Below are 288,358 nucleotides of genomic sequence, written 5' to 3'. Positions count from 1 at the left end.
AAATGAATATACACAGTACACACACTAAATGACTGAGCTATGTTTAATGAACCAAGAATCACCAACAGTATTTTCACTTATTGTTCTGGACAAATAGGATTTGTACTTGGCATAATCATTGTGATGGTTGTTTCTATTCCATGAGTTGATAAGAGTCAGATATAAGAACTGTCAATGGTGCAGATATGTTAGCCTGTGTTTGGAGTGATGCCAAGTAATGAGATATTGAACATGCAATTTCTCTAAAGCTTTCACTTTGCTATGCAGCAGCTCATAAATAGCTTATAACAATTTGTTTTGGATCTTGAGTTGGGGATAAGTCTCTGTATATTTTAACTACTTGGAGAATAAATCAATAGTGTACAATAGGTTCTGAAGGCCAGTTTGATAACACTAAGGTAAATAGAGACTTCAAGAACTAGGAAAAAAGAGAATGAAGGAACAATCCTCAAAAGAGGCCTAAAGGTTGAAAGTTTAAAAGTCTTGTGGTTAAAAAAATGAGACAGATCCAGAAGAAAAAAATATAAACCTCTTGAAAGCTTGATTTGGGCTATCAGCAGTTTTTTGGCAGGAGCATGGGATGTTGGCCATTACCTTCTTCCAGATGCCTTTCAACTTCCCAATTCTTCCAAAGCCCTGAGATTCCATGGTTCTCTCAATCCAGCTAGGCCCAACTCTACTTTGGCATCCAGATGCTGCCACTTACTGGAGAAAGGGGTACTTAAATGAATAACAGAAATGTAGGAGAAGTATAAAGCTTAAGTGAAGGAGAGATAAGGATTTGGTAAACAGAATAACAGTAAATACGGAGTTTGAAGAACAATATTTCTGTTACAAGAATGAGCTTAACATCCCTTATAATCACAATGAGGTGGTCACTGACCTTGAGCCAGACATCCTAGAATGTGGAGTGAAGCGGGCCTTAGAAAAGCTGAGCAACAACAAAGGTAGTGGAGGTGACAGTATTCCAGCTGCACTCTAATGGCAGAAAGTGAAGAAGAACTAAAGAGCCTCTTGTTGCGGGTGAAGAAGGAGAGTGCAAAACTTGGGTTGAAACTTAACATTAAGAAAACCAAGAACATGGCATACGGCCCTCTCAATTCCTGGCAAATAGATGGGGAAGAAATGGAGGTAGTGACAGATTCAAAACTCAAATACTTTTGCCACCTAATGAGTAGGAAGGACTCACTGGAGAAGAGCCTAATGCTGGGAAAGATTGAGGGCAATAGAAGAAGGGGACGACAGAGAATGAGGTGGCTGGATGGAGTCACTGAAGCAGTTAGGCGTGAGCTTAAATGGACTCCAGAAGATGGTAGAGGACAGGAAGGCCTGGAGGAACGTTGTCCATGGGGTCGCGATGGGTTGGACACGACTTCACAGCTAACAACAACATTTCTGTTACAAGATATTGTAACTTTTAGCATAACATGGTCATTCAAGTGTCAGGTACGCAGACCTGTCTGAACCTGTGCTTTCGTCTTATAGAAATGTGGAGTTTTAGAGGCTAAACCCCATTGCACAGAGAAAATCTTTGTTTTTTATTTGCAAAAGACTCACGGGCCTGTTTTCTCTTTAGGGTGAAGTAATGGTTCTATGAAACAGAAAATTAATGGTCAAGGCTATGTATGTTATTCTGTTCAAGGACCTAAATTGAATGCCTTGTTACACTTTCCATCAATCCAGTGTTTATCAGCTATTGAAACTGATGTTGAGATTATATATTACACAGTATACATGGCCTGACTTACATAACCGGCTAAAATATCCATTTTCCCCCTTTTATTCTTACTTTTAAATTGTTGATAAAGTATGTGCTAACTACTAATGATTTTGATTTGTTAAAATGTAAATGCCATATACATTTTAAGATTATTTCTTTTCCCCTCAGGAATGCCCCAACACCAGCACATTGTTGCCCCGCTGTTGGAATGTTATATAACACCAATACATTGGAATCATTCAAATCCTGTGACAAAAAGCTTCTCCTTGACCAAGCAGCAACTGAGGTAAAGTAAAATGGGAATGAGTTCTCCAAACCTGAAGCGTGAATGAAAAACAGTGCATGGGCCAAACATTGTGAATAACCTGTAGTTGCTTTATGAACAATACAATTCTATTGAAATGATTAAAATGTAGCCCTCAAATTCACGGGCATTGTATTTCAGACTTTGATCTCATTTATTTCAGGAAAGGAGTGCTTATATTTCAGCACAAAATTGTCTAATAATACATTATTTGGAAGGTCCTATCGTATTGCACATCATACAACAAACAGGTGTTCCAGGGTTTATTGAACTTTTTTTTCAGTCTGTAGAATTTATAAACTAAAAAAAAGCCCAATTCCTGGAACTCCCCCCCCCCCAAGTCAGGAGGTAAAGCTCTAATGAAAAAATTAAGTTCTGTTTGGATGAACACCACCCCCCCCCTTTAATTCCTTGTGGAACTTTAGAATTCCATATAACACGAACTAAACAATTACAATTTTGTAAATGAATAAATAATCAAAAAATAAGGTGAGGAGGATAAGATGACAAATCTCAAAATTATGAACCTCCAATGTGGCTTTCCTTGCTTGCCATATTTCTTAAGTTTTTTTTTTTAATAAAGTCATGGATGAAGACTATAGGCTTTTAGATCCAGCTGAAGCGCAGAACTCAACAGTCTTCAACCTTAGTTTTCTTCGTTATGTCATAGAAGACAGAATGCTATAGAAGTTCATTTTGAATAGGCTCCTAGACTGAGCTCTGAATTTTGAAATGCTCAGGTCCAAAATTTCATTAACTTGATTAGATGCTGCTCAGTTTTGAGCTTCTCAGCTGCAGCATTGACTAGATGTTGTGCATGAATATTACTGTAAATGAGACCAGTCATTTATTTGCTATTTACAGGAAGCTTTCCAAGTGTTCAGGGTAAAATTTAATCTGGGGGCCTTCTGTATACAAAATATGTTTGTTGTTGGAACTTGTCCTCCTTTATAGAAATTATTGTGTAAATCAGATGCTTACTCTGATTTGATAATAGTAAAATCAGTGGAATCTTTGTGTTTATTCATTATTTGCCACTTTATAATTATACTTGCGCACTTGTTTACAATGAAGAATAAGCCAAATTAAATTTTGTTAATATAAATCCATGAAATATGTAGCATATTTTAATTGTGTAGCAGCCGTGAAAATAGTACTACTGTCGTGGGTGATTCTCTTTTTTTTTCCTCCCTCCATAGATATGGGATTCAATAACATCGGGGAATGCCATTAAAAATCCTGTTTTATTGAACAAATTTCTTCTCTTAACATTTGCAGTAAGTTAAATTGTACAAAAAAGATACAAAATGCTCCATATTTATACTAATATTTTTATTCCAGAATCCCATTTAATTGGGTCATGCATCTGCCAAACACAAAGTCCAATCAACTGGAAAATAGGTTAACAGGTAGTCCGTACTTAACAATCCTAATTGGGACACGCAACACTGCTACTAAATAAAGTGGTTACTAAGCGGGAAATCTCATAACTAGGACTGTGCTTTCCACCTGGAAATAAGCGGGACTAGTCAGTTTCACATCTTTGGCTTTTATTTGCCTCTTAGCCACTTGTCTGCCCTTTGGAATGCTTGAATGCCTGTTTTCTATCTTGTACACATCAGAAGCAATGTGATCATAGCACAGCTATGCTGACAGATTACTTTCTTGAAATCCCTTTCTGTCCAATTTCTGCAAAGGTGGGGGACAGAAAAAAATCAAGTGATTTTTGTAGTCAATCTCCCTTTGTGTCACTCAATACAATCACATTGTTTTCAATGTGTAGAAGAGAAAACTCTCTTGAAATATCTCTTTCTTCAAACTGTTTGCTCTGCAAGGGAGATGGGAGAAATAAAAAACCCACAGGCCTGGTACAGGACACTGTGTACCAAATGTAATAGTGATCACGTGACTAAGGGATGCTGTGAAAATCATAAATGAGCTGTAAAAGTGCATTGTAACTTTGAACAGCTGCTTAACGATTGGTTGGTAGGTGAACTATTTTTCCACAATGTTGTCTTTGATAGTATTTTGTAAATGGGGAGCAAGGGAGAGAAGTATGCTTGCTTAACAAAATATGTGCAGATGATGGGCGGTGTATACATGTAGAATAAAAGTTGTCTTACTAACAAGACATGCCATTCTGAAGATTAAAAGCATGTGACAGCCCAGTTCTGCGGATAGAGAAAAATGTTCACATGGCTATCTGATAAGCCACGTGAACATTTTAAGGAGATGGTGGAGAAGATATGCAAAGCTGAGAATTCCATAAAAAGCCTGGAATTTCAGCCAATCCCTTGAGATTCTACTGAAGTGTTTGCACATATTCAGGATGATGGTTAAGAAGCTGGGCGTCATTTCTGACGCTGAAAGAAGTCTTATTTTCCTTTTATTCAAAGTGTAAGAATTAGATCAAATTACTCTTTCCAGGTTAATACCAATTCTGAAGTATTTATATAATTTCTCCCTTAGGATCTAAAGAGATACCATTTCTATTACTGGTTTTGTTATCCTGCATTGTATGTCCCAGAAGGTATCCCTTTGGTTAAACAACCAGTGCCTCTGAATACAAAGTTCTCTCCAGCTCAGGTAATTAAAAACCATTACGCAGATACAATAGTCTAGTACACACAGTACTTTTCATAACATAGAACATAAAATAATTTATGTCATTACTAAGCACAAGCGTGGTAAATAATGTTGTATAGATTTTTATATCGACCTTTGAAATGGGGAGTCAGTTTTGGAAACTCTTTATTACCTCAGTGTCTGACAAGGCTGAGAAAATGGATCCTCCAAAAAGGCTTTTTTAGGAGACATATATCTCTATTATGAGATTGTATCCTAACATAATTTGCTATTTAGACACGTTTCTTCCACTTCAGTCAACTGTTATTTCTGGTGGTTGTTTATTTTTTTTCCTGGAAGAAATGTTTAACAGAAATTGTGGTCTTTGTCCCCATTGTGGGTTGTAGGCATAATCTTTTTTTTTATCACAGTGTCTTGTGAGATTTTATTGCTATTTGTTTTTCACGTTCTCTGTTTTTGCTCTGTTGCTCATACGTAAAGATGTAAAATGGCTTTCTGTCCCTAAATTCAGTACAGTTGAAAGTTGCAAAATTCTTAAGAGCTCAGAATGCCACTGTTACCCTAATCAAAGTCCCCTTGAATTAGGAGCAACTGACCCATAAAGAAAACAGTCATTCAGTTTATCATAATCTTAGATCTGTACAAGAAGTATGTTCATCTGTAAGTCAACAGTTTGACCAGGAGTTGTAAGAGCGAAAAGGAATCTATGTCTAAGCTATAAATGTGATAGTATCTAAAATTACATAAAATTAGAAAGCAGTAGCTGGACACAGGCTAAGTTTGAGTGATCAGGTAAACTCTTGAGCTGTAAAGAAGATTTTTTTTCCTCTTGGCAACCCATTATGTGGTGTCTCAAGAGCTGCTGACATTTCAGAGGATAAGCCTGTACCCATGGGACAGTTCTTTTTTATTGAATCCTAACTACAAAATTACCAAATATAATTTCCAGTGTGAAAATAGGATTTTCTCTCACAAGGCTTGTAAATCTGAAGAATGACCCATTTGGCCATTTGCGAGGATTTTATAACTCATATCTAATACATCAGTTCTGCAGAATTTATTTTCTTGGAAAAGGTTAACATTACTTAATGTTACAAGCAGTGACTGATTTCAGGTGGCAGTTCAAAATCTGGAGTAATATAAATTAGATAATATAATTGGTGATTAATAGTTGGGACTACAGATTGGTCTCTTGACCTTCTTAAGCGCCACAGGAGGCCAGTTGCTGACATGACCTTACTACACAAGGCAGGGCTGATTTTCTTTCATCCATTTTGTGTGTTGTAGGGGGCTCTAGAAGAAAGAGTTATTTTCTCATTCTCAAATTCCCCACTTCCACTTTAAAAAAACGCCTTCTGCTTGTCCTTTCTCAAGGATTTGGGAGTCTTTAAAGAGTAAAGATAGTAGTGGAGGGCACCTCATCTGAGTCTTAAATAAAATAAATGTTAAAAACCTTCCAAAATTCACTGATGTCATCCTGGGCTGCAAATGCAACTTTTGTATGATAAAAATTGAACAGGACTTGGGAAGAACGTAGATGGTTGGCATAAGGGAGATGAGAGAGCAAAAAATCTTTTAGCCTGTTTTGGAAGAAAAAAAAAATCCTGTTGTATACATATTTTATTTTGATTATATTGCTTTGCTCTGCTTCTGGGCTTAGTGAATGCTGTGAGTTTTGTTTATTTTTGGGCTCACTCTAGGCTTCAGGCTATATGTTTCACATCATGGGCCACAGAATTGGAGCTCTCCTTGACTCCAAAGGTATGGGTTCTCTCCCTTCAAAATAGGAGAGATGAGGAAAGTGGGCTGCTTTTTGCCCTGTAACTAAATGCTGGGAAACTGCATTGGGCAGAGGGAGGTGGATCTGCTTTATAGCCTGCTTCCGAGGGCTTTTCTAAAATTGGAGCACCGTCAGTTCCAGGTGAGCAGCTCACAAGCTTCTTGTTTGAATCTGCTTCTAGACCAGACATGTCAAACACAAGGCCCAGGGGCCAGATGGTTTCATGCGGCCCACAAAGCCATCCTGGAAACAGTGAGGGAACGGCCCCCACTGCCTTGGCCCTGGCTCAGAGACCCTCCTTCTGCCAGAGACCCTCAGATCTGTCCCACTCCTGCCCAGGCCCCCATAGGCACCCTTGATGCGAATGAGGTAGAGCTGGCCATGTCCACCCAGTAGGCCATATGCACTTTAGCCATGCCCACCCAGTAGGCCACGCCCACCCAGGACCTCTGGGGGCAACTGCAATGCTGATGCGGCCCTCAATGAAATTGAGTTTGACACCCCTGTTCTAGATAAATGGGATAGTTAAACTCTATTCACTGTTTTCAGTACTTGTTAGCTGAATAAGATAGGCCCAAGTGAGAAAAACAGACACCATGCAGAACTGTTAGTAGTAACCAATTTTGCAAATGTGAATATGCTTCCCTGCTTCACTTATTTATCTTCATGAGAATTAAGAGGAGGGGAACTGCCTGAAGTGTTTTCCTAACCTACTTTCTTGGCCTGCTCTTAAGCACTGTTTACCCAATTGTCACTTTGGTAGTAGGTCTTCCCTCTGTCCTTCAAGCCACACTCTTTAGTCACCATAGTCCTGGAAACCAACTCTACGTGCATCTTCTAAGATGCAAAATGCTGCTACCAGTTTGCTAATTAAGTTTGGCAGATTGGAAAACGCTCTCGTAGGGTCTGAACTTTGGCAACATCTGAAGTTGTGAGCTGCTGCAGTGCTGCTTCATTTGCCTTAACTTAATCTGTAGCCTTAAGGCCTGTTTCCCCAGCCCAGCTCTGATATTGATGTTAAGAAGCCCGCCAAGGGGAGTTGGTAGTCTTGAAGTAGGCTGCTGCTTCTTGCCATCTTAATAATTTTCATCTTAATAATTTTTAAAAACGCTTTGCATTGGCTTTTGTTTGTTTATTGTAATGAGCTCTAATGAGCTCTATTTTCTTTTGCAATTTTCTTTTTGCAATTTTTTTTGCTGATTAGTTACCCCTTTTCAGTTAACTTCTAGGTTAAATTGATTTTTAGCCTTTTGGAGTTCTTTTAAAGAAGAAAGCAGTTTTTGATGCCATTTATTTACTGTAAGGGATGCGGTGGCTCAGTGGGTTAGGACGCTGAGCTTGTCGATCAGATGGTCGGCAGTTTGGCGGGTTGAATCCCGAGTGCCACGTAGCAGAGTGAGCGCCTGTTACTCGTCCCAGCTTCTGCCCACCTAGCAGTTCGAAAGCACGTAAAAACGCAAGTAGAAAAATAGGGACCACTACGGTGGGAAGGTAACAGCGTTCCGTGCGCCTTTGGCATCTAGTCATGCCAGCCACATGACCACGGAGATGTCCTTGGACAAGCGCTGGCTCTTCGGCTTTGAAACGGAGATGAGCACCAGCCCCTAGAGTCAGAAACGACTAGCACTCATGTGCGGGGAAACCTTTACCTTTACCTTATTTACTGTAAGTGGACATACCGTATACAGCAGTATTTTAGTATGAAGGAAACTGAATTGATTGTCTTTGTCTTTTTTTAGAGTGAGGCCCTCCAGATTTCATATGATCAACTTTGTCAGAAAGAAGGTCTTACAGCCCTGCCTTATTTTTTAATTAAATACCATGAAGATTCAGTCCACGTATCCTTACTTACAAACTGGGATGACTTTTTTTCTGATCAACAGGAGAAGGTAAAAATATACTAATGAGCAGAATACAGAGCACTGAAATTCTCATTTTCATAATTTCTAGAGCATTCAATTCTTAATAATGGGATAGAGGAAAAGGAGTAAAATTAGCTGGATATCTGAAAAAGGAACTTGTAAGAAGTTATGCTTTTGAAAATAAAGCCTTCTCTGAAATTTATTCTCTGAATTCTGAATTTATTGTTTTGGGGATTTAGGCTTAGCTCTGACTTAAGGGTAAAACTAATCCAATCACCAATATACTACGTGAATGTGGTTGGAAGGGTTTTAGGAAATGCAGAAAAGCATGAATGGATGATATGGCCACGTCATTTAGTATTTTCCCAGACCAGTTTCACAAATAGAAATTAATTACAAATAAAAAACGTGGAATTTGTGTCACTGTCTGGATTTTTAATTAGAGTTAATTTGCTTGATTAGAAATGTATAATGTGGCTACTGTGTAATATGTGAAGCATTGTTCTATTTACTTAATTTGGGTCTTCTAGTCCAGTTTATCTATCCACACATAAAATTGGCAACTTTTGAACTCTTTATCAGTGTTAACATAAAATAGTCTTTAATATGGGGTGTTTTTTTTCTTTGCAGGTGACATTTGGTGTTTATGACCCCTGTAATTTCACCCAATATCCAGGATGGCCACTGAGAAATATGTTGATCCTTGCAGCGCACAGATGGTATTTATTATTAGATGATGCCTTGAACATGGTTTTTCCATGATTGCAATCCTAAACACATACTATGAAGTTAGTTTCACTGAATTTGGTAGAACTTATTTTTCACTATAAGATTAGGCAGGAACTATCACAGTATAAATATTATAGCATACTCAAATCCTAAAGGACTCTGGGTGGGAAACAGCGAAGTCCAGAAATATGCATTAAAATCATATGAATAATAATAATTGTTGTTACTGACTAGAACTAGATTTTTTGGGGAAAGAAATGCAAGTGTGAATGCAGAATATAAATCTGTGACATGATGCACTTCGTGGTCTTGTATGCTGGAAGAAGTTTGTCAACCAACTGAATGTAGTTTGGTACTTTGTAGTTGCCAAGAAAATTCTCAGTGACATCCTTAAATATTTTTCAGACCACTTTATCTGGCCCAATAGTATATCTTTGAACCGCTTGTTACTGATGACATAGCTGATGTGTGGACCAACAAAAATGCCTTCCTTAATCATGGCATCAGTGATTCTTGGAAACATATGTCTTGAATGATGAAAACCTTCACCTTCCTTGATCACTGCTTTCACAAAATTGTTTGTTAGTCTGATGTTTATGTGAAACGGAGGCAAAAAATATATTTGTTGGGTCAATAAGTGGCTCAAGTGCTCTGCTTTTCTACCCTGTAACCAAATTCTTCAGAGTGGCCATTTCTTTTTAATATAACATGACTCTCCTGCATGGCTATCCCATACATATATTTAACAACAGCACTTGGTATATCCGAGCTCCATTTCAAGCAGCAGAGCAACTACTTTTAGATCTCCACAGATGTTTCAATTGTACTTGGTATACCAGATGTGCTTTAACAACAGTTCCATGTTTTCATATGTTTCTTTTGTGAATGCAGCATAGCCAACAAGTCCTGAAGGGTATATATTATCATTATGTAAGAACAAAAGATTTCTATAAAACGATATGCAGTAGGTTAAATTCAGATTCTTTTCATGATTAGCAGCCAAAAATCTATAAGATACACCCAAAAGTGTGCAGGAAGCAAAATTCTTGTTGTCTAGTGCAGAGGTCCCCAACCTTTTGGACCCCAGGGACCAGTGCCATGGAGAAAGATTTTTCCGCAGACCAGAGAGAGTGTGGTTTTGAATACTGCTTGCATCCCGAGGATGGTGCTTTGCTTGCTGGCATGCTGCGGACTGGTACCAGTCCACGGACTGGGGGTTGGGGACCCCTGGTCTAGTGTTTGCTTTTTCTTTTTTTTTCAGATAACCTTTGAGCTAGCAAATGAGTTTCAAATTTTAAGCTGTGTAACTATTGAAATATAATCCTTTTGGAAAGTTCTGATATATCACATTAAGAGGATTGCTTAATCTTAATTTTCCTGGGCCACTGGAGCCACTACTTTTACAGAATTTTCATTCCTGACAGGGGAGGCATTCTTCAGTCTGTGGAAGTGCTCTGCTTCCGAGACAGGACCATGCAGGGCGCCAGAGACGTTTCCCACAGCATAATTTTTGAAGTAATGCTTCCACAGTTGACAAGCAGTCCAGGTAACCCTTCTGAAAGATAAGTGTTTGTGGTGGATTTTGTTGCTTTTTGTGGAGTGTGGTGGGGGAGTGGTTATTTGATCATTCCCAAAGAGAGAAAAAAACCAAAGTGCTTCCATTTCTGTAAACAGGGGCCTGCTTCGTCAATTAAGTCTTAGTAAAATATCTTTAGAAAAGATCCATTTGTTCTTATGCCAATTTTGAGTTTTCTCTGTTCCTGCCAGTTGCTTCTGCTTCTATTATTTACGTCACAAGTCTCGATCAGTAATGCAACAATTGACAATGTGCTTAATTACTCAAACATTTCTAGCTTCAAATTCATAATTCTCTTTGATTTAATGGCTACATTTTTCGTTAGGCTGCTTTGTCCCAGAAAAAGGCAATGTACTGTTTATTCACTTCCGTCTGAACTCATTAGTTAGCTCTGAGTCTGCTTCAAGAACATAATTATGTTATCAATATATAATCTTTTTTTATTACCAAGGTAAGATGTTAATTATTACCTTTAAAATTCAAAATATCCTAGGTCTAAATTAGTCTGTCCTTTGAGGTGAATTTACCCATCCTCTGTGATTATCATATAAAATCTTTGAGAATAACTTCGAAGATGTGGCTGATAGTGACATACAGGATTACCTCTTCCAAAATGGCTTTTTTCTTGTTCTGTTGTTGGTCAGCCTCTTCATCTGAGTAGGCTTTCCATTTTTCTACATTAAATTTTCTGCGTACATTTTTCTTCCTTTGGTGTCGTCCTAATGCGTCAATATTGGATATGTTATAAGGTTATAAACCTTTCATAGGGTGTGTGTATAGTGTGTGTTTGTGCCTTCAAGTCAGACATGGCTTCTTGCGACTGCCTGGTCAAATCTCAGCAGTTTTCTTGTCAATATTTTCAGAAATGGCTTGCCCTTCCTTCTTTCTAGGGCTGAGGGAGAGAGTGACTAGCCCAAGGTCATGCAGCTGTGCCTGAGGCAGGACTAGAATTCACGGTTGCTAGGCTATTGCTTTTATCTTAAATGCTAGTGAAGTGGAACTCACTGAGAATAAAATGATTGGATGATGTCATATTTTTAATTCTTTGACTTTGATCCCCCACTAAGGAGCAAAAGCCAATTATGTCTTAATGATAAAGCTCTGAATGTTTCCTTCACCTAATAAACATTTGTTTTTTAAAAAAGAAGTGTACTTATATAGGCAGTCCTTGACTTACAACAGTTCAAAGTGACCGTTCAAAGTTACAGTGGCACTGAAAAATGTGACTTATAACCATTTTTCACACTTAGAACCATTGCAGCATCCCCAGGTCACATGATCAAAATTCGGACACCTTGCAGCTGGTTCATATTTATGACGGCCGCTGTGTCCCGGGGTCATGTGATCAGCTTTTGCGACCTTCTGACAAGCAAAGTCAATGGGGAAGCCAGATTCACATGACAGCTAGGTTACTAACTTAACAAATGCAACGATTTACTTAACTATGGCAAGAAAAATAGTACATTGGGGCAAAATTCACTTAACAAATGTTTCACTTAGCAACATAAATTTTAGGTTCAATTGTCGTAACTCGAGGACTATCTGTTGGGAGATAGCTGCATGATGAAAGACACACAACTGAGGATTTCAGATTTAGGGAAAAAGGTGTATAATGAAGTCTTCAGTTATAAACTCTTTCTGCTCTGAATACCAAAAGCTTAATTCTTTTATTAACTGGGAAGTTTTCATTAAAATATCTAAATTGTAGTTGTTTTCAGTAATGCTTCAAGTTATTTTAGGCTTGGACAGGGCAATATGTGGCATTTGTTTAATGCTTCCTAGTGACACCTTTCAATTTCAGTGACACAGCTGGCGCAGATTGACAGTTTTTATGCCATTTTGCATAGAATTCCTTAAACAAACTTTTTTTTTAAAAAGCAAACACTTTGTTTACAGCATACAGGTATGACCACAACTGGGACCAAAATTTCCGTTTCTAAGCAAGGCAGTTGTTAAATGAGTCATGCCTGATTTTACAGTCTTTTTGCCATAGTTGTTGAGCAACTTCCTTCAGTTAAGTGAATTGCACTGTTTTTAAGTGTACCCAACTTCTCCCGTTTCCTTTGCTTGTCAGAGGCTGGATGGGAGGTTGCAAATGTTGATGACGTGACCCTGAGGATGCTACAGTGGTTGTAAATACATGCTTGTTGCCTAGCACCTTAATTTTGATCTCATAACTGTGGGGACACTGTGACTGTCGTAAGTGCAAGGACTGGTTGTAAATCATTTTTTTCAATGCCGTGGAAAACATGAATGGCCGCTAAATGGGTACTTGTAGGTCGAAAACTTACCTGTATCATAACCTAGCCCATGAACACAACTGCCTTGCCCAAGTTATCCAACTGAACAAACTTCTTTGGATAGGATTGATTGATGGAACATTGATGACAATTTAAGTAATAACTTGAATAAGTCATGTTTGTATTATCAACAGCTTGTAGTTGTGTAGGATCAGGTTGTTTTTTCCCACCTCTTAGACAATGGCTGCTTTTAAACACAATTCCTCTTTTTTTTAAAGCAGATTGCCCCAAAGCTGTTGGATGGGAAAAAAATCCAAAGGGATGTATGGGCCCAAGAATGGTGAATTTAAGTGAATGTATGGACCCCAAAAGGTATCTATCATTATAACTCTTAATAAAATTAGTTTGTAGAAGTATGGATACATCACATTGTTAAATAAAAATTTGTTCCATAATTTCCTTTTGTCTCGGAGCATTTTCCCCAGTCATATGTTTAGACATTAAGTCTTACTGAGAAATAAAGCTAGGTGAAATGTGAATAAAAATGCAAATATCATGTAAGATACCTGTAGTCTTATTGAAAAACACTAGTTTTTTTTAAAAAAAATACGCTCATTTCTCTTGTTTTTGTTATGGCAGTGCTGTAGAAAAAGTCTTTACATTGGGGCAAAAATAATCTAATGTGATAATGCATATACTTTCATGTATATAGCTGCTTAGAAAATCTAGCTGCCTATGAATTTGGCTGCTAATTTCATTGTAGAGCATTGGTGTAATGTTAATATTTTGCTATGAGCCTTTAAAAATGTAGTGGAATTAGTACCTGTGGATTCCATAATTGATACTTTTCCTTTGAGTAAATCTTTGGATTAGTACATTGCTCTTATACTTTATTTTTTCACTTTTAAGAAGTACTTGTCTGGGGACCCTGAATACCAGTATGAATATTATATAGCCAGGAGTATTAAAGAAAGTAAATTATACATTCATGTTTTTAATTTGGAGATAAAAGTAAAACTATTTCATTTAATGTAACCTTTTTTTAAAAAAATCGTGTTCAGGCTTGCAGAGTCATCTGTGGATCTTAACCTTAAATTGATGTGCTGGCGGTTAGTACCTACTCTTGATCTGGAGAAAGTTGTATCTGCAAAGTGTCTTCTTCTTGGAGCTGGTACACTTGGCTGCAATGTAGCCAGAACTTTGATGGCAAGTACTGAAGATACTGTGTTGTTTTTAATATTTCTCATAAATATATTTATTATGTTTTATCAATAAGAATAAAATACCAAACAAAAAAACAGAAAAACATACATCCAACAGTAACAATGATAACAAAAAAAGAAAAAAAAGTGTACATAAAAGGAAAAAAAATATTCTAAACATCCAACATTAAACATATAAAAAAATCCACTCTGGCTGGATGCTCAAAAGAAAAAAAAACTGATAAATTCTCCTCCCCCTACGTAATGGGTCTGTAAATATTTATAAACTTTCTCATCCTTATTTAACAAGAAAACTATATAAAAATATTTCAGATGAGGAGGTCTCTATCTGATATTCGAATCAACCCAACATCTAATATATATAAAGAATAAAAGAAAAAGAAAATAGTCAACAGGTTAGCTTAAATATTATACTAATCTCCTAATCTCTATGTTAACCATCTGTTGCATTTAACACGTAGAAAGTCCACAAATGGCTTCCAGTCTCTTACAAAGCTGCTTAGTCCATTATCTTGAACCATTGCTAATTCAGTCAATTTTAAAATTCATTCTTCAACAGTTTGCATCTCCTTCCCTTAGGAGCGCTTAGCAAGCACAGTCCTCACAGTGGTCACCATGTAAAGAAACAACATCACAAGAACAATTTGGGATGCTGTTCCTAATATTTCTCAGTTTGGAAGGAACTCGACTATTTTTAATATTTCTTTAATTTGGAGGAAAATTTGTATCTGTTTGCTGCTGTTTTGTAGTGTACTAAGTTGTATGACTTAGTGTGAGTCTTAAATAAAGCATCAGAATAAGAGAGGTCTCCAACCTTTCCAGGTTCGCGATGTGGAGGGAAGGAGAGCAGGTTCCAAATTGGTGCGCACATGGGCACACAAACGGCACTAGCGGCCCCGCTCACACATGTGCAAATGGGCCATGCATACTCGCCCAGCACTAGCAGCCCCATCTGCGCATATGCAAATGGTCCACGCACACTCGCCCAGAGCAAACAGCTACAGGCGCTAGCATGAGTGGCAGGAGTGCACGCACAGATGTGCACGCACCGGCCAGCCATTTCTGAGGCCACAGTCTGGTGGTGGACCGTAGCCCCAAGGTTGGGGACCCCTGCTATACAACACACTTGTGTTGTATACATGTATATTTGTTATTGTCATTCTACTACTTTATTTTGCACCACAGTACTATAGTTCTTACAGTTACAATATCATGAGACATAGTTAGCAATTAATTATTTTTAGTATTTAATCTGCAGTTTCCTGTACTAACTTCTATGGTGCGCCATTCTCACTTGTGTTTTCAGAATCTTAAATCTTACAATCTTAATGATGTTGGTGTTACGATTTAGCATGATATTATATAGCATGATACAGATAGTCCTTAACTTAGGACCACAATTGAGCCCAAAATTTCCTCTGTTAAGTGAGTTATACTCCATTTTATAAACTTTCTTGCCACACTTAAGTGAATCACTGCAGTTGTTAGGTTATTAATATGGTTATTAAGTGATTCTGGCTTCCCCATTGGCTTTGCTTGTCAGAAGTTTGCAAAAGGTGATTTATATGAGCTCGGGGCACTGCAACTGTCATAAATGCATGCCAGTTGCCAAACATCTGAATTTTTATCACTTCACCGTGGGGATGCTACATGGTTGTTAAGTGTGAAAAATGGTCATAAGTCATGTTTTTCAGTGCCGTTGTAATTTCAGATAGTTACTAAACGAATGGTTGAAAGTCGAGGATTACTTGTAATCTTATTGATACTGGCAGCAGGATTTTAAAATTTAAGTAACCTAAATTTTTCACATACTATATTAGATTGGGCTTTTATAATGGATGGCTGTAATTTTATCACTGAATGTTACAATGTTGTGTTGGTTGATAACCAGCATAAAAAGACATACTAAATTCTGTGTCATTTTGTTTGCAGTAGATTTTTAGCATATTTATTTTGACAATATGAGGCTAAATTCCCTTCAGAGTTGCCAACAATTGAAAGAAGTGCCCTTGAAACCCATCTGGTCTCCTTTTATATGTTCTTTGGTTCATACAGTCATTGTCAAAGCAATATAATTATGGTTTTATCTTGTCTGCTGTCAAGGCATTAGAAGCGATATTACACAAGAAGCTCTTAGTCATGAGGGTACAAACAATGCTGATACCAATAGCCCAAATAGATGAAGAAAGGTATTATGATTAGTTTGGTCAGTTGTGTTTCAAATGCTCCTTAGTAACATATAACGATTCAAGGAGTTGAATCTTTTTTTAAGTGAGGAAGGCAGCATGACAACATATTCTCCTTCACAGCTAATGTCCTTAATGTTCTCACTTCTGGGAATAGTCAGTATTTATGAGTAAGTTACAAGTTTTTCAGTATTTAAATAATTAATAGTGTTGGGTATCTTTTCCTTCAGGGATGGGGAGTCAGGAAGATTACATTTGTGGACAATGCAAAGATCTCTTATTCAAACCCCGTGCGTCAACCACTCTACGAATTTGAGGATTGCCTTGAGGGTGGAAAGTCCAAAGCAGTTGCAGCAGCAGAGAGGCTTCAAAAAATATTCCCTGGAGTGGTGAGTAAAGGAATATGATTTAATGATCAAACCTCATTTGTGCTTGAACCAAAGCCAAAGATTATTCTTACGTTTGTTCTTCAAAAAAGAACTAAACCACCAGACATAATTGCTGTGCTTTAATGACTGACAGATTTTTACAGTAAAGAGAATAATTCAAAGTTGCATCTTGTAAACCCAAAACAAAAATGAGGTGTAGAAACAGATTTATTTTAGAACTGGTCATAAATCAGCTGTTAACCTTTTTGCTCAAGGGTGAGACAAATTAAACACGAAAGAATAATGATGATAATAACAAAAAGAAGAACAATAGTTTTCTTTATTTAATGTCTGAGACCAATACATATAAGTATATAATTTTATTGGACTGTATTAATTCTTACTTATTATTTTTCCATAAAAATAATATAGTAGGAAACGGCGATAGCAGCTGTACAGAACTAAGGTGCAATCTTGCAAGGATTGCTTGTAAAAAAATCAGTTGAACATCAACATTTTTGCTAGCAAACATGGTGTGTCTGAAATATATTAAAAGACTTGGGAAATTGGTTATTCTGTAATGGGGGAGGAAGATGAAGATGGCAAAAAGATGACTTTATACTATTCTTTCCATTTTATTTGTATTAACTTCAATGATGTTATTTTTATGATGTAATCAGTTTATTTAAGTAATACAATGTAAATTATTACCTTCTTTTTCCACTTATGATAGCTATATGTAGATTAATAATGATTTGGTTTGAATGCTTCATGAGCTAGATACTGCTCAATTCAGCAGCTCATGGCATAGATCTTGTAAATGTGTAGAGTAAAATGTGACTAATTTTGTGGACTAATTTTGAAGAAAGCTGATGCATGCTGTACATGAAGAGTATCTAATCTTGGCAACTTTAAGAGCTGTGGACTTCAAGTGCCAGAATTCCCCAGCCAGCCATGCTGGAGTTGAAATCCACAGGTCTTATAGTTGCCAAAGTTGGACACCCCAGCTATACAGAGAGTATGAATACTAGGGATTTCCTGCAAGGAGAAGTCCTTATCTCTTCCGTGCAGGAGGAAGCTTTAGAAAAGAGTTAAGTTGAGAGGCAGGAGTTGCAATAGGAAGATGAAAACAGCAGCAAAGGAAACATAGAAATAGAAACATGAAACATTGAATGCTTTGGTGACATATATTGAGAATACCATGCAGAGTTTGGGTTTAAGAATTCCTTTTCAATGAGCATCTTCCACATATGCCTGTTGGGTGTAAACATCTTGGCTTAATGAAAGCATGACATCATTTCTTGCTACTGTTAGATTGTTGTATTCACTGAATTTGGAAACTTTTTTCTTCTGCCATCTGTTGGCCAGTAAGCTCCAGGGTTTGCTTTCTTAGCTGCCTATTTTATGTGTTCTTCAACAATTCTGGGCTGTGTTTCAGTTTGTGTCATCTTTCTCTTTAGCACACTATGTTAACATCAAAACATTAAAATATTTTAGTTTCTGAAATAATATGCCGTGTTACATTTGCATATGCAGTTCATAGCAAGAAAATAATTAGAAATGCTGTTTACACATGCCTTTTTAAAATATTATTTTTCAGGAACATCAAATTTTCACCATATTTTTTGCCACTAGTCTACTTTGGCTAACCCCCCCCCCAAAAAAAAGAATTATATCTATCAATAAGCAGGCAAAATATGTATTTTCTAGAGCTATAATTTTCTTTCTAGGTCTCTTAAGTTGAATCCAGAATAAAGCAATATTAACTATTATTTCAAGCTTTTGGGGGTGGCAGGGAACAGTATCCTCTTCTGCATCACTATGTGAAATCATCCTTCCTTGTTTTCTTTTTGAACGAGAGAAATAAAGACTTGATCAGCAATTATTAAGTAGAGGTATCTTTTCTTTGATTCAGTATTTTTATCAGTGTGACTTGCAGGAAGTGAGAGATTCTCCGTATATGTTTATGGGGAAGGCAGATGAATCTGAATTCATTTTAGGTGCTGTAATAGGTATATGCTGGATGATGGAACTGCCTTGCAGACCACTCAGAATGGCTGTAGAGGGGAAGGGAGGGAGGGAGGGAGGGAGGGAGAGAGAGAGAGAGAGAGAGAGAGAGAGAGAGAGAGAGAGAGAGAGAGAGAGAGACTTGTGGTACTAGCATGCTTATTTTCTGCACAATCCAACGTTAACACACTTTTCCTGATGCTATAATTCCTATTATACAACGGAAAAAGGTGATGCCCTTATAATGGAGATTATATCCTAGGACAGCAGTATCTGGGCAGATTAATAAGGGGCTGGAAGAACTAAAGCCTTTAAAGTAAATGGGAATGTTTACATTGTGGGAGGTTTATTTGTTTTGGCAAGGAACAGTCAATTGTGCATTATCTCTTCATAAGGCAGGTGTGCAGCTCAAGGAACAGTTACAATTCAGCTTTTCCATCTCAAGTGTTGTTTGTGTTCCTTTTTCCAAAAAGTGACTTCTGTTTCCGTCTATATACAGCCTGCTTAACCAATGCCTTAGTCTGCTAACTGGCCTGTTTTCTGTAATTAGAACAGCTGCTTAAGATTGAAGTGAGCATGACTCAAACTCAACAATGATTCTAAATGTGGTTGAGATACTATTTATTTTCTCAATTATATACAGTGATTATTCTGTCTTAGTATTAAAAAAAAAAAGTGGGATGCAAAGAGTTTGGAGGGTGCTGCATAATTTTGCCTTGGCCTTCAAAAGCCGTTTGCTTGCCCTGTGATGAGTCTATGTATCCTCCTTTGTTGGGTTCCTTGCAGAAGGCTGAAGGTTTTAACATGAGCATCCCAATGCCAGGTCACCCTGTGAATTTTTCTGAGACAACCTTGCAGCAAGCTCAAGAGGATGTGGCTCAGCTGGAAAAGCTGATTGAGGGCCATGATGTCATCTTTTTGCTAATGGACACCAGGGAAAGTCGATGGCTTCCTGCTGTGCTCTCAGCCAGCAAGAGAAAGGTATTGCACGTCCATTTCCCACAGGCAGTGCTAAAAGGGGGAGGGGTGGGTTTGCAATGACTTTTTGAAAACATTTTCACTAAGTTGACAGAACAGTGTTTCTCAATCTTGGCAACTTGAAGATGTAGGGATTCAGCTCACAAATTCTTCAGTCAGCATATTGACCAGGGAATTCTGGGATGGAAATATTTTAACTACATTATTATCAGTGCTTTTTTTTTTTTGTAAAAGAAAAAGGTGCCGGAACTCACACATGTCATACAACCCGCCTTGCCTACCCTACAAGGTTCCATCCAAAAAAGGTGCCGGAACTCCGTTCTGAGCGTTCTATGAGAAAAAAAGCCCTGATTATTATATATACCAAAACAGTACTAATTTTCTTTGCCTAGCGATAGTTGTCCTTTCCCCCATATTATGCCTTCTCTTCAAAACTACACTAATAGATCAGAGAATCCTCCGAAGTAGATTTGGTGAACACATGATAAGGAGGCTATCTGAGAGATAAGCTTTATTTATGCAATCCTGCCTGCTCATCTTTATTTTTAACATTTTGCTTTCTGTATATGCTTAATTTGAGCATCCCTTTCTTTGCTTTTCAATATTTGCCTAGCTGGTCATCAATGCTGCTTTGGGATTTGACACATTTGTTGTGATGAGACATGGGCTAAAGAAACCAAAGAATCATGAAATTGGAGAGTCTCCATGTAATAATTCTTCAGGCTCAGTCGATCTTTTGGGATCATCACTTTTTTCAAATATTCCTGGCTATAAACTTGGTTGCTACTTCTGCAATGATGTAGTTGCACCAGGAGATGTAAGTAGATCTTAAACAAATTGATAGGATTGTTTTATTTGTTGAATTGTTTTTTTCTCTATATCAGTATAATAGTGAGAAAAATCTGGTTGTTTTCCACTACAGGAAGACTTCTACTGATATGGTTCAGAGGTGACTTTAAAAAAGTCACCCCTGCCATCACTTCCTTAATGCCACCATAATGACATAAGACAAGTCTTCTAGATTATCTGCATATCCCTAAAGAAAGAAAGGGTACGAAAGCCTTTTTAGCAATTCCAACTCTTCTGTAGAATACTGTTGATTCCTTAAATCTCTGAAAAGTGGAGGACCCCTTTTTCCAGTGCTATCTTGTCAGAAGAAGGAAGAGGAGTAGATTCTGATTTTTGGTATCAGCACCCTTTTTTTCCTGAAAGGCAAAGAGATGCCAGCATTTAAGAGTAGGGAATGGAATTATTATGGGTCCTTGGTGCTCTCTAAGCTTGCTTGTTTTCTTGCAGACATTTCATTATCCAATCTAGGTAACATCACCGGTCTGATGGTGTTACCCATTTTGGGTAATGAAACATCTGCAAGAAAACAAGCTCAGAAAGCAAGAAGGACGCCTCATGTCAACCCTGAGCTACAAATATTCTCCTTTATTGATGGAATTATTAGCAGGTAATTGGAAAGAGAACTTAAATCGCTATTCTGTATTTTAAGAAAAGGCGTAGAGAAAAAGAAATGACGTGTCCTGTTCCTTTGCAGTCCACCAGGGATCGGACATTGGATCAACAATGTACGGTCAGTCGACCAGGATTAGCCATGATAGCAGGAGCACTTGCTGTTGAATTAATGGTATCCATTTTGCAACATCCAGAAGGGTAAGCCATCATGGGGGTAAGGGAAGTAATACTTTAGAATTTTATTTTATTGCACCAGTTTTTTTTTCTTGGAAACGTTGCCCTTCTGAAGATCAGTCAGATAATGTTGATTTGGATTCATTCCAAGTGTTACTCAGTCAAAACACAACGAATGCCAAGCTCTTCTGCTCAGAAAGTTACATCTCCTTCTCTCCTCCTCCTTTTCGTTAGAGGCTATGCAGTTGCAAGCAGTAGTGATGACAGAATGAATGAACCTCCCACCTCTCTTGGGCTTGTGCCTCACCAGGTTAGTAAATTGGAATGTGATACAACTGTGAAGTTATCCCTGAAATCAAGTGGCATATATACCCCTGCAATGGGCAGCCCTCTGGTAGCAAAAGAATAAAGGAAGAGTTGAAAAACTATAGACATTGTGATTCATAGCTTCCGATTAAGAGTTCAGAATGACATAAATTGAGAGGGGAAATGAATTTAAGAACACCTAGAGGTGTATTCCAAACGATAGGCATTAAACGGAAGTCAGCTTCGTACTAAGGTCACATATAATGCATAGGCACTTGAAAATACTTGTTTCCTCTAATTTTGTCTCAGAAAACCAGTTTCTAATTTCATTCTAAACCAAGGCTTAATAAGGAGCCCTTTTCCTATTGCTTTGGAATATATTTTCAAAAAGAAGTCAGTTTCAAAGCTTCATTAAGGCTGCCTTCTGATCCTGGCTTGCTTACAATATTTAACTGTGACTGATAGGAAACTTAGAAGATCCTGATTAGTTTTTTCACTGGCACAAAAATGTAGAATCAGAGGCATAGCGAGCATTTGAAGTTCCAACAGCCTCCCCCCCATTGCTGCTTGGTAACACAGCCACATTTACAGCTGTTTGCCATCTCCCACGGTCATATGGCCACATTTTTATGATGGTTTTGCTGAAAACAGAATGTAACAGAATAACACAGTTGGAAGGGACCTTGGACGTCATCTAGTCCAGCCCCCTGCTCAGGCAGGAAGCCCTATACCATTTCAGACAAATGGTTGTCCAATCTCTTCTCAAAAACTTCTAATGTTGGAGCATCTACAACTTCTGGAGGCAACTTTTGTTTTCAGCAAAACCGCTTCCACAGTGAAACATTGGTTTGCTTAACAATTACTGCAGAAAATGGACATAAAAATACATTTATTTATTTTATTTTATTTATTTATTTTAATTCCATTTATATCCCGCCCTTTTCCGAAGACTCAGGGCGGCTTACAAGCTTAGCAGTAGCCTTCATTCTATGTATATGCCTGCTTATTAGGGCTTTCACACACACCCCAAGCGGCATTATTACAAAGTCAGCTTAATTGCCGCCAACAATCTGGGTCCTCATTTTACCTACCTCGGAAGGATGGAAGGCTGAGTCAACCTTGAGCCTGGTGGGATGCGAACCTGCACTAATTGCAGGCAGCTGGTGTTACTTGAGGCATGGGGTGACCAACCCTACTTTACAACCTTCACAACTTATGGCCATGATGGGCAGGGTACATTATAGTTATAAATCAAGGACTACATGTATTTAGTAGTTCATTCTTCCTCCTGCATCATTAAGCCCGTTGCTTATTCACATTCCTCCTCCTCTTGATGTTTGGAAGTATGATTGGTTTACTTCACAACTTTGTGCGCATTTTAATTGTTTTTACTTAACTATTTTACTCAACAATGTAAGTTGTTGTTTACTTACATTGTTAACATTTTTAAAATGATGTTTTTGCTTTGTTGCACAAGGAAATAGAGTGAAATTGGTCAAGCAGTAAAAATAATGTCATTTTTTTGTTGCAAAGATCACTTGCAAAATAAAAGTTTAATTACATTACAAAATCATCCTGTATAGTCACTCATCCCCCCTACACATTTGTATCAACAACTGGTTTCCTGTTAGCTAAGAAGATGTAATGCTATCCAAGTTCTCTTTGTGGATAACATATCCGTTTAGGATTAGTGCCAGGAAGGGGGGGGGATAGTTTTTGATTCAGAACTGTTTGTTTTTCTTGCTTGTATGAATTAAGAGAAATAAAGATGGTGCACCATAATCTAATTAAGTCCATCTTTCTCTCTCTCTTTTCTTCATTCATAACTATATTTTATTTTTATTGTTTAAAGGTCTCCTGCTATGCATCAGAATCTTACTATTTGAATGCTCAGCAAATTTCCAATTTAAATACAAATGCATAGCACCGTAATTTTTAAAAAATAGGTCCCGGTGCCTTAGCATTTCCTAATGTTTTGATTTTTTGGCAAGTTTTTTTTTACATTCTTTGATTGGCACAGCATGACCTTCTCTGTTACACAGTGGTTGCCATGCTCCCCCACTAAAGAAAGCAGGAAAAGGACAGCATACCTTACTTAAGCAACCTGAAAGTCTAAATAAATTGAGGATATGTTTATTAGAAAATTACAAACCTTGATGTGTAACAGAAAGTAAGCCTTTTATAACTTAATTGGGGTTATTTTTGAGCAAGCATAATATCACTGGTAATTATGAGAGGGCTTTATCCATCCCTAAGTGTCAGTTTTAGCTTACATGGTATCTTGGGCTAAAATGTGCTTAACTGAGTTGGGTAACTCAGTTTGCTCTATGTGCCTGACTACTAGCTTTAGTTATACTTGGCATCCAGCATGTATTTACAGTAGTGGCCAAAATTGTGGAAACCTTTTGGGAAAAGTGTACATTTTTGGTTTGATGGCTAATAACACCACTGTTTTTAGAGTAGTACCATAAAAGTATATATCAATGGAAAGATAATTTAATCAAGAATGTCATGCAACAAAGTTAGTTCAATTATCTGTATTCTATGAAAAGTTATAGCCAAATAACCAGAAAAAGGAAGCACAACTTGCTTAGGTTGATATCAGGTAGCGTTCCTTCATCCGATTGTAGCCAGTGAGCATGAGTGTTTAGAGATGCAATCAGGTGTTATCTTGTTTTGGCAATGAGCCAAACAGATCACAGGATTGATGTCATGTATTGAAGCTGAGAGGAGGACATTTGTCAGTGTGTTATGTGACGCTCTCAAGTTGTTTGGATTTTTTGTGTTCTTTCATTTAGTGAGCTTGTAAGACGTAATAAAATTAAAGTAATGGTACAAAGAGTTGACTGGTTTCCCAGAAAGCGATGTAAAATAGTATTGTTAAGTGAACAAGGCTACAGTTATAAAGAGACTGGAAGAAAAATTGGTGGAAACTTAACCAAAGGTGGCATTTCTAAGTTTTTGAAGAGGTATAAGGAGACTCAATCACTACAAAAACCACACTGGTAAAGGCAGGAAAAGGTACACAACAGCAGGTGATAATAGAAGAATTAAGAGACTACCTACGTAACAGAAGAAAATCATCTGGGTATATACAAGATGAAATGGCTCAATGCATTGTGAAGTTGAGTGCAAGGACTGTTCGGCACAGACTGCAGGAATTTGGCCTAAAATCTAAAATTCCACAAAAAAAGCCACTTTTATCTCTCAAACAAAGGTTGAGAAGACTAAACTGGGCTAAAACCCATGTTACCTGGACAGAGGAACAATGGGACAGTATTGTTTGGAGTGATGAAACCAAGATCTCCCTGTTTGGTAGTGATGGCATAAAATACATAAGGAGAAGAATCAGGAGAAGATTTGCATCCTGATTGAATTACATGTATGGTGAAACACCCAGTCAATGTTATGATCTGGGGTTGTATGACATTGAAAGGTGTGGGCAGAATTTGTGTGATAAATGGGAATACAAATGGCCAAAAATACATTAATGAAATACTTGAGCCCAAATTGAAGCCTTCCACACATGATCTTTTCCAAGACAGTGAAGCATTTATATTTCAACAGGATTCAGCTCCATGTCATGTTACTGCTGTGTACAAAAAGTGGTTTCAAGACAATCATATTCCACTGCTGGAATGGCCTGGGAATAGCCCAGACCTTAACCCAATTGAAAATCTATGGAGCCGACTAAAGAAACTTATTAGTTAGACGCAACCCAGCAATAAAACCCAGTTAATAGAAGCATTCATTCAGTCTTGGTTTCACATTATAACAGCTGCAGAACTAAAGGACTTGGTTCACTCCATGGGAAGACATTGTAAGGCCGAAATTCATGCTAAAGGTTACCCAACTAAGTATTAACTGACGTGATAATTTTTCTATATCTCCTTTTTCCTATGGTGATAATTTTTGTATATCTCCTTTTTCCTATGGTGATAAGTTTTGTATATCTCATTTTTTCTACGTGTTTCACTTTTCTTTATAACTTCTAATAGCAAATTGTTCATAAAAGTTATTGCATTACATTCTTGATTAAATTATCTTTTCATTGGTATATAATTTTATGGTACTACTGCAAAAAAGTGATGTTATTAGCCATCAAACCTCAAATGTACACTTTTCCCCAAAAGTTTCCACAATTTTGGCCACTACTGTATACTGCATACACTGTCCCGGTATCACAGGATCACCATTTGAGACCTTCTCAGCCACTCTCCGACAAGGAAAATCAAGGGAAAAAGCCCAAATCACTGCAATATGATTTGCTTAATGATCTTGTCAAAAAAGGTCATAAAATTTGATACCACTCACTTAACAACTACATTGCTTAATGACAGAAGTTCCAATCCCAATTGTGGTCATAAATTGAGGACTAATTAGATGGCTACTCACCTCACATGGTTGCAACTGTGGGCAATGTATATTCCTAAAACCAAAAGAAGACCCAAATTGTAATGAAAACGGACAGTACCAACAAGAACAGAGCCAAAATCGGCATAGCGGTAGTTCATAGAAGTACTGTAGAAATGCTGTGCAGAATGAGCCTTCATAGATTATAGGGGAAATAAGAATAAAGTTTAGAGATATAAACAAAAGGGGCATAAAAGTTGAGATGGTAATCGCAACCGTATGATCAAAAACCCCGACTGTTTTTTTGCAAACACTGGACGTGCAAAAGGAAGCAGAGCTTGGATCATGCACTTACAGCCACCTTTTCTGACACCACCTCCCTGCCACACACACCCACCTTGTGGCTACCAAGGAGCAAAGATTTGCTGGATTGATACTGCTATTTTACCCATTCAGACTAAAAGAGCTAGAATGAAAAGTTTGAATCTTTTATTGGGCAAGAAAATTATATTACCATATTAAATTTGAGGGCTTTGCAGCTGATAGTTCTATACCAGGGGTGTCAAACTGCCGCACCCACCCCATTGCTGGCAATGGCAAAACTCTCCCGATACGTTGCGTGATGTCACGTGACATCGCGAGTTTAACGTGTGTTCTATACTATTCAGAACTGACTAGTTTCAAACAGCAGGAAACTAAGCTTTTTTCTCTGAGTATTAACCACATGGATATATAGCAGGGGTCTGCAAACGTGGCAGCTTTAAGACTTGTGGACTTCAATTCCCAGAATTCCTCAGCCAGCCATCAACACCCAGAATTCCTCAGCCATGCTGGCTGGCTGAGGAATTCTGGGTGTTGAAGTCCACAAGTCTTAAAGCTGCCAAGTTTGGAGAGCCTTGATATATAGTAACAGCTTTTTCCCACACAATTCCTCCAGTCCCTTTCTGCAAGAGGTTTATACTCCAGGGGGTGCTGTGTGTCTGTCGACAGAGAAATCACGCTACATGTAATCATCCGAATTGTATAACTGTGCCCTCAGTTTCTGTAGAAAAGGCCTTTCATCATCAGAAATATACAAAGTTGTCTGCACTTTCTTAATAACATGGGATCCAAGGAATTTAGCCAGGGCAATTTTGCTGATTTCAAAATGCTGTTATATACATCCCTTGTCTTTACAGATCCGAGGTTTTTTATCAAGATTTGATAATGTTCTTCCTGTCAGTCTGGCTTTTGACAAATGTACAGCTTGTTCACCCAAGGTAAGTTTGGTATCTGTGTACATGGTGTGTGTGTGTGTGTGTGTGTGTGTGTGTGTGTGTGTGTGTGCACAGAATATCAATTTCTATAACAATTATTTTTACTCTTTCCTTTATGCTTGTTTTTGCATATAATTTTGCATGCAATCTTTAGAGGTTTAGACGGTGATTTTGAGATGTGAATACTCATCTATCCCATTCAGCAAATGTAATCTTAGATATTTTTAGGTTCAAATATTAAGATTACAATGCAGTTTATGGGCAAACAAGTGCAAAATGATTACTTCAGTACAAACTGTTGAGAAAGATACCATCTTTCATCACTTCTAAGTTTTATGTGGAATAAAATAATTCTTGCTACTGTCACAAGTTCCCTGAAGATGGGCTCCAGCACGAGTCCAAAAGCTCAGAAAAAACCTCTGGTCCCGGTGACCGACCCAGATTGGATCCTGATCCAATGTGTTCATAAAAATAATTGACATGCTCACACCATCTCCTAGAAGAAATTTGTTCAAAGTATCCATTGTGACAAAACTTCATTCCAAACTCAGATGCCTTGTGTGTACTGATTATGCATCCTCTGACTTAAAGTCCCACTTCATAAAATATGTTCCTTTTTCCCTTGCCTTCCATTGCCTGGTATTGCTTGTAGTTAAAGACAGTTGTTATTTTGTTGATAGATTACTTAGGACTTATGACCATTTGTCACACTTAATGACCATTGCAGCATCCCCATGGCCACTTGATCAAAATTGAGATGCTCAGCAACTGGATTGTATTTATGAGAGTTTCACTATTCGTGTGATCACATCTTACAACCTTCTAGCCAGCAAAATCAAAGGGAAAGCCAGATTCACTTAACAACTGTGTTACTAATTTAACAACTACAGTGATTTGCTTAAGAACTGTGGCAAGAAAGGTCATAAAATGAGGCAAAACTCACTTAATAAATGTTTCACTTAGCAGAAGAAATTTTGGGCTCAATTGTAGTCATACGTTGAGGACTCCCTGTACCATTCTCAGTTTCTGTTCTGATTGAAGTGACAATGTTGGCAGGTGTATGAACTGTTGCCCATTTTTCACTACAGATTTATCCAACCATCAGTTTAAAATGAAATTCAGTTCAGTATTGATCCAACTCATTTTTCTGTCTAAAGTGAAATCCAAATCATCTTCTCACCAAGTTAGAGTGAGCACGGAGTCTCCGTTTGGTTGCCTATTTTTACCTTGACATATTTTCCAACTTTTATTTCACAGAGGAAGAGAGTATCATATATCATTTAGAGTTAGTCTGAAGTGGCTGGACTAGAGAGCAGAGATAAGACTCTAAAAAACTCCTGTACTAACATGGTAAATCAGACAATTTCATTCTTAACAAAAGGTACATATTTTAGGGCAGAAGAGTCTTCTATGTTTCATTTCCACACCAAAGGGTTATCATAATTTGTCACATTTGAAATTTAACTGTGCTTTGGTTAGTTTTGGTAAACAATAACAACAAAACAAAAGTCAGCAATCACACTCCCTACTTAATTTTGATCTTTTGTTCATATTTGGTAAGGATGCGAGCTGTGAATCAAATAGTTTAATATAATCTTACCACATCTATGAACACATATTACTCTGAAAATTAATTACCCTTAAGATAAATTACAGGTTGTAACTTAGAGGGGCTTAAGGGTGGCTCCCCTTCATGGATTACTGCCTTGTCGTGGCGAAGGGGCTTGCGTAATTCAATGAAGCTATGAGCTATGCCGTGCAGGGCCACCCAAGACGGACAGGTCATAGCTGAGAGTTCTGACAAAACGTGATCCACTGGAGAAGGAAATGGCAACCCACTCCAGTATCTTTGCCATGAAAACCCCATGGACAGTACCAAAAGGCAAAACGATATGACGCTGGAAGATGAGCCCTTCAGGTCGGAAGGCGTCCAATATGCTACTGGGGAAGAGCAGAGGGCTAGTACTAGTAGCGCCAGAAAGAATGAAGCGACTGGGCCAAAGCCGAAAGGACGCTCAGCTGTGGATATGTCTGGTGGTGAAAGGAAAGTCCGATGCTGTAAAGAGTTTTTCTCCATAGGAACCTGGAATGTAAGATCCATGAATCAAGGAAAGCTGGACGTGGTCAAACAAGAGATGACAAGACTGAACATCGACATCTTAGGTATCAGCGAACTAAAATGGACAGGAATGGGTGAATTTAATTCAGATGACCATCAGGTATACTACTGCGGGCAAGAATCCCTCAGAAGAAATGGAGTAGCCTTCATAGTCAATAAAAGAGTAGGAAAATCAATACTGGGATACAATCCTCAAAATGACAGAATGATCTCAGTTCGAATCCAAGGCAAACCATTCAATATCACAGTCGTCCAGGTCTATGCCCCAACCACCAGTGCTGAAGAGGATGAAATTGACCGGTTCTATGAAGCCCTACAGCACCTTATAGAAGTAACACCAAAAAATGATGTCCTTATCATCATGGGGGATTGGAATGCTAAAGTAGGAAGCCAAAAGATAACTGGAATAACAGGCAAGTTTGGCCTTGGAGTACAAAATGAAGCAGGGCACAGGCTGATAGAATTTTGTCAAGAGAATACGATGGTCATAGCAAACACTCTTTTCCAACAACCCAAGAGACGGCTCTACACATGGACATCACCAGACGGTCAACACAGAAATCAGATTGACTATATGCTCTGCAGCCAAAGATGGAGAAGCTCTATACAGTCGGTAAAAACAAGACCAGGAGCTGACTGTGGCTCAGACCATGAGCTTCTCCTTGCAAAGTTTAGGCTTAAACTGAAGAAAGTAGGGAAAAGCACTAGGCCACTCAGGTATGAATTAAATCATATCCCTGTTGAATATACAGTAGAGGTGACAAATAGATTTAAGGAATTAGATCTGATAGACAGAGTGCCTGAAGAACTATGGACAGAGGTTCGCGACATTGTACAACAGGTAGCAACCAAAACCATCCCAAAGAAAAAGAAATGCAAGAAAGCAAAATGGCTGTCTGAGGAAGCTTTGCAAATAGCTGAGGAAAGGAGGGAAGCGAAAGGCAAGGGAGAAAAACATAGATATGCCCAATTGAATGCAGAATTCCAGAGAATAGCTAGAAGAGATAAGAATGCCTTCTTAAATGAACAGTGCAAAGAAATAGAAGAAAACAATAGAATAGGGAGGACCAGAGATCTTTTCAAGAAAATTGGAGAGATGAAGGGAACGTTTCATGCAAAAATGGGCATGATAAAGGACCAAAATGGCAGGGACCTAACAGAGGCAGAAGAGATTAAGAAGAGGTGGCAAAATTACACAGAAGAACTATACAAGAATGAGCTTAATGTCCCAGATAATCACAATGAGGTGGTCACTGACCTCGAGCCAGACATCCTAGAATGTGAGGTGAAGTGGGCCTTAGAAAAGCTGAGCAACAACAAAGCTAGTGGAGGTGACAGTATTCCAGCTGAGCTATTCAAAATCTTAAAAGACAGTGCAGTAAAAGTGCTACACTCAATTTGCCAGCAAATTTGGAAAACTCAACAGTGGCCACAGGATTGGAAAAGATCAGTTTACATTCCAATTCCAAAGAAAGGCAGTGCCAAAGAATGTTCAAACTATCGCACCATTGCACTCATTTCTCATGCTAGTAAAGTCATGCTTAAAATCCTACAAGCTAGACTTCAGCAGTATGTGGATCGAGAACTACCAGAAGTACAGGCAGGATTTCGAAGAGGCAGAGGAACTAGAGATCAAATTGCCAACATACGCTGGATCATGGAGAAAGCTAGGGAGTTCCAGAAAAACATCTACTTCTGCTTCATTGACTATGCTAAAGCCTTTGATTGTGTGGATCATAACAAACTGTGGCAAGTTCTTAAAGAGATGGGAGTACCAGACCATCTTATTTGTCTCTTGAGAAACCTATATGCGGGTCAAGAAGCAACAGTGAGAACTGGACATGGAACCACTGATTGGTTCAAAATTGGGAAAGGAGTCCGGCAAGGCTGTATACTGTCGCCCTGCCTATTTAACTTATATGCAGAGCACATCATGAGAAAGGCAGGGCTAGATGAATCAAAAGTTGGAATTAAGATTGCCGGAAGAAATATCAACAACCTAAGATACGCAGATGATACCACTCTAATGGCAGAAAGTGAAGAAGAACTAAAGAGCCTCTTGTTGCGGGTGAAGAAGGAGAGTGCAAAACTTGGGTTGAAACTTAACATTAAGAAAACCAAGATCATGGCATCTGGCCCTCTCAATTCTTGGCAAATAGATGGGGAAGAAATGGAGGTAGTGACAGATTTTATTTTCCTGGGCTCCAAGATCACTGCAGATGGGGACTGTAGCCAAGAAATTAAAAGACGCTTGCTCCTGGGGAGGAAAGCCATGGCAAATCTAGACAGCACACTAAAAAGCAGAGACATCACCCTGTCAACAAAAGTGCGTATAGTCAAGGCTATGGTCTTCCCAGTTGCAATGTATGGCAGTGAAAGTTGGACCATAAGAAAGGCTGAGCGCCAAAGAATTGAGGCCTTTGAACTATGGTGCTGGAGAAGACTCCTGCGAGTCCCTTGGACTGCAAGGCGATCAAACCGGTCAGTCCTAGAGGAGATCAATCCTAACTGCTCTTTAGAAGGCCAGATCCTGAAGCTAAAACCCAAATACTTTGGCCACCTAATGAGAAGGAAGGACTCACTGGAGAAGAGCCTAATGCTGGGAAAGATCGAGGGCAATAGAAGAAGGGGACGACAGAGAATGAGGTGGCTGGATGGAGTCACTGAAGCAGTAGGTGTGAGCTTAAATGGACTCCAGAAGATGGTAGAAGACAGGAAGGCCTGGAGGAATGTTGTCCATAGGGTCGCGATGGGTCGGACACGACTTCGCAGCTAACAACAACAACAACAACAAGGGTGGCTAGGAGAAAGTCAGTTTCTGTTCTGCAATCAGAACAAAATTTACATAAATATACTACAGATTTATTTCCTTTATAAGTTTTACACAGTTTAATAGATATTGAGGAAATTACATGAAATACATCCAATGAAGCTATCCAAGTTAATTCGTTAGAGTTTGAATTTCTTCCATAGAAAAGCTCCACACATCTGGTGAAATGTGTTGTAGATCAATGAGCAGCAGGATTAGAAGTGAGAGGTAGGTGGGGGGGAAAAATCCTAGATTTATTTTAAGTTGCATTGAAATGTAATTATAATTTACTACTTTTCATATATTTACTTCCCATTGTGACACATTATGAATGTAGTTTGGGATCAACTCGAGGTAGCATATACATTGCTGAATCCAAAATTTAGGCACAGGACACTCTTTCAAAGGGGTAAATGCCTGAATATCTATGGATATTTGAAATAATTCTTAATAGTCATGCAGGATGATAGTTTACTAATTATATGAGGAAGCAGAATAGGACCAATTTTCCTATCTTGCAGAGTTAGAAATACAGTTTCCTTTTTGTATTGATGATAAGGGATGGGTAGAGAAATTAAGGGAGAAGACAGCAGCGGTCTTCTGTTATGATCCACATCATCTCCAGGAGGCAACATATCTTTGGATATCGCTTTCTGAATAACAATAGTTGCAAAGAACTTTGGACAGCGTAGCCTGTTTTTAGGCTTCCCACAATCGTTCATTGGCCAGTGGGGAAAACAGCCTACTAAAGTAGAGAGGTCTTTGATCTGAGATAGCAGGACTCTTGATATTTGTTATATTATTATTTTCCCAGATGATTTCCCCTCTAAGGAGTGTCATGCTCCTTGTGCTCCTAATTTTCAAGCATGCTGATCACTAATGTAGCGTGTATGCTGTAAGTACTCTGTGTACACATTGCTAAACAAAGTGTTAGCTATTCATTTCTATGTTACTGTCCATGGCGTAAACATGATATATGCAGTCTTTTTTCTGTTTCAAGTATGGTGCAAACATTGAGAAGGAGGGGCAGAGAGAAGCAATTTTTCTTTTCCTTATTACTGTGGTCTTTTAAAAAGAGTTCTATTTTACATAAATAAGTTCTTTTTTTATAAAATATGACCTGAGCTTTGACAGCTGCATTACTCCATAGTGATCATTTTTTCATGTGGTAAGAATATTAAATTACTTTTGTGCTGAAACGGTTGGCTCAGGGGTACATGGATTTTATTACAGTAGAAACATAACATTTATTTACATGCCCTGTTCCAGTTTGTACTATAAAAACTGTACTGTTTCAGGTATTGAGATTTCTGATACAAATAATGATAAATTCAGTGATCTGTTTATCTGGATTTTCTGTGGGTTCCCTCCACCCCACCTCATTCCTATAATGCATTTGTCACAGTTTCACAATAATTATTTCCTATATCTATGCCTGAAAGGTTTTTAGTCTTTGAAACTAGATGTCAGGCTTCAAACATCTCTGAGCAGATGGGTTTGTAACCTTTGGAGGCCACTGAGGAATTATGAAATGGCTCCTGTAAGAAACCAAGTTCTTACTCTTGGCTTGACAGTAGCCTTCCATAGTTGCCACGCTTATTAGGTGTTATATGACATTATGAGTGGAATGTCAGGCCGCTGTCTTCAAGATTAGTGATCCTGTTCACTATAGCAAACTGGATTCAATTTGTTAGAACTGGATCCCATAGCTGCTCAACCTCATTAACATACAGGAAAGACTTTGACAAGTTGACTAGTGAAAAGACAGAGTGCAGTTTCATCTAGTATCATGCAGTTAATTATAGGGAATGGTTTGTCAGTCTCAATTTACCCCTACCGGAACTTAGAAAGTAGGCAGGTGGCCTCTCTTGGCACTTGGCAAGCTGCCTAACCACCTGGAAAGCCAAGATTTTACAAAATTACAGTTTCTAGCATTCATATTTATTTGTAAAAATGCCTTTATGGTTCATGCAGTTCTGATAGACATATTTTGCACACACAAAAATCTGGATGGCTTCAAACATGTTAGTTGTTTGTAAAGTTCTAAACACTTGGCTGTTTCTCTGGGCATTTGGGCCAAGAGACTGATGATATGATTTTATGATAGGACTTTATTTATTTAAAATATTTATATAGGGTTAGGGTTACCCATCTTATATCAAACTCTGGACAGTTCCCAATCAACAATTAAAAACAAGAGATTGGCTATAATAACAAAATATTGCAAAACTGTCTATGCTGTACCTCCTTTTCATCTCTAAATACTCAAGAGAATTAGGAAGGTTTCTGCTTGAGCCACTGTCAAATGCTTTATTTTTTCGCAGAAAAAAAATCAGCCCCATTTGCCTAGGTAACAATTTTTGTATACTTTAATCAAGGCATCTTTCTTACTGTCTGTAAGGGGCATAGTTCATAAGAAATACGGTAGGTTCAACTTCCTAGCTAGATAGTAGAAACCATCCTAGGATAAAGGAGAATGTAATAAGCACCATCACTTATCCATGACTAATTTGTGTTCAGTGTTTGTTTGTTGACTGGACACACCAGTCTGAGCAGCCTCTTTTTGAAGGCTGTCACAGTCACATCTTAAAACGCCTAATGCAGTCACTCTCATGGCCCAATCCACTTTCTCCACACCCCATAAATCACCCTGGAAGCATTAAATCTTTAAATGCTAGAAGGAATACTGGGTCCTCTGAGACTGTCCCTTCATAGATACACATTCAGAGAAGTTTTAGCCTTTTTATTGGCCCTAGTCATCATTTTGTCTCTTTGGATTTACATTGATACATCTCATTCTGGTTTCCTATTAGTGATTTGGATTTCCAACTAAAAGTCTCCCATAGAAAGTATTTCTGACATTCTGCAAAGATTACTTACTTGAATTCTCTTTTCAGATGCTCTCTCAGTCCCAATCTCAAATTTCATTACATGTAGAAAAAAGTGGTTCTATAGTTATGAAGTAGATTTCTTGCACTTCTAAATTAACCCTTTCTTTCCTCACAAAATTTTTCTAGTAGGAACGTCTCCCTTTGTTTGCCTTTTTTTTTGGGGGGGGGACAGCAACAGCTTTTCCCTTTTCTCCATTACCTGTATGCCAACAATCGAAATGATTTCATTGTTCTCTATAAAGCTGAGATGTTTGTTGTTGGCGTTCAAACATATTTGGAACTGCTGTTTTAATTCAGGCTTATAATTATATTTATCTTCATTTGTGTCACATAACCATAATAGCCGAAAAAATATTCCATGCTCAAAACTCAGCTTCTTATAAAAATTCTCCAGGCTCTAAAGTAAATATTACTTTATATAAAGTAACAAAGAGGGATAAAATTCTAAACATAAAAGATAATCCTGTATGTGTGCTTCTTTAAGTAGTTTCTAAAAGTAAATGGAGTTGAAAAACACATGGTATATCCAAGGTAGGCCAGTGTTTCAGGTACCTAAATATTAATCTGAATACTAATCATTCTGATTTTAAATTTTCTCTCCTATTTCTCCAGGAGGGAGGGAGGAGAGGAAGGAAGGAAGGAAGGACAAGTATATTTTGTTTTTAAAAATGACAGTGAAAAACTATTAGTTAAGCATCTTTAAGCAAGAAATTAAACCTTTAACAGGATGCTTGCCAACAAAACCCCTTTGCTCTTATTTTGGGAGGATTCCTTTTTTATACTGAAGTGCTGAGTTTCAAGGGTCTAGCTCGCTTACGCTTCTAAACATGATACTCTTGTTTCTTGATGCTGGCTTTTATGTGTGTATGTGTGTGTAGATATGTATGTGTGTTTAAAGATTGTCTTTTCAGATTTAACACAGCATTTTCTTCAACTGATTCTAGTGATAATATATTCATCAATCATTTGCTTTCGCTGTATTGTGGATTTATCTTTGTTTTCCTACCATAAATTCGTAGCAATGTACCTGTGTGGCAGAAATTGGCAATATTTATTGAATTGGTTCAGCATTAAATAACTCACTTTTAGAAATAGGAGCTATTTTAATATTTTTTTAAACCCGCCAAAATGTTCTCATTGGTCTGAATGCCAGTTTTCCCCTACATTTACACTTGCTCCCTCAAGCTGTAATCTCTCACACCAGATATTACAGTATTCCAAAAATCTCTTCCAGAAGAGATTTAGGGAGCTACAAAGAGAAAGAGAAGTCAAAGAAACCTCCATCTATAAATACACAACAAGACTTTATATACTGGCTGTTGTTAGCTGCAATTAATAATTGGAAGAATTCTAGATTTCTTTTAGCTTGTCAGCAGTTGTTCAACCTGCTGGCAGTCTTCAGAAGCCATCCTATATGAGACCTGGTCTCTCTTCATCCCTCCCTCAGCACTTTTCCATATAATGAAAATATGTTTTTTTTTCTTTTGAGATTCACAATAGAATAGGTGTTACTTAAGTAGGAATCTCTTCTGTGACAGCCCTGAAGACTGATTTTTCACTACCACTAGTGAAAAAGGTTTGCATCCTTAGCATTTAATTCTGTCAGAAATCAGGGCAGATGCAATAAATCTTCCTGCCCTCTCTGCTGTACAGATTTAATGTTTTCTCTATGAAAATTTTGATTGTGTATATTTTTTTAGAGATTCTTCCTACACATTCCCCCCCACACACACACATACACTGCGCAGGAAGATTTCATTAGCGCACAATAGCACAAATTTTGCTGCCACTTACAAAGGATTTGGTATCTGGGTTTTGTGACATGTCAGCATAATTTGCAGCTGCTCAGAATGGCTTCACATAGTAGATTTACTGCTGTATTAGCTGGGCCATGGAGCTGCTGTGTCTAACAGTGCTGGCTTGTGTTTTCCCTGATTTTCTATCACCCTTGCTTCTTGAAAGCAATATGTATAGATAGATGTCAATGTAGATATAGATATGTCATAAGAAGAATGGGGATACCACTGTTTTTTGAGTAGGAGAGATGAAGGGAATGTCATTAATTCATCTATATTAAGGGCAGATTGAACTTTTGTGAATACTTAAGCTTTGACCAGCTGGGAGGCAATGATTCTGAAATTTTGAAAATAGTAGGCCAGCAAAAATGTAGATGTGCTTATGACACAGAGAAAGGTAAAGACAACATGGAATTATATATTCGTGCAATTGTGTGTTGTAGTCTTGGGAAATGGAGGTCTGGTAGTTTTGAAAGCCTCTTAAATTGAGAATCCTGTGTTGAGTAAATGAGTAACACATTTTTGCCTTTGAGAACTTAAATTACTAATGCTCTTTCTTTCAAAAAAAATTCTTTTATGTTCTGAGGTTTTTAAAAGCTTTCAGATGTGTGAATTAGATAGTTATTTATGTTATTGGCAAGTATACAGAGATATAGATTACCAGGGTTAAAAACCTGGGGTGGAGAGTTTGATTCTTTTGGCTTTCTCCTGTACCTTCATTTCCACATAACTATGAAACAATTTGTCACTGAGGGCTTTCTTAGAAGAACTTTGAAGCATAGAGAGGAGAGAATAAATCCCATCTTTCCCTTTCTTCTTTTTAAAGCCACAGTTCCTTTGATAAACCTTGTTTGGAATATTTAAAGCATCACATTGTTATGAACATGTAATCTAATTCTCTTTAATTAAAGTTGGAGAAAAAGTTTTAATTTTCAGGCTTTGGAAAGCTAGTGTTCAGATCATTAATCTTTAACAAGAAACCCATTGTTTACAACTTACATATGTCTGCAAGACAATAATAGGATATTTTTTTCTGATGTGATTCAGTAATTTAGAGGAGAATTATAACTGGAAGAAAGAGAGGAAATCCCACTTTGGGGGTATAGAAGAGAAAGGGAAAAAATAAATTAATTGAATATGAAGACTTTTTGAGCAGAAATTGATTTTTACTGGGGAAGTTGAGAATAGCTGTGAAGTTGACGAGACTTTTCTGTGTAAAATGATGATGTGAACATAAGGGGTTATTCTGTTGTGATTGTACATCTGTGTTGCCTCTGTCATTTATCCTTTTGTAACAGTCAGTCTTTATATAATTATAGTTTTATAATAGCCAGTTACAGTACTAATCAGTTACATTGCAGAGCTGATGTAATGTTCTAATTTTCTCTTCTGTCTGGTTTGACACAGTAAGCTATGTGACAGCTTTACAGTAAACTGTGCAATGAGAGGATAAACACTGTCTTAAATCATTGAAGCTGAAGTTGTCATTAATTGACTTTTCTTGTAAGTTTCTTTCTGAATATGGATTTTTTGTTTCTTAACTGAAGGGGCTCAAGGACTTCCCAGTAAGATCCTTTCTTCAGTTCAGTCATTCACAAAAAGGCAGTGGCATTTAGAGAATACAGGTGTTTTGTACACAGGTAGTTCTCAACTTACATCAGTTGTTTAGTGACCATTCAAAGTTACAACTGCACTGAAAAAAGTGACTTATGACCATTTTTTCACACAAATGACCATTCTAGCATCTCCATGGTCACATGATTTACATTCGGATGTTTGACAACTGACTCACATTTATGACTGTTGCAGTGTCCCAGAATCATGTGATTCTAACAAGCAAAGCCAATGGGGAAATCAGATTCATTTTACAATGGTGTTACTATTTTAACAACTGCAGTGATTCACTTAACAAATTTGGCAAGAAAAGTAAAATAGGGCAAAATTCACTTAACAATTTTTTTTACTTAACATCATAAATTTTGGGCTCCGTTGATCTGCTGTTTTTGTTTTATTTATGTGTATTTCTATTTCACCTGTAAATAACTCAAGGTGCCAAACATAGCTAATACTCTTTATCTCCTCTTATTTTTCACACAATAACAACCCTATGAGGTGAGTTGGGCTGAGAGTGACTGACCCAAAAAAAACAGCTAGCTTTCATGGCTAAGACGAGATTAGAACTCACAGTTTCCCTGTTACTAGCCTAATACCTTGACCACTAAACCAAACTGTCTCTGTTTCTGAACACTTATTTCCTAACTTTTTCTGGTTTGCGTTGAATGAATCTGTTTAAATGTTTCCTTACATCCATGGTCTTCTTACTCTTTGAAATAATTAGTATTGAATGCAAACATTTTGTGGTATTATATACATAAATATGTAATTTGACTTGTTAAAGGTATATCAAATTTCAAGGCTATAATTATCTCAGTTATGGAACAATCATTTCAAAATTCCTGGAGCCATCTTATTTCAACTTGATAAAGTTGAAGTAGTCTGTTGGAGGAGGAATATTCTCTATTTTAAAATTTGTGTCTTTGATATTGGAATGGCTGCCGATTGTATAGATTATATTTCATGTTTATATGGTTTTACGATTTTATTTTCTATTTTTAAAAAAATAGTGAACAGTAAATTCCATTAGTATTTAAGCTATAATATTGAAAGTTAGGGTCTAGAAATCTAGACTCTGTCTTAACATTTGTTCCAAAAGAAGAAATACTGAGTATTTTTGTACCAACAAAATTTAGTTTTTTTCCCTGAAAAACATGTTCTTTAAAAATAAATAGGTCTTGCATATTTTCCTAACCCATTTGGTATGACTAGATATTGCTGTCACTTTCCTTATAAGAACTTTTTAGATTTCTTTATCTCAGTATATTAAGCATTAAAGCTGTTGCAATAGGATGCAACTGGCCAATACAAGCTCGCTTGCTGTGCCCAGAAAGAGTCATCTGACTCCTCATAACCAATAAGGGAAAAGAAGGGTGTTCTGTCAGGGTTGGATGGAAAATATTGGTATGGCGTTTGTGGGAGAGTTGGAGTCTGGGGATGGAGGAGTGACCTCAGGCAAGGTTAGAAATTGAGTGGTTTGGTTTTAATTAGAATTGTGTGCAGCTTTTATTTTATTTTATCATTTTATCCTGTGTGTTGTATGAAGAACCCTGTCTTCTTTAGGTATCTTTGATAAAGTTGATTTTTGTTCAACACCTGGAAGTAGCCAATTGCTTTTTCACGTGGGCCTCAGCTTAGCTGAGCTTCTGTCTACCAAACAAACTTTTTTGGTTTGTTTTTTTCCCTTTGGAGTTTAGCCAAACCCAGGGTGGGGTGAAGATTTTCTCTTCAATCCTCTCCTGCTGTGGAAAGGAGAAACTGGTTTATAGTGAAAGGCTGGTGGTAGCAGGGAGACCTATTTTTCCAGTCACTGTTCACTCACAGGTGCAGTTACCTCATAACTGAAGTACTTAGAGGAGGGTCTAATTCAACCCTAAGGGCGCACATTTCCTTTATATCAGCTACAAAGGGCTTTCTACTGAACACATGCAAATAAAACACCAGAAACGATAAATTTGCAATTTGTTAACTTCAGACACATAATGGATAAATTCCAATTTTTGTGTGTGTGTGTGTGTGTGTGTGTGTTAGTTATTAAGTATTTGTTAAGTATTTTAGAATACCTTGCTGGCCCAAATACGGGCCAAACCTTATTGCCTGTATCAGCCTAACATAAGGCCATCCACAAGCTGTAGTCACAACTGTGACAGCTCATTATTTGTGTAAATTTTTTGGATTGGATTTTTTGGATCCCTTTAATTCTTTGTTAGCAATCCAATTTTTTTACATACATACATATATATGTGTGTGTGTGTGTGTGTGTGTGTGTGTGTGTGTGTGTGTGTGTATGTATATGTTATCCTGATGGCGACGACGACGACGGCGGCGGCGGCGTTGTTCCCAGGCCGTTTTCGGGCTACTTTAACATCGATTGTTGTGGTCTGGCCTGCTTTTATCGGACCGTTTGTCCTGCTGCCGCCTGGGCCTGGGCCTTTTTGGCCCGTTTTTCATCGGCGGTGGCGGTGGCTCTCCCCGGATTGTCTGCGGCTTTGGTGGCGTTCCGGTGGCTACGGTGATGGCGGTGGCGGTGGCGGTGTCCACAGCGGCCCAGCGGCAGCGGTTTCGAGGACTCAGCGATGGCGTTATGGCCGGTTCGCCGGTCCCCCGGTTGGTTCTGCATGTTCCAGATGGGTTGGCACCCCCATTGTTCCTGATAGCCCTGAAGGTTCCTGGGCTAGCTGGTGGATCCCGGTGGAGCCCAGTGAAGCCTTGTGGACCTGGGTCATTTCGAAGGACTCTGGAAGACCGGCGCCCCCCAACACACTTGTTGTGATCTGGCTGGTGTCTCGGGATTTTGAGGGGGCTCCGGGGAATTTAATGGACCTGGGGAGTCAATCTTTGTTGACCACAGCCTGGAAGGCCCTAATAATTATGGAACTGAGGGCCCATGGAGTGGTGGTCAGTTACAACCTCTGGAAATAACGGGACAATGGGGGACTTGGCCGTTAGCAGAATTGACTATGATGGCTTGTTACTTCTGCTCTTACAATCGACTGCGTACTGCCCTTTATACCCCAAAGGATAGAGAACTCTGGGTATTAGCCATTGTGAGAGGATGGCCGAATTTACATCTCCTGCCCCTAGAGGTGAGAGCTCTATGGGGCAGGCCATGCCCAGTGGGGTTGCTCCAGACTTCCATCCCCCCCCCCCCGAGAATTAGCTCTGTAACCGTAGTGAGAGGACGGTGGTGGGCCTGCCCGGGGGGCTTATCCAGCTGAGTGGCAGCGGCTGGACGGAGGCCTGGGACTCCCTCTCCGAATAGATCCTCCTCATGGACTATCATCTATGGACTGCCTACGATTCGGACTGCTATTTATGCCTTCCTTTAAATATTCGTCCACGGACTTATGCGCCCTCAGGGGTGCTCCCCCCTCCTGGGTGCGACCCGCCTTGCCAGCCGATTATAACCTCGAGGAAGGGCCCATTTATTGGGACCCTGAGAGTTGGCTGGGCACGGGTAGGGGCCTTCGTCGTAGACCTAATAAGAGGCCCCTGATCATTTTTCTTTCAAAATTTTTTAGGGGGTTAGGGAAGCGGGAGGGTTCTTTTGGTTGTTTGGATAAGGGGGGCTATCCAACTACCGCTGTTTTGGCTAGGGCCGATGGAGATCGCTGGGGGGAGGAGCGGGGGTCGGTCACCTCCGGGGCTCCAGGGCTGGTCGTGGGGCTACCTATTCCCACGACATCAGGGAATGGCAGCAGATGGAGGAGCAGAGGGCCGTATCGATTTCAGGGAAGGCCTCTCCGCTACTTACAAGCGGTGAGGCACTCCGACCCTCTGGCTCTACCCCAAGGTCCCGGGAGTGAGGGTGTGCAGCCCCCTGAGCTCCGGCTGGTGTATTTGAACGCCAGGTCCGTCGCTAATAAGGCTCCTCTCGTTCGTGATCTGGTCGAGGGTGAGCAGGCGGACCTGGCTTGCATCACGGAGACTTGGTTGGGCCCAGAGGGCGGGATTCCTCTGGTTGATCTTTGCCCACCAGGTTTCCGGGTGCTGCACCGGCCTCGGGCTCAGGGTAGGGGTGGGGGTGTGGCTGTTGTTATGAGGGAGACCTTGTGTCCGCGGGAGGCCGCTGTTCCTCAGATAGTCGGGTGTGAGTCTCTCTTTTTGAGATGCGGCCCTGGTGCGCAGTTGGGCTTGCTGCTGGTGTACCTTTCGCCTAGTCATGCAGCAGCAGCCCTGCCTGAGCTGCTCGATGTCCTCTCTGCGCTGGTGGTTGAGTTCCCGAAACTTATAGTTTTGGGGGATTTCAACCTACCATCGCTGGGAGGATCATCTGAGTTGGCCCGGGAGTTCATGGCTTCCATGACGGCCATGGACCTGACGCAGGTAATTTCGGGACCGACTCATGAGGGAGGCCACACCCTTGACCTAGTTTTTTTATCTGGACAGTGGTTAGATGATCTTGGTGGGGGCTCTCCAATTATTATGCCCCTGTCATGGACCGATCATCATCTCCTGCGGCTGGTCTTCCGTTTTGCCACCCCCCGCCGTGGGTGTTTGGAACCAATTAAATGGTACCGCCCCAGACGCTTAATGGATCCCCAGAGGTTCCAGACAGCTCTGGGGTCCCCACCTGCCTCCCTTGCTCACAGCTCGGCAGATGCCTTAGTGGAAGCCTGGGAAAGGACGGCCACTGAGGCTCTTGATCGAGTTGTACCCCTGCGGCCCCTGACCCGGTGCAGATCCCGTCGAGCTCCATGGTTCTCTGCGGAGCTTCGGGAGATGAAGCGTCGGAGACGGGGCCTAGAGAGCGGTTGGAGGTCCAGCCGATCCGAATCCGACCGATTGCGACTAAGAGCCTACATTAGGTCTTATCTCGCTGCGATAAGGGAGGCGAGGTCTAACCACTTCGCCACCCTTATCGCGTCCGCAGATAATCGCCCGGCCGCCCTGTTTAGGGTGACTCGCTCCCTCCTAAATCAGGAGGTGAGGGAGGATCCCTTGCAGGGCCGTGCCGAGGAGTTTAACCAACATCTGTCGGACAAAATCGCTCGGATTCGGACCGGTTTGGACTCTGACTGGGCAGAGTCTGACGATCAGGACACGGGTGGTCTTGTCGATATCATCTGGGAGGAGTTTGATTCTGTGACTCCGGAGGAAGTGGACAGGATCATGGGGAGGCTGAGCACCACCACATGTTTATTGGACCCGTGCCCTTCCTGGCTGGTCTATGCAGCCCGGGAGAGGACACGCAGCTGGTTCCAGGCAGTTATATCGGCCTCTTTGAGTGAGGGTATCTTCCCCGCCGTCTTGAAGGAGGCGGTGGTGAGGCCTCTCCTCAAGAAGCCTGCCCTGGACCCTGCTGTATTGAATAACTTTCGTCCTGTCTCCAACCTTCGCTTTCTTGCGAAGGTTGTTGAGAGTGTGGTGGCGCATCAGCTCCCTCTGGTCCTGGATGAAGCGGATTATCTAGACCCGTACCAATCGGGTTTCAGGCCCGGGCACAGCACGGAGACGGCATTGGTCGCGCTGGTGAATGATCTCTGGAGGGCTCGGGACAGGGGGCATTCCTCTGTCCTAGTCCTATTAGACCTCTCGGCGGCTTTCGATACCATCGACCATGGTATCTTGCTGCGGCGTCTCAGGGGATTGGGAGTGGGAGGCACGGTTTTACGGTGGTTCTCCTCCTATCTCTTGGGACGTTCGCAGTCGGTGTTGGCAGGGGGACAGAGGTCGACCGCGAGGTCTCTCATTTGTGGAGTTCCTCAGGGGTCGGTCCTCTCGCCTCTCCTGTTCAACATCTATATGAAGCCGCTGGGTGAGATCATTCGTGGCTTTGGAGTTGGGTATCATCAGTACGCTGATGATACCCAACTTTTCTTTTCGACCCCAAACCACCCCAGTGATGCCCTCGACGTGATGTCCCGTTGCCTGGAGGCGGTTCGGGTCTGGATGGGGAGGAACAGACTCCAGCTCAACCCCGACAAGACTGAGTGGCTTTGCATATCTTCATCCCGGGTTTATTCGGATATTCCATCTCTAACTATGGGGGGTGAATTATTACCCCCCGTAGATAGGGCTCGCAACTTGGGGGTCCTCCTAGATTCACGGCTCACCTTGGAAGATCATATAGGAGCCGTGACTAGGGGGGCCTTTGCACAGGTTCGCCTGGTGCGTCAGTTGCGGCCCTATCTTAGCCGGGATGATCTGTGCACGGTCACTCATGCGCTCGTGTCCTCTCGTCTGGACTACTGCAACGCTCTCTACATGGGGCTGCCCTTGAGGACCACTCGGAAGCTCCAACTGGTACAGAATGCAGCCGCGAGAGTGGTGTTGGGAGTCTCCCGATACTCCCACGTTACACCTCTGCTCCGTGAGCTGCATTGGTTGCCAGTTGTCTTCCGGGTGAGATTCAAGGTACTGGTAACGGTATTCAAAGCACTCCATGGCATGGGGCCGGAGTACCTTAGGGAACATCTGCTGCCGGCATCAAGCTCCCTGCGCCCTGTGCGTTCCCACAGAGAGGGCCTCCTCAGGGTGCCACCGATCAGAGAATGTCGATTGGTGGCCCCCAGGGGGAGATCCTTCTCTGTGGGCGCTCCGGAGCTGTGGAATCAGCTACCGGTAGAGCTCCGGATGGCGCCCGATCTTCGCTCCTTTCGCCGCGATCTCAAGACATTTTTGTTTGTACAAGCCGGCCTAGCCTGAGGGGGAGTGTTGGGGTTGTTTTATTTTTTGTTTTTTAATTGTTCTGGGGGTTTTTAGCGTTGTATTATATTGTTTTTAATTAGGGCAATTGTTTAATCTGTTTTTAATGTTTGTATTGGTTATTTTATTCTGCCCTGTGAACCGCCCTGAGTCCTCAGGGAGAAGGGCGGTATATAAATGTTATTAAATTAAATTAAATTAAATGTATATGTATATGTATATATGTTTTCTGAGGTTTTTGCGGGTGTTTGTATGTGGATCTTTGGTCATTCGGGTTTTTTCCCACGTAGAATTGAAGGTGTAAGAGCAACATTTCGACGGAATCCCATCCGTCATCCTCAGGCTGGTGGCTTCAGCTTCCTCTTTTTTAAACTGCCAGAGGGGGTGTGTTCTGTGGGTGGAGGTGTGCTCTGATTGGGTGGGGGATTAGGTGTGTTCTGATTGGGTGGGAGTGTGTTTTGAATGGTGGGTGTGTTCTGATTGGGTGGGGGGGTGTTTTGAGTGGATGGGCTGATCTCAGCTGCCAGCCTTAGACCTGAGCTGGTGAGTTGTGCTGCTTTTGTTCGGCTTCGTGTTTGTGGTGGTGCCATGTTTTTATAGTGGGTGTCAGTTTGCTTATTGTGTGGTTTGGAGGGGTTTAAAGTGGCTTATGTTGCAGCTGTAGTTAGGTTTCTGTTTTGTGGTTGTGCGTCGTTATCATTGTGGGTTCGGATTTGCTTTTTGAATGGTTGTGTGGTGGTGATGTCATGTGATGTTATCATGAGTTTGGGTCTGGTATCATTCTTGGGGTGTGTGTGTGTGTGTGTGTGTGTTTATGTATATGGAACAATTATGATTAAAAGTAAGGATTCATAACTTGTCAATTATTCAATCTGCCTGTGCTGGTTTTGCAACCCTGAGCTCATATATTCTGCTGTTAAAGCAGATATTATATCTATATCTATCTGCATTGTAGTCCCCTAGAGAGTTCCCTATGTTTTTCATAGCATAAGCAACAGAAGCCTTGATCATTTATATCAGACATGTCAAACACATGGCCCAGGGGCCAGATCCGGCCCGTGAAGTGGTTTCATGCGGCCCGCGAAGCCATCCTGGAAACAGTGAGGGAACGGCCCCCGCTGCCTTGGCCCTGGCCCAGAGACCTTCCTCCTCAGATCTGTCCCACTCCTGCCCAGGCCCCCATAGGCACCCTTGATGCCAACGATGTTGAGCTGGCCATGCCCACCCAGTAGGCCATATGCACTTTAGCCACGCCCACCCAGTAGGCCACACCCACCCGCCCCCCTGAGGGCAACCACAATGCTGATGCGGCCCTCAATGAAATTGAGTTTGACACCCCTGATTTATATAGACCTGAGTGGGATAAGTATTTATAGAGAAGAATATTTTTTTTAAAAAAAAACAGTGTCTCCTCCCTTGAAATTCACAAAAGAAGAAAGAGTTATAAATTTTAGGGAACTCAGCTAGGTAGCAGCTCTTAGATTAGCTAGAAAAGCTAAGCAGCTTCAAACCTAGCTAATTGTTAGACAGGTGGTAACCAGGCTGCAGGCTAGTCAGCGTAGTTAAAAACATTCTAGAAGAACCCCTTTCTGTATTAGTGCCCTGAAAACTACATGCCCATGTTGTCACTAAGGGTGAAACCACTTGAAAAAGACATTACATGGAATACTATTAAATAAAGCATAAACACATTTGTATACAATTATAGTTAATTTACGTATAAAAAGAATAGCCTTGATTTTCATTAAAAATAACCTTAAAACAGGATATAGCAATACAGACCAATGAAACAATATGAAATAGCTTCAGTTAAAGGAATCAGCCAAGAACAACAACTGTAATATATTAAATGCTGCAGACTGATGTCAACCATAAGAGTTATTCTCTTTTTCAGTTGTGTTGAACGGTGAGATACCTGCACTCTTATTGTAATTGTTAATAATTTTGGTATGTTTATTTTAATATCAGCTTACTCTTAAGCTTATGGTAAAAAGTTTGCCTAAAATCATAAAACAGTGTCTCTTGATGCAATGTATGCAGAATGGCTGTAAATAATTTTTAGATTGCTGTGAAATTGTTTCTGGCATTGTCCGTGGAAATTTCCCAAGTAACTGAGAAACTTTCTAAACTTTAATTTTACTAGTGTAGACTCTGAAGGCACTAATCCTCTTATGAAATTACTGCCAAATTTGAAAAGTATTTGTTAATATGCAGCTTATTTTCCAGATCTTGCAAAATCAATTTCATTCCAGTATCTGAAAAAGCATAGTGCAGAGCTTTTTTTTTTAAAGACAAACAAAGCATTCTGAAGCTGAAACAATCCCCTCACAAGAAAAAATGTAAATCATTTGAGGTTGTTAGATTGGTTTGTACCTGATATAGAGAATGAATACAGGTATCTTGTCAAAACACGAGCCTCATTTATAATCAGAAAAGTTTAAAAACACATAAAAGTATTAGATAGTTAACTGTAGAATTTGATCCGCAAAATGTGATGGTGACACTAACAGGTGGCATGCCACATTCAGGAATAGTTAGGTTATTGAATTGATCTCCCGTACATGTCACCCAGATTGTCTCTGGACAGCCTTGTGGAGTATGTGGGGGTGGGAAGGAAAATAGAATCCTCCAGTGGGTTAGTTCTGTTGACTGCAAGACATTGAGGGATATGTTGCTTGTTCCCTTTTTCATTGATTAACTTTGTAGTAGATGTCTACTTACTGTAATTCAAAAACTTGTTGCTCCCTCAGGGTTTCTCCATCAGTTTGGCACATTACATATAATTTTTGCTTACTGTTTGAGGTTGTGATGGTGCTGAATTAATAGTTCCTCACATTTCCAGCCATCACGGTGATCCTTTAGTAATGTGATTAGATCCACCCTAGACTTTCAATACCCTTCATGGATTACTGCCTTGTCATGGCAAAGGGGCTTGCGTAATTCAATGAAGCTATGAGCTATGCCGTGCAGGGCCACCCAAGACAGAAAGGTCATAGCAGAGAGTTCTGACAAAACGTGATCCACTGGAGAAGGAAATGGCAAACCACTCCAGTATCTTTGCCATGAAAACCCTATGGTCAGTACCAAAAGGCAAAACGATATGACGCTGGAAGATGAGCCCCTCAGGTCAGAAGGCGTCCAATATGCTACTGGGGAAGAGCAGAGGGCTAGTACTAGTAGCACCAGAAAGAATGAAGCGACTGGGCCAACGCCGAAAGGACGCTCAGCTGTGGATGTGTCTGGTGGTGAAAGGAAAGTCCGATGCTGTAAAGACTTTCTCCATAGGAACCTGGAATGTAAGATCCATGAATCAAGGAAAGCTGGACGTGGTCAAAAAAGAGATGACAAGACTGAACATCGACATCTTAGGTATCAGCGAACTAAAATGGACAGGAATGGGTGAATTTAATTCAGATGACCATCAGGTATACTACTGCGGACAAGAATCCCTCAGAAGAAATGGAGTAGCCTTCATAGTCAATAAAAAGTAGGAAAAGCAATACTGGGATACAATCCTCAAAATGACAGAATGATCTCGGTTCGAATCCAAGGCAAACCATTCAATATCACAGTAGTTCAAGTCTATGCCACAACCACCAGTGCTGAAGAGGATGAAATTGACCGGTTCTACGAAGCCCTACAGCACCTTATAGAACTAACACCAAAAAATGATGTCCTTATCATCATGGGGGATTGGAATGCTAAAGTAGGAAGCCAAAAGATAACTGGAATAACAGGCAAGTTTGGCCTTGGAGTACAAAATGAAGCAGGGCACAGGCTGATAGAATTTTGTCAAGAGAATACGATGGTCATAGCAAACACTCTTTTCCAACAACCCAAGAGACGGCTCTACACATGGACATCACCAGACGGTCAACACAGAAATCAGATTGACTATATGCTCTGCAGCCAAAGATGGAGAAGCTCTATACAGTCAGTAAAAACAAGACCAGGAGCTGACTGTGGCTCAGACCATGAGCTTCTCCTTGCAAAGTTTAGGCTTAAACTGAAGAAAGTAGGGAAAAGCACTAGGCCACTCAGGTATGAATTAAATCATATCCCTGTTGAATATACAGTAGAGGTGACAAATAGATTTAAGGAATTAGATCTGATAGACAGAGTGCCTGATGAACTATGGACAGAGGTTCGTGACATTGTACAACAGGTAGCAACCAAAACCATCCCAAAGAAAAAGAAATGCAAGAAAGCAAAATGGCTGTCTGAGGAAGCTTTGCAAATAGCTGAGGAAAGGAGGGAAGCAAAAGGCAAGGGAGAAGAACATAGATATGCCCAATTGAATGCAGAATTCCAGAGAATAGCTAGAAGAGATAAGAATGCCTTCTTAAATGAACAGTGCAAAGAAATAGAAGAAAACAATAGAATAGGGAGGACCAGAGATCTTTTCAAGAAAATTGGAGAGATGAAGGGAACGTTTCATGCAAAGATGGGGATGATAAAGGACCAAAATGGCAGGGACCTAACAGAGGCAGAAGAGATTAAGAAGAGATGGCAAAATTACACAGAAGAACTATACAAGAATGAGCTTAACATCCCTGACAATCACAATGAGGTGGTCACTGACCTCGAGCCAGACATCCTAGAATGTGAAGTGAAGTGGGCCTTAGAAAAGCTGAGCAACAACAAAGCTAGTGGAGGTGACAGTATTCCAGCTGAGCTATTCAAAATCTTAAAAGACAATGCAGTAAAAGTGCTATGCTCAATTTGCCAGCAAATTTGGAAAACTCAACAGTGGCCACAGGATTGGAAAAGATCAGTTTACATTCCAATTCCAAAGAAAGGCAGTGCCAAAGAATGTTCAAACTACCGCACCATTACACTCATTTCTCATGCTAGTAAAGTCATGCTTAAAATCCTACAAGCTAGACTTCAGCAGTATGTGGATCGAGAACTACCAGAAGTACAGGCAGGATTTCGAAGAGGCAGAGGAACTAGAGATCAAATTGCCAACATACGCTGGATCATGGAGAAAGCTAGGGAGTTCCAGAAAAACATCTACTTCTGCTTCATTGACTATGCTAAAGCCTTTGATTGTGTGGATCATACCAAACTGTGGCAAGTTCTTAAAGAGATGGGAGTACCAGACCATCTTATTTGTCTCTTGAGAAACCTATATGCGGGTCAAGAAGCAACAGTGAGAACTGGACACGGAACCACTGATTGGTTCAAAATTGGGAAAGGAGTCCGGCAAGGCTGTATACTGTCGCCCTGCCTATTTAACTTATATGCAGAGCACATCGTGAGAAAGACAGGGTTAGAGGAATCAAAAGTTGGAATTAAGATTCCCGGGAGAAATATCAACAACCTAAGATATGCAGATGATACCACTCTAATGGCAGAAAGTGAAGAAGAACTAAAGAGCCTCTTGTTGCGGGTGAAGGAGAGTGCAAAACGTGGGTTGAAACTTAACATTAAGAAAACCAAGATCATGGCATCTGGCCCTCTCAATTCCTGGCAAATAGATGGGGAAGAAATGGAGGTAGTGACAGATTTTATTTTCCTGGGCTCCAAGATCACTGCAGATGGGGACTGTAGCCAAGAAATTAAAAGACGCTTGCTCCTGGGGAGGAAAGCCATGGCAAATCTAGACAGCACACTAAAAAGCAGAGAGATCACTCTTTCAACAAAAGTGTGTATAGTCAAGGCTATGGTCTTCCCAGTTGCAATGTATGGCAGTGAAAGTTGGACGATAAAAAAGGCTGAGCGCCAAAGAATTGAGGCCTTTGAACTATGGTGCTGGAGAAGACTCCTGCGAGTCCCTTGGACTGCAAGGTGATCAAACCGGTCAGTCCTAGAGGAGATCAACCCTGACTGCCCTTTAGAAGGCCAGATCCTGAAGCTAAAACCCAAATACTTTGGCCACCTAATGAGAAGGAAGGACTCACTGGAGAAGAGCCTAATGCTGGGAAAGATTGAGGGCAAGAGAAGAAGGGGACGACAGAGAATGAGGTGGCTGGATGGAGTCACTGAACCAGTAGGCGTGAGCTTAAATGGACTCCAGAAGATGGTAGAGGACAAGAAGGCCTGGAGGAACGTTGTCCATAGGGTCGCAATGAGTCGGACACGACTTCGCAGCTAACAACAACAGACTTTCAATGCACATGCTGCACAGTCTATCCCTAGACCTTATTATCGTCCTGCAGTGTTCTCTATCCCCTGGGCTTCTTATGCTGTTTATCCTCTGGCCTCCCCCCACTCACATGTGGCCTACACTGGGTCTCCCCAGGCATGGCCCAATTCAAGCATGGCTTGTGCTGGACCTCCAGGACCTCTTCCACCCCCAGCCCCACGTAGCACCTCCATGCTTGGACTTCCATCACTTTCCATTTAACAAACCAAATGTCTTGAGCTTACAACAGCAACCAAGACTCTCAGGATTGTCAGTAAGTGATGTGGTTACATAGCATCACACTTTTTATTGCTAGCAAGCTGGTCCCAATTGCCATCATAACCTCAGGATTACCTGTGTATTCTCTTACTTTATTGCCTGTGGGTTTTTGAACTGATTCTTATCATTTAGGGTTGTTTTTCACATTTCTTTATTGAATTTCTGTAACTTGATTTTTTCCATAGACATCTAAGCCAGTAATATACTGCTGCCATTACATTACACCATTTTGAAAAACTGCTACATTTTTAAACCTGGAAGAAAGTAACAGAGATGTTCTGGGCTTGAATGTTAATTTAGTCAATAAACTAAGAGGTTGCCCCAGTCTGCCAGCATTGTCACCCCTTTCTGTGGCGTCTTACTCTCATCCCTTTAGACCAGGGGTGTCAAACTCAATTTCATTAAGGGCCGCATTAGCATTGTGGTTGCCCTCAGGGGGCCGGGTGGGTATGGCCTGGATGGGTGTATCCTACTGGGTGGGTGTGGCTAGAGTGCGTATGGCCTACTGGGTGGGCATGGCCAGCTCTACATCGTTCGCATCAAGGGTGCCTATGGGGGCCTGGGCAGGAGTGGGACAGATCTGAGGGTCTCTGGCAGAAGGAGGGTCTCTGGGCCAGGGCCAAGGCAATGGGGGCCGTTCCCTCACTTTTTCCAGGGTGGCTTCGTGGGCCGCATGAAACCACTTCGTGGGCCGGATCCGGCCCCCGGGCCTTGTGTTTGACATGTCTGCTTTAGACCATTTATGAACAACCACTTTATGGCCAGGGAGTATTATTTTAAAAATTACTTTTGACTCATAGAGCATGACCAATGATGATATCACCATTGGGATAAGGCTAAAATTTTAGGCCTGTTTGGGGGTGGGTGGGTGAGGGGAACATTGGAAGGTTCAGAAGAAATTCAGTATCAAGTGTTTTAGGTATAGCAGAGGCTTTAATTGTTGCTCTACTTATCTGAAAAGATTTTTTTCCAAATAATTTTGACTTTTAATGTTGGAGGAATATATTAATAGAGGGATGTAGTTTTCTGTCTCATTTTCCTTTGGGCATGAGGTGGGTGGTTGCTATTATTCTGAGTAAGTATCATGTTAGAAGTAAATAAGAATTATGACTCTGATAATTGTGTTTTGATGCCAGACTTCAACAGCCTGGATGTGGATACCTTGGGGAATGAGAATGACATATAATAATAATAATAATAATAATAATAATAATAATAATAATAATAATAATAATAATAATAATAATAATAATAATAATAATAATAATAATAATTTTATTTGTATACCGCCCTTCTCCCAAAGGACTCAGGGCGGTGAACAGGGCAATACATGTTAAAAGACAAGAATAAAAAAATTAAAAGAGATTAAACAAGATGCCCAAAAACTATAACAATAAGTTAAAATACATAAAAAGCAATAAAACCCAAACCCATCACCCATCAGGCCTGGCCTAGAACCAGGTGTTTGGGTCTGATATATATGCCAAAAAAGCCATCCTAGTTACTTTATTACTACTGCAGCGAACAAGTAATAATCAGAAGAAACGTTTGACTGCCTCATTCTGGAGAATCCTCTTAGAGAGGACTTGCAGCTTCTGCAATTTTCTAGAATGACTGGGCATCTGTCTTGTTTTGAGAATTCCTCAGAAATCTTCAGCATGTGCTGATGTGTTTGGTAATCCATATGTATGCCCCAAGGTCTCATATGGAGGTGTTCTTCAAATGAAATATTGGATGGTTTAGCTCCTTTGTATTGTGATTTAGAAAATTGTAGCTTTTGAATCTGCCGCAATTTACCAGCCTTCCCAACTATACTAAGACATATAGTAGAATTCATAAATAGACTAGCCCCTACTGTAAGATAACACTTTTTCAGATTAATAAAAAATTTATTTGGTTGGTTTTTATGTGCCGCCAATCTCATCTGGAGTCGAGTCTGAATGGCTTACAAACATTAAAAGCAGAAACATTAAATGATAAAACAGTAATAGCAATAATCATAGTTATACCAAAAATTTATCATGAAAAGATTAAAAGATTGGGGGATCAGGGAGCGAGAGGACTATAACTATTTGCCATATCCAGATACCACAGGCCCACTGGCACAACCAGGTCTTCAGGCTCTTATGAAGGTCAGGAGGGCCAGTGCAGATTTCACCTCAGGGCATATGATGTTCCAAAGGACAGAAACCATGGCAGAAAGGCTCTTCTCCTGGACCCTACCTGCCAGAATTGTTGGCTGCTGGGGTCCATAGCATGCACTCTGTCATATGGGTGGGGAGGTAAGGAATGTTACCTGTCCTTTCCTGTCCTCTAAGGAGATGCATCTGGCGGGACCCATAAGAAGGGCCTTCTCTGTGGTGGCTCCCTCTCTGAAACATTTCCTCAGAGATTAGACTGGTCCCTACTCTAACACTCTTTCGGAAGGCACTGAAGATCTAGTTCTGCCAGCAGGCCTGGGTAACCCAGAGCAGGATAGAGACCAGCAAATGGCTAGTTTAATGTGTGTTGTCACTGGGGTGGGGGTTATTATTTTTCATCTTGTTATTTTATTTTTATAGGGTATTTTTCTATTTATGTAAACTGCTTTGAGTCACCATATGCAATTAGGCAGCAATACAAATTTTCTAAATAAATAAATGGGTGGAGCGCGCCGATCCCATTAGGGTGAGATGGTTCCTCAGATAGCCTGGGCCCATGCCATACAAGGCTATAAAGCTAATAACCAACATCTTGAACAGCACCCGGAAGCAAACTCTTAGCTAATACAGCTTGTAGAACAGCTGTGTAACATCGGCCAGTCTGGGGGTCTCAAGAACTATTCCAGCCACAGCATTCTGCACCAGTTGTACCTTTCAAATTCTCTTTAAGGATAGCCCCATGTAGAACACATTGTTTTTGTACTGGCATGAAATGATTGGTGATTGTGTGCAGGGACTCCTGATTCAGGAAGGGACATAATTGGCACACAATGTGAACTTGTACAAAGGCTCTCCTGGCCACCTTGTCTTCAAGCAGGAATAGAGAGTCCAGGAGAACTCCCGGGACATGCAAACAGTCTGTCTAGGATATTGCAGCCCCATCCAGAAATGTTAAGAATTCTGTATCTTGGAGCTCCATGCACTCAAAGCCATTCGATCTTACCAGATTTCAGTTGAAGCTTGTGGTCCCTCATCCAGGCACCCACAGCCTCCAGCACTTTGAAAGGGCAGCAACAGCATCACTTGGATCACTGGAGTGGAGATGTAAAATTGAGTATCACTGGTACACTGATGATATCTCTCAACCGTTGGTGGTAGATAATCTCACATAGATATTTAAAAGCAGTGGAGTGAGTACTGAGCCTATGGGCTGGATTTCTCAGTTCCTAGTAAAACTGATTGAGACCAGGTTTGGAGAAGAGCCAAACCAGTGCAAAAATGTGCCTCCCATCCCCTGTAGCTGGCCCAAAAGGTTACCATGATTGATGGTATTGAAGGCCACAGAGAGGTGAAGAAGAGCAAGGATGGTTGCATTAGCCTTATCTTGCTCTTGCCAGAGATCATCAACAATGCAACCAATACTGTTTCTGACTGAAAGAATCCAGGTAATCAATTTTCTCCAGGATCCTCTAAAGTTGCCAGGCAACCATTTTTTCTACTACCTTCCCTAGGAAGGGAGGAGGAGGCAAACAAGGGCCTTCTTAAAAGGCCCCAGGAACATCTCCTGCAGTGAGGAATTAATCACTGCTTTAACCATCAAGATGGCCACCATCTTGAAGGCTTTCATCAACCAGGAGGGATAGGAATTGACAAGTAGTTGCATTGATAGCATTGAGGGCCCAGTCCACTTTTATGAAGTCCAACCTGATTGAACTGTTCCCAGGCATTCCAGATGGACCTGCATCATGTTCTAACTGGGAACGAATATAAGTGACTTTGTCAGGTGTTGAGCGAATTCCTCTGAACATGATCATCCAAGGCCTCCTGGCCTAGGAAGAATTGCGTGATTCAGAGCAGGATGCCTGGGCAACATTATGTGAGTGTAATAAGGATGGAGAAATAGTAATGTTTTGCCACTTTTACTGCCACAATATAAGCCTTGATAACAGCTCTAAATTGTGTCAGGTTGGAGTCATCCTTCATTTTCCTACAGTGGTGCTGAAGGTGTCTTTTAACTCTTTTCAGAACCCAAAGCTCCTCCCTGAATCACTGGGAAAGTTAGGAGCAATGGGTCACAGAGGCTGCACGGGCATGATCCTAATCATAATCATAATAGTAAAGTTGGAAGGGACCTTGGAGGTCATCTAGTCCAACTCCCTGCTCAGGCAGAAAACCCTATACCATTTCAGACAAGTGGCTGTCCAGTCTCTTAAAAAAAAAACTTCCAGTGTTGGAGCATTCACAGCTTCTGGAGGCAGGTTGTTCCACTGCTAAATTGTTCTAACTGTCAGGAGGTTTCTCCTTAGTTCTAGGTTGCTTCTCTCCTTGACTAGTTTCCATCTTGTCCATCTTGTCCTGCTTTCAGGTGCTTTGGAGAATAGCTTGACTCCCTCTTCTTTGTGGTAGCCCCTGAGATATTGGAACACTGCTATCATGTCACCCCCACCCTTCTCTTCATTAAACTACACATACCCAATTCCAGCAACCGTTCCCTATATGTTTTAGCCTCCAGTCCCCCAATCATCTTTGTTGCTCTTCTCTGTACTCTTTCCAGAGTCTCAACATCTTTTTTACATCATGGTGACCAAAACTGGATGCAGTATTCCAAGTGTGGCATTACCAAGACATTGTGAAGTGGTATTAATACTTCACGTGATCTTGATTCTATCCCTCTGTTAATGCAGCCTAGCACTGTGTTGGCTTTTTTGGCAGCTGCAGCACACTGCTTGCTCATATTTAAGGGATTGTCCACTAGGACTCCGAGATCCCTCTCACAGTTACTACTTTTGAGCAAGGTACCCCCTATACCATACCTGTACATTTGGTTTTTCTTGTCTAAATGTAGAACCTTGCTTTTTTCACCAGTGAATTTCATTTTGTTGGATAGTGCCCAGTGTCTGTCCAGATCCTCCTGTATCTTAAGCCTATCTTCTGGAGTATTGGCTATTCCTGCCAGCTTGGTGTCGTCTGCAAATTTGATGAGTTCCTCATCTATCCCCTCGTCCAAATCGTTGATGAAGATGTTGAAGAGCACTGGGCCCAGAACAGAGCCCTGGGGCACCCTACTACCCATTTCCTGTCCAAAGCCTCATGTGTTCTCTGGTTTCAGGTTATCACCAGGAATTTGGCAGGACTGTGTAGCAAGGTAACCAGTTCCCTCTGAAACTACTCAGGTCCATCAGTTGCCCAGGGCAGACCACTCGAATGGGTCTTGCCTCCCTGTGGGGGAGGGCAGCATAAGAGAATATGAAGAATAGAAGGGTGTGATCTGACCATGACAAGGGGGAAATCAACAAATCTTGCATCAAGCCATGTTCCCATTGCTCTAACAAGAAAAACATATCCAGTGTGTCCTGGGTCAAATGTGAGATGATCTGGGATATGCCTGTGGCTGCCAGGGTAGTCATGAATTCCTCAGTTGCTTCCAAGGCCAAGTTCAGGAGTGGGAGATTGAAGTCCTCCAGGACCATAAGCCTGGGGGAACTGTACTGCTAGGCCTGAGATGGCATCCAGCAGCTCAGGCAGGGAGGTTTGCTGCGTGGTAGGAAGGATGGTAGAAATTAAAAGATGCTTGCTCCTCGGGAGGAAAGCCATGGCAAATCTAGACAGCACACTAAAAAGCAGAGACATCACCCTTTGGCTGAGCGCCAAAGAATTGAGGCCTTTGAACTATGGTGCTGGAGAAGACTCCTGTGAGTCCCTTGGACTGCAAGGTGATCAAACCAGTCAGTCCTAGAGGAGATCAACCCTGACAGCTCTTTAGAAGGCCAGATCCTAAAGCTAAAACTCAAATACTTTGGCCACCTAATGAGAAGGAAGGACTCACTGGAGAAGAGCCTAATGCTGGGAAAGATGGAGGGCAAGAGAAGAAAAAGGGACGACAGAGAATGAGTTGGCTGGATGGAGTCACTGAAGCAGTAGGCGTGAGCTTAAATGGACTCCAGCAGATGGTAGAGGACAGGAAGGCCTGGAGGAACGTTGTCCATAGGATCGCGATGGGTCGGACACGACTTCACAGCAAGCAACAACAGGGAGGATGGTACATCATCAACCCTCCCAACTGATCCTGCAAGCCCAACTTCAGAGACAGTGTCTCACAGCTGGAAACTTGGGAAGCAAGACCAGAAGAGTTTTGGAATCGTTTGCCGGTTGAGCTCTGGATGGCGCCCGACCTTCGCTCCTTCCAACGTGATCTGAAGACTTATTTGTTCGAACAAGCCGGCCTGGCCTGATGGGGGATGGGTTTGGATTTTATTGTTGTTTTAAATGTATTTTAATCTATTGTTGTAACTTGGGCATCTCGTTTAATTCTTTTTTAATTTTTGTATTTTTGTACTTTTATATGTTTGCCCTTTTCACCGCCCTGAGTCCTTCGGGAGAAGGGCGGTATACAAATAAAATTATTATTATTATTATTATTATTATTATTATTATTATTATTATTATTATTATTGTTGTTGTTGTTGTTGTTGTTGTTGTTGTTGTTGTTGTTGTTGTTGCTCCATCTCACGTACTCTGGGATCTCAGCTGGTTCCAAATGCTAAACATGGGTAGACACATCTCCAAGAAGGCACTCTCCCTCTGAGCCAGCCAGGTTTCAGTGATGCAGGCCCCATCAACCTGCTCTTCTTAAATAAGGTCTTAGATGCGGGGAGCCTTATTAACCGATCTGACATTCAGCATCTGCAGCTGAGCCACAGGACATTTGAGGGTATGCTGTACAAGAGCTAGGTGTAAACTCGGGTCCAGAATACACTAACAGTTCTACAAATCGGCGTCTTCTCTTGTGACAGAAATAAGCTATCATTTCATATAGAGCTATTACACAAATCATTTGATAAGATGAACCATGGGGTCTTGCTTTGCAGAAATATAATTGTAAACTTTTACCTGTTAGTAGGCATGCTTTAGCAAGTTACAATGATCCATGAAGCCATATTGCAACTGGTTTGCTTTGTCAGGTGTGAAGAATCATGACCATGCATTAAGTTCCAGTTAAGCTGATTTATTTACCATGCTAATACATAAGAATCTGGTGAAACTTTCAGTACTAAATTGGTGTTAGACAAGAGTTAATGGAATTCAAGAGGGGCTGGACCTGGACTGCTTGTGGGAATGTAATGACTCCAGACTCATTCCTCTCTTGACTCCGCCCCCAGACTCTGCCTCTCTCTCTCCTACACGTGTAGAGTAATATGTACTTGCAATACATGATTTATAGTTTCATGTTGTGTGTGAATCAGACTTCAACATATCACAATTAAATCAAACCATAGTAAAGTGATTTGTGAGCCCATTCAATAACTGCTTGTCATTATCTTCACATAAAACCAAGCTGAAATAGATCACATTTTTAATTAAATGCGAATGTTTGTTATGCAATTGGTTCCTATTTGTTATGGTTGAATAATTCTTCTGCCTTGATTGGCTGTAATTCTGGTTCTCATACTTTGGCTTATCCATTCTATGCTGAATGGAGAGGAAAATACAAGGGAATGATGTCTTGGCCGTGATTATGATGAAAACAATAAACAATGCACTGGGTCCCAAGTCTGGAAAGGTTGAGTAAAAGTGAAATTCCTGCCTAAGGGCTGTATTTTCTTAATCTATCCACCATGGATGGCATGAATCTTTTTTTTCCATAGGAATAATGAACTGAATGTCTGTGCCAAGAAATGGAGCCAGCATATGGCTCTCTTGGGAACACAGCAAGCCAGAATGACACAAATGAATGATATTTGAAACATACAAAGTGTTTTGCATTCCAAAAGTGGAAATGAGATGGAGAGAAGTGTCAATTACTTGGCAAATTAGTTTACAGTAGGCAGCTGTTTTTGGTTGACATCAATCACAGCACTGAAATAATCTGCCTTACCTCTCAGGATTGACGATTCAGAGCATTCTTGTGGGCATTAGAAATCAGCAAAATGCTTTCATTGCCGCTGCAGATTCTCTTATACATATCAAAAATTCTGGCTTTCTTAGAAATAGAAATTAATAACAGGAAGTTTTCATAGTTGCATCATCTGAGAGCATTTTCTTCTATTCATTGGTTGTTTTTATTTAAAATAGTAATTATAGAAAAATCAAATAGTTCTAAATCCACATGCTAGAGAAGTACAGCCAAAAATGATGCCATTGCTTGCTTTTGGTCTGTAAGTACCTGAGTCTTTCAGCACAAAACCTTCCTCTTTCTCTCCCTTTTTCCTGTTTGTACCAGGCCAGCTGTTGATTTCATTAGCTTTATTTTTTATTGCTATTATTACTGATTGTGTGCACATTTTCAACTATGATAAATACTGACATTTGATTAGGGGAATATAGTTAGTGTGATTCTTTAATGAAATGCCAAGTGATTATAACTATTGTGAAAATAGTTGGAAATCTTTGGTATGTTCAGTTGGAGAGGTTTGTACATTGCTGTAATGTGATTGATGAACTGAAACGCTGTCATTTGTAGGGCATCTTTTTGATGAGATTTTCATACACTTGCTGGGAAAAAAAGGCAATCTAAGTTGTTTTCAGCCATGCTGCTCAAGAGGAAAAGCCATGGTTTTCACCTAAACTGGATTTGCAACCGTATTATGTGAATACATCTTATAGCTTGTTTGACTAATTATACTAAAAACAAGTTGTGGTTGGGCACAGCATGTAAGTGCAGACAATGTGCTATGAACAAAATAGCCCCTCTGTGTCTAGTAATTGCTGTAATTCTTAGGTAATGCAGCTTGTTTCTAGCTAATACAACTAATCTGCATTTTGTGTAATTGTAATCATAGTTCAATTACAAGCCTGAGTAAAGACTATCGATAATTTTATGGGTTGCTCTTGAAAGTTATACTGTAGAAATCTTTAGTGTTTTATTATTTATTTATTTATTTATTTTATTGAATTTATATCCCGCCCTTTCCCGAAGGACTCAGGGCGGTTTACAGGGTACTTAAAACATTGATACAAAAATTAAAAACAATTAAAAGAATTAAATTTAATCCCTGAAAAAATATAAAAAACCCCAATTAAAAACTCTCAGCCTGGGCTGGAAAGCTCGAAGAGCCAGGTCTTCAGGTCCCGGCAAAATGAACGAAGGTCGGGGGCGGTCCTAAGCTCCACAGGCAGCTGGTTCCAGAGGGCAGGCGCACCCACAGAGAAGGCCCTCCCCTGGGTGTTACCCGCTGGCAATCTTTAACCACTGGCGCCCTGAGAAGGCCCTCCCTGTGGGAACACACTGTACCAAGGGAACTTGATGCCAGCAGCAGGTGTTCCCTCAGATATCCCGGACCCAAGCCATTAAGGGCTTTTGTACAATTATAATAGTCAGCATATGTGTAACATCAGAGTCTTTATTATTCACACAACACATGCTTACTTCACCTTGTTTGGAACCTCACTCTTCAAACATATCATGTGAATAAGCACAACTTTTACCAAACTCCTTCAGTTAATTTTTAGTAGCTATTAATGCCTGGTTTTGTTTTGTTTTTTACATATTTCCTTTAATCTTCTCTCAGCTTCCTTCAAAACTCTTTACAGTTCATTAAGACATCTTCCCTTCTCCTCATGTGATGGAGGACCGAGTTATGGCCCTAAGGTTCTATTTCACTTCTGGCGCAGACTTTCTTCTCAGATAGGCAAAAACAGATTGCTTTTTAAAAAGATCTTGGTGAAAGACACAGTCATTGTCATGCCCCACTAAAAGGTTCACTGCGTTCATTCTACTCATTGTACTTATTTTCAAGTCATTCTCTGGGAGTAAGGTTTTAGAGTGGCAATTTTTGAGTTATATATCTGTTGTATTCTTCCAAGCTTCCTACCATGTCCTATGTACCAAATTGTTTGGCTGCTCTCCTGTCTCTGAATTTTCCACCTCATAAAGGGTTCTCACATTTCAGCTGCTCCATGGTTGGCACTGAGAAAATTGCTCTAATAACCCTATACTGTCTGATTCCAACTAGGTCAAAAAGAAAAATAGTTCAAAATTGTGTGACGTTTATTTTATTTTACTGCCCAACATTGTTTCCATACTTCAATAAAAATATTTTTTCTCCATACATAAGAGTGTTTAGTTTATTTGAATACAGTGTTCAAATTTCAAAAAAGAGACTATACTTTTTCAGATCAAATAATGTTGCTCAAATACTTCTATAGATATTTAGATGAATATATAATTGGAATCATATTCATTTGGAATTTTATGGAAAATCCATACCTGAAGATTATATTTTTCATGCTTCCCTAGTGTCTGATGTTGTCATCTGCTGTTCCTTCAGAAGGGTTCCATTCTTTTTAGTCTACTAATGAGTAGGATGGCACATTCATATGGTCTTAAATTTCAGTAGTCCACTCAAATGTTAGTTCTATTACTGACAACTTTAATTACACTGCTTTCAATCCACCACTGAATCTTATCTGTGAAGCATCATGGCACATGAACTCAAGCCTCTCACATTTTGAAAGGTATCCAATATCTCCCACAGCAGTCTTAATGCCAGTCTGTCCAGATTATATCAGACAGTTATGTGGGAGTGCTACATAAAGGATGGCACAAAATCCACCCCTCTTTTTTACTTTACTTTGCAGAACTCTATTGGCTGTGTCTTCCCTTCATCTTCGTTCTGACAATTCTTATAGCTGTAAAAGGATGTGCTGAATATTCTAGGCAAATGGTATACCTATTGGAGAGATCTGTAGGCTTACATTTTCATTGCTGTCCCCTCAAATATCAAGGAAATTATTCAGTGCAAACGTTCAAAATTTTATAAGCATCTGTCAAAAGTCATGTATGGGCTGCCTTTTCTTTCCTTTGCCTAGCAAAGGAACTGATGGATCCAAAAGGAAGGAAGTGTTCCTTGACCTAAGCATGTAACAGTAAAGTGTTTTTTTTTTAAAAGAGAGAGACGAGAAAAAAAGCTCCAGAGAACAACTATCAACTAAATGCATTTTTCTCTTAAACCAAACGGGCCTGTGATCATCTACGACAGGAATAATATACTTTGGAGCAAATGCAGGAGTATTTTTTCAGGAGTATTACTCAGCAAGGCAAAATTAAGGTAGCAGAAGGCATGTTGAAGTAGTTTTGTAAAATAAAGGAGGGCAGTTGATAGACAATTCCTACCAGTGAAATTATTTTTTAGGTTCAGTATGCAGGAGTCATTAACCAGTGGAACAGCTTGCCTTCAGAAGTTGTGGGTGCTCCAACACTGGAGGTTTTTAAGAAAAAAAGTGGACAGCCACCTATCTGAAATGGTATAGAGTCTCCTGCTTGAGCAGGAGTCCCTTCCAGCTCTATTCTGATTGATTGAATCAAATCATATTTGAAGCCTCATTTGTATGAAATGAAATGATTTTAAGTATGGCTAGATTCCAAGCACCAGGAAGCATCATGGATGGGACAATGATATTGCAGGATCTCCTGAGAATAATTGTTTAAACTATTAAGTGATTATTACTTCACCATAGAGGGAGAGGCGACCCTGAATTCAAGCCTGACATTATTCCACTGTTCCTTTTCAAATTCTTCATTGTGTTTATATATATACTGTATCTTCAGAGTTTAAGCCAGATTTCCTGCTGTTGGCTAAGATGCTAAAGATCTGAATGTTTATTGAAAAGGGCATTTCTCCTTATGCCGGATGGCTTCAGATTTTATCATACACAACTGTAGAGATTTTCATTAACTGTGAAAGTTACATTTCGGATATCCCCGAAATGCTTTTTACACTTTCACATGGGTTTTTACACTTTCACATGGCTTCTTGTATGTAAACCCCTATATTTGGTCTACACAGACTTTATACTTCCTTTGGTTTCAGTAAATCATTTTTCAGTGTAATGTACATCTTAAGATGTAGTTTTCTATGATTCCTATACATCTTACCACTGCAATCTGGCCAAAGTATTATGTGTTTTCTATTGTTATTTTCAACAGAATAAATCATATGATGCTCTTGACTGATTGGTAACTGGAAAAGCCAAGGCATTGATTGAAGTTTGTAAATGTAGTTCAGCATGCCACAGAAATTGCTAGAAATTTCTGTGCATCTACCTGGGTTGTTACCTACATTTTGCCATGATCTCTAGTATTATTTTTTCTATGTAACATGTACCAAAATAATATCAAGAAAGGAACAGACAGGCTACACTTTTAAAATCAAGTTTTGGTGGCAAAGGGTGTTGTGGCATCATTATGGCATTGAGTAAGTCTAGGATTTTCAGATTTGCTACTGAAGACTTATTTTATTGGAGGGCTTAAGTCTGAAATGTTTCCAAGCATCCCTTTTATTTATTTTTGTCATTTGTATATATCCTTTAGCCTATAAGGATCTCAGTTTGACAGGAATTGTGGACTGCAGGTTGCCAGCCCGTTCTTGTTAAACATTCTTCAAAGAGTTCTCAGTTTAATGCAGTCATGTGCTAGGAGCCATTTGTTTTAATCCTGGATCTTTAAAAATGAAAGTTAATTTTCCCCAAGGTCCTTGCTTTAATTCCCCCCTAAAAGATTTTGTTTCTTGGACTGCCTTTTCAACTGTATGTGCACAATCTTTTTATAATCACTTTCAAGGCTTTCCTAAAGACAAATGCTTTAATGAAGGCCTAATTTACACCTCCCCTCATAATTCTGTTTCTGCCAACATCAAACTTAAACCGTGTGTGTTTGTGTGTGTGTGTGTGTGTGTCTGTGTCTGTGTGTGTGTCTGTGTCTGTGTCTGTGTGTGTCTTGTCTGACTGTTTGCAGATAAGAACAGTCTGTGCTCTATCTTTGAAAGAGCGCTTACCATACTGCTTGGCTCTGCTCTCTGAGGAGAAATGGATGGCTTTGTGATAAAACTACTTTAATTGTATTTTGTTTGTCCTGGAAGCAGTAGTAAGCAGTAGTTTGTTATCTAACAGGCTCTGTACCCATGATGAGAAGCCCTAGGTCAGGGGTAGGCAACCTTGGCTCTTTTATGACTCATGGACCTCAACTCCCAGAATTCCTGAGTCAGCTGACTCAGGAATTCTGGGAGTTGAAGTCCATGAGTCATAAAAGAGCCAAGGTTGCCTACCCCTGCCCTAGGTGGAAGTGGGGTGTTCTGGGGGGGGGGGGGAAACAGATTTAATGAGAGTATTAAGAGAGACCAGCCTTATATTAGGCTTATTATATGCTACTAAGAAGCATCCTTCCATTGTGAAAATTAAGATAAAAACAGAATAAGTACCAAAATCAGTATTAGCCACATCCTGATTCATCTTCTACCTTTTACATGTTTATTTCTGTAACTCCACAAGAAAATGAACATACCCTGTTAGCAGTTGCTTGTAAGAAATTGTTACAGATCAACCTTGCTGTAACATTTTCTTAATTCAATATTTACATTTCCTTTAGAATATTTCAGTAGCAATTCATACAGACAAATGTATTCTTGAACTATTAACCTATTTTTCTTTACTTGGTTTTGCTGCCTCTTTATTCTTACTATGCATACATATGATTAGGAGCCCAATATAGAATTTCTAATGTATTACAAAATTGGCAAGTGGCACTGGGTTTGTCTCTAGAATTTAACAAATGATATGAAGATTTTGGAGTATCTTCTTTGTATCCTCTGCTAAAAAAAACCCTCTCATTCCTTAATGTGAATATGCTGGGAAGTTTCTCTCCCTCTTTTTTATGAATGATTTCTGTTAAAGGGAAATTCCTTGTAATTCACTGATTTTAGCAATGCCAGGCCTAAAGAAATGGGCAAGCAAACATTGTTATTGTACAACATATTGGCCACTAACCACTAAAATATGACTGAATGTTAATGTATTGACATTTCACCATATACAAAGAATGTGAATGTGTTTTGTTTAAGCTGAAGTGAAAAATCTTACATCATAGTGAGTCACTGAAAATGTTTCATTCAGATTAGCTAAAATAATGCAAGTTTTATAAAGCTATCATCCCAGAAAAGAAATTGTATTGCTCGAAAGGTTGCTGGATTTCACAAGTGGATTTGATTAAGTCTGAATTAGCTGTTCATTTGCTGTTTCCTCAAAAAGAAGGGATTCATAACGCCATTTATTTAAATGGTATAAAAACGTGATTCTGTTAGCAGAAACACAAATATTTGTGTTGTAAATAGGAAGCTACAATTCCTTACTTTGTAAATTTATATTAAGAACCATATTCAAAAACTCTGATCCCCGTATAACTACAAAGAATTAATATTGTCCCTTCTGCTTTCTTCTGACAGGTCCTTGATCAGTATGAAAGAGAAGGCTTCAATTTCCTAGCAAAGGTTTTTAATTCTTCCCATTCGTTCTTAGAAGATCTTACAGGCTTGACTTTGTTGCATCAGGAGACCCAAGCTGCTGAGGTAAGGTACTTCAAGTATAAACAAAAGAAAATAAGAGTAGGATTTATTGCTGTACAACTTCATTAATTAGTAACAACTTAGGGTGGGGCTTTTTTGGAAGATTATTGCTGATTAATATTTTCACATAATTTGCACGAATCAGATTCATGCAGCACTTAGAACTCATTTTTCCTTAAATCTCCATCAGATTATTAAACCATATATTCAGTTCACTATAATGTTAAAGTTAAATAGAAAACAGTTTCTATTTAATTCTACATGGGTATAAGCAGTTATCTACTTATAAGGTCATTAGAAGTTGAAAATAACTAGATGGCACATATTCAATGAGTCAATCAATTATGGGAGTGAATATAAGGTATGACTAAAGGAAAAATTTGCTGATGATTTGCTAATGGTGCCATTATTATGGTAAAATGTTGCATTTACTTGTTAACTACTATAAAATTAATTATTATAGGGTAAAGCGACATTATATTTTCAGTTTTGCAAAAGCTAGTTCATTTTAGCAACTAAAATGTATTACCTATCCTATTTAAATTTATTAGTCACCAAACTCCAATAGATTTTGTGTGTTACAACTCTGTAACTCCATAAATTAAACTATACTGTATCTTCATAACTTACTTACTGTGCTTTCATCAGTGGCTAACAATGTACATAGCATGAAGTTGTTGTCAAGCTTCCAGAGAATAATAGATATATGATGGAGGCATATGCTGTTTTTGCAGGGAAAACACAAAACACAAAATTTTTATTTTTTCATCTCAAAAGCATCATGTTACCTTTCTTTGTGTGCATTGCCCCCCACCCCACATTTCCATGTATTCCAAGTGCATAATATAAGTAAATAACTTCATCTAGTGTGGCACACTCAGTGTTTCCTTTACATCAGGGGTGTCAAACTTCCAGCCCACAGGCTGGATGGGTCACACGGAAGCCGTGCCCACCCCAGCTCCAACAATGGGAAAAAAGTCATGATATGTTGTGACATATCACGTGACGCAATGAGTATGATTCTCTTGCTTTATATAATCAAGGTGTATCTTAAGTGTATCTTTGTAACAGCTTTCTGTGTAAGCAAAAAAAATCACGTTATTTAGGCATGTTGCCCTTACTAATTAAATTAATAATTGATAGATAAAATATATTGTTTTTATGAGGTTATTAAATATTATTACATGAAAATAACTATCTAGCCTATATTCTTCTTGGATGACCCTAATTTTGACCCTAAACTGTCATGTAGGAATATACAGATTCAACTCTTGATACATTTATTTTCAACCTATGCAAAACATAAAAATGTGTCCTCAAGGATCCCGAGAAACATTCCAAGTTAGTTTGGAAGATGCTGTGTTTTCCTGGCTTCTTTCCATTATGTGGCACATGAGTAAAGCCAATGTTGATTAATTTAAGCCATGATATCAGTGCCTCTGATGCCAAGGAAAATGGAGATACACTGTTTCTTTCATGCCCTTCTCATGAACTTACTAAAAGCACATGGCTGATAGATATGGAAACTGGTAGATGTCCACCAATTCCTGGACCAAGATACTAGGTGAGCTGCTTGGAGTGTTTGGAATATTGAATGATTATGGATTGGCCCTAGTTAACACTGTGTTGTCTTCTTTCTTCTTCTTTATGTTATTGGTCCTGTTTTGGTATTAGCCATTGAGTCTCAATTTGTGAACTGGGCAGCCATATAAATCAAGTAAATTAATAAGGAAGTATATCTCCAGACCATCATTTTTTAGTTCTTGTGTGAATGCTGTTCTTCAGCTAGTAAACTATGTGATGTTTCCCAGAGTAATTTTTTGTTTGAGCATTTGCAGGATTCAAAAGTACTAACAGCTGCCTAAACTTATCAAGTCCTACTTTCAGCTCTGAATAGCTTTTAGGTCTCTTATAGTTTATTATTAGAGCCTGAATGTGGCCATGGTATATAGACCAAAATAAACTATACTTTCTTTTTTTCTGATCTGTTTTGGTGAAGTTATTTTCACTGAGGTTTCACATTTCTCTTACAGGAAATAGGTTTGGAGTAAAGACCAGAGACCCATTATTAGAGTGCATTTTTTCTCCTCAAAACATGGGTAGCTGCTGCTTTTTTTCCACAGTCTTATGACTCATGAACTGCCTGTTTATAACTGTTTAGTTATAAAGTCTGTCCTGTAAGAAGCATTGCTTTGTCTGAAAGAGTATCTGTCTTTTTATTCATCTAGATGTGAAGGAGATTCTGAAATCAGTTCCATTTATAACTAGTCGTACAACATTATGGTTAGTTTGAATGGTTACAATCAAACTTAACCATTAGGCATTAGTTAGTACTGAATAGCTGTATCCTGTTTCCTTCCTTCCTTCCTTCCTTCCTTCCTTCCTTCCTTCCTTCCTTCCTTCCTTCCTTCCTTCCTTCCTCCTTTCATTCTTTCAAAGTTTTCAAATGCCGCTTGGGGGGCCCGAAAGCCCTAATAAGCAGGTATATACATAGAATGAAGGCTATTGCTAAGCACATTGTGCTTTAGATTGTAAGCCGCCCTGAGTCTTCGGAGAAGGGCGGGATATAAATGGGATTAAAATTAAATTAAATTAAAATTAAAGTTATATATATTAGGATTTACACTAAGCTTTAGTAAATATTGTAACATGCTGTGATGGACTGGGATCACCTAACTAAATAAAAATCACCAAATATGAATTACACAAGCTAAACATTGAAGTACAGTATTGTAAAAGGGAGTAATTATGTATGAGGTGCCTATTAGTGTTATTGTTTGTCTTCAATATCACTCTCTCTTGGGATAGCTACATCAATAGCCCAAACATGGTACTTTTCAGGGACAGTAATGCCTGCTGTATTATGTTCCAAGTATTGATTAGTCTAAATTTTAAAATCACATACAATTTTTTTAACCCCATTTATATCCCACCCTTCTCCGAAGACTCAGGGCGGCTTACAGTTTAAAGCACAAATCAATGTCCTTAGCAATAGCCTTCTTTCTATGTATTTTTCCGACTTATTAGGGCTTTCGCCCCTCCACCCCCAAGCGGCATTATTACAAAGTCAGCTTAATTGCCCCCAACAATCTGGGTCCTCATTCTACCTACCTCGGAAGGACAGAAGGCTGAGTCGACCTTGAGCCTGGTGGGATGCGAACCTGCACTAATTGCAGGCAGCTGGTGTTACTTAGGGAGGCATTAGCCCACTGCTCCACCAAGGCTCCTTTTTGTTCTATCATTTTCAGTGTGATTTCATGTTTCCAATAATTCATACTATTTTTAAATAATACTTTTTCATAAATATCAAAGTAATATCTTCCCAACATCCTCATGCATTATTATTATCCTTCAGAAATGTCCTATTTGTTTCCCCCCCTGTATTTTGCTACTTAACCTAAAAGAGGCTTACTGTAATTGGACTAGTGTTAACATTTTAATTTCACTCTCCTATATTGCCAGTCTCCCTCCAATCATTTTTAGCTTCTACTGCTTCTCAATGGACCACTTTTTAACTGGGATTATATATTTAGAACTGCAGTTATTTTTCATATGATAACAAAGGTAAATGTTATTAAAAGTAACATATTTCCTAGGAAAGCTGAACTAGCAGAGAAGATAAAAAAAGAGTGATCTCTTTGAATTATACTGATGGGGAAAACATAAAACATAAAAGACAAATAATTGAGTACTAGGTGAAGTAAAATCAGGCTGCTCTTTGAAAGCACTAATAGTGAAGCTAAAACTTACATATTTTGGACATATAACATGATGGCAATTGTCATGATGAACAAGCTTGATTCATGGGAAAAAATAAGACAATTGAAAAAAAAGATTGATAGAAGTCAAGGTGGCTAGATGATGATACAAGCACAGCCTAACTCAAAGAAGCAATTATTGTGCTGATGGACAGTCATGGTGAAATTATATTCATTCAGTCGCTGAAGAATCAGAAGTGCCTAAATTTTAGTTCAGTAAGAATTAGTAAGAACAGAGATTTTGCAAAACCTATAAACAAGATTTGTGACGAAACTATTATGGAATTATATGGTCAAAAGTCCCCAATTTTCTACTTTGAGGCAGATTCTTCTGTAGGGTTCCATGAATATTGCATCAGAAAACATTTGACCTAGTATGTAAGGGCAGAAAATGGCTTGCTGGGTGAATATAAATAATCACAGTGTTTAATATTACCATGAAACATATGTTTCACAGAAGATTTCAAAGGCATATATGTTACTACAAACCTATCTTTTTTCATAGGCTGTAAGCTATTAGAGAAGACTGGCTATATAGGCAAGTTAATAGTTCTGAGGGAGCCAACAATTCACCAGGCATTTAAAACCAGAGATGGAAACTAGGTTATATTTCACTCACAAAATTCAGGCTCAAGTCAGAGTATCAAAGTCCATATTCCTCTCTGCTCTTGGGACTCAGGGCCAATGCCAAGCTTTGGGAGAACTGAAACCCACCAGCTAAATTTGGTAGGGAAAGACTAGATAGAAGGATCCATTTTGCTCAATGAGGTAAATTTACGACTGCTCCCTTTCTCTGTTCCTTGATCTCTGTTTGCTCCTTCTGTTTACAGATAAACAGTTCTCAGCTTTGGTCTGTAGATCTCAATTTCATGTAACTTGGTTTGTAACTGATACTCATAAACAGACCATTTACCTGGTCGATAAAACTTTATAATTGCTTGTATTCTTTTGGCACTAAAATCATTTTAATGTGACCATGTTTTAAGTTCATATAAGCAGCTTTTTGAAATAAATCTCATTTGAATCAATTTCAAAAGCATTTGCTTAAAATATATTTCCTTGTGAAGAATGTGTGATTTTCCATGTTGGTTGTTGTTCTTTACAGCAGCGTCCATTGCAGTAAATTATAAATAGCTTGTTTGAAACACTTTCTGTTAATAACTCAAAAGAGTAAGAATTGCAACAAGTAAGAATTAAACATATTTGCTATAATTAAGCACATAAATTATAGAATGGTTTATCAACACACAAATGAATAATTCTATGGTATCTAAGCCCCTGTAGGTCTTTGGAACTGGAAGAGAAAGTCATAGTTTCATTTGCACAAATTATTTCCAGATGTCAATTTCATAAACGCATAATATCATTTCTATGAATTATTCAAAGCAAGTCTGCATCTTATAAACTGAGTTTTTAAAATATTAGTTCTATATGAATGTCATTCATTCTTTAAAGTTGTTTTCTATTCATACAAGATTAATTATGACACTTAAGAGTATTTTAATTATTCACATCACACCATGAAGTTCCAAAATAGTCATGTATGTATGTACGTATGTATGTACATATGTATGTATATATTCCCATTTTGTATGTACTTAACCTGACAGTGATTTTTGGGGGCTTCATGATATCATGATACTATGATCTGGTTGTCCTCTGCATTGTGTTTTCCTCCTGTTGTCAAGAGAAGTGGAAAGTACGATATTTCGTAAACCACTTTCCCTGCTCCTTCCTCTTGCTGTTTTTCGTAGAAAAGGCTAACAAAGTTGTTATTCATCTTCACAATCATGACTTTATTGTGTGGGTATCCCTACTATAAACAGAAACAGTTCACCTTGTTGCAGCAGAGAGAGTTTGTGAATGACTCTTAAATAAATACTCGTATACTAAAATACTATATATGTACCAATAATATGTCCAATAATATGCTCTTCGTGGCATACAGTTGTAAGCTCTGTTACTAGTTATTTAATACTTTTTTGTTACAATATTTACATTTCTCACTGATATAATTGTGTTTAATGTGAGACAAAAATTTCTACTGAATCAGTATTTGAAATAATGAAAGTAGCCAATTATTGCGCAAAGTCCATTAACAATGAACAAATTCCCCAAGAGGCGGAATGGAGCAAGCTTCAGATTACACAAGAAGAATGTAGCTGCTTAATTTAAAAATGTATCACAGAGCACCATCAGATATAAAAGTTCCCAGCAAGTGATAGCCACTGCAGTGGGAGAACTAAGGAAGCTGGGAGTGGTTTGTGAAAATGATAATCTCTTTGAGTAATGAGTAGCTTGGACCTACAAATAAACTGATAAGAATAACCTTAAAAATAGCACAAATATCTTCAATTTAGCTTGATCATGGAAAAATAAGTCCTGTTCTATGAACTAGTTTCAGTAATTTGGTATTTCAGATGACAATACCTTTATTCTTATTCTTCAAATTATTGGCTTGGTAGAAATTAGTCTGTTCTGGCTGTGCGGAACCTTTAGGGACAGCCTATTTAGTTTGTGGTCAGTACAACTAAGTTGAGCAATTCTTTTGGACAACTATTGCACTGAAATAAAACAAGACTGTAGAAACTATGATTATAAAGTTAAAAGATGGAGAACAAGCCAACCACCAGACCATGGCAAATGTTTGGAAGCCAAGTGGAACAAAGCCAGCTAACAATGCAGAGCATAAGCTGTTTGAAAAGTGAAATGAGTTCTATTCGATAGGACATTTATAAGTAGAACTTGTTTCAAAAGAGAGAGGTGATGAGGAAAAAGTAAATAAGTATAGAAGCAAAGCTTTCCTGCATGGAATTATACCACCTTTTCTTGTTATAATAGTAAATATAACTTGCTTAATTTTTTCAGTATCTGTATAAATCTTGCAACTTTTTTTCAGCCTCATTGTGACTTTTTGGCAATAAAAAAAATAAGAATGGCCAAAAGTCTACCTTTAGATAACATGTTGAATTAGGAATATTCAGTATACAAATCAAATATTATGGAATCTTAGACTTGCAAAAAGTGACTTACACCACAAAATCCAACAGGAATCCAAACCAAATCATTTCTGGGAGCTGGTTGTCCAACCTCCCTTTAGAATACATCCTACATAAAATAGCCTACATATCTGATTCTATTTTGTTCTATAACATACAGGTTATTTGCATACAACTTCTTTCCTATGTTATTAGAACTTTTTTCTAATGAGTTAAATATGGAGTTTTACTATTTAACATCACTTGTTAAGAATAATAGGGCAGATAGGAGACATTTACAAGCTCAAATCATAGGTATTTGTCAACATAGTAGTCAGAAAGGATGCCTGTGTTGTGTATTTAGTTCACAACCATCTTCCTATGATCAAAGATCAGGATATTCTACTGTGTTATTCCTGAGTAAGGAAATCACCAGAGGAACTCTTCCAGGAGAAAAAAAAACATTATTCCAATTCCAACACCTGCACTTGTAAATTCATGCTTGCATTTAGAAAACCATTTTCATGTGGCAATTTAAGTCATACTGAAGTAAATAATGGCAAACTGGAAAGCAAGAATGTTTTTGGATCAAAAATACTCCTACCAGCAAATAATCTCTTAGGTTCACTTTAGGTTTTTGTTGATTTAAATCAAAGGAGTCTTAGAGAAGAAGTGAAGTGTCAGATGATTGAAGAAGAACAAATATGCCCATCCTTTGCAAGTAAAAGGGGGAAAAATTGGATCCCAGTAATTATCAACCAGGGAGTCTAACATAATAAAGCAGGTAATATGCAACCTTTTGCAGCCAGTGCCATGATTGCTAAGGCATATTTCTTTGTGGTTTTGTCAGTAATAATTCAGATGCATGCTGCCTTCTTTGACAAGTAAAATCACTAGAAGACACGGGGAATGCTATGTTTATAATCTACATCAGTTTCATCAAAGCTTTTGATAGATTCCATTTGACATTCTTTTTATCACATTACATCATCATCATCATCATCATCATCATTATTATCACATGATTTGAATGGCACTAAAATAAATTGGATCCACAATTGACTGGTTAAGAGGGTCAACGTCAAGTTGGAGAGCAGTAACCAGCGGGGTCCTGCTGGAATCTAACTTGGTATTATTCAACATTTTTATTAATAGTTTGGATAATGGAACTGATATGTTGCTTATCAAACTTGCAAACATGTACAAAACTGGAATGTCTGGCCATCAACTAGGGTGACAGAATGAAATCACAGTCTACTACTCTGGGTAAGTTGGAAGTCTGGAGTGAGAGGAAAAATATCTGCAATAGAAAACAATGTTGTTTATTACACTTAGGGAGGAAAAAATGCAGGCCACATGTACAAGATGGGACATTCATGGTTTGGAAGCAGTACATTTTTGAAGGACATAGTGACAACAATATGAATACAAGACAATAGTGTGAGACAGTTGCTAGGAGGCCTAATGTAGTTAGAAAAAGCATTGTATTAACAATATGTGAAGTCTCTGTTCTTTACACTACCACATTTAGGAAGTTCACAAAGAAGCATGAATTCAGTGCTCACTCCCATTGCTTTTCAATGCTTTGTACTTAAGGGTCATGCTGCCAATATGCCTAGAGACAAACTTGTCTCAAGGAGGCATGGATAGTCCTATATTGCACTAATACTCTTTTAAAGTCATCTTAGTGTGGTAGCAAATTGCATCGTTTAACTAAAAACATACCTTTGACAGAATTTTGCAATTTCATGAGTCTCCTATACAGTTTTCCCTTTCCAGGAGCAGTTGTTTCCAGAAGTTCCCCCCTCTTCCTGTCCTGCAATCAGATTTTTTTTTAAAAAAAAAAAAGACAGGTTACATTACATGGAAGGGAAAAAATAATCTCTCTTCAGCTGCTGGTTGATGATAAAAACTTTTCTGGCCTGGAGAAGAAATGTAAGAGTCAGATGGAAAACCCTAGAAAACTATTTTTAGTTTTTAGGGTGGAGCTTCCAATACATACATTAAAATATATCTCTCTATCCTGATTCAAGGAAGTGTAATAAATTGATTTTTTTTTAGATAAACTATATGTTCACCAACGTTGTAAAATTATCAGGACACTTATCCCTCTCTATGCTCTATGCTATCACTGGCCAAGATGTTCTATTTTTGAAAATGCTAACCCTTATCTTTCCCTCCCACTCACTGTTTCACATACTATATTCGTACTGTTAATTTAAAAAGCAGTTTGAGGATTATCATGATGTTGCTGACTACATGCAAAAGTATTTCTGCATTTCTTCATATATTAAATGCCTTACAGATTTTATGTTTTCAAAATAAGCCAATAAGGTCTTAATATTAATTAATGCTTTCAACCTTAAATTATGTACTCAATCATTACAATATTTGCTTACATAAAATAAGATGCTCAAGGCTTAAATAGAAGTTTAAATAGAGTAATGTATTACATGGAAACTTATGTTTATTTCTACTGAAAATATAGCCACAGCTTGCAAATACGGTGATTTAAAAAAAACATTTTGCAAGTAATGTGCACACATATAACTAAGTTCCAAATGCATGCCAGAGTGAGAGTAATGCTGGCAAAGCTGTGTGAGAGAAATTTATCTGAAACAACAACAACCGCCAGCTGCATCTCCTTCCCTCCCTCCCTCCCTCCCTCCCTCCTTCTCTCTCTCTGCAACCATTTCACTTAGTGACCATTTTACATCTTACATCTAAGGAACTGATTGCGGTTGCTTAAATAGAAGAGGTGTCAGATTTTTGTTCATGAATTGCAATTTAGTTAATTTCTGGTTGGTTAAATAAGAACAGTATGATTTTAATATGCTTTATATATTTTTTTATCTTATAGAAATGACTTTCTGGTGTGTAATTCTCAAAGTCTTGTTAATTATAGTTTTAGGCTTTTATTTTGCATTTTGAGATGAATAACAGGTTTACTAACAGTATATTTAAGATTAGAACATAATGTAAATTTCAAGTCTTTCAACCAAATATTTTCCTATTGATCCATTTATATATTGCAACCAAACCTTTTTGTCCGTATCATCATGCATTCTTTCACTTGTCCTTCTTCTGTCTCATATTTCTATTCTTATTCTTCCATGAGATTACATAGGTATGACCAGCTAGTTTGTATAGTAAGGAGAGAAAGCAAGTATCCTTCTGTCAAACTTTGTCATTTGATGATTCTGAGGAAGAAAACCTTAAAAGGGTACAATTCTTGTATACTTTACAAATATGCTTTTAAAAAAAGTCTATTGAACTAAACATCAGATTATAAAAAAGAAGTCCCTGCAAATTAATTGCTACCATATTATTAGTTTTTACCTGCTCTTCATAGGTTATATAAAAAAAGTACAAAGTCCTCTTTCCCAATTTAATTCCAACATATGAACTGGACTTGAAGTCAGTTTGGGCATGAATATTCCACCATCCCCAGTCATTATGATTGCTAGAAGGGTGCAATTCAGTGTGGCTTGCAAGGAACCAGCTTGGGTAAGATTGGTATAAAGTTTCAACATTGAAGGTTTTAAAACCAATAATAACAACTTCTGTTAAACTGACTAGATTGCAGGGCTGGGGCTGAAATAATAATCCTGGATGAAAGCATCTGCCTGACTTTGCCCTGACTGGAGGGGGTGAAGATGCCTACATTCATCTACATTTACTCTTGGCTCTTGATAGGATACCAAAAAATTAACAACTGAACTATTTGCCTCTAAGTACCCCTCTACTGTGTCAACAGCTGGAAACAATGATAATTTTATTTCTGCTTTTATGTCTTTTTTAACGGGACTGATTTGTCAGAGCACGCTAAAAAAGAACCCTATTCAATATTATGTGAAACAAGATACTTTCCCTTTGTTTCAGCTTGCCTTGCTTTTGGCTTCTGTCCAGAGAGAATATAATTAAAGTATTATAATAATAGGATAGACTAGAAGAACAAAGAGTATTTTCTTTAATAGTGATGTTACACTTTCAGGCACAAAACTGTATGTTTAAAACATCTATTGCTTCTACACTGTTGCCTCTGACAACTCATGCAAGGGTTTGTGTTCAAATCTTACATAATAGACATCTTTGGCATGATCTGTGCGAATACTCTTCACTCTAGATTTCACCCTCCCTAATCCCAGTTTTTCTTCATCTTCTACAATGGTAGCATATTTGCTTTTCTGAAGAGTTTTCCTTTTCTTTTCCTGAAGACTTGCTCAAATGTATTTATTATTTATTTGTCAAATTTGTATAAATACAAAATTATTCTCTTCATACTAGTTTGGCTCTGCTTTTCCCTTTCCTTAAGAAACAAAAGTGTCCACCAAATTCTTCACATACTATTTATATATCTTGCATCATGCTAGAGGGGAGAAGGAGTTCATCCAAATGACGTGGATACACTGCTAACCCTGTGAAAATTGCTGCCATTTACAAGGAGGTATATCTCGATTAAAAATAAACTATTGAGCCGATTTCCCCAGGTTGTGAGTTGAGGTACCTTGCTATCACTTCACAACAGCAGTAATATTTCAGTGGTAGAGTGGAGCAGTACTCATAAATACTACAGTGAATCTTAGGGCAAAGGTGGTCAAGTGATACAAAAAACAGTACCCAGGAAGGAGATGTATTTTATTAAAAATCAGATCCTAAGATAGAATTTGTTTATGATTGAATATTTTTTTTAAAAAAACTTACAATTATTTGGGGTTATGGCTGTTCAGATGCATTGTGGTACATTACCTCTAACCATTATGATGATGCAAATTGGAGTCCATCAGCAGATGTAAGACAATAGGTTTGTCATGCTTAGAGTATAGGACATAATAAATTAAGGGTTGATTTTAAATGTTTCAGCTGCCTGATGAAAGTAAATAAAAATCAGTTTCATAGTAGTGTTTCCAGGTAGAGATTCCCCTACTTCAAACTGGTATGCTTGTATTCAGTATTGATGCTGCAAAGTGTAAAAAATTAGGACACTCTATAATTACATCAAGGTCTTATCCCATGATTGTTGTGCTCTGGAGGGGGAAAAGCAAACTCAGGCTCCATCCTAGCAAAACTCAGATTTCTGTGGATGTTGAGGATTTCTGGGATTACTTTTCATCATTATTAATTATTATTATTTAGATTTAATATAGGTGTTAACTCCAATTCTGTATGAGTTCACATTAACCCTAGCCTTTCCATGAAGCAATGCCATCAGATGGGATTTCTCTGAAACATTATCTCCTTAAACATTCAATCTTCCCCCATTCAAGCAGCCCTGCTCTCTTTTAAACAAGTTCTAAAGACTTGGCTCTTTCCCCAGGCTTTGAGTCAGAATGAGTGGGTGGCTCCTCTGAGGATGGATTGTGTTGGGAGATTGTGAGGCCATTTACATAGGATTAATCGTCAAACTGTTTTCATACTTCATTTTTATTTTCGTATGGATTTGGGTGGCTTCATAAATATGAAGTATGAATAAATCAGTAAATATTGGCTGTTGTAATTACTTTGGACAGTATCATGCCCTCTCTAGAAGAGGTGACTTATGATTTGGGGGTCCTCCTGCATTCTTGGATCCTGCTCAAACATCAGCCCTGGATATCAAAACCTTTGCCCAACTTTGGATAATGCACTTGGACCAGAATTACCTTCATTCGTTGACTTGATCACTGCATGATGAGACTATTGCAACACACTATAGAATGGGACTGCCTCTAGAAATAACTTGGAAGTGGCAACTGGAATAAAAAACAGTGTCGGGCAGGATATTGCTAGGTCATTCTGTGTAGTCTTGAACAACAACCAGTTGTAATGCCAGTTTCAACATTTGTTGCCAGTAAGCTTCCACGTACAGTCCAAAACCCTGGTTTCTAAAGTTTTGTAGCAGAATACTGAGATATATCAGGCAAAGCCTCATCAAAACTGAATCTCTACATCTATTCAGTCATCTAGAGAGGATCTGCTGGGAATAACCGCTCTGAAAAAAGTATAGGGGCAATGTGGGTTGGAATAGGCAGCAGTCTGTGTTGTAGCCCCCATTCTTTGGAACACTCTCCCCCAGGAGGTAAGTACAACTCCTATTCTTGTAGTTTTCTCAAAACAACTAACAGTTGTTTGAGTTTGAGAAGTGAGTGTGTGAATGGTAGCACCTATTATAGGAATTTCAGAAATTTTCAGTTGTTTAGCACAATGAAAAAGCCGTCAGATGTGATCGTTTGAATTATTGTTGTCAGATGAGGCAATTTCTAGCTTGCAAATTACTGTATATATCAGGGGTCGGCAAGCTCGGCTCTTTTATGACTCGTGGACTTCAACTCCCAGAATTCCTGAGCCAGCATAGCTGGCTCAGGAATTCTGGGAGTTGAAGTCCACGAGTCATAAAAGAGCCGAGCTTGCCGACCCCTGGTATATATCAACAGAAGGAGTATGTATTATGATTCTCCTAACTTTGTATTTAAGTTGACAATCTTAAATCTTGAGAGATTTAATGATTAGTGTATAGTTAAGTAAATTGGGGTTGGGGTTTTAATACGTCTTAATTATTGTTTTAACTTTGGGCATTTATTTAATCGCTTTTAACTTTTGTATCCTGTTTTTGTATTTATTGCCCTGAGTCCTTCGGGAGAAGGGCGGTATAAAAATATAATAAATATTAAATATTAAATGAACCTTTTTGGATGCAGTACCTAACGTTGCCACAGAGTATTACGACTTCCTCTTTTCTTTTGTTAAGTTTCTTCATTTTTGGAAAAGCTACATTGTTCTGATTCCAATTTTCTAAATGGCACACAGTTTTGATTTTCTTGCCAACAGTTTGTTTCACATGTGGTTAATGCCAGTATTCTATGCTCACATATGTGAAATGCATTTGGCCTTTGTTACATAAGAGATGGGGATGGGGATGTTTGAATTTATTTTTTTTAAATTCATACATTGAATTTTTAAAATTCAACTGTCATTTAAAGGAAATCATTTATTAACAATTTTTCTTCAGCAAAAAAATTAAGATTTAAAATCAAGGCATCAACTTTAAATGTCCATGAATTTGTGGTTATGAAGTATTATTATATTACTAAGTTATTAGATTATTCCTGGAGAAGTATCATGTGAATGCATCACAGTCTGTAAAACTGCAGGTCCTAGAGAGCCAAAGAGAAGAAGAAGTTCAACTGTCACAAAATTACTTCCCAAAATTAGAAGTACATCAGTTCCCTCTATGTCATATTTTAAAAGTGATGCACATATTTATAAATTATAAATATGATATGGCTCTTTTATCAAGTCAATATAAAGAGAAAAAGTGAATCACAATGATGTTTTAAGTGAAATATAAATGATTGATAAATATTCATTTTAAACGTTCTATTAAAATGATTCCTTACTAGTTGGGGAAAAAAGCAATTTCCATTGTCTACTTAAAGATCTTTTTCAGAGTTCCTAAGGACTGCACTGACCTGGTTACTTCACCGTACCACAACATTTAGTTTTGCTCTATCAGTTACTCACAATAGTGACTGATTTATTATGTATCATCAAGTCAGTGTTGACTCTTAGCAATGTATAGATACATTTTCTCCATAATCTGTCCTTAACCTGAACCTTCAGATCTTCCAGAGGTGTACTATAACTGAGTCCATCCAGTTTGCTGCTGGTTGTCCTCTTCTCTTTTCTCCCAACTTACCCAGCATCAGAGTTGTCTCCACAGAGCTAGATTTTTGCTTAATATGTCCAGAGTAAGTGAGAACTCTGAGTTGATTTGTTCAATGATCTGTTCATTTGTTTTCTTGGCTGTCCATGGTATTCTTGGGAGTTTTCCGCAAAATGAAATTTCAGCAGATACATACATTTTTCCAGATTTAAAAATGTTTTTCATGGCAAATATGAAATTAAAGGCAGTTCTGAAACAAAAGCGATGATTTATGACATCTTTTGGAGACATATTTGTTATTGTTTCAGTTTTGCATTAACTATTCCTCCACAATCTGCTTTTGTGTGTATATTTAATTCTGACTATCATTCAAACTGATAACTTGTTGCCTTTAGTCTTCTGATGAACCAGTGACAAACTCTGAACTCTGATTATATCAGAAGATTCAAGGACATCACTTTATTCTTGACTACAGATCTCTGCCTAATTTTGGCCCTAGGAAAGTGAAGCTGCAGACATACTGGTATTCAGTATCCCAGTTTAAGCCTTCTCTGTGTTTAACTGAACACCTGAAGAAAGCTACAAGCAAAACATCTCCCTTGGTTTTGTACATGTTTGGAAGGATCAGTACACAGATATTGCCTTAGTATATAGAAGCAACAATGTATGTTCCTCAAATCCATCAGGTATGCAGAATAGAAATAATGAGAGTTACAAAGTTTGGGGGAGATTATCAAATTAGGGAATATGCCTCACTCATTCATGTTTTTATTTTTATTCTGGACAGTTTTAAAAATATCTGTATTGTGAAATAATGTTTACCTACCTTGTTTTCCATTCAAGCTTTCTATCTTTCTTTGCTAATGAGTTATATGTAGTGTCAGGTCATATGAAATAAAAATAAACACTTAACAACTGTTCAAAGTTATGGTGGACTTTAAAAAAGGTACCTATGACCCATCCTCAAAAGATTATGCAGTCATGTGATCACATTTTGGGCCCTTGGCAACTGCAGCTACCACTGGTTGTAGTATCCTGCAATCACCAGCAGAAAAGAGCAAAAAAAAAATCCCATTGGCTATTCTGGATTCACCTAACTACATGGTTTGCTTAAAGACCATAATTACTCACTTTACAACTATTGTATAATGGTCATAAGAGTCGTGTGGTGGTCCACTTAACAATCACAATGACCTATGACCACAATTTCTGGCTCATGTCATGGCTCCATCAGATCCCGGTTCAAAGGAGGAGTTGGAACCAGGACCACCAATAGAGATGGCATTGCCCACTTGGAACAAGCGGAGAGTCCAGGCGCTGAGGACCAGGCAATCTCACGGCCATCTGGCAGTGCAGAGACGGCCAATTGGATGGACAGCCGCCTGCTGGAGTGGATCAGTGGAGATGACAGACTCCAGACCACCTGACAAGGAACAGCTCCCCCCCACACACTTGATCCACAGGTGCGGAGTGTGGAGCAGAGGTAGTCACAGAGGAGATTGGTAAGGTTGCTCACGAGTAAACAGAGCCGTCCCTCCTCACAAGGAACATCTAGATTTAATTGCATTTTGGGGGAAAGATGTGTTTGTTGGGAACACCTATTTGCTTTGATGCGCACCTTCCTGGCTTTCATGAATGCTCTCTTGTGAATCTTGGATCGTGTTTCTCGGCTCTGAACTTCAGACTTCATTTGTGGATTTTGGTCTTGGCTCCTGGGCTTTGGGACTCTTGAACCGTGCTTTGATTTTTGGAACCCTGGACTTGTGTTATGGACTTTGTACTTGTGGATATTGTGACTTCCTTCTTGGCCTCATGGGTCAGCTAGGACTTAGTTTGTGGAACTGGATAATTCAGACTGAGGGAAAACAGGGCTGGGGTGAGCTTTACTGACATCAGAGATTTAGGACTGCTCATCTCTCCATACTTGGCATTTTCAGACATTGATCAATATACTGCCTTGTGCACTGAAGTGCTGGTTCTAGCCCGTCTCCTAAAATGTAGAATTTGGAAGCAGATTTTGGAAACCACTCCATCTAAAATATTAGTGGCTTTAGGCTACCAGGCATTAAAATTAACCCAAGAATACATTCATTCCAAAAAGCATTCTGTTTTGCCTTCAGAGAGAATGTCTCCAAAGTCAACTGATGCATTTCCAAGGCTGAAATTAAACAGATCTGTTCTGTAAGTGGCTATGACGGTAAGGGATGGAATTTGGCATGAACTTAAAAGAGCAGATAGCATAAGTGTGATAAGTGGCATACAACTTCACTTACTAACGTTTTCAAAGAAATTCTGTTTCAAATTCTTTTAGGAATGAAGACTATATTTTGTCAAGGAAGCACATTCATTTTAGAAAGATAGTGATGGCACATTTATCTGTCTGAGAAAATTATTCAGAATTTATTTTGTGCTCCTAATATAATAAAAGCATCTGGATTTTTTCACTAGTAATGAAAGGTTGAACACATTTTAAATATATATAATTGATAAACAGATGGACCACAATTGAGAGTGGCTTGATTACTCTACTCAGACACTTATCTTTGATACAAACATTTGGTCACTTATTAAGATTTAATGTTAATTGATTTTCTTACATATATTTTTTCTTTTGAAAATGGCTTTGTATGAAATGGCTAAGGAAAAAGGAAAAGATGAAAGATGCAAAGAAAAAAAATCAGAAGAAATAATAGACCAAAGTATGGAACTGAATGGGCAGCATGTATGAGAAAGATGAGAATAATGAAAGATGGCTTTTCCCTGGAAGATAGGAAATCATTATTTATATGCGCTAAAATTTATAGCCACAACTACATCCAAACAGAACAATTGTATTTTAAGTCAACCTGCCTTCAAAATAATGAATGCTGACCACAAATTTGCAAGGATACGAAGTCGTGTACATCTCCCATTGGATGAGTATTAATGGCTAGGAATACTAAAGACTTTCACTGCATCTCTTAAAAGGTATGAATCAAAACTGACTTGCCCTTCCCCAAAATAATACAAGTATATTCTTTATAATAGTTTGTATACTCTTTCTCAACTGTCTAAACGGGAATGTCAAAGTACCCTCTCTGGCAATGGATATTAACAATTTAAGCACTGCTTTGCAAAAGTCATCTTAATCAGGACCAATTTAATCTATGTAAGGCAAGATTTATTACTTAATACAGCTACACGTCAGTACTTTCACAGTCAGCCTGACTAAGCATGGCTGGGTCCTGAGATGCCATAAGTGGAATTCTGCTCTTAAAATATTCCTAGTAGTAGGGAGGAGAGTTTTTGTTGTTGATGATGCTTTCTGAGCTCTGCTCCATTTGGATAATACATACTCAGAGAAGCATGAGAGGCAAGGTAACATTGGGACTTTCAGAGGAAGGAAGATAAAACATAAAATTGTTGTCTCCCTCTTTTGCCAGGGGAGCCCTCTGATGAATCAAAGCCTGTCTCATAAGGAGAGAGTCTCAATTTTGGAAGGGGATTTTATATGCAAACCTATTAAACCTATTAAAATAAAGCCATAAAGCTGAAATACATTTAAATTTTTAATTAAGGTATGGTATTATATTTGTATTATGTTCAGAAAAGTGTCAGTAACTCCTTGTTAATAACTTATTAAAGAGTTCAAAGTACATATTTAAAACCAATTTAAATTGCCTATTTTAAATGACTTGAGATAGAAAATGAACATTCATTGCGATCCAGTTAAACACAGCTACATCTGCTGCTACTTCTGTTCAAACATCAAACAGTTATTCAGCATTTGGGTCCCTCCAAGTGCGTCAAGCAACACCGATTCAGGAAACAACACCCTCTATTGTTCCCAGGCCATTATTTGCATTAGCTAATCTGATTTAAAAGTTGCAGCCTGTCAAAACCATTCTCCTCTGCTGGAGAAGTATACCGTAATTTCAGATTCATAGATTCATATCAATAGTTATTGTTTATACTCTGAAATATGCCTCCTTCAGCCTGTTATGACCTGGACACTCAAGTCTGTGTTTCTTCTCTGATTGACAGGTTGCTTAAGTTAAATTGCTTAATATAATATTAATATATATGTCAAATTAGCTTTGATTAATATTTAAAGGATTACATTTTTGTAGGTTTCTTTCCTCCCCCCTCCCTATCTTTCCTGCTATTAACTTTTAAAAACTGAAAATTTTGTTTTTAGAGAAAGGAAGTATATTTTTTGAATATTAGAATTTGTGTATTTATATCAGACTCCACGATATCATAAACTTCTAACATTTTTATGTGATTTTTATATTATAAAACTATATTATATATTTTATATGTGGCCCAAGACAATTCCTCTTCATTTCATGCAACCCAGGAAAGCCAAAAGATTAAAGACCCATGATCTACACCAGGGGTGTCAAACTGGCGGCCATGGGCCTGATGCTTCATGTGCAGGCCACGCCCACTCCGGCTCCACAAAGGCAAAAAATGTCACAATATGTCACATCACTCTATAGAGTTTGTCACCCGTGATCTATACTGTCACAAGATGGGCAGCATATAAGTTTTATTTTAAAAAAATAATATATGAATACTTTTATACTCTAATATATTAATATCTGCCTAGTCAAATTCAGAAAAGTATGGTTCAGATGTTATAAAATCACATTTATATACAGTTAAGACAGTGGATATCTGATAGAGCATCCAATATGTTGACTAGTTAAGATTTAACAAGATTGTGTTTTGAAAGTTCACATCTTCAGGGGACATACTTTTTGGCAATGGAAGAGAGGACACAGTGCAAACAGTCCAGTGTGGAGTTCATCTTTCCATATCTGAGCTGCTTGCTTTAACATTTTAAAAGTTTATTATATTGGTATTGTTTAATTCCTCTTTAAGTGATTTAATTCAATACTGCCTAACTAATTCTGTTAAGTCCTGTTAAATAATTCCTGTTTTGGAATTATGTTTAATTAAAAGTCTGTCTAGAAAATGTAAAGCTAAATATGAGTAAATTATATAACACTGAAATCTAATTTAGCCAAAGCAGTGAGCTTGGAAGTTCTGACTGAAATTTCAGTTGAGCAATATTGTAAAGACAAACTCACCATCTGATCTTATCCAAGTCATTGTTTTTTCCTTCACCAATCTCTTTCCCATTCTGTTTTGGAAATAATATAATACTAATATAAGTGTTACGTCTTTTAGATAAACATTTAGATTATATTTCCTGACTGTCATTAATTACTTGTAATAAATTGTATTAATTTGAGCAGAAAGAATGGTAATCAAAATGGATTCGATTTTAAACATAATCTTCAGAGCCTGTATTTTATATTTTAACTTTTTAAATAGTTTTTTTAAATAAAAATCTTGTACTTTTTATATATTGTTTTTGAAAAGCCTAATGCATAATGAAATAGTAAAATTCCATAGTATATGTTGAATAAAAGAATTGTAATTTGAAGTTCTGTATATTCTTAAAGAAGTTATTTTTTAAAAAAAGCTATTTCATTCCAACTGTCGAAGAACAGATACAGGTATTTTGTCACTTTTTCAACAGAACTAATAAAGATTGTGTTTAGAATTCTATGATATAATCTGGAACAATAAAATTCAAAAACTTGGCAAATAAAATAATGTATAATTCATGCATTGAGATCTGAGAAATAGAGCTTATAAGAAAGATATAGATTTAATTCTCCATGAACATGTTCTAACAGGACTCATGAGAATATAAAAAGTGCAGGCTGACCCACACCCACTGAAACATCTGCCAAGTCAGTGAAGTATAATTCGTGAATTATTTTTAGCTCTATGTTTTTCTGTTAGACCTAAATTGATTAATGTTAAATAGGAAATATATGCTATAATATTTTAATGCAATTATTACAATAATTATTACTCTTGACTACTAAAACTATTTATTTAAGTTACTGGTACTACTCAAACTGCATAATGGCAATTACAGTAAATATTGCTAAGCACATTGATTTGTGCTTTAGATTGTAAGCCGCCCTGAGTCTTCAGAGAAGGGCGGGATATAAATGGGATTTTAAAAAAAATATCGATAGCTTATTTTTTTTCCCTTTTGTGCTGTTCCAGCTAAAACAATTAAACTGTTATTCTAAAATACAAACTTTTTCATCATGCTTTCCAGTCTTTTCATACTAAGGGACAAAAAGAGCCCTGAAAAACTTCTTCAACAAAACTGATATTTAAGTAGGCATTTCTAACTGTTAAGCATGGGTTATCTGAAGTTGTTCGCTTCAAAGGAGGAAGGATTTAGTTGAGAGGTAAAGTGAGTGTGTTATGCTTTCTTGTGGTGTTCTTTCCCCTTTCCCCAAACATAAATTGGACTTTGGCTAAGAGTGGATACTATGGATTAATTTTTGCCCTAAACAAAGCTGTTGTGATCAAGTGGGTGTTATCTAACAGCATTTTTAGTTGTCTTTGTCCATTACTTAAGACATTTGTGTAACAGAACAGCAAAATATAGATTAAAATAAGTTAGAAGTGTTAAATAATATGTTGTCCAAGACCACAAGAACTAAACAGGACCATGCACAGGCATTTAGGTATCCCAAGAAAATGTTTTTTGTACTTTCTCTTAGCAAATGATTGAAATATTATACCATTAACTCCTTCCAGGTTTAAATGTAACTACCATGTGAAATTGCATTCAGATTCTTCTAGTCTCATGGAACGTGTATCGTGGTTCTTTGAATAGAAGCAAACCTTTCCTGATACTATGTAGCCACAGGCATGTGTGAAGTTCGTAAAGAACGATTGGGTCTTTGATTGCACAACTGAAGCCACCATCTTGACTTTTTACTCCTCCACATTCCCTTCAGTGTAGCACTGTGACTGGATGAATGATGAGGAAAAGATAGATGGGTATTGGTCCTGCATGCTTTTCACTTGCTAACCAAATAAAGTGAGAAAACATTGTGCTGAATTTGCCTTATAATTATTGCCAAAGCAATAATGATTAAATCAGGCTAAAATATAAAAAGGTAAGGGAAAAATAGTCTGAGATGAGATAAGCCTCTGCTTTGATTGGCTAAAATAGTTTCTGTTCACACTTGTCCAGTACTTACAGCAGTTTTCTTTATCGCCAAAAGCATTTCCTCATGTTGATACTGGCAGCACAACAACTCTTACTTTAAAATATATGAAAGAACTACTTTTATCATTTCTAATATGTAGCCTGAAGCCAAAACAGACACAGCAATATTAAAACACTCCATTCAGAAGGAAATTCCTACCACTCAGCCTTTGGGAATATGACTTCAATAACGAATATTGAAACAATTCATTCTCATTATGACAATTGTTGATCTTCCAGCAATTGTTTAAGCTGAAGTCTTAGGCTATTCACCTAATAGTCATCTGGCCAGCCATGCTTCCAGCACAAGTTCATTTGTTAATACCCATATCCTAAAGTTTTGATCTTGCTCTAATTTTTTTAAAAATAGCCTTTATAGCCTACATGCTGTTATAGTGTCTTAGCAAAATTTGATAGAATATTTTATTTATTTATTTATTTATTTATTTTATTTTAATTCCATTTATATCCCGCCCTTCTCCGAAGACTCAGGGCGGCTTACAAGCTTAGCAGTAGCCTTCATTCTATGTATATGCCTGCTTGTTAGGGCTTTCACACACACCCCAAGCGGCATTATTACAAAGTCAGCTTATTGCCCCAAACAATCTGGGTCCTCATTTTACCTACCTCGGAAGGATGGAAGGCTGAGTCAACCTTGAGCCTGGTGGGATGCGAACCTGCACTAATTGCAGGCAGCTGGTGTTACTTAAGGAGGCATTAGCCCACTGCGCCACCAAGGACTAAAGAACTGCTAATCTTGCTTGCATCAACTTGTTTGCATCAACTTTTCTACTTAAATGAGAAGATGTATTTAACAGATTCTGATGGTGGAACAACCTGATTTGCATTGCAAAATTTTCTTTGTTTTTGTTTTGTTTTTTGTTATTTGGCTTAAAACCATTTAAGGTTTTTCTAAATATGGATGCATATCCACTGTTCCAATAGGATTATGTATGTACCCAATGTGATCCAATGGTGTAATCCAATGGTGAAATTACAAGAGGATTCACCTGAATCAAATATTGTAATCTTTTTCAGTTATGATAGAAACCCTTCTATAATAATGTAAGAATTGCTCATTCAAAGCAGTCTTTTACTAAAATAATAAATATATAATCCATATTAATATAGGCTGTTCAGTCTCAGTGCTTAATGAAGCATGCCCTAAAATATCTTTTTGCTAGTTGGGATGCCAAGAATCAAATTAAATACCTATTTAAATCTTTGGCTGTAAATGAAACGTTGCCACCATTGAGTATCTGGAGACAGGCTTTAAATATTCTAGACCTTTCCAAGTATAAATTCTTCCTACGTGGGAAGAATAATGGGGAGAAAATTCTGTTGTGCTTTTTTTTCTTTGTGATGTTGTCATTGTTTTTAAAGACAAGGAGACATATTTTTTTCCATAGAAGTAATAGCTACATAATAAGTAAAATCTGGAACAAATTATTATTTACCTGCTGAGATAACTGCAGGCAGTTTGAAAATGTCCCATTATGTATTTTCTTTGCAATTGCAATTAACAACTCTTATACCTCTGAGATTTAGCATAAGATACAACATTCCACTATATGATTTAGGGGGATCACATTGTATGGAGATGTTTTTTCAATATCCAATTTGAAGTTTTCACTGAGAAGTATTTTTTAAAAAGCTTTCTCACTAAATGCAGCAGTGTACCACATTAACAGAAATGGCCTTTGAACATCATTGTTTCCTCCAAAATGGTAGAAAAGAAGATAATGCTTATTATTTAGCCATGAAACATTTAAAAATAAGCACTACTAAACCAACTCCAGAGCAAAGTATTTTCATACAGAGTTTAATCTATGAAGTATTTCAAGAGAGATGTAAACCTCAGTGTAGATAATACAGACTGATAGATTACTTTATAGTATCTGTAATGTGCTATTGAATATTAAGCTAGGAGAGTGGTACGTTGCAACTGACTCTTTTCCTCCTATTGCAGACTGGATAATCATGCTTATAGAACAGTTTATAGCAGCTGCCAACAGTGTAAACCACTAGTATCAGTTTATGTTAGAGATGAGACCGAGAGTGCTCAAATTCTCCCTCTGTCATGCAGATAAATTGATTTAAAGCTCTTAAGATTTTGCAGGTCAAATTTAAGTATTCAGTTGAAAACCTCATAAATTTCTTTAGAAATAAATCTTTAGACTTTGTAATTATTTTGAACTTTCAATTTCATATATGTAGTAAAAAGGTTAAGGTTTTCCTTGTCCAGTCATATCTGACTCTTAATGGGTAGTACTCATCTCCATTTCTTAGCCGAGGGAAGCAGCGTTGTCCAAAGACCCTTTCCGTGGTCATGTGGCCAGCATGACTATATATAGCAAGATGCACGGAATGCTGTTATCTTACCATCAAAATGGTACCCATTTACCTACTCGCATTTGCATGCTTTCGAACTACTAGGTGGGCAGGAGCTGGGGCAAGTAACGGGAGCTCATGCCATCACAAGGCGCTTGGGTCTTGAACCTGGGCTGTCAGCTTTCCAGCTGACAAAGTTCAGCGACTTTAACAGTTGAGCCATTGCTCCCCCTCATATATGCAGTAAGACATGTTAAATTTAACAGTTTTGTCTTTAATTTTTTTCAGCCATAATTAGAAAACACTTATATCTTAGGAATAGTACTGTAACATTTTATTGTGTAATATTAAATCACAACTATGTCCATATGTCATAGTTATTTGCAAGAAAACTACCTCATAGAAACATATTGAATTATTACAGAGAAACAGACTTTGTACTCACTGGGGAACAGCAGTTGCCAAATTGCACTCAATGTTGCAATTAATGTTCTCCATATCAAATCTTCATTAAGCAAGCTATGTTTTGCTTAGAAACTGATTTTTATTCCATCATGGAAACTACTTTTTCCTCAGTGGATTTGTATAGCCAGAAACTTCACTAACTTCAGGAGAAAAACTTGAAATAAAATTCCTGCAGTTTTTCAAGAAATCTGTTTTTGCATCTCAGGAAGATAACTTTTACTTTTTTTCCTATTTTACTTTTGTCTATTGAAACAAAGGTTCCTAGATAATGAAAGACATAATGGATTTTAACCAATGCCACAATATTTTAGGGTTATACTTTTTTCTTGTTGCAGTTAAATTTTACATATATGGTGCTACAATTTTTGATACAACTACAATTAAATTTCTTAGTTATGCATTTATATTTTTCTTTGATAATATTTCACCCATTAGGCCAAATATTTCCAGTATCTGTTTACTTTCATTCTTGTTTTATACAATGAGTATATTTGTCATTAAAACAATGGAATGTAGACTTATCAATTTGGGAACATTGGCTTACCTAGAATTATTGAGATATCATTATTTCTTCCAGTGTCTTCATGTCATTGCTGATCTTGTAGATGCATGATTTAATGTTTGTGTAGTATTATTTTAAGCAGACTGTGTTTTTCTATTGTTGTGACTTACATGACGTTTAGAGCACATTTTATGGCCAATTCATGCAAAACTCCACGTAATCCCAAAGGGTTCACATACTTTTTCTTGCAACTGTAGCTCCTGTTTTCTTGTGTCTGTTGATTTGTATTCAGATAAGTATACTAATCATCTTAAATCTTAGAGACTAATTGTTAGGCAACATTACCATGTTCAATAGTCATAAGACATTATTCTGAACATTCAGTTCTTTTTAAAAAAATAAGAGTTGTGGACATTCATAAAAAGAAGAGCCAAACACTTACACTGTATTTATAGTGGACATATTAATGTTTTTTACAGAAAGTATTTATTTTACAGCTTTGTAACATGATCCCATTTGGGAAACACACTAGAAATATTTTATGCCCTCTCTATTCAAATTACAAATGATAGTTTCTCATATTATCACTCACTCTTGGATTAGTATATTATTTCTTTGGTGTCTGTTGATCCCATAAAATGAGTATCATTGCATTTATATAATAGCTTTAAAAGATCAAAGCAGGTTCCATATGGGGAGGCAGGGTTGAGAACCAAAGCAAGCTGTTTTACTTGTAAGAAACTGGAAACTGTTAAGTTCACATCACCTCTATAATTATGTGGCATGTGTGATCATCTCACGTGTTGCTAAAGAAATCTTTTGGGCTGTTTGATCCTTTAGATACCAATTCCTATAATTCTTTTGATGAGTTCTTTTGAAATATCCTGGTTGCATCCACCTTGAAAATATGATTTAAACATCTCATCTGCTTTGTTTACCCTGACACAACAAACTTTATTATGATGTGTTCATCTTCATAGTTTACTTCAAAGTCATAGTCTTTGATAGGAATAGGACATTCCTCAAAGAACAAGTAGGTAACTTGGGCTCAAAGTATTTATCTGTTGTTAGATTTAGAAACCAATTGTAGACATGTTTATGATGAATTTGGTTACAATTATAAATTGATGTGTATGGAATTGATAGCTTTAATCGCATAGAACACGCATGTCAAACTCACAATGTATTGCAACTTTTTCCCCATTGCCGGTAATGGGGTGGGCGTGGTTTCGGCGTGGCGCATCCGGCCCATGGGCCAGCAGTTTGACATGCCTGCTATAGAATAATGAAAATTAAGAACTCAATCTAAGAGTCCTTCTCTGAGTAGTTTATAGACCAATACATGGATTATTTCTCATGTACTGTTTGTCTTTGAGAAATATTGCAAATTTTCAAAGTCTCCCAAGAGTAATATTTGATGGGAATATTCCCTTCAACTAGTGTACCAGCATAATATAATGTCCCACAAGTTTATTCACATCGCGTGGGTGTCTATTGGATACTTATGAAATCCTTTGTGAGTTTATGTAGCTTCCTTAAAAACAAATCAAAGCAAGTACTACGAATGCCCTCCTTCCTCTAGCAGGACATAACTTCTTACTAATCCTTCCTACAGAAAAACAACCAAGTGCTAAATCCATTCTGTTTAAATGCAATATCTAGACTGGTGAGTTTATGTGTTTTCTAAATAAAATATTGGTCAATAGGTGAATACCTTCAGTTCTTCTTATGTTTAGTTCAACCATAATATTAAGCAGGTTTCCCCCCTCTTCTAGTTGTAATTGTTGGTAGACTAATCTCTATATTTACCCATGCTTGTGTTTACTGAAGAACCAAGTTCTAAATTTTAACTGGAAGCTTGAGTGTGGAGGATTCTGGCTGAAGTGGAAGCACTTGTATAGAGGACTTATGAAATCATCTGCAGAGCAGCTTCTCATTGCAAGAGGCATGTTCAGGGAGCTGTTGATTTTCCATCCTGGGTAGAAACACTGCTTCCTGATAAGTAAGCAGAGACTGAACAGAAGGCTGACAGTTTCTAGAGAGCAAGCGAATTTAGCAAGCGAATAGGAGTTTGGACTGCAGATATGGGAAAGTCACTAACAAATTTTCTTGAATGGGTTGTTTGTATTTGGGTAACCAGAGAGCCTGAGAAAGAAAGAATAAGAAATAAAAGACTTCTACGAAAATGAATGGACAGCACCCGATGTTTGTGATTTTCAGTGCTTATGGCATGTTTGTGTTTCGGCCTAAAAAGATCTTGCATGCGTTTTCAAAAAGTCATAGTTGTGGTAGCTCTTGTGATACTTTTCAGCTTATGACTGATGACAAGGACTTAACCGAGAAACAAAACATTATAGTAGGGATGGTCATGGAAAAATAGTTCATAAATTAAACACAGGATGAAGTCAAATGGACACAAATGGAGGCCTGGAGTAAGGTACTGTATACCACTAGAAATCAGAAACAACTTTCAGATTCTCAGCCTTTAGTGTGGAAAAAAGGTATAATGGAACTGGAAGTGGCAGATCCCTGAAAGGTAGGGAGTTGCAGCTGTTTGCTGTAAAAAAGGGGGGAAAATAGCTGGCAATTATTATTACCAGGACTGTGTACTCAAGTGTCAGCTCATCAGGTCTGCTAACAGCTGTCTCTTCATATGGGTTCAGGTTCATCCTGTAAATAATTGCTACAAGTTCTTATAAAGAAAAATTTCACTTCCATTAAACGTGGATGCTTTCCACATCTGTAAGGCTCCAGTTTATAAGCAAATGTGGCCTATACCTGCAAATAGGTTTTTACAGATAAGAACAATTAATAGAAAATATATCTTTAAGAGATTATTACAGATTATGGGAAGGAGACACTAAAAGTATTAGAAATAGATGTTAAGAAAAAGATTTTGTGACAGGATTACTTCCATGGAAATAAGAGATAAAAGAAAGAGTCATACCAGAGATTTTGGTTTGGTTTATAAAATCAGTTCACGTTCAAAAAACCTACTTTCTATTTATTGTGGTTGACATGCATGAAAAATATTGTGAACGGGAATGAGAAAAAGAGAAGTCATTGGATGCCATTTGTATAATAGTAATTTATAAAATATAGGCACCAACATGCAGAGAAAGAGGGAAAGAAAGTCTTCAAGATGATGATAAAAGCAGGTGGGAAGATAACTTGCCATTAATCAATTCCTGTTGAAAGCCAAGGTGAGGAAAAGACAAGTGTGAACCTCTGATCTGGGTCTTGCTGTGCATTCAGTGTCTAGAGAATAAAGACAAGTTTCCTCTTCCCAGTTTCTCGGTTCTTTGCTTTGATGGAAAAATGCATTGTTCCTTCCCTATCAGAATTTATTGTTAAAAGATGGATTACGGCTTCAGTGGTTTCTGAATTCAAATGTTTAACTAACTTCCACTACCTCTTTGGTGTGCCTTTATTTATTTATTTTTTAAAAAACGTATACTTAGTATTAAGGAAATACGATTATGGCATGCTCATGTCATAGCCACTTCCAGTTAAGCAATTAAAGTTAGACCTTGATCCTGAGTTTTGGAAATGCCAGTAAGAAAATAAGAGGAAGGAATTTGTTTTTTTAGAGCTTCTGCTTTTCGCACTCATAACTACTTGCCTTTTCAAAGTTGTACTTGGTTACATCCAAATTTCTACAATATAAGACACTACAGCAGTTATTTCTCCGTGCTTTGTTCAACACAGGAGGAATAGATTTTAGGCTAATTGTCAAATGTTCACTGTTTCTTTTCAGTATTGAGAACTTTGGCCATTTGTTCATAAATTGCAATCAGTTTATAAATTTTTAATTCCACTTTTATTATTTTTATAAATAACTCAAGGTGGCAAATATACCTAATACTCCTCCCTCTTCCGAGTTTCCCTGAAACAACAATCCTGTGAGGTGGGTTGGGTTGAGAGAAAAGGACTGGCCCAAAGACACCCAAGCAGCTTTCATCCCTAAGGAAGGACTAGAAGTCCGTTTCCTGGTTTCTAGCCTGCTATCGTAACTACTAGATCAAATGTAGCATATTATATCAGCCATTACCTACATTATATCAGAGAATTAGTAGGGGTAAAGTTATCCCTGCTTCCTACAGGATAGCTGCTACCAAATACTTATGGTGAAAATGCTTCATATTGCCTTCCTTTTGATCGTTTTTAGGTCCATGTTTGCTTGTGTGCTTCCTGTTAATAATTCTTTTCAGGTACTTTTGAAACCAAAGGGAGGTAAAAAGTAGCATTGTTCCACACTGAAAATGTCCATTCACTTACAATTCTTTTATAGCGCTGGATAAATAGAAACAGGTGGGAGGGGGAATTTTTTAATCCTCTTTCCTTTGTGTAAAAAAAAATACTAAACCTCTCACAAACTTGGGAAGGAGGGAAATCTTTGAGAAAGAGGATGTGTGTTTTTGAAGTGGAAAGATAACCCCCCTCTCCAGTTCATTATCTTAAAAACAGACACAGATCTGAGATATAAATACAGTAGATGCAAATCTAATTCCCTGGAGCTTGACTTGAAGTCCTACAGGATGGAAGGCTGGAGCCTCCTCTCACAGCACTCTCTGTCCCATCTCTTGCTTTGGAAGAGAGAGTATAGTAATTCCTTCTTCCATCACCTCTCTTTCAAGGGGCATCTCACACAACATCAGCTATATGGTGTAAAGCATGGTGTCTAGAGCAGAGGTCCCCAACCTTTTGGGCACCAGGGACTGGTGCCATGGAGAAAGGTTTTTTCCAATGGACCAGAGGGGTTGTGGTTTTGAATACTGCCTGCATCCCGAAGATGGAGCTTTTCTTGTTTGCGTGGCCCACGTGTTGGCATCCTGCGGACTGGTGCTGGTCCATGGACTGGGGGTTGAGGACCCCTGGTCTAGAGGATTCAATCTTTTTCTCTGTGAGAGCTAGGCCAATTTCAAAAAAACAAACAAACAAACCAGAAGCACAGTTTATTTTTTCAAAAAAGGTAAAAAGTACTTTCTTTTGACTTTAAATATCCAAATGCCAAATCGTCAGTGTTGAAGTAAGTAAAATACAGAACTGCCTAGTCTATCATACAGCTGGGAAATTAAGATTTTAAAGAATTTAAAGAAAACCCAAAGCTCCGGATATCAGTGTATGATTGATATATTTATGAGATTCAAGGTGCTGGTGATGACCTATAAAGCCCTAAATGGCATGGGTCCGGGTTATTTACGGGAGCACCTCTTGCCGGCGTTAACTTCCCATCGCCCTGTGCGCTCCCACAAAGAGGGCCTCCTCAGGTGCCGTCGGTCAGGGAATGTCGACTGGCGGCTCCCAGGGGGAGAGCATTCTCTGTGGGCGTGCCTGCCCTCTGGAATCAGCTTCCGGTTGAGCTCCGGATGGCTCCCGACCTTCGCTCGTTTCGCCGCGACCTGAAGACTTGGCTATTTGAACTTGCCGGCCTGGACTGAGGGATTGGGATTTTAGATCTTAAATTTTAAAAATTTTAAATTTTAGAATGTATTTATTACTTAGGGCTATTGATTTAATCTCATTTTAATTTTTATACCTTGTGTGTTGTTAGCGTTTTAATTGCCCTGTACACCGCCCCGAGTCCCTTCGGAGAGGGGCGGTATATAAATCCAAATAAATAAATAAATAAAATTTTCCCATGGCTACATTTGAATTGATATTATAAATGTAATATAACTGCATATAAAAGGCTGTGGAATAATTTCATCATTTCCAAATAGAATAGATTTAACAAATTTTAGATTATCATGATTTGGCTCCAGAGTGTGATACTTTATGAATTGAAAGGCTCTGGGTTTTTTTTTTTTGGGGGGGGGGGGAGATCCAGAATTGAGAGGAACTCATTGTTGCAGAAAGGAAACAGAATTCTAGTTTTTGCCAGTGCTTATTCTGAACTATATAACTGTGTGCCTTGTCCTAGACAGATCCCTAGCCCTCTGAAGCATCTTTCCAAACATTTAGAGGAAAGAAAAAAAAACTGTAAAATTTAACTCTTTCTCAATTCAGACCTGAAAAATCATCCTGTATGAAATTTCAATTTTCTATTACTTTAAATTTTGTACTGATGATTTATATGATTGCTGATTTTGCTACATAGAAATCCAATCCAATGCTCTAAAAAGAAAATGATTATTTAAGTCCAGTCTTTGAAACATAAATATTTGGGCATAAATGCATGTGATGAAATACAAACGTATCAGTACCTGGAAGGTATTAGGCAAATGATTCCTTTTGATTTATTTCTTTTTTTTAAAAAAAAAAACTTTTAATTTGGGATGAATATTGTTTTTTTTTTGTTTTTTTATTACTCTAAAGCCCAACATGATACATTAGTGTAAGGTAGGTTTACAAAAATGGATCTATTTTGGCAAAAAAAAAGTTTTAGCAGTAATTCCTGCAAACCCAGAACACATGTTATTGATGCTGTTAACAATTATGCCATATGTGACATCAAACGAAGTTAAATTAATGAATGGAAATTTTCTTTTTTCTTTTTTCTTACAGATTTGGGACATAAGTGATGATGAAACACTATGAAAATCCAACGAGTGAAGTAAAAGACGACAAACAAGCCGACTTGTTTTAGGGTTCTGTGGATGTATTTTTTATTGGTCATCTGATGATTACTTCCTTAAATTTATTGCAAACATAAACGTGTTTAGTCTACATCTTTGATCAAGGTGGGACACTGTGACAGTCTCAAAGCAAGCATGCTGTAGTTGCTCTTTTTATTGCGTTCTTGATGCAGGTTTAGTTAGTTGTAAGACAACTCAAATTAAAATTATTTCTTGTTTCTAAATACAGCTTATTTAAATGTTCTCTTTAGTAGATACCTGGGTATCTCCCCCCCCTCCCCGCCCCCAATTGGAGTGTTTCTTTTAAGCAAATTTGAAAAACACTTTACGGTGTTTTAGGGACTTGTCCATTATTGTGTAAGACTGAAGCCTGAACCATAAAAAAGTAACCTACACAGAGGGAATAAATAAAGCAAAGAAGGCCAGTTGTTTTGACATACAAAAAGACACTGGGTCTTTTGGTCTTGATTACTATTGGTACAAGGGATAGGTAGAAGCTCTATCTTCTCCCCTCAATTAGCCATCTTCATCCGCCCCTCTTCCACAAATCAAGGACCCCGAATGAAATAAGCTGCAACATAGACAAGCAAGGTGAGATTGAAGAAAACCAAGTACATTCCATTAACTTCATTGCACGAACAGCAATTTAGATCGAAGCTGTCGAACTATTTCATAGACCCACCTTTTCCCTTTTTGCAAATGATTAGTAGTTTAGATCCCTATAAAATAAGGAAATGAAATATTAAAAGTCTCTACTGAATAACAAATCAACCATAGTTCTGAATAATTAATGCAACAAATAAGATATTTGCTTTAACACAGTGACAAATTTGTTACCTACTTAGCTAGACACAGAATGTTAGCTAGTAGAAACTGTGGAGATTGTTAGCTTCATTGCATTTAGAAGAAAGCCTTCCTTTTCACCCATTTCTTTATAACCATTAATGCAATGCAATGCAAACTGTCTTTTTTTCCAATTTAGGAAATACTACACTGGTCTCTATCCAGAGCAGTAGCTCCATATACTAATAGCATCTGTTGTCTAAGCTTTCCTCCAAAAGGAACTCCCAGTGATATAAAATATCCAGACAAGGAGACTAAATATTTCATATTCTTCAACAATGTATCACTTTCCCTTCTATAAATTACAATCAAAAATCTGCAGAGAGGTTCAGAATAGGCAATCCATGATATATTAGTGAGTTTTAGTAGTGCTAGTTGGTCATTTAAATCTATGTTACTTGGTTTATAATCTCCACTGTTTAAGTGTATAATTAACTTTCCTGAGGCAGCATTTAGTAACGAGCCTAGCTCCTGTACAATATTTCCAGTATTGTTGTTTACTGGCTAAATTTCTTGATCATTTAAATCTAGATTTGAAAGAGGCATGATTTTAAAGAAAGCTCAGTTTGTATAGTTAACCGTTCTAGAAACATAAACATTGCTATTTTTCAATTGTAAGTATGAAATGCTTGTAATATAAATTAAATAATTATCTAGTGATTTTCAGGCTCATTTTACTAAAAAAAAATCATACTGGGGAAAATCAAGACTTCACAGCTTACTATGAGTCACCCCACACAGACGTCATTTGAAGATAGTGAGCAGGAAGCTCTGGTTCTGAAGTTTTACAGGCTTGATTTGTTGAGAATCAAAAACAGCTTGATGTCTCCCAGGAATACTATCCAATGAAATGTCTGTCTTGATTCTTGGATTAACAACTTTCAATTTGTCAACTGTGTTTTTTCCCCACAGAGAAAAACCTATATATGACACTTTAAGCACAAGGTAATATGATGTTTCCTTGCTTAGCAAATCGAGTAACTTAAGAATTGTATAAGACTGAACTTGCTTCCTGTCCAGATGCTTCCCAGATGTCTGTGTTGTGCAGAAGTGCCCAGTGTGACTTAGAAGTTCTTCTGTTCTTTAATTTTATATCCCCCCCCCTTTCTCCGGTGACAAAACAGAATGGCTTACTTGCTTCCAAATTTTTCCTTTTGTAAAATGTTGTAAGCACTTTAATTGAAGGGGACATAATGAAAGCTTTTAGTCAAATGACTGCAATGTACATTAAAAGAACTTCCAAACACTTTTACTCACAGTTCTGTATCCATGGAGAGGAGGCATCTGGTACTGCCCACACAGTTGCTTCCAGAACGGAAGAACTTAAATTTGAGCTTTGGATAATGGATATGGGCTTTTAAATGACCGGGTTTTTTTTAATTTTATTTTAATTTTGGGCTGGCATGGCTTCCCCAAATAAAGCACAAAAATCCTGAAAATTGAACACTGTGTTTGTTACATTGCTTAGAGCAATATATAACTTGATGTAAGCAAAAGAAAGTGATACTGGCTTTGTTTAAAAGCGTAAGGAAAACATAAATTTGGTAACTCTTTAGTAAGCCTTCATTCTGCCAATGACAGCCACTCAAGTATTAATATGGAGTGTAATAGACCAGACAGAGCAGTCTTTGGTCTATCTGTGGGGAACGTATCCCTTAGTTGAGCTTGAATTCTTGTAATTACAAGAACATGTCTGTGTAGTTCTCTTGGCAGCAGGACAGGAGGGCTTTGCTACTGCAATTTTTCTGGATTTATTATTTGACTTCTCAGTCTAGGCTACAAGATCTCATAGATATTTCTTTAACTATTAGCTAGATCAGGTCCTGTTTGGTTTTTTACAGATCAGCCAAGATTAGCTACTTGATGCCATCTGTTTGGATCAGCTGGCTCAATGCTAAACAGTGACCCGTTTGATTCTGCTAGCCCAGAGCTAAATATGGACAGTTTTGCTTTAAGTATAATATAATATCGTCTTTTCAGAACAAGATTTTTATTTGCTGAATAAGCTCAATAACAAATTTCACTTTTACATTGAAATAGCTTACTTATCTAGAGCAATGGAGTTATATATATAATTATATCTGATGTAGCTTTATGTGTTTCTTTTTCTTCTTTATTTTGGGTAGAAAATATTAACCCTTTCATGGTCTGAAAAAGGGGTATGGATTTGTTGATATTCATCTAAAAATCCATAGTCTGTGAATTAGGATTAATATGACTCGAGTACCTGAAGAGATGTAAACAATCATTTCTTCATATGATTGACATTTATTCTGAGGACTTCCAGTGAGAAAAAGATCATTTATGTAATGGTTTTTGCCTCTGTTAAGTTTACACAAGGCAGGCAAGCTTAAAACTGTACTTTACCCAACACATGCAAACGCTGTCTTACAATGGTTCACTAACCAGACTCTGATCCATTTCAGATTTTATCACTTGTGGTAGTTTGGGGTACCTATTGTAGCTGATCCAGCAGGGTGAGGGTGCTCCAGATCTTGGTGGGAATCTCATTGCAGAGGACAAGTACTAATGCAGAGAAGGGGCGTTTCCAAGTGTTGATAGATGGCTTAGTTTAATCAAAAGAGCTTGAGTGGCACCAGTCCTTCTGGATCCAATCAGCTAGCCAGATACTATGGAAGATGGACCCTCAATAACGAAGCCTGCCCTATGACATCATCTTGAAAGTGGTAATTTCAGCAATACAGGCTGAATCCACATCCACATACTAAATCCACATACAAAATAGTACATATATAAATTTCATTCTAGATAGTGGTTCTGCTTCAGATTAACTTTTGTTTTCATACCGCAATTATTGCTCATGATTTTTTTCAGCTGAAAAACTAGATGAGGCTTGTATGTATGTGTGTATGTACATGTGTTCATGTGATATATAAAAGTATACTTTTTGTCACTGCTGTATAGGCCCTCCAAGATTTGTTGTATGGAGGCTTCTCATTGCTACTTTCCTTATCCAACCAGTAGAGATGACGAGATGGAATAGCTCTGGATTTGAGGTTCTTTGGTCCATTGAGGATTGCCATCTTTGGTCTTGGATGAGGTGGCACTGCCTCAGAAAGAACCAGTGCATAATCTGGGGATTCTCGGGACTCAACAACTTATGCTCAAGGAACAGGTGTAGTCATGGCCAGGAGGACCTTTGCACAACTGCATCTTGTGTGCCAGTGCCTTTCCTGGACCAACAATCCCTGCTCATAGTCACTCCTGCCCTAGTCACCTCCTGTCTTGACTATTGCAATGTACACTATATGGAGCTGCCCTGGAAAAGTATCCAGAAACGTCAATTTATTCAAAATATAGCGGCCCACATGGTTTTGTGCAGGCCTAGGTATGCACATGTGTTACTTTTCCTGCAGGACCTGCATTTACTTCTGCAGGAGTTGCATTGATTGCCAGTCTGCTTCCGGGTAAATTCAAGGTGCTGGTTGTCAGTTTTAAAGTCCTACATAGCTTGGGACTATCTTTTCCCAGTTACATCTACCCAACCTATGAGAGGCAACAAATGCTGCAGTCCCCTCTCCTAAGGAGGTACATTAGTGGGATCAAGAAGAAGGACCTTCTCTGTAAGTTCAAGCCTTAAAGTAGCCCTAAGATTTAATTTTAAGGATTCAGATTAATTAAGGATGGCCAGATAGAATCTTCTAGCCTTTCACAGGATATATTGGTAGGTAAAGCAAATTTTAGCTCCCAGTTTAGCTTCATACATGTACCAAATTTCAAAACCTAATTCAGGAGAGTTTTAACTCTAGTCTGTTTTAATGCCTTCATCTCAGGTAAGCATAAGATAATTACTTTATAAACATCATAGTGTCTCTGTGATATGGTAGAATAGAAGCCACTGCCCTGTTCTTTATTGTCAGCTTTATAGGAACACTTTTCACCAGCTGATTACTGTTCTTTTAATTACATTCTCAAGACAGTCTAATAATTTATATTTACATTAACTGTTAGATGATCAAGAGAACTGTCTCTTTAAAAATAGCAAGCTTTCCTTTCATTACGTGTAAATCCCACTTTTATTATTTATTCTTATTATTTAATATCTTATTCTATATTTGCTGGTCTGTAACCATGATAAAGATTTGGTAATGATGTTGAACCAATATGTGTCCTGGATCAGCCAATTCAGGTGGTTAAAGCCAACTCATTTTCTTTGGAAAGTAACTTCCTTGCTCTGGTAAGTTGTGATTTGGTGCTCAAGTTGTGATTTGGTGCTCTAGACCCGTACCAATCGGGTTTCAGGCCCGGGTACAGCACGGAGACGGCATTGGTCGCTCTGGTGAATGATCTCTGGAGGGCTCGGGACAAGGGATATTCCTCTGTCCTAGTCCTATTAGACCTCTCAGCGGCTTTCGATACCATCGACCATGGTATCTTGCTGCGGCGTCTCAGGGGATTGGGAGTGGGAGGTACGGTTTTGCAGTGGTTCTCCTATCTCCTGGGACGTTCGCAGTCGGTGTTGATGGGGGCAGAGGTCGACCTCGAGGTCTCTCGTTTGTGGAGTTCCTCAGGGGTCGGTCCTCTCGCCTCTCCTGTTCAACATCTATATGAAACCGCTGGGTGAGATCATTCATGGCTTTGGAGTTGGGTATCATCAGTACACTGATGATACCCAGCTTTTCATTTCGACCCCAAACCACCCCAGTGATGCCCTCGACGTGATGTCCCGTTGCCTGGAGGCGGTTCGGGTCTGGATGGGGAGGAACAGACTTCAACTCAACCCTGACAAGACTGAGTGGCTTTGCATACCGGCATCCCGGGTTATTCAGGATATTCCATCTCTCTCTATGGGGGGTGAACTATTACCCCCCGTAGATAGGGCTCGCAACTTGGGAGTCCTCCTAGATTCACGGCTCACTCTGAAAGATCACATAGTGGCTGTGACTAGGGGGGCCTTTGCCCAGGTTCGCCTGGTGCGCCAGTTGCGGCCCTATCTAGACCGGGATGACTTATGTACGGTCACTCACGCGCTCGTGACCTCTCGTCTAGACTACTGCAACGCTCTCTACATGGGGCTGCCCTTGAGGCCCACTCGGAGGCTCCAACTGGTACAGAATGCAGCCACGAGAGTTGTGCTGGGAGTCTCCCGATACTCCCATGTTACACCTCTGCTCCATGAGCTGCATTGGTTGCCAGTTGTCTTCCGGGTGAGATTCAAGGTACTGGTAATGGTGTTTAAGGCCCTACATGGCATGAGTCCGGAGTACCTTAGGGAACACCTGCTGCCGGCATCAACTTCCCTCTGCCCTGTGCGTTCCCACAGAGAGGGCCTCCTCAGGGTGCCACCGATCAGAGAATGTCGATTGGTGGCCCCCAGGGGGAGGTCCTTCTCTGTGGGCACTCCGGAGCTATGGAATCGGTTACCGGTTGAGCTCCGGATGGCGCCCGATCTTCGCTCCTTCCGTCGCGATCTAAAGACATTCTTATTTGAACAAGCCGGCCTGGCCTGATGGGGGATGGGGGGGGTATTGTTATTTTAATATTTGTATTTACTGTTTTTAGTTGGGCATATATTTTTAATCCCTTTTAACTTTTGTATCTCTGTATTTTTTATGCTTGCCCTGTTCACCGCCCTGAGTCCTCCGGGAGAAGGGCGGTATATAAATAAAATTTTTTAAAAAAGTTATAACAACTGTATTTCACAAGTTTCTATCAGAAGCATCCTAAGGTTACAGAATAGATTGTCCTCAACTTCACTGGTCAGATGAACATCTGCTAACATCAACTCTCTTATCTGAATTAAACTTCAATTTTATGGTCCTCATCAAATCCATTATCATGACCATATTCATTGAGGAACTCAAGGTGGCATAAGTAGCACATCTTCCTCCTATTTTTATCCAAACGAACAATAACTCTGTAATGTTGTTGGGCTAACAGTAGCCCAAAGTCATTCAATGAATTGTGGCTGACGTTATACTTGAACCTGAGCTTCTTTATTTCTAGTCCAACATTACACCCACAGTGACACTTTAGTGTAAGTATTGCAAGTAAGCTTATTAAAAACATTACCCTAGATGTATATTTTGTACCCTGGCTAGAGTCCTTTAGGGTTGAGGTGTCAGTAAGTGAAATCCAAGCTGAATGGCAGCCCTTTGCAACTAGAAGGATATAATATAAGGAGGCATAAGTAAGGCACCCCTAATGTCTTACTTGAGATTGTACAGCCTCTGCATCAACTTAGTTCAATTTTAGTTCTGTTTTTTGGGGGGAGCCCTATTGAATTGCAGCTTAATGGGAGTGAGTTTTTATGCATAAGAACAATACAAAAAAGGACTGCTGTTTAAAAGGTTTTACCGAAAGCTTCCTTCTCCTATTTGGATCCCCTGCTTAATATTACTGTGAATATATCGCCTTTGCACATGTGAGAGTTCTCGGGCATTCTGTACATCAACATCCAATATTCAGTCTTGTTTTCCAGCTTTCCACAACCATTTCCCTTTCTGGATTTCTGCATAAGTACATCCACTTTGGTCCTTTAGTTGGCATATCTTTCCCTTTTGCATCTGGTTAAGCAGCACGCTCCAAGCAACTCCATCTTCTTGTGCCATTTTATGAGTCTTGTCTTCACCACTGCTTTATGATTTTCTATCAGCCACCCAATTGACTCAGCCATAAAACCCTTTCTTTGTTTTCTAGAGATAGGAGAGCAAAGTACCTTGAATAAGGCTGTGCAGTTTCCAGATTCTGCACTGTAGCTAGTGTGCCCTTGGGCCAAAAAAATATAAACTAGACTGCTGTGAATAATATTTGCCTTTTTATAAAATGCTGATATTGCTATATGCCACCTGGAGTTGCTTTCATGTGAGATAGGCTACACTAACATGATAAATACTTTTAAGAACCGTTATCCTGAAAGGAAAATACAACTAAAGGAAAGGCAACATGTGGCTTCTCAGTGGATTTAACTTCCACGAGCCTTCTCTGTATCAGCCCAACTGCTTAGGGATAATGGGAATTAATTTGTGGATGCTACAAATTGGTCAGTCTGATCCAGTTTTAGCTGAGGCAGGGGTTCACCCACACATGATTAAATGTATGTTAGCCCATATTGTTTACATTCATTTGGCTCTTTCTGTAAACTACTACATCACACAGTTAATGCTAGACTCTTGTACATTCAAAGGACCCCACCTTTGACTAAATAAAATTTCCAGTTACTGGAACTTTTCATAAATGGCATTTACATTGCTGTACAATGAATTGTCCATGAAGAAATGGGGAACCAAGCTTTGTGTGGCCGCCTCTGTCCCACTGCTTACTGAATTTGTCCTTGTATAAGACACTATTTTTTTCTGTAAACACCCTATTCAAAAATCAGGTGCGTCTTCTACACAAAAAAATAATGGTAACCTCTGCAACCCAGGGCATACCTGTGTGGGTTCTTTACATGCCACTGCCATGCCACTAATGAGGGCAGAGGGGGTAAGATCATCAGATGGCGTCTGGAAGCATCGGATGGGACCAGCAGCATGGATGGCAGTGACAGCCCTTTCTCTCCCTCGTACCTGTATAGTGGCCGGGGACCCTGTGGAACGCAGCTGTGAGACCGTCCTGCTCGATAATAGCGGCCAGCCGAACTTCTAGATTTGCCAGCTCAGCTGTTCGGTGCTCTGCCGAACAGCTGATCAGCGTGGAGAAACGGAGTTTAAAACCTGCCTTCGCTTCCCTTACCTTGCTGTCATGCCGGTGCTCCCACAGCTTGTTTACCAGGGTCGGAAGGCTGCTGCTGTGAACTGACTATGCATGCTTATCATGCCGGATGCTGGTTAGGTGGGGGGGGCGGCCGGGAGGCGTCTATTTAGAGTGCTGGGAAGTAGTTGCTCCCAGTGCGGACTTTGTTTGCTGTAAGCTTGGAAGTCACATGCCAGAGTGTCTTATACTGTACAAGGGTGCGTCTTATACACGGAAAAATAGGGTAATTCTAATGGAACAGGCAATTATAGTCATGGGCTTGAGCTTTGAGGTGTGAATCATGTGGAAAATTGTTACAATACTGTTCTATATTTAGAGGAATGCGTAGTTCTTTTTTGTCATACATCAGCACAAGAAGTAATTCTTGGTAACAATTACTCAGTGTTGCGTGTACATTAGATATGTACAGCCTAATATGCTGACTTATACCAAGCTTATTGCCACCTTGTTCTTGTCCCTTGAATGGCAACATTCAGTATGAAATCCTGTAATGGCTCACTTTGGATCACAAAAGGAAAAGGTTCATTAGTAATAGAATAGGAAAGAATCTTGCATTTTTCTAAAATAAAGGTCTGAGGAATCAGAATAGGGAATGCAAATGAAAGCGTTCCAAAAACATAACCCATGTCCTCCTTTATGAAAGACGTTTTGTAACAAAATCAATGTGACCTCTGAAATGACAGGCCAACAATGAACAGTGCGGCCAGTCATCCATCAGAAGAGCTGAAATGGCCTCATGTTAAACGGATTGAAGTGTGCTGGAATTGAGTCACAGTTTTGTCATAAATTTCAAAAGTCTATTGTAGGAATAGTGGTGGTGATAATGTTTTGGGCTTTTTTTTTTAACTTCTGGACTGTCATGAATAACCAGAATGTCAATTTAGAATTCCTCCCACATATCTTGTTACAGAGAGATTTGTCAGCTGGTATAAATATCAGCCAAAGTATTGCCACAATTAATAAATATATTATTGTGCTATAGGAAGTTGTAGGCTCTTAAATGTGTTGTTGACTTAATGGATCAGCTCCAATAGAAATGGCTGCTCATCATCTTTCAGCCATGTTGCCAGGTCCAGGGAATTGGATTCCCTGATTAAATTATTTTCTATCCTTTCTGTATCTTGCGGTCATTTGTCACTCACATATGTGAAGAATGGAGTAGTAGGAGAAAATGTTCTCTAAATGCAGAAAACTAGAAAGTGAGAAGACCTAATATTGTTTTCTGACATGGCAATTTTCTGTTGTGTGTTTACCACTCTTTCCAATCTGGTTCCACTGGCAACATAAGGGATGGAGCCTGAATTCATTCTCTTATCTGCTGGATCTGAAAGGGCACTGAGTAGAAATGCTCAAATTGGCCGGCACCCCTTGATCTGCAAAACTGACAGTCTTCGGCCTTGGCCTGACCCCTTCTTCCTTTATCGGTTTATAAATAGGTAATGAAGCCGAACTGCACAATCACAATTTACTCCTCTCATATATACAAGTTTTACAGATATGTGTAAGAGGTCATCTCTATAAAAATTAGAATGTGGAACAAAAAGTAATTGGGAAAGGGAGGAGGAAAATATATCCATCTTATCTGGATATTATATAGAGAATTCTGGATAATTCTACATTCAGTTGCAATGTTCCCCATCTTAGTATCTGCTGTAATGTTACAAACTATTAGCAGTTACACGGTTACTAGCATGTGCACTGTCTCGGCTTGTGTACAGAGCTTTGTCCTCTGTGCCAATCAAGGCAGAGCTAATTCTCAATTTCTTTATAGATCAGTCTAGAAAACACCCATGATCCAAGCCAGTCCGCTTTTAAAAAAAAACCCAGCAGCTATGGTCCCGTTTTGGATGGCCAAGAATGAACATAACTTTGGCTGCTATATTACTATTTCATTTTCACTTGTTATGAGAATACTTCGTGTGTATGCATATTATATCTTGGGGTTTTAAGTTGCACATTCTACGACAACATACATTAACTTTGAAGGAAGCAGCACAATTTTAAAAAAATAGTATAAGCATAAATAGGTTTGTGTACTTGTGTTACATAGAGGAATGTTTCCAAACCTCAGCTCCTTCTCTAAGTCTGTTTTGTTATTTATTTCTGTTTGTTTATTCCATCTGTATTAAGAATCACACTGCCTCTTGTGTGAGAGTGGAAAGAATGCAGGAGCAAAGTGTTTAAAAGCAATGTATTGTTGAATGGCCTCCCTATCACCTGCTTTGATTCTTGATAACTGACTGGAGTCAAATTGCTTTTTGTATGTCGCAGATTATTAGTGGAGTAGAGCAATTTCTTTGAGATGGCATTGAATCACAGAAAAGTCCCATAACCTTCTGCTTGTTTCCTGGCTTTGATAATGTGCTTGATTCAGCTTTCCCAAATAATGCAAATTTAATGCAGAGCAGAGCAATGTAAACCAAAATTACTAACTCTCCTTTGTAATCCTGATGCCACTCTTTTAGTAATCTAGTCTATTTAAGTAGCCTCTGCTACAAACATTTCTGTTCAACTGAACAGGACTTTTTTTACAGAGTAACATCATTTATTCTTTCGATTTCTTTTTTAAAAAGTTTTTATTGATTTTTTTTTCATACAATTCAGTAGTACTTGTTCCAGAAACGTGTTGTCTGAGTTTATCATTCATTAATACAAATGTAATTCCTAATCCTTTATTCTTTTCTCCAGCCATTAATAAGACCCAAATTTGATTGTATTCTGTTTCTTCTTTTTCTTTCAACCTCAAAGTAATCTGTTCATTTCCACACATTCTAGTATTGTGCAAATATGATTCTTGCCGCTGTTATCGCATGTAGAATCAAGTATATTCTTTGTTTATCAATGCATTATACCTAATAAAAAAGATCAGGTTTAAAATCTACTTCTTTTCCCAACATCTTTTCTAGCCAAGTATATATTTTTGTCCAATGTCTCTTTGTTTTAACACATGTCCACCATAAATGATAATAAGTACCTGACTTGTGTTTACATTTCCAACATCTGCCATATTTTTAAACATTTTTGCTAATCTTGGTGGTGGCAAGTACCATCTATGAAACATTTTATATAGATTTTCTTTGTAAGGAGTTGACATTGTCAATTTATAGTTTCTTTCTCACAAGTTTTGCCATTTTTCTAAATCTATATCATATCCAAAATTCTTTGCCCGTCTTATCGTTTCTTTTAACTTTCAAATTCAATAAAGTTATACATTTTCTTAATTAATTTTTCATCAGGCGTTAATAATGTCTGATCAAACAAAGTCTCTTTATAAAATCCATACAATTTAACATCTTTATCGTATCCAACTTGCATTTGTAAGTATGCCTACCATGATAGATCAATACCCTGATTTTCTTTCAATTTCTATAGCAGCCCATCTGAACCGATGACTCAATAGTGGGTTTCATAATTTAGGATTTTACATAAAAGGTGGTGCGGATGCTTATCTGTTGTTTGCAGTTCTTTGCTTTCATTCAAAAGTTGGTTTGGTTTTGTTCAACGTAAAAATGTTGAATATGCACAAGACTAACTTGTGTTTAACCACTATAAACCAAAATATGGCTGTGTTCACCCAGCATGCTCTGCCATTGTGTGATACGTGATTATGGATTAATATTGGCAAAAGCAGCCAATTATGGATTATTCAGTAATTATAGTTAAATGCGAATAGAATAGAATAGAATAGAATAGAATAGAATAGAATAGAATAGAATAGAATAGAACAGAACAGAACTGGAAGGGACCTTGGAGGTCTTCTAGTCCAGCCCCCCGCTCAAGCAGGGGAACCTACGGTATACCATCTCAGACAAATGACTGTCCAGTCTCTTCTTAAAAATCTCCAGTGATGGAGCACCCACAATTTCTGAAGGCAAGTTGTTCCACTGGTTAATTGTCCTCACGTTAGGAAGTTTCTCCTTAATTCCAGGTTGCTTCTTTCTTTGATCAGTTTCCAACATTGTTTGTCTTGGCCTCTGGTGGCTTGGAGTAATTTGACACCTCCCCCTCTTCTTTGTGGCAACCTCTCAAATACTGGAATACTGCTATCATGTCACCCCTATTTCTTCTTTTCTTTAGACTAGCCAAACCCAAGTCCTGCAGCCATTCTTCGTATGTTTTAGTCTCCAGGTCTTGGATCATCTTAGTTGCTCTTTGTACCTTTTCCAAGGTCTCAACATCTTTTTTTTTTTAGTATGGTGACCAAAGTTGGCTGCAGTATTCCAGGTGTGGTCTCACTAGGGTTTTATACAGCGGTACTAATATTTTGTGTGATCTTGATTCTATGCCTGTTTATGCAATCTAGGATTGTATTAAGATTTTTGGCTGCTGCTGCACCTTGCTGGCTCATAGTCAAGTGATTGTCCACTAGGACTCCAAGGTCCCTCTCACAGTTAATGTTTTTGAACCAGATCTCACCTAATCTGTACTTATATATTTGATTTTTCTTGTCTAAATGTAAAACTTCGCTTTTCTCCACACTGAAATTCATTTTGTTGGATAGGGCCCATTGTTCCAGTTTGTCAAGATCTTTTTGAATCCTCAGCTTGTCTTCTGGGGTGTTGACTATTCCTGCCAGTTTAGTGTCATCTGCAAATTTGATGAGTTCTCCTATTTCCTCTAAGTCATTAATGAAGATATTGAAGAGTACTGGGCCTAAGACGGAGCCTTGTGGTACCTGACTGCTTACTTCTTTCCATGTGGATGTGGTACCATTGAGGACTACTCGCTGAGTACAGTTTGTCAGCCAGCTACAAATCCATCTGGTGGTGATGTTGTCTATTCCACCTTTTTCTAGTTTACCAAGCAGTAGATTGTGGTCTTTGTTGAATGCCTTACTGAAATCAAGTATACTATGTCCACAGCGTTTCACTGGTCTACTAATTTGGTTACTGATAATTTAGTATAAAATGTGTAGCCAAAGGCCTATCATATTTTGCAAATTCCATATTTGGGACTGGATAATACCATAACCCTGTTCAGAGTGAGTTGTTTAAAGTTTTTCATTCACTAAAGGGTTTTTTTTGTCAGTATGTTATGAAAACACATCCTCTTCAGATGAAAACGGACCAAGTATCTAAAATTTGTTGTCTCATTCTTTGGCTCTCAATCTAACCTCAAGGAAGAGAAGCATGTAGGAACATAAAATATGTGGACTGAATCCTTACAACTGTATGAGGGAGGCATTAAAGAACATAATGTTTGGGGGAGGAGAAAGAACTTAAGTTGGTACTAGCTAATTAACTTGTATATTAACAATTTGTAAGATTTGTTAATTTGTAAGATTTCCAGGGAGCAAATGCACTGTATTGTATGATATGAAACATTCAAATAGCTTGAAATAATTGTGGGCTGATTTGTAGTACAAGAAATAATTGTCATTACTGATCAATATATCTGTCACAAATGAAGGTCAATATCCCTGTCCCAGAATAATGTTGCAGGATCCAATGTGGGTCAGTCATTGGGACCTCAGAGGTTTTGTCTTCCAATCTTTTGGACTCGTGCTGGAGCCCATCTTCAGAAAATAATCTGTATCTCTTGTATTATGTACTTTTTTTTACAAGTAATGCAAAAGCAGCTGTTATGTTGCATACTGTGCTTTACTCACACTGAAAAATGTGTAATCTAGCCTTTTATTTTCTGCTGAGATTAAATGTCAACTAAAATGCAAGTCCACTCATCGAAATATTTCATTTGCAAAGCAAATTAAGACTTGCCTTCTCCAAGTTTCCTTCCAGTGCTTCCATATACTGTAACTCCCATAATGGTTAGGGCTTATGTGTTAAGATTCCAGACTGGGAAATACAGGTTTTCACTATTTAAGCCTGCAATAAGAAGAAACACTGAATCCTTGTCTGTTATCTTCTGAAATTAGTTCAAGTATAGATCCTTGAACTAATAGTATAGTTTAATAATATATTTAATTCTAACCATCACTAGAGTAACAGATGTTTGCTGTGCACATTATTTGAAAGGAACCACTTAAAATAGCTTACCAAGTGACTTGGCATTGCTAACTCAGGCAAACCTTATTACACTTTAAGAAAACCATATGCTCACAAGTTGTAAGATTTAAGAGCACTTTATTGTTCATTAAGGCTACTTTTAAGTACAAAAAAAAGATGGCCTGCCAAACCTTTTTTAAAAATTGCCAGGTGAAACAAGGCCACAAAAGAATGATATGTTAAAGATTTACAAATATGGAGAACATTGTTCAATCTGGACTGTAGATCCTGTGGCTCTGTGAAAAAAAACTTCGTAAGAATGAGGTTAATATCCTTTCTCCTTCTCCTCCCCCTCCCGACCATTTTGGCTTTTAAACAATAATTCTATTTTCCATGGACTATTTTTTCTTCCAAATCGTTTTGTGTATATAGTACACATCGCACTAAGATAATCCTCAATGCATTTACTTCAAAGAATGTTGCACCACAATCAACACAAGTGTCATGTCAATGTATTGTGAGTTAGAACTGCAGTGATTATTTCATGTTTCATTTACTTATCACAGATAAGTAAATTTAACTTTGTAGTTTTGTGCTTCAAAGAAATGTCAAGAGTTCTGTATCCACAAAGTCCATCTGCAGTCATTAGTACTTGTTAGACCGCTCAGTAGCCTGTAGCAACAACACACTAGTGGCTATTAATTGCTAATGCAGTGTTCTTATAGAATAACTGTGTTCCTGCACTTTTACTGTATTACAGACATCTACAACAAAAAAAAGATCAACTTTTTTCTCCAGACAAAAACAAAAGAGAATGATTACAATAAAGGAAAAGGAAAAAATTAAATAGCTACATATCATTAACAAATTAATTGTTCCTCAAAAAAATACCTACAAATTTCTCTGTACATTCTTTACGCACAGCGTAATGATGGTCTTAAAGTTACCTATATAAAAAAGTTTTTTTTTCTGCACTTTTCTTACAGGGGGTGGGGTACTGAATGCCAAAGGCGACTGAGCATTTAACTACCCATTCACATGACCGTAAAAATGTGAAAGGGGTGATGAACAAGGAGCTTCTCTTGTCTTTTTCTTGCTTTTAAAAGTAGGCAGCTACACTCTCTATGGAACAAGACAAAACAGATCCTTTGCTGATCTTTTCCAACTGTGGTTTTCATTTTTACAAAAATATAAATTCTGGCCCCAATGCTATAACCGAGTCCAAAGGACATCACGTGCACTTCAGACTTTTGCCTTATCCTATATGCTTTCAACAGCATCTATCTTTTCAGGTAACCCACTGTTAAATGGACTAGTTGTAACTGCTGGAATGTGCAGGGATTGTGGGTGAGTTGTAGCATTAAAAAAAACAACAACTGCTGAGCCCATTACTACTAAAAGAAGTCTGTTCTTTATGCCTGCCTCTATTACCTAGTTAGTGACTATTAATACAGCAAATGAAATAAATGCAAGTAACACCTTTATAAAAAAAGAGGAATGTATGGTGCCTTGGCCTAGGTTTATAAGCAGCCTCAAAAATTAGATTTCTGCAACTAGAGCATACATGGATAAATATGTTTCAGTAAGTAAATTTGCATTTGAGCAGTTGATTCTCTACATGAAAATTGTCACAAATGCCATAGTAGCATCCTGAATCTCATAGCACTCCATGATATATAAACTGCTTCAGTTGAGGCCTGACCAGAGGCGACTGTCCAAGGTTGCTGGCTGCTACCAAAATGAATATCAAATACAAGTATCAGAGTACAACTGTACCAGCAGTAAGTTTATCTAGGACTGTTAATGGGAAAAAAAAACCTAGTTTTCAACGAAGGCTAATATATTTCTTACTGTCTATACATTAATAGATACCAGCTATTCTTCCATAAAACATGCATCTTTAAGCACTATTGAACCCTCTTACCTCAGTTCTATTCTAACAAACTGCAGTGGAAAAAAATGCCCATGATCTGTTGATTATGCAGTCCAGTTGCAAGCATGAAGCACCTGAAATCTACACCGAGAAGACCTATAACCTGTATGAGACTTCCCCTTCCTAAACAAATGTTGCTTCTTGTTTTCAAGAGGCAGAGACACCAGATGCTTTTTGCCAAGCAGTTTGCCCTCCGAATAGAAGCATCCTGCCTAAAGTTGCTATGCAACCCTAACCTCCTCCAATAGTGCAAATCATACACAACAGTTCTTTTCAAGTATATACATACGAAATTACTTCACAAAGGGAGAAAAAAGTAATGGAGACAAAATCCAGACACAATTCTACCCTCAAGAAGATAATCAAAGCAAACAAGCATTTGGGTCAATCAACTGTACAGAATGGCTTTTTTCTTCTTATCTTTTTCCCCATTTACTTGCCTCTACATTTTGTTTTCAGAAAAGGGGGGGGGGGCAGCAGAGTTGCATCAGAGGTTTCTTTGGTAACTGAGGCAGGAAAAAAAGAGTGCTACATTATTAAAAACAATTAAAAATCAAATAGTTCCTGCTATCAATTTTAAGGGCATGTGTATATGTTTATATTTTTTTTAAAAAAAAAGCCCAAACACACACAAAACATGTATTGAATTGTTATCTCCTTTTATATCATCCCTCCCAACACTTTTCGTTTTGAGTACTGTTCAAGCTCAGCCAAAACAATACCAACTCATGCTTGGATGAAGAAACTGTGGTCCCGTGTTCATGAGACAACTGAAGGCGAATGATTATGATTGACCAGATGGGAGGAAGGAGGAGAGGACTGGCCCCTCCTGGAAGCAGACTCTGGACTATTGGACACACCATCCTTGGCAGCTTTGATCTGAAGCCAGGTATCTCCGAGAGCTTTGGCAAAGTGGTCATCGACTGATCCTGTGATGGATACAGAGTTTGTCACTGGCTCTGGCTCCTTGTAATTCTTGCCAAGGCTTCTGCGGAAGTGTTCTTCTACCACCGGATCACACGCAGCAGTAGCTATAGGGGAAATGCAGAAGACGACTAAGAAACGGACAAACCACTGCTTTTTCGTATGAATCATCTAGCTCCCTTTGCAGCTGTCCTGCTTTTAAAGTACAACTGCAGTAATCATTATTTACTTCTTAATGTATGTACAGTGTGCATTAATGTTACATATCATTAGTAAAGGTAAAGGTTCCCCCGCATATGCGTGCTAGTCGTTTCCAACTCTAGGGGCCGGTGCTCATCTCTGTTTCAAAGCTGAAGAGCCAGCGCTTGTCCGAGGACATCTCCGTGGTCATGTGGCCGGCATGAATAAACACCAAAGGCGCACAGAACGCTGTTACCTTCCCACCGTAGTGGTCCCTATTTTTCTACTTGCATTTTTTATGTGCTTTTGAACTGCTAGGTTGGCAGAAGCTGGGATGAGTAACAAGCGCTCACTCTGTTACGTGGCACTCGGGATTCGACCCGCCAAACTGCCGACCTTCTGATCGACAAGCTCAGCGTCCTAACCCACTGAGCCACCGCATCCCTATATCATTATATAATGCCATAAATTGCTGTTTTATTGGAAATGCTTTATTAGAATGCATTGTCCAGAATATTTTTCTATTATTTGTGTGCTCAGGCCCTGTAAATTAGCTGGGAGAAAAAGAAAAAGAACGTATACAACTGTCATTTTAGATTACTATCTGAAAAGCCAAAAACAGATGTCTCCAACCTGAACTTCAACTTGTATAGACTTCAAGTCCCACAACCCTGGTCAGCAGGGCCATTGCTGAGAATCTTGAAGGCACGCAAATTGGAGAAGGCTGTGAGAACACGCAAGTGAGCTGCATTTCCCTAGATGGATTCTGTACGCTCCCAAAACTGTTCCCATAAAAAACAGGAAAACTGAAAATCATAAAATCATGTGGCTTTTAAGAGGGTTCCAAAAAGAATTTAAGAGACGTTCAAATTTTTAAAAGTTTTTTTAAAAGCGCACATTTCCCCCCCCCTTTGTATTTCTTGTTCATTTTATTCTAGCCAAAGTAATAAAGGCATTTAAATGTTGTCTCTTCAGTCTATTTTTCGGTAGCCAATTTCAAACAGACACAAAGTCAAGGGAGGGGCTTGATTCAAATCTGAATTAGCTATATTTAGATCCTATTAAAATCAGTGCGAAAAGTTGGTCACGAAATTAAGTTTACCATTGCTAAAAAGGGCTAATTGTTCTAGCTCCTGAGTCACAAGCAGCTGCTGGGAAACAACCATGAGGGAGGGCTATTCCTCTACTATCCATTCTGCTGAGCTCCTCCTATGCATTTGGCTGCTCCCTGGCTGTTACTAAAGGCTAGACTAGATGGGCCCTTAGCATAACCCCCAGTGGCTTTTCCTTCTGAAACTCTGGATTTCAGACTCCAACAACTTCATTTCTGCTCCCCCAAATCCATTATTATATTACTTTAACCTTTCATCTCTTTATTCTCCTGCCTGTTTATATCGAGTGCTATTGAAAATAAAGATACGTTGTCTTTAAAAATGCACAATATCAAATCGGTAGAAATCCAGTTACCATATTTTTCGGACCATAAGACGCACCCAGTTTTTAGAGCAGGAAAACAAGAAAAAAAAAATTCTGAACCAAATAGTACCGGTATACTAAAACAGGGCTTTTCAACCTTTTCATCCATTGTACCACTTTTAGGACAAGGCAATGTCCGAGTACCACGTCACCCAGCAAGGTGTCAAAAACTTGACCCCCCCCCAAAAAAAGGGAAAAAAGATAGTAGTCCTCGATTTACAACAATTCACTTAGTGACTGTTCAAAGTTACGATGGCACTGAAAAAAGTGACTTATGACCATTTTTCACACTTATGACCGTTGCAGCATCCCCAGGGTCATGTGATTTACATTCGGATGCTTGGCAATCAATTCATATTTATGATGGTCACATTGTTCCAGGGTCATGTGATCGCCCTTTGCAACCTTTTGACAAGCAGTTAGTGGAGAAACCAGATTCACTTAACAATCATGTTACTAATTTAATTTCTCTCTCTCTCCTTCTCTTTCTCTCCCTCTCTCCCCCTCCCTCTTTCTTTCTCTCCCTATTTTCTCTTTCCCTCTATTTCTCCCTTTCTCTCTCACTCTATTTCCCTTCCTCTTTCTTTCTCCTTGTCTCTCTCCCTTTCTCTCTCTCTCCCTTTCTTTCTGTCTCCCTCTATTTCTCTCCCTCTTTCTCCTTCTCTCTCTCTCTCTCTCTCTCCCTCCCTCTCCCATTGTCCCTTCCTTCTTTCCTTCCTTCCTTTCTTCCTTCCCTCCCTCTTTGTCCTTCCCTCTCCATGTTAGAGCAGTACCTGCGGAGACGGCCCTGCGGCCTGGCTTTCTCTTGCAGAAAGCAAGCTGAAATGGAGCGAAGGAGATTGCCAGGAACGCGAATCGGCCGATCTTGTGCTTCTGCAATCTCCCTCGCTCGATTTCAGCTTCCCTTCCTACAAGAGAAAGCAGGCTGAAACGGAGTGGAGATTGCAGCAGTGCGAGATTCGCGTTCCTGGCAATCTCCCTTGCTCCGTTTCAGCCTGCTTTCTCTTGTAGCAAGGGAAGCTGAAACACAGCAAGGGAGATTGCAGGAGCGCAAGATTGGCGTTTCTCAGCACGTGCCGATTCGTGCTCCTGGCAATCTCCCTTGCTTTCCACTTGCGGAGGTTGGACTGGCCATACGGATCACCTTCAGACCATAAGACGCAGTGTGTCTTATGGTCCGAAAAATACGGTATATGGATTTATACTTTATCGATTTTATTTATATGTTATGGATTTTAGAATATGTACAAAGATTATAAATAATCTTCCATTGGACAACCTAGATTTTCTTCTATCAATAAATCTTAAAAATTTTGAACAGTTCAACATTTCTTCTAATAAAAATAGGAAGATCTTAGCAGGAATTCCCCTTTAATATACACATGTAGTCCTCGAGTTACCACCATTCATTTAGTGACTGTTCAAAGTTATAATGGCATTGAAAAAAGTGACTTGTGACTGTTTTCCCACACTTAATGACAGTTGCAGCATCCCCAAGGTCACGTGATCGAAATTCGGATGCTTGGCGATAGGTTCATATTTATGGCAGTTGCAGTGTTCTGGGGTCACATGATCACCTGACAAGCAAAGTCAATGGGGAAGCCAAATTCACTTAACAACCACGTTAGTAACTTAACAACTGCAGTGATTCACTTAACCATTGTAGCAAGAATGATCGTAAAATGGGGCAAAACTTGCTTAATAACTGTCTCACTTAGCAAAAGAAATTTTGGACTCAATTGTGGTTGTAAGTAGAGGACTACCTGTAATTACATATTTAATTTGATTGCAGTGTACTACTTTCACCCTGCTTAAAAATGTTTCTATTTCTGTAATTCATTACATATATTAATAGTTATTTGATAACCATATATAATGGATCTTTGGAAGGAAAATTATGGATATGAGGGTTACTTACTGCTAGACGGTCTTCGGTAACTGGTTGGCACAGCAGCACCACATCCACTGTGCACAATTGGACAATGAGAAAGGTTACAGTTTCGATTGCTTGCAGAGGCACACGTGATTACAGATGGACGGTTCTGAGGATAAAATAGCATAGAAATCATAGGCAGCTCCTCAAAGAGTTGTTTAACCTGGCAGTTACAATTTCAGAGCAGTTTCTAGGAAGTTCTATTCTCCAAAACTCATACAAGCAATATTTTTAAATAATTGAAAAATAACAAGATTCCCAGATCAGGCAAGGTATTACAAAAATTGGGAGATGACAATAATGATTTTAGGAATCATTGGAGGCCAAACTGTGATCCAGAATAAAGCTTCTATTCAAAGTGGGTGGTCTCAGGCATTTCAGCAGTTTTCTGGTTATTGAATGAGGAAATAGTCAGGAATTGTTGGTTCCCTCCCGCCAACCTACCCACAGCTTTATTGGGGGCAATATGTTGACTCTGTAAACCACTTAGAGAGGGCTGTAAAGCACTATGGGTTGGTATATAAGCCTAAATGCTATTGCTATTCTTTCAACTTGGTTCAGCCTCAAGGGAAGAGGCAAAATCTGTGTCTGGGACAAAGGGGATCCTGCCGAAAGCCAACAACCTACCTCTGACCAAAAAAGCACCATCTTGCCTTCCCATTTGCTAGCATTAGAAAAAGCAGCTTTTTAACTAAACACAGACTGCAACTGAGGCTTAATACACTCACATTCTGTGTCTTGGGGTGATGAGAATTTAACACCAGCAATATTTTAATTGGCTGCTAGAGCCAAAAACATTCGTCAGCCTATGCTAATGTAAAATCGAAATCCAGAACTGTCAACTTTTATGATCTTGGTCTAATTGTACAGCTTTGTCTACTATATTTCTACTAGATCTGCACAATGCCAAGGGAATAATTAAGAAAGGGTGCTTCAAAGAGTGCTATCCTGATTGATTTAAAAAGTTGCAAACAGGAGCTTTGCTCATAACCACATACCCTTTGGGTGCTGGACCCAAATCTCTACATAACTCTAATAACTCTAATTCTGCTACACCCAGCAACAGAAGTTGTTTTAAGATTAAGTTATCATAATCTGAACTAAGGCCCTTGTAAAGTTTAGCTATAAAGGTTCCCCCGCACACACGTGCTAATCGTTTCCAACTCTAGGGGCCGGTGCTCATCTCCGTTTCAAAGCCGAAGAGCCAGCACTTGTCTGAGGATGTCTCCGTGGTCATGTGGCCGGCATGACTAGATGCCAAAGGCGCACAGAACGCTGTTACCTTCCCACCGTAGTGGTCCCTATTTTTCTACTTGCATTTTTTACGTGCTTTCGAACTGCTAGGTTGGCAGAAGCTGGGACGAGTAACAGGCGCTCACTCTGCTATGCGGCACTCGGGATTCGACCCACCAAACTGCCGACCTTCTGATCGACAAGCTCAGCGTCCCAACCCACTGAGCCACTGCGTCCCTTTTTAAGTTTAGCTATAGGAAGAATAGAAGAGAGCAGATACACAGTAAACAGAATACTGCATTTGAACCAAATTCAGACTAATGGAAACTCAGACACAACTAGTAAAGAAGAACTTTCAGTCAATACTGGGTTGCCTGAGACTGACTGAAATAAATGCAGGCATCAATTCCCATCTTAATGGGGAATAGTGAAGGTCATTTCAAATAATCTAGGTACAGGACTAAGGGATTTGGGAAGAAGCTCCTGGCTCTTCCAGTCATTAAAATGCTAGCAGAAAAAGTACTTGCATCAATCTAGCAATCTGTTTGGTTAATATTCAGATATAACTGCTTTATTGGATTATAATGTTTACTTTAGCTTTAAAAAAATGATAACGATTTCTTAACATACACTCCAGGCATCACATGAAACATATGTTGTTAAACATTTAAAACATAGTAATATACCAAATTACACACCACAAAACAAGAAATCAGTCAATATTTAATTAAATAGTTAATAACCAAAAGGCCTTCAGTGTAACATCCAGTATTACCTCTAGGAAGGAAATTATATTTAAGTACTACTAAATGATTTTTAAAATATGGCCACAATTATCCTCCAGTAAAAACAGTTCTTGTGATACTATTGAAAGACAGATCTGATTGCCACTCCAAGAAACAATAGTAGGAATTATCACGCAGCCCCAAATTCATAAGTGGAAGCCTCTCCCTTTCCTCGCCTGTCATCAAAAAACCAACAATGCCGAGGAAATACAGTATGCAGAACAATAGCAGGTGGACTGAAACACTGGATTATACTACATAACACCCCAAATGTAACATAACAGACAAAGAAGTGTTCAGGTCATATCCCAGTGAATAAAGGTTGCAGGGAAAGTACAAATGCTGCCTAATAACAATTATAGGACCAAAGTAACACTAATTTAGCTGAGTGGAAACTTCTTGAATTTTTGGGAAAAAATATAATTTTGAATTTAATGTTAATTTCTAAGTGGGCAAAGGTAGCTGTATGGTATTTTTCCTTAAGTCACAAAGGAGCATGTTGAGACATGAATTAGAAAGTCCCTTACAACATCTTACAACTACCTAACTTAGTAGCAGTTTTTAAAAAAATCCAACTGGAAAAACAGCAAAAAAATAAAAAGGGCAGATCTAATTTAGGCGATAAATCTACAGAAATGTTCTTAAAGGGAGCAAAAGTGATAGTAATGCAGGAAAAGACTTTACAAGCACATATACTGATTTATTTCATAATCTGCAAGTAACTGTGAAACAGGAACTCATGCAATCCTCCAAATTATCTAGAAAAGGGAGCTTATCAGTAGTTACAAAGTAAGATAGAGACAATAGCTCACACAAGATTGGCTAGGAATTTATGTGCCTATTTATAAAAAAACCAGATTTGTGATAAATATTTTTCATGTGCCAACTTTTTTTGTCCTTTAAAATTTTTCTCTCATCTTTTGTCTGATGGTTAAAAAAAATGGACATGATTCTAAGGCTTGTGATATGAATCTGTTTTAAAATCCTTCAATGTTACATTTAGTAGCCTTACCAGCAACTTGGGGGAATTGCTTGTCAGCTCAAATTTTCATTCAAATATGAAGATGGAAATTTTGAAGTTGACTGTAATTTGAGGAAGGCAGGAAGAAAGAGAAGGGGGACTTTGGTATTGGATGACATTCCTACCTTTCCATGAATCAAGAAATCAATGGTCTGCCATCAATCATCTTGTAATGAACTCAAGGTAGTATTTTTTTTAAAAAATAAATAAGAAAAAGCATCCTTTCCCATCTGTCTGCTCCAGACAGAATTTCTCATTAAGGACTTTTCTTCACTCAAAGATACTTTTTTCTTCAAAAGGCAACTGTACTATTTTTTTCCTTGAGAAAGAAGAAAACATTTTCCTTCTCATCCAAGAAGCTTCAACAGTTCTGATGGCGGTGGGGGAATGGAAAGATAGATTCTGATAGGATGGGGGTGGTGATGGAAGGATTGTATTTCTTTGCAGTCATCTGGCTGTTAGCACTCTCTTGAGAGCTGTTGAGGACACTTGGGGAGGGGATTATCTGTGCCCTCAGGGTCACCTGGATTAGGGTACAATTGGTTGTGGAATCTTCTTGGAATTGCTGCAAGTGTTGCATTGTAAACCGGTGACAGGTGGTGTCTTATTCCTCCTACTCTGTTGAGGAGAGCGTGTTCAATTCTAACATAGGTAGGATCCTTTTGCCCCTCTTTCAAACCAAAGGCCCTCTATCCAACTATGACCTGGATGACTCAGAATCTCCAGACTTCTCTTCATTAACGACTGATAGATCAGGAAACCTATTTCTGAACTGTATCACTTCAGCCCTCATCAAATATGATTATTGTGAAACCCTTCAATTATATACATTAAAAAAAACAAGCATGTCAAAAAAACCCCACAACTTACTACAATTCTTCCTTCTCAACTTCATATCTTCTGCAAATCATTCACATTTTTGAAGTGAGTTAATAACAATATTAATCAATATTTAATAATTGTTAAACACTGATTTCTTTTTGAAGACTAGAACACAGTTTTAAAATAGGTAGAGGAGAGCTTCTTTGCTTTCTTGTGAGTTTAGACAGCTAAGAAAAGGTCCTTTCCCAATGTGTAGAAATTTATTTACCCGTATATACTTGAGTATAAGCCGACTCGAGTATAAGCCGAGACCCCCAATTTCACCCCCCAAAACTGGGAAAAGTTGTTGACTCGAGTATAAGCCGATCCGCCGTTCTGCATGCCTCGGAGGCTGGATCCGCGCTCTGCAAGCCTCTGCCGCCAGGCAGGTCTCCGTTTTGTTCTGGGACTAGTTCCCTAGCCTTTTGGAGCTTTTGGTGTTCGCCCATCAGCTGTCTACGGGGAGGCAACAAAGCTGCCTCTCTAGGCTTTGAGAAAAGGCCCCTTGCACAAAAGGCAGCTTCAGGACGAGCTTCCAAAAACCCTTTCCTTCCTTAACGCCCTCCCCACCTTCCCCCAGAAAGCCATATTTCTTTTTTTTTATTGAAAATTTTTATTGAAGTTACAATATTATCCCCTCCCCAACCCACCCCAGAACCCCTCCCCCTCCCCCATATTTCTTCAATAACAAAAACATAAAAAGCTGGTTGGGATGTACTTGCTGATTTCCCCCCCCCTTTTTTTTAGATGCTAAAACTAAACTCTCCCTCTGCCTTCCAACCAATATCCCTTTTTAAAATCTTACCTTGGCTCCAGATGGAAGAGTAGAGGAACTAAGCTAGTAAGGAGAGAATTTTTTTCTGCAACTTTTTACTCCTGAAGTAGTAGTAGTAGGAATAGTAGTAGTAGGAATATCCCTAAAAGTTGTGCCAGAAAATGGAGGACGCTGGGTCTTTGCAAGTTTTAGCTGTCTGTCAGACTGCCTGAAAAGGGCGGCCTTCAGGCAGCCAGGCGGACAGCTAAAGCTTGCAAAGACCTAAAAGTTGTGCCAGAAAATGGAGGACGCTGGGTCTTTGCAAGTTTTAGCTGTCTGTCAGACTGCCTGAAAAGGGCGGCCTTCAGGCAGCCAGGCGGACAGCTAAAGCTTGCAAAGACCTAAAAGTTGTGCCAGAAAATGGAGGACGCTGGGTCTTTGCAAGTTTTAGCTGTCTGTCAGACTGCCTGAAAAGGGCGGCCTTCAGGCAGCCAGGCGGACAGCTAAAGCTTGCAAAGACCTAAAAGTTGTGCCAGAAAATGGAGGACGCTGGGTCTTTGCAAGTTTTAGCTGTCTGTCAGACTGCCTGAAAAGGGCGGCCTTCAGGCAGCCAGGCGGACAGCTAAAGCTTGCAAAGACCTAAAAGTTGTGCCAGAAAATGGAGGACGCTGGGTCTTTGCAAGTTTTAGCTGTCTGTCAGACTGCCTGAAAAGGGCGGCCTTCAGGCAGCCAGGCGGACAGCTAAAGCTTGCAAAGACCCAGCGTCCTCCATTTTCTGGCATAACCTTCGGAGATTACTTTAAAAAAAAAAAAACTTCAGAGGAAAAACAGCTGCAGAAACATTTTGTCTCCTTGCTGGCTTGGTTCATCTACTCTTCAGCCAGGAGGGAGTCCAAGGCCTAGAGAAGGAGAGCTTTGCAGCATCCCTATGGACAGCTGATGGGCAGACAGCTGATTAGCGGAGAAGGCTCTGAAAGTAGCACCAAAGCCTCGGCCGCGCACAAGTCCTCGGTAAGTTTTTTTGTTGACTGGAGTATAAGCCGAAGTGGAATTTTTCAGCCCAAAAAGTGGGCTGAAAAATTCGGCTTATACTCAAGTATATACGGTATTTATTTATTTTATTATATTTCTATTAAATATCTGGTATTCCTCAATAGTGCTTGTTTTAATAGGTCTCTCAAATTTTGCCTATATTAAAAATAATTATTTATATAAGTTTCAAACAACCAGATTTGCAAAGTTCCATTATGTCTCCACGGTTTGCAAAATTATTAATTGGGAACTTATGAAAATTATGTAGACAAGGACTCAGCAAAAACCAGCTAACTACACACAAAAATACACAGAGAGAAATACAGACATTGTAGAAAAGCTAAATGAAAAATAGCTGCCCAGAAATATGTATCTTAGCAAACAAAAATGCCAAGTACCTGCTGCCGTTCCACTGACGTCATTGTAGGAGTCATGCTTACAGACCGAATAACATCCATGCTGTTTTTGGTCAGTGCTAGAGGTTGCTCCATAGTTAAGCTTGGGATTGAGGCATATATATGATTAGCGTGAAGGCCCATTGTTGGTGCAACAGCCCGTTCTATGGGACTACGACTCCTTTCTCTATGTTCTTTTCGGTAATCCCCATTTGCAGTCTTCATTCTAAGAGAAAAAACAAACCAATACTGTAGTGTTGTGCATTTAATTCAAGGAATGTACTCCAAAGACAGGTTTATAGCTAATCTTCTATTTAACATTGGTGACTTAGGGACCACCTGGAGTTAAAGCACCCCACAAAGCTATTTATGACCTAGTTTCGAAGTTATGGCCTCTGCAGTGTTCCCATTGTCAGTCACTCTTACAACTGACCTCAGGGATGCTACAAGGCTCCCCCTCCCCCCCCAACCTATCTTCCCTCCACCATCCCACCCACTGGGTCCTGCAAGTTTTGGGACGTGCTTTCCCCCATGTCCTGCTTCCGTTGCAAATGGCATGCAAATGACTAGTTTCAGATGGCCTGCAACCATTTTTTAAAAAACAATTTTTCCTATCTTCATAATCCAACGTTTTATAACAGTACATATTTTATGCCTCTCTACTATGAAGAGACATCATTTCTTTATACCCACTGATAATGATCAACATAAATTTTAAATTTCATCTTTGATCTGAGCTATATTTTGTTAAGAATTTAGGTCATCTAGTCCAACCCATACTACTATACTACTAATAATAGTATACTATGGTATACCACTAATACTACTATAAAATGGACTTGTGGCTGGCTAAATGACTGTACCCAAAAAGTACTCATTAATGGTGCTATTTCAGCTTGAAGAAAACATCAAATGGAGTGCCATAGGGCCTGGGCTGTTTCAACGTTTTATCAATAATTGCAATGAAGGAATTGAGATGTTTTTCAACAAATAATTGCAAATAATTCAAAACTGGGAAATGAGAAAAGATACCTAAGCAGGCTTGAGAGGTGAAATGAAAAGCTGAAGACAATATGAGTTATTCACAACAGTAAGTCATCTCTGGGCAAGATGGGTGGTGGCACATATATTAAACAAACAAACAAACAAATAAATAAATAAATGGGAATGGCCTTGAGAGATAGGAGGAAGAGCTGTTTCCAAGGAAATAGTCAGATAAAAGGGGCCTGAGCTTGGGCCAAGAATGAAATGTGAGTAAACAACTGAAGACAAGCACCTTGTTAGTTCACACAAAGATAAATGGAGAGCACTTTCATATTTGCAAGATTCTGTTACTAAAGCTTTAGTATAAAAGTAGTACTGATTTTTCATGGCATTGATTTCCTAATCTTGAACGGTTGACAAAAAGCCTGCATAAAGGAAGGGCTATATCAGATAATCCCTAAGGTCCCTTTCAACTCCAATAATCTAAACATTTCCCAACTTGTAGACTAAAGGTGGGGAGATCCATGTTGAAGTCTACCCTCAATCTTAAAACTCACTGAAATCTTGGACCAGTTTCTCTCTCTCTCAACCTAACTAATTCCTAATGGGGTTGTGAGGATAAAATGAAGGGAGAACCTTGTGTAAGTCCTTATGAGCTCCAGAAGAAAAGTGAGCTATAAACTAAATAAATTAAAATTTCAAACTGTTATTGTTAGAACATGTGAAAAAGCTTGAATTATTCTTGAAACAGGATCTACCGTATCTAATTGCCAATATAAAAGCAGTTAAGGAATAGGGATGTTGCCAACTGAATAAAATTCAAGTACTTCAATGAAGAAACCTGCTATACTTATTTCTTAAGATATATTTATTTAGCAATTCTGCTTATTCTCAGTGAAATATAACTTTTTCACAGAGGCATTAATTACATGTTGCATTGAAATAAAAATAAAAGCTTTGTTTACTAATTGTTAATGCACTTAGCATATGATCTTGGAAATACAGGCAATGCCTTAGAAAAAATATGAGTCATGTGAAAACAAATTTTCTAATTTGCTGACTTCAACAAAATAATAGAGGACAATGTTTTAATGTGTTGTGTATGTATGTATGTGGTACCATCAATTATAATTCTGCCTTCTGCTTTGTGAAACATATAAAAAATATTGTGGTCTTCTCTCCCTATTTCAAAATTGAAGTTTTTAGAGACCTCTAAATGCAAGAAACAAATTTAAGGGATTTAGGATGAGTTAACAAGGGATAACTGGTGATCTGCACTCCACTTACAGAAGTTATGCCTATAACATTTATACATTTGCTGTCTCTTCAGGTGTACAATTGAAGTTAAAACTTACAGATGTGTGTTACTACAAGACTTGATACATTTTATTAAACAGCCCAGTTTTACTTGGGTTGATTCAAGGACCATTTAATTTGATTCTGGCAATGAACCAAATCTGAGTTTCAGATAGCCAAAGTCCTGTGCCTTCCTCTATCATTGAAAACCAAAAATGGCTGTAACATTTTTTTCTGAGTGACAGTGTTGTTGGACATTTTAGGAGCATAAGGAGATGAAAGTTGCATTGGCTTTTGTGACAGATACAACTAAACATAGACTTACAACACAGGAGCAGCCTTATGTAGAATAAATTTTAAAAAATGTGAAAATGGAACCATAAAATTTTGCCTCCATTCCTCACCTATGTGACTTTTGGGGGTGATGTGGAGAAAGGGGGTACTTCATTTGAAAGTTACACACCTCATAAAGCTACCCCATGAAAACTGCAAAATATCAGAGTGAATATTACAAAGATAGGTGAATGAACACAAATTCAACATATTCTTCTACTATGCACACAGCCACATCCACAAAAGGGAGTAGCAGAGGCAGAAGCAAACATCCATTGCCATAACCTCTCAGATGCAGCCCAATTCTTTTAATAATTCTGCTCTTGGGACAAAACTGATGTAACAATGGGAGCATGGAGACTATGCAGCTGTATTATTAGTTTTCTTCCCAAACATTAGGATTTGACAGTCCTGCTAAAACTCTTACTCTCACTGAAGCTACTGCTGTCAGTCATAAAACTAAACTCTTTCCTACTCTTCATCTGTCTTTCCCTATCCCCCTCCCCCCAATATCCCTCATAGAAATCTTTTCTCTATATGGAGAGCTTAAGGATAAATATATGTATTTTTGTAGTTTCATTGTATGTCTCCAAAAATTAACAAAGATTTGACAGTATTTACATTTGCTATAAATAAACTCCAGTCCTTATTTTGATTCTGACATGTCTCCAAATCTGATGAACACAAGTAGGAAGAACAGTCAGCCTACAGTAAAGAATATTAATCTATCAAGGAGACTTTTTGAAGCAGAGACAACTAGAAATTAAAAGTCTCTCCTATCTTTTAATGAAAATGTTATTTTTAGTTGAATATATCCTATTGGAAAATTTAAGCATATATACCTACAAGTGTAATGTGTGCTATTTCTTATACAAAAACATTTCATTGCCACACATAGGTAATTGTGGGAATAGCAATAGCAGAATGCTCAAGTAGAAATTAGAAATAGCTTTAACCCAACAGATTCTACTTTAATTTTAAGAGATATTTTTCCTTTCTTTGGATCTCTGCCTTAAAGTGACTTGACAGCTTGACTCTCACTGAGATGCTCTTAATTAACAACAGTTATATTATTCCAAAGGAGTCTTACCCATTATCTCTTTTCTTTGCATGCTTCTGAAAGGACTGACATAAATGCAATATATTGTTGAATTAAAGTACAAACAAACTGCCTCCTTTATCACCTTAAAACAGTAAAGCTAAAAAACGTTTTAAAAACTAAATGCACATGTGTGGGTATCAACATAATGTCTATCTATGAGACTATTTTATGCCTATTTTTGGATACATGTGTTTGCCTTTTTATCTCAGCTCAAAACAAAATATATTACTTTACTTGTTCTGCGAATTTAATATACATTTCCTGATTTTGGTCTTTCTAAACCAGTTATGAGTCGTAACACGACTGAATGGATAACATCATCATCACCACCACCACCATCCTCATCAAACCAGTTATATGTCATTAACTTGATCTCTTGAATTAGATCATAAAGCAGTAGATAGCAAATCTTTGTGTACGAATGAACACAGCTTCTCTTCACTCCGACACAGCTTAAATATTTTATTTCTCCTACGTTCAAGACATAAAATTATTTTTTCATTATTTTCTGCAGTGAATCATATCCAGGCTCCACATCTTTCCCAAGCATCATCATGTGTTGAAACGGACATATCAAAACCACACTCATCCAGACTGTAAGATCTGTACCTCAGGAGATTTTCTTCTTTTTAATGGAAAGCAATATTTTGAGCCCATGCACTGAACAGTTTGAATGGTAGTTATAACACAGTTTCCTTAAACAATTCTTACAGAGCTCTTAATTGCTGTGTCTCTGTTTACTGGAACACAAGCAATGGTAATTCACACCCATCCTGGAGAAATAACTTAAGTGTGCCAACTGTTCAAGGAAACATGGAAAAAAAGAACAAGAAAGAGGGCCCCCAAAGGGGACAGTTTCCTTATGCTCTTTTCTAGTGCGTATGCTCTTTATAAACAGCCAAAGGCACTGCTAAAAAAAGCCAAAAACAAAACTCTAACATCCTGCAATGTCTTTTTATAGAACTTATATTCAGGTTGGTTTGATTTTAAAATATACATCTCATAAAAAGTTAACTGAGGTAACGGCAATAAATGTACTTGAAAACCACAGATGCATGGAAGTTTGTTTCCTTATCCTCCAGTTCCTACATCACCATTACCTAATCCAGTCCAAAGAAGAAAAAAATTCCTGCTCACCAATTTATAATTCTTGTTCAACAGCTAATATTGTGAAATATCTGAAAGTAAAGTAATTTTTTATTCTCTTCCTCAAATGCCAAAAAAGATTCCAAATGTGTGTGCGTGTGTGCGTGTGCATTGTCTTTCATTTCATTTAAAAATTCACTTGATTTTCAGATTTCCCAAACCAACACCAACAGGATTTTAAATAAAATGCTTTGGTGGACAAGAGTTTTCTACAAGGTGAGTTATTTTTACATTTCCTCTAACGGAGAGCTTATTCCTTAATAAGCACTCAAAATTTTCAAAGCTCAAACAATGGTCAATTACATGGTATTTCCAGAAGTCAAGAGTTGAAGTTTCCAACTTTCTGAATAAAATTTAATTGCTTTTCTATTTATCTTTTTATAATCTGTAAGTCGCCCAGAGTTGTCTTATTGGAGAGATCCATAAACAAACAAACAAATAAATAAAAACCTGGGCTTGAAAAAATGGATGACTATTTGTATTATCCCAAAATGATCAGTCTAATATAAGCCTGAACAGACTGAACACTCAGTGACACGACCTCCATTCTCAACGGTCAGTTGCAAATCGTTTAAAATCTATTAATTAAAATCTATCAGTAGCATCTGAAGCAGCAATTTAAAGTAACTCCAACATCCCGACACTGTGTGAATAATCCATCCCCCTCACAAAAAAAAATTATCAGAGCAAAGCTGAAACTGAAAAGCTTTGAATAGTGTGTTATTTTGCATAATATACCCAACTTACAGACCCGTGTTTTCCTCAAATAGTGAGAAAGGAACCAAAAACAGGTACACTGAAAAATGTTCCAAATAACTGAGATTCTTCATTATTTTAGTCATCCTACATCATCTGAGTCAAAGAATGGCTTAAGTTACAACTAGTTGCATACCGAGATCAGAGTGGTGCAACCAATGCTGTTGGCACATTTACAAGGGTGAAGTTTGTCGCGCCAGCATCATCACCCTGACAAAAGAAGTGAGAATCTGTGGATAATGCTTATTTGCTTTTTATTTTGTGTGATTTTATATCCTGTTACTGCATATATATATGCCAAATTACCGAGGTTACTCTTTTGAGATAAAAATGCATCTATCAAGCAATATAGTTAGAATGGCTTACTGGAAATCAATAGCCATTTTTACAGCACTGCACAAAAATTACTTTTTCCTTATCTCACTCCTCAATTTTCATTAATGTGCCATGAATAGCCAATGCAGATATGCATGCTTCAGCAAGGTGAATCATTTTGTACAGCAATCAGCAAGGTTTAAATAAGTTAAAAATTACAACAAGCAACTACTGAAAACTCTTTATTTTTAAGATATCATTAAACTATGCCTAGCTGCTTTCTGCTGAAAGTGGGTAGTGTTATATATACTCAATGTTTTTATAAGCTACACATTTTAAAGGAAACAGACACATTTAAAAATACTCCTAGAGAAGGCTATTGAAGAATAATCATAATTATTTCATTCTTGTCCATGGATCAGAATAAAGTGATACAACTAAAAATATTTTTGGCAGCTAAGGAGCTTTCCCTTTTATATAGATATAACTATAAGTAAAAAAGAGAGATTGGTCTAGTTTTGGAGAAAAATCGTACCATACTTAAAATGTCAAATTTCAGGCAATATTACATGATAAAAAGAGAGACATAATACAGCACAACTTGGTAAGCCTAATTTAATAGCAGACTGAAGAAAAAGCACTTTTCAGGGCATTCATAAACAATATCTGTTCTAAGGCTGTCAACATCCTACAAGATGTGAGATGCTATCAACATATCTCTCTGCCACCAATGAATACATCTGAACCACACATCAGTTTAGGGTTTAAAATGGTGAGGTTCTCATAAGCACTATATGATTCATTTTTTTTATTAAGGCAGTAGGATAGCTATCCAGTAATAAATCTAGAAAATAACATTTCAAAAATCTTTCCAATCAGTTAGATTCATTCCCTGCAGCTCAGTTATCTTGAAAAAAATGTTTTAAACTGTTCCAAAAGATTTTGTCCCGTGCTACACGTTAAGGAGGCCATTTAAGGTGATACAACATCACTAAAATGCTAACAAATTCTTCCCAAATCCCTCCCTCCATTTTCCCCATAGTGTTTTCAGCACAAATTGAGAATTGTTCCAGGCCATACTGTGACTACATTTTTACTGAAGCAGGCTCATTGTATCAGATCAAGAACCGTGCTCTATTACCGCCTTCCCTGAATCAAATACTAATCTGCCATCCTTCACTCAGAACCAAATACATCTTGGAATTATATCTTTATCCAAATGATACAAACTTAGGCAATATTATCAAAGATACATCTGACTAATTTATGGCCTCCTGGAGGCCTACATCCTTCAGAGCTTGGATGTAAGATCTGCCATGAGCATCCAACCCATCAATTTTCTACTTTCTGAGGGAACCCGATTGGAAAAAGAAGATGGCTTATATTTATGATATTCAACAGATCACTTTTATTACATATTAGGCTATTAGCACCTATTTGTGAGGCTGTGTAGTTTTCCCACATTAAGTAGAAAAATGCGCAGTCATCCACACATTTGAATCACGCAAACTTTAGCACTGAATTAAGAGACATCTGTTGCAATAAAGGTCCCCTTATCAATTTGCCCATTCAACCACCAGCAATAGCATAGAATGCATCCAAAGGGAGTGACAAAACTAATTGTTAAATGTACACTACAATTGCTAATTGTAGTTGCTGCAGAAGACAAATCCTTTCTACTACAGCATTTAAAAAAAGATATTTTTGGAATCTGTACTGATCATAACAAACAGAAGTACTAACAAAGTGAGATAAACAAAAAGGAGAATACTGCAATATTATGAAAGATATACACAAGGATAGAAGGGCAAGGATCACAGATGTGAGAAAGAAAGGTTTTAAACATAAGCCAAAGGGTCTTGAGGGAACAAAAGGCAGCCTCTGGCATACAAAATAAACATCATGTGTGTTTGGGAGGGGAAGATCTGGATTCAACTGCACTTAACCATGTCAGACACCCGCTGAGGCCCCTTTCCTCCAAGCTGTATGCAGCAGCCCATGGTCTGAACTGATCTTGCTGTGCCATATGAATGCACCAGTGGAACAAGCCAGAAAGGGAAACCCATCATTTATGTTAAGGTCAATTCTAACTGTTCTTTCTGTGTTGTGTTTGGGTACAAGAATCTCAATGCAAAACAAACAGCTAGTTTGTAATCCTACTTGCAGAGTACAGGTCTTAGGGATATCCATCCAATTGTAGGCACTGTGGGCCCTATATTACATCTTGTAGTTACAGAACTTTGAGAATGAACCAGCATCTAGGGCAGTTTTTCTCAACCATAGCAACTCTATGATTTATGGTCTTTAGCTTCCAGCCTGGTCGAGTTGAACTTGTAGTCCACACATCTTAAAGTTGCTGAGATTGAGAAACTGGTCTAGGGATGTCAGCAGAAGGAAGCAGGGTCCCTAATATGATCTAAATCAGGGGTCTTCAAACTTGGCCCTTTTATGACTTGTGGACTTCAACTCCCAGAATTCCTCAGCCAGCATGCCTGGATGAGGAATTCTGGGAGTTGAAGTCCACAAGTCATAAAAGGGCCAAGTTTGAAGACCCCTGACCTAAATAGAAAGAAATAAGGAGAAAGGCAAGGAAAAAGAAGCTATCCTCTATCACTGTGTAACAGTTAAGGAACTCTAGAAAATCTGCATGTATTTTTCAACTTTGTTTGTTAAATTTAGAAGGCCAGCCAACTCCAAAGAAACTCTGGGTGGCATACAACACTAGAAACAGAAAAAAGCAATAAAAAGATTAATATCCTGAATAAGAAACATTCAAACAAAAATCTTATAAAAGCCACATCGTCTACCTTAACCCATGAGCTAGGGAAAAACTGAAGAGGCTTTTTAAAAAAGGGTCAAGATGGGTCCCATGCGTCTTGGGGGGGGGAATCCTATTTCTGAAGGCAAACACTGTGACAGAACACGTGTGCTTCTGTCCAAACAGAAGACAATATTTGATGGGTGGGACTCAGAATATGCTCACTTGTTTTTTTACATGTGCAATTCTCAAAGATTTGTGAAAAGAACTCATAAGTTCCATAAAAACCTTAAAAGAGATAGCATCTCTCTTTAAGATATGCTTCTTCCTGGGTTGTAATCAGTCATATATAAATATAAAGCTTTCTCCATCTATAGAAGAAAAATCAGCTGTTGCTGAACTAATAAAAATGGTAAATGAAATTCAATTCTGTTTTTGGAACACAGCAATGGAACTACACAGCGGCAATACTTGACTCTGTATAGCATTACCAGCTATGTAATCTTTGCAAATATAAAATAATTACATTTTTTCCTAAACAAATGAGTACATTCACTTTATTTGAGGTCTGCCAACAAGGAAAAAGCACTAAAGAGAAGCAGTTTTTTCTAACATGGTGTTGCTAATTTATTCCACTCTGAGGCAGCAATAAAAAGTTCTTCAAAATCCCACAAAGGGAAGTGGTCAAATACAGAAAATAATAAATTTCATTCATAAGAAATATTTTAAAAAACCATTTCTCACATCACTTAGTTCCTTATTTTCGGTTGGGGTATTCTGGGAATTGAAGTCCACAGTTCTTAAAGTTGCCAAGCTTGAAAAGCACTGACTTCGTGCAGAAGAGAAGCGCTACTCTCTGTATCTCAAATCTGGTATGATGACCTCTTGAAGACACTGCATTGGCTTCTCAATCATTTCAGTGGATTTCTACAAGTTCTTCTGAAGTCTGCTTTTGATTATTTTCAACTTAGCCCATATAACTAAAGTGTCAAAATAAACTTCATTTCCTGGTACTGATCTCATGTTGCAGACTTGTATTTTCTTATTCTCTTTACATTCAAAAACTTGGAAGGGCCTTATCCAGGGCTTTAAATTCCCTTATGGAAAATTAATAAAGCCCACAGCTGCCTTACCCACACCATTCAAGCTACTTCCTCCACCCAGATAAGATCCTCCACCCACACGGAACATCAGATGTAGTCATGTTTGAAGGGTGGTTTGGGGAGGCATCTGATGGCCCAGGAGAGCTATACTCATTGCACGGCCAAGCCATGTATTCGGGGGGAGACATTTGTAGTCAGGCTGAAATCATCAGAGGGATGAACTTCTGAGTAGGATAAGCAGTATGTGAAATTCGAAAGACCACACAGCTTCTCACCCTAGCCCAGGGGTCGGCAACCTCGGCTCTTTTATGACTCGTGGACTTCAACTCCCAGAATTCCTGAGCCAGCATAGCTGACTCAGGAATTCTGGGAGTTGAAGTCCACGAGTCATAAAAGAGCCGAGGTTGCCTACCCCTGCCCTAGCCTGAAAAAATGCAGAATCCCACGCTCAAGCCGGTCACCTGACCATAACACCACTGCCTTGCCACCAGCTACGCCAATCAGCAAAAAACAATCACGATTTGTGTATTTTAAAATCAGGCCAAAGCAAGCTTGATTCCGTTGCCCAAAGTTGCTCTTGGCCGCCTGGTTTTTTGCTTTTCAGGGGCAGAGGAAGGTAACTCAAGGTGCTGGAAATAGGAAGATTCCTGCGAGTCCCTTGGACTGCAAGGCGATCAAACCGGTCAGTCCTAGAGGAGATCAACCCTGACTGCCCTTTAGAAGGCCAGATCCTGAAGCTAAAACTCAAAGACTTTGGGCCACCTAATGAGAAGGAAGGACTCACTGGAGAAGAGCCTAATGCTGGGAAAGATGGAGGGCAAGAGAAGAAGGGGACGACAGAGAATGAGGTGGCTGGATGGAGTCACTGAAGCAGTAGGCGTGAGCTTAAATGGACTCCAGAAGATGGCAGAGGACAGGAAGGCCTGGAGGAACGTTGTCCATAGGGTCGCGATGGGTCGGACACGACTTCGCAGCTAACAACAACAATTTGGGGGGGGGGGTTGGCGGAAAAAAAAACCCCAGGGCTGCCTCCCCTATGCTCCTCCCTCTCCCTCCCCCTCCCCCATTAGTAAGCTACTGATCCACTCTTACACTTCTTTGTACAACACTTAAAGAGTTTTTAAATGAACTGCAGCTGAAAATATGACACTGCCATCTGGTTTTAAACAGCAAAGATCTAGTTTGGAAAAAAAAAACAAAGAGTGGGGGGGGGAGGGCGGGAAAAAGGAGCCCCCCCCTTTTTTTTTTCTTTCTGTACTAACCTCACTTTAATCATTGCCAAAGAGCATGAAGGCAGCCCTGCGTCCTCCCACAAGAAAGCCTTGGGCCTCACAAACTTGGCAAGGTCTCTCCCCGCGCAAACAGCTCAGCAGGCGAAAGGCCCTGTCAGAATAAGAGCCCTCTCCCTGCCTTTCTCTCTCTCTCTCTGGAAAGCTGCACACACAAGCAGGCCAGCAAGCCAGGGAGGAAGGGCACCGTCCTTTTGTAGTGGCCGGCTCTTCCTTTCCTTTCCTTTCCTTTCCGGAGGAGGCAGGATTTTGGGCCTTTGGCTGAGAGGAGTCTCCCTCCGAGGCAGTCAGGCGGGCTCTCTCTTTCCCAGAGAAAAAGAAAACTCTGCACTCCCTCTTGCCAGGGAGACCGATTACCTCAGGGGTCTTCAAACTTGGCCCTTTTATGACTTGTGGACTTCAACTCCCAGAATTCCTCAGCCAGCTTTGCTGGCTGAGGAATTCTGGGAGTTGAAGTCCACAAGTCATAAAAGGGCCAAGTTTGAAGACCCCTGGATTAGTTAGTGGCTAAGAGATGATGAATGGGGAAGGAGAGAGGGGAGGGGGAGACAGACAGACAGACAGACAGAGAGAGAGAGGAAAGAGAGCCAAGGCAGAGGCAGGCATGCTTCCAGTCCCTGAGACAAGGAGATTTTACTGTAATTCACACAGCCCAGAGAAAGAAAAAAACAGCAATTTGGCCCTCGGCCTGGAGCGGCCACATGACTTTTTCCTTCCTTTTCTTTTCAATTGCCCTGCCAGGTTTGCTTGCTATGTTTTGAAGGCTCACATTCATTTGAATGTGGGCACGGTTTTAACAGGCAACCAAATGTACTACCTTTGGACCGTACAACATACCATACATACATAAGGGGGAACTCTGTCTGATCCTTTGTGATGCAGTAACTTTGCACTGTGTTGTCAGCATAATGTTCAGCAAAAAGGCCTCTGACATCTTTACAAACCTCTTGTATTCCTTTCACAGAAAAGGCCAGCGTAGCCACAGTCCTGGAAATGTTACAAATTCATATATAATTTCAATTCAAATTGCCAACTTAAGCCCCATATCCATTTTCCAACTGAAAATCACAGTGGCATCTTTTTTTAAAAAAAAGGGAGGGAAGGAGGGAGGGAGGAAAAAAAGGAGCTAAACTTTATTGTACTTTCAAGTCAGAAAAGGAAGCTTGCTCCATACATTGTTAGAGTATATTTGCAAATTCAAGGCAATATTTCTTCCTCTTCAAAAGGCTAATATAAACAACACAAACCTATTGAAATATTATTAAACTAAATTTTAAAGAATGGCATAAGTATTCACCTTAAGCATTACATCCCTTCAGACACAACCCTTGAGTGGGAAGCAAATACACTGGATGACCTTTAGATATCAGGAAAAGTACAGAAATCTCTCATAATGTGGACTTTTGCAGTCCAACTAAGGCAGCCCTACTCTTGCTGAGAACATATGTCTTGCAGCATAGTTTAATGTAATAAAGTACTGATTAAAAGAACAAGTTAGTACTGATTAAAAGAACAAGTTAAAGACGCTGCTCAGCTATAACTCCAAGAAGAGCTAATGTATACAGTTGCAATCTGTATTAAGTAAGAACAATTTGCCAAGATGGTTGCTACACAAACAATCCTCTCCAGTATTCACTGCAAAATAAATCTATTATACAAAAGGGAACAATCACTTACACCACTTTTTTAAAAAAACCTGAACAGTACTGTAGTCCTCAACTTATGGCCACGATTGGGACCAGAACTTTCATTACTAAACAACAGCTAGGTGAGTCATCACATGACCGTGCCTTTTTAATGACCTTTTTTGTACAGTCACTAAGCAAATCGCATGGTCATTAAGTGAATCTAGTTTCCCCTCCATTGACGTTGCTTGTCAGAAGCCAGTTGGAAAGGTTGAAAATGGCAATCCTGTGAGCTCAAGAAGCTGCAACCATCGTAAATACATGTCAGTTGCTAGGCATCTAAATGGCAACCCCATGACCTTGGGGATGCTGCAATGATGGCAAGTGACAGGACCACTCACAAATCACTCTTTTCAGTACTGTTATAATTTTGAAACAGTTGCTAAATGAATAGTGATGGACTATCTGTGGGTATTTCTGTAAACGTATGAAAATGGCATAAACCTAGCATTAGTAAATAAATAAAAACTGACCTAGGGCAGAAGTTACGAGGCAGTAAACGTTATATATTACACTGAAGAGAGAGCACATAGTTCAGCATTATGTCTATTCTACTGGATTGTTTCTATACAGAAGAGTAGTTAATTCTGTTGTACTCAGTGTGCTCAGAGAATAATCAATCTGAATAGCATTTGTAAGAACAACAATTCTCATCTGATGCCCGTTTTTCAAAGTATTTATCTGTTTTATATCAAACCTGATGTATTCTTGCACTATCATAGGGAAAGAGCCAGTTTGGTCTAGTGGTTAAGGCACTAGGCTCAGTGGCGTAGCGTGGGTTGTCAGCACCCGGGGCAAGGCAAGTAATTTGCGCCCCCTAACCCGTGGATTTTAGCACTCGAGTCTCTTCCACTAGATTAGTTAGAGAGAGCTGCGAGTGCGAGCGCGCCCCCCCCAGATGTTGTGCCCGGTGCGGCCCGCCCCCCCTGCACCCCCCACGCTACGCCACTGACTAGGCTAGAAACCAGGAGGCTATGAGTTCTAGTACCCCACCTTAGGCATGAAAGCTGCCTGGGTGACTTTAGGCCCATCACTCTCTCTCAGCACAACCCATCTCACAGGGTTGCTGTTGTGGGGAAAATAAAAGGAGAAAGGAGCAGTCTATAGGTTCACCACCTTGAGTTACTTTACTTTATTACTTTATAAGGTAAGCTAAAACTAATAAAAATCTAATAAACTAAATAATCTCAATAGGATTGAAAGGTCCTATCCAGTCTTTTGTAGCAACAGAGGAATGTAAATATGCTTCACACACTGTACATTTCCCTGAAAAGATAGGGATTCCAGCAGAGTAGTAATAATAATAGTAATAGAAAACAGACATGGCAAGGCAAAGCATTTTATGAGTATGTTAAAAAAGAAATTAGCAAGAAAAGCACATACAACAAGACCTGGCAAAGGCTAAGTGCAAGAAAGTTGAAGAAAGAGACACAAGGGCTAATTCCAGCTGCACAAGACCAAGTTTTAAGAACAAACGCATACAAAGCCAGAAATGAGAAGGCAGCAACAGACAGCAAATGCCACCTCTGCAAAGAGGCTGAAGAAACAGCTGCTGTAAGAAGATGGCACAGACTGACTACACACAATAGCATTGCAAAGTAGCAGACATCATGGTGCACTGAAGGATCTCCAAGAAATATGATTTGCTTGTAAGCAAGAACTGGTGGAACCATGAAATAGAGAAAGTCATAAAAAATGAAGAACTGGGACTTACTTTAGAATTTAAACAGTCAAGCACCTGTCACATAACACTCCAGACTAAACAACTGTTGATAACAAAGGCAAAAAAGTTTGAATAGTGGACATTATACACACACACGCACACACACACACACACACACACACACACACACACCTGTAAACAGAAGTAGAAGAACTATAGCAAAAGAATGCACAGACAATACTAACAGTAGTATCACTTTGGATGCAATTCCAAAACTTCTGGAGCAGCATTGAAAGAATCACAATTAGTCAATTGCAAAAGGCCTTTAATACCATCTACCATCAACATCTATCTAACCCAGGTCCTTGAGAAGGACTGAATAGGTGGATGAAATGCCAAATCCAGTCTAAATATCTGGCTGACTGTGCAATAATTTTATAAGTTGCCTGATTCCCAGTAACTCTGCTGCCATTAGATAAAAGAGTAGAAATTATATGTCAAAGTCACACAATAAAGGATGGTTTGGGCACGTGATCTTTCAATTTAAAAAGAATTAAATGTAACATAAAAGAAGAAAGTTTCCCGACAGCAAAATCACAGGTAAAACAGGTAACCCAGCCCATAAAAGAAAAGGCAAATATGCAAATAAAATCATCTGCAAAAAATGAAGTAGAACCTTCTGTTTTTCTGAGATTAAAATACAGGTTGTCCTCCTGTCGACTTACAAGAGTTCATTTAGTGACTGTTCAAAGTTAACAATGGCACTGAAAAAGGTGATTTATGACCATTTTTCACACTTATGACTTCTTCATGGCCATGTAATCAAAATTCAGACACTTAGCAACTGATTCATATTTAGGACAGTTGCAGTATCCAGGAGTCAAGTGGACCCCTTTTGTGACCTTCTCACAGGCAAAGTCAACGGGGAAGCCAGATTCATTTAACAAACGTGTTACTAACTTAATAACTGCAGTGATTCATTTAACAACTGTGGCAAGAAAGGTTATAAAATGAGTGTCTCACTTAGCAGCATACATTTTGGGCTCCATTGTAGTTGTAAGTCAAGAATTATCTGTACACATCACTGTTCAACTGATTTCCACAAATCTATCTCAATATCTTAACTAGATTTTTCCCCGTCTTCTGATTTTGTCCTATTTTTAGTATATATGCAGACTTATAAAAAAATAGTACTTCAAATCAAACTCAGCAACTTTTTTTTTCTAGAGATCCATGTAGTTTACTTGGCCACAGTATGGAAGTGATTTGCTTTCTTCCAGGATGGCTTTTTTCAACTTCCAAATCTATCTTAACAGTTCTGAGATTTCCTCCTGGCTTCCCATCCAAGTATTAATCATATCCAAACCTGCTTAGCTTTCAAAGCCAACAACAGTACAGATGTATTGACTTTTGATTTTGTTTTATTTCAGGTGGACTTACGAAAAGATAACAGTAATCAGAAAATCAATATTAGCAGTACTGAATCCAACTATCGTAATAAAGAATCAAAACTACTTGGAGAAATTTATAACACTATGAAAACCTACCTCTGTCTTGAATATATCAATAACTGGCAGTTTTAAAAAGAATCAATAGTAGCGTTTTTTGTGTGAGGAGCATGTAGCAGGTTATAATATTTTAAAAGAAAATCAAATCATTTGTAGACTGGGAAGAAACCTTATTCAACTAAAAGCAAATGTATGAATTTATTCCAGATACTGATTTTATAGCCATTGTCTATAGCAACTGTGTCCAAAACATTCTAACTCTCAAGAGGACAACACTCTGGTAAATGGTACATCTGTCAAACTGTAGGAAACATCTGGGAAATAGCTGAACAAAAGTAACAAATTTAAAACTTTTCTTCCACAGACACAAAATCTAGACTATAATTTTAAAAGAATTGCTTAGCTAAGGCCCTGTACGCATAGGACAGGAGTCCTTAATTTTCCCAAGGGCTCACTTGAGAAACTGGGGCTGTTGTGGAGGGTCCAACCAACAGAATCAACACATTACTATGAAGGTGCATAGAACCGCACACACATACATAAATTGGGGGGGGGGGAAAGCAGTCAACTTCAAAATAAAAGCAATGCAGTTGTATTATGTGCATTTACATTTTATTTCTAATTTCCAATTAACCTCATGCAGGTCAGAGAGGGACAGCCAGGGGGCCAAATGTGGCCGCAGGGCTGTAAAATGCCCAGTCTGGCATAGGATCATAAGCACTGGATTCATTAAAATAAAAGGAGCACACAAACATGTGTGAACTTTGCTTAGATCTATGGGATGGTACACTGCTTAGATATCGCTTATAGAAGAATATCATTCATTCAGAAACAAAAACTCTCATGTATACACAATTTTATATTGTAAGCTGACTTAAAATTAATTTTGCCACTATTCTGATAACATTAAGCATTGTTTTATTTAAAAACAAGGATACTTCATCAAGAAAAAAAATAAAGTATCTAAAATGCTATGTCCAACTTCTTGCACATAACCTCTTGTTGACATAAATTGTTTTAAAATTAAGAAGAATGGATACCCCAGATTCTAATATCCACGTTCTTCTAAAAGATCTTTGTGGCCCTGCCCCATCTGGGTCTTTCTCTTTCTCTGCTGATTTCTCTGGCTCCAGAGCTTTGAAGTCTGTCCAAGTGAGCTGTACAAACTGGTCAAAAGAGACACCTTTCTTCTTGTGGAGGTTTCCTTTATGTGAGGGAACTGGGCCCTTAGGCAGACAAGAACCAATAATACTTTTTCTCCTAATCAGATAGTCTCATTAAAGGATCTATGGATGGGGAACCTGGGGTGCTCCAGATATTGATGAATTATAAATCTCAACATCTGGAGGATGTTGTGCAAGCCAAAAAAATAGGCAATACAAATATTTTCACTTATGTCACAAACAACTGGCTTGAAGCCCCAACTGGGGGAATATCATGATGGAGGTGGTTAATGGACCAATAGAAGATCCTACCTTCCCCCCTGTACATTCTGCTTCCTCCCCATCTTTTAGTTATAATCTGTATTTTTATTGTAATTGTATATATAAGGAAACAAACAATTCATGGTTTTATGTTGTTTTCCATTTTAAGACCATTAAGGCAAATTGTTGCCATTATTTTTTCATACATTGATTGAAGTAAGTTTATGTAAGCGATATCTGTGCCTTAGTTGAGCAATGCCTTAATTATTGCTTGTTGGATTATTAAGTCAAACACCTTTTCATAGTCAATGAAAGTCAAGCACTGAGGCTTCGTTGTGTCTTTCAATAACTTGCTGAACAACCTGGATGTGATCCATGGTTTTATTGCTTTTAATGTTGTAAGCTGCTCAGATTCACCTTACAGTGAGATGGGCAGCAAATAAATTGAAATAAAATAATAAAATAAAATAATAAAATAGTCCCAAGACTGATGACATTAGTCTTAGTAATCCTGCATATACTTTTATAACTATACTCAAAAGTTCAGAAAGTTCTTGCTATGACTTCTGCCAGTGGCAAGAAAAGTTAGACAGAAGCACCTACTGTGTTTCCCCAAAAATAAGACTGGGTCTTATTTTGTCTCCAAAAGAGGCACCAGGTCTTATTTTTGGGGTAGGCCTTACCTCATCTCCGGCACCGACAGCCCCTTACCTCATCTCCGGCACCGACAGTCCACTTCTTTTGGGGCTGAAGTTCTGCAGCTGCATTTGGCCCTGTATTTTGCAGTCAGGCCTTTCCAGAAGGCCTAATCAGCTGAGTACCGAGCTATGGATTCAATCCAGCTTGGTTCTTGGCTGCTGAGGTCTTGCAGAACTGAGCTATGGATTGAATCCATAGCTCGGTTCTTGGCTGCACAGGCCTTCCGGAAAGCCCTGTGACTGAGGAACGCAGGCTTGGCTGCAGAAGAGGTCTCCGAAGAAGTGGGCCGGCACGGAGAAGCCTGGCTGCAAGGTCAGTGGGTGCAGGGCAGGTGTGGCAACTGCACACACTCATCCCCAGCTTGATGGTCTATGCCTTGCCCCAAAACTAGGGCTAACTTTGGGGATAGGGCTTATATTAGCCCCCCCCCAAAATCAAGGGCTTATTGTTGGTTAGGCCTTACTTTCAGGGAAACATGGTAGGTATAATCTCTTACCTTCTTTTCCCATCTACTTTGCAATTCCAGGAATGACTGGCCTAAGAACGTTAAACGGCTAAGCCAAGATTTTTCTTCCAAATCCACCTACATTTCACTTTTAATTGAAGATATTTTAAAAAAAACTATTGTATGCATCTATCCTTTATCTTCATCTATTCAAAACATCTGCCTTCTCTTTAAATAGTATGGGGTCCACAGAAGACCCACAGTGAATAAACAGCAAGTTTGGCTGTCAATTACATTAAGTTCCTACGAGTAGAAAATCTTTAATGAGTGAAATATTATTATTTCACTGAGCAGCTCACTATTTGGACATTTTTCCCTTTCTTACATGTTTGCTCAAGGAGATTCAGATTTCCCTGGCAGACTATAATCCCTAGTTGAGACAGTTATGACATCCATGCTGTTCCACTTCCCCTGTTGCTTAAGAAGTAGACTTTGAGGGTTATTTGTGACTTTATTTCCGTTGACTCATTAAAAGTATATGTGAAAGGAAATTCAGGAAATTTGTCCTTCCTGCACAACAATATATATCTTCATTAGCAATTATGCTTATGTGGAAATGATGAGAAAAGTCAAGACTACAAAATTAATATTAAAGCCAATTCTATTGTCTAAACTTTCCACCCCTGAAAAAAAAATCCCCTTTTCGTATTCTTTTTCAGGAGGCGAAACTGCACAAGGAAGGAATTTTGTATTTAATGTCTTTATGAAAAACTTCCCAGGCCTTTGAAACTTCACTGGCTGAAGTACTGCCTGTCAGGCAGATGAAGTTATGCAAAACAGATGCTGGTGCCCCAGGTAAGGTTGCACCAACTGAATTTCTGCCTGTCATCCATTTGAGGAGACCTCTTGGCCCTCTGCCCCTAGAAGGAAATCAGTAGTCCCTTTGTTGACGGAACAGAAGATTGGAGTAAAGCAAAAGGCATAGTAGCAACACCAGACACAGCAGTTTTAAGTCAAAAGAAAAGAAATTAAAATGAAGGAAGCCATTTTCAGACACAGCCAGCTATATTAATGGTGATAAAAAGCAGAGGTTTGGGTGGGAACTATCTTCAAGGAAACAGTTTTCTATTACAGGGTTACAGGAAACTTTGCACTCCCCGCTCACCCATCAGACCACAAAGAAAAATAGATACATATGTTGTCACAGTGGAGACAAAACAACTTTTCCATGTTTGGGAAAAATGAAAAACTGATTTCTAGATGTGTAAAAGCAGATTCAAAGAAAATCACCATCATAGCAATAGGTAAAATAAATGCTTTTCAGGAAGAATTGGCAAAACATCCATTTAATATGGTAAATTATAAATTTCCATCTAAAAAATTAACATATTAATAAACTATGTATTATGATATCCCTAAAACATCTCAATATAATACAGTATTATACAGACAGTATTACTTTCAATTACTGCCCAGTAATTAAGAGGGAGATGAGCAGTTTAATAAACAAGTAAATAACAAACAAGCAAATAAATAAATAGATGGTACACAGAAGTTAATCCTAAAAGTGTCTGACATTATAGATATACAACTTTTTAAGAGATGGTATGGAAGAGAACCAAATTTTGCCAGACAGGACTGGGACTGAACTGAAAGTGGATCTGAAAATGTCAGGCTGCAAGAGTGATATGGAAAAAGATGTTACACTAAATTTACAAATGAAATGTCAGGTGCAAACAACCAGACCCACGCTTAAAAAGTTCAGTTAGCTGTTTTATTGTTAAAGCCTATATACAGAATCTTCTCAGATTAATGGCTGCACATGGGTGAGGCTAGATAAGATTCAATGACATGGGGGTTGGACTTCATCCTCTTGTGTCCACATAAGATTCAAGGCTATTTCCTCATTTGACTCCTCCCCCTGGTTCAGCCAGTCTTTCTCCTATATTGGCAAATATCTAAATAATTGAAAAGAATATGTAACAGGAAAAGCAAAAAAGTATCTTGGATATTTTTTAATATTGGATCTACAGAAGAGATCTGTTAAAGTTCTGAAGGATTTTGTGAGAAGGGACAAAAAAAATGAAAGGAAAACAAGTTTTAGAATATTATCTGAAGAGATTAAAGATCAACATTGTTAAAAGTAAAATAAATGAATGTGAAGTGGGTTTATTTGATCAAGATTAAAACAGTTATGTTGCTATTTCTAGCAGGACTGAATGTAAGGATCTATATGTAGATAGGAAATGAGATATGGTATGAAGAGTTTTTTTAATATATATTTTAAGAGCAGGTGATTAGTTGTTAAAATTGATCACATTTGTTGTGGCAAAGAAGAAATCATCTTTAAATATTTCTTTTCTTCTGCCCACTCTCTTTCTCTCTATGTATGTGGATATATGTGTATATCTTTTTCCATCTATTTTCTACATTATATTTTTATTTTTGTAGTTTGTATTAACTTTTATCTGTTTAACTATGTTTAATAAATTATTATGTTTAAGAATTCTAATAAAATAAAAATAAACACATTTGTGATGCTCTAAAGCTCTTAGTAACCTTATTACGGATTGTTACAGACAGCATGATTTACTATGCATTTACTGACTTAAATACTATGCATAGTATAATCAGTGGAACAACCGGCCTCCAGAAGTTGTGAATGCTCCAACAATGGAAGTTTTTAAGAAAAGACTGGACAACCATTTGTCTGAAATGGTATAGGGTTTCCTGCCTGAGCAGGGGATTGGACTAGAAGACCTCCAAGGTGCCTTCCAACTCTATTATTATTATTATTATTATTATTATTATTATTATTATTATTATTATTATTATTATTATTGTTGTTGTTGTTGTTGTTGTTGTTGTTGTTGTTTGTTATTGTTGTTGTTTTGTATTTTTTCTTGTACACATGTATCTATTGTGTAATACATAAATGAATGGTATAAACATAAGGACTTGGACAGTTATTCTAAATATTGGAATTGAATAATTTGCTTTTAATTTCACCGCTGTATTAAAAGGCAAATCAGCAGATGTGTTCTATTACATTTACAGTATGTACTGAGAAGAGAGTAAATTATATAGATATCAAATCCAAGTGCCATTTTTCCAAGGGCCCTTTATTTTACCACTGTAGGATATGGTTAGCAACCTGATGCCTTCCAGATGTTTTGGACTTTGACCTCCATGAATGCCAGTCAGATTGGCAAACAGAAAAAAAAATTGAAGGAGCTGTCATCCAAAATGTGTATAGGAATCAGGTTACTTCACTAGCTATGAATAGGACTAGGGGATAAACAGGGTAGAAAGTATATATGCTATTCAATTCATTTAACGGTCAAGCAAAGTAATTGTATACACAATTCATTCATGAGATATAAACTCTTTTTTCTCCACAATCTCTACTAGAACAATGGAAAAGACAGTGCATATCTCTCTCTCTCTCTCTCTCTCTCTCTCTCTCTCTCTCTCTCTCTCTCTCTCACACACACACACACACACACACACACACACACACACCAACCATAGACTTGAAAATTCTCATGGACACATGTTCAGAATAAAACATTCCTAATTGAGTCATTAGTTAAGAACAGTTTAATTATCAAAACAGCAATTTTGAAATATATTCAAGATCAATCAAGTGAAAGGTATCTTCAGGTTTTTCTCATTAAGAAAATGCATTTTGCCAAATCTCCAGCTTTCAAACTGAGGCCAGAGGGAATTATATTTGTGAAGCCATGTGCTCAAACTGATCATGCTAAGGCCTCATAAGCTAATGAACATTTTATTCTCAAATAAAGTATTTAAACATACCGTATATACTTGAGTATAAGCCGACTCGAGTATAAGCCGAGACCCCCAATTTTACCCCCAAAAACTGGAAAAAGTTATTGACTCGAGTATAAGCCGAGGCTGAGAAATGCAGCAGCTGGAGGCTGGATCCCCCTGCTGAGATGAGAGAACGGGGTGGCAAGCCGCCGAGAGAATGGGGCGGTGGAGTGCTCCGCCGAGAGAATGGGGCGGCTTGCTGTTCTCTCGGTGCAGCACGGCAGAGGCTGGATCTCGCGAAAGAAGTCTCCGCTGAGCGAGAGAATGAGGCGTCTCGGCGCCCATTTTCTCGGTGAAGACTTCTTTCAGGGGATGCAGCTTCTGCTGCCCCTTTCTCTCAGCTGCCCAGTGGAACAGCTTGCCACCAGAAATCAAGAGTGCTCCATCACTGGAGGTTTTTAAGAAGAGACTGGACATTCACCTGTCTGAGATGGTATCGGTCAGTGGTGGCGAAACTTTTAGAGACCGAGTGCCCAAACCGCAAGCCAAAACCCACTTGTTTATCACAAAGTGCCAAGGCAGCATCGGCATTCTGGTGCCCTCGGGGGAGGGGACAGGGAGGCGCCTCTGAGTGCCGTCTCTGGCACGAAAAAAAAGGGGGAGCAAAAAATGGGCCACCGTACCGCAAGGCACAAAAACGCCAACCGCCGTGCCGCAGGGTGCAGATACAAGGCACCGCATCACGTGAGAACGGGGCTGGGCTAGTGAGTATCACGCAGGCACTAGCCCCGCCCCCTTTGCAGCATGTGCCTGCTCGTGGCCCCGTGCGCGCATGCACGCATGTAAAATGCTTCCCCCTCCCTTTTCTTCCAGTCCACCAACCAACAAGGACCTGCTGCTGGCAGCGGTGGTGGCGCACGTGCCAACAGAGAGGGCTCTGAGTGCCACCTCTGGCAGGCGTGCCATAGGTTCACCACCACTGGTATAGGTCCTCCTGCTTGAGCAAGGGGCTGGACTAGAAGACCTCCAAGGTCCCTTCCAGCTCTATTCTATTCTATTCTATTCTATTCTATTCTATTCTATTCTATTCTATTCTATTCTATTATTCTATTCTATTCTATTCTATTCTATTCTATTCTATTCTATTCTATTCTATTCCATTCACTTTCTATATTTCTATTCTATTCTATTCTATTCTATTCTATTCTATTCTATTCTATTCTATTCTATTCTATTCACTTTCTATATTTCTATTCTATTCTATTCTTATTACCATTCTCTATTCTATTCTATTCTATTCTATTCTATTCTATTCACTTTCTATATTTCTATTATATTCTATTCTTATTACCATTCTCTATTCTATTCTATTCTATTCTATTCTATTCTATTCTATTCACTTTCTATATTTCTATTCTATTCTATTCTATTCTATTCTATTCACTTTCTATATTTCTATTCTATTCTATTCTATTCCATTCACTTTCTATATTTCTATTCTATTCTATTCTATTCTATTCTATTCACTTTCTATATTTCTATTCTATTCTATTCCATTCACTTTCTATTCTATTCTATTCTATTCTATTCTATTCTATTCTATTCTATTCTATTCTATTCTATTCTATTCTATTCTATTCACTTTCTATATTTCTATTCTATTCTATTCTATTCTATTCACTTTCTATATTTCTATTCTATTCTATTCTATTCCATTCACTTTCTATATTTCTATTCTATTCTATTCTATTCTATTCTATTCTATTCTATTCTATTCTATTCTATTCTATTCACTTTCTATATTTCTATTCTATTCTATTCTATTCTGTTCTGTTCTGTTCTGTTCTGTTCTACGTTCTGTTCCAATCCATTCCATATTTTCTGTTCCATTCTGTTCCACTGTCAGAGCCCATCGGAGGCAACCCAGTCAGCCCAAACAGGAGTTACACTAAGGCTATGCAGCCTCTCCTCTCAACCTGAACCCCTCCTTACCTTTCCTTTTATCTGCATCCTATTTTTAACTGCCGGCTCTGCCCTGCCCTATTTTGTCCTTGAGCACTCGTGAGCTCATCAAGAACAGAAGGTAACCGTGGTTGGAAAGGCAGGGCAAGATCTGCAAGATCCCCATTTGCATTTGACTTTGCCATCCCATCTGGTTCGAGATAACACACCACACACACACACACACACACACACACACACACACACACAGAGAGAGAGAGAGAGAGAGAGAGAGAGAGAGAAAGAGAGAGAGAGAGAGAGAGAGAGAGAGAGAGAGAGAGAGAGAGAGACGCACACCTCAGCAAAAAAGAAAGAAAGAAAAAGAAGTATTAGAAGAGGCAGAGAGCCCCTGTGGGTAGGAGTGAGGATGGGGAGAAACAGCAAGAAGACCGGGTGGGGTGGGGTGGGTTAATCACTAAACCTTCCAGTGTTTAACCAAAGCAGCTTTTGCATTTGTCAAGCTCTGCTAGCAGGGCACTGGACGGGCCTGGCGGAGCTGCTGAAGGTGAACGGGAGAAGGTGAGTCTTCGCCGAGAAAATCTCAGCGCCCATTTTCTCGGCGAAGACTTCTTTCGGGGGATGCAGCTTCTGCCGCCCCTTTCTCTCAGCTGCCCAGCTAAGAGAAGGGGTGACAGAGGCTGGATCCTCCGAAACAAGTCTCCATGAGACGAGAGAACAAGGCATTGGAGCGCTCCGCGAAGTGTGGGGTGGGGAAGCTTGCCGCCCATTGTCTCAGCGACGAAGACTTCTTTCGGGGGATGCAGCTTCTGCCGCCCCTTTCTCTCAGCTGCCCAGCTAAGAGAAGGGGTGACAGAGGCTGGATCCTCCGAAACAAGTCTCCGCGAGACAAGAGAACAAGGCGTTGGAGCGCTCCGTGAAGTGTGGGGTGGGGAAGCTTGCCGCCCATTGTCTCAGCGACGAAGACTTCTTTTGGGGGATGCAGCTTCTGCCGCCCCTTTCTCTCAGCTGCCCAGCTAAGAGAAGGGGTGACAGAGGCTGGATCCTCCGAAACAAGTCTCCATGAGACGAGAGAACAAGGCATTGGAGCGCTCCGCGAAGTGTGGGGTGGGGAAGCTTGCCGCCCATTGTCTCAGCGACGAAGACTTCTTTCGGGGGATGCAGCTTCTGCCGCCCCTTTCTCTCAGCTGCCCAGCTAAGAGAAGGGGTGACAGAGGCTGGATCCTCCGAAACAAGTCTCCGTGAGACAAGAGAACAAGGCGTTGGAGCGCTCCGCGAAGTGTGGGGTGGGGAAGCTTGCCGCCCATTCTCTCAGCGACGAAGACTTCTTTCGGGGGATGCAGCTTCTGCCGCCCCTTTCTCTCAGCTGCCCAGCTAAGAGAAGGGGTGACAGAGGCTGGATCCTCCGAAACAAGTCTCCATGAGACAAGAGAACAAGGCGTTGGAGCGCTCCGTGAAGTGTGGGGTGGGGAAGCTTGCCGCCCATTCTCTCAGCGACGAAGACTTCTTTCGGGGGATGCAGCTTCTGCCGCCCCTTTCTCTCAGCTGCCCAGCTAAGAGAAGGGGTGACAGAGGCTGGATCCTCCGAAACAAGTCTCCGTGAGACGAGAGAACAAGGCGTTGGAGCGCTCCGCGAAGTGTGGGGTGGGGAAGCTTGCCGCCCATTCTCTCAGCGACGAAGACTTCTTTCGGGGGATGCAGCTTCTGCCGCCCCTTTCTCTCAGCTGCCCAGCTAAGAGAAGGGGTGACAGAGGCTGGATCCTCCGAAACAAGTCTCCGTGAGACGAGAGAACAAGGCGTTGAAGCGCTCCGCGAAGTGTGGGATGGGGAAGCTTGCCGCCCATTCTCTCAGCGACGAAGACTTCTTTCGGGGGATGCAGCTTCTGCCGCCCCTTTCTCTCAGCTGCCCAGCTAAGAGAAGGGGTGACAGAGGCTGGATCCTCCGAAACAAGTCTCCGTGAGACAAGAGAACAAGGCGTTGGAGCGCTCCGCGAAGTGTGGGGTGGGGAAGCGTGCCGCCCATTCTCTCAGCGACGAAGACTTCTTTCGGGGGATGCAGCTTCTGCCGCCCCTTTCTCTCAGCTGCCCAGCTAAGAGAAGGGGTGACAGAGGCTGGATCCTCCGAAACAAGTCTCCATGAGACGAGAGAACAAGGCATTGGAGCGCTCCGCGAAGTGTGGGGTGGGGAAGCTTGCCGCCCATTCTCTCAGCGACGAAGACTTCTTTCGGGGGATGCAGCTTCTGCCGCCCCTTTCTCTCAGCTGCCCAGCTAAGAGAAGGGGTGACAGAGGCTGGATCCTCCGAAACAAGTCTCCGTGAGACGAGAGAACAAGGCGTTGGAGCGCTCCGCGAAGTGTGGGGTGGGGAAGCTTGCCGCCCATTGTCTCAGCGACGAAGACTTCTTTCGGGGGATGCAGCTTCTGCCACCCCTTTCTCTCAGCTGCCCAGCTAAGAGAAGGGGTGACAGAGGCTGGATCCTCCGAAACAAGTCTCCATGAGACGAGAGAACAAGGCGTTGGAGCGCTCCGCGAAGTGTGGGGTGGGGAAGCTTGCCGCCCATTCTCTCAGCGACGAAGACTTCTTTCGGGGGATGCAGCTTCTGCCGCCCCTTTCTCTCAGCTGCCCAGCTAAGAGAAGGGGTGACAGAGGCTGGATCCTCCGAAACAAGTCTCCGTGAGACGAGAGAACAAGGCGTTGAAGCGCTCTGCGAAGTGTGGGGTGGGGAAGCTTGCCGCCCATTCTCTCAGCGACGAAGACTTCTTTCGGGGGATGCAGCTTCTGCCGCCCCTTTCTCTCAGCTGCCCAGCTAAGAGAAGGGGTGACAGAGGCTGGATCCTCCGAAACAAGTCTCCGTGAGACAAGAGAACAAGGCGTTGGAGCGCTCCGCGAAGTGTGGGGTGGGGAAGCTTGCCGCCCATTCTCTCAGCGACGAAGACTTCTTTCGGGGGATGCAGCTTCTGCCGCCCCTTTCTCTCAGCTGCCCAGCTAAGAGAAGGGGTGACAGAGGCTGGATCCTCCGAAACAAGTCTCCGTGAGACAAGAGAACAAGGCGTTGGAGCGCTCCGCGAAGTGTGGGGTGGGGAAGCTTGCCGCCCATTCTCTCAGCGACGAAGACTTCTTTCGGGGGATGCAGCTTCTGCCGCCCCTTTCTCTCAGCTGCCCAGCTAAGAGAAGGGGTGACAGAGGCTGGATCCTCCGAAACAAGTCTCCATGAGACGAGAGAACAAGGCATTGGAGCGCTCCGCGAAGTGTGGGGTGGGGAAGCTTGCCGCCCATTCTCTCAGCGACGAAGACTTCTTTCGGGGGATGCAGCTTCTGCCGCCCCTTTCTCTCAGCTGCCCAGCTAAGAGAAGGGGTGACAGAGGCTGGATCCTCCGAAACAAGTCTCCGTGAGACGAGAGAACAAGGCGTTGGAGCGCTCCGCGAAGTGTGGGGTGGGGAAGCTTGCCGCCCATTCTCTCAGCGACGAAGACTTCTTTCGGGGGATGCAGCTTCTGCCACCCCTTTCTCTCAGCTGCCCAGCTAAGAGAAGGGGTGACAGAGGCTGGATCCTCCGAAACAAGTCTCCATGAGACGAGAGAACAAGGCGTTGGAGCGCTCCGCGAAGTGTGGGGTGGGGAAGCTTGCCGCCCATTCTCTCAGCGACGAAGACTTCTTTCGGGGGATGCAGCTTCTGCCGCCCCTTTCTCTCAGCTGCCCAGCTAAGAGAAGGGGTGACAGAGGCTGGATCCTCCGAAACAAGTCTCCGTGAGACGAGAGAACAAGGCGTTGAAGCGCTCTGCGAAGTGTGGGGTGGGGAAGCTTGCCGCCCATTCTCTCAGCGACGAAGACTTCTTTCGGGGGATGCAGCTTCTGCCGCCCCTTTCTCTCAGCTGCCCAGCTAAGAGAAGGGGTGACAGAGGCTGGATCCTCCGAAACAAGTCTCCGTGAGACAAGAGAACAAGGCGTTGGAGCGCTCCGCGAAGTGTGGGGTGGGGAAGCTTGCCGCCCATTCTCTCAGCGACGAAGACTTCTTTCGGGGGATGCAGCTTCTGCCGCCCCTTTCTCTCAGCTGCCCAGCTAAGAGAAGGGGTGACAGAGGCTGGATCCTCCGAAACAAGTCTCCATGAGACGAGAGAACAAGGCATTGGAGCGCTCCGCGAAGTGTGGGGTGGGGAAGCTTGCCGCCCATTCTCTCAGCGACGAAGACTTCTTTCGGGGGATGCAGCTTCTGCCGCCCCTTTCTCTCAGCTGCCCAGCTAAGAGAAGGGGTGACAGAGGCTGGATCCTCCGAAACAAGTCTCCGTGAGACGAGAGAACAAGGCGTTGGAGCGCTCCGCGAAGTGTGGGGTGGGGAAGCTTGCCGCCCATTCTCTCAGCAACGAAGACTTCTTTCGGGGGATGCAGCTTCTGCCACCCCTTTCTCTCAGCTGCCCAGCTAAGAGAAGGGGTGACAGAGGCTGGATCCTCCGAAACAAGTCTCCATGAGACGAGAGAACAAGGCGTTGGAGCGCTCCGCGAAGTGTGGGGTGGGGAAGCTTGCCGCCCATTCTCTCAGCGACGAAGACTTCTTTCGGGGGATGCAGCTTCTGCCGCCCCTTTCTCTCAGCTGCCCAGCTAAGAGAAGGGGTGACAGAGGCTGGATCCTCCGAAACAAGTCTCCGTGAGACGAGAGAACAAGGCGTTGGAGCGCTCCGCGAAGTGTGGGGTGGGGAAGCTTGCCGCCCATTCTCTCAGCGACGAAGACTTCTTTCGGGGGATGCAGCTTCTGCCGCCCCTTTCTCTCAGCTGCCCAGCTAAGAGAAGGGGTGACAGAGGCTGGATCCTCCGAAACAAGTCTCCGTGAGACAAGAGAACAAGGCGTTGGAGCGCTCCGCGAAGTGTGGGGTGGGGAAGCTTGCCGCCCATTCTCTCAGCGACGAAGACTTCTTTCAGGGGATGCAGCTTCTGCTGCCCCTTTCTCTCAGCTGCCCAGCTAAGAGAAGGGGTGACAGAGGCTGGATCCTCCGAAACAAGTCTCCGTGAGACGAGAGAACAAGGCGTTGGAGCGCTCCGCGAAGTGTGGGGTGGGGAAGCTTGCCGCCCATTCTCTCAGCGACGAAGACTTCTTTCGGGGGATGCAGCTTCTGCCGCCCCTTTCTCTCAGCTGCCCAGCTAAGAGAAGGGGTGACAGAGGCTGGATCCTCCGAAACAAGTCTCCGTGAGACAAGAGAACAAGGCGTTGGAGCGCTCCGCGAAGTGTGGGGTGGGGAAGCTTGCCGCCCATTCTCTCAGCGACGAAGACTTCTTTCGGGGGATGCAGCTTCTGCTGCCCCTTTCTCTCAGCTGCCCAGCTGAGAGAAGGGGGTGACAGAGGCTGGATCCCCCGAAACAAGTCTTCGCCGAGAAAATGGGTGGCAAGCTTCCACCGCCCCATTCTCTTAGCGGAGGCTTGCAGAGGTGGCGGCGGAGCTGCGCGCGCAGCTCTCCAAACCGCCGCAGCCCGTTTGGAGAGCTGCTGCCTTCGTCCATGTTTGATGAAAGCAGCAGCTCTCCAAACGGGGGTAGAAGTTCTTTTTTGTTGTTGTTGTTGACTGGAGTATAAGCCGAAGTGGAGTTTTTCAGCCCAAAAAGTGGGCTGAAAAATTCGGCTTATACTCAAGTATATACGGTATGCTTAACATTTCCATGATTAAAGAAATTATGATTTCCTGACAGGTAGAATTTTTTTAAATGGTGTAATGTCCAGATTAAGTCTCTATATTGTGTCCAATGCATCATACTGAAACCAGGCCTCATGAAAATGTAGCCTATGATTCCTTCTGTCTTCATAAATGCAAATTTTGAAGGTTTATATTTCATTTTCTTAACAGTCTTGATGAAAAAGAGCACTCAGCCTTGTACTGCAAGAGAGTACGAGTCTGGTTGCAAAAGGTATGTACGTCTTTGCTTCCAGTTAATAGAATTTGGAGTTTTGCAGCCTATAGCCCTAATAATAAAAACAATCTCATAACAGCAGACTTGTAAGTCAGTTCTACTCAAGTAACCAGAACTACACATTTAAACACATAAAACTACAAAACAATACTTGATTTTGTCACTTTACTAAACTACTGTCTTATGTTCATTACCTTAACAGCATCCCAAGAGCCTTGTTCAGAGTACAGCAATTCCAAATTTCCCACTATCCTTTGTAGTACAGTATAACATCAGGGAAACTATGTCATGATCCATTTATGTCAGAAAATATGGGAGTTATAAGTCAGATCATTGCTAAATCTTCTCCACAAAAAAATATCCAAGGAATTGCTATAACAGTTTCACACACATTAAAATCTTGGTACTAATACAAAGGATTCAGAATGTTTTACGATAAAATTACATAGATATCTAGATTCTGCTTTGACACAATCATTATGATTAATAAATCTCAATACTTATAATTAGTAGCTAATAATTTTCTATGGCAAACCACTTGGAGTCTTAGAAGTCAAAGTAGATAAATTCATATGAATACATAAAAACATACAAACAATATAATCCAATAAAATAAAATAAAAAGTTCCTATTTAAAAGTTCTACAAAAATGAAGTAATAGTTACCATTACATTTGCTGTTGTTCTTTTTTTGTATATTTCTTAATCAAAAATAACCTGAAGAAAAATTATAAAGCTCAGCACAGAAGACTTTTAAGGCAGAAATTATGCCTACTGTGAAAAGGCTGAGGTCAGCTATTAAGAGCTCCCTTGAAGGATAAAGGGAGCCTTGTTTTCAGCTAAACTATGAAAAGGAGAAAATACCTATGATCTAACAAATGAAAAATGCATACAATATAAGTCAGGCCAGAGACTTCAGTTTAAACTTTAAGGGGCAACACATAATTAGCATTCCACTGGCACAGCAATATCCAGATACTTTCAATCTAAAATAAACTGGACCAGATGTATAAAACTGCAAAGACATCCTGCAATTAAATAGGGTAGTTGGTATGGTTTCTTCATTTTTCACTTGATAAACATTTCCACAGGGCATAACTACCAACCAAAAAGAAGAATATTACAAAAGTTGGGAAAATATAATAGGAAATCAAAATTTTATTATGGATCCTGGAGAGCAAGTTAAATTAACCATAATATCAGTAGGTATTATAAGGTTTTTCAGGTATTTTGAACATACAGTATAGGTAGACCTCAGATTACAAGCATAATGGAGTCTGCCCATTACGGTCATAACCCAGGAAGATGTTAAATGAATCACTTTAAGTGAACGAGCCTCCATCCCTGCTCTCCCCCAGGCATTTGTTAATTGAATGCACAGATTGTTAATAGCAAAGCAATAGCACTGTGCTTTGCAGCCCTCTCTAAGCGGTTTACAGAGTCAGCATATTGCCCCCAACAATCTGGGTCCTCATTTTACTGATCTCGGAAGGATGGAAGGATGGGTCAATCTTGAACCTTCCTTGAGGAGTCCAGAATTGAACTGCTGGAGTGAGCAGTGAGCTAGCCTGCGGTACAGCATTTTAACCTCTGTGCCACCCCTGTGCATATTGGGTATCTCAGGGATGGGAAAGATTATGGGGGGGGGCTAGTGCAAGAAGAACAGGCTGGGCAATGTGGCAAAAAAGGAGACGCGTGCTTAAGGATGCACAAGCACACACACATACACTTCACCTTTTCACAAAAGTGCTTTTGCGAATGGAAGAAGCGTGCATAAGGAAGTGCGCACACACACACGCTTCTCCTCTTCGCAAAGGTGTTTTTGTGAAGAGGAAAGAAGCCTGTAGGAAGGAGAGGTTTGCCATTTCTACATGCCTTCCCTCCCCCACCATTAACTTAACTAGTGTAAGTGGAGCTAATGGTGGGAGGAAGGAAGGATAGTATCTAGCAACAAAAGGAAAACAGCTTCGCCAGTGCCTGAGAATAAGATGGATGCTTTTCTGCCATGTGACCCAGCTTGTTCTTTTCTAACCCAACACCTTGAGCTCTAGAGATCAATGGGGAGAAGCCCAGTGCCTGTGGGGACCTTGCAGGGCAGGAATGGGGGGGGGAATAGGTAAGGGGCATGTTGTACCATCTTTGCAATCAGTTGTAAGGGTGAACAACTGCCATTTTGCTGCAACACATGTAACTTTGGGACCATGTTTTTTGGGGGGGTCATAACTTTGTACTGTTGCTAAGTGAATTAACACAACTCGAGTATTACTTGTATTAACATAATAATTTATCTTCAGTCTGTAAGACCTGATATTTTAGAAAGCTCATTTAAATTTTCCAGCTTGCTTTTTTGAAGGAGAGTATGGATAGTAGGCTACACAACAAATGAAAATAAACTGAAAAGTCTACAGTAATATTCTCTGACCTGGTGCCCTTCAGATATGTCCACAGTTACTAAGAATTTGGGGAACTAACATCCAACCAATATACTAGTGGCACATCAGATCAGGGAAGACTTAAACTCCAGAGGAATGTGTGATCATTATTTGGAAAACCCATTTATTCTCTTTCCACTGAAAATAAAATGTGGAAACTAAATGAATTATCTTAGATAATTTATATTTTCCGCGAGTGGTCACAAAGAAACTGCCAGTTACTCTTATCACTTCAGGTGACAAACTTGCATTAACAGCTAACATCATAAATTAATTTAGCTAATATCAAAGGATAAATATTGTACTACATATTTGAGAGTTGCCTGACTACCAATAGGATAGCCTGATTCTGAATTTGTTCAATACAGCCAATCTTAGATTATGGGGGGGGGGGGGAACAACTTTTACTTTATTTATTTTTTCTCCTTCAAGAAAAAAATCAGGTAATATATGCAAAGAAGCAAATAGCTTCCTCTTCTTGTTCCAATAACTTTTGCAAATAGAACTCTGAAGCATTTTTAATAAATTAAATATAAAATATTCATCTCTAAAGAGATTAGAAAATAAACAATAAATAACTTGTCCGATGTAAAATTTCATATAATGGGCCCAAACAAAAATAATACTCTCCAATTCATCTGTAATTTGCAATTCTCTTAAATCATGCCAGCATAGCTTTTTTTCATTTCCTACAAATACAATACAAAGAGCATAACAATATTAATCAAAGCCAAAATGTATCAGGGTGTTGCCAAGCATAATACTGTTACATATAATTTTTTTGTACATTTGATATGATCTCTTAATTTTTTACCTTCCTTCCTATGTTTAAAAGTACTCTGCCAAAAGCCATACAAAAAGATAAAAATAATAATACTACAATCACTTTTGCAATTGCTATAAAACAGGCATGTCAAACTGCCAGCGGGATGCGTCATACCCAAACCATGGCCACCCCATTGCCGGCAATGGGGAAAAAGTCGCGATATGTCATGTGATGTCACGTGACATCACAAGTTTGACATGCCTGCTATACAACTTGATTTTTTTTAAAAAAATCTGAATATTAATGAAATATTCATGAAAATGTCATACACATTTCTTTGAGTGGAATTCAATTTCATAGCTTCAACACAAATAAATTTGAAAGATACCATGCAATTTTAGCTTATCAAATTCCATGTGTGTGTATTAAATGACACATTCTGCATAACTTTTTAATGTTATTTTTATACTTTTATTAATTTCAAAGTCATCAAATTCTACCATAGTGCAACTATATCTAAATTTTCCTATATAAAATCATGTGGCAGTTGAAAGGAACAATACTTTTTCTTTTCTCCTAAGGACCACAAATTAAGCAACAACGTTTAAGCAATTAAGTGATAGCGTATAAAATAGGAAAAGTGGGGGGGAGAGACTTTTCACTGTCTGTGAGTTTGTATTCTTTGAAATACTGAGGCTTTCATTAGTCACGCATTCCAAGCTTGCAGTCTGCAGGCTTCTGACTAAGGCTCCTGTGATTTATTTGAGGAGAAATACTCTGTCTACATCTTATGAGTGAACACAACAATCCCCAAGCTGAGCGGAATGTAAGGAATGCAGAGTGCTTGTCAGGCTGAGGCAGCCAGGAAAACACATAGTTATCAAGTTGGCTTGGCTGAAATACTCCAATCACTTCCTCTAGTAAGGGATTAAAGGAATCCTCTCAGCTTCTTCTTCAGGCCAGTTGCATTTCTGTGCCCTGGAAGGAAAATAATCTTTTTCTTTTCCAGAAAACAGTACAAAATGCTGCTGGCATGTAAAGAATGGAAGCATGCAGCAAACTATCTTTATGAAACCAGCTGTTGATGTACAGCTTGCCCAGCAGCTGTTTTTAAGTTTCTTGGCCTGTGTCTGTATACGCATGTGCATACACCCACACCCGCACATCTTTCTTCTCTCAGAGTGGTAAGACTTAACACATGTGGAACAAAGAGAAGTAGTATTTTAAAACCTAGCTAAGCATTTTCTAGCAGCAGGAATAAGTAGAATTAATGCTGTGGATGGAAAGGGTGGACAGAATTTATGCTTTGTTGAAGGATGAAATTAGGAGGCCTCCTGCAAGATATTTTGAAGGTTTTGGTTTTCAACCTAGCGTATAAGCCTGAACTAAAAGCAATTATAAGACTGTATCAGAAAAACACAGCCACTCTTCAGTCTAACGTTTAAAGTATAATGCAATGGAAGAATTAGAACGTTACAGCCCTGCTACACTTAACTAAATTCTCATGTCAACATTTTTGTGTCCTCACTCATTCATTATCATCCAACATAAGGAAACTGAATGTTTCCTACCTATCTGAGAACAACATAATGTGCAACCTCAATTTTGGAAGGCAACTAATATTTCAGGTGGATGCAACTAAACAAAGTGATTCATGCTGGACTGCCACTTTTCAAAAAAAGAAAAGAAAAGGTAATATTTGAACAAGCTTTGAATACATTGCTTTCTGACTAATTTAATGAGAGTAGCAGAAATGAAACAGATAAACTAGAAACTTACAGATGAGGACTGAACAATCGACTCATTTTAGGTATATGTTCCTTTTCACAGTCTAGATCATCATCTCCTTGGTCCATGCTGAACCTCCTTTTGCAAGGGCTGATTGGGGGCGGCCCGGTCCTGTGGTTGCTTGCAGCAGCAGATATGGGGAGAGACTGTATCCTGGGCTCTCCTCGTAGTGCAGCTTCACCTAGAGAAAAAGCAAAGATAGAATGGATGGAACGAAAAACAGGAACATCAAGAGGGCCCCCTGTGACATCATCACCTTCCTTAAGGTGGTTTCTTTTCTTTTTTTCTTAAAACGCTTTAGATTTGTCAGTCTTTTAAAAGAATAGTTATATGCTAATTATTCTTTTTTTTAAATTAAAGCAAGATAATTATAAATCTATATAGGTAGCCCTTCGACTTACAACCAGTCATTTAGTGACTGAAATTATAACAGCGCTGAAAAAAAATGACTTACGACCATTTATCATACTTAGAACTTACGTGGTCGCATGATTGAAATTCGGACTCTTGGCAACTTGCAAAATTATGACAGTTGGAGTGTCCCGGGGTCACGTGATCCACTTTTGCGACCTTCTGACAAGCAGAGTCAATGGAGAAGCCAGATTCACTTAACGATTGTGTTACTAACTTATCAACTGCAGTGATTCACTTAACGACTGTGGCAAGAAAGAACACAAAATGGGGCAAAACTCACTTAACAACTGTCTTGCTTAGCAACAGAAATTTAGAGCTCAGTTGTGCTTGTAAGTTGAAGACTACCTGTAATTTGCTAACATTTAGTTTCTGAAATACACCTATTTGGGGGGGGAAACAGCAGAGATTATAGTTATAAATACATTTTACAATTAGTATATTCATTTAAAATCAAAACAATCAATTACAGGTGGTCCTCATTTAGTGATCACAATTAGTACTGGCAACTCTGTCACTAAGTGTTAACCTCATGACCATGATGGATTTACAACTTCACTTCCGCTGCAGTCATTAAGAGAGATATCACAGGGACACAATTTCATTGCTGGCTCTTTGATTTTTTCTTGTCGGAAGCCAGCTGTGAAATGTGCAAAGGGCAATTACGTGACTGCGTGATACTGATTGATCATAAATGCCCACATCATAACTTTGAATGGTAATTAAGTACCTTATTATACTTTTAGTTTAAAATAGCAGAAAATCACTTTACTTCACCTTCCTTCCCGATTCACACATAGGTGACTCTGGGAGGATTACAACATTTATGAGTGTCACAACCAGTTCAATTCATATAGCCTAATAAGCTAAAACCAAACTATATTCTGGTGCAAAGTACAGTGCCTTATTTCAAACATGAAATACTGCCATTTTTCTTCTTTCATTATGTCCAAAATATAATTACCAAGAACTGGACCAGCAGCACACATACCTGAGCAAAAGCAATTCCACAATTTTATATACTGTTCAACGCACAGCTCACATATAAAAAGAGCCCTGTTTTAATAAGCTCAACAAACCCAATTTTGTTGTGAAAGAAACCACTCAGAACTAATCTCCACTATGTTTACCAGTAAAAATAAACATTTGCCAATTTAGCAAAAAAGATATAAACTAGCAAATACACTGTGGTCTATAAACATGCCACAAGTAATGGCTTCTATTCAAGACTCTGGCACCAAAACTAAATAGTAACTTTCCACTTTCTACCTAAAAGTTAAAAGAAAAATGGTGGGCTCCACGGCAAACAAGTTTCCCATCTGAACATCCTGCTCTGTTCATACCCAAGTTATTATTAACTTTGATATTTCTCTCCCACTTTCCTGTTTTATCCCATCCCAACACCAAATGTTAATAAATGCTTGTCAGGCAACTACTTGTTACTATAAAGAAGGCAAAATAGTGTAGAAAACAGTGTAATGTGTTTACTTGGATTCTACCATTTATATCAAGAGTTGACTATGCGGCAACTCATATATGTGATGATATCTGCAACACAGCCAAGTGGTATCCACAAGTCCTAAAATGCCTTTAAAAACTGTCAAAATCTCACAAAATATCTTTAAGATATTCAAAAACAGTATTCCTGCTGCTGAATGCTATAAGAGCAATATATGATAGCATCCATATCAATGAATGGAACCTTACTAGATGGTTCAACACTGACCAGAGTGTATGATATGGACGGACAGTTAGAGATGACTATAAGATATTTATTTACTTTATTTATTTATATCCTGTCTTTATTATTTTTACGAACTCAAGGAGGCAAACTTATCCAACACATATCTTCCTAGTCCTCTTTTTCTCACAAAACAAACCCGTGAGGCAGGTTGGGCTGAGAGAGTGTGACTGGAGGCCTGAAGTGACATAAGTGGTAGGTGGTTTTGGGAATGAATATATGTGCACTTTTGTAAAAAGATTTTTGCATCATGTTATTGGCTAAGAAGCCAAATGATTTGCAGTAGACTGTCTGAAGCGATAAAGAAGCTGGATTTTAAAATTAAGGAAATTCTAGGAACAAATCCACACCTCTTAATGTGCCAAGCTTGAAAAAAACAACAGTCCTAGATTGTATATGCTTTTAAATAAAGAGCCATACCCCAGTTTTCCAAATTTACTACCAGATTTGTTTATGACACAGAGAGTATTTATCCTCAGAATACTTCTCTTTGTTTCAGCAAGCAACTGGGCAGGGACACAGACTATCTCTCAAATACCTGTGCTTATAGCTCTACTCATCAACTTTCCTCCCAAAGATCTGGAATGTTAGATAACATGATGAAATACAAACAAAACACAAGAGATAATGTAACGAATTGTTTGTCTATCATAATATTACATCAGTGCAACCGTATAGCTACAAATGCGCAGAATATAAAGCTCCACAGTTTAGATTTAATCATTTCTAACAAGCAGAGTTAAACTTCTTCATCTATGCGACAATACAGATCTACCTATTTGCTCAGGATTTTATGAATATACTTAACAGCTAGTCTGTAAGTGCTTGAGAGGTCATTTTCCCTTTCACAAGTTAAAGTGCATCTACATTTGTATTTTTCCCCCTTAAATCAATCAATACTTTCCTTTCTTGAACCATAATTTGTAGTAACATACTCTAAAAAGGCAGTTGAAAAACCTTTGAATGTTGCCATAATTGCTTTCTGTATTTAAAAGGTGCTTTCAGATGAGGTTTTTATTCTGCAAACACTGTGCCTAACTCATGAAATTTTACTGGTGATCCAGAAGGCTATTATCTTCCATTTACAATGCTCTCATTTTTTTTTTAATCTCCTCTTACCAGAAAATCAAACTTCATTCAAGGGCAAAATGTTAAATACTGTACTTGCATAATGTTAAGTGCTAGCAGCTATCAATGTAGCAGCAAGAGTATTGTACTGTTCTATTCAAAAATTCTTTCAACAAAACATGTTGGCAGGAATGAAGTGTATCTCCTTGAGGCATTAAAGCAGTTGCATCTTCCAGAGATTTTACAGCCTATGTCAGGGGTAGGCAACCTTGGCTCTTTTATGACTCATGGACTTCAACTCCCAGAATTGAAGTCCACGAGTTGAAGTCCACGAGTCATAAAAGAGCCAAGGTTGCCTACCCCTGATCTAGGCCAATCTTTTACATTATCATCAATCTTACTATCACTGCTCTTTATCCCTTTTTTAAAAAAAAACTTTAAAAAGGATAAACACAGATCTCCGATGTCTTTTCATTGGTATTTGGTAGCACTAGGATAACACCCAGAGACTGCAATCAATCTGAAGAGGTTGGAACAAAAGGTCATTCAACAGGTAGACATTTATTTTATTATTCAGAGCAGCTCTATCTGCAGCTTCTTGCAGAAAACAGATCATATTGGTGGCAAATCTCAAACAGGAGACTGTTTCAAAGGGCTGGCCCTTCACCGAAGGAATTCTGGGAGTTGAAGTCCATGAGTCATAAAAGAGCCAAGGTTGCCTACCCCTGGCCTATGTCAAAGGCATTCCCAGATTATCCAATTGTACACCTACATGTACAGAACACTTCCAGGAACCACTTAGGGCACTGTATTGAGTCTTCCAGTGAGAGTAGTTGATTTAATACTTTCAGAAATGCACTTTCACTCACAACAAAGCATTTTAAAGCATTCCTTTTTTATTTCTGTGTGCAGTCCTAGCATTTTTATTAGCAAAGGAAGGAACTTTACCACGTATTATTACCTTTTATCCGAGATAAAAGACAAAATTAAATGTCGTGTGGGCATTGTTATTTATTCACTTGTATATTGTCCTGTCATGCTTCAGACAAGAAAATGCCCAGGTAGGCAAAGAGAATCCTCAAAAATAAGATGAATTTATTTGAAGCATTTCCTTGCTTTCTGATTAGCTCTCATACCAGAAATTATATAATTAGGTTTAAAAAATACTGCAGGAGGTAGAACTGAAAGTTATATACTATATAACTTTATAAGTTATGTACTATGCATGCATAGTACAACTATTATTATGTATTATGAGTGGCCATGACTGAATTTTCAGACAATTCTGCTTGGATGACTGAGAATCTTCACTGACATACTGCACATATTTTGGGGAAGAAACTCTGGAATACCCCTAAGAATTTTAGGAGTTGGTACATTCCAATGAATCTCTGCCTACTTAAATTCCCCTAACCAACTTGTTCAGATTGAAGAAGCTACTTGGATAAGCAGTGAAATGTCTCAAACTACCAAGAAAAGTCCAATTGCCATGACTCAACTTTTAGACAATTTACCTTGATAACTGAGAATCTTCATTGACATACATCTATTATACTTCTCCAAGCCCACATTTTGATGGTGATTTGAGAAAAATATTCTCCAACATTCTAATATTCCCTGCTTAAAGAACATAATAAAGCTCTTTTTGAGGCTTTGTGATAGTAAGAACATTACAAAGTTAAATGGTTGTTAAGACTAATGAATCAATAAGATATCTGATTCTGTTAAATTTCAAATGTCTATGGGAAGGTCTTCCACCAAATGTACAGTACATGCAGTTGTGCCCACCAACATGCGTAGTAATGCTTACTCTCTTGTAATCTCTTCCTCTCCAATGAACATACAGTAGAAACCTTAATTTGCTTCTTGCTAATTATTTCAGCACTGGGATAAGCATTCCGAAGGATGTGGGATCGGGAAACAGGAAAGCTGAATTAAATCATAAGCATCGTCATGGTCACATGATTTTCCACTTGGTGACTATGTCACTTAGCCACCAAGTTGCTGGTCCAAATTGTGATTGTTAAAAGGCTATCTGTATACATTAGAACTATATTCTAATCGATTTGTTAGTAATCATTTATAATCTTATACTTCTATAAAGCCATTCAATTTTGGGACTATCATTAGAATAGAATTCTTTATTGGCCAAGTGTGGTTGGACACAGAAGGAATTTGTTTCCGTTGCATAAGCTCTCAGTGTACATTACATCTTGTGTTAACAAATTCTATTGTTAAATATCTACTTTGAAATGTGCTACTAGAATTTATCCTACCTTAATCTCAATCGTTCAGCTTATAAACTTTTATCATGACATGCCCCTGACTTTTCAGTGCAGGGGAAAACTTTCTGCCCTTGGGGTATAGTGGGGAATATAATACTCCAACAATGTGCCCATCTTACTGTTGTCACTTGACTACTTACTGTGAGAACAGAATAAACTCAAAATGGAGACACACAAATGATGTTTCCAAATTTTGCTGCAAGCCCCATCTGAAAATTACTATGTTATAGTCCCATGTTTAAGTGAAGTAGAGATTATTGAAGGGTTAGAAACAGGTTAGGCTAGTTTTAGATGAGCATAATTTAATAATAATGATCGTTTAATATGACAAAATCAGGACCTGAAGCTAAACATTATCACTCGCTCAAACTTCTATGAAGAGATTAGCTACCAACTTCAAAACTTGGTAGTCTAAAGTATAGATATTAAGTATTTATTGTAGTCCTCTATTTTTGCTGCATGACATAAAATGTTAGGGCTGGGCAAAACATTGGAAAGGTGTTTACTCGTTAGAACAGACATGTTCTTTGGTAGGGTCACAAAGCTATCCCAGTTGTCTGCCTATGCATAGTCAGAGAACTGTTCCATTGGGATAGCCCGCAAAGTGTCTGTGCATACATAACAAGTGCTTAGATAGCTTTTCAAATGCTATGTACAGCCCTAGATAAATATTTAAATCCTAGTGTTTGCACAATGTTAGCAAACTTTATTTTTTACTTAATTCAGTGTTCACTGAGATGGCCACGGCATTCTGTTTGACACATGCAAAAGAAACAAAGCTGATTGTTTCAGCTGCAACCCTTTGTACGTTCTATTTCAAGTAATTTCAGATGCAAACACAATAGTATAGATCAGGGGTGTCAAACTCAGTTTCATTGAGGGCCGCATCAGCATTGTGGTTGCCCTCAGGGGGCCGGGTGGGTGTGGTCAGGGTGGGCGTGGCCTGGGTGGGCGTGGCTAGAGTGCATATGGCCTACTGGGTGGGCATGGCCAACTCTACATCGTTGGCATCAAGGGTGCCTATGGGGGCCTGGGCAGGAGTGGAACATATCTGAGGGTCTCTGGCAGGAGGAGGGTCTCTGGGCCAGGGCCAAGGCAGTGGGGGCTGTTCCCTCACTGTTTCCAGGATGGCTTCGCGGGCCGCATGAAACCACTTCGCGGGCCGGATCCGGCCCCTGGGCCTTGTGTTTGACATGTCTGGTATAGATGAATGTACAATAAACTACATCTCTTTTGCTTTATGGCATCCCATTTTAAACCACAGGAAAACTAATGTCTTTCATTTACTTTAAATGATTGTCTTTAGATACTAAAAAGTTAAATAGGTTGAGAGGAAGGAGAAGACGGTAAAAGTTGTGGTTAAATGCAATTAGTGACATCCTTAAAAGGAGGTGAGAGATTTAAAGAACAAAAGGCAATGTTTTGCCAACTATTCTTGCTTTTGCCATATGTATGGACATGTCTAAAGCAAAAATAGTTTGCAACAATAGAAAACTATGGTACAGTGAACTATATTGATTTAAACTAGATTTATCCATACTTCCTTTTCTTTTCCTATCATATACCTTGCATTTCTTTGGTCATTTCCTACTCCTTTTCTGCATAACACTGAATAACACTGCTTAAATTGAAAGGAGTTAACATTGTGGGTCTTTATATATGATAAATACAAAATTGTTTTCCAAATATTTGCTACTCCTTCCTTTTTCAGGTTTATGTTTTCATATTTCATATTTCCTGTCATGAGTTTCTATAAGAATTAGTTGGAATTTGAACAATTACATTCTGTGTTTCCCCAAAAGTAAGACCTACACTGAAAATAAGCCTAGCTTGATTTTTTGGGGTGGGCCTAATATAAGCCCTACCCCTCAAAATAAGCTCTAGTTTTGGGGTGAAGCACATACCTAAAAATCAAGCTGGGGCGGGGGTGGAGCTTATCATTGCAGCCAGGCATTCAATCCATAGCTCGGTTCTCGGCTGCAGAGGCCTTTCCAGAAGGTCTCTGACTGCAAAATGTAGGCCGGAGCTCCATTCACAGTTGCAGAATGAAGCTGCTCCTTCGGCTGCAGAACAAGTGGTCCGGCTTCGGGTGTATGTGTTGGTGCTGCAACCGTGAGGTAAGTGGAAAAGACACCCCCCCTCCCCGAAAATAAGAACTGCTGCTTCTTTTGGAGGCCAAAAAAAAGACTGGGTCTTATTTTCAGGGAAGCATAGTATGTGACAATGGATGTCATCGCTTTGACAACTGAGAATCAGCAGCCATTTTCTCTTTTGCTTCTAAGGTGTCTTTTCTATTCTTTTAGAGTTCAGATGTAGAAGGGGGGTTGGGGTAAATGCTTGAGGGTTAGGGTGGGAACTCAAGGACATGGTCTGATAAGCTTTTGGCGGGCTGAGAGGCCGGTGAGAAAAGCCCAGGGCTTTTCTTAATTGGGGAATGTAATTTATGACAGCGTGTGTGGGGTGGGAATTGCAACTTGTTACTCTGCATCAGGGGGGAGGGAATCTCAGTTTGGGGTTCAACTATGTAAGTGCCGATACTTTGTTTCCTAATAAAATGTTCTTTAAGGAAAAATTCTTGCCTTGAACTTCTTTAAACGGTTTCATCTATCGGAACCATGACAGTAAATATTATAACAATTACTGAGTTATCAACACTTAGAAACTCAGTAATGGCTTCTTGAGCCATGAAAGTAATTTTGAAATGTTTCTTATTACAGTGGAAATATAGTGACTTCATCCTTATTTGTTTATAAAGATAATCCACATCCTTTATAATAGTTCAAAACATAAAAGCTTGCAACTATTATGTGAAACTGACTTTATCCTAATAAAGCTATTGCCTTTGGATTTTGAAATGGTTTTACTCACTTATTTAATACTTTGCCTTTATTATTTTTTTCATATACAATTCAAGTGGTGAACATACCTAATACTCCTTCCTCCTCTTATTTTCCCCAAACAATAACCCTATGAGATGGATTGGGCTGAGAGTGAGTGACTGATCCAAAGTCACCCAGCTGGTTTTCATGGCTAAAAGCAGGACTTGAACTCATGATCACTTGTTTTCTAGTCTGAAGCATTAACCACTAGACTAGAATTATTTTAGGTACAGATTTTGGAAAAAAATTTGCACAGTAAATTTATGTCAAAATATATATTGATTTTACTGCAACATGGTTTATAACAAACCTTGTACATTTTGTAACTCAATGGAAATTCTGATGCACTTAGAAATGTTAGATTCTACACAGAAACAGTGTCTGATTTTTTTTACAAGAGGAAGACAATGAATATAATTTTCCATCAGTGAATAACTAGTAAAATGCATGTATCTACTGGCCTAAATTAAAATGCACATCAAAATCATTATTCAACTGCTCCATGGGGCATCCTATAAGGCAGGCCAATATCTTTCAATTTTACTTGCTGGCCATGATAAATTAAAGAGAGTATTAAAAACCTAATGGTGGCTATTCTATGGAAATTTATTTTACCTAACTTGTTTGAATAAATAATTAAATTATTTTATATTACATCTTAGATTGGTGCAGTTACAAATATAGATTATGAGATTTCTCTGTTTGGTCTTTGAATCTGATCTCAATATAAACACTCTAAGCCTATAGTGTTAGAAAGCAAAATATCACAGGTGAAGAAGTCATTGAAGTATGCATTATATATCAATAGAATCCAAATTACCTCAGCTTTCCCAGACTCTAAGCAGCCCTGAATCCTCCTTGGGTTTTTCTCTGTAGTTCCAAGAAAGTGTTTGAACGAAAGATACAGAAAAGCTAAACTCATCAAAGATCTGTCTGTCATTAAGTGAAAGTAATTAAAGCTTAATAATTGCCTTTTCTACTTCAAAGAAAATTTATGCAAGAGAAGGATTGCAAAATTAACAGCGAGTTAGAACCTGTATTTTAACAGCATCAAGGCCATTGCTTGGTGACTTAGTATATTTCTGTAAGGCCAACCACCTTGGATTCCAGTTTTAATGAATGAATGAATGTAATATTAATGAAATTAACTTTGGCTTTACCATTTTATAACCACAGATAAATATGCTACAATATTCTTTCTTCCTAGCCCAGTAGCAAATATTTCAATTAATATCCCTTCCAGGGCAAGCTGTTTAAGTGGATTTAAGATCTATGGCCACAAGATCAATAAATTTATTACTTAGGGCTATTGATTTAATCTTATTTTAATTTTTATACCTTGTGTGTTGTTAGCGTTCTAATTGCCCTATACACCGCCCCGAGTCCTTGGAGAGGGGCGGTATATAAATCTAATAAAATAAAATAAATAAATAAAATAAATTTGTGGGTGAAATTTTCAAATCTACTTCAGCTGGTACTTAGGACCTGGTTTTGACCCTAAAATAGCTATCATTATCTGTGGAAGACCCTTTGATGAGAAAAAGTCAGAAAGAATACAATCTTGTTTTTATTCCTGGAACTCTCAGTGGCTTTTGATATTATCAACAGCATTATTGTTTCTTAAGAGGCTCTCTGAGATGGCTATGAGCACTACAGCTTTGTAGGGATTCCATTCATACTTGGTTATTCTGTAAATGAGTATAACTGAAGTTTTATGCATTATTCCATGGGATGTATTATTCTGGTCCACAGGTGTGCTTTTTATCTCTCATATTTAGCATCTGCACAAAATCACAGCAATACAGCCAGTTTGATCTAGAGCAGGGGTGTCAAACTCGCAACGTCACATGACATGTCGTGATGTATGGTGACTTTTTTTTTTAATCCCATTTATATCCCGCCCTTCTCCGAAGACTCAGGGCGACTTACAATCTAAGAAGCACAAATCAATGTGCTTGGCAATAGCCTTCATTCTATGTATATGCCTGCTTATTAGGGCTTTCGCCCCCCCCCCAAGCGGCATTTTTACAAAGTCAGCTTATTGCCCCCAACAATCTGGGTCCTCATTTTACCTACCTCGGAAGGATGGAAGGCTGAGTCAACCTTGAGCCTGGTGGGACTCGAACCTGCACTAATTGCAGGCAGCTGGTGTTACTTAAGGAGGCATTAGCCCACTGCTCCACCAAGGCTCATTGCTGGAAATGGGGTGGGCGCGGTTTCACCATGACACATCTGGCACGCAGGCCGGCAGTTTGACACCCCTGATCTAGAGCCAGTGGCTAAGGCATCAGACTAGAAATTGGGAGACCTGAGTTTTAGTCCTGCCTTAGGCATGAAAGCTGGCTGGGTGACTTTGGGACAGTTATTCTCCAGCCAGGATTGCTGTTGTGGGGAAAATACGAGGAGGAAGGATTATTAGGTATGTTTTTTAATAAAAATAATAAAGGCAGGATAAAAATAAAAAAATGTGCAGTAACATCACTATGTTAATGACATACTCTCTCTTTTTAAATCACATTTAATTGAGGCAGTAGAAATACTTCATCAGAGTCTGGCCATGGGAATGGATAAAATTGGCTTCCCCAAACACACAAACCCCAGTTTTGGAAGCTCTACAAAGACTAGTCTGGCAATAAATCTGTTATCTTTCTCCTGCTTGGTAGATACTATTTCATTCTCTTATGAAATCTTCCTCCACCTTACTTACATTCATTTTGTGTTGTTATATTTTAAGTAATTTTTATTTCCCAAAGCCCTTCATATTATCATAGAACATCCTTTTAACCAAAGTATTTTAAATGTTATAGATTTTAAGTTATCTGCTTATTGTTAACATTACTTGTTAATGTTATTTATTAGATTTTAATTGCTTTTTATGTTATATTGCCTTAGGAATCATATATTATTTAAAAATATATTTTAATCACACTACTGATACATCTAGCATAGTACGTATTTAAATACTTTGTATCCTTGAAAAATAAATGTGTTCTTATTATAATTAACAATGTGAATTGCTGTTTTTGAAGGAAACACAACTTTGTGTATTACTTTTTTCCATTGCCATCATTTTTATCAATATTTTACAAAAAAAACAAACACACACAAATGCTAGAAAATAAGACCATCCATCATTTTCTAGGCAACTTTTTCTAAATTACAGTCATTTAAAAACATCTCTTTGAAGGTCAACTTCAAAGCACTTCATGTTATTTTACTGCAGCGAAAGAAAAGAAAGACAGCAGATGTGAGAATTAGTTTAGTTTCAATCTATTAAGAACAAATACAGATTTGTATCTCTCTCAAATCATCTTTAATATATTGCTGTCTATGGGATTGACATGATGTTTAATGTATGAAAAGTCAATAAAATAATATTCAAACTAATACTACGGTAAGTAAAAGTCAAAACCAGCCACTTGCATGTTGAAAAGAATCATTTCTTCTGTGCCATTATGTTTCTACAAGAAAGGAACCATGAAACCAACAATAACGAAGTTGCAAGAAATTAACATTAAAAATGCTTCCAAGTCAAGGTTTTATCACTTTTCTACCCAGTAAAAGGCAATTCTCTCCACTGTTCTGTAAAAGCAAACTGATATATAAAAGGATATATTTTCTTTATTATAAAAGTATGATGAATACTATTTTACATGCATTAAACCAGTAGGTTTGGTTTACAGCCACATGCAAATCTAAAGGATAAAAGTTAACTTGGATCTACAAAAACTATGAAGATTTTTTTCTGAAAAGTGAGAAAACTATTAGTGGCTACTCAAGTAACTAAAATTCCTATACTGAGACTCAGTATTTATCAAGTCATCTTGTTTTGTTGTGTAGACCATTTACATTTTCTACACTTTTCTAAATTAATAAAGCAAATCACTTCGTTCTCAATTTGGAAATTATTACACTGGCAAGTCCATAAAAAAAATAAGATTGTAAAAAAAAACCATGCAAAAGTTAATGTTCAGATCTAGGATATGAAAGAATTTACAATTTTTCTCCTAAAGCACAAGCTACCAATTTGTCTCATGTATTGGTGGAGCAGTGGGCTAATGCCTCCTTAAGTAACACCAGCTGCCTGCAATTAGTGCAGGTTCACATCCCACCAGGCTCAAGGTTGACTCAGCCTTCCATCCTTCCGAGGTAGGTAAAATGAGGACCCAGATTGTTGGGGGCAATTAAGCTGACTTTGTAATAATGCCGCTTGGGGGGTGTATGAAAGCCCTAATAAGCAGGCATATACATAGAATGAAGGCTACTGCTAAGCTTGTAAGCCGCCCTGAGTCTTCGGAGAAGGGCGGGATATAAATGGAATTAAAATAAATAAATAAATAAATAAATAAATAAAAAGTAAAATTCTGTGAGTAATATCAAAGGTAAAAGTAAGTGTTATTACAAAACGAGACAAGCAGACTATTAGAGCCCATTTCCTTGTGATTCATTTCATGGACTGCTTTCACCAGAAACTTTATAACAAATAAAAATATATAACACTAGGAGTTTACCCTGGGCTTTAAGGCCTTTTCATGGATATCAGCTGATGAGCTGATGATATACCATATAGCCAATTACTTAAGCTTTCTTGATGGTACTACGTAAGCAGGATATGGGAAATGTTACTTAAAACACTTTCCATTTTCATGTGTTAATTTTAATGCCTTGGTCACCAAAATATGTTATTGAACATTCATTTGTTCTACCTCTGCCAACTAGGAGCAGGGAAGGAAGGAGGTGAAATCACATGAACAGAATTGATTTAAACATAGATTGCAGCATATATTTATTACAGCTTACAAGCTCACCAGCTTATATATGAGTAATATTAGATCCCCAAACTGTGGAATTAAATACAACTTGTGAACTCACTGTGTGGTCTTTAAGAAAAGTTGGGATATTGACACCTAGCTGCAAAATCTTTTATATAAGCACCTTTTGGGGGATTAAGAAGTACCAACTTACTTTTTGAAATAGCCTCATCTCCTAAACATAATATAGAAAAGAAATCAAGAGTTGTCACTTTAAATCTTTTTCTTAATCAATTTTATGAACAGGAGTTTGTGTTCCTTGGACTGATTCTTGTTCAGTCCCAACTACTGCCAGAGAAAGCTGAGTTCATGGATGGTAATAGAAAGGGAACAAAAGAAGTTTGTTACAGCCTCAGGTCATCAATTTTATAATCCAACTTCATGGAAAGTGGCCACAGCAATGCAAGGTGATGGAAGATGCCACAGTTTTGGCCACTGAGTCAGTTGCACATGAGTCATATTTCATTTATATCAGACAAAACATGCTGTCTGAAAAAATACTGACATTTGCCTCATCCTCACACATGTGTTCCAATAATTTTAGAGGCTGCCACAAAGAAGAGGGAGCCAAGCTATTCTCCAAAGCACCTGAAGGCAGGAGAAGCAACAGATGGAAACTAATCAAGGAGAGAAGCAACCTAGAACTAAGGAGAAATTTCCTGACAGTTAGAACAATTAATCAGTGGAACAACCTGCCTCCAGAAGTGATGAATACTCCAACACTGGAAGTTTTTAAGAGACTGGACAGCCATTTGTCTGAAATGCTATAGGGTTTCCTGCCTGAGAAGGGGGTTGGACTAAATGACCTCCAAGATCCCTTTCATCATCATCATCATCATCATCATCATCATCATCATCATCATATATAAGAATTACAATATATTTTTCCATAATTATGATTAAATTTTTGTCATACACGCAGAAGAAGAGAGTAATTTGTGTTTGAGATTGTTCCATTTTTTTGCCTTTTTATTTGTGGCTGCGAAATGTTATTGATTGTGGGGGATTTGCTGTGGTACCTACATTAGAACAGCGTCAAGGGCTTGGTGCTGGAATAAGAAAAGGCAAGCTTGATTTTTGACACGGCAAGAAATTGATAGTAAAGAAACTGGTTTGCCTATAGTCATGCTCAAATCTGGAATTATGGGAAATAGAACTGTCTCTTCTCTTTGATTTTCCTAAATTTTGCTTCATGTCAACAAGCTATATTAAGCAGGGATTTAAAATCAAGAAAGTTATATGACCTAAAATGGGCTTTTATTCTACTCCACATCTTCTATGAATGGAAAATAATTAATCTAGAAATACCCAATATCATTTTAGGGAGAAGTGCAGCAGAAAATCAGAAAAGTCTTGCTTGGAACTTCCAATTTCTATTTTCCAAAATATACATCCTATGTTCATTAGGATCGTTTTAGGAAGTATTTCTAAAACAAAGAATGTTTCTAGTTTATTGCGGACATACTGTCTACTCAATAACAGTTCTTAATTCATTTAGAATGTCTTTATACTGTTTTTTTCTATCACCATTGTTTTTCTATCACCATATTTTATAACATTAATTACACACACTAAGCTGTAAGATGGAAATATAAAGCAGAATAAATAGATAATATTCTATACAGTACCTTATAAACAAAGCCTAAACCATCTATAAAGTACTTTATCAAACAAGAAAAAGGATTTGAATATCAATGACCAAGAAGGGTATTAATAGTTGCTTTTGGGTGAGATGTACCGTAAATAGATGATAAATAAATTTTAAAAATCCCCAAAATACATCCAATGATGATGGTACATATTTACTTTTGCTGTTTTAAAATTAGCTTAACTGCAATCTAATAATTTTAAAGATGATTAAAAAGGTTAATGTATAATAAGCAGCATAAACAAGCTGTGGTGGTCCTAGTGGTTATCAGCACACTGGGTGCCATACCAAAAAAAATAATTGAACAGCACTTAGAAAATTGTACATTAGCAAAATTTCCATCTGTTATTTATAAAAAGCTATACTGCTTGTATCCACAACATATACTACGCTGATACATAATGACATCCTAGGTATTTGGGAAGAGCTTGATGCATATTTTTTTTAAAAAAATTAATTCCATTTATATCCCGCCCTTCTCCGAAGACTCAGGGCGGCTTACAAGCTTAGCAGTAGCCTTCATTCTATGTATAAGCCTTCTTATTAGGGCTTTCACACACACCACAAGCGGCATTATTACAAAGTCAGCTTAATTGCCCCCAACAATTACTACCAATTAAAAATTACTACCAATTAAAAAACTGGCAGTTATGCTTTCACATTGTTATGCTGCTGTTGCTGCTGCTGATTATAATCATCATCCAAAACAAGCACCACTTGAATATCATTGGCACTGAGAAATTTGCCAGTCAATTGCAAAAGGTAGCTTTATTCTGAACAGTTTTCATCCTGGGACCGATATCTGTAACACCATAAAACAGACATGTCAAACACAAGGCCCAGATCCGGCCCGCGAAGTGGTTTCATGCGGCCCACGAAGCCATCCTGGAAACAGTGAGGGAACGGCCCCCACTGCCTTGGCCCTGGCCCAAAGATCCTCCTTCTGCCAGAGGCCCCCAGATCTGTCCCACTCCTGCCAAGGCCCCCATAGGCACCCTTGATGCGTACGATGTAGAGCTGGCCACGCCCACCCAGTAGGCCATATGCACTCTAGCCATGCCCACCCAGTAGGCCACACCCACACCCACCCAGGCCATACCTATCCGGCCCCCTGAGGGCAACCGCAATGCTGATGCGGCCCTCAATGAAATTGAGTTTGACACCCCTGCCATAAAACATCCAGATCTGCTTATCCCGGGTCCTTGGAAAGGACTTGCTAGATAGGCAAAAATGCCAAATCCAGTCTGAACATCTGGATGACTATGTGATGAACCATAATAACAACAGCATCGGCAAAAAACACCCTTTCCCTACAAGCAAGAAACTGGTGGAGCCATAAAACAGACAAAGGAATAGAAAATTAAGAAACTCAAATGCTCTGGGATTTTAGAAATCATACAAGCACACTATTCCCCAACATAACAACTGTCAATAAGAAAGAAAAATAAGTCTGGATAATGAATGCTACAATACCTAGAGACAGCAGAATAGAAGAAAAAAAGACCTGAAGGAAATCACAAAATATGAAGACCTATGAACAAAAGTAGAACAACTGTGGTCTTAGAAAGCAAAGATAGTGCCAATGGTGCTTCTTGGGTGCAATTCCAAAATATCTGGAGCAACACTTGAACATTATCAGCATTGACAAAACATTACTCAGTTGCAAAAGACAGCCTTACTTGGAACAGTTTATATCTTCCGACAATATCTTGAATATTATGAAACTATTGTAGGTCTTTCCTTGGGAAGGACTTGTTAGGTAGACAAAAATGCTAAATCCAATCTAAACATCTGGCTGATTGTGCAACCAACCATAATATCAAAAACGTAGGCTGAATAAGCATGGATAGTCCGGCAGGGATCATGCAGCTGCATTCTACATGGATGATCTTGCATTAGGGAAGAGGCTTAGTTACACTGATCTCCATGGCCTCTTCCAGTTCTGTGACTATGTGATTGTGCTTGGGATAAAATCACTAAATTTCTACAACTTTCAGGGGTCTTATAAATGTTATATTTTTGCAGGATCCAATCTGAGTCACTCACTGGGGCCAAAGGATTATTCTTCCAAATTTTTGTAATATTCTGGAGAGAGAGAAATTCTCTGATGAGGGGCTCCAGCATGAGTCTGAAAGCTTCGAAGAATAAACCTCTCTTTGGTCCTGATGACTGACTCAGATGGGATCCTGCAACATTATGCTGGGACATGTATATTTACCTTCATTTGCACGTTATATTTTTGTTAATTACATTTCACATTTTTCAAATGTTGATATCTTTTTGCAACATATACAATTTTATGCTAAAAATTTTCTTCATTTTGTAGCCTGGAGTCTAGACACAAACTGTTAGAAATTCTTTTTAACTCTGACCTGTGGTTTTACTGTGTTCAGTATAAAAATTGTATATGTCAGCATTCTTGTAGCTGGCTCCATGTGATTTAATTTAAGCCAACCACAGAATGATTGTGATAGCTTTCTAAGATGCCACAGCAGGCAAGCTGGGGATGAGATGGGGGAACTAAACAGAAGCAATGCACACCAGATGTTAACATAGAACATCTAAAATTATTTACTCAGATTGAGCATCCAAGAAAGAATTTCCTTCCATGCTATAATTATTTGCATCTAATTCAAGAAGCCAGGATGCTTACATTCACTTAGAAGCAGCCACACATCTTTTTCATCCCAACAATGTGGATGCACTAAACAAGAATTTCAATGTTTCAACAGGCAATTTTTATGCACAACTGCAAGTACATGTGCACTGTATATGACACACCTAACTTTAAAAAATTCAGACCCAAAAAATTTCAACTGCAACTTTTAGTTTCTATGTACCGGTAAATAAACATTTGGGATAGTAAAATAAAATATATAAATTGAAACTCAATTCTAGAGAACAATGTCATCTGTTAATTCTTATGATAGGCACACAAGGATGAAATTTCATAATGAATCAACATTTTAAAATGTCCAAAATTACTTTGTATTTTAAATATGAAAAACAACCAGAGAGTGAGTCAATTGTCTGTCTGTCTCAGGCACTAAAAACAACAGCAATGTTTAAGTCACTAAAGCCGGGGTCGGCAACCTCGTCTCTTTTATGACTCGTGGACTTCAACTCCCAGAATTCCTGAGCCAGCATAGCTGGCTCAGGAATTCTGGGAGTTGAAGTCCACGAGTCATAAAAGAGACGAGGTTGCCGACCCCTGCACTAAAGCAATGAAAAGAGAGGCATTATTTTTGCTGTGTTAAAAAAATATGAACCTGCAAAGGCAATTCCTGAATGTAAAGTTCATCAAACATCTTCTAAAATTATTCAGTTTACATACAGAGAAGCTAACTTCTATTAATAGATTAGACTTGCAAAATAGCAATTCACAAGCCTTTAAAGAAACCGCTCATTGCACATTAGATCTCACGCTTCTCGTCTGATATCACATATCTGTATACTGGGCTGCCTTGGAAAAAAGAGACAAAACTGTTTAATTTGTATAGCTCTGCCAAATGTTGTTTGCAGCCAACTAATGCTTCATCGTTACAGGAAGTAAGCGAAGTAATTATGTAATATGCAGCTAAGTAATATGAGCTATCATGCAAAAATGGATGGAAAAGTAGTGGTTCTGAGCTTCACATATGGATTTCATTTCTTTTGTTATAAAATTTAGTTTTCTAGTCTGACTATATAAAATGTAGTAGAAATAACACTATTTGGGGCCTCAAAACACGCCTAGAGGGAATTGTCTCAACTTATCACATTTCTTATTTCTTGCTCAAGTTATATTCCAAGAATATTATACTACAAAAAAATAACTGGAGTAAAGAAGGACAGACTCAATCATGTCCACATAAACCCAGGAATGATTCAGTCTAATGGCACATGCTTATGAAGAAGTTCACCTTATAGGAATATGGTTACAGATAGAAAAGATCTCTCTTAACATTTATTTTGCACCTATTCTGCTTTATGGTGTATTTTAAAATTTCACGGATATGAAATTTTATTTTAAGTTACTGCAATCACACAAGTGATGCAAATTGTTCCAACATGAGTCTTCCAGGTAAAGAAAAGAAATAAAGCCTGACTTCCTGTAATATGCCTGGAATCCTGATATAAGGATTCCATGGTGTACTGGAGCAAAATGGCCACCAAGCCACAAGGCAGGGATTGGAGGAATTCCTGCTAATGAATAACAATGCTTCGAAACAGAATTGTTGCAATTTAAGCTATGCCACAGCCAAACCAGAAGAAAATGAACGTGGTTCCCCAAAGAGAATAACAGGGTATGAATTCTGTATGAGGCAGCAACCTAGGAGCAGTGCCAAAGCCCCATGCGGAAGGGCCCAAGTACAGAGAGAAAGAAGCAGAAAAATGCCGTGAGTTGATGAAGAAGCAATACCATCCCTCTAATTCTGCTCTATTTGCAAAAAAAATCATATCTTACTCTAAAGTAGCACATTATTTTCCAAAGTGCCATTTAAGGCACAGGTCTTCAAACTTGGCCCTTTTATGACTTGTGGACTTCAACTCCTAGAATTTTTTTCAGCCAGCATGTCTGGCTGAGGAATTCTGGGAATTGAAGTCCACAAGTCATAAAAGGGCCATGTTTGAAGACCCCTGATTTAAGGTGAATGAACATATAGTATGCATACTACTGCCTTGGCCAGCTCCCACTTCTTTCAACAGATATTTTTCAATTGGACTGCACGCATAATTTGTTGTGTTTTACAGTTTTTACGTGTAATCTGGATAAAAATCAGGAGGAATGAATTAATCAAAATTACTACTGAAATCTTGAGATTCCTCCCAAAAACCTGTATTCTTACAACAAAGTCCATAAATACAAATCTCATTTTAAAGATGATACTTGTGATAAATACACAGCTCTTCCTACACAGATATACAACCAGTATTTCACTGGATTCTGGCTTGAACTCATTTCTCAAAAAAGAAGAAGCCAGCAGTGTGCATTTCTGTTATTACAAAGTAGCATAACTTCATAAACTTAAAACAATATAGAACTATGAAATCTTGGCTTCAGCAGCTGGCATGATAGTGCAAGTATCGACTGCATTACTGCCCATCTTGGCCTAATTTTAAATTTTTAAATGAAAAAATAACACCTCCCGTCTTCCAGAACAAAGAAAAGGGCAAAGCAGGAACATCAGATGCCATTTTAACTTCCCCCAAAAACTTCCAGATCCTAAGAAATTCTGGGGGATATTAAGAAGGGAGCAACAACCTCATCCAGCACTTTTCTTGGAGTTACATCCTCTTAACACATGACACTACCTATCCAACTGCCATACAGAGTTCATAGGAAGGTCATCAAAGAAGACTTGGCAAGGTTCAAATCTGGTGCTATTTCTAGACATAAGTTTACTGTGATACTGAATGCTCAAAAAGTTCACTGTGTTTCCCACTATATTTTGGTATGCTTGTCCCTCTATTATCATAGCCAATCTATTAATCCTATGAAGGATCTATGAGGTCCTGCAATAATAACATGGGACCAGAGCAAAAAAAAAACACCAAAAACAGTTTGGTATTAAGAGTATTAAAAAAAAGCCCCAGCTATCTATATGGCTGAATACCAAGGACGGGGCCTGCAGTGCAATACTGGAAGAACCAAAGAAGAAAACTGTCATATAGCCTATTGAGCAGTCTTGCTAATGAAGTGGAAAAAAGATGAGCTCTCCACTAATATGTATAAAAGTGAATAATTTTGTTAAAAAAATGGCACAGGGAGAAGTAAGACGTATGGCACCGATCCCCATTTACCTCCTATAGTGCGGTACTGTTCCCCCCCCTCCTATGGCACTAATATTTATAAAATTCACTGAACTGGAGGTGGGGATAAGGGATGAGAATAGCTTCCAACAAGAAACAATCTGTTACTTGTGGGAGTATTGCAATATCCCTATAATAAAAGTGCTCTTTCAGACATCTGGATCCCTAATTCAAGCAAACAACTGCATAGACATCAGATAAGAAAGAAGTTGGATTGCTTGGAAGTCTTTGAAAAGTTTACCTGCAATTTATTATTTCTTTATTAAATTTATATGCTACTCATCTCCCAGTTTGAGGCAACTTTAAAATCTAGGTTCATAAAGGAATACTAGCCAAAAGAATGTGCTTCATTTTTATGCTCCTCATGTGTTTTCTAAGTACATTAGTGTATTTTCCACAAGGAAAATCCTGTGCAGTAAAGTTATCTGAAGAGTTCCAGAATTCTCCATTACTCTATTATCTTCTAGTAGAAAGATGATTCTCTCTTCTGAAAAGTCTCAGAATGTTCCAGGACTAATTCTGGAAGCATTTGTGTTAATAATCAATCTAGTAGATTGAGTTCCTTTTCAAAGACAATTTTTTTCCAAATTGAGCAGAATACATATTAAATAGTCTCAGAGCATTTATTTATGAAATATATTCTTTAATTCCTTAAGAGGGAACTTTCCCATCCCATACCCTCCAAATACACCGAGCCACAACGAACAGTACATAGATATGGCAAATGGACATGGAGCCCAACCTGTTGTCTAAGTCTAAGGAAGAAAAAAAGTATATATTATTCCCTCTGCTCCAGTAAGAGAGTCAATTATCTCTTACTAAGACAGTGAAATTTAAAATGTTTAAAAATTATTATATTTTTCTCATGATCCTACTCATCTTGACTGTGCATGTATGCACTGTCAATTGCAGTAGAACGAGTTGTAAGCTCTACTACCATGTACAATACATGACAGTAGCATAGGAAAACCTTCACTATTCTAAGTACACATAGTAGTACTCACATCTTTAAAATAGAAGAAAATGTACACACCCACAGATGCTTTATCAACTTATTTTGTTCTTATTTACATTTTCTAAAGGTTTAAACATAGTTGTATTTTTCTTGATTTTAATCAAGGAGAAAAGTATTCCAGAACAGTAACACTCCTCCCAAACAAACAGAAGGCTCTTTAAAGGGGAAATACTATTAGCAAGTCTTGCCACGGCACCAACTTTTATAATAAAGGAAGTTGGCAAACCTGTAAAGGGTAGCCTAACCTTTTGCAACCTGGTATCTCATCTCGACTGATGCCCTGGGGCTCCAGCTCTCATAATTTCCAGGGCATCTGAAATGTGCCAGGCAGAGAAAGTCTTTAACAAGAATTCTCTGAAAGCATCTAATACAATGTCTTCTCCCACAGTCATCTCTAATATTTGCTATTTTAAAGCAGATTGAAGACATGCATTTTGAGGAGTATCCAATTTATTGAAAAGGCAGGCCTTGTTATTTCAGCCGATGTGCTTCCAGCACCAGCATATCGGTGCCAGCTTTCTCATTTGTTTCCCCCCCTCCCTATTCTTAGCAGATTTATACTTTGCTATCCTCAACAAATTCTTCACAGATCTCTATAAAACAAAGTGCTCTTCAAACAATAGTGGAAAACTTTCAAACTGAAAAACCGGAAAAGAGAGATTGAGAGATCTGTGCAATGTTTGTGTGTCAGCCTGTGTTTTGGTACTTGCACATAAGCAAGCCAACAGAAAAACAGCCCTACTGCCAACCAGAACTAGTGATGCCTATCTTCCTTTCCTTTCCTTTCCTTTCCTTTCCTTTCCTTTCCTTTCCTTTCCTTTCCTTTCCTTCCCCTTCCCCTTCCCTTCCCTTGCCATTAGAGCTCCTTCAAACTAAAACTGTGCTGGTTAAATAGCAGTAAAGTTCTGCATTTGAATATTGGTAAGGGAAAAAATTCATATCAGCAAAGCACACATATGGGATAGAAAGAGAGAGAGGTAGAATCAGCTAGAAGATGGCCAGAATGCCTGGTTTCTAGCAGCTGTGTAGCTTTTTCGGTGAGGGGCAGACTGCTGAGCAGACCTGGAGGGAGGAGATGTGGGACCAGGGGAGGAGAGTCAGTTCTCCATGTCAGAGCTTTCTCAAAGCTGTACAGGAAATGAGAAGTCAAACAAAGGGCCACTCTGTATTCTGTAATACAGACACCCTTCAATCCCTGGAGCCGAGTAATCAAAAAAAAACTTTACCATGCCCTAAAACCAGCAACTGATATGAGACAAAAACAACTTGCCACCTTAGTATTCAGCCATTGTTGCCACTCATCTATACTTAATGTAGAAAGGAAGCATGTAGAAGTCATGTATATCGTCAAGGGAAAAAAAAACCCATCCAGGCAAAGGAAAGCTTTTCAGAGGCTACAGAAACAGAAAATCAAAGACTTTTGACACAACTACACATTTTATCTATAATGGTATTCATTGCCTTTGTATGATGCAACTTGTACCACTTTGAGACAGAATACAAAGAAACAAGCCCCTAATCTTTCTAACTGAAAAGAGTCAATATTGTAAATGATTTTTTCCCCCTTCTTTCTGGACACAACTGTCGGGCCATAGAAGGAGAATCGCCACACAGCAAAGGCTCCAAGTCGGAGGAAACTTAACAGAGGCTTTACAAAGGAAAGGGGGAAAAAAGCTACAGGCAACAGGCATCATAGGTTACCTTCATACTGGCGGAGAATGCCGATATTGTTGTTCATCTTGTCCAAGTACTGGTAATTCAACAGGTCCATCTTCATAAATAGCATTTAGTGGGCTAGCAAAGAAGACCAGCTTGCTTGCTTTCACCCCGCAACAGCAGCAAGAACACAGGCAAATAAATGCTCCAGGCTCCTTCCCAAGTTCCACCAGCCTCAAGGCCCAGCCTCCGACTAATCAAAACAAAAGTGTATTAAAATGAAGTAGGGGGGGGGGGAAGGCGGGCGGGAAGCAAAAAAAAAATCCCCCTTCAGGAGCTGGAGATCTGGAGAGAGTAGGTTATGCCCACTGTCGCCACTGAGATTGCGCTGGGGGAGGGTAAGGCCTGGAAGAGCTCAGGCTTCCTAGGACAAAGACATGCTAATTCTCCTCACAGCCCGCTGCAAGTTAACTGCGCTGACATGCAGGCTATGCTTGGTATGACTCCTATGTAAACTAGCTTCCTCTTTCTAGCAGTCGGCCACCACTGAGCATGCTCGCTGAATCCCTGGAGCTCTTCAAATGTCAGGGATATTTTCTGCACAAGATCAGGCTCTAAATGCACAGGGAGTTTCGAAAGCAAGACAGAGGAGAAGGAGGAGGAGCTGTTGAAGATGGCACAGAAGGGGCCATGTCAGCCTCTGCCCTTACAGGAAGCACAGCTGCCACTACAGAGAAGAAAAAGAAAACACCAGGCTGCCATTGACACGCAGCGTAATAGGGTGGATTCATTTCTGAAAACAGAAGTTGACACCTTTGCTTTTTCTCTCTCCATTTTCACATTCCTAAACTATTTCTAATTCCAAACTAATCTCAATCCAAAACACTACACACTGTTAAATAAAAAATAACGGGAGTTTTACTTACAAATGAATCAGAGCTGGCTTTAGTACAACTGCCGTTATTTAATTCCATATGCAGTGCAGTTACAATGCAGATAGAAAAATACTACTCTACTGTGATGTTTTTATTAATTGTTGAAATATTTGGTTAAAAGTATTAAGTTCCCAAAAAAGTACTTTAGAGCCACAGGAACTTGGCATCCTTTTTTCAGATACATTTAGGCATTGTTTCATTCTTGGTCTGCTACACAGCAAATGTTGTCTTAGGATGAGTTGGAATAAGCAATGGCACTTTTTGAGAACTGGAGGTTTTGGACTGTGACAGCAGAGGGAGAATAGCTCATCACAAGAGGCCCTTGAGAGGGGAAAAAAGCCAAACAGTCATGTTGAATTTGAAGCAAGGTAAATTTATTTTGGATATCAGAAAATACTGTTGTTTTTTTTAATTTTGAGAAACAATCCTGCAATAAGCGTTTCTAGTTTGCTGGATTTTTTTTCCTTATTTTTTTAAAGAAACATCACACATTAATCTGCTGGAGACAATATTGTGTTGAGGGGTTGAAACAAAACTCCTTTGTAAATATTTATATATATATTTTTTTTAAGTTTGACTGCTTAAAAGAACACAATAGAAGTTTAAGATATCAAACAACAACCAATAATACAGCGGTTTAAAATTATCCCTCTCAATGAAAAAATAATTGCTTTCAAATATAGTTTCATCAAGCAACCTTAGCTGATCTCTAAAAGGCCAAACGGAGGTGGGGCCTGGTTAGAATTTGGATAGGAGACCATCAGGATTTCTCAGAGCTATAGGCAAGACTGGGAAGTCAAAAAACATCCCACAAGAAAGCAAGCCAGTTCCATGCTATCTCACGCACCTATCCGGAGCTGACCTCAACATGAAAGAGAAATTTCCTTTATCTAATTTTATAATGATTCTTTATTAACAACATTTGTTTACTATATAATCACTTTATTTATCATGTCATGTGGAACAGTATCTAAAAGTCTTTTGAAATCCCTTTTTCCATCCAATTCTTCTTAGAATCAAATCAAACTTGTCTTAATCAGCTAAATTTTCATTTTTCTACAGTACAAGACATGGCCACAAATGGATTGAAACTAAGCGACCGTAATGATGTCCAGGAAAAATTAAAATTGTCTTGTTGTATGCTTATTATGTATTCTAACAAATAAGTTATAATTCATGAATTTGCATGTTCAGATTAAAGTTTCCTTCATTCTGAAATGTCAATTTTAAAACTGTAGGGTTCTTCCTATTATTATACTTCTATATTTTAACTCACCTCAGTTTCACTTATTTTTAGTGATATAAAACAGTCCAATATTCCCATTATGCTGGCAGCTACAAGGACTATACCAGGGGTCAGCAACCTCGGCTCTTTTATGACTCATGGACTTCAACTCCCAGAATTCCTGAGTCAGCTACGAGTCAGAATTCTGGGAGTTGAAGTCCATGAGTCATAGAAGAGCCGAGGTTGCCTACCCCTGGACTATACCAACAATATAATATGCCTCAATTCTTTACACTCCAGCAGTACCCTAAAATGAACAGCCTTGCAACTTTATAACTGATCCATCAATCACAGCTTGGAAGCACAAACATATGTACCAAAGTGCAGCAACAACAAAAACATTGTAATAATACTGTAGAACTAATCCTGAACACTCTCACAGTCACATCCTTTGCCAGGCAGGCCCTATGCCTATCCATTTTTCATTCCCAGTGAACTGGATGACACCAACTGACACCCTCAGCTATATACTGAATTGTTTGGATAACCTAAACAATTTACTAAGGAACAAATTACTAAGAAGTATGTCTTTCCATCTGGATGAAACCAGAAATAAGAAAATGGTAATTGTCACAGTGAGCCATTTGCTACATAGTCTAGTACAGGGGTGTCAAACTCGCAACATCATGTGACGTGTCGTGACTATTTTTCTATTGTTGACAATGGGGTGGGTGTGGTTTCGCCATGATGCATCTGGCCCACGTGCTGGCAGTTTGACACCCGTGGTCTAGTATATTGAAGCCTAGAAAGGAATAAAGAAGGGAGGGAGGAATCCCTCATACAAGAAAAATCTAGGTGTATTAACCAGCATTGCATATGGGCAAGGTGTATTATCAGCTCTCTTAGTGCCTGTATATGAGAACATGCAGAGTGCAAGGTGCAAACTAATGAAGAAGGAAAATTTGGCATTAATTACAGCACAGCTCAACAAAGTCTCTTGGAATGTTTCAATGCAAGCAATGCCTCAACTTAACAAGTCTAAAACACCACTGCCCCTCCCACCCATCCTAAAATAAAATCATTGTGACTAAAATTCAGTTTTCTCATTTCATGGAGAATAAACTAACCTACTTCAGTGTAATTCTAAGATATATTGGTTACCTGCTTAATCTAGACCAGGGGTCAGAAACCTGAAACAGTGAAAGAGCCACTCGGAACTGGTTCCCTCACAAAAGGAAAAACTGGGAGCCGCAAAAAAATGTGTGCACATGCGCGCATGCGCAGAACAGGGTTTGACTGAAGAGTGGAGCCAAGGCGAGATATGCACCTACCCTGTATATTTGAATTGATTGGTTGAACTTTTTTAGTCCCGCTTTTTTTTTTGGACTGCACATGGCAGATGACTAGGAGCTGCAGGAGACGGCTGAAAGAGCCGCATGCGGCTCCGGAGCCGCGGGTTGCAGACCTGTGATCTAGACTCATCTCTCTCTCTCTCTCTCTCTCTCTCTCTCTCTATATATATATATATATATATATATATATATATATATATATATATATATATATATATATATATATATATATATATATATATATATATAAAGGAAACAGATGGAAACCATCTAGCAGAGGCTAACTTCCTACATTGGTGGTTTTTAATGTTATTCTACTTAGCATTTATTTTATTAATAATTTATTTTATTTTATTAATAATTAAATATTAATATTTATTTTTATACTTTGAATTGTTTAAAATAGCTATCTATTTTAACTGCCATAAAGAAGTACTACATAGCCTTAAATATTTAAGAACCTGATTTTGATTAGTACGTTGCATTTTAGGTATGGAGGAAATTTATCAATTAAAGGTATCTATAATTCCCAAATTTCATACACATATATTAATAAATGTTCATGAAAAAATGGTGAATCACCTCCAAGAAGTATCTTTTATAGTACTAAAACATATTCAGTCTCTTTTTTAAGAAGTAATTCCCTGTAGTCTCATAAAAGAATTTGATGAGACTGCAACCACTGCAGAAAAAGCTCAGCTTGAAATGTAATCAATGTTAAATATGTATCATTCCAAAGTTTGCTCATTACATGGTTATGTTTCATAATTTACATTTAGTAATAATTTTCATTCATTTTAGGAATTGACCACTGAATATTTTGTAGTATTGGTTTTGTGCTTTGTACCCAATAATACAGAACACAGTATAACAGTATTTAAGACAAAGCAAGACAAAACAATAATAGTAAGAACAATTGCACAAGGTTCGGTCTCTCCTTATTACATTAGACTTGATAATGACTTTTACTAGATTTCCTAGGTTTTTAATTTTAATTTTTCTTGGCTGTAACTATGTGACTAAACTCATGTGTCAACTCAGAGTAACACTGCATTGTTTAATTAAATATACTCCTGCTGAAGTGAAAGCTGTAATTTGGTGCAGCACAGGACTTATTACAAAGTTTTTTTTTTAAAAATGTATCTTTTCAAATATGTTTTAGTACAATACTGTCCCCTACAGGCAATGCTGATTTACTTCCCCTAATATACAGCAGATCATATAGCTATAATATGAAAAAAGAAGGGGGCAGTGATGGTTCTGGATATGAGGATTTTTTTAAAAAACAGGCAGCTATAATAAGGCTCCTTTTGAGGTTCCTCATGAATGAAAACTAAACAGTGACACTTATTCCTCAAAAAAGACCTTAAAAAGAACTACGATTAGTACAGTTCCCTGGACTCATGGCTCCTAAGGGACTTTGCACAAAACTATCTTAGGCAACAGTTATACCCATTTTTAGATTGAGAGGCACTGCTCAGTCAGTCCAGCTTTACTCTTATCCAAGCTGGCCCATTACAATGTTTTTCACGCGGTGTTGGTCTTAAAAAGTCTATGGAAGCTTCAGTTGATCCAGAAAATGGAACCATCCGTGGTTCTTGGTACCCCAAGGTAACATCACCGCTATGTGAGCTTCATTGGCTCCTAGTAACTTTCATGATGTAATTCAGTTCCTGGTTATCACCTTTAAAGACCAACACGGCATAGTCAGACCTCCTGCTTCCAGTGGTTTTGCCAGTCCCACCAAATCGCGCAATAGTAGACATATTCCAGGTCCCTTCAATAAAGCAATGTCACTTGGCAAGACCAAGAAAGTGGGCATTCTTTGTGGCCCTGGCTATGAGACAACCTCCTCCATGAGATGTGCATGGCACTGAATCAATTGCTCTTTCCCAAGGCATACCAAGATAATAATGGAACTCTATGTAAGTGTGTTGCTACTGTCTGTGCAGAATGGTTGTGCAATTGCACCAGTTGTGACCTTCCCTACCATAGGAGGACCTAGCAACAGTAAGTCATGCAACTTACTTTACATGGGGCTCTTTGGAAAATACTAAGGGTCCAGCATGCAGTAGCCTACGTCCATATTGGTTCCCAGCACTTGGAACACATAATACTGATTCTGTGGGCTCTCCAATAGTTGCCAATTGGCTCCTGTTAAGGAATTACCACTATTACACAAGATCAAAATTGGACTCAGAAAGAAGAGGTTACAATTACTCTAGTGTGCTGTTACCATCTGCACTACCACCTCTTCTGCAGAGGCAAAACTAGGAAATATTATGAAAATGTATACTAATGAGAAGGGCCCTAAGAAGTTATTTGCTTGCTCACCAGTTTTTACTCATACCACACCCTCGCTCTCCATTTAAAATACTTTAGCAATCCACAAGTCTTTTCATGTAGTAGAACATGTCTGACCTGTAAAGATATAGTGCACTGAAAAGCTAAAATACCAAAACAGTGAACCAACTTACAATGATGCTCATATATGTTGAATGTCTAAACAATTCTAGAGGAGATTTCAGGGTACCAGATGGTACTTCAGAGACAAATCCTCCTTTCCTACTATATATATCCTTTTCCTTTCACTTCTGCTGCAAACGTTATTTAGCTAATACCTGAACACGTACAAAACATATCCCTACTTAGAACTTTTATTACACTACTCTTCCTTAGTTCTTCTCATGTTAATTCTCCTCCAGCAGCATTATTTCCAGTGTCTGGATATAAATAGCTGAGAAATAATAATTAAAAAAATGCTGTTTAAAAAACAAGAGAACATGTGAGATCCAATCTATAATTTTTTTAAAAAGTAGAAGTAATTATGATGCATTTTTAAAATGCTGCTTTTGGAAGACAAAGAGGGGAAAAATAACACGGCTGAAATCTTCAACCTGAATTCTTGATTCAGCCTAGAGCACTTCAAGGAAGGCAGGGAGGGGCTCTGCTGTAGCCAATAACAGGGTACCTACAAGGAAGCTGAGTCAGAATTCCTCCTGGGGCTAACAAGAATGCAAAGCCAGAGAGAAAACTGCTCCGACAAGTTTGAAATACACATCACATAAAAGTATTTTCTTCAGAAGTCAGCAAATGCATTGCCTCCCCCCCCCCCCCAAACACAAAATATTCTCTTCATTTTATCCAGGCTACATCTCTTCTATGGAGTTGAGAGACATTTTCCACGTAAAAGCTTTTCTGCAAATCAGCTTTAGGACCTGCATCCAGCTTTAGGAGCAGAGAATCTGGGAGGCATAAAGAAAAGTAGGGAAATCAGAGCTGGGCTGCAAACATCTGAATAGACACTAGACACCACCAAAGGTTTTGTTTTCATTGGCATTTCTTTGTTGCCATCTAGTTGTTTTCTATATTTTGGCTGTCCAGTTCTTATAGATCTAAGGAAAGCATCTACACCATCCCAGAGGGGAAACTAGAAAAAAGTATATATAAGAAATACCTCCGGAATGTGACTATAATTTACAAACCTAAGAAATCAAGCAGAACATGTTTTGTGTTACATTCATATAACCACCACTAGCTTGCATGCGAGTCAGTATTTTTTCTTCTGTAAAAGGAAGACCTAGTTGGTAATACAGTAATTCCTCAACTTAGTTACAACAGACACTCCCCCCCCCCCAAAAAAAATGCTATTTACAATCCAGATTCAAAGTTCTGATGGCCAGCCCTCACATTTGGGTGCTCGGCAACTGGCCCACATTTATGGTTGTTTCCAGTCCCATGACTGGTTTTATTTCTAGTTTCTGGCAAAACCACCCCATAGCGAAAAATAGCTTCACTTGACAACCATGGCACTTGCTTTATGACTGCCACAAATTGGGTGCGGTCATATGGGTGGCCCACTTAACCACTGTCATGATTTACATCCATAACTGAGCCTGCAATAAGGATCATAAGCCAAAGACTACCTGTAGAAATCTTAATTAAGCAAACACACAACTCAGAATCCCTCCTAGATCCAGGTTGAGATCCTAATTTCTGAATATATATTCTATAGAAATAACAGCATTTTCTATTATGATGCCCTCTTAATATGTGTATTACAACTACTGTAATCCCTGAAGCCTATTGGCCAGGAATTATGAAAACTGAATCTGAACCTATGTGATTAAAAAAAACTGATGTATAGGATTGGTCTGTTAAAAAAGCAACAGATCAATCAATCAATGGCTTAATATCCAGAAACATATTTTTGTCTTTGTAAAAATCACAAAAAATTACAGATGGCCATATAGCAACACAACTGATTATATCAGCCGCAGTCCTCCTCCTGGAGTAGCAAACTGATTATGGTATCTTTATCAAAACTATAAATGCGACAACTTTCAGCAACTTACTACCATAAGGAACATCATTTAGTTATTAAATAATCAGATTGCTAACCCTGATTTTCTAACTGCCATTTAGCTGTTGGTATTGCAAAGTATTTAGAAAAAAGGAAAGCATAATTACTAATACCTTAGTAAAACTATCTTAAATTATATCACAGAGTGGTATAAAATTATAAAAGTAATCATCACTGCTCTTATTTTTAAATTTTCTTTCATATAAATAATTCCATGTTAGATATTTGTTTATGAGGCTGAATTCAGGAGTAAAAGATCATATTACAAGAGTTAGGAAAGACATGTGGAATCTTTAAAAGATTATATTAGCTCTGAGTCATACAATACACACTGTGAGCAAAACAAAACGTATGCCTTAGGTATGAAAGCCACTGGGTATAACTTTCATCCAGACACACTCTGTCTTTCTCTCTTCACTCAATCCACCTTATAGGATGGTTGTGGGGAAAATAGGAGGAGGAAGAAGTATTACGTATGTTTGCCACCTTGAGTTTTTCAAATAATAAAAAGAGGAAATAAAGTGCAGAGAAAATAGAGAGAGACTCTTCCATAATGAATAAAATTACATTTTCATATTTCATTTGGCATTGTTTATTAAAATAAAGCATATTTTTAAAAGAAAAGGCAAACATCTTTGCATATTTAAAATCCTGTATCAATTACTTATTAAAACACAATGTTCAAATATGCCAGTTCATATTGGTACCCGCAGAATTCCAGAATGCATTTCATTTCTAGTCTCAAAATGGTTGGGTGTTGCTGCTTTTGCTTTATCAGATAGATGGGATTAGATATTGTGTTAAAGATATTAATATGAAAAACTAATCCTACCTTCTGGTAAGAGTTTATAACCTCATCCCATGAAAAATGAAAAAAAAAACCATCTAATTCCCTTTTGTTGCAATTCCCTTATTACTACATGAGAGATTCTGAAGACATGTAATTTACAAGATCAAACATGAAGCATAAAGCATGTTCCAACCAAGAATTCACTGATTATGAGGGACACAGTACTAAGTAGCCCAGCAAACTACAAATGAGATTCTCTAGCAAGCATATCTACCTACATAATCTTAATTTAAAAAAATGTTTTGGGAGACTGCAACCTGAAGCACTGAGCTACAGTGAAAGATACATTTAACCATTTCTTTGCTTATCCTATTTAAAAAGTTCAAATCCCTGCCAACACAGTCTGAACAAATAGCTGTAACTTTATACCCCCTCAAAGAAGCTTCTACTTGATTCTCATCCAAAAGGCAATTATGTTCTAAGATACTCAGGGTTTTTTTTATATTTAGATCTGTTTCTAGTGAAAATCACTATAAACATGGCACTATACACTGCATGTATATAAACTCCCAAAATAACAGAGTTGTCCCAGTTCAAATCTAAGGCAAACAAATCAATGTTACAATAATCCAAGTCTCAGCTTTCACCACAGAGGTAGAAGAAGCTAAAGGTTAAACAATCCTTTGTTTACCAGCAACAACTTGTTAACACAACACCAAAAAAAGAAAAAAGAAGAAGAAGGGCGATGCCATACAAATTATAGGAGGCTAAAAGGCTGAAGCTGGAAGTAAAATAGCATCTGGAATAATGGGAAATGATGTTTTAATATATGAAATAAAACAGGAAGCAGACTAATAAAATTCTTCAAGAAAAGCGAACCATTTCTTCCGACAAGATAAAAGAGAACTCAAAAAAGGGACATCACTGGATGATAATACCAGTATCGATTTGACTAGAAACCCTACAAGCAAAAATACAGAAGTTCTATTCAGTCTCCCCAAACAAATCACAAGAGCAACCAAATTATAACTTAAACTGTAGAAAACAAATAAAATCACTGGACCAACAATATTGTAGCAATATTCTATATGATTAGGGAGATAATACCTTTAAAGTACTAGATTTGATATGTGAATAACTAAGCTGAAATTTGTGGCATAATTAAAGACGAAGAAAAATATTTCAAAGTGCAAAAGGCAAAAGAAGACAAAACGGTTTTGTACTGACCTACTGCAAATAAATATCTGGTCTAACTAAATGTTGAATTCAAAAGATGAATTCTTCACATTAGTTGTCAGCTAGTGGAAAAAGCGGCAACATGATATGGTGAATCCTCTTTTATATATGTTGGATGATTATCTATCTGTGATGTTCTAGTCCAGCGGTGTCAAACTGCTGGCCCACGGGCTGGTCGCATGTCCACCCCTGCCCCCAAAAGTCACGATACGTCGTGACATCACGTGATGCAGCGAGTTTGACACCCATGTTCTAGGGAAGGCATGCTCAACCTGCAGCCCAAAGGCCACATGCAGCCTTAGACAGCTAGAAAGATCACAAACTTTTAGTGTTATGTTATTTATATAGATTAACCGTATTGTAAATTTTACAAAAAGTCCTCAACGTACGACCACAACTGAGTGAACACACTGAATAAGCACAATGTTGCTAAGTGAGAAATTTGTTAAGTGAATTTGTCCCATTTTATGACTTTTCTTGTCAATTTTGCAATCCAGATTTCAATAATACAAGGAATGAGGATCACCTGATGTACAAAGGAGCAGGACCCGGGCATTGCTGCATTGCTATGATCCAATGGAAACAGTCTGGGAATTTCCAAAAGACATCTATTTTTGATTCATTGTTGCCTGAAAAGGGTTTTGTGTAGTAGACCAAAGCAATCTGTGGATAGCACTTCGTATAAGGGTAGCTGTCTCATCTGCTAACTGAAAAGCAACAAAATAGCGTACAATCTAACTAAATGGTTCAAAGCTGAGAAAAGAAGTACCAAGATTAGGGTTTCTCTTGTGGAAATTAAAAACTGCTGATTGGTATTTAAAAACCTAAAATTATGACAGAAGGGAATGTCACCCTAGACTAGAGCAAATTGGCCGAGAAGAAACTGAAACAGGAACAGGAACGATCTTCTTAGGCTTAAAAATTCACAAGGTTGATGGCTGTAGCAGTGAAATAAAGAGACATCTGTTTCTTGGGAGAAATGACACATCAGGACAAAATATTAAAGCATGGGTACATCACTCTGACAACAAAGACAGGTGTTTCTGTGCCATGATTTTCCACTGTAACCCATGACTATTTCTGTGTGGACTGACACAAAAGCTGAACAAAGGTGTAATAAAGGGGCAAATCCTTTTCCTCTGCCCCATTCACTAATTTTGCTCATGGTAGCCATCCAAGATTGGCAGTAGATTCTCAAGACATGGAATCACCCTCTTCATCTAAGTCAGAGGTGGGGAAAGATAGCCCCTTTATGATTCGTGGACTTCAACTCCCAGAAGTCTGGCTGGCTCAGGAATTCTGGGAGTTAGAAGTCCACAAGTCATTAAAAGGGCCATTGTTCCCCATCCCTGATCTAAAGTACAGATAAAGCATGAGGAAAGCAAGACAGACAATGCAAGCATGCCAGCAAAACAAAAGGAACCGCCCCCCCCAGCCCACATCTTCTCTAAAGAAAACTAAAGATTATTTAAAAATCTGAACCTCTAAGGAGAAAAGGGAGAAAACGTTAGGGGAAAAAAGGTGCTAGAAGGAAATCTGATAGCAATGGGGAGCTTTACCATCTCCTCCCAAGCCTCAAAAAAACCTGTCTGAAGACATCACTGACACCCACCTCACCTCAGGATTGGACTACTGCAATGTGTTCTACATGGGGCTGCTCCTGAAGACCATCTAAAACGGGTGTCAAACTGCCGGCCCATGGACCAGACGCGTCGCAACAAAACCGCGCCCACCCCATTGCTGGCAATGGGGAAAAAGCTCTGATACGTCGCGCGACGTCACGTGACGTCGCAAGTTTGACATGTCTGATCTAAAAGCTACAGATGGCTCAAAATGCAGTAGATGCAAGCAATAATGGACACTTCTTGGGCCTATGTGTCACATTGCTATGCAACCTGCATTGGCTGCTGGTCGGCTTCCAGGTGCAATTCAAAATGCTGGTTGTTTTCTTTATAGCCTTTCACGGCATAAGACCTTGTTACCTAAGGGCCGCCTTCCTCCCATTATTTCTGCCTACCTGTTAGGTGCTGGCCGGCCTTCTGACTCTCAGCCACTCACCCTGTGTGAACACCAAGTGAGAGCTGTATTGAAAGCTGTGAATCCCAGCAAAGCTGCAGGCCCAGACGGGGTACTGGGGAGAGTGGTCAGGAATTGTGCCGACCAATTAGCAGGGGTCCTGATAAGGATTTTTAACATCTCCTTGCAAACGGCACGTGTACCATCGTGCTTGAAAGCAGCTACCATTGTCCCAGTTCCCAAGAAAACTGCAGTTGAGTGCCTGAATGACTACAGACCTATTGCACTAACGTCAGTAGTCATGAAATGCTTCGAAAGATTGGTTCTCCAACATCTTAGGACATGCCTCCCACTGGACTTTGATAAACATCAATTTGCCTACAGGGGAAATAGGTCGACAGACGATGCCATAGCTACTGCTTTACACTCTGTAGCAAGTCATCTCAAGAAACCTGGAAGTTATGTCAGGATGCTTTTTGTTGACTACAGCTCGGCTTTCAACACCATTTTGCCGAGCATTCTCATCGAGAAGCTGACTGCCTTGAAATTCTCCCCCGCCATCTGCGATTGGATTCAAGACTTTCTTAGGGATCAGTTACAAACAGTGAGGGTCGGGTCTGCTTTGTCCACCTCCCTGAAGCTTTGCACCGGCACGCCACAGGGCTGTGTACTTAGCCCCTACCTGTACTCTTTATACACATATGATTGTGTATCATCTGACCCATCCACTGCGGTAATCAAGTTCGCAGATGATACAACTGTGGTGGGTCTTATTACAGGTGGGGATGAGACAGCATACAGGGCGGAGGTACAAAAACTATCCATATGGTGTAGTAACAACAACTTGCACCTAAACATCAGCAAGACGAAAGAGATGGTGTTAGACTTCCGGAGAAAAAAGGAGGAACCTGCCCCACTTTACATCGGGGAGGACTGTGTGGAGAGAGTTTCCTCCTTTAAATTTCTGGGAGTCTACCTCTGTGAAGATCTGACCTGGAAAGTTAACACAACCCAGGTGGCTAGAAAGGCCCAACAGAGGCTTCACTTTCTTAGGGTCTTGCGGAAGAACAGGGTAGAACAACGGCTTATGACCCTCTTTTACCGGTCTACTATAGAGAGCGTCCTCTCGTATGGTATTGTGGTTTGGTATGCTGGTCTGACAGCTGCGGACAGGAAAGTATTACAGAGGGTGGTGAGCACAGCACAAGACATTGTGGGCTGTCCCCTGACACCACTGGATGACATCGCCAGGGCTCGTTGCCTTGGAAGAGTGAGGAAAATTCTCAGGGATGACTCACACCCTGGACGGTATCTCTTTACTCTCCTACCACCGGGTAGGAGATATAGGAGTATAGCCAGCCGTACCAACAGACTGAAAAACAGCTTTTATCCATGGGCTGTTAGGCTTTTGAATGGGACATAATCTCTGTGAACTTATGCAGAATTGACTTGGGAGAACGGTGTGTGGTGTAGTTGGTTCACATGGTGTGGTAGGATGGAGGGTTTGTTGTCACTGTGTATTGGGGGGAGGGAGCACAGGGGGAGGCTCAGCTAATTTCAATGTACACATGTTGTACTTTGACAATAAAGGATTATTATTATTATTATTATTATTATTATTATTATTATTATTATTATTATTTACTATTATTATTATTACTATTACTATTATTATTACTATTATTATTATTATTATTATTATTATTATTATTATTATTATTATTATTATTATTGTGTTCCAGGTTCCTTCTCTAAATATTGCCATCTAGTGAGAACAAGGAAGCATGCCTTCTCTGTCACTTCTATTCTCTGAAACAGCATTCCCCCAGAGATACGAATGGCGTCCTCTCTCCTGGCTTTGGTCCCAGGCCCGAGGTTAATGTGTGTGTTTTGGGGAGGGAGGGGTTTAATCTATGTCCTGACTAGGCAAAACAAAGCAGATTAGTAATGAGGCTCAAATTATACTATTTCATACACACTATACAATGGCCTAAGACAGACATGTCAAACTCGCGATGACGTGTCGGGATTATTTTGGCAGCGCTGGCAATGGGGTGGGCGTGGCTTTCGGATTTGACATCCCTGGCCTAAGAGAAGGCTCTAATGCTGGGAAAGGTGGAAGGAGCAAGAAGGATTATTAACAACTAGGTGGATGGAGTCAGTTATAAGAGTGATCAGGGCACCATTGGAAGAGCTGAAGGACCAACTTAAAGCAAAATCATCATAGAGAATATCTATATGGTCACTAAGAGTCAATAATGACTTGACAGCGTGCAATTGATCAATCAATGTTCTGCAAGACATATGCAGCTAAAGACCAAGCTATGGATTGATTACTCAGCTGCATAGGCCTTCCAGAAAGGCCTAATTGCAAAACGCAGGCCAGAATGCAGATGCAGAATGAAGCTGTTTCTTCAGCCCCACAAGAAGTAGACCAGCTAGGCAGAGCTGTCAGTGAGTAAGACATCCCCTGAAAATAACACCTGGTGCTTCTTTTGGAAGCAAACAAATAATAAATAAGATCCGGTCTTATTTTTGGGGAAACACAGTATATTTACTAAACTTTGCTCCACTGTTAAGCAAACATGAATGTCATAAAGACAATTAGTATGTCATTAGCAAATCCCCATTCCTTGTTTTGGTCTTTATTCTTAAATAAATATAGGTGTGAATCTATTTTCATGTATATGATTTTTTATAGTTAGGACCAATATGACAAAGTTATACAAATCAACAATATTACTAGTTTTACCGGTTAAACCTTATTCAGTAAATTATGTTCGGTTTAAAAAAAATGCATGCCACAATCAGACTACTTAGTCCAAACTAAGGTTTATAAAAATGTACTATATATGTTTCTGGCATGAAAATGGGGCAGAATAAAAATGTGCATTCTACTTTTCTACACAAGTTACCAAACTCTATATAAACCAAATGGTTCACATGTTCAGATCATTAAAAGCAGGCAAAAGAAAAATCAGTAAACCAGAATTCTCATACAACCAGCCATCAGACTGTAAGAAATATTTTAGTTCTGCATGCTTTATTAACTCAGCCCAGAATCTCTTTTCCTTCTCCATTCCTGCTAACAGCAACTCCTTTGTGTATGTTTTTTGGATTGGGAGAAGAACAGCTGTAAGCAGCCACCCATAGCTCGGATTCACAAAATAGAGTGCTTTGGGATTAGCCAAGGTTGCTGTGTAACTGTACAATAGTTAATTTATTATGGTAAGGGTCAATATTACAAGATAATTGCAATTTACTTTACATGGGGTTGCCCTCTAAGATGGGCTAGAAATTTCAATTAGTGCAAAATCAGAAGCTCTGGTGCTTATGGGAAGTTTCATTATTAACATATAACAGTGCTGTAGGAGCTGCATTGGCTAGTGGGGCGTTTACAAGTGCTATTCAAGAAACTACAGGGTTCAGGAGCTAGGTATCTACAAGAGGACCTTCCCCTAAAAGATTGTGCTCCTCTTCCCAGTCTGAGTAATCAGAGAACGTCACCTGAAAAGAAAACATGAGTGGTTCCTTTTCCATAGCTATGTTGTCCACCCCAACTGTGATGGTTATGTTTACTGTTTATAATATGTAAATATAGTTAGCATTTGTTACCACATTGGTATATTGCTAGTTACTCTTTTATACAAGGCTTAGTCTTTCCAGACTGAAGCCGTTTATAGATGTTATAAATAAATAAATTACTAACCTACAACTAAAATAGACTGAACAAGAAAACTCTAGAAAAACGGGGGGGGGGGGGGGTTGGGGGAAATAGCACAGTGACACTATAGCATCTTTATACTTTACGTAGTACACCTTTGGTAGCATACCTGCAAATACACCTTTGGTAATACCTTTAATGATACATCTGTTATGTAAACCAATTTCTGGCTTACAGAGTTGGGGTAAATGTTTCCATTTTGGTTCCTTCAATAAGAAAGAACTTTTTCCTTAGAGGAATCACAATCTTGCTTGTTGACATTCAGCAAACTCAAGTCAGCTACAGACTGAATTAAGTCTATAAATTAAGTTTATAAATTATTTACACATCATTCTGTTATAATCAAAATCTAATTATAGGTAGCCCTCGTCTAGCGACCACAATTGACACTGGCAGCTTAGTCATTAAGTGAAGCAGCCAGTAAGTGACACTGCACCTGGGTTCATGATCTTACTTCAGGTTTCCTCTGATTTACAGACCTAGGAAGGTCATGATTGCAAGGTCTGGTCATAAAGTTATTTTTCCATCACCACTGTAATTGCCAAAAGTTACTAAACCAGGTTGTTGTTTAATGAGGACTACCTGTCTAGCTGATTAAAAACAGTTATGAAAAATAAGACACCATTTTTTTACTGACGACATTTCTACTCAGTGGCAGACATATTAAAAGCATTCCCAGTCTCTCCAAAACAATAGAATTGAAAACTCAGAAAGCCAAGGTGCTTTCCTCCAAGTATTATTGATATTACTGGTGTTTCAGCATTGTGTCTGTAGTTGACTTTGCAGTACAATCATCTTGAAAAGATACTAGTCTCCATTTTTTCATAAACCTATTAGTTGGGGGGAGGTCCTTTAATTAAAGCATGCAACGAACACTAGGCTTGATTTCTTATTATGAGAACATTCCTTGATTATGTATTAAAAACCTAGGCAGACTGCATCTGAAAATCTGGATCAAGTATAACACAGACATTAATATCCAGACATTCAAGCAAAATATTTATGCATAGGCAGTATTATCAAAAGCACATGCACTAGATAGAATCTGCTGATCTATGGAAAAATCTACATGTACTTTCTTGCTTGGGTATTGTGTGTGCAATTAAATAAAAAACCCATTCCTGCCCTAAAGATCTTAACAACTTGGCATGTGACAAGCAGCAACAGGTGACAAAAACAAATGGACAAAAGACCCAGTCAAAGCAACTGCAGTAATCTACTGGAAGAAAGTTGTATTTGGTTTCCATTTGCGGTACTGAAAAGAAATTAATATACAGGAATTACAGCATATATTTTAAAATATGTTCCTGTTGGGTATAACAAAGTGTCAAAAATTTATACAGCTCTTTCTATTTCAAAACAAATTCCCTTAAATACTCTCCATATTATATTTTAATAATGAACTGAAGCTAGGTTAGACAGAATTAACTTAGAGGAAGCTCTAAGTTCATAAAACAGTTTCACTAACATCTAATATGATGATAACTTTATTGTCACTTTGAATGTACACCAATCGGCATACATCAAAATGAAATTTCATTGCATACAGCTCTCAAAGGGGCCTGCTCAAATTTCACATTGTCCATTTTAGTCTCTAGGGAGTGAACGATGGCAAACAGGACAGATGGAAATGGGGCTCCATGTGGATTAGCCCTCAAATTCGCTTGTATTCTGACAACCTCGCTTCTTTCCTTTTTCTGATCCTGACTCTTCCACCCTTTCCTTAAAGAGGCCTTGCTTCTTTTCGCCCCTGGAGCACGCTGCTGCTGCCGCCACCAACTCCTCCAAAAGCCTCTCTCTCTTCCTCTGGGCCTGCCGACAGCCTCATCCAGTTCCTTCGCTCCATAAGCTCCAGGTCCTCTCCTCCTCTGCCTCCTCTGGAAACAGCCCTGAGTTGCAATAGAATCCGTCACTGGGCCAGCAGTCAGATCTTGCTGCTGGCAGAACAATTTCAAACTGCGCCAACAACTTTTAACGGTCTTACCAACAATGAGAAGAATTATTCCCTCTTAATCTGAAGAAAGCAACCTAAGATATTTAAAATATATATGCCATAGGACAAGTGCCCTTGTTTATTATACAGAAACGTTTTCCTATGTAAGATGTAGAGGAAATGTGAAGAACATCACAATCTTGAGAATCTTTTACACCATCTACTCTGTTTCCCCTATACATAGAGAAGAATAGCTAACAGAAAATTTGGGGAGTACTTTCAACTACAGTTGAAACCTAAAAAGTGTGAATGAGGAAAATGTATTAATTGGGCCTCCATAAATATTTTTATTCTTGTCCTGTCAGATTACTAAACTTCACATTACTCTGAAATACCTGACTTGTCTTTGAAGTAACATGTTTGCAAGATTACAGCAGAACAGGTTTTGTAAAAAGAGTTCTTCTCTCACTCTTCTTATCCTTTCTGACTCTCAAAAGCATTAGGTCAGACTTTCATTAACTCATTCAAAACAGAAGGAACATAGCATGCAAAGTGCAGGGATATTCCATTGTCCTTGCAACCCAAGCAGGATGTAGGCTTATCTGAAAGCAAATAGAGACTTATGAAGCTCATCCGACTTTGGCTTTATTGCTGCTGTCAGAAAACTGACTATAAACAAAAGGTAGGTGCTCAAAGTGGTATTGTTCAGAGGAAGGCAGCTGCTCACCAATCAAGAGAGATTGTAAAATACAAGTATTTTAATACAACATTATAATAACAGGAGATGGCAATACAATAGCATTTGTTCCAAGATTTCTAATCAGTGAAGTATACTAAGCCACAATTTATGTTTTTTTAATGGGGCCGGAGGAACCTTTCTTCCTGATTGATAAGAACTCGATAAAAAATCCTTTTAAACAGCTGTGAAGTTGAAATTGAAATCTATTAAAACAATAAACCCGCTTAAAAAAAAACAACTTCTGCAATTATGGTCAAATTAAATAAGAATGCATAGGTGGTCAGGAGTATTTTTCCCCGCATGCAGGAAAATGCATTATATTCAAACTAACTCTATATAGAGAATTCTCATTGTTAAAAATTCTCCAATTTTATTAATCTATGCTTTGCTTTATAAGAGCACATATTGATATTACATACCTGAACTGAAAAGGTTACTTTCAAAGTAGAAGCCAACTATAAATTATGCATAATAGACTACAAGACCAGATTTATTTATACATTCTAAACTATTTAAGATCCAGCCTTTATGGGAACCTTAGATTCTTTACTTTCTTCCTTCCTCATGCCATTTGTTACTGACAAGCTTGTTTGTTCTGTAACTGAATCTGGAATATATTTCAGTGACATTCATTTAAAATATGGTGTTGGACAACCTGAAAGTTTTTACTGATCTGGTGGTGACACCCCATAAAGGGAAGATTTAGTTTGTCTCCTGCCAGTTGCTTTATTTGGGTTTTCAATTCAGTTTTGAGGCTACATCTTGCAGGCTAGCTTTTTATGAAATAGATCCTAGTAACAAATATGGTTAGGATCAAGATGAAATCTGTGAACCTCAACTTCTGATTTATATAAGCAACTGTGGATATTTGCTGAATCCCTTGTTTTAAAAAAAACAGCATGAAAAGTAAACATTCTACTACATCATTCTTTCTCCTTTTTCTATTGCTGACTTATGTCAGTTCATGATGGGTACATCTGCTCTTAATCTTGAATATTTCTCTTCATTCCACTCTACAAATACACAGGGTCAGTGTGCAGCAAAGTGGCTGTTTCCATCATGGTGTTCTGATCTAAAAAATTATTTCGTTTGGCAAAAGGCACTGGGAATTGAACGATCAAACCAGTCTCAATCATGGAAATTTATGGAGAATCCAGACACTGAAATCATTTATCTAAGCCAGGGATAGGCAACTTTGGCTCTTTTATGACTCATGGACTTCAACTCTCAGAATTCCTAAGCCAGCATGGCTGGCCCAGGAATTCTGGGAGTTGAAGTCCACGAGTCATAAAAGAGCCAAGGTTGCCTACCCCTGATCTAGGCCAATCTTTTACATTATCATCAATCTTACTACCACTGCTCTTTATCCCTTTTTAAAAAAAAACTTTAAAAAGGACAAACACAGATCTCCAATGTCTTTTCATTGGTATTTGGTAGGACTAGGATAACACCCAGAGACTGCAATCAATCTGAAGAGGTTGGAACAAAAGGTCATTCAACAGGTAGACATTTATTTTATTATTCAGAGCAGCTCTATCTGCAGCTTCTTGCAGAAAACTGATCATATTGGTGGCAAATCTCAAACAGGAGACTGTTTCAAAGGGCTGGCCCTTCACCAAAGGCCAATACTTCCAGGTTTCATATACACAACAGCTCTGGGAAATAGGATAATCAGACAACCTTCTTCCAGCAGGATTGAAATGGTAAAAAACGAGGCTCCGAAGGGCACCAAGACATAAAGGATTTTATAGGTTATTTTTTTAATGGGGAAAAATATAGGGCATACAGACAAGACGAGGGATTTATGGCTTGGAAGATCCACCCTGAAGGAGGACTTGGAAAAATGCTGAATATATGAGAAATGTGAGGCTAACACAATTCTGGGATATGCCAGAAGTAGTTCTGTATCAAAGAGACATGAAGTTTTGAAAACTATTAGCATTAAAGCTTCAAAAAATGAAGCTAGAAACAGATAGTCTCTGCGGCCTTGCATGGGGGGGGACAGAGGACTACACAATTCTGGGGCCACCTGGCCCCATGAGACCCCCCCTCTGCCTATATTAACTAAGGCTAAATGCCCATCTTGGAAATGTTTAACTTTTAAAAAAAATGTTATGCTGTATTTTTTTAAAAAAAACACCTTAATTTTAATATCTTAATATTGATTTTATATATTAAATGTGAGAGGAATCTAGGTGTTCTTGTGGACCGCCACTTAAGTATGAGCCAGCAGTGTATTGCAGCTGCCAAAAAAGCCACTGTAGTTCTAGGCTGCTTCAACAGAGGGATAGCATCAAGAAAACGAGAAGTGATAGTACCACTCTATACTGCACAAAGGAGGCCACACTTGGAATACTGCATCTAGTTCTGGTCATCACATTAGATCCTGAGACCCTTGAAAAAGTGCAGAGAAGAGCAACAAAGATGATAAGGGGTCTGGAGGCTAACCCGTACAATGGTTAACGGAACTAGACATGTCTAGCCTAACAAAAAGAAAAAGAGTGACATGACAGCTGTCTTCCAGTATTTGATGGGCAGTCACAGAAAAGAGGGGGTTAATTTATTCTCTAAAGTATCTGAGGGCAGGATAAGAAGCAATGGGTAGAAGCTCATTAAAGAGAAATCTAACCTGAAACTAAGAAGACATTTCCTAACAGTGAGAATAACAATCAATGGAAGAGTTTGCTTCCCAGATTTGTGGGTGCTCCATCACTGGAGGTTTTCAAGAATAGATTGGACATCCATTTGCCCAGATGGTATAAAGTCTCTGCCTTAGGTAAAGGGGTTGGACTAGAAAACCTCCAAAGTTCCTTCTGGCTTTATGATTCCATGTTTCTATGTTTGACATAGGAAACTTCAGGAAACAGAGATTGGTTACAATCTCTTAAAAATGCAATTCAAGAATTAGAACATCGATCCACATAGTGACTGACTTGAGAGGATTTGCAAGGAAGAATGGCAGAAAATCCCCCAATCCAGGTGTGCAAAGTTTGTCACATCATCCCCCAAAAGGACTCGAGACTGTAATTGCTGCCAAAGGTTCTTCCACTGATTGAAGGGTCTGACTATTTATGTCAATGTGATATTTCAGTTGTTTCTTTTTAATAAATTTACAGACATTTCTAAAATTCTGTTTTCACTTTGTCATTATGGAGTACTGAGTGTAGGTTAATGAGAAAAAAAAATGAGCTTCAACAACTATAGAATCAGGTTGCAGCATAAAAAAAATGGCAAGTGAATGCACTGTATATAAGTGCTTGTCCACTGGTGGAGGATAACCTGGTTTAAGCCACCTTTAAAGAAAAGAGAAAGAATTCCAACATTATTATCTTTAAAAGTTTTTGCGCTATGTTTTAAAGTGAGCCGAGAGACATCTTGGTTGAGTCTTGAATTTTGTAATGAGAGTTTACATTGTTCTTTCTTTGTTCTCCTGTTACAACAGCTATCCTTTCATGATTATATCGGGTGCGATGGCAGTGCCTTAACTAAATCTAGTTTAAATCATGATAAGGAAAACACTCCCTGTTATCAAACCGTGCCTACCAACCAAATTTACTTAAAGATGAAGTCATAACAATGAGGGAAAAGAGCAAATAAAAGGATTGGATAGGCATATTTGTTAATGTCAATACAATGACTTTAACAAGTGCTGTTTGGGATATATAAATAACATGCTGATGGGTTAAATTAAATGAATGCACATCATATACTAGCAGCTATGTCAACAGATATGAAGACATCTGTTGAAGTTCAAGGTTTATCTTCTTTCACTTGTCAATCAACAATAAACTAGAGCAATTATGATCCAATTGACACACAGTCTCTGTGAGCTGGCATCATTATTTTTATAGGCATATTTTTTTTCAAGAATCATGAAACTATGAAATCATAGGATCTAATGAGAACACTACAGTAGAGTTACTATTTTATATTAAGTCAAGTAATTCTATGTGCAGATGTATATAGAGCAGCAGTTTTACTAGATGTCAAACATAACAAAGTTTATTCATAATTCCACCATAACTGGTTCTACAACTTCCATATTGTGCAATAAAAACCCCTTACTATTACAAGCTATGCTAATGAAGTTGACTCAACATCATGCTCAACAATTTAAAAATGAGCAGAACATAAACATACAGACTAGAAAAACCCAACTAATATTCTTTATTCCAAAATCCTTTTTTAGATATACCGTTACTGTTTTCAATTTCAAATAAGTATCTGGTTTTTGTTCAAGTATTACTGCACTAATACAATAGGTGCTAGTACTTTTTTGGTGGGTAAATGTTTTTGTATATTGTGGGCTCTAAAAATATAAAAAAGTACAGGTGGTCCTCAACTTACAACCATTTGTTTAGTGATCATTTAAAGTTACAAAAGTACTAAAAAAATTGATTTATGACCATTTTTCACACTTATGACCATTATAGGATCCCTGTGGTCATGTGATCAAAATTCAGAAGCTTGGCAACTGGCATGAATTTATGATGGTTGAAATGTTGCAGGGTCATGTGATACCTTTGGAGACCTTCCTGCAAGCAGAGTCAATGAGGAAATCGGATTCGCTTAACAACCATGTCACTAACTTAACTGCAGTAATTTAACCACTGTGGGAATTTACTTCGTAATGTGGGACAAGGCCCACTTAACTGTCTTGCTTAGTAACTAAATATTGGGCATCAATTGTGGTTGTAAGTGAAGAACTACCTGTACATATTTTCAACATATAAAGCCCCAAAATCATTAGACCTCATGTGACATTTTAGGAGGTTTGACATATTTCTCAAGGGTATGTTTTAAAAAATGATCTACAGTCACTATCTAGGGACAATCTCAGTCTGTCAGTTCAAAGAATTTGCAGATTGGGTGTGGGTAAGAACAGCATAGATGGAAAATGCATCTAAACCCTGGTAAAGCAGTTCAATTTGTATCAGAATCAGAACACAGCTGGAAGAGACCTTCGAGGTCTTCTAGTCCAACCCTCATCCACAAGCAGGAGACTCTATTACTGAAGAAATAACCCAAATCAGCCTCACAGAATAAAACAGTTTGTTGGCCTCAGTTCTGGTTAAAGGTTTTATGAGAAACTGATGAAAAAAGACACATCCCTTCCCCCATTACTACAATGCTTGCCCACATTTGCAAATTCTTTACACTGACACTGTGATACACTGAGGTTTGCAACTCTGACATTATAATTCTGAGCTGTTAATAAAATGCTAGTGCCAGGGTCCGGGATATCTGAGGGAACACCTGCTGCCAGCATCAAGCTCCCTTCGTCCTGTGCGCTCCCACAGGGAGGGTCTTCTCAGGGTGCCGGCGGTAAAAGATTGCTGGCGGATAACACCCAGGGGGAGGGCCTTCTCTGTGGGTGCGCCTGCCCTTTGGAACCAGCTGCCTGTAGAGCTTAGGACTGCCCCTGACCTTCGCTCATTCCGCCGGGACCTGAAGACTTGGCTCTTTGAGCTTTCTGGCCTGGACTGAGAGTATTAATTGGGGTTTTAATTGGATTTTAATTGTAGTTTTATATTTTTATATTTATTCAAGGTTTAAACATAATCATTTTAACTGTTCTTAATTTTTGTAATTGTTGTATTGTTATTTTAAAAACCTTGTGAACCGCCCTGAGTCCTACGGGAGAAGGGCGGTATATAAGTCTAATAAAGATAAAGATAAAGATTTCTTCTGTTGGGTAATATTATTGTGACCGATTTTTTACCCCTGTAATTTTCATTAGATAGCGGTATTAGCTCCTCTAACATGAATTTCATTTTTTTAGCTGAAAAAGTAAATGTTCCCTAGAAATTTCACCAAAATACTTCATGTACCTGAATCCATACTCATCCGTTAAGTCTTTATCCACAAGCTAGAAGCAGTTGGCATGTTGAAAGTATAGCTTTATTTGGCTGTGAGAAACACAGTCACATTGTCATGCTGTTAAATAGACTAGAAAATGGACCAACTGCCTATTTTAAAGCCTTGTTTCTTATTGTTGCTGATCTTTAAGCTTGATGCTCATTAACATAATCACTGGGTATGATTCCTCATAAAGGAATCAACATGGCCTACCATTTTCAATTCTGTTTTGAAAGAACTTGGCAAGTGGTTCAACTGACAATAAAGATACTGTTTCCTTCCCCATGCCCAAGGGGTTCTGTTCTAACTATGCTAAATTAATAAGCTAGTATTTCCACACAATGTTTCATAAAGAAGAATGTCTGCTTTTCAGACATTTTTGTATTATGTTACAGGAACTGTTAACAATAAAATATATTTACTGCCATGGTGTAAAATGCTATAACTGCAATTTCTTATAGTTACTCCATGTGAAATTAAAAAAAGAATTTTATCCTTTGTGCCTAAATAACTTCAGTCATAACTTGAAGAATGTTCCTAGAAGTTTATATGCTTTAGTGCAATACAAATTTACATTATTTTAACAGTTTAATAGTGTTGTATAAAACACAAAGAAGTGGATTCACAAGTAATACCCTACATAAATTAGTTTTTCAAACAATTTTTTCAAACACTGGCCTTTTGAAAATGAATAAACATAGATGTAAATATGCAATTTTACTTATTACTGTCCATATTGTTGTTAAGATATGTTTTCCTCCTTTCTTGCCTTTGTTTTTTAACAATAAAAAAGGGAAAGGTTTCTCATAAAAGTGATCTCCCACTCTAGGGGGTGGTGCTCAACTCAGATTCATAGCCGAAGAGCCAGCATTGTCTGAAGCCACTTCTGTAGTCATGTGATTGGCATGACTATACACTGAAAGCTCACGGAATGCTGTTACCTTCCCATCTAAGTGGTACCTATTTATCTACTTCCATTTACATCCTTTTGAATTGATAGGTTTGTAGGAGCTTAGGCAAATAACAGAAGCTCACTTTGCTACTTGGTACTTAGGTCTTGAACTTCTGGTCAACAAGCTCAGCATCTTAACTGCTTGGCTGCCATGCCCTATATACTTTCAACTATGTACAGTATATTGTCTATATATTCTCTGATTTATAATATATACATATATTTCCTTAAATTATATTTAATAAAGATACAGGAGGATCTGGACAGACTTGAACAATGGGCGCTATCTAACAAAATGAAATTCAATGGTGAAAAAAGTAAGGTTCTAAACTTAGGCAAGAAAAACCAAATGTACAGGTATAGTATAGGTGGTACCTTGCTCAATAGTACTAACTGTGAGAGGGATCTTGGAGTCCTAGTGGACAATCCCTTAAATATGAGCCAGCAGTGTGCTGCAGCTGCCAAAAAAGCCAACACAGTGCTAGGCTGCATTAACAGAGGGATAGAATCAAGATCACGTGAAGTATTAATACCACTTTACAATGCCTTGGTAAGGCCACACTTGGAATACTGGCATCCAGTTTTCATCACCACAATGTAAAAAAGATGTTGAGACTCTAGAAAGAGTACAGAGAAGAGCAACAAAGAAGATTAGGGGATTTGAGGCTAATACATATAAGGAACGGTTGCTGGAATTGGGTATGTCTAGTTTAATGAAAAGAAGGACTAGGGGTGACATGATAGCATTATTCTAATATCTCAGGGGTTGCCACAAAGAAGAGGGAATCAAGCTATTCTCAAAGCGCCTGAAGGCAGGACAAGAAGCAACGGATGGAAACTAATCAAGGAGAGAAGCAACCTAGAACTAAAGAGAAACTTTCTGACAGTTAGAACAATTAACCAGTGGAACAACCTGCCTCCAGAAGAAGTGAATGCTCCAACACTGGAAGTTTTTAAGAAGAGACTGGACAGCCGTTTGTCTGAAATGGTATAGGGTTTCCTGCCTGAGCAGGGAGTTGGACTACATGAGCTCCAAGGTCCCTTTCAACTTTATTATTATTATTAAATAAATATGTGAATATATATTAGTATACATTTAATATGTATTAAATATATTAAATAAATTATATGTAAATATATTAAAAATATTAATAAATATATATTCCCCATATATCCTCAACAATACCAATTCACTATTGTTCTTTTTTTATTAAATCTGTATGACTTCTTAGAAAACAAAGCAGTTACTCTATAAATTTATAAGCTGCCTTTCCCAGCAGGCCTCCAATCAATTATTTATTATCTATTAGCCAGATGTTACTGTCCTATACACTAATATATTTTTCCTATTTCTTTTTGCAATAGGTCTGCCTGACTTTCATATGTATAAAAAAATTAAGTATGTTTTTTCACTAAAATGGGCAAAAAACAAAGCTTGTACTCTTAGGTTTTTATTCTAGACACACGGCTATCACTGGAATCTAAAGAACAAAGGCTTCAGGATAGGAAATAGATGACAGCTAGCAAGCTGGTCTGGTTGAAATGAAGAGTCATACATAATTCAGCCTTCCCCTATTTCCAGAACTCAAATATCTTTATGTATAGAGAACATGCTTCAGGATGTATATTGAATATACCAATTATCAGATTAGGAGTTTTCCATTAATTTTAAAAAATGATATGGAACCACATTCACTTATGCTCTAAGGAGAAAACACCCTACATTATCTTAGGAAAAAAGATATCAAACTAAAAAGTCAAACACCAACCAAGATTTTAATTCCATTTCCCTAGGAAATTTTGTTTGATTTAACTCAGCTTTTAAAAACGTATTGATTGACTGACTTATTTAAGCACAATCTATCAACAATGCATTCCATTTAAAAAACACATTAAAAACGTAAAAAAAATCTACGCACATGTATAATATAGCGCAACACAGTTTTTACAGGGTTTAGTGTATCTCTGCTCAGAATACAACTACAACTTACGTTTTTCATCATCAGCATGCACAAGTGATGCTGCTCTTGACAACACATCCAATGGAGTCTCCATTCCTGACTGGATCCTGTATAAAAAATAAATATTGTAATATTTTGTCAGACACTAAAAAGAGGCAAATCCCTATTTCATTAAGTCATCAGCGATCAATAGGGCCAGATGCTTCTTCAGACAGGCCTCCAGATACAGGAGATGTTGAGATCCAATATTTATTGCCTTATCTGCAAGCCACTCAGAGTTATGCAGCACCAGATGGGTGGCTACATAAGGCTAAGACATGTTCACTAGGAGTCAAAAACAACTTGATGGCACATAATCAATCATATGAGATTATTACATTAAAAAACAAATATTTTCTAAATTGCTAGAAAGAAGATTCTGTTCAGACTGTCATCCCCTTTTTAATAAATTATTTCATTACACTAAACAACCAAGCCAAAACAATTACTAATTGGATAACAACTGAATTCCAGAAGTACTAGATGCCCTATAAATCAACTCTTCATTATTAGACACAATGTTCAAGTTTGACCTTTTAGTTAACTATCCATGACAATGTTGTCCAAAAAGTCTCAGATCCCTATAAATTTGATGCTGATTCCTAATAATTTTAAATATGTTCCCAGGACTAATGAAATTTCAAAAATCCTCCTCTCCAAATGTTTTCACAAAAGTAAAAATTATAACCAAGACTAAATAAATTGAACATAATCTACCAATCTTTTACTTACTTAGGCAAATTTATAGAGACAATGTAATGAGATATTACATCACATTGATAGTTTTATTACTTCTACTGTTTTCCATCTCAATTCTTACAATAGGGTCAACAGAAGATGGACTTACCGATTTACTAATAACTTAAGTCACATCTTTAATTCGGATCATGATCACTTGGACAGGTTCCAAAAATAGAATTAACCTATTGTTCAGAAATATCATTCACCTAACCTAGACCTAATTTCATCTCTACCCTAGACTTGCAGATGTATTTATCCAGGTCAAAGTAGAAATCAAGGATTTTTATGTAACTGAGATCATACTCACATGCTCATTATATGCAGTTTAAGCTGAGAGTATTACAAGTTAAAGCTGTCTTCTCCAACAGCCATCCTTATTTATTTATTTATTTATTTATTTTTGGGAGTTATACGCCGCCCTATCTCCCGAAGGACTCAGGGCGGCTAACAACAATAAAAAACAACAATACAAAAATTAAAAAAGAATTAAATAACAGCCCCAAAATAAATTAACTACACAGTTAAAAATTAAAACATATTTAAAAACCCATCATCAATCCAGGTCAGCCTGATGGAAGAAAAAAGTTTTGAGGTCGCGGCGAAAGGACCGGAGGTCTGGGGCCATCCGAAGCTCAAAGGGGAGTTGGTTCCAAAGGGCTGGTGCTCCCACAGAGAAGGCCCTCCCCCTGGGGGTCGCCAGCCGGCATTGTCTGGCCGATGGCACCCTGAGGAGGCCCTCTCTGTGTGAGCGCACTGGGCGATGGGAAGTCGTCCCCGGTAGCAGACGGTACTGCAAATATCCCGGGCCTAAGCCATCCTTAACCATGTAGGTCAGAAATTTCAAGCACTAAGCTAAGGAAGGCTGGAAGAGAGACTTCAGAAAAGCCCTTCTACACATCAGCTTAAATGTTTCAGAGAAAAAATGTACCAGTGTGTTCTGTTTTCAACGCATGCACAAATATCTCTCATTCATTTTGCAAACTGAATTTTATGTAAAATACATTGTATCATTTTTTTTCCCTATAGCAGATGTATGGTATATTGCAGGGGTAGGCAACCTTGGCTCTTTTATGACTCATGGACTTCAACTCCCAGAATTCCTGAGCCAGCCATGCTGAGGAGAAAGGGAGAGGTTTCCATACTGAGCCATGCTGGCTCAGGAATTCTGGGAGTTGAAGTCCACGAGACATAAAAGAGCCAAGGTTGCCTACCCCTGGTATATTGGCTGCAGAATATTATTATAACTGACTAACTGACCACATCCAAATTCTCATCCTTAACTCTATCCAGTAACCCTTTCTCATTCTCTAGCAGACCTGTTGAAATGATGTGTTAAAATCTTGAATCATTTGGAAACTGGGGTTCTGATCCTGCCACCTTTAGAGAAAAAAACAGAATATAAATAAAAAGAATAAATACTACTAATGGCATTATTTTCATCTATTGCGTCACATTCCAAACATCTCCATAGTTTCAAAGAAGGGGAGAGAAGAGAAAATTAAAGTTGTTCAACAAATCTAAGTCCAGAAAACATTACTAGATTGTATACCTTAAAGAAGAAACTACGGAAATATTACCGTATATACTTGAGTATAAGCCGAATTTTTCAGCCCACTTTTTGGGCTGAAAAATTCCACTTCGGCTTATACTCCAGTCAACAAAAAAAACTTACCGAGGACTTGTGCGCGGCCGAGGCTTTGGTGCTTCCGGGATCGCGCACACCTCTCCCAAGCCACCGCCATCCGGAGACCTGACGAAGTTTGGGGAGGTGCGCGCGCAAACCTCCCCAAACGTCGGCAGGTCTCCGGACCTCCGCGCCCTGCCTGCCTGCTTCTTTCCGCAGCGGAAAGAAGCAGCCTGCCTGCTTCTTTCCGCTGCGGAACGAAGCAGCCTGCCTGCTTCTTTCCGCTGCGGAACGAAGCAGCCTGCCTGCTTCTTTCCGCTGCGGAACGAAGCAGCCTGCCTGCTTCTTTCCGCTGCGGAACGAAGCAGCCTGCCTGCTTCTTTCCGCTGCGGAACGAAGCAGCCTGCCTGCTTCTTTCCGCTGCGGAACGAAGCAGCCTGCCTGCTTCTTTCCGCTGCGGAAAGAAGCTGGCAGGCAGTGCGCGGAGGTCCGGAGACCTGCCGACGTTTGGGGAGGTTTGGGGAGGTGCGCGTGCACCTCCCCAAACCTCCCCAAACTTCGGCAGGTCTCCGGACGGCGACAACTTGGGAGAGGTGCGCGCGATCCTGGAAGCACCGAAGCCTCGGCCGCGCGCAAGTCCTCGGTAAGCTCCGGGCGGTCACTTGCTTCGCGTCTCCTGAGGGAAGGGGGGGCGACTGAAGCGGGTGTGTTTCCTCGCCTGCTGGGCGCCGCGATTTGCCCGGGGAACGCGCGGGCCCCAAATGGCAGCGTGGAGCGAGGAAGCGGACAGCCAGGGCTTCCCCGAGAGCCGCGGCCACACAGGGTATTCCTGTGTATTCAGGCTTGCAAAATGGCGGATCGAGCCTCTGCTGGCGGCAGAGGCTTGCAGAGCGCGGATCCAGCCTCCGCCGGCGGCGGAGGCTTGCAGAACGGCGGATCGGCTTATACTCGAGTCAACAACTTTTCCCAGTTTTTGGGGGTGAAATTGGGGGGTCTCGGCTTATACTCGAGTCGGCTTATACTCAAGTATGTACGGTACCTTTGGTTGTCATGAGTTTATGGGACACAATCTGGTATGGAACTCTAGAATGGGAGGCAGAAGCTGCTGTCCTGGATCCCACTGCAGTACTAAGTATAGTTTGCCCCACACATACAAAACACCTACAAATGGAATTTACATAGGCAAGAAATATGTTGTTAATTTCAATTATAAATTTGAATCCAGGAGAGAAGGAACAAATCACCAACCTTACCAGGTCCTTATCCAGGTTAAGGGTCTGCTCTGAGAGTTCAGAAACCAAAGGGCAAACTATTAATTCATCTACACTTTGATCATACCAGATTATAAATTGGATATAGGCTAACATACAGTATTAGGGAAGTTGGATTGCAAACAAGTCTGCTTTAAATCAATGAAATGAACCAATTTTTTTAGCCAAAACTAATCAAAAGTTTACAAAATTATGATTTCAGATAAAAATGATTGCTTTAGAAAATAAATATGGAGATGGATACCGGTAGATAGAAAGTGATTAATTCAATTTTCCTTCCTTAAGGGTTTCATTTCATTATTTATCCAATCACCAGAGTGTACCAAAATCACTGTGCATAGGAGAACAGAAATAAACAAAGAGGCAAAAGAAACAAACTATCTTCCTCTCTGAACTTAACTGTGCAATAAAAACCTTACTATGTCTTCATTGTAGCCCTCATTGCCTCTGAATTTACTTTTCAAGCACTGATGCCACCTCTCAAACTGAACACCTGCAAAATTTAAATCATTGCATCCCAACTGTTGCAAAAAGGGAGATCCTCTACCTGCAGCCAGACTGGGCTAACAGACCAAATCGTATCAAATCTCAATTAATACAAGAAGATTTCGAAAGCTAGGAGATGCTACTTTGCATGGAGGGACTAAGAAAAGGGAAATTCCCAAAGCCTTTTGAATGACTCTCTTCAATGTAAAAGCAGCCTGCAGAAGGCAGCTGTCTAAAAAATCAAAAGGGCTCAAGGAAGAGCAGATGTCATGATGACACTGACAAGTCCAAACAAGGCTAGAGAGATGTGTCATCTGGTAAGCACTGACAGGACATTGCAGAGTTAATAGTAAGAGCCTGCAACTATTAGGTGGCCAAAACAAAAACACCTCCCACAAAACTTAGCAAATCCAACCAAACCTGTCCATCAAAGTTTGCATACCCGTATCAATTGCCATTCTTGCTAGCTCTTGCTAAACGGCCTCACGTTCGGACCGAAGAAGTGGATATATATATATCCATGGCAAAAGCAGCAGCGAAATGCACACACATAACTAACTCTAAGTGGCTTTGTTTCTTTCCAGATCGCTTCCAATCTAACATTGGCTTACATTCTGAGTGAGTTCAGCATGCAAAGGGTGCTTAAGGGGGGGGGGGAGGGCTGCAATCGTGTGGGTCTAGGCATCTCGCAAGCCCAGAAAAAGAATGGGCAGCGCCCCGAGAAAACTCTGAAGAAAAAAAACAAAACGCAAGAAGGGTCCCCTTGCAAAGGCCAGCTACAACGATCCATTAAAAGCCAAGAGCCAACCGGAGCGCTTTTTTTTGTGCGGCATAACGATAACACGACAACGATCTACTATCGGTCAATTAGCGCAGCGTTTCCCAACCTTAGGAACTTGAAGATGCGTGGACTTCAACTCCCAGAATTCCCCAGCCAGCATAGCTGGCTGGGGAATTCTGGGAGTTGAAGTCCACGCATCTTCAAGTTCCTAAGGTTGGGAAACGCTGAATTAGCGTATCCTAACCTCAGCAAAACAAACAAGAGAAAGAAAAGGGGGAGGGGGTAATACGAAGGAGAGCTACAAGTTCTCTCCCTTTCCCACCCCCTCCCCCCTCCGTTCTCCGGGATTTCACTTCTCCAAGACTACAGACGCGTAAAACCTACCCCCGCGATTTCTCCCACTTGCAGCCGAGAATAAACGCTCTTTTTTTATTATTATTATTCGCTTCTACGCTTTCTCCACTAGAGAAGTCGGCACACACAAGCTCTCCCAAGCGCGGCTTGGGAGAACAGACGGCAGGTCTGAAAGCAACTATTTCCCCTCCCCCTCCGCCCCCTTTCCAAAGACCCCGGGCCCGCTTATAAAGGCGATCAGGAAAAGCTTCGACCCCTCAGCGCCAAGCTTCCCCTAGGATCCACCAAGCGCCGACCAGCATCTTCCCGGCGCCGCGTTGTTATCCACAGCCCCTCCAGCAAAGCCGCCGCACCGCACTTCCGCCGCCGCGGGGACGACCCGTGCAAACTCCAGCTCCCGTCGTAGGCTGCTCACTCACCAGTTTGCAAGACCTTCCGCGCTACTCAGCCGCGCTCCCCCCTGCAAAGCCGGGCCAGGAGGGGGGAGGGGAGAGTGGGGGAAGGGTAAAGAGAGAAAGTCGGCGCGCGCCCTGCCCGCGGTCGCTCCCAGCTTTCCTGGTTTCTCCCGTCGCCGAGCTCGGTTGCGCGGGCTCCAGCCCAGGAAGCGCCCTGCCTGCTGATTGGGCGGAGAGGGGGTCGCGCGGCTGGGTCCCAAACAATGCGAGCCTTCGCACGATTGAGCGGCCGCGCTCGGCACCGCTCGGCGCGCGCTGCGGTGCGCTAGGCAGCTAGCCGAAGGAAGAATTCCAAGAATGATGGAATTCGCTTCCTAGCAGGTGGGGAGAGCCCTGCTGCCCCATTGGCTGCGGAGGCTCGTGAGATCAGCCTACATTAGGATAATAAGGCCATGACATCATATCCTCAGCAGGTAATATCGAAGTCGGGGTGGGGGGTTGCGGGGGGGGGGGAGTTGGGGAGAAAGAGAGGGAGGGGCGGTTGAGAGAGGAAAATGTCTAAAATGTGTTTCAATGGGAGCCCGAGTTTAGAGGCGGGGCGGGAAGCGTTCCTCATTGTCTACCCTCGGCCGCCTCCTTCAGGGCCGAGAGTTGCACGAGCCCTGGCATTCTCCCCCCCCGCCCCTCCACCTACTCGCTGGTTCTCGGCTACACAAAGCAGGAGCTCGGCGGTTACTCGGTCGCAGCGGCGGTTTCTATGTAACGTACCGCGCCTCTGATCCGGACTAAAGCGACGAGATTGCAGCCTCTTCTTGCCCGGAAGAAACCCGCTGGAGGGCATAACAGGCGGCCGCAAGCGGCAACCTTTGTGCCTCCTCCAAGCGATTCCCGCCGAACGAAGGTCAGATCCGAGAGGAGGAGTAATTTCTTTCAGTAATTCCTAAATCACCTGAAATCATCTTCATATCCCTCCTTGGGCGATTAGTTTTATTATTATTTTTTTTTCACCGACTGCCTTGTGTTGCTTACCTGTGGAGTAAGATTGTAACGACCTAAGGGGCTCTCTAAACTCTTGCAGCAAACTCGCTTCCGTCGACAGTTCGTGTTTTTCAATAATTCCGTCCTTCCTATCAAAACTTTTGAAAACCAATCTTTTTCTTCAGCGTAAAATTGCAAAATTGTATGAATAATTGGAAACCGGATACTGTACAACAGGGGTCCCCAACCCCCGGTCTGTGGACCAGTACCAAGCCGGGACATGCCAGCAACCTGTCCACACAAACAAAGCCCCAAGGATGCAGGCAGGACACAAAACCACGCACCCTCCACGGAACAACCTCTCTCGTAACTGGTCCCTTGTGTCCAAAAGGTTGGGGACCTCTGTTACAAAAATAAGAGAAATGAGTTAGGCAAAATATACCAAGTTTATCAAGTTTAAACGTGGAATAAAATGAAGATAACATATTTCTTGAGAATTGAGTGTTAGAAATTCAACAGTGGATTAAACAAACTGATTTTGCAACAGAAAACACATATATACATATACATTTGTTGTTGTTGTTGTTGTTAGTTGCGAAGTCGTGTCTGACCCATCGCAACCCTATGGACAATGTTCCTCCAGGCCTTCCTGTCCTCTACCATCTTCTGGAGTCCATTTAGGCTCACACCTACTGCTTCAGTGACTCCATCCAGCCACCTCATTCTCTGTCGTCCCCTTCTTCTATTGCCCTCAATCTTTCCCAGCATTAGGCTCTTCTCCAGTGAGTCCTTCCTTCTCATTTGGTGGCCAAAGTATTTGAGTTTTAGCTTCAGGATCTGGCCTTCTAAAGAGCAGTCAGGGTTGATCTCCTCTAGGACTGACCGGTTTGATCGCCTTGCAGTCCAAGGGACTCGCAGGAGTCTTCTTCAGCACCATAGTTCAAAGGCTTCAATTCTTTGGCGCTCAGCCTTTTTTATGGTCCAACTTTCACTGCCATACATTGCAAATGGGAAGACCATAGCCTTGACTATACGCACTTTTGTTGACAGGGTGATGTCTCTGCTTTTTAGTGTGCTGTCTAGATTTGCCATGGCTTTCCTCCCCAGGAGCAAGCGTCTTTTAATTTCTTGGCTACAGTCCCCATCTGCAGTGATCTTGGAGCCCAGGAAAATAAAATCTGTCACTACCTCCACTTCTTCCCCATCTATTTGCCAGGAATTGAGAGGGCCGGATGCCATGATCTTGGTTTTCTTAATGTTAAGTTTCAACCCAAGTTTTGCACTCTCCTTCTTCACCTGCAACAAGAGGCTCTTTAGTTCCTTTTCACTTTCTGCCATGAGAGTGGTATCATCTGCATATCTTAGGTTGTTGATATTTCTTCCGGCAATCTTAATTCCAACTTTTGATTCCTCTAACCCTGCCTTTCTCATGATGTGCTCTGCATATAAGTTAAATAGGCAGGGCGACAGTATACAGCCTTGCCGGACTCCTTTCCCAATTTTGAACCAATCAGTGGTTCTGTGTCCAGTTCTCACTGTTGCTTCTTGGCCCACATATAGGTTTCTCAAGAGACAAATAAGATGGTCTGGTACTCCCATCTCTTTAAGAACTTGCCACAGTTTGTTATGATCCACACAATCAAAGGCTTTAGCATAGTCAATGAAGCAGAAGTAGATGTTTTTCTGGAACTCTCTAGCTTTCTCCATGATCCAGCGTATGTTGGCAATTTGATCTCAAGTTCCTCTGCCTCTTCAAAATCCTGCCTGTAGTTCTCAATCCACATACTGCTGGAGTCTAGCTTGTAGGATTTTAAGCATAACTTTACTAGCGTGAGAAATGAGTGCAATGGTGCGATAGTTTGAACATTCTTTGGCACTGCCTTTCTTTGGAATTGCAATGTAAACTGATCTTTTCCAATCCTGTGGCCATTGTTGAGTTTTCCAAATTTGCTGGCAAATTGAGTGTAGCACTTTTACTGCATCATCTTTTAAGATTTTGAATAGCTCAGCTGGAATACTGTCACCTCCACTAGCTTTGTTGTTGCTCAGCTTTTCAGAGGCCCACTTCACTTCACATTCTAGGATATCTGGCTCGAGGTCAGTGACCACCTCATTGTGATTATCAGGGACATTAAGCTCATTCTTGTATAGTTCTGTGTAATTTTGCCACCTCTTCTTAATCTCTTCTGCCTCTGTTAGGTCCCTGCCATTTTGGTCCTTTATCATGCCCGTTTTTGCATTAAACGTTCCCTTCATCTCTCCAATTTTCTTGAAGAGATCTCTGGTCCTCCCTATTCTATTGTTTTCTTCTATTTCTTTGCACTGTTCATGTAAGAAGGCATTCTTATCTCTTTTAGCTATTCTCTGGAATTCTGTATTCAATTGGGCGTATCTTTCTTTTTCTCCCTTGCCTTTCGCTTCCCTCCTTTCCTCAGCTATTTGCAAAGCTTCCTCAGACAGCCATTTTGCTTTCTTGCATTTTTTTTTCTTTGGGATGGTTTTGGTTGCTACCTGTTGTACAATGTTGCAAACCTCTGTCCATAGTTCTTCAGGCACTCTGTCTATCAGATCTAATTCCTTAAATCTATTTGTCACCTCTACTGTATATTTAACAGGGATATAATTTAATTCATATCTGAGTGGCCTAGTGCTTTTCCCTACTTTCTTCAGTTTAAGCCTAAACTTTGCAATGAGAAGCTCATGGTCTGAGCCACAGTCAGCTCCTAGTCTTGTTTTTACTGACTGTATAGAGCTTCTCCATCTTTGGCTGCAGAGCATATAGTCAATCTGATTTCTGTGTTGACTGGTGATGTCCATGTGTAGAGCCGTCTCTTGGGTTGTTGGAAAAGAGTGTTTGCTATGACCATCGTATTCTTTTGACAAAATTCTATTAGCGTGTGCCCTGCTTCATTTTGTACTCCAAGGCCAAACTTGCCTGTTATTCCGGTTATCTTTTGGCTTCCTACTTTAGCATTCCAATCCCCCATGATGATAAGGACATCATTTTTTGGTGTTAGTTCTATAAGGTGCTGTAGGGCTTCATAGAACCCGTCAATTTCATCCTCTTCAGCATTGGTGGTTGGGGCATAGACTTGGACTACTGTGATATTGAATGGTTTGCCTTGGATTCGAACTGAGATCATTCTGTCATTTTGAGAATTGTATCCCAGTATTGCTTTTCCTACTCTTTTATTGACTATGAAGGCTACTCCATTTCTTCTGAGGGATTCTTGCCCGCAGTAGTATACCTGATGGTCATCTGAATTAAATTCACCCATTCCTGTCCATTTTAGTTCGCTGATACCTAAGATGTCAATGTTTAGTCTTGTTATCTCGCTTGACCACATCCAGCTTACCTTGATTCATGGATCTTACATTCCAGGTTCCTATGGAGAAAAAGTCTTTACAGCATCGGACTTTCCTTTCACCACCAGACACATCCACAGCTGAGCGTCCTTTCGGCTTTGGCCCAGTGCTTCATTCTTTCTGGCGCTACTAGTACTAGCCCTCTGCTCTTTCCCAGTAGCATATTGGACGCCTTCCGACCTGATGGGCTCATCTTCCAGCGTCATATCATTTTGCCTTTTGGTACTGTCCATAAGGTTTTCATGACAAAGATACTGGAGTGGGTTGCCATTTCCTTCTCCAGTGGATCATGTTTTGTCAGAACTCTGCCATGACCTTTCTGTCTTGGGTGGCCCTGCACATATTCATTGTTCCCAGAGAGAAATATCTATTGCTACTCAGGATCGAACTCACAGCCTCCTTATTGTGAGGCGAGAGCTCTACCTATATGTCACCACGCCCTCAAAAATAAATAAAACGCTTAAAATATCATTTTACTCACCTTTGTTGTAATTACAGCATTCCCTGTAACTTCCATTCAATTCAGGAATAGTGAATTTTCCATGTTTTATTTTGATCGTATTTTATTGTTTTAACTATTCTGTTTTTAAAAACCTTTTAATGGTTTTAGTTAACACTGTAATCCACCGAAGCCGCTTAAGTTACTAGCAATATTAACAGCACTTAAGACTTATATATCGCTTCACAGTGCTTTACAGCCCTCTCTAAGCGGTTTACAGAGTCAGCATAATGCCCCCAACAATCTGGGTCCTCATTTTACTGACTCTGGAAGGATGGAAGGCTGAGTCAACCTTGAGCTGGTGAGACTTGAACTGCCAAATTGCTGGCAACCAGTAGTAGCAGTCTATAGTACTGCATTCTAACCACTGTGCCACCACGGCTCTTAACTAGAAGTAAAATTAATCAATTGCTTATTGGGCTTCATAACCAAGTAGTTTTTATTTACAGTAATACATTGCCTCTTAATTTATTAAGGATTGCTTTTGTGAGAGCCAGCTTGATGTGGTATTTAAGGCATCAGGCTAGTGACTGGGAGACTGTGAGTTTTAGTCCTGCCTTAGGCATAAAGCCAACTGAGTGAACTTGGGATCTCTCTCAAACCACTTCAGAAATCTTGCCAAGAAAACTGCAGGGACTTGTCCAAGCAGCCACCAGAAGTCAGCACTGTCTTAAAGGCATTTGTGCACATGCACACATATGCAGACATAGCTTTTGTCTGTTACGTCCTAGCATGAACTTTGCTCTTTGAACATGCTGATGAGTATATAACAAATGTCTAGACTCTAGGCAAACTTACATAAGGGTCTGTCTAAGATGTGGCTTATCTTCCAACATCTCCATTCCATGAGATATTTCAAAATACAGTCAAATCTGATACATAATGGCTCATACCACTTTATTATGCACTCATGTGAAACTACACAATGAACACATGGAAATACCCAAACTACTGAAACTAATAACCTTTTACGCAATAATGGATTATCAGTTTAATGCTAATATACTAAGACTGTGAAAAGACAGTAGAGAGGAAGAGTTAAAGTGAAACAGCAAATATTGTGGGAAATGAATTTAAGAAGCGAGTAGATACACTGAATCAATGGTATAAGCCAGGGGTAGGCAACCTCGGCTCTTTTATGACTCATGGACTTCAACTCCCAGAATTCCTGAGCCAGCTATGCTGGCTCAGGAATTCTGGGAGTTGAAGTCCATGAGTCATAAAAGAGCCGAGGTTGCCTACCCCAGATATAAGCAATCCATTTATTAGGTAGACTGGTAGAGCAATCTACCTGAGTTTGTGGCTCAGCAGAAGCCTCCAAGAAGTTCCAGCACATTGGTGGAAAACATCTTCAGTTGATTATCCTCACCATGTGAAGTACAATTTACCTGAATAAGCAGTTTCACGTGATACCTAAAGGGAAATCTATTTTGCACGCTATTCTAAGCCTTTACTTAAATCAATTGGAATAAGTGACATTTTATTTAATAATGAAGACCTCTCACCACTTATGAAGGGATAAGATTGTGCACAGATTTCCTTTTTTTTTAGCTTGCCAAGCTTTTTAGCTGTATAATTCAAATTCTCCAACTGAATTTTCTCCAGAGCTTTGTTATATGTGATAAAGGCCATGACTTCTTGAGCATGTTAGAAAAACTCACAGCCTGTGATTACATTTATTAATTTTTTGGCCTTCTTCTTTTAACACACTTTGTTTGTTTGAGATTAGGCAGCCCAACCTGTATGAAATACTATTTGGTAATAATCAAATAAAGGACTGGTTTTGTTTAACTTTTGAAATAACAGTTTTAATCTGATGTCACCAAACCACAGATGTATAAAATCGCATTTACAGTACTTACTGTTATCTTCTAATGTTAAAATATACTTCTTAGCGTCCATGAGTACTTATTTCTAATACAAAGGATTTCTTTTCTTAAAGTAGTGCCCAATGTAACAAGCACCAAAACAGGATTAAAGATAACAAAGTGTAAAGTATATTCTGAAGCCAAAAATTTAACTACTTGAATCTGAAGTAAATTCTCCAAAATATGTACTACTACTATGGTAAAAGGCCTTTCTAGTATATGGCCTTATAGATCCCATGACTATGAAAGCCAACTGAAATACAGGTTGTCTTCACTTTATGGCCCCAATTGAGCCCAAAATTTATGTTGTTAAATGAGAAATTTGTTTTGAGTTTTTCTCCACTTTATGACTTTTTTGGCCAGATTTGTTAAGTAAATCATTGCAATTGTTAAATTAGTAACACAGTTGTTACGTGAATCTGCTTTCCCCATTGACATTGCTTGTCAGATCACAAAAAGGGATCACATGACTCTGGGACACTGCACCCATCATAAATGTGAATCAGTTGTCAAGCATCTGAATGTAAATCACATGTCCATGGAGATGCTACAAGGGTAATGAGTGTGAAAAATGGTCATAAATCACTTTTTTCAGTGCCATTGTAACTTTGAACAGTCACTAAAGTGTTGTAAGTCAAGGACTACTTGTAGATCAAAATTTAAAGGAAAAGTGAAGAACAGATTTTTATCTCCATTGCCACAGCACACCACTGAGATTTTAATGAGCTTTCTGCTCTAAGTTCAGGAATTTAGGCACAGGAATGCAATTTTAGTTACAGGAAGTGTGTGTTTATGTGCTGCATAAAGTTGAGTTTCTTGTTTTCATTCTATACCCCTACTAGAATTCTTGGCCAGAAAGTTTGATTGATTCTTATAGGTATATGCCACAGGGCCTGAAAAACAGCTGACTTTCAGATTCTAATAATCTAAATATAGAATGGAGATACTTGAGAACTTAAGATATCTACCATCCTTAGGCAACAAGCCTGCAGTGATGCTCTGCATATTGCTTCAACAGAGGAAAAAATAGATGGGAACTGAACAGGTGGAGAACAATAAATCTTTCTTGAACTTGCTGTTTCATTTTCTTCACCAAAGCAGATGATCAATTCTGTACAAAGTATTGTGTATGTTTATTGTATTCCAAATGTGCTCTGTGCTACAGAAGTAGCTATGAACAACTCATACTGATAAGGAACCATGGAAAAATAAATACATATTTCTATCAATTGATTTATCTACTGATATATCTAGTATCCCTACAGACTGACAATGTGAAACAATTTGTAACACATTCAGTTTATTGTGGAAGATTCAGACAGAGAAAAAAATAATTTGTATATTATATTAAATGTAGGAGGAAATCCAGCAGAACAACAACAAAATGAAAGTACAAGTATACATCAGTATGATCAACACAGGTTTTTACCAAATGCGTGAATAGAATATATTTAGCAATAAGGATGGTTAAAAAGCACACAGTAAACACTGTTAACTTTCATATTTTGAGAATTTTCAATGCAACTAATCACATACATTTTTGACAAATCTCTATATTTCAATAATCTCTTTTGTGTTTGTACATTTCTTTATAAATATATTTTCTCTGATTTTTTATGCGACAATTGAACAGAGTGATTTTCATTAAGAAAAATAGGAGAAACTCGAAACATGGACAGCTTTAGATCATGACTCATTCTTGGCACTATATCAAAACCTGAACAGATTGAAGTACTATCACTTTCAGAAGGAAGGTAGGTAGGAAAACAGGAAGGTTTTCAAAATCTTCCTAGAGAATAAAATCCTTCTTAAGCTCTGACACTTAAAAAGGTTATTGTACAGTGGCTAGCAGTATTTCAAAGGCATCAACAATTGTAATAAACTATCCACATTATAAATTTGGAAGTTACACACCCTGCTTTACATAGTCAAAGCTGCATTCAAGCTACATAATAAAAACACCTGTAATACCATTGCTTTTAGAATTTTAGTTCTGTATAGAACATCTGCTGCACATAAAGTGCTTAATTAGCCATTACACTGCGCTTATCTTCTCTCTCTCTCTCACCACATCCCTCTCTGCTCTGCTTATAACTAAGTCTTTACTGAGATGTAGAGGTAAATCTCAAGGTTCACAGACCTAATCAAGTTACTTTTAACATTTTTAAGCCTTATTTTTCATGAGAATAATCTATTCCAAAGTGGCTGCTTAAGTAAATCTTTCAGTCTTTATGACTGGATATGTGTATTTGCTTGAAGCCCTGCATTGGCTGCCTTTGTGAAAATAGGTATGTGAACTCCAAGTATGCTTGGATATAAAAATATACAAATGTGATTTTATATATGTGTCTGTTCACACTTCTAAAATAAAAATCTATTTATAAACGATTGTGAATTCCCTTTGGCACAGCAACTAGGTTGCCTTGCGTTTCCAACTGAATATGTAAGCTGTAGGAATGTGCAAAACGTTCCACACAAAAATTGCTCTGGACATGGAACAGCTGGTTTCATGTCCATGCCCGTGTGTTCCCAGGATTGTTTCTTCTAGATGGGGATAAAGGCATCACTCCCTGATAAGAGGGCAGAGAAAGAATTGGCAAGATTTGGGGCAAAAAAACAATGGGGTATGTTGTGCTGGAATCTATTCATCCTGTAAAATACACTTCAGGATTCCCCCTGCATCATATACCTAAAAAGGAGGTGGGGTTTCAATCACACATTTTTATATCCCCTCCCATCCCTTGTCCTTTAGACTTTCTCTGACTCCTACAACTAACACAATTTGTTCTTTTTGCTAAACTGCAGTCAATTGAAGATACAATGGCTTGTTTTTGGTTTAAAACAAAATGGTTTGTTTTTTGTCACAATATCTGTAAGATTCAACATTCAAACAAATATGTGTTGGGAGATCTTGTCCAATTAACTTGTTTTTGGTTTGAAACAAAATGGTTTGTTTTTTGTCACAATATCTGTAAGATTCAACATTCAAACAAATATGTGTTGGGAGATCTTGTCCAATTAACTTGACTGTGGTTCAGCTGCAGCTTTTACATTTATATGACGAAGTAGGTTGATGTGCAGTATCACTTAGATTATATGTTTTACTCTTCTTCAACACATTTATATACAGTACAATTATTGATTACACTCTAGCATCATGACAATTTTTACAAAGATGTAACACGAGCCAATAGCCCTCTTCAAATTTGTCAGTTTGAAATTTATGGTACAAAATCCGTGAACCCAAAAGGTTTAAGGGAACCAGCAGGCTAAATCCAATGCCATTTGCTAAAAGTTGAAATTTAGGAAAGAGGAGATTCCTATATGGTGTATTCAAACTTCCAAAATATACTAGTGGTACCTTGGTCCTTATCAGTAATCTATTCCAGAAGATGTGCCAAATACTAAAACCAACGGGGTAACTCATGAGAAAACCACATGACTTCTCACTTGACCCATTATTTCAGATGGAAGAAATAGTCATGAGGTAGCCAACAGCAGCACGTTCTTCCTTGCATGTCAACTACTGGGAGAAAGATGTGCACCAGGACAAGATTTCTGATTTAAAACCGTTGAATACCAAATTTGATGAGTTTTGAAGCAGTCGAGTGCCAAGGTATAACTTTATATACTAGGTAAAATTAAAGTTAAAGCAGGGAGAAGGAAGTGATGCTACCCTTTGAAATGGCGTATCAGCACACATTTTAATAAAAAGTTGGTCTTAAAAGTTTTGGGAAAAAAATCAATTTTACCCCCCCCCTCTCGCTTTTTCCATACAATCTTCCCAATAAATTAATACTAGAGCTTAATGACGCAGTCCTTCAATTCAAACCACTGGAAGAACTACAGTATTAATCTATTGCAAAACCAACCCCCATCCTATCCAATGTCATTTCTGTCTTACATTTGGCAATGAAATTGCACTAGCCACCTGGGACACAAGGAAATCAGACTTTACAATTCTTAATTTCTCACTTCCTTTAACGCTAAAGCAGGATGATTTTTAGTTCATCCACATGTAATGAGGATCACTGATTTTATAAAATGTGTCAGCTCATGCCGGGGCGGGGGGAAGAGGGATTGTTGGTTCATTAGTTCAATCCTCCTGCATGATAACTCATGTTGGCGAAGCATCTGGTAGGCTGGTAACAGCTCAATGTGCCAGTTGACAGAGTGTTGATTGGACAACCAAGCCTCTGTTAATAAGCGGCTGTCCTTAGTTGTATCATGAGCAATGACTCTGGCCTCTGTAAAATTGAACGTATGGTTGTGCTCAATAGTGTGAGCCGACACATTAGCGCAGCAGGAGATGAGCAGGAGGTGGACCGGACCCACACAGACAGCGATGCCAGCACAATGGAGGAGTGACCAGACGAGACAGCAGCATCGCATGCAGAAGAGTCATTCGGGCAATGTGGCAAGACGAACACTCCCGGCGGGCAGGGTGAGTGGAGAGAGGCAGAGCGCCAAAACTCAAACAGACATCAGCCAGCCTGACAGAAATAGGATTGATGCAATTGATTGCGAGAGGGCAGGGGCCAAACAGACCCGTAACACGCTCATTAGCTAAACTGTTGACTTCACAGGGACTATAAGAGCGTGCTTCCCAATCCTGGCTTACACTCTGACAATGTCAGCAGGAACTGACGAAAGTTCAGTTTTAATAAAAAATTGTACTTTTGGTGATCCGTGTTTCCAGTTTTGTTATGAATAACTTTAGGACAATTTTATTATTAATCCCAGGAATTCAACAATAACCAGACCTTGTTTTGAAATACGACCTACTCACTAATATTTTGCTGTGAATTATATTGATGTCAACTGTGCCTGGAAAGCACGTCAAACTTTGACCTTTCTCAAAGTTACTTGATATGTGTGTCTACACAGCAGAAGTGCCACAAGCAAAAGAATTCAGCGCATTGCTAATCAGCGTTTCTTAAGCTATACGACAAGACCATTACAAGTTCTTGGTAAAGTGAATGATGCAAAAACAGAAGGATGACAAAACTCTTAAACCAAATGTGATTAAAAATATATATATAAGGCCTTGGAAACATTTTGAAGATGTTACATGCACAACACCTGTAAAACAAGCTGTCTGCGAAAAAGTTAGAAAAATGCTAACAAGTATAGGAGAAAATCATTCCATCTTCAAAGAAGCAGGAAAAAAGGATTTAAACTTAATCTGTTATTTTCCCTGAAAAATTGTCTGAAAATAAATAATACAACAAAGTTTCTCCAAACTGAAAAAGATGCTTTGTCTTCCAAAGTGATGCAAAAAACAGAATTAGAATATCCTTTAGTCACAAGATCAGGGTTTTCAAAACTTCACAGATGTCATGATTTTCTGAACCATCCCTTTGACATTTTGTACATCTTCTTCATGCTGTAGATCAATGACTTTTTCATCCCTTTAAATTAAAAAATATTATGTAAATAATGGATGGAAAATTTAAATGGGTTAGGATTCAATCCCCTACATTCATAAATTTAGCTATGTCAACCCACCGGTTGCTGAGATGCTACACGGGGCACTGAAGCATAAATTCATTAGAAAATTTATTGTGATAATTGATTACAGCAGTTACACAGAGGTATCAAACACTTTTTCACATTCAAAATTGCTTAGACTCTTTTACTATTCAAATGCAAAGTAACAGATTTTTATTTTAAGATACAGTATTATTATCAGGAAGTTGCTTTCCTGGTTTAATTGATGTTACGAATTATTATAAATTAATGTAAATGATTATATTTGGACTTTCCATTGCTTATATTACTACCATTAATGCATATTAAGTAACTTTATGTGACACTAAAAAAAACGCTCTCCTTTTCCATGATCACCCTTGATTCTTGTTCTCTGTTAATATCAACTTATACATTAGAAAGCCAAAGAATAACTTTAATCAATTACCCAGGAGTTTTGTATTATGGTGTTCTGTATTACCTGGTAAATCACTCTACAATTTCATGATTAACTCTTTAGTCTATTTGACAAGAGTCATTGGCCCATTAATCTGTTAAAGTACTTCTTAATACATTTCTGAAAAGGTTAGTTTCTCAGTCTTACCCTGCTGTCTCTCGTGAGTCCAGACTCCAGAGAAGAAGGCAAATCTTCAAGATTTTAGTCAGCTTTTTTGTGTTACTGTGTAATTATATAGCATATGTACAGAACTGCCAAAATAGTTCCTTCTTAGTTTTGCATTTTGTCACTTCCTAACTTATTGTTATTTTCATTCTATGTAAATGAAACCATATCCCCATCCTTTGAGGATACATCTAACTCTAATATAGCAGTCTGATTCTATTTTTCACTTCCATATAAACTTACAAAGCAGCTGCTGTTTCATTTATTATGTGCCATTAATGCTTTATGCATGTAGTACAGAATATTTTGTTCACTTAAAATGAAGCAAAGCAATATTTATTAAAATGAACATAAGCATAGGCCCTAAGCACTATGGAAAGATCATATTCGTATCCCACGAGGGATATCCCTATGGACAGGAATAAATTTTGACCTGTAAATACAACATGACTTATTTGTATTTCTATTCACTTTTGTCCACTCCCTCCATTTTAACTTGACTAACTAATGTTGTAAGCACCATCTGGGGTCTACAATACATTTCAGTCTTTGACCACCTTGGGAGCTCTTTACTAAGACAACAACAGCAACAAAAATTCTGTCTTTTCCATTAGAAGCTTCACTCTTTCTTCCTCTGCCCACCTTAATTTTTACTACTGCAGGGGCCTTAATTTTGATAGTTTCCCCACAGTTCTATCTCTAATTGAATGCATACCAAAGTACAAGTAATGTCCAGCACTTCTGGCAAAATTCCAATATTAGGAACTGCAGTATTTTTATTTTATTATTAAACTTATATGCCATTATCTCGCTAGAGGTGACTTATAATCATTCAATTAAAATGAAGTCTAAAACATTAAAAAATAGAGATCTTAAATTTAAATTTTAAAGTTTGGTTAAAATAAAACTGACTGAGAGGGATGAAGCGGGAAGGTGGGGTGTTACCTAATTCATTAGTCACTTCCAAAATGCCACATTATATTGGGGCCCAGGTTAGTTGGCACAGCCATGATCTCAAGCTTTTTTGGAAGATCGAAAGAGTGGATGTACTCTTATGTTGGCGCTATGACAGAAAAGGCTCTTCTGGACCCTGCCAGTCAAAATTCCTTGGCACACGATGTACCCAGCATGCCCTTCAGCCAGCATGGGTGGGGTGGGCTAGTCCCATTGGGGTGAAATGATTCCTCAGAGAACCTGAACTCATGCAGTGAACAGCTTTAAAGGTGATAACCAACATCTTGAATTAGATCCAGAAGCAAACTGACAGCCAGTTCACAGAACAATGGTGTAACATGGGCCACCCTAGTAGGCCCAAGAACTGCATGCGCAACTAGGTTCTGCACCAGCTGAAGCTGCCAGATACTGTTCAAGGATATCTCCAGGTATAGTACATTGCAGTTCAAGTGTGAGATGACCAGGGCTTGAGTGACTGAGCATAGGATTCCCGATTCAGAAAAGGACACAACTGGTGCACAAGACAAAGTTCCACAAAGGCTTTCCTAGCCATGACTGCCACCTGCTCAGCAAGCAGAATCCCTAGATTGTGTAGCAGGTCTGTCTGGGATACTACGATCCTATCCAGCACTAAAAATGATCAAGTCCTGGAACTAGAAGCTCCACCCATCCAAAGCCACTTGGTCTATATAATTGTCTACATAACCCTCAGATAGGGAACGTGCCCTTTTAGATGTTGCTCTTATAAATGATAACTCCCAATATTGGCTAGTACAAATGGAGAGAGAACCTTGAAGTTTTAGTCCAGCAAAATGGAAGTTATGGAGTAATTGATTCTACGCATAAAAACTCACATGGACATCTCTCCCTCTCTCTCACCACACACACATGCCTACAAAATAAAGGTTAACTTCTATATACAAATAGCAAATGTCTGGGCAAATAAGGGAAAATAAAGATTATTTCAGAACAAAAAATACAATTGGGAAATTGAACAAAAAGAAAGCAACCTTTTCTTAGAAGGAGAACTGCATGTGTTCAGGGGGCAATGTTGAAAAAAGGCAAAATGGAATAGAATACTATGAAAGAAGACATAACTGGCTGATTTACAGTCTAAGCAAGAGCACTCTGAAGTACAATATTTCATTACAGACCCTGTTGTAGTGTTTACTTCCAAGCTAGTGAATTTTCCTCACTATGGATATCACTATGTATGTTGTACTGCTAAAAATGGATTTAGAATGTGACTTATAGCCAAGCAACCATAACACGTACTAAGCTGCGGGCAAGATCAGTGTTATTGTGCTTATGTGACAAAGGAGAAAGAGTCTAGAATCTCACTAGCCTAATTTGTCTTAAGGTTCCTGGATTCTGACTGCATTCTAAAAAAGTTGGTAGAGTATCTTCCTGTGTATGTTTTCTCAAAAATTATCTGTCCAAGGACAGTGTCCAAGATTCCCCTCATCCAGGTGGGGCATACATTACAGGTTTAGATGTTGAAAGAATGCCTAGATTCTAGCCTGCCTGCTGTTGGATACCAATGTTGTTTTAGGAGCTAACCATGCCTGTTCAACCAGTATATTTCTAAGTAAATATTATAAACTATTCAGGAATCCCCTCAAGGAAAGCGAGCCCATCAGAGGCACCTTTTAGAAGTTTCCGATAAAAAATAAACCCTCTTCTCAGTTAATGAAGTGCAGCAGGACTGCAGGTAGCTTTTTCCCTGATGTTGATGTAGCTACTGTTTTGCATTTGGTCAACGCAAAAATTTATCTTATGGAAGGTTTCCGCTTCAGGTAGAAGTGAAGGCCATCTGGTATTGCCTCATATAGACACATCCTTTGCTTTAGGCATGAATAGTCTATCGTGGGGTTTGGCCACCAGACAAGCTTTTAATACCTGAAGAATATAAGAAATTATTTTGTAACTTCTAATGCTCAGAGTAATATACAAAACAACATCTTTTATCCAATACTTTATATGACACACTATGTAATTTAAATCATATTATGCTGAAATTTGTTGTGACGGTTCAGTTAGTTCGATTCTTTTCCTTCAAATCCTTTGACCTCTTCATCTGAATTGTTCTTTAGGGAAGAGGACATCCATCCTCAGAACTCATAAAGTGGAGAACTCCCATCTTTCAGAAGAGAAGGATATTAGATATGTGACACCCTCAATACCTTTGGGTGGACACTTCTGAAGTAATTTTGCAGAATCTTTCATAAAATGGGAGAGGTCACAAACCAGATGTACAAGAATGAGACTAAGCAAATGAAAGGGAATAAATAAAATAAAGAATCTAGACAAGGTTGTTTCTGATGTTATCCTGCACATAGCACCAGTATTGGAGAGGAAATGCATATATATTTATATACATACATACATACAGAGAATGAAGCATTTCCTCTTCAGTACTGGTGCTATATTCGGGATAACATCAGAAACAACCTTGTCTTGATTTTTTATCTAGACCACAGGTCTGCAACCCGCGGCTCAGGTCAGCCATCTCCTGCGGCTCCCAGTCCTCTGCCATGTGCAGTTCAAAAAAAAAAGTGGGACTAAAAAAGTTCAACCAATCAATTCAAATATGCAGGGTAGGTGCATATCTCACCTTGGTTCCACTCTTCAGTCAAACCCTGTTCTGTGCATGCGCGCATGTATGCGCATGTGCACACATTTTTTGCGGCTCCCAGTTTTTCCTTTTTTTTTTAAAATTCCATTTATATCCCGCCCTTCTCCGAAGACTCAGGGCGGCTTACAAGCTTAGCAGTAGCCTTCATTCTATGTATATGCCTGCTTATTAGGGCTTTCACACCCCCTCCAAGCAGCATTATTACAAAGTCAGCTTAATTGCCCCCAACAATCTGGGTCCTCATTTTACCTACCTCGGAAGGATGGAAGGCTGAGTCAACCTTGAGCCTGGTGGGATGCGAACCTGCACTAATTGCAGGCAGCTGGTGTTACTTAAGGAGGCATTAGCCCACTGCTCCACCAAGGCTCCTTTTGTGAGGGAACCGGTTCCGAGTGGCTCTTTCACGGTTTCAGGTTGCTGACCCCTGATCTAGACAAATATAGTTATATATAGTTATATTTATATATGTATAGATATACACTTTTGTGTATATGTGTATGTGTGCATGTACAAATGCATATCTGTCCATTTCTCCTCCTAACCCCTTGCTCCCACACTCATACTCAAGATCCATAGGAATGTATGCTTTTCACAAAAAGCTATACCTGACACAAGATCATTACTGCAAATATGAGAAAGCTTATTTTATTTCACATAAGGTTGCCAAATGTATTCTTTTTTGTGAAACATCTAAATTGCAAGCATTTCAGAGCCTTATATGCCATAAGAGCAAGAAGAAAAATAAATCAATGGATGATGCCATTGCTAATAGAAACCAGACCCAACGTCTTGCCACAGATTTTAGAAAACATACAGGCTTTTTTTTTCTTGAAGAGCTAAATAGGGCCTCTAAAAGTAAACAAAAAAATAGGAATCAAGCTAGTTTAAAGCCACATGGGCTGTGCAAGATGAAAGGCAATCCTGTTAAATGGTTGAAGGCCTTTGTATTTTTTACCATTGTTTGCAAGCAGAACCTGCCAGCTACATAATAAACCCGAGATCAGGGGTGTCAAACTGCTGGCCCGTGGGCCGGATGCATCATAGCGAAACCACGCCTACCCCATTGCTGGCAATGGCAAAAAAGTCACGATACGTCGCGACACGTCACATGACGCTGCAAATTTGACACCCCTGCCCTAGATGGTCTGTGTGCATTGGAGAACTTAGCAAGGACCATTTCACCTATACGTCCACAGGTGATGACTCAGGTTTATAGATCCAGGTATCTGACTGAGAGGTAACTGCTGCATGGCAGCGCAGCAACATTTAACATTTACAACCTAGCAGGATCTACTTACCAACCCCATTCAGAATCCTGCTGAGATTTTGGTAGCTGGTGAGACTAGAGAGATGAAAGGCAAATTACTAACGTAATGTCTGGCCTGAAGATACTGCCTCAAGCCTGCTGCCATTAAAATCTGAATAAAGTCTGTGTGGGAAAGAGGAAAAGGGGTGTAGGAGATGGGTGGATAATGTAACATGAAAAATAATAGTCATGCAGGTCTGTGCTAGTTCAAAGCCTCATTAGAAGAATTACAGCTGTAACAAGAGAAGGATGGCTAAGTGGTTAAACCTGTATCTCTGTTCACAGCAAAATATATGAAAAACACCCACACAACAGTCAAACTTAATTGGGCTTATATCTTAAAACATCTGCACTGCTACAGTCATTGCATTGATGCAGAGAGGCCATTCAACTTATCAGTAAATCAGAATGAGTTAACTATCCAGATTCAGGTTATACAGGGATTCCTACCAATTAACAAGTTTTGACCACAGGGCTAATGCTCCATTATGCAGGTTCTAGGAACTGGCTGAAGTGGCAGACATGGGAAGAATTATCTCAACTGAAATCAGTTCATCACAGAAAGCACTGCAGACTATTAGAAACTTGACCAAAAGAGCTTCATAATATTCATAAACCAGGAAGACCAAGCAATAAAAAAGCACAACATTCTCATTTTTATATGCTTCCTCTCTTTGTTGATAAAATTAAGGATGACAGTAAAAGATGAAAAAAAAAACTAGCTTCTACATGGACATACAGTGAAGAAAGAAAAATATTTTATCCCAACAAAAATTTAATACTGAAAACGTTTAAGTCCTCTCAATGCAGGGCTGTAATATTTCTAGAAAAAGGAATGCCGTGTCTTGCTTTCCCGGGCATCTCGCGCTCCCAGTAAGATGTGGACTGACTTATCTGTGGCCATTATATCTCTTGTTTCCTATCAGTTATTGCTAATGACTGGGAAATAGCTCAGGATTTGGATGTTAAATGAAACTGTCCTACCCATTACAGAGGGGACAGGAGAAATGCAAAATCGTGACCCGTGTTATTGGCAGCAGACCCCGTTCTCCTTATGAGAAGCTCTAACTTCAATCCCATGGAAAACGTTACAGCTGGGAAAGTATTGCAGTTCTGCGATTAAAAGATATTTGCACTGTATATATAAGTTTCAAATTCAGTCTCTGCAAAGAGTTGGAAAGAATTCCGATCTCAGCAGACAACAGTTTTTTATAAGCTTAGATTTTAAGAAAGTTTTGCAAAATGTTTTTTTAAAAAAACATTTTGCCCAAATTATACTAGGAACGTGTCATACTATCAGCAATATGTGGTTTTACTACCACACACTGTTGAAACATTACTACTTTCACTGCTCTAATAAATATAGCTGCCATCGTAAAGTTTAGGCACAGTTTTGCCGTTTTAGGAGTGTTCTATCTAGAGAAGGCTTGAAAAACCCACATGAACAAGCAACATACAAAAGCAAAAAACAAACTAAAATAACTGCAATTAAAGCTACGAGTTAAGTGTTTAATACTTGAAGTATTTTTTAGAACTACAATTTATTAGATCACACAGTGCCTAGCTTAATAACTCATTAACTCATATGACCTATCACCTTAACCAATAAATGCAGAATTATTTTTCAGTAGTTTAATAACACACAGCAGCTTTGTTAACAAAGACAAAGAAAGGCCCCAAAACTGAGAGATTAGAATGGGGGCTCTCAATGGCAGGTAATAATTGCTTATAGCTTGCTTGGTACCCAGTCTTATATTTTTTTGGCCTCCAAAAGAGGCACTAGGTCTTATTTTTAGGGTAGGTCTTAATTTTTTCTTTCCCTGATCAACTGTTTTGCCCTGCAGTGGCACTCTCCCTACGCCACCCCACTTGTTATGTGGCTGCTTTCTGCTGCTTGTGGCAGGGCAGGATGCTATGTGTGCATCACGCCAGTACCACTACCGGTAAAACAAGGCTTGGCAAGTGGGGAGGGGGGAATCTGCCTCACGTGCTGCACTTACTGGTACCATGCTGTAGGCTCCCACACCGCAGCCAGGCTTCCCCACTAGTTCTGTGGCCGCTTTAATGGTAGGTCGCTCATGGCAGGATGGTGCCACTTCTGCAAGGTTTGGCAGGTGGGGGGAGATCTGCCCCACATGCTCCACTTACTGGTACCTTGCCGCAGGAGCAAGGACTTCCATGCCGCCCCCTTCTGTGGCTGCATTTGGCCACTCGCGGCAGGATGGTGCCACTGCAAGACTTGGGAGGTCAGGGGGACCTGCCCCATGTGCCCGCACCCACTTAGGTGTGGAGCCTCTGCAGCCACTATTGCCTCAAGGCCCTGGTCAACCTCTCCGCCGGGAACCTGTCAATCTCAGCCAGGTAGGGCAAGAGAAGTACCTGGATGGCTGGGAGTTCAGTCGAGAGTACTACCGGTACAAGACAACACCATTGTCACCGAGGTAGGCAGGTGCATGCTGATTTTTAGGGCAGGAGGAGAGGGAAAGGAAGTGGTCTGGCAGCATGACGGCCTCCCAAGAAATGAAGATCAACCGGGCATGGAAGAAGTTAGCTTAGGAGCAAAACTCGGATTCAGTCCCCGCACAGCCTGAAATTTCCTGGGTGACTTCAAGGCTGCTTCGCAGGGCAGATCTGGGTGTGTTAAGGAGGCGACAGGCAGGCAGGGCAAATGCAGAATGGACCTAGCTTCCAAGAAATGGTTGAGGGAGAAGCTGGGTTGCTCTGAAGAAGCTCCACGGACAAGCAGAGTCCCGATCATTACGGGGATTCGTTTCCAAAGACCTTCTGCACATGCTCCAGACAAACCAAGATCTGGGACTGAAAAAGCAGTACCGGGAGAAAAGGGCTGTTCAGAGGAGGAGGGAGGAGAAAATAGGAGAAGCCGAACAGGCGACGTGCGACGGGTGTTGGTACATGGTAGGCCTGGCTGCATGGGCCCTTCAGCAAGGTAAGCGGTTGTGGGGGGTGTGCGGTAGCTTCCCCTGCCTCCCCCCTTCCCCCTGCTTCGTGTCCAGCAACCAACGGTGTGAACGAATGGGCAGGTGGCTTAAGTAGGGATTTTGGGGATAGGGTTTATATTAGGCCCAACCCCCAAACTCAATTTTCGGGGTAGGTCTTATTTTTGGGAAAACATGGTAGTCCGGTTTGGAAGATGCAGAAAGCAACAGTATTAGCATTTTAAACAATCTGAATCATTGGTCTCTGTTGATAATTTTTTATTCATTTTCAGCCTTTTCTTTTGCAAAAACACTTTTGTATGTTTGAATACAAGATTTATCTGGAAAAACACTGCACACAAGTTCTTACCAGCTGTTAGGGTGGTTTTAGCACTCTGAATTAGGCTGGACAATCCCACAATTCTTGAAATACCTGGGGGGGAGAAGGAATAGGAGGAGGAGGCATGGAGAGAAGGAGAAAATAAACAGAGTCAGATGTTATTCTTGGGATTATTTTTTAAAAAGGGGTTAAACATTAAATATTCTAGAAACACATTAAACCACATTTGGCAGAACAACCGGGTGAGTATCCCACCAAACACTGTATATTTTTATTTTGTTGGGGAGATTCACATGTTTACTCCAATATTTTTAAATATATTATACATTATAATAAATGAACATTCAAATACTGTTCTGTGTAAGGAAGTGATCTTCACAAATAAAATTCAAGTTTTCCCCTGCAGCCAGTCACGGCTGTTTTCTATTTCTGATGAAGTTATTAACCACATCTTGTTATTAATTCGACGTATTACGAGGCAGGTTCTTCCCTAAGAGATCCTAGAGTAGTATATGGTTAAAAAATACTATATAGCAGCAAAGAAATAGAGAAAACTCTCTTTGGTCATTCAGTGGCCTTTGTTATTGTTGTAGCCCTATGTCTGATAGTCCTGGTCAAGTTGCCTCATAAGAACAGCAACATGCCTCACTTTCCTTAATAGGAACTCATCGCATTTTACCAGCTAAAATTACTCTCACCTGGAGGGTCTTGTGGTAGCCCGTTCGGACGGCTCATGCTCAGAAAAAAAGAGAGCGCGCCAAAAGTGGCAGTGAAAACCACTAAATCCGAACGGCCAAGCTCTTGCCGGTACAGGATTAGGGAAGAACTAACAACCTGCAGGCCTGGGCCTGTTTCCTTTGACTCCAAACAAGATTCGCTCATCTAACCACCCAAGCCCACAACAGCACCTGCATAGATAGCATAATAAAATGCAGCAAACATGAAAGGACAAAGATGCAGGGAAGAATCTTGTGGGAAAAGTGGTCTACTCAGGAGTTACTATTATTCCTAAGGAGCTCTGCAGTCTAATCAAGAGTCATACACCCCAGCTGGGCTTGAAATAGTCTAAAAAGCTATCCACTGAGACAGCGAACGGCTGTTGGTGGTCTTGTCTTTACCTTCCTTGAACGCTGATTCAAATCACACATCTGGACCACTGAAGCTTGGTTTGACTAGCTTCTCTATTTTGACTATAGTGTGCTTAATCCCTCTGGATTAAGAATCTATTTACTGTTCTATTTTAGAATTCCAAACTACATCACCTCCCAACTCCAACATAATGGCAATCTAATAAATGACAGTGGCCTTTACACAAAAGTTACCCAGAAAGGCAGAAAAAAACAGGCTGGCAATGCAATGATTTCTGTACTAAGTCCTTTTTATAAATTCATTTAAGAATCCTGAAACTGAACCAAAGAAGCTCTTTCCAAAAGACAACTGGACTTTCTTGGGTTTTTTTTTACTTTGAATACATTTTGCTTCTTATCCAAGAAGCTTCTTCAGTTCTGAACTGAAGCAAAATTTTTCAAAGAAAAAAACTAAGGAAGTCCAGTTGCCTTTTGGGAAAAGCACTTTTGGGACAACCGTGTCCTGGATGATTGAGAATCTTCAGACACCTGAAACTGAATCTTTTCCCCCAAAGGAGACATGTGTGACTGGATGAATGCTGTGATAGTCATCAGGATCAAGCAAATATTTCTTAAGGTATGTCTCAGTCAGAGAAACTGGGGGCCATTGCTGTCAAACTGGCAGCAATTACTTGCAGGACCCACCCAGAAATCCCCTTCAGCTGAAACTAATTATAGTTTAATTAGTTAATCTAATTAGTCAAGAGAGTAAAAGGCAGACAGATAGCTGATTAAAATTTTCCAAGCAAATTGTCCACCTCTTTGCCCTATATTAATAGAAATCATTTAATATAACCAGACTAGATGGTTTGCTGGTGACCTTCCCAGGGTAACTTTCCTGACAACTATGGCTGTGTTGTATAATATCCTGCTTTGCAAACCCCACAGTGATAGTACTTAAGATAGTGGGTGAGGAACGTAAAATTTACACAAGCTCAAAACCTAAGAGAGAACTTTTATAAAATGTTTTTATAGATGGCATTTAGATCCAAAAAAGCTTGCAAGTATGTATCCGAACTATCAGCCAAAATGTTGGAGGTGTGGTGGTGAAGATGCAACATATTTTCACATATGGTGGACCTGCAAAAGGGTTAAGGCTTTTTGGATAAAAATTTGGTGGATTATGCAGAAGATCTTCAAGCAAAGGATAAAGTTTTGTCCGCAATTGTTTTTGTTGGGCATAATTACAGATGCTACTGTTGTGGACACTAAGTTGATGTTGAATTTAATTACAGCAGCAAGACTTTTAATAGGTCAATATTGGAAGAAGGAGCAATTGCTGACTATAGAAGAATGGACTTTAAAGGTTTCTGATCTGGCAGAGATGGCAAAAATCTCGGCTTATTTGAAAGATCATTCACAAGAACGTTATATTATGGAGTGGAGAAAATGGATTGAATATATCCAGAAAAAATATGGGACTAAAAAGTTTCATTTAGCATTTGAATAAGTCTTCCTTTCTATTTTCTTTTTTTTTCTATATTTGTAATATTAGTACTGTTTGTAGTTATCTTATATGAGCTAGAGAGTGATAGATTTAAGAATTTATTGTTGGTAGCCTACGGATGTTTATGATTGTTTTTTATTTTTATACCCTGTACTTAGCTCTGGGAAGTGGGGGGGGAGGGGGGAAAGGGGGGGAGGGGTAGGGAGGGATAGGTAGGGGGGGTAGGGGGGATTGTTAAAGATAAAATGTATTTTAAAACTTTTCAATTAAAAAAAAGATAATGAGAAAATAAGGCTGAGAGCTGGAATTCTAAGTCCGTCACTGGGCATAACTAAATCCCAAGGTCAGGGATTTAGTTATGCCCTAAATCCCACAAATTCAACCCTGAGGACCTATAGGTTATTGACTAAGACCCAAGGAACAGTGAATGGGATATATCCAGTGATAGTTCTGCATATTATAAGTGACGTTTGAGCCAAATCCCCTGAAATAGGGATTATTTTTTTACAATCAAAGAGTTACCAAACTCAGGTTTCTAAAAAACCAACATGTTGCCAAAAATAAGAATGCATGTACTTTCATGCAGAGTGGTGTGATATTGTCAGGGGGAAAACTTGTTAAAGAGAAACAAGAGACAACACACAACAACATTCTCACTTTAGGATCCAGAGGTTTATTTAAATTTGACACACAAATTCAATACTTACATTTCAACAACCTATTGCAATAAGGACCACGTGGACTAGTGGTCATTAAGTATGACAGCTGAGCCAAGAGGCAACACCCAAATCTTTGAAGCAGGTTTTATACCTTAGCATTGTGCCCACCTCTAGTATTCTGGTGCCATCCAGTAGCCATCCCACTTCCATCCTAGTTCCCTTTTCTTGTTAAACACATCATCATATTTCTCGGATTTCTCCTTTGGGTCACCTCCCTCTACCTGGAACCCATAGGGATAATTAATTTTTCCTTTTACAGTATATAGACTTATCAGAACATTAACATGGTAGGTAATCATTTTGTGCATTTAATAGAGTGAGATCATTCAAGTATGTTCATAACTTCCGCCCCGGGCACAGAGCTCGAAGTTCGAAGTACTTTATGGACACAACTAGCTCCCAGGTTCAGCCCACAAGTTTTGCTTGAGGAGCTATAGTTTATTCAGGTGGCCATTGGCCAAGGCCCAATGAATGATGCAACTAATGAATGGGACACACCCAGTGATAGTTCTGCATGTTCTATGGTAAGTGGTTTGTGAGCCAAACAACCCGAAAGAGGGAATGTGGAAGTAGAAATTGTAGGAAAAATATATGGAGATAAGCTTGTTAGGCATGACTAAGCTTTGGCATAAGAGCACAGCATTTTGAATTAGTCTTTATAGATTCTAAAATGGTCTGACACAAAAAGTATCAATTACATCATCAGCTTTGATACCACTGCCCATTTCCAGCCACATAGGATTTTTTTAAAAAAAATACACACCAAAGTTTAAATACTATGAATTCTGAAGCTACTATATACAAGACTGATTCTAAAACATTCACTTCTGCAAACAAATTATTAAAACCTACCTTGGTGTACCACAAATCTACAGTCAGGGTCATGGGCGACTTGTAATAAAATTTCTTCCACATCTCTGTTCTTCCCTGGAGGATCCCTGAGAGAAGTTATTTTTTGCTGCAGGGTGCTTGGTAAAGCCATAAGTTGTGCAAACTGACCTTCTGGACTTTTATCTATCTAAAGATAAAAAAAGGAGCAGACACAGCTTGTTTTCCTTTAACAACAACATTGAAAATTAGCAGCCCCATCTGAAACCAAGTTGCCAACTCACACAGGTTGCATGCATGGAGCACTGAATTTCCTTCATGATCCATTCATTGCATAAAAGGGCAATGAAACTGGTTAATACAGTAGAGCTGATTGATTTGACTCAAAATTGTATCTGCATTTTGAGCTAGGTCTTCATTGCCATCTGAAATTTGATGTTTTAAATATGACACTCCAATGACCGGATGTGGGTAGTCTGCATTCAGAAATTTACTTATTTAAAGAACTTACATGGCTACCTATCTCACTAAATGAACTTAGGCTACAACTGGTAAAAACATAAAAACACTTTCCTACTTTTCCCACCAAGGCATCAGAATCACCCATTTTTTTCTAAGACATTTAAATTTTAACAAAAGATAAAATACAAAGAAAAAGCAGGTAAGGGAAGAAACAAAATTGGGGTTGCAGAAAAAGAGAAGAAAAATAAAGAAAAGAGTAACTTCTGACTTTCTTCAGTACAGATACACGCATCAAATGCATAAAATGATCTTAACGTTAACCATAATACATAGTACTTCTATAATCACAAACAGTTCTATCAAACCCTACAGTTAAAATTCCATCTTTCCTTTTCAAGCAAAAAGTCCAAAAGTGGTTTCCAAGTAGATATAAACCTCGGCAAAGTCTTTTCTTTAATGAAAGCAGTCAGTTTTGCCATCTCTGACAAATCCATTAAGTTCACAATTCTGGGAATGTGTAACTCTTTCCATTTCCGTACATATGAAAGTCTCACTGCTCCGGTAGAATCACCTATATTACTGATTCCCTGGCTCAACCCCATTCTAGTGCTATGCTTGGAGAAATAGCCAAGTCTTCCTGTCCTTCCAAAAGGCTAAATGGTTAGGAGACTTGAATTTCAGATGAAAGACTATTCCAAAGGGTTAGGTGGCTATGGAGAAAGGATAAGTCCAAGATAGTACCAGATGACAACTTTTGAGGAAAGGGACATGGAATGAGCTCGGTCTATTTGGTTTCTCCCCTTCCAGACTCTTCTAGCCTTCAGCCAGTGAGCAACACCTGAATAGCATCACTTGCCTGGCAAGAAGTTGAAATATGTAACAATATTGTCACCATACTGAGGATACTGGACCTAATGGCACCAAATGATTCCATCCATTGGTTTCATGTAGATCAGGGGTGTCAAACTCAATTTCATTGTGGGCCGCATCCTCATTGCGGTTGCCCTCAGGGGGCCGGGTGGGTATGGCCAGGGTGGGTGTGGCCTACTGGGTGGGTGTGGCCAGCTCTACATCATTTGCATCAAGGGTGCCTATGGGGTCCTGGGTAGGAGTGGGACAGATCTGAGGGTCTGTGGCAGAAGGAAGTCTCTGGGCCAGGGCCAAGGCAGTGGGGGCCGTTCCCTCATCGTTTCCAGGATGGCTTTGCGGGCCACATGAAACCATTTCGCGGGCCGGATCCGGCCCCCAGGCCTTGTGTTTGACATGTCTGATGTAGATGTTACCTTGGAGAGGAGACAGACTGGACCCTTAGGCACCCCACATAAAAGCCTGGGGCTGGATTTGTCTTTGCCACCAACATTTCCTGGCAATAGCCATGGAAGAAGGAGAACAACTTCAAAACAGAGCCCCCCCCCACTTCTAATCACCTCAGATGGTCCAGAAACATACCATGGTTGATGGTATTGAAAGATGCTGAAAGAAGGGCCAGGATGGGTGCATCACCCCAATCCTTTCAGAGGTCATCCACCTACATGGTTATCTACAAACCTATAGCCTCTGGGTAAGCAGAGAAAAAGATGCATGATATGGCAGGACAAATGAAGAGGCTGTAAACAAAGGAAAATCTTAACTCTTAAGCAGGTAGCCTTGCTCAATTTATAAACAGATCTTCAAAGACTGGTTTAAACATTTATAATTCAGACAGAGCTTTTTCCAATTTTGAGCAAATAATTATATCCTACTTTCTATAATCTGCAACAGAACCATCAGGTTAAAATCTTTGCTAAATATCATCATGCAGTTGTCATTTACAGCAAAAATGCCACAAATTTCCAACAATTGGTCCAATAATCTGAGCAAACCCAATAAATTCATGAAACATGATTTATCTGATAAGTTACATTTTGCTATATGAAACTTGGTTTATTTAGTCTTTGGTTAATTTGTTATAGATCTTTACCAAATACATTATCCTCACTGCTTATCTGGATTAATCATTTTTCCTAAAAAACTACCGTAAATTAAACCAGGATTCATGCACCCAAGAAAGCAGAATGTAACACAGTGGTATTTTTTAAACACGTTTCTGTGTGTGTGTCCAGAGTCAGGCTTGACTCCTATCAACTATCTTGGACAACTGCACACAGGTTTTTTTTGAAGCATTTTACCAGTTTTCTTCCTAGGACTGAGGCAGAATGATTGCCCCAAGGTTACCTGCTAGAAGTCTGGTCTTCCTTTTCTACCTTAGTGCCATGCTATGGGTGGCTTGTTATTTAACATATCACACAACTATTCAAAATAGTTTACATTTTTTTTTAAAAAAAGCAACAGGGACCTGCTTACCTCTAACTTGCCCAGCTGATGCTTGTATATCACTTGAGGGTTATCTTGCAAAATGTGCCTATAGAGCTTCTGAAAATGTATCACGTTTGGTTTCACTATGTTCATAACCTTTGATTTATCTTCTCCAATGAGCATTCTGAAATCGCCTAAAGCAAAGTCAGACTATCAATATTTATATAGAAAAGCTATTTATAGAAATGTAGTTTGCCTTACAATTAGCAAGATTTCTAATGCTAGCTGCAAACTGAGATTTACAGTCTTATGCTTAGTAATTATTACACCATGCTGGCTCAAGAATTCTGGGAGGTGAAGTCCACAAGTCATAAAGGGGCCACAGTTCTCCACCCCTGCACTAAAGGAACAGTGAAACCTATGTTGTAAAGGGGGCACACTACACTAATGATACATAGCCAAGAGAATATAGCAAATTCATGTCCTTGAGCCAGAAGATCCCACTTAAAATCACTAAGCTGTAAATGTCACACTGCGGCTTTGGAACAGGTATTAGCACAGTTTATCTCCTAGATGTATTGTTTTTTTTAAAAAAAAAGTCCACCCAACACAGTAAGAACTACTTTTATGAAAAATGCAGTTTAGGAGACTGCAGGCAGAATATTAACTGCATTAGAATTCCTCAAGAGAGCCTTGCTAATTGGAAAAGTCATAGTGAGATGGCCTATGTCAGAGGTGTCAAACTGCCGGCCCGCGGGCTGGTTGCATCATATGGAGGCCGCACTCACCCCAGCTCTGTCAATGAGAAAAAACTCACAATACATCATGACACCCATGGCCTATGTGATAAAGAGAAAGACCACATTCCTATAACAACTAGCAGCCTCTTCTCCAGACACATTAAATTTTAACTGCCATCCTCCCCACACAGGTCAAGTATGTGGGCTGAGGATGTTGGGGGCTGTGGTCCACATGGAAGTTTTGGGGTTGGGGCAAACATCTTATCAGAACACCAGTGCCATTTTCCCCTTAAACACATTTAAAGACATTGCAGTTTGAACACTTGTTTCAGCCAGCAGGATATGCCTTGAGCTCTCCTGAAACAAAGTCATCTGCCTGATCTGATAGGATGAAGTTCTAAAGAAGGTTTGAAGGTCTCCACCACCACCGCATCCCAACATAATATACTCACTAGTTTTGAGCGTAAGAGTTTTCTTTGCAATTCCTGGGCTACTGAATTAAGAAGCTTCCATTGTAAAATACTCCCTTTAACACTTAAATGTATTACTTTGAACAAAGATCTACACATTCAACTGCTTTACGCTGAAAATCAGATATGAATGTATTCAAGAAATAAGATAATATTGGGGCTTTCTAGCTGATAGGATGCAGGCAACAAGAGACCCTCACTTGTAGAAAATAAAAGCACGCTAAGCGCAAAAGTGGGTTATGGCTGTGCACACTGGCAATATGCCGAAATTGTCCTTATTACTATGATGTGTGTGACAAATATCATGTTACAGCCAATGAAACCATGCAGGGAAGCTGAGATGTAGCCTAGGCTACAATGAATGACAGAAAACATTTGGACTTTGGTGGTTGTGTATGAAGGCAGGAAACCATATGCTGGCAATAATCTTGTGTTCAGTTCTGATAGGGATAATGAAAGAACCAATGATGAGTTTGAGGAAAAGCGTGCAACTTTCTGAATAAATGTGATGGAGAAAAATTAGTCTGTTAGGTCGTATAAATGCATAAGTGAGAGAACATTTGATGGTCCAAGAATAAGAACAGTGATGATAAACATCTTTTTTAAATAGATGATTGATGTATACATCCATTTGTAAATAGACATATGTTAAAGCAAAGAATCTAAAAGTACAAACAACCTGATAATTTATAAAAATATAAACTGACAGAAGGAGTAAAGGCTACAAGGGCATTTTGAACGTGGGATACGATCTTATTTGGTAGCAGATCTGGGGGGGGGGAATAGTCAAGAAGAGGAAAATGGAAGAATCAAGCATCATAGGGTTGGAAGGGATCTTGAAGGCCATGTATCTAACCCCCTGACCAGTGCAAGAATCTTCATAGCTTCCCGGACAAAGACTGTTTAATCTTTTCTTGAGAAACTACAAATTTAGGAGGCAGGCCATTCCACTACTTAAAAGCTCTCACATCAGGAAAGTCTGAATTTCTCTCAATTTAGCCTCTATTCTTTGGTTCTTGTAAAAGTAGAAGCAAGAAGGAAAAAGATGAGTCCTGCATTTTCAGAGTGGAATGAATGGAAACTGGACAGCGTAAAAAAAATGTGGAAACTGCTTGGAACAGTGTACGTTACAGAATATTACGGAATAATTATGTTACAGAATGTTACGGAAGTGTGAGGAGTTATATTAATGGGAAATATGGAAAAGGATGATGAAGCAAAGACACCTATGAATGAAGAAAAATATGCACATTAGAGAATACTGAAAAAAGGATGAGAGAAAGTTATAGTAATACGTTAACGCATAGAAAGGGGGGGAAATTGTAGAGAATGTAGGCAAACAGAGAAGGGCTACAAAAAAAGTCAGAGCAAATGCAAAGAAAAGTGCCAAAGGAGTATCCAGCCGAGTGAATAGAACTAAAAGTAACCGAGGCTGTACATATGAAAGATCCAGAGCACTTCTTCCTAATAGTTTGCCAAATATGCTGAGCCATCTATCACGCTAGGAAACCATAAGTAAAGCTGGTGCACATCTTTCATTATGATTTACTATCTTATTTTTTTTTTAAAAAAAAAACCAATTATTGAACAATTTAAAAGCCATACTCACCACAGTACGACAATCCAGCAATCTTCATATACAGATCTTCTTCAGAGAAACTTTCCGGCAACATAAGAAAGGCTGCCATGACAGCACTCTTCAAATTACTGGTCAGGGCCTCTTGCAACTTAACATTCTCATTCTGAGCCAGAATTTTCACCTGTCATTAGTTGGAAAGTTTGGTTATAAGAGGGAAAATGATCCGCAAGCCATTCATTACAACAATCCTCTAAAGCAGGCTTGTCAAACTGCTGGCCCGCAGGCCGGATGCGTCACGCCGAAACCGCGCCCACCCCATTGCCGGCAATGGGGAAAAAGTTGTGATATGTTGTGTGACATCACGTCATGAGTTTGACTTGCCTGCTCTAAAGATTGTTTAAGGCAGAGGTCCCTAACCTTTTGGGCACCAGGGACCGGTTCCGTGGAGAGAGGTTTTTCCATTGACCGGAGGGTGTGTGGTTTTGTGTGCTGCCTGCATCTCACGGATGGGGCTTTGCTTGTTTGTACAGACTGGTTGCTGGCATGCTGTGGCCCGGTACCGGTCCATGGATGGGGGTTGGGGACCCCTGGTTTATGGGATATCTTCAGAAATTGAAGCAAATAAGTAAACAAAAAAATAGGCCCTCATCCTGAAAGCAAAAGGCTTTCCTTAGTTTAATTAAAAGGTGGGAAAAGAAGATCTATGAAACAGCCACAACAATGGCCTTTGAAACCAAGTAAATGTCAAGACTTTATGAAATGATATAGAAAAATTTACAGCAGCATAAGAACAGTTTGTTTTTCAAAGCTATTTTTTCCAATCATAGAACTTTGTCATTTCTGTTTTAACACACATCTTCTGAGGCAGTTTCAAGCAGAAAAAAAAGTACAATCTTGTTATGTGTGTTCATGGAAGATGACTTCTCTTACTAGGTAGATCTGACCAATATGTTGCAAGAACAAGTATTGCCTCTAACATGATCACCATTTGCTCAAAAGAAAAAAGAAATCTACAAGATAGTTTTAGAGTGAAAGAGACAGCTGGAGCTTGACTGAATAAAACAGTATTTTATGACAGAGTTCAGTTTTGCAAACATGCAGAAAGCACACAGACAAACATCACTAATTCCATGACAGAGGCATGATTGTATCCAGAACCTCACAAGTAAAGATTCACACACACACACACACACACACACACACACACACACACACACACCCTTCTCTCTTTCTCTCTCTAAATGCAGCCCTGGAGACTCGAAACGAACTTGTGGGGCATCCAATATCATTATTTTTCCATTATCTCTCCCTGCATCTGAAGTGTGGTTTTTGTTAGTTACATAAAATTTGAACCATCTGAGTTGTTAAAGGTAAACTGGTTCTGGAAGAGGCTTGAGGAACACATGTTTTCAATTTGCTCTTCAGCCTGTTTTTGAAAGCCTAATTTTACAAACAACCATTCCCCCTCCTCCTTTTGGAATCAGGGGAGTCAGTACCATCGTGTGTGGAACTGCAAGAGGCTGGGAGAACAGCCTTGGACTAGAGTGGTACCCAGCTGCTTTGCCAACTGTCTCCAACGACCAAATTACACAGACCGTTGAATAATCAAGTGACCAAACCATAAATTAACTGTTATTGAGAACAACTGTGATACTCGCTAGGAAAGCAAATTCATTGGACTGCATTAAGGGGGGGGGAATAAAGAAAGGTAGCACTCTGACCTTGAACTTGCTTTGCACTTCAGTTGTGTGTGTGTGTGTGTGTGTGTATTATATATATAATACCTAGCAAGGTATTCTAAATACTTAACACTATATATATATATATATATATATATATATATATATATATATATATATATATATATATATATATATATATATACGGTATATATATATATATATATATATATATATATATATATATATATATATATATATATATATATATGTGTGTGTGTGTGTGTGTGTGAAAAAACTTGAAAGATTTGTTTCTTATTTTGATTTGGTTTGTATGTTTAGGTGTGGCCAGTGTTCTCCTAACTAAAAATGAAACAAAATAAATAAACAATCACACCTTTGGAATGAGACCTGGGAGGGGAAAAAATCCAACATGAGTACTTTTAAATGACTTTTCAACCTGCAAAATGAAGGTTAAAGAGAGGCAATGGAGCTGAGTCATTAAAACCTTTTGTTCTGAAATAGTCAAATCTACATTTATTCTCAAAATTACTCGAAAATATAAATTACTCCAAAATATAGCCTCCATTTCCTAAAACACAGGTGTTAAAGCTATCGTGGTTATAACTTCTTATAAAGCCTATACGGTTTTTTTTCATGTGTATACTACCCATTTGGTCTTTAATGTTCCTTCCAGCCCCATAATCATGCACCACTAAATTCCCTTTCTGAAAGTTTAAAACAAAATACTGCTAGACAGAAAGAGGGTGGGGCAGAACATGTATGCAAATATAATATTTGCAATTTCTAAAATAAGGTACTATAGCTTTATTTCTAGGGTTACAAAGGAGAGTGCAAAAAAAACCACAACAGATTACCTATGGCAACCTATAGGAATTGCCACTAATATCTCATGTAAAGAAAGAAAAACCATACACAAAGTTCCATATTAATTTCTGACAATCACTAAAAGTATCACTGAGAAAGATCTGGAACCTCTATGAATTACAGAGCTCTGGTTAGCATTTAAAGCTAAAGGTGGGAGTTGAAGTTCACAAATGTTACAGTTGCCAATTTTGGAGTCCCCTGTTTTAAACCAATAGTATTCATTTTAAACTAATTTTTGCTATGTTTTCAATAGTATTCGTGCCCTATTGAAAATGTCCTCATCTAATAGTCATTCATATTAAAACTGTTGCAAGAACAAAGAGGAAAGTGGAAGCCTAAGGTGGTATTTGAAGAGAAGAAGGCAAAGGCAATACCGTATGTTCCGGCGTATAAGACGACTGGGCGTATAAGACGATCCCCCAACTTTTGAGATGATTTTCAAGATTTTTCGTCTTATACGCCGGAAAATCAGCGAGCCCGGGAAGGCACACCCTCCCCTCTCACTGTGGAGGAAGCAGGGCAGGCTGGCGTTTGGCGGGAGCCGGCAGGGCAGTCCTGCACACGCGTGCACTCCCTGGCTGCTAAGGAACGCTCCTTAGCAGCCGGGGAGTGCACGCGTGTGCAGGTCTGCCCTGCCGGTTCCCACCCGACGCTCTTCCCTCTTGAGGCAGCATCCCCGAGGACTCCTTAGGAGCCGGGGAGCGATGCTGCCTCAAGAGGGAAGAGCGTCGGGCGGGAGCTGGCAGGGCAGTCCTGCACACGCGCGCACTCCCCGGCTGCTAAGGAGCACTCCTTAACAGCCGGGGAGCGCGCGCGTGTGCAGGACTGCCCTGCCGGCTCCTGCCAGACGCCAGCCTGCCCTGCTTCTTCCACAGTGAGAGGGGAGGGCGTGCCTTCCCAGGCTCGCTGATTTTCCGGCGTATAAAATGACTGGGCGTATAAGACGACCCCCCCAACTTTTGAGATGATTTTCATGGGTTAAAAAGTCGTCTTATACGCCGGAAAATACGGTAACCCAATGTGCTTTAACTAATCAGGTCACAAACTGATCACAACCTACAATTCACATACACAAACTAGAACAAAATCTGAGCCTTTCAGTTATACAGGCACATTCTTTGGCTGTGTACAGATAATCCTTACATAATGACCACAACTTAGACCGGCAGTTCTGTCGATAAGTACCACGGTCACTAAACAAAATCAAGAGATTGTGCAGGACATGACGTCATTTCCGCTTCCAATGTTAAGACATCAAGATTGGAATTTATGATTTTATTTCTGGCTTCTCTGTTGACTCTGCTTGTATGGCTGTGAAACATGCAAATGGTAATCCTGTGGGATGCTGTGATGGTTGTAAACACCTACCAGTTGCGAATGGAAATCACATAACTACAAGACACTGAGACAGCCATAAGTACGAGGGTTTCTTTTTCAAGTATTGTAACTTTGAATGGTCACTGAACAAGATGGTCAGTAAAGTGAGGACTACAGGTATTCCTCAACTAATGACCACAATGAATCATGCAGTTGGAGGCTGGCTGGGAAGGTTACAAATGGTGATCATATGATCCTGGCATAAATATATGCCAGTTGCCAACACCCAAAGTTTGATCACGTGACTATGGGGAATGCTGCAATGGTCATAAATGTGAAAAATGGACATAAGTCACTCTTCATTGCTTTTGTAAGTTCAAGTCATTAAACAAATGGTTTTAAGTTGAAAACTACCTTTACCTATGTGGTTGAAATAGTAAACGCTACTCAAACCACTTGTGCAGAAAACCACAGGAGTGGAAAGAATGGGGAGAACGTACTGACTGAGAAACAGGAGACCATCAAGGCTGGTCAAACTACCATAAACTATGGTTTAATCCTATAACTGTCTGAAAAAATTCTTGCTGGGGCACCCTTGACAGAGACTGTCAAAGTGAGACGGTTGACAGAGACAGATTGTGGGAGAAACTGGAAGAATCCATTGGCGGCGATTCTTTTATATTTATCAATTGCATAAAAGTAACTACAGTGTTAGTATGTAATCACAGGGTATTTATCTGCAACCAGTTTACAAGCAATTCTCAAAGCTATTTGACAATGATTGGTCAGTTATTTTAAATTTTATATAAACCCACTGGTCCAAACTCTTTCTAAACCTAATTTCCTCCAAGGTTGCTATATTGACTCAACTCTGAATTAATTTATCTGGATGACATTGGTTGTTGTTTTTTTATAGTCTATAGCAGGCATGTCAAACTTGCCACATCATGAAATGTCACGTGATGTATTGTGACTTTTCCCCCATTGCCGGCAATGGGGTGGGCGCGGTTTCAGTATGATGCATCTGGCCTGCAGGCTGGCAGTTTGACATGCCTGGTCTATAGCAATGAACTGAAGAGATTTCACTACTAATCACTAAGAAGAAAAACTTACCATAAATTACTAAAAGACAAAGATTTGTTTGTCTTCAAAACCCAAGTGAGATCAGTAAGTCATATAACAGCAGATCAGCGACCATATTATTCAGTGGGTAAAGGCTTTCTAGACAACCAAAGAGACTAGGAAGAATGGCCACAGAAGCATAATGGCAATTATTCATTTGTTGTCTTTACAGTAAATGGTGCTGCATTTATTCCATTTGCAATTAAGACTTTCAAGATTACTTACGCGGTTAAAAAATCCTTTAAAACATAACCCAAATTCCAGAGGGACATGCTTAGTGTGCTGCAATATGTACTTTGTGTAGTAGGAAGAATAAATTAACTAGAAGTCCAACTTGGTGTCACATCATAAACTTTTGGTACAAACTGAAATTTTACTCTAAGAATTAGTCCACGTAGATATACGTTTCTAACTTTTGCTCCAGATAAATTATAACAGCAAAGACAAGGTCAGGAGCTTACTGTGGAATAAATCACAATCTCATATGCAAGTTCGAAGTTAAGCTATTGCAGAAGATGAAAGCCAACCATTTCTACAAGATGGTCTTCAGCATATACCCACTATTGTCAGGGTTTATATCAAGAATTGCTTTGAAATCCAGAACTTCACTGACAGGGTAACAATGAATCATGGAATGAAATCTAAAAAGCTGTTAAGGATGAATCTAAAGAGAGACTGCCAAAAATCAAAACGCAGGTTGGAGCTTCCTGGAGAAGGTCTATCTATGTGATTGCTAAGAATCAGTGTCAGATATGCATAAAGGAATTGTCTTTATATAGCATATAAATCTGTGTCTGCTGTTAATCAGAAAGAAATGCTTTAAAAAGCCCTACCAATAGAAAGGCTTTAACATTCAAGTGATGAAAAAATTGACAAAACCTCAAAGAAAACCCACATAGCATTTGCATTATTTTTTTTAAAATGAAACACGAAAATCCTGAATATCCATGTGGCAACTATTACATCTAGTACGTCTCAGTTTCAAATAGTTAAAAAAAGTAGTTCCATATAAAACTTTAGAAAGTACCATTGGTTTCCTTGCAAATGCTAGAGACCTACTTTTATGCAATCTCTGAGTGAACAAGTACCTATTCAAACAGTTGGCAAATATTAACAGAAAAGATAAATAAACACACATGAAAACATATTTTGCCTAATACAGTGCAACTTTCTCATGAATCAAACCATCTCATACACTGCAATATGGTTGTATGGAATCACCAATCACTAATCACCTTGCATGTTAAAAGTTAATATATTTGGCAAAGAAATTTTTTCAAGAGAGTAATTAGCAAAAATAACTGAATGCATATGAATCAAAATCCTGTAAGAACTTAACAGAAAAAGTGACTTATATCTGATTAGCTTAATCTAGTTCCCACATGAAAAAATGAACATCCATTTTTTTTAAGAATGTCACAATGGCACAATTAGGAGTAAAAATTTTACACTGTAGAGCAGAGGTGTCAAACTCGATTGCATCACGTGATATATCATGAAATTTTTTGCCTTTGTGGAGCTGGGCTGGGTGTGGCCTGTGCATGATACCCCTGCTGTAGAGCCTCTTCTAAGCGTAATATGTAATTTCAGCTTTACTCTGTCTTCACAACTATTAAGGGACATATTCCAAAGCTTTAAAAACCTTTTACAGTTTAGTGCCCCTGAAAGTGGGAAAATGCTACACAGCGAGACAAATTGCAATATAAACACAAATCAAATGGAAATTCAGCGATGTCCAAAATTAAGATTCAACTCCAAATGGACCCCTCTCTCCATATCAATGTTACTATTAAATTATTACTAAATGTATCTTAAACCAAACTGGTTATTTTATCTTTTTTTATTTTAACTCTACTTCCATCTTGTGGTCAATCAGAATAAGTAACAAATTTGTCTCTCCCTTTATTCTGATGGGCACCTAAGTCGAATGTTGTATACGATCATCAACATAATATATAAGATATATACAGACTATACTTTAGTTATAGTGAGCTACAGCCACATATTCGAGCACAACCAATGCAAGTGTGAAGAGATCAAACTGTGATCTCTCCAGATTCAAAATGCATCTGTTGCTTAGCCCTCACTCCAGCACACCGAGTAGTTTGCTCAATATCGAAGAACTTAGAGAATAAAAACCCTGGGCATGAACTGAACACTCATTTTGAAACCATGCCAATATGCCCTCCACATTTGGATCTGGAAACAATCCTGCAGCATTTGCAGACTCCTTTAAGAAATGTATAATGAAGGCAGGGTTTTTACAAAGAGTTTTGGGGGCTGGGGAGCCAGAGGGCAAGAGAGACAATACAAAGTGAAATTGTGTAGCCATCTTTCTTCAGAACAACAGAGGACAAGTTAATCCTCTGTTTTAAATAAAAACAAAATTATGTAAGGGCTTTAGATCAAATGTAGTAGCAACTTAAACGTCAGATACTTTAAAATGTAAGTAGTCTAGACCACGGTGTCAAACTCGCCACGTGACATGTTGTAACTTTTTTTACATTGCTGGATGTGGGATAGACATGGCCTCCATATGATGCAACCAGCCCATGGGCCGGCAGTTTGACACCTCTGGCCTAGACAATACTGTTATGACTCAAAGACATCACTTATTTTCACCATATTACTGACCCTACTCTCTACAGTCCGTGCTATCTACCATAATTTTTCATTTGTTATTTTAAACAAATAAGCAGTAGTACCGGCTTTTGCAGACGTCCAGCTACATAGAGTGTCTTCCAGCGCAATAAATCCTCAATTAAAGCATCAGTACTTATGACACCATATTTTATAACCTGGAGCAGAAAAGAAAGCTAAATCAGAGAAATGTAATTTTAAGGTAGGTGTAGCTCTATCTAAAAATCAAACATTGAAAAGCTAAAAATGCCAGAAGTCTTATTCTGACCTTTTTAAGAAAATCAGATTTTATCTATTTTTGCAGGTCATTTTCCTGAAAAGCAACACATAGCCCAGAGCAGGAAATTTTGCTAAGTGCACAATTTCTTCTTATTCTCCTATATATCCTTGAACTCAGATTCTTTTCTCTTCCCTTATTCTGTAAGACTTCCTAAGAAGGTTGCTATGTTCCTGTGATGGGTTTTGAAACCCTCATTAAGCTAAAAAAGAATGTATTCATTAAAAGTTTAATTAACATAAATATTTCACTAATAAAATATCAGAACAAACAGAAAAACTCTAAAATCTGATCAATTTTAAAATACAATGAATTTGATTTTCAGTGAATATATTACAACACTGGAGAAGAAGATAAAAATCAGACAAATTAGAAATAATTTTGCATTTTTAAGGGGTAAAAATGACTTACCCTACCATTACAAGGCACCAGTGTATTGTAGTAAATCCCTGCTCCATAGCTTTGGATGTTGCATATTGACTTGGTTCCAAAATATTTTAGGAAGGAATAATGACTCCGATTTTTTGACAGGTTCATCGAATGCCATGTTGTAGAATCATCAACTGCAAATACAAAATCCAGCATATTGTGCTGCAAAAAAAGAGAGGGTACATTGTCTTCTCTAGTTGGCAAAATTCACAATTCATCTGCTAGCATTGGGATTTTTAGCACTGATCTCTTTTTTAGCTTATCCAAGAAGTGTGTGGGACATGAAGGAGGATGTTACTTGGACAATTCTATTCTCTGGTGTGAGGCAGGAAAGACGTTTGTCATTAGGTTTTCAGATTAACAGGGCAAGTAAAATAGTTTGCAGGAGCCCTAAGCCCTACTCCTTTTCCCCTTTAGAGGAAGATTAGAAGAAGAAACTCAACTTAATGCAGTTCCCTAGGTATATATCATATATGTAACACCTTCCATAAGTCTAGAAAATCATGAATAGTTGCCATCTTCAGCTACAATGGGCTAATACTATTGTATAAAACAGGGGTCTTCAAACTTGGCCCTTTTATGACTTGTGGACTTCAAACCCCAGAATTCCTCAGCCAGGCATGCTGGCTGAGGAATTCTGGGAGTTGGAGTCCACAAGTCATAAAAAGGCCAAGTTTGAAGATCCCTGGTATATATATAAAAAATGAGGGAACCTCTGATTAATGCAATCAGTGGACAGGTGTTCTTGTAACTAGACAAGACCTGGGAGTAGACTAAAGCAGCAATAAGGAATCATGGCATATGAAGCTCAGTGTTAGAAAACCTGTAATATACCCACCGGTGACCTGCCATCTTTCCCAATTTAAACCAACAGATCTCCTCCTCGATCCAAGTGTATACAAAGAGCTTGGGTAACACGAATAGATATATAACGTGGGAAAATAGCTCAGTGGTGATGGATGGGCACAAGGGCTTTAGATCCCCATCCCGCTTACCTCCGTTGGGGCGGCAGAAGACCCCGCTTGTTGGAAGACCCCGGAGCCATAAGCGAAGGCTAAGCTGAGCTCTTGAGGGAAGTGAGCCAAGATCCTGCGAAACTTCACTGCCGAGCTGGGCAAAGACATTTGGGCAGAGCAATAGCAAGAAGCCGCCCCTGGAATTCGTGCTCGGCGCCTTCTTCCAAGCAGCACGTGATCAGGCCGGGCGGAAGCCGCGCCTCGCCAGTAGCTCCGGAGGAAAGGTGATCGAGAGGAAGAGCCAACCTGTGGCCGACGGAGGCTGCTTAAAACCACAGCGCCCTCTGGCGCAGGCAATATGGTTCTTTCGCTTTAAGGTCGTGCCCTATATTAAATATTTCGGGAGGACTCTTAGGTGGATGTAAACAGTATCAGCAGACTCTGCTATCGGTGAATTATATTCAGAAAAACGCTATTGCGCTAGTTTCAAGGTTGCCTTCGTATAATGCTTCCTGTTATTTAAACTTTTCTCTTTTTGAGCAGTTCTTTAATTCCAATCAAGCACTGTTTCCTCGATCGAACTTCATTCTCTTTTTTTGTATGACCAAATTGTCTTCACAGGCTTCTATGTACCAGTTCCTCACGTCTGTACTCTAAACGCGTTAATTCCGGACCTGCATTTTTTACTCCTATTAATTGCTTGTTTTGCCACACACGAAGCACCCCCTCGCCCCCCAATCCTACTGCATTCATCTTCCTTTTCTCCTGATAACACCCATCTCAGTTCCATGGAACAAAGAACCACATTCACATACACAGGGCTGGCTTCTATATTTTACTGCCTTTCCATCAGCATTTGTATGTCTTAATATGTCCCCATTTCACCATCTCAGTATATTACCAAAATATACAAATTAATCTCTATTTATCTTTTTGATGATTTGTGCATTCAATTTTCCCTGCCAAATCTTGCTTGCTGCTAGATGAATTTGCAGGTTCATAATTCTCATTGTATCATGCAATCTATACTGTTTTTTCCCCAAATCATTGGGGGGGGGGGGTTTCCAAAACAACAAAATGGCATCATTTGTTTACAAATGTACATGTACGTTTATTTCCCCAACCAGTATGCTTCTGATGTAATAATAAGAAGCAGGAATCCTATATTAATCTATATTAACCTATATTAACTTTTATTGCCGCCAACTTCACAATTGCATTTTTAATTTAGTCTCTTTGGACCACTTAGAACACGGGTGTCAAACTCAATTTCATTGAGGGCCGCATCAGCATTGTGGTTGCCCTCGGGGGCCGGGTGGGTATGGCCAGGGTGGGCGTGGCCTACTGGGTGGGCGTGGCTAGAGTGCTTATGGCCTACTGGGTGAGCATGGCCAGCTCTACATCGTTCGCATCAAGGGTGCCTATGGGGGCCTGGGCAGGAATGGGACAGATCTGAGGGTCTCTGGCAGAAGGAGGGTCTCTGGGCCAGGGCCAAGGCAGTGGGGGCCGTTCCCTCACTGTTTCCAGGATGGGTTTGCAGGCCACATGAAATCACTTCGCGGGCCGGATCCGGCCCCCGGGCCTTGTGTTTCACATGTCTGACTTAGAAAGTTAAAGTATGGTTGACTAGTTTGTGACTTAGAGCTGTGTTTACATAATTTGCTTCTGGTGTGGTGCTCTTTGGTGAACTCTGTTTTGTACACAGAGGCTAGCCCCGAGTTTGAGAAACTATATCCTAGGCTAGGGTAGTGTTTCTTAACCTTAGCAATTTTAAGATGATTTCTGGGAGTTGGAAGTCCACACATCTTAAAGTTGCTCAAGGTGAGAAATAGGAATAGGAATTTGCTCACTGAATAATCTGAAATTGTCCATAACAGATATTATGTATTGGGTTCTGGGAAGCAGGAAGGATGCCAAGACGATGAGTACAGCATGGCATTTCCAAAGTCTAACATGGCTTTTCATCTATCTAGTCAACTAGCAGTGTGATTTCAACTGTCGACAACTATATCTTTGCTGATTCAGTTATAACACCCCTCCAATTAATTCACCAAGCTTTCTCTAAATATAGCAACTCTTTCATTCTACACTCTGTGACCATCTGGTTTGTTTTCATCACCCTGTAATTGCAGGTATCTCCAGCTTGTCACATTATATACTTGCTGTTATAATTATACATTTCATTTAGTTTTTCTCTGTTTGTTTGGTTTTTTTGGAACATTTGTCTCAAAAAAAAAACAATGGAGCAATTAAGACTCATTGGTTTTCCAACCTAGTTTATTCACTAGTTGTTTTTGGCAGATATTTAAATTCCCAGTATATCAACTCATGTTTATTATTCCTGTCTTGTATTTGTTTTATATAAATTAAAGGCATAAATGTGCAGTTTTTCAGCCCATGTACTCCACATTTGCATTATGTATTGAAGCCACAATCTTATAATAATTACTGGGAGCTAAGTCACAATCTGGGGCCACTGGATACACTAAGCTAAAATATGGATACCCTGAAGCTCAATCAACTGGATTAATTCAGTGAACTATTATTAAGTGAGCCAACTATGATTAAGTGAGCTAGTTCTGAGTAGACATAGAATAGAATAGAGCTGGAAGGGACCTTGGAGGTCTTCTAGTCTAGCCCCCTGCTCAAGCAGCAGTCCTATACCATCTCTCAAACACAGTGGCGTAGCGTGGGGGGTGCAGGGGGGGCCGGCCGCACCGGGCACAACATCTGGGGAGGGGCGCATTAGATGCATTTTACTTTAATTACATCAGTATTTTCATAACAAACAATACACGTGCTTGGGGGGGGTAAGGGTTTCTTTAACTAATCTAGTGGAAGAGACTCGAGTGCTAAAATCCACGGCTTAGGGGGGCGCAAATTACTTGCCTTGCCCCGGGTGCTGACAACCCACGCTACGCCAATGCTCAAACAAGTGACTGTCTAGCCTTTTTTTAAAAATCTCCAGTGATGGAGTGCCCACAATTTCTGGGGGTAAGCTATTCCAATGGTTAATTATCCTCACAGTAGTACAGTAGTAGCTGAAGTCTGAAGACTTCTGAAAGTGCTATAAAGTTTGTTAAATAATTCTCTAAAGAGCAAGCCCTATTTACTAGTGAGAAAACAAGTGGGATTTCTATTCAACTACTGTACAGCAGTGTTTCTCAGCCTTCCTAGCCTGAAACTGTATGGACTTCAACTCTCAAAATTACCTACCCAGCATGAAATATGTTGAGACTCGTCTAGAAAGAGGACAGAGAAGAGCAACAAAGATGATTAGGGGATGTTCTGTACCAGCCTACTACCGGCCTTGCAGAAAGGCAACCCCTGAACAAACGGTAGAGACTGGAAAACGTCTGAGGCTGGAAAGCGTCTGCCAAGTTTAATTCACAAGCAAAACAACAGAACATGAAACAAGATACCGGAACTTTGATCCTCAAACGGAGCAGTTGCTTTCAGCAACCAGCCCTTCCCCAAACACTCCCTTTATTAGAGTTCAGGGCGTGGCCTCCCTGTGCCTCCTTCCGAGGAGTCCCACAGCCTTTCTCTGCTTGCTTCTACTGGTCTGCCTCCTGCGTCGGGCGTCCTTGAACAGGGCCAGCTGTGGGTCCTCTTCATCTGCACTGTCGGGCTCGCGCAGCTGAGAAGAGGGGCCTGGCTGAGGGCTCTGCGAAGCCTCCAAGCCATCATCAGCAAGTTCGTCTTCAACACCCTCCTCCTCCCCCTCGTCTGAGTCATCCGAGTCATCCGAGCCGGCTGCCGGACCCACAGGCTGACCCTGAGTCACAACACTATCCCGCACCGCAGGGCCCTTCCCCCGGGGCTGCCGATCCGGATGCGGTCGGGATGGGAATTGTTCGTGAAAAGCAGTCACCAACGCAGGGGCATGAACGGCGGTCGCGTCTTCCCAGGTGAAGTCCTCCGGCCCGTACCCTTTCCACTCGATCAGGTACTGGAAACGACCTTTCAACCAACGGGAATCCCTGATGCTGGCGACCTCGTACTCGGGGGTGCTGCCTCCATCACGAGGTCCTGATGGGGGAGGTTCCGCTTGGCGGAGTGGACAAGCCGGTTGTTCGGGGACCAACAGGGACCGATGGAAGATGGGGTGCACGCGCAGGGAACGTGGCAGAGTTAAACGATAGGCGACCGGATTGATGACAGCCTCGACTGGGAACGGTCCTAAATATCGGTGATCTAGCTTCCTCACCGGCCGTGTGGACGGTAGGTTCCTGGTGGACAGCCAGACCCGATCCCCCACCGATAGTGGAGGCGTATCCCGTCTTGACCGATCGGCAAACCTTTTGTAGTCGGCCTTGGCCTTCTCCAACTGCCGTCGCACCAAACGATGGATCGCCTGTAACTCTGCCATGAAGTCGTTCGCTGCCAACTCCGGTGAGTCCATGGGAGAAAGGGGGAAAAACCGGGGGTGATAACCCACATTGGCCAAGAACGGTGTCATCTGCGTGGAGGTGTGCTGCGAGTTGTTAAAGGCAAACTCGGCTATGGCCAGATAGTCCACCCAATTGTCCTGCTGCAGGTTGACGTAGCAGCGCAGATACTGCTCCAGGATACCGATGACCTTCTCGGTTCCCCCGTCAGTTTGAGGATGATGCGCGGACAAGAGGCAAACCTTGATGTCCAACGCACGCATCAACTCCTGCCAGAAGCGGGCTGTAAACAGGGCCCCCCTATCGGAGACGACTCTATCGGGGAGGCCGTGCAGCCGAAACACCTGTTGGATAAACATACGACTAGTGGCACGAGCTGACGGTAAGCCGCGACAGGGGATGAAGTGCGCCATCTTGGTCAGCATGTCCACCACCACAAACACTGTCGTGAAGCTGGAGGATGGGGGTAAATCCGTCAGAAAGTCCATGGACACAGCCCCCCAGGGTCTCTTGGGTGTTGGCAAAGGCTGCAGTAATCCAGGCGGGGCCCCTGTCGCTGACTTGGCCTGCCTGCATGGGATGCAGGATGTGACATAAGACTGGACGTCGTGTCGAACTCGAGGCCACCAGAAGGTACGGGAGACCAGGTTCAGAGTCTTGAACAGGCCAAAATGCCCCGCTGCCGGGTTATCATGACACTGGCTGAGGACGAGTCCCCTTTGTGGCCCTCCCGGAACATAGAGCCGGTCACGATAATACAAGAGTCCATCCGTGACCGTCCAAGGCGAATCTGGCCCCACCTCCTCCTTCCGCTGAGCCACCCACGCCTCCTGCTGCTGTGCCTCCCGGATCTGAGCCCGTATATCAACCGGCTCCCGCACCGCAGCAAAAGACTCGACGGGGATCACTGTCCTGGGCAGAAGCTTGTCTTCCACTCGGGTATATTCGGGCTTCCTGGACAGAGCATCCGCTCTCTGATTGTGCCCGCTTGGTATGTACCGAACCCGGAAGTCAAACCTCGCAAAGAAAAGAGACCACTGGATCTGGCGTTGGTTCAAATTCCAAGCGGTCTGCAGGCTTTCCAGATTCTTATGGTCCATCCGGACCTCGATTTGATGCCGCGCTCCCTCCAGATCAGACATGTCAAACACAAGGCCCGGGGGCCGGATCCGGCCCGCGAAGTGATTTCATGTGGCCTGCGAACCCATCCTGGAAACAGTGAGGGAACGGCCCCCACTGCCTTGGCCCTGGCCCAGAGACCCTCCTTCTGCCAGAGACCCTCAGATCTGTCCCATTCCTGCCCAGGCCCCCATAGGCACCCTTGATGCGAACGATGTAGAGCTGGCCATGCTCACCCAGTAGGCCATAAGCACTCTAGCCACACCCACCCAGTAGGCCACGCCCACCCTGGCCATACCCACCCGGCCCCCTGAGGGCAACCACAATGCTGATGCGGCCCTCAATGAAATTGAGTTTGACACCCGTGCTCCAGATGATGCCTCCAAGCCTCGAACGCCGCTTTGATGGCCAGCAGCTCCTTCTCCCAGATGGTATAGTTGCGCTCCGAGGGGTTCAATTTTCGAGAGTGATACGCGCAAGGGAAAAGGGTACCGCTGGGCGTCGTTGCCTGGAGTAACACTGCCCCAATGGCAATGTCGGAGGCGTCCGCCTCCACGACAAACGGCCGTTGCGGGTCAGGATGCTTCAAGATGGGCTCCTTCATAAAGGCTTCCTTCAAAGCCTGGAACGCCTGTTGTTCGGGTGCGTTCCACTGGAACCGAGTCTTCTTCTGCAGGAGCCGGGTGAGGGGGGCTGTCAAGGCAGCAAAGCCAGGGATGAATGTTCGGTAGTAGTTGGCAAATCCAAGAAGTTGCTGAACATCCTTCACGCGACGCGGGGGTTGCCAACTCTGCAACGACTCCACCTTACTCGGCTCCATGGCGATGCCCTCAGGAGAAATGCGGTGACCCAGGAAATTGATGGTCACCTGGTAGAACTGGCACTTCTCCAACTTGGCAAACAGCCGATGTTCTCGAAGTCGCTGCAGGACCTGACGGAGATGCTGATGATGCACTTCACGCGACGGGGAGTAGATCAGGATGTCGTCCAGGTAGATCACGACAAACTGGTCCAGCAGATCCCGGAAGATGTCGTTCATAAAATGCTGAAACACAGCGGGGGCGTTGGTCAGGCCAAACGGCATCACCGTGTACTCAAAATATCCATAGCGAGTACCAAATGCCGTCTTCCACTCATCACCCGGCCGAACCCTGACGAGGTTGTAAGCTCCACGCAAGTCCAGTTTCGTGAAGATCTTAGCCTCCCGGAGACGGTCCAAGAGCTCGGGGATGAGGGGCAGCGGTAACGGTTGCGCACCGTGATGGCATTGAGTTTCCGGTAGTCGCAGCAAAGCCGTAACTCGCCCGACTTCTTTTTGACGAAGAGCACGGGTGCAGACACTGGCGAGGACGAGGGCTGGATGAAACCGCGAGCCAAATTCTTCTTCAGGAAGTCCCGCAATGCAGCCAACTCGGGCTCCGACATGGAGTACAAACGCCCCACTGGGAGAGGCGCATCAGGGACTAAATCAATGGAGCAGTCATAGGGCCTGTGCGGGGGTAATTGATCCGCCTCTGACTCACTGAACACATCAGCAAAGTCAGACAGTTCGGGAGGCAAGGAAACCCCTGGGGAACCCTCCACCTGGCCAGCACAGATATGGCGGGAGTGGTCCACGCACTGCAAGCTTGGGAAGGTGACCAAGTTCTGAGACCAATAGATCTGTGGATCATGCGCCCGGAGCCACGCCAGTCCCAAGACCACGGGGAAGTGCAGATCCGAAGTGATGTAGAACTGGATGGCCTCCACATGGGAACTGATGGCCATACATACTGGTTGCGTAGCGGCCGTAATAGGCCCGGACAGGAGCACTCGACCATCGATAGTCTCCACTAACATGGGCGGATCCACCGGACACTGGGGAACAGCCCATTTGGCCACAAAGGCTGAGTCCATAAAGTTTGTGGTAGCCCCAGAGTCAATTAAGGCATGGACTGGAATCCCCTCTGGCTTGCCAGGAAGGATCAGACGTGCCTCCAAAATCAAATGCCGTGGAGGTTCACAGGCACCATCGGAACGGCATCGCTCGGTGTTGTTGTTGTGGGACGCCCGATCTATCACACCATCTAGATCGGGCTCGGGGCGTTTCCCGACAGCAAAGTAGGGGACTTTCTCGGGGCAGGCTTGGTCACTGATGCCCGCTGACGCTTCTTTGGGCAAGAAGCAGCCAAATGTCCAGGGTCCCCACAGTAAAAACACAACCCCCCCGATCGTCGTCTGTTCATTTCCATCACCGATAGACGAGACCTGGCGGCACCCAGCTCCATTGGCTCCTCCCTTTGGACTGGGGGCTCACGCACAACAGGGGCGGCAGGGGTCTGTGGGGTGGCACGGCGACTCTTTCGCTGCTGCAGCCGGGCATCGATCCGCAGGCAAAGATGGATCAGCCCATTCAGGTCTGAGGGAATGTCCACGCGGGCCAGCTCATCCAACATCTCCTCCGACAATCCATCCTGGAAGGCATCCACGAGCGCAGCCTCATTCCAGGCGGAATCCTGGCTAAGCAGCCGGAAATCGCTGATATAGGCCTGTAGGGGGCGTTGACCCTGCCTCAGAGCTTTCAGGCATCGGGTGGCAGTCTGCGTCTTAATTGGGTCCTCATACATTAGACGCATATGGTCACAAAACCCCACAAAGTTATCCAACAATGGGCTAGGTTGTGCCAGCAGAGGCGTGCCCCAACGAGCTGCATCTCCCGAAAGAAGGCTTAACACAAACCCCACCTTATCCCGGTCAGTGGGGAAATCAGCTGCTCTCACGCTGATAAAGAGCTGGCATTGTCCCAGGAATGCAGGAAACAGTTCAGGATTACCTGTAAATTTGTCCGGCATTGCAACTTGGCATTTTCTCCTGGGTGGGGGTGCAGCATGAATCTGTGCTTGCAGTTGAGCCACCTGAGCTGCCAGCAAAGTGAGTTGCTGAGTGAGCTGAGCATTCTCGGCACGAAGCTGCTCCATAATTAGTTGTAAGGGGTGGGAGGCTGAAAGCAAACTGTTCTGTACCAGCCTACTACCGGCCTTGCAGAAAGGCAACCCCTGAACAAACGGTAGAGACTGGAAAACGTCTGAGGCTGGAAAGCGTCTGCCAAGTTTAATTCACAAGCAAAACAACAGAACATGAAACAAGATACCGGAACTTTGATCCTCAAACGGAGCGGTTGCTTTCAGCAACCAGCCCTTCCCCAAACACTCCCTTTATTAGAGTTCAGGGCGTGGCCTCCCTGTGCCTCCTTCCGAGGAGTCCCACAGCCTTTCTCTGCTTGCTTCTACTGGTCTGCCTCCTGCGTCGGGCGTCCTTGAACAGGGCCAGCTGTGGGTCCTCTTCATCTGCACTGTCGGGCTCGCGCAGCTGAGAAGAGGGGCCTGGCTGAGGGCTCTGCGAAGCCTCCAAGCCATCATCAGCAAGTTCGTCTTCAACACCCTCCTCCTCCCCCTCGTCTGAGTCATCCGAGTCATCCGAGCCGGCTGCCGGACCCACAGGCTGACCCTGAGTCACAACAGGGGACTGGAGGCTAAAGTATATGAAGAACGGTTGCTGGAATTGGATATGTCTAGTTTAATGAAGAGAAGGACTAGGGGTGACATGATAGCAGTGTTCCAATACCTCAGTGGCTGCCGCAAAGAAGAGGGAGTCAAGCTATTCTCCAAAGCACCTGAAGGCAGGACAAGAAGCAACGGATGGAAACTAATCAAAGAGAGAAGCAACCTAGAACTAAGAAGAAACTTCCTGACAGTTAGAACAATTAACCTGTCTCCAGAAGTTGTGAATGCTCCAACACTGGGAGTTTTTAAGAAGAGACTGGACAGCCATTTGTCTGGAATGGTATAGGTTCTCCTGCTTGAGCAGGGGGCTAGATTAGAAGATTTCCAAGGTCCCTTCCAGATTCTATTCTATTCTATTCTATTCTATTCTATTCTATTCTATTCTATTCTATTCTATTCTATTCTATTCTATTCTATTCTATTCTATTCTATTCTATTCTATTCTATTCTATTCTATATAGATTGCAACAAAATTCATGAATTATAACTTTGCTATGGATGAATTAATGGATATTTAGAATAATAATTATTGGTAGATGAAATATATGTCAAAATACTATATTAAAATAAATGAGAAAACGAAACATTAATGCATAATATATTAAATGAACAATAAAGTATAAAATAGATGAATAATCTGTCAATCATAAGTTAATAGATTTATTTCATTTATTAAACTATCATGAGTCCGAATTCAGGATGGAGCTTAGAATTATTAATATATGACCAAAAATGTATTACTATCTAGAGGTACAAGTGGTTCTTGAGAACCATTTTACTTGTTCTGCAATATTGATCCAAAGATTTCTCTATTGGAAGGTAATCTGATCCTAAAGCAAGAGCCGATAATGGGCAGATGGTTCAAGGTTTCCATAAAAAACTGATGGAAAACGAGTTGGTTACAAGGTGCTGCTGCTAAGAACCCTCTTCTTAGGCTCAGCCTAAAATTTTGGCTCAGCCTATGTATTGCATCACAGAAAATACTATACTATCTCACTGCAGGCATTCTCAAATCTTTTCCTTACTTGGATGTTGGGAGTAGCTGTGTAATGAATGATATCTCAGCATCCAAGCAACATTTCCTAGATAATGAGAACCAGTGAAACTATGGGACTTCATAAACAGGCTTAGGAACATTTGGCAAATATCATTTTGATTATTTGTTGAAATAACGTACTGGAGCTTTCGACACTGTGCTCCCAGGGCAGTTAAAAATTGAAAAATAAGCAAGCAAACAAACAAACGTCATGTGGCCAAAGCAGTCTCTAAAAGAAAATGGGGTCATAGGTCAAATTGTAATAAATACAATTAGAAAAGCAAATGTGTTTTTTATTATACAGCAGCTCACATTGCTTTTTTTTTTTAAGTAAAAATGCTTGGAAAAGGGGGAAAAACAGCCTACTGATAAAAATATAACTAGAACAGTGCCAAGTTTGTCTGCTAAATATATATCACCACTAAGGAAATTATTGTACAGATTATCTGTCAGTTTCCTCCCCACCTCCAAAAGCTAAGAATCTGGGAAGAGATGAGAAAATATCTTAGGACTGTAAAAGAGGGAAGTTATATAAGATAATAATACATGCTAAAGTTCAATAACTCATCCCACTGGCCCTTCCTTCCCTGTGTTGTTGTTAGTTGCGAAGTCGTGTCCAACCCATCGCGACCCCATGGACAACGTTCTTTAAAGACTTTGGGTAGCATAGGAAACCAACAAAAAGAAAATTAAAAACATAATAATAAATCAGAAAAATGTCAAAAATCAAAACAAAATCTCAAAAAAGAAAATTAACTCTCTCTCCCCCCCATAAAACTCAGGGTAGGCACTCACAAACAGTCAGCTGGGCTGACCGCGTATTGAAATAACACAGCTTTGGTGTGCTAATGAAATTGCAGCAAGAAGGTGGGGTGGGGGAATTGCACATACTTCAGGAGATAGAATATTCCATAAAATAGGGCTTTAACAAGGAAGATCTGCCATCTCTCCCAGACCTGATATCCACACAGGCAGATTGACTTTCGACAAGGCATTCATTATCTGACGTAACTTGGGACTGTGCTGAATAGTGTTTGACCAGAAGATTCCTTATTGATGCATTTTATGGTGTAATCTTCACTTGCACCTATAAAATCTGAAGTGGAAGTCGGTTTGATAATTGTTTCAATGCATAAGATTGTAATAATCTTCCCAATGTGAAATATTTATGGTTTTATATTAGCAGGATAAGGTAAAGGTAAAAGGTAAAGATTCCCTCGCACATGCGTGCTAGTCGTTTCCGACTCTAGGGGCCGGTGCTCATCTCCGTTTCATAGCCGAAGAGCCAGCGTTTGTCCGAGGACGTCTCCGTGGTCATGTGACCGGCATGACTAGACGCCAAAGGCGCACGGAACGCTGTTACCTTCCCACCGTAGTGGTCCCTATTTTTCTACTTGCATTTTTACGTGATTTCGAACTGCTAGGTGGGCAGAAGCTGGGACGAGTAACAGGCGCTCACTCTGTTACGCGGCACTCGGGATTCGACCCGCCAAACTGCCGACCTTCTGATCGACAAGCTCAGCGTCCTAACCCACTGAGCCACCGCGTCCCTTATTAGCAGGATACATATCATAAATATCATAATATTTTTCTAGGCCTTCATATTATTATTATTATTATTATTATTATTATTATTATTATTATTATTATTATTATTATTATTTATTTATTTATTTATTGAACTTATATACCTCCCTTCTCCCGTAGGACCCAGGACGGTTCACAAGGCAATTAAAACAACATTACAATACAAAAAGTTAATAACAATTAAAATAGATTAAATTATCCTTGATTAAAAATCTAAAACCCCTATAACTGATTAAAAACCCAATTACAATAAGTTAAAAATTAAAAATTCTCAGCCCTGGCTGGAAAGCTCAAAGAACCAGGTCTTCAGGTCCCGGCGGAACGAACGAAAATCAGGGGCAGTCCTGAGCTCTACGGGTAACTGGTTCCAAAGGGCAGGCGCACCCACAGAGAAGGCCCTCCCCCTGGGTGTTGCCCACCGGCAATCCTTTGCTGGCGGCACCCTGAGAAGGCCCTCCCTGTGGGAGCGCACAGGACGAAGGGAACTTGATGCCGGCAGCAGGTGTTCCCTCAGATATCCCGGACCCAAGCCATTTAGGGCTTTATAGGTCATCACCAGCACCTTGAATCTCACCCGGAGGGCAACCGGAAGCCAATGCAGCTCGCGGAGCAGAGGTGTTACATGGGGGTATCGGGAAGCCCCATCACAACTCGCGCGGCTGCATTCTGCACCCTATGCATTTCAAGGAGCAAAGTAGGGTGATATGTGCATTTGCACAAGTGCAGATGCTTCTGATTTGAAATCCAAGAGCTTTATCCTTGGTCTAAATTCTCAATGGTTTATTCCAATAAAGAATTTTGATATATTTCAGTAATTGCATGTATGGGTATTGACCAGTAGAGGGCATCTTTCCCTAAAATAATTAGTTGTGTATTTCCAAAATAGGCTATATGTTTTGTTTGGTTTGGTTTTTTTTCTGGAGTAGCAAGGCTATTTTTATTGTCATGTAATTATAAGGGGAAAAGCAAAAAGAAGATAAGAAAAGGAACAGTGTTATTAGACTAATATTGTGCTGCTGAAAGAATACATAACACCTTTGAGTCAGACCCTTCAGTCATAATGATAAATAACTTGAATATCAGCACAACCAGCTGGTAACACACTCTGACATTTCTCTGATAAAAATAGAGATGGGGTATTGTGCACAATGGTAAAGCAAACACACTTGACTAAAGTGCATGCAGGCAAATGGCTCTATTTAATAAATGTGGTAAGCAAAATAAAACCTATATGGCTAGTGAAATACAACCAGAGAATATAATACCATGGGTTAGAAGACGTAAGATGGTACCAGATTGAGAGATTACAGCATTGTGAAGAATAATGCCAAAGAAGCTGAGACAGGAAAGAACAAATTTTTCCAAAAGTGAAAACTGTGTCCAGATCAGGGGAATAAAAGAGGTTACTTACACAATAGATATTCAAGTAAGCAACAAAAGATATGCGGGGGGAAAAATGATTGGCAGAACTGGATGAACTCAAAGAATTGGGGCAATTTCCCTTTAAGGAAAAGTGTCTATATTTAAATTGCAGTTTCTTATGATGGTTATGTAATACCTCTCCTATTCTTTATGCATCTCCTCCCATTTCAGTTGCTGGGGAACGCAGCTCAGTTGTCTGTAGGCCTCCCATTAGAACAAAAAGCTTAGATTAAATGGGGCCCAAATCTGAAGCAGAAATGTGTTACTTATACAGTATGTGCATTCTGTTCTCCCTTTGAGTATGAATCTAAAGGTAGAAATTTTAAAATTAGTCAAAATCTTCTTTTACAGAATCACCACCTAAAACTATGGTAATTCTTTAACATGAAAAGAATGAAATTGTGCTATCCAGGGATGTGAGATTATCCTTTATCTGCTGATAGGTTTAACCACGACCTTTGTTTACATTGTTTGAGATATCTGCAGGGAGAGAGTTTCAAAACAGGCAAAATGGTGGATGGAGTTAAACATCAAGCTTTCTGTAATGTATAGGGCTTTGTCTTGTTAAGGCCCTGGGACAGTATAGTGTGGGGTTTTGCTCCAACCACAGAAGCATTTGCCGTACCGGGGCTTGCCACCCAATTAAGCCAAAGTATAGACTTCAGGTGGAGCTGGAAGGGGTCCGCTGCAAGATGGAGCTGGACACGGGCTCCGCTGTTTCTATTATTTCCCTTAAAACATTTAATTTTGTTTGTAGTCGCAGTAAGAGATGGGCCAAGCTAAGGCCATCTGATATTGAACTATCTGATTTTCAGAATGCCAGAATCGCAGTCAAGGGTGAGGCCACACTAGCCATTAAATTTAAGGGGTTTTGGGGGTACCTGGATGTTGTCCTAGTAGGGGGTCAGTGAACGAGCCTGATCGGGCTCGATTGGTTTGATGCACTAGGCATCCAAGTAACCGGGATCAACCGGACACAAGTTGAGAGTCTAGCGACAGTATGCGAGGAATTTGCAAATGTGTTTGATTCAGCTCTGGGGACATACACGGGCCCGCCAATAGCATTTAAACTATATCCAAATGTAGTGCTAGTCAGGATTAAACCTCATAGGGTTCCATTTGCTCTTAAACACAAGATAGACACTGAACTAGATAAACTCATTGAACAGGGCGTACTGCAGCCAGTAGATGGGGTGAGTGGGAGACCCCAACCATAACGCCACTTAAAGCCAATGGGGAGGTCAGAATCTGTGCAGATTACAAATGCACAATTAACCGTGCACTCAAACATCACACATACCCAGTACCAGTAGTAAGCCACATCCTGGCATCGTTGCAGGGTGGCACCATTTTTGCAAAATTAGATTTGGCTCAGGCCTACCAGCTGCTCCCTGTTGATGAGGCCACAGCCCCAGCACAGACTATTGTAACCCACAGGGGGTGTTTAAAGTAAAGCGCCTGCAATTTGGGGTCAGTGTAGCCCCTGGCATTTTTCAGGGCATCATGGAACGAACACTCAATGGCATTCCAGGGGTCTGCCCCTATTTCGATGACGTGCTCATTGCCGGTGAATCCACTGAGGTGCTAGCAAGGAGGCTCAGAGCTGTCCTACAAAGGCTGCGTGAAGCAGGCCTCAAGCTTAAAAAGAATAAGTGCAGTATTGGAGTCCCCTCCACTGAGTTCTTGGGGTTTCGCATTGATGCTGACGACATCCACCCTGCTGAGTCTAAAGTAAAAGCCATTCAAATGGCACCCAGCCCTAAAACAAAAGGAGAGCTGCAGGCATTCCTAGGCCTCCTCAATTTTTACCACGCATTCCTTCCTAACAAGGCTGCAGTGGCAGAGCCGCTACACCGGCTCTTGGATAAAAATGCTACATGGAAGTGGACTAGTGTTCATCAAAAGAGTTTCCAGGAATTGAAGTCCCTTCTGTCCGTTAATTCCACTATCACTCATTTCAAGGAGTCAAAGCCAGTTTGCTTAGTGTGTGACGCGTCCCCATATGGGGTGGGTACAGTCCTAAGTCACTTAGAGAGAGATGGAACTCAAGTTCCAATTGCTCTTTATTCAAGGACACTGTCCTCCGCTGAGCGTAATTACACTCAAATCGACAAAGAGGCATTGGCCATAGTTGCTGGAGTTAAAAAATTCCACAACTATTTATACGGCAAGGACTTCATGGTCTTCACAGACCATAAACCACTATTGGGGTTATTCATTACAGACAGACAGACATCCCACATTTTATCCCCTAGAATGCTTAGATGGTCCATTTTTTATCAGCTTATACTTTTAAGCTAATTCACAAACCTGGCAAGGATATGGGCCATGCAGATGGCCTGAGCAGGCTTCCACTGCCTCAAAATGAACCAGATTCAGCCCCAGTGGCCCACATTTTATCCATTCAGGACTTGCCAGAGTTTCCCCTCCACGCGGGGGACATAGCTGCAGAAATGGCAGCAGACAAGACACTAAGTAGAGTGCTATTTTGGGTGCATACAGGGTGGCTGGATAAAAGCCCAGGTCCTGAGTTTCAGAGCTATTTTAAAAGAAGAGAAGAGCTCTCAGCTCATAAGGGTTGTATTCTTTGGGGGAACAGGGTCATAGTTCCTACCTCACTAAGAGACAGGGTTTTGCAATCACTGCATGAAGACCATCCGGGTATTGTTCGCACAAAAGCTTTGGCTAGAAGCTATTTATGGTGGCCAGGATTAGATAAAGCCATTAAGGCCCAGGTGCATGGGTGTTATACATGCCAGCAATCAAGGCCTGAAATGCCGCATGCTCCAGTTCACAGGTGGGAGGAGACTCACACTCCCTGGTCTAGGATTCATATAGACTTCACTGGGCCCTTTCAGGGACAACTCTTTCTTATAGTGGTCGACAGCCACTCTAAATGGCTAGAAGTTATACCAATTGCAAACATGACTACTGCTAGGACCATCCAGGTGCTTAGGAAACTCTTTGCCATGCACAGGCTCTCGGACATCATAGTGTCTGATAACATGGCCCAATTTACTGCGGCAGAGTTTCAGGCGTTCCTTAGAGCAAACCTCATTAGGCATGCGACATCAGCTCCAAAAGAGTGATTAAGGCGTATAGTGACTGGGGACTGGCACCACAGACTGGCTGACTTTTTGCTCTGCCAACATTCCACGCCATGCACGGCAACTGTTGTGATTCAGGGTCAGCCTGTGGGTTCGGCAGTTGGGTCGGACGATTCAGAGGAGGAGGAGGGGGGTGTTGGAGAGCTTGCTGATGAGAGCCCTCAGCCAGGCTCCTCCCACCTGGTTACAACACAGACCCAGCTGTGTGAGCCTGACAGCGTAGATGAAGATGAGCCACAGCTGGCCCTGTTTAAGGACGCCCGACGCAGGAGTCAGTCAATCAGGAGTAAACAGAGGAAGGCAATGGGGCACCTCGGAAGGAGGCAGAGAGAAGCCACGCCCTGAACTGTTTAAAAGGGGAATGCGTGGGAGGGCTGGTTTGCTGAAGGCAACCGTTTGAATAGCTCCTGTTTCATGGTTCGTGTTTGCTCTCTTTGCTCTGTTTTATGTTAATAAATTTGGCAGGCTTAGTTCCAGCCTCTTGCCTTCTTGTAAAAGGGGTTGTCCCTGCCTTTTCTGCAGGGCCGGTAGCAGGCTGGTACAGAACAGCAACAGGGAAAAGCCCAGCAGAGCTGTGCTGGGGGAGGCGCCTAATTACGAAGCTGGACAGGTTGCACCCAGACCGGGTGGCAGCAGAGGCCTCTCGCCCAAAACCCCCCAGGGGGCTGCAAGTGGGCGACAGGGTGTGGGCCAGGAACTACGGGCATGGGAACTTGTGGGTGTCAGGGAAAATCACTAAAACGTCAGGTCCTCTCTCATACGAAGTGGGCCTAGAGGGCGGGCGAGTTGTCCGTCGCCATATCGATCAGCTTAGGAAGCGTTTTCCTGAACGGCCACAAAGCAAGGACTTCGTCACAGGTCCTTTTCACGGACCACAAATCGGCAGCTAGGCCAATCAATTCATAGGCTCTGAGTGCTCAAGCAGCCAGAGCAACAGGGAGATGGCCGTAGGGGAGGAAAGCCCAGGAGTGCAACATGGGTCCCCTGACGGAGAAAGCCAACCTGAAAACTACAGCCTCTGTGCTAACTCTGCGGAGCAAACTGACTCTGGGGTGGGCCAACCTGGAAGGGCCAGCCAGAGAATTCCGAGTCAACCAGACTCACTTGAACTTAAAGACACTGGTCTACCCAGCCCGGCGGGCAAGCTGCTAGGCCAGGAAGTGCCTGGGTCCCCCAGGCGTTCCACAAGGGTTCGCAAACCTCCTGCATATCTACAAGATTTTGTTCTGAAATAACGAAGCTATAATGTTGTCTGTATCCTTATTGTGCTGCTAGCTAGGAAGCATCTGTATTAGCTAGGATGGAAACGTGTAAATGCACACTATTGTACCTTTGCAAACTTGTATTGCTGTAATTATTTTCCTTTTGTTGTTATAATGTTTGTACATTCTAGGGGGGAGGGGTGTAATGTATTGGGCTTTGTCTTGTTAAGGGAACACCTCGTGGGTTAATTGCTGGAAGGTTGCTTAAGCTGGGACGCTGGCTAACGGCTCCCAGCTCCTCAGACAACCCGTCTCCAGCGCCGCTATTGGTTGCCTCTAGGGTGGTAATAGGTTGCTTTAAACCTATTGGCCGCTGCCTAGAGGCCAGGGTATAAATTGCTGCATTCGCAGCCCTGTCTCTCAGTTCAGATCCTGCAAGCAATAATGATCTTTGCTGAACTCACCCGCCTCGTCTCGTCATTGAAGCGAAGAACCCAGTACATACTTTCCACCTTTTTAATATATATGTGAGACACATCTACCAAGGGCAGGGTTTGCACCATTATGCTGCATTGATCATCTTATCTGGTTTGACCTTCTCTGAATGTTGGTGTTAGTAAATGCTAGACAACCCTGCTCCATTGGGTCATCATTTCAGAGATAATTTCTTGACAGATTCCTCAATGCCTTCAACAGTGATAGAACTTCTAATGTACTGCATTCATTGGAAAAGTTGCAATACATTCAGAGAATTATCTGCCTTGAAAATGCCCCATGCTGAACTGTATAGCACAGTCAAACATCAGCACAGGAAATGTTTATGTCATTTTCTATTATGTCATACAGTGCTCTATGATCATGTTAATGTTACAACATATTTTAGAGAGCCTTGGTGGAGCAGTGGGCTAATGCCTCCTTAAGTAACACCAGCTGCCTGCAATTAGTGCAGGTTCGCATCCCACCAGGCTCAAGGTTGACTCAGCCTTCCATCCTTCCGAGGTAGGTAAAATGGGACCCAGATTGGTGGGGGCAATTAAGCTGACTTTGTAATAATGCCACTTGGGGTGTGTGTGAAAGCCCTAATAAGCAGGCATATACATATAATGAAGGCTACTGCTAAGCTTGTAAGCCGCCCTGAGTCTTCGGAGAAGGGCGGGATATAAATGGAATTAAAATAAAAAAAAATATTTTATAAAAAAAAATTGCCAAATTTCAATTCCACAGGAGACATGGGTCCCAGATTTTGGACAGCCTTCTATATGATACCATTTAAGGTATCTTGGTTCAGAAGCAATCACCCTATGATGCATTGTTTCATCCAATTAAAGATCATAATAGTCAGGAGTTTAGTAGTATATAGGTAGATGGATCTGCTATCTTTAACTTCAGTTTAAGGTCCTTAAAATTGAATCACTTCTTCCTGCACGTAGCCCATTTTATAATATTTCATTTTATAATTCTGGGTTTCTGAGAAACATTGCCATCATTCTTACGAAACACAGATTGTAATGTATTTGCCAAGTAGCTCAAATGGCATACTTGTCTGGCCTGCATACAATAACTGTAAGGAGAAAATCTGCATAGGGCACAAATGTTGATGTGTCATAAAATGGCCATAATGATGGCATGTCTTTCTTATATATTCTGATACTTCATATGCAGTAGCAACAGCCAATGCTTTTGGCCTTTCACTCATGCAAACATTGACTTATAATGCACTATTCTTAGAATGGTGTGCTATGAGTCAAGTATTGGGACTCTTTTTAAATTCAGCAATGATGCTAATGCATAATATAAAAAGGGCCTATTTCAAATTGCATGCCCATTTTAGTAGAGAGTTGCTTAAGCAATCTTTATAATGTTTTTAATATCCTGAAGTTTTGCCTAAGTCCTGAGCAATTGCAAACATAATATTTTAGTGGGATACCCCCCACAAGTAACATAGACTTTTTCAGTATTCCTTATTATGTCTGGCCGAGTAGAAATAAGAAATAAAGATTATGTTCTTTCAGCAAAGCCAAGGCGACATTGTAAAGGTATTTCCTTTCCTGGACCTAAATTAGAGATATAATTATAAGATTGACAGCTCTAATATCCATTTAGCTATCTTGGGGCCAACCTTTGCTTTGCCCTAAACAACAGGACAAGTAACGACAACTAAATCTCTTCCTGCCTTGCATTTGCTTGGCTCCCTTCTAGCTATTTCTTTTTCACATCTTTCCTTTAGTCATTGCTTTCTGCTGATGAAGTCTTTGGCTTCAGAATGAGACTGCTAATTTGTTATTATGTGTTTGCTCAGAAGTCAATCCAATTCTATTCAGTCAGACTGCAGCCCTAGAATCCTGCACAATCTTTAAAAAGAAATCTGATTGCCAAGTGTAAGAGACATTTATTTCTGTTTCATTTATTCTCAATATCCATTTGGAAAGCTCCAGACAGATCCTTGAAAAAGGAAGGTTTGCTTTATCAATTTCCAAGTCCAAAATGTAATTATCAGTTCTGGTTTCACCCTGGAACAGCAAATACTACCGAGGATTTCATCATCTCTGCTGTGTCATTGAGCTAATGTATAAGGTGAATCGAAGGACAATGACAATAATAAAATAGCCAGTTCCCAACAAAAACAATTCCCAGGGCTCTTGAATGGCCTTTGGGATTCCATATCCGCTTCTTTAATAGTTAGATGGACCAATTATCAAAGGAGAGCACTCCCCAACATGTGGCAGATGATGGCTACACTAAGGTATTTTGCAGATGTTTCAGAAGATCCTTTAGTCATGATAGCCTAGTACAGTGATGGCGAACCTTTTAGACACCGAGTGCCCAAAAACTGCCCCCCCTGCTGCCCACCCCACCCACTCTGCCCCCATCCTGCCCGCTCTGCCTCTGCACCCACCACATCCACAGCCCTCTGCAGCAGATCGCTCAGGTGGCCTTGCAGTGCCATGGTGACCACACCCTCTGCCCGCACCCCATAGCATCATCTGTGCATGACAGGATGCAAGGTTGGAGTCTTGTCCCTGCTGCGCGGCTGCCATGTCCTTGGCTGTGCTGCTCCATGTGGGCTGTGCCCAGGGGCGACTCTCCTGCGGGGGGGGACGCTGGTGAGGAGGGGGAGGTGGGGCTCGGGTGATGGCGCATGTGCCCACAGAGAGGGCTCTGAGTGCTGCCTCTGATTGCCATAGGTTCGCTACCACTGGCCTAGTACTTTGAATCTTGAGAAGCAGATCACTTGAATCCACAATTCAACCCATTATCCACTGTGTTTTTAAACTAAACTTGTACAGTTTAGCTTTCAACAAAGCCAAACCGTACCAGAGGGAGAAGGGTTTTTCTCAGATGTCAGATGCTTGCAGATGGGAAAGGATAACACAATGTTGGAAAGACAAGAGGTGTAAATGCTTCTTGGCATGCCATGATTTTCTTTACCTTTTATCCCCAATACTCATGGAGGATGTTGCTCAATGATCAGTGTCAGAGAAAGTTGCAACAGGCATTCTAGCCAGAGTTTGCATACCTTGTTTTGGTTCTTAGCAGCAACAATTTTGGGACTGACTATTCCAGAAGGCCACTACTCAATATCTGAATATACAAAAGCAGGTAACAGCGCTCTAATTATTTGCTTTTCTAATATAATACAAATCAAACTGACTCTCCCTCCCTCCTTCTTGGGTCTAAGCAATGTCTAAATGCAGTATTGGTTGTCTTGTTAAGCCATTAATTTTGCCTACAGCTCCATTGTTTGTGAAGCAGAATTATGTGAAATTCATTGATTTACTGAGAAAACACTTTAGGAATTTTCTTTTAAAGACAATTTATCAAATCATGAGTAAATATTATGCATACATTATTGAAAAGTCTGGTGTCCATGCTTCTTAAATCAATGTTCAGTGCAATTAAATTAGAAATAAAACAGGTAGCTCAGAAGAAGAAGCACAACAAAATCAATTGTGAAGCGGTGAAGGAGATAGGAAAACATGCTTTCGGGAAGTGTTTTGCAGTTTTATATTTCAGAGCAGTGCCTTCCTTACTCAAAAGTTCATGACACTGAACCACCCAATTTGCAACTCAGAATAGCAAAAATGCATTAAGCTCTGATGCTCAGCCCATAAGGCAATTGTGAACAGCATTTCTATTCTGCTGGGAAGAATAGAAATGCCCATCTTGCTCTATTTTAATTCTATAAGGAGTTAGATTAGATCATAAAGATGAGTTGTCTGGGGAGTGCAAGGGCTCAGTGGTTAAAGGTGCCAAGCTTGTCATCTGGAAAACTGACAGCCTGGGTTTGAGCCCCGAGTGCTGCACAATGGGAAGAGCTCCCATTACTGTCCCAGTTCCTGCCAGCCTAGCAGTTCAAAAGCATGCAAATGCAAGCAGGTAAATAGGTACCACTTGATTGGAAGGTAACAGTATTCTGTGTGCCTCAACATATAGTCATGCTGGCCACGTGAGCACAGAAGTGGCTTCAGATGATGCTGGCTCTCTTGCCTAAGAAACGGAGAGGAGCGCCGCCCATTAGAATTGGACATGATTGAACAAGGAAAACCTTTGGTTATGATCTTTAAGTCCTTACATGGCATGGGTCCGGGATACCTCAAGGACCACCTGCTGCCAGCGTCAACTCCCCTCCGCCCTGTGCGTGCCCACAGAGAGGGTCTCCTCAGGGTGCCTCCGGTCAGAGAATGTCGACTAGTGGCCCCCAGGGGGAGGGCCTTCTCTGTGGGTGCTCCGGCACTATGGAACCAACTGCCGGTTGAGCTCCAGATGGCATTGGACCTCCGCTCCTTCCACCGCGGGTTGAAGACCCACTTCTTTGAACTAGCTGGTCTGGCCTGATGGGGAGGGTTTTTTAACGGGTTTTTTTAGTATTTTATTGTCATTGTATTTTAATTGGGCATTGGTTTAATCTTTTTTTAATTTTTGTACTGTTATTTATTATATATGCCCTGTTAACCGCCCTGAGTCCCTTGGGAGAAGGGCGGTATAGAAATTGAATAAACCTAAACCTAAACCTTTACCTTTATGAGTAGGCTGAGGCTACAGATTCCTATTGGTCTTAAAATGCATTAATTTGAGGTTGATTAGGACTAGGCTTTTCTCTTCATCTAGTGCTACTAATTGTGTGAAGGGGAATAAATACATACGGAAGAATCAGATAATCGGGATTTGATGAAAAAGCATCCCTCTGTTATTTCTTTTATAAAAGGATGAACACCGGAGAGTACCAAAGACAGATTTTAGTCATCTATATTTCCTATGATGGCAGTTATGTCGCCTTATTCTTGCCCTATAATGGCTCTGTGCAATGGTTTGTGTCCTCTGTGACCAAACTAGACACAATTTTCTCTTTTGTTTAATGGTTCTAATTTATCTCTCTGATCTGATGGACTAAACTATTGAGAACTGATGTTCTTGCAATGTTTCTGATTTTAATTAGGAATCTGGTACTAAAAACCTAACCATAATATCATTAACAGCACAGTATGATGTCAGCCAAAATCAATTAAAAACTCTACTAAAACAGATTAAAAGAACAATAACCCAAAACAAATATAAAATATGTAAATGATATCTCTGTCACATACCATCTCTTCAGAGCAAGCCTTACACTTGGCCCTCACTCTGCTGTCATGTCAGGAAGCCTGGAAGACCAGCTTTTTTCCCACAGGCATCAGGCCAGGACATTATGTGTATTGATTACTTGAGTCAATACTGTTTAATTTTTATGCTTTCCCTCCCCCACAGTACATCACATTTTTAACTCTCTTTCTAATTGATAGTTATTACTTGTTGTAACTTTTCATAAGTTGCCCAAAGCAGTTGGTGAGTGGGTGGCCTGAGAAACTGGAGTCATATACAAACAAATAAATTAATAATCCAGAACTGTGTAACAAGAGGATAATAATCCTACTTCCCCCACTATAACTCAGAATTTTTTTTTCTCCTCCACATAAAAAAAGAAACAGTGGTAGGTTGAAGTACAAGCCAACTACAATTTTTTGGTTCCTATATCTGGTTTCCATATCCACCAGGAACATGTGTTCTTAATTTACCACAATCTTTTTTCTAGTTTTTGATTCATTTATGGTAAATCTCTATCATAAATCTTTCTCCACTCAGATATTTCCTATCATTAAACAATGTCTTCATTATTATTTTTCCCTGGGATCTCCCATCCTGAATGCAATTTATTGGAAAAGCACTTGTTGAGGAGAGAGCTGAGAAACCATAGCTTATTCAATACTATGTAACATTAGTTATCTAATTACCCAAATTGCATGGCCTTGCATTCATCACTACTGCCCTTCCAGCACAACAGGCAGTTTATTTGTTGTTATTAAATAGACTTTTAGTTAACTCTATTTAAGATTTCAACACCTTTATCTTCAAACAGCTTTATCTTGATGCCTTTATAAGCCTAGGGTTGTTGCTTTATTTTGTGAACATTTGTATAAAAATTTCCAGAAACGACAGAATAATTTAAGAACATTATTATTGACTTGTTTGGGAAATATATTACCCTACTTGATATTTTATAATGAGTAGTAGCCTTGTGAAACAAAAATACACATTGAAATTTTATGGAGCTGTTTTCCTGCATATTCATACCATAGCCCAATAAACCAAGATTACAGAAAATGGAATTATCCCATTATTTGCTATTGCTTTTTGGAAAAAGAAAGGTAGAAGGGCACACCTGTAGAGGAACCACTCAATGAGAGGATGCAACTGATCGCAAATGAAGCTGAATTACCAGCTTACCAGCCATTGACAAAGTAGCTCATCTGAAGAGGTGTTTTAAAAAGCTGGTTTAAAGTCAGACTGACATGAGGATAGGACAGGAGCAGCTGAAGTTAGATACGCCATACGTTCCTCATGACTCAGACTGAATAACTGGTGATCAACACCACTTAATAATAAGGATTCATGTGTTCTACATACCTTACAATTCTTATTGCCAACATTAGAAGAAGCAGGAATGAGGAAAGCAGGATATGATAGAAGACCTACATCTGTTTAGCAGGAAATGTGCAATAAACATACAATACAATAATACATGTGATTGTTAGCAACTATGTAATTGCTAAGAGTTGACACCTACTTGCTAGCATATAGCCAATCAATCCATACAAAGATATCTGAAAATATGACTAGCAGAAAAGTTTGGCTGCTGTATTTTGGTTTGTTCTAGTAATCAACCCATGTAAGCTTAAACTGTAATGGATTTTTCATCAGACTTTAATTATAATATTGAACACTTGGTAAAGTAGCAATGTTTTTCAAGTAGCTATAGGATTCCACATGGACTGTTTTGACAGAAAGCAATCTTTAATCTCATTGGGAACTTTGATTTGTAACTAATTCAGTGAATAAATGGAATGAATTTTAAGAACAGGAAATATAGCTAGATCTCTTTCCATTAGACAATTTACTGTGTAAGAGTTCATTTCTGCATGAATTGTGATCTCATTTTCAGATATTCTTAGTTTCTATAGCCATTTAGGAACTGGGCTACAAATAGTTCAAATGACTTTGCAATTTTATATGATTCATCCAGAGAAAATAGATGAGAAGTTTAAACAAAAGCTCTGGAAGCTAAAGAATCATTCGTGAATGTTAAGTGTTCCTGTCTTTTTTCCCCCACAAGCCTCATGAGAAAGGCTGAGAACCCACCTCTATTTTAAAAGAAATATGCTGTGTTTCAAGATCACGTCTTGACTCTTTTTTGTAGGGCTGTGCAGTAACCATATGATTTGGGTTGAAACTTAATTTGTCAGAGCTGAGACATGATCTTGTTCTTGTTTCAAACTGTGGGACAGCACACTGGGTTAACTCTCCTTTTTAAAACAAAGGACCACCATTCTGTTGAAAGATCCATCACATTGATGCAATATATAACTAGCATTGCTCCTCTTCCTCTGGTTAAATAAACCAGTGGCCTTTTTTTAAAAGTCACTGGGTATATGTCTACAAGCAGGTCTCCTCCAGACTTCAGAAGATCAGTATGTTAAGGCAGGCTTCTTTGATCCCCTGATCCTCTTTCTAATTGTGTCTTAATTTGGGAGAAAGGTTGCTATCCAGTTGACTGATAAAGAAGGAATAATATTGTATAAGCTATCAATTCTAATCCTATTTCACTACAACCACATTGTTTAGTCTTATTCAGCCTGTTGATCCACAGGACACCTTTTTTTATTTTTTGCACATATTACTACCCAATTTGATCACCACATCCTCTCTTCAAGCCTTTGATTTTTCCTACCTTAATGTAGGGCTTTCCATTTATTGCTCCAGGTTCTTAAAAATCTCTGGAATTTTGGTACTGTTTCCCCAGTTGTTAGGAAACATCTACCCTTCTTTGTATTGCCTGCAAACTGTGTAATGATATATTATAACCCCTCAATACAAGTCTTTCATAACTGTATTGAACAGATAGAATAGTTTATCACTCAAAACTGAGTATTTGTTGTGTGTGTAACCAAGTTCTGGACCCACCAAACAGCAACATAATTCAGCCCATATTTTGTCATGATCAGCAAAGCAAACAAAGGCAGCTTGAAGCTGCCTTCCCAGCAGGCTTGGGATAAGAGGAAAGTGACATGATGATGACACTCATTTAAAAATGGATTAGTTCGTGTTCATGATATGGTAAAGAAGACATGATAATGAGTCATAAGACTGTAGAAAAAAGACTGAACTTAATTTTACAAATTCTACTAGACTGCCAAATAGGATTTTATATATATAAAATATATATATAATCTATATATATAATTATATATATATATAATTATATATATATATATATAATCTCAGATAAAGGGTATGACTGACTGATGAGAACATAAAGAGTTCGAAATGATCATCTCAGCCTCCCAAAATTCTTTATTAGCAATTTGAATAATTTGCATATATATATATATATATATATATATATGTGTGTGTGTGTGTGTGTGTGTGTGTGTGTGTGTGTGTGTGTGTGTGTGTGTGTGTTTTCTGAGGTTTTCGCGGGTGTTCGTATGTGGATCTTTCATTATTCAGGTTTTTTCCCGTGTAGAACTAAAGGTGTAGGGGCGACGTTTCGACAGAATCCCATCCGTCATCATCAGGCTGGTGGCTTCTGCTTCCTTCTTCTGGGAGAAGCATGTGGCTGTTTGTTCCTCTTTTTTAAACTGCCAGAGGGGGTGTGTTCTGTGGGTGGAGGTGTGCTCTGATTGGGTGGGGGAGTAAGTGTGTTCTGATTGGGTGGGAGTGTGTTTTGAATGGTGGGTGTGTTCTGATTGGGTGGGGGGGTGTTTTGAGTGGATGGGCTGGTCTCAGCTGCCAGCCTTAGACCTGAGCTGGTGACTTGTGCTGCTTTTGTTCGGCTTCGTGTTTGTGGTGGTGCCATGTTTTTATAGTGGGTGTCAGTTTGCTTATTGTGTGGTTTGGAGGGGTTTAAAGTGGCTGATGTTGCAGCTGTAGTTAGGTTTCTGTTTTGTGGTTGTGCCTCGTTATCATTGTGGGTTCGGATTTGCTTTTTGAATGGTTGTGTGGTGGTGATGTCATGTGGTGTTATCATGACTTTGGGTCTATCATTCTTGGTGGTTGGGACTCGTCTGTCAATCAAGGCGGGTTTCCAAATGGTTGGTAGGCGAGAGGTATCATCTCGTTTGTTTATGCTGTGGGGGCATTTTTCTATCTCAATGGCTTCTCTGATTATTCTGTTGTTAAAATGTTCAATTTTGGCGATAGTTTTGGTTTTTTTAAAATAAATTTCATGTCCCGTGGCTTCAAAGTGTTGGACCAGGGATGAAGTTTGTTCTCCTTTTCTGAGTGAGTTTTTGTGCTCTTCAACGCGTGCACTTATTCTTCTGTTGGTCTGTCCGATGTATGTGGTGGGGCAGGTGGTGCATGGGATTTCGTATACTCCTTGGTTTTCTAACCCAATTATGTCCTTGGGGTTTCTTAGGATGGTGGATATTTTTCTGTCTGTGTAGAATGCTGTTTTGATGTTGTGTTTTTGGAGGACCTTGCTGATTCTGTCTGTGGTCCCTTTTAAGTATGGGAGGAGGACTTTGCCATTTTCTTGTTCTCTGTCTTGGGTTTTTGTGGGTGTCTCTCTTCGGATTAAGTTGGTAATCGTGTTTCTTTGGAATCCATTGGCTGTTAGTACATTAGTGAGAGTGTGTAGTTCGGTTTTTTGGTGTTGTTCGTGAGCTAGGTGTTTTGTTCTGGAGATGAGTGTCTTGGCTACGGAGTTGATCTGTGCTGGGTGGTGGTGTGAGAGTGCGTTCAGATAGCGGTTTGTGTGTGTTTTTTTATGGTAGATAGTGTGTCCTAGGGAGCCGTTGGATTTCTTGTAGACTAAGACATCAAGGAAGGGGAGTTGATTGTTAGCTTCTGTTTCCATGGTGAATTGTATTTTGGGGTGTAGGCTATTGAGGTGTGTGAGGAAGTCATCCAGTTTTTCTTTGCTGTGTGGCCAGATTACGAAGGTGTCATCTACGTATCTGAGCCAGAGTTTGGGTTTGTGGTTGGATTTTTCTACAGCAAGGGTTTCAAAGTGTTCTATGTAGAGGTTTGCGATGACAGGTGACAGGGGTGATCCCATGGGTGCTCCTTCCATTTGTTTGTATCTTTGTCCATTGTAGATGAAGTATGTGTTAGATAGGCAGTGGTTGGTCAGATCTAGGATGTGTTTTGGGGGGTTGTATTTATTTCGGATAGCTGTCAAGGCTTCTTTGATTGGCACTTGGGTGAAGAGGGATACGACATCGAAGCTCACAAGTAGGTCTCAGGGCTGTAAGTTTAGTTTACTTATGATCTCTATCAATTGGAATGAATCTTGTACGTGTGAGGTGATGGAATTTGCGTAAGGCTGTAGTTGTTTGGCAAGAAATTTGGCTAGATTTTGTAGAGGTGAGCCTATGGAGCTGACTATGGGTCTGAGAGGGGTTCCTTCTTTGTGTATCTTGGGCAGACCATAGAGCTTGGGACATCTGGATGATTTTTCTCTGGGAATGATTGTTTTCTGGATCTCTTCACTGATGGGGGTGGCTTTTATTTTGGATTTTGTGGTTTTTTCCAGGTAGGTGGTGGGATCTGTCTTGAGGAGTTTGTATGTGGAGTCTTGGAGTAGGTTGGATAATTTGGTATGGTAGTCAGATGAGTTCATTACCACCGTGGCGTTGCCTTTGTCTGCTGGCAGAATGATTATGCTGGTGTCATTTTTTAGGTTAAGTAGTGCTGTCTGTTCCTCTTTGGGTAAGTTGCTTTTGGGTGGTTTGCTGGTGCAGAGGATGTTGGTCACTTCGAGTCTGATTTTGTTGGCGTCATCAGGGTTAATTTAAATATATATAATCATACCTACCATCTATCGATTGATCAATTGAACTTCATCATCATCATAATCTTCATATCCTTGTTAACTATTTTCTTGATACAATTCTCTGATTTATATTCCCCACCTCAGCAGATTACAATAAGTATAATTAATTATATCAAAAAGCAAGTGACAGAAGAAACAAGAAAAACTCATTACAACTTGATCCTTTAAAAGAACTTTGGAAAAGTATTATGATACAGATTTGTACAGAAATAGGTTAAGTATCAGAAATCTTTTTAATTAGCTAAAATCTTTCTCTCTGAAGCACAGGTTGTATTACAGGAAGTAGGGCTTGGTGTTATGTAGATAAATTGTTAAACAGAAGTGTTCTGAGAATTTCCTAGTGAAGAGATTGTGAGATGACAGGGAAAACCAATATTTATACTGAATTCATTTTCTCTGCCACTTTCTATATTTTTGGGATAGAATTTGAATTGTGACCATGTCCCTTCCTCCTCATCTGAAAACTACTCCAATTCAATTGGCTGATGATGCTCAGCTTATAGCTTTCCTGAGATGTGTTGCTTTGAGATATTTTGGGTTTCTCGTGCAGTGAATCTTCCATCTAAACAGAGATTCCATTTCCAAGCAGAGATGGTGTGGTGGTAGCAGTCAAAGTAGTTTTGATCTTACTCTAATGGTAAACAATGCAGGAACCCAGTAGAGTGGCTGCTCAACAAAAAACTTGTGTGGACAATTACTTGGGCTCACAATTTGTCTGGTTGCTTATTTAGCTGATCATTTTCGCTCTCTTTTTCCCATTGTTTTACAATTTAATCAAATATGAGTTCTGCTCATTTTAGAGGTCTGATCATCTCAATCTCTCTATAAATCATAATAAGGAAAAAAAACCAATTAACTTGGCTCCAGGATATAAATCTGAATGCCTTTCCATACTGTCAGATAATGTCTTAAATAAGTTGCAGAACTGTTCTATCAACATTTATTCAGTTAGCTATGATTCATTTTGTGAGACTTCTAAGTTCAGATGAAGCTTTTTTTTAGCTTGTCTTCAAGTTAATAGTCATGTCAGTATATGAAGTACACACTAGTCTTTTTTATTGAAAAGTTTTACAATACATTTTGAATACCACCCCCCCTCCCCCACCCCTCTCCCCACCCCTCCCCACCCCTCCCCTCCCCCCCTCCCCGACTTCCCAGAGCTAAATACAGGGTATAAAAGTACAAACAAACATAATCTAAAATATGCAAACAACAATAAAATATTAAATTCTATCGCACTTTAACTCTCAGTAAAATAACTACAAGCTAGTTATACATCATATATATCCGCTACTTATTCAAATGCTAAATGAAACTTTTTAGTCCCATATTTATTCTGAATATAGTCAATCCATCTCCTCCACTCCACAATGTATCTCTGTTGCGTTTGGTCTTTCAAATATGCTGAGATCTTTGCCATTTCCGCCAAGTTAGAAATTTTTAAAGTCCATTCTTCTATAGTCAGCAGTTCTTCCTTCTTCCAATATTGCGCTATTAAAAGTCTCGCTGCCGTAATTAAATTCAACATCAACTTAGTATCTACAACGGTGGTATCTGTAGTAATACCCAATAAAAACAATTGCGGAGAAAACTTTAACACACTAGTCTTCACCATGAAATATATTACTGTGATTGCATCTCCTTTCATCCGTAGATTATGCTAAGTGATATGGAGGTGGTTTGCCACTGCCTTCTTCCAAATGGTTTTCTCATGTTCCCTATCTAGCCTATAGCTTGTAATATCCAAGTGATCTCCCATTAAAGTAGGCCTGATTCTTCTTGGTTTTCAGGCTCAGAATCAGCCAGATGCCTCCACCTCCTGAAACATCAAGGAAGAAAAGCAGGAAAGACATTCCTACTGCCATTTCCACCCCAGAATAGTCACAGCATAGTAAAAACATGGCATTATCTATTTCCTGTTGTTAGGTGACGGCTTACTGCAGCCTTTTGCAATCTGGTGCATGGGTTGGACTATAATTCTTTTAATTCCTAATTCACATGAGTTCAAAGAGGATACAAATAACCTTTTTTAACACACACCCAACAATATCCAAGCAGAAGGGAGAAGGGGACAAGCTGTATAGAACTATCTGGTCCTCTCTCCAAATCAGTCCCCTGGTCTGAAGAACAGATGATTAGGAAGAGAGATTGAAACTTACTACTGACAATGTCATTGACAATGACAATGATACAATGTCAAGCATCAATTACCCTTCAATATTTTCACCTCTCCAAATTTGTGTTTGTGGACACATGCAAATTTCAGGGCAAAGTTTTCACAAATGATGAAATACTTTATTAGTGTTACCACTACAGGAAAGTAGCATTGATTTGATCCTAACTATCTGAATTCTGTGGATTTTATAAACTATCAACACTTTTGCAGCAGTGTTCATGAGTTCTGAAACTTTAATGTTTACACTTTTGACTATGATTTTGGAATTGCAACATCAATTAGTTTCAGTTTCCAATGGGTTCTTCACCATCATTAGATCATGTCACCAGAGCAATGTCTTTAAATCTGAAACAGGCACGTTCACTTAAAAAAGTCAAGTGACAGGTGAGTGGGTTTACTGTTAAGAGTAAGGCTTTCCTCTCTCACAGTTCCTTCAATGACATAAGTTATCCCTTGACATTCATCAGAGAACTCATCTTGTGTTAAGCGTGTTTGTGATAGGCTGAAGGATGATAAGAGGAAACCTGGTGGATCGTCCACCTTTCTCACACATCATTTTTCTTTCTGTAAACTGGACCATCTTCTCCCCATTTTCTCTGTAATTTGCAGCAGGTCATTGTTTTCAGAAATGTAGAGGACTGTTTGCTTTCAGCTGGAGTTACAATTATGCAATATACAACAAAGATTTGTCTGCTAGAGAATTAACTAACCAGTCATTAATGGTCTCAGTTATTCACATAAGCCCCTTTTCTATGTTGAAGGAAAAGTCTTCATCAGGGTCCAGTCCAAGCCAGGAATAAACAGCACGGTGACTGCTTTAGAAAGAAGGTTGTAGTTTATTGAAGAAGAGAGCCAGACAGAAAGATGGCTCTGGAAGAAAAGAGAGAGCACATGTAGTACGGAGTGGGTTTTTATACCTTCTTGGGCTTTTGTTTGGAGTTGTTCCTGTGTCATGAACTTTGACCTGAGTCTGAGTGTGTCTTTCTGGTATTCTGATGGTGGTGAGTTAATCCTATTATGTCCTGTCTTAGAGTTTGGGTGGGGTATGTAGATTTTAAGGGTCTTTGTCTTCCTGATCTCTTCAGCTTCTAGCTGGAGGGCTCCAACTTTCCTGAATGAATTATTACATCTGCATTTCTAAAAGCTGGTTTCTGCGGAGTTGTCTGGCATGTGTGTGTGTGTGTGTGTGTGTGTGTGTGTGTGTAGACGTTTCTGCCTTTGTAAAGATCTTCTCCATTATTCCTTTGGGGAAATATATTCTGCCTTTTTAATATTTTTAAAATATTTCTTTTCTCTGGATTTTTGCCCACATCTATATCTAGAATAGTTTTAAACAAGTATGACCAAAAATTAGGGACCAAAGGGTGTGTGCATAAACATTAGCTACATGAATATTTTAGACTCACATCCTATTTGATTAAATGTCAGCTTGTTTTATAAGCCTTTTCTGGCTCCATTGCAATTTATTTGAACAAGAGCAGAGGTGGTCTTCTTGTGCTTGCTGGTACTTCAGGATGATCAATTGGAGAAAGCTCTGCTTGGCACATGATGTTTCAAAGCCAACAGGGCTGAAAACAATTACAAGACATTTCTAACTGCTTTGAAAGAATGATGAGTAAAAAAATGTTGATAACGTAGAAGTGCTCTAACATCAGAGCAGATAATTAAGAATCTCAGCAACATCATTAATGATGAGGCCAGGGCCTGTTCTCTTAGTGGGGATGCTAATGAAGTACTCTGCCTTTCTTTATCTATTACTGTTAACCAGAATAAAACAGCTCTGATGTCCAGAAACATCCCTTCTTTTAATTACAAAAGATCCTCCACAGAATCATAAGTAATAAAATCAATGCCATACAGAGCACTGAATCTAACCCAGTCAAAATTAAAGCACCCCATACAGATGGCTGTCCAGTCTCTGCTTGAACATATTCAGTAAAGAGGTATTCACCATCTTTCTGGATAATTGGTTATACTTTCAAGCTGTTAATATTAGGGTTTTTTTTCTTACCTTCGTATATTTTCTA

At 39.6% G+C, this 288,358-nt stretch overlaps 3 protein-coding genes and 1 long non-coding RNA gene across 7 annotated transcripts in view; 1 reads left to right on the top strand and 3 right to left on the bottom strand.

The window, feature by feature from the left end:
- ATG7 (autophagy related 7) overlaps positions 1-99,477 on the top strand; it is a 101,099-nt gene extending 1,622 nt beyond the window's left edge. Inside the window, exons 3-18 of one of the 3 annotated variants that reach the window (XM_083351284.1) lie at positions 1,889-2,006; positions 3,224-3,301; positions 4,494-4,610; positions 8,130-8,279; positions 8,883-8,971; positions 10,406-10,527; positions 13,079-13,169; positions 13,859-14,003; positions 16,437-16,595; positions 19,368-19,562; positions 20,173-20,376; positions 21,103-21,218; positions 21,429-21,504; positions 27,032-27,112; positions 65,749-65,871; positions 97,127-99,477. In XM_083351284.1, coding sequence (XP_083207410.1) covers positions 1,889-2,006; positions 3,224-3,301; positions 4,494-4,610; positions 8,130-8,279; positions 8,883-8,971; positions 10,406-10,527; positions 13,079-13,169; positions 13,859-14,003; positions 16,437-16,595; positions 19,368-19,562; positions 20,173-20,376; positions 21,103-21,218; positions 21,429-21,504; positions 27,032-27,112; positions 65,749-65,871; positions 97,127-97,159 — 1,897 coding nt within the window. In that variant the 3' untranslated portion in view covers positions 97,160-99,477. Of the gene's footprint in view, positions 1-1,888; positions 2,007-3,223; positions 3,302-4,493; positions 4,611-8,129; positions 8,280-8,882; positions 8,972-10,405; positions 10,528-13,075; positions 13,170-13,858; positions 14,004-16,436; positions 16,596-19,367; positions 19,563-20,172; positions 20,377-21,102; positions 21,219-21,428; positions 21,505-27,031; positions 27,113-32,851; positions 32,933-56,087; positions 56,158-65,748; positions 65,872-97,126 lie in introns of those variants that run through there. The other 2 variants (XM_083351283.1, XM_083351285.1) reach the window with 2 other exon arrangements.
- Positions 73,786-75,779, bottom strand: LOC310633544. The gene is made up of 3 exons (XR_014491021.1): positions 75,646-75,779; positions 74,330-74,420; positions 73,786-73,904 (listed from the first exon to the last, which is right to left on the bottom strand). It is a non-coding gene; the product is annotated as an uncharacterized lncRNA (long non-coding RNA).
- A 12,348-nt stretch (positions 99,478-111,825) lies between the features above and the next one.
- Positions 111,826-215,751, bottom strand: VGLL4 (vestigial like family member 4). Of its 2 annotated transcripts, XM_083353291.1 has the most exons (6): positions 215,455-215,751; positions 209,770-209,846; positions 159,339-159,528; positions 124,232-124,454; positions 118,133-118,256; positions 111,826-114,665 (listed from the first exon to the last, which is right to left on the bottom strand). In XM_083353291.1, exons 2-6 carry the CDS (start codon positions 209,831-209,833, stop codon positions 114,394-114,396), a joined length of 873 nt encoding a protein of 290 aa, XP_083209417.1. In that variant the 5' UTR covers positions 209,834-209,846; positions 215,455-215,751; the 3' UTR covers positions 111,826-114,393. The 2 variants fall into 2 exon arrangements, with proteins under 2 accessions (XP_083209417.1, XP_083209416.1); XM_083353290.1 differs by lacking the exons at positions 209,770-209,846; positions 215,455-215,751 and adding an exon at positions 182,700-183,109.
- A 7,681-nt stretch (positions 215,752-223,432) lies between these two features.
- TAMM41 (TAM41 mitochondrial translocator assembly and maintenance homolog) lies at positions 223,433-255,588 on the bottom strand. The gene is made up of 8 exons (XM_083352674.1): positions 255,418-255,588; positions 254,405-254,584; positions 253,782-253,874; positions 246,101-246,251; positions 243,330-243,475; positions 240,549-240,714; positions 236,434-236,496; positions 223,433-227,552 (listed from the first exon to the last, which is right to left on the bottom strand). The coding sequence occupies exons 1-8, from the start codon at positions 255,544-255,546 to the stop codon at positions 227,479-227,481; spliced, it is 1,002 nt and encodes a 333-aa protein (XP_083208800.1). The 5' UTR covers positions 255,547-255,588; the 3' UTR covers positions 223,433-227,478.
- Positions 255,589-288,358: the final 32,770 nt, after the last annotated feature.

This window comes from Vipera ursinii, assembly GCF_947247035.1.
Source record: "Vipera ursinii genome assembly, chromosome: 2".
NCBI classification, from domain to species: Eukaryota; Metazoa; Chordata; class Lepidosauria; order Squamata; family Viperidae; genus Vipera; species Vipera ursinii.
This window is presented reverse-complemented; position numbering and strand designations above follow the sequence as displayed.

Coding starts and splice junctions, on each gene's coding strand:
- VGLL4 (XM_083353290.1), bottom strand. CDS start 182,784: ATGCTATTTATGAAGATGGACCTGTTGAATTACCAGTACTTGGACAAG. Junction 159,529..182,699: donor CATTCTCCGCCAGTATGAAG/GTAACCTATGAT, acceptor CTTTTTCTCTAG/GTGAAGCTGCACTACGAGGA. Junction 118,257..124,231: donor CGTCAGTGGAACGGCAGCAG/GTACTTGGCATT, acceptor TTTTATCCTCAG/AACCGTCCATCTGTAATCAC.
- TAMM41 (XM_083352674.1), bottom strand. CDS start 255,546: ATGTCTTTGCCCAGCTCGGCAGTGAAGTTTCGCAGGATCTTGGCTCAC. Junction 243,476..246,100: donor TGCTGGATTGTCGTACTGTG/GTGAGTATGGCT, acceptor ACTTTGCTTTAG/GCGATTTCAGAATGCTCATT. Junction 236,497..240,548: donor TAGATTTGTGGTACACCAAG/GTAGGTTTTAAT, acceptor TCTCCCCCCCAG/GTATTTCAAGAATTGTGGGA.